Source organism: Panthera tigris, chromosome B3 (genome assembly GCF_018350195.1).
Source record: "Panthera tigris isolate Pti1 chromosome B3, P.tigris_Pti1_mat1.1, whole genome shotgun sequence".
Lineage (NCBI taxonomy): Eukaryota > Metazoa > Chordata > Mammalia > Carnivora > Felidae > Panthera > Panthera tigris.
The window spans coordinates 121,413,246-121,668,556 of record NC_056665.1 but is presented as its reverse complement, the minus strand read 5'-3'; the positions used below and the strand labels follow the sequence as shown (position 1 = coordinate 121,668,556).

The 255,311-nt window shown below is 42.0% G+C and overlaps 7 protein-coding genes, 2 long non-coding RNA genes, 1 other non-coding gene and 2 pseudogenes across 24 annotated transcripts; 8 read left to right on the top strand and 4 right to left on the bottom strand.

Moving 5' to 3' along the window:
• The first annotated feature begins 24,273 nt into the window (after positions 1 to 24,273).
• SPTLC2 (serine palmitoyltransferase long chain base subunit 2) lies at positions 24,274 to 125,967 on the top strand. Its single transcript, XM_042990238.1, has 12 exons — positions 24,274 to 24,487; positions 51,962 to 52,156; positions 60,107 to 60,261; positions 61,714 to 61,862; positions 63,558 to 63,682; positions 68,847 to 68,940; positions 70,786 to 70,891; positions 72,112 to 72,331; positions 74,994 to 75,120; positions 117,493 to 117,628; positions 120,755 to 120,884; positions 125,587 to 125,967. Exons 1-12 carry the CDS (start codon positions 24,350 to 24,352, stop codon positions 125,704 to 125,706), a joined length of 1,695 nt encoding a protein of 564 aa, XP_042846172.1. The 5' UTR covers positions 24,274 to 24,349; the 3' UTR covers positions 125,707 to 125,967.
• LOC122239673 lies at positions 32,437 to 33,949 on the top strand. Its single transcript, XR_006219016.1, has 2 exons — positions 32,437 to 33,522; positions 33,798 to 33,949. It is a non-coding gene; the product is annotated as an uncharacterized LOC122239673 (long non-coding RNA).
• Positions 101,673 to 104,722, top strand: LOC122239672 (annotated as a pseudogene).
• Positions 125,968 to 130,583: 4,616 nt separating the features above from the next.
• Positions 130,584 to 139,319, bottom strand: LOC122239671. Its single transcript, XR_006219015.1, has 2 exons — positions 139,199 to 139,319; positions 130,584 to 131,038 (listed from the first exon to the last, which is right to left on the bottom strand). It is a non-coding gene; the product is annotated as an uncharacterized LOC122239671 (long non-coding RNA).
• Positions 132,127 to 132,232, top strand: LOC122239808. The gene has a single exon (XR_006219194.1). It is a non-coding gene; the product is annotated as a U6 spliceosomal RNA (small nuclear RNA).
• Positions 137,287 to 150,894, top strand: ISM2 (isthmin 2). 9 transcript variants are annotated; one of them, XM_042990226.1, is made up of 9 exons: positions 137,789 to 137,892; positions 139,679 to 139,836; positions 140,643 to 140,775; positions 143,245 to 143,312; positions 144,044 to 144,286; positions 145,564 to 145,939; positions 147,575 to 147,715; positions 147,968 to 148,051; positions 149,229 to 150,894. In XM_042990226.1, exons 5-9 carry the CDS (start codon positions 144,188 to 144,190, stop codon positions 149,744 to 149,746), a joined length of 1,218 nt encoding a protein of 405 aa, XP_042846160.1. In that variant the 5' UTR covers positions 137,789 to 137,892; positions 139,679 to 139,836; positions 140,643 to 140,775; positions 143,245 to 143,312; positions 144,044 to 144,187; the 3' UTR covers positions 149,747 to 150,894. The 9 variants fall into 9 exon arrangements, with proteins under 9 accessions (XP_042846159.1, XP_042846158.1, XP_042846160.1 ...); XM_042990227.1 differs by having other exon boundaries at positions 137,789 to 137,895; XM_042990228.1 differs by lacking the exon at positions 137,789 to 137,892 and adding an exon at positions 139,515 to 139,539.
• A 434-nt stretch (positions 150,895 to 151,328) lies between these two features.
• VIPAS39 (VPS33B interacting protein, apical-basolateral polarity regulator, spe-39 homolog) lies at positions 151,329 to 189,314 on the top strand. 4 transcript variants are annotated; one of them, XR_006219014.1, is made up of 21 exons: positions 162,910 to 163,059; positions 166,549 to 166,641; positions 167,747 to 167,849; positions 169,524 to 169,670; positions 170,507 to 170,545; positions 170,893 to 170,957; positions 171,686 to 171,742; positions 172,923 to 173,015; positions 173,658 to 173,691; positions 174,183 to 174,285; positions 175,884 to 175,911; positions 179,136 to 179,209; positions 180,916 to 180,991; positions 181,439 to 181,573; positions 182,245 to 182,286; positions 182,614 to 182,703; positions 184,084 to 184,170; positions 184,758 to 184,847; positions 185,249 to 185,353; positions 186,101 to 186,383; positions 188,663 to 189,314. XR_006219014.1 is itself a non-coding variant. In XM_042990233.1 (20 exons), exons 2-20 carry the CDS (start codon positions 166,549 to 166,551, stop codon positions 186,119 to 186,121), a joined length of 1,482 nt encoding a protein of 493 aa, XP_042846167.1. In that variant the 5' UTR covers positions 151,329 to 151,418; the 3' UTR covers positions 186,122 to 189,314. The 4 variants fall into 4 exon arrangements, 3 of the variants coding, with proteins under 3 accessions (XP_042846167.1, XP_042846166.1, XP_007095074.1); XM_042990233.1 differs by lacking the exon at positions 162,910 to 163,059 and adding an exon at positions 151,329 to 151,418 and having other exon boundaries at positions 186,101 to 189,314; XM_042990232.1 differs by lacking the exon at positions 162,910 to 163,059 and adding an exon at positions 162,779 to 162,868 and having other exon boundaries at positions 186,101 to 189,314.
• AHSA1 (activator of HSP90 ATPase activity 1) lies at positions 154,647 to 162,477 on the bottom strand. The gene is made up of 9 exons (XM_007095011.2): positions 162,272 to 162,477; positions 160,729 to 160,919; positions 158,901 to 158,983; positions 158,387 to 158,504; positions 157,204 to 157,292; positions 156,272 to 156,400; positions 155,687 to 155,788; positions 155,155 to 155,206; positions 154,647 to 155,037 (listed from the first exon to the last, which is right to left on the bottom strand). The coding sequence occupies exons 1-9, from the start codon at positions 162,349 to 162,351 to the stop codon at positions 154,865 to 154,867; spliced, it is 1,017 nt and encodes a 338-aa protein (XP_007095073.1). The 5' UTR covers positions 162,352 to 162,477; the 3' UTR covers positions 154,647 to 154,864.
• On the top strand, positions 186,299 to 206,748 carry NOXRED1 (NADP dependent oxidoreductase domain containing 1). 4 transcript variants are annotated; one of them, XM_042990234.1, is made up of 7 exons: positions 186,299 to 186,383; positions 190,409 to 190,580; positions 192,487 to 192,689; positions 196,482 to 196,662; positions 197,259 to 197,410; positions 198,036 to 198,258; positions 206,209 to 206,748. In XM_042990234.1, exons 1-7 carry the CDS (start codon positions 186,347 to 186,349, stop codon positions 206,384 to 206,386), a joined length of 1,146 nt encoding a protein of 381 aa, XP_042846168.1. In that variant the 5' UTR covers positions 186,299 to 186,346; the 3' UTR covers positions 206,387 to 206,748. The 4 variants fall into 4 exon arrangements, with proteins under 4 accessions (XP_042846168.1, XP_007095075.2, XP_015398853.2 ...); XM_007095013.3 differs by lacking the exon at positions 186,299 to 186,383 and adding an exon at positions 189,506 to 189,877; XM_015543367.2 differs by lacking the exon at positions 186,299 to 186,383 and adding an exon at positions 189,506 to 189,881.
• Positions 206,749 to 209,025: 2,277 nt separating this feature from the next.
• SAMD15 (sterile alpha motif domain containing 15) lies at positions 209,026 to 217,108 on the bottom strand. The gene is made up of 3 exons (XM_007095014.3): positions 214,968 to 217,108; positions 213,863 to 213,961; positions 209,026 to 209,316 (listed from the first exon to the last, which is right to left on the bottom strand). Exons 1-3 carry the CDS (start codon positions 216,996 to 216,998, stop codon positions 209,080 to 209,082), a joined length of 2,367 nt encoding a protein of 788 aa, XP_007095076.1. The 5' UTR covers positions 216,999 to 217,108; the 3' UTR covers positions 209,026 to 209,079.
• A 238-nt stretch (positions 217,109 to 217,346) lies between these two features.
• Positions 217,347 to 248,781, top strand: TMED8 (transmembrane p24 trafficking protein family member 8). The gene is made up of 6 exons (XM_042990236.1): positions 217,347 to 217,431; positions 235,825 to 235,906; positions 242,380 to 242,509; positions 244,085 to 244,211; positions 244,439 to 244,744; positions 246,062 to 248,781. The coding sequence occupies exons 1-6, from the start codon at positions 217,347 to 217,349 to the stop codon at positions 246,277 to 246,279; spliced, it is 948 nt and encodes a 315-aa protein (XP_042846170.1). The 3' UTR covers positions 246,280 to 248,781.
• On the bottom strand, positions 227,224 to 227,871 carry LOC102957743 (annotated as a pseudogene).
• Positions 248,782 to 255,311: the final 6,530 nt, after the last annotated feature.

The window sequence follows — 255,311 nt, the reverse complement described above, 5'->3', positions numbered from 1 at the left end:
AAATCATGACCTGAGCCAAAGGCGGACACTTAACCAACCGAGCCACCCAGGCACCCCTCCACCAAGTGTTTCTTAGGACTGCGTGGGTCAGTCTGCCTAAATTCTGGGGTTCAGTATTAGCAGGCTCAGTTGGCAAAAGACTGGCCTCTTGCTACTAATGAAGGTGACATTTCACCGTCCATATTTACTTCTGATTTATTTTTCAACTTACACAAAACCTAAGCAGGAAGTAAGAGTGCTACTTTGAAGTTTGTAGTAGTTATTTATTGCTTCCTAACAAATTACCCTCAACATAATGATGTAAACCGACACATGTGTATTATCTCATACTGTTTCTCAGGGGGCGACTTGGGGTGGTGATGAGGTTGTATGTAGGTCAGGCGCCATCATCGAAAGATTGATCAGGGCTGGGGCACCAGCAGCTTCCAACATGGCTGTTGGCAGGAGGCGTCGGCTCCACCCCACACAGGCCTCTCTACAGGGCTGCCTGAGTGTCCTTTTGACACGGCAGCGGGCTTCTCCCACAATGATCCGAGTGACAAAGGGAGAAAGTCACAGTGCCCTTACGACCTAGCTCCCAAAGTAGCACATCCACACTTTCAAGTCGCTGACAGGCTGGCCCAGAAGGGGAATTAGGCCCCATTTCTTCAGGAGAGTGTCAAAGACTGTGTGAATCTTTCTTAAAACCACAGAGCGCTCCACAGAGGAAAAGTGACTCAGCTCTCTCACATAAGAAGCCAGTCAAGAGCTGGAGAAGGACAAGTCATTCATTCAAACAGCTTTTATTGAAAACCTACTAACTGCTAGACTCCCTGCCAGATGTTGTGTATAAAGGCAGAAATAACACAAGGTTACTTTCACTCAAGATGTGGTTCAAAGAGCACACATCCTTGGGGCCCTCCTTTGGCCCCGTCCCTCCCTTAGAGACCAAACGAAGTACCTTCTTAGAGCCCTTGACCCCCTTGTAAGCCGTGCTCTGAGTACACAGGACCCCAGAATTCTCTTCTCTAATGACCCAAGCCTCTCCTGGGGTCTGTCGTCAGGTTCATTTTTCCACCAGTATGTGCACCCCTGGGCTATTTGTGGGCGTGTGGACAAAACTTGGCCATGCAGGCTGGGGCGTCCACACACTTGGAGTGGGCCAGAATCAGGAATAGGGAGACAAGGAGGGTGAACAGGGAGGGAGATGAAGAGGTCGGTTAGTTGTGAGATGCATGGAAATCAAGGTTCCCACGGCACGTCTTTTCTTTTCTTCTAAACTTGCCCAGTGCCTTTGTTTGTAACCTGGCAAGTCTACCCCAGCCTAGGTGAGGGGCTCATGTGAGTCAAGGTTTGGTTGCCTCCGTGGCGCCCCTACTCAGCCACCAGGGACCAGCAGCCCCACAAAACGGGCTAGTGTGGTGCCACTTCTGAACCCAGGCCTCCCTCTAGTGACCAGTCTGGGCACAACAGCCAGGGGCTCCTGGCCACTCTACAGAATGGACAGCTCTTCCAGAACCTACTTTTCTTTTCTTTTTTATTTAAAGTTTATTTACTTATTTGGAGGGACAGAGAAAGAGAGAGAGAAAGAGAGCAAGTAGAGGAGGGGCAGAGAGAGAGAAAGGGAGAGAGAGAACCCCAAGCAGGGGATGTGAGGCCCACCGCGAGACCATGACCTGAGCCGAAATCAAGAGTGGAATGTTTAACCGACTAAGCCATCCAGGCACCCCCAGAACCTACTTTTCGAAACATATATCTGATTCTGTTATTCTTTGCTTAGAAACCTCAAAAACACAGCAAACTCTCTCATACCTCCCCACTCCACACACCCTGTGCCTTCAAGGGAAAGATAAAGCCCAAGCCCGTTGGCCTGGTTTACAAGGTCTTTCTCAAGTTCAAGCCAGCCTACATTTCCAGGGCCACTGAAAGCCAGCTTCTCCCTCTCTCCCTCTCCCTCTCTCCCTCTCTCTCTCTCTCTCTCTCACACACACACACACACACACACAGCCACCACCTTCAACAACACACCATATATTTCCTTGCCTTACTTCTTTTGCCGGCAATAAACTGCCCACCTTTGTCCACCAAACAAACTCTTACTCCTCCATAAAGACCCACTTCACACCTCTGTGGCTTTCTTCGCCCCCTGAGGGAGAATCCCCGGCCCCTCACAGGATTCCCCTGAGCACTTGTGTACGGAACAATAGCCAACACTGAGCACGTAATGCCAGTCCCTGTGCTAAGGGCTCCAGAGGCAGTCTCTTTAATCCCTACACTAACCCTAACAGCCAGGTGCTAGTTCCATCCCCATTTTACAGATGGGGAAGCTGAGAGGAGCCGGGTCAGGTCATGTGCCCATGGTCACACAGGCAGCAAGTGAAAGAGGCCTGTGGTCACGAGTGCCACCCCCTCAACCGCAGCTCGTAGACAGACGTCCTTCTTTCCTGCCTACAAGCTCCTCCGAACAGAAGGCTTGTTCTCTTGTCTCCGAACCCCCAGCATGGAGCATGAGGCCCCCTGTGCCTGGAAAGCACTCAGTTGATTACCCAGATCGAGTGGCAGACAGGAAGGGCTGGTGCTGCCTGCTATGCTTTTTCTCCCATCTAAGGCTAAAAATCTTGTTCCGGACTCAGAGCCAGTCACACGCTCCGGACAAGTGAGGCCAGAAGCTGTGGGCAGAGTTCACAGATTCACTGAGGATAAGAAATAGGGTCTAATTTGGGGCTGGTTGCCAAAACAACTGATCCTTAATTCCCCCGTTTCTCAATTAATTCACCCCAAACTGGCCAGCACCCTCCGGGTTTGCACCCACGTACCCTGCTGCTCCTGAAGGACTGCCTGCCGTCCTCCCCTGCTGGCCCCACCAGCCTTCCCCCTTCCTCCCTCTGTCCTTTCCCCCATCCTCCCTGCCTTCCTTCTCTACTCTCTGTTCTGTAAGCCAGCCATGAGCATTAAACAGACACTCTTACCCACCTGCAGTGCTCCAGCCACGAGGCTATATCCATTCCTTCTCTTTTTTCTTCAAAATGGAACTACAGGACCTTTTTTTTTCCTTCCTGATTATGAAAGTAATAGTCTTGTTGTAGGAAAAAAATGCAAACACAAATATTTAAAGGAGAAAGTAAAAGTTGTCAGCCATCCCACTAAAAGAGAACCCCTGTTTTCAATTTGGTTTATGGCATTCCAGATTTCTGTGGGTGTGTGTGTGTATTCACTTCGTTTTTAGTCTGATTCATAAGTAAAGACTTCTCTCTCATGGTCATTTTATTCCAGCAGTCCTAGGTTAAAGTGATCATGTTGCGGGGCACCTGGGTGGCTCAGTCAGTTAAGCATCTGACTCTCAGTTTCAGCCCAGGTCATGATCTTACGGTTCGTGAGTTTAAGCCCTGCATTGGGCTCCACTCTGATGGTGAGGACCCTGCTTGTGATTCTCTCTTTCTCCCTCTCTCTCTGCCCCTTCAGCACTCTCTCTCTCTCTCTCTCTCAAAATAAATAATATAAACTTAAAAAAATATATATATATATGCATATATATATATATATAAATAATCTCTTGGAAAAAAATGACCATGTTGCTGCAAGGTTTTGGTCAAGAACTATCTAGATTCATCCCCAACAGAATTCTCTAACTTCAGCTGGAGAGAACTAAGACTAGGGGATATTGGAACATTTGGTTCTAGAAGATTCCTGGGCTCCTTAATACCTGGTCATAAAAAGTCTGTGTGGAAAGTGCCTTTCACTAAGTATGCCAAAGGAAGTCTTCTTACACTACCTCCTCAGAGCAAGGCTTCTACTTGCTCAGATTTCCATAACGAAGGGAGCCCTTTGGCGTGGTATTTCCCCTGTAATAATGAAGAGGAAAAGGAGGAGCCAGAGGAAGCGGAAAAAGAGAAAGAGGAAAAGGAGGAGGAGGAAGAGGAGGAGGAGAAGGAAGGCAGAGGATGTGCAGTACTGGAGGAAGGAGGGAGAGAGGAAGTCACCTCAGCAGGCAGCAGGCTTTAATTCACTCGTGAGCACTGACTGAGGAGCTGACACATGGTTCCCTCTCCCCGGAGCTCACTCGCACGCAGGCTGTGGGAGTAATCTCTCTCCTCCAGGCAGTGCGGAGACACCCAGGTTAGAGCACGCAGCCTAAGGCGAGATGCCAGACCGGTGTAGAGCAGAACTTGCGCTCCACTGGACTGAATCGTGTGACCAAACTCAGAAGAGACTGAGGCAGAAAGGCCAGGAGAGCACTTTATTTTTTTTTTTTAATTTTTTTTTTTTAACATTTATTTATTTTTGAGACAGAGAGAGAGCATGAACAGGGGAGGGTCAGAGAAAGAGGGAGACACAGAATCTGAAACAGGCTCCAGGCTCTGAGCTGTCAGCACAGAGCCCGACGCGGGGCTCGAACTCACGGACCGTGAGATCATGACCCGAGCCAAAGTCGGACGCTTAACTGACTAAGCCACCCAGGCGCCCCTAGGAGAGCACTTTAATTGTTTTCTGATAAGAAATAAAAGTTTTAAACGGATTGCCCAGCTTTTACTGGGCAATTACTTGTGTTTGAGGATCAGCACGTTCTCTCCCTGCGGGCTTATGATGACAAATGAAAGTAATCATATATAAATAACACTAATAACAGTACAGTTACTCTTTGTTGAGTAACACGATGTGCTGGGTACGGTCCTGAGCGTGTTGTCTTCATCTTTGCATGTAAATCTCTACCACTCTGCAATGGGGGTACTTTATCCCCACTTTGCAACGGGGTTCAGAAATGTTTAGAGCAAGTAAGTGCGGGGGCCCAGGATTCAAACCCCATTCTGCCTGCCTCCAAGACCCACCCTCTGAAAGTGCCACCACCTCTCCTTCCTCTCCAACCACCTGGGAAACCTGCAACGTGGACTCAAAGCAAGGGGCTTTAGGTGGAGGCTCAAACACAGCTCAGGCGTAACTGGGCCTCCTTGGAGCCGGTCTCAACACCACGACACACCACTAGGAAAACACAGATTTGACGCCAACGTCAAAAGCCTGTTTTCCTGAAGGTTTTATGAAAAGGAGATCGAAGAGGTTACACATCACAAAACTGGCTAAATGTCCGGTCTCCACATCTCTCTTCCGCAGCATCCTGCCCTCCAGTGGCTGACCTCCCGCTCTCTGCTCCCTCCCACATGCCCTATTTTGGGACTCCTCCTCTTTCTTTTCTCCAGATTTCTCCTCTCTCTTCAGAGATCTTTACCCTGGTCACCTGCCTCAGAGATCACAGATTTACAACCCCAAACAGGGCCTACAAATGTGCTTACTTGGCCTACACCGTATTTCACAATTTTGAATTAGTGTCAGTATTTAAAACTGGCAGATTTCACATACAAGTTTGATTTGCAACTTAAAAAAAGTTTTTTTTTTTTTTTTTTTTTTTCTATATAGCAACAGCTGGCTAGGGCCAACCAGTAGCTGTCTCTTTTAGAAGCGCAGGTTCTCCAGCTTCCCAGTCTCCTCCCTTTCTGAAGCCTGCTGACACTGCTGGAAGGTTCGTTGCTCATCCTTTTGACCACCTAAGTGATCAGCCTGGCACCTCCACATATTGGAATTTCCAAGACTTCTCTGTTTCTTTATTTGGATTCCGTGGCATGATACCCACCAGACTTCAGAGCAGTCCTTGGGGTGGATTTTCCTACCAGGTCTGTGAATGTATTTAAACACCCTGTAAACGGGACCCTGATTAGGAAGACTGTAGTTTGGCACTGGTTTTTTTTTTTTTTTTTTTTAAGTTTACTTATTTATTTTGAGAGAGAAAGAGAGAAAGCATGAGTCAGGGAGGGCAGAGAGAGAGGGAGAGAAAATCCCAAGCAAGTTCCACACTGGCAGCTCAGAGTCCAATGGGGGGCTCGAACCCATGAACCGTGAGATCATAACCTAAGCTGAAGTTGAACGCTTAACCCACCAAGCCGCTAGTTTGGCATTGGGTCTTATTGAAAATTCCAGGCCTGGGCACATGAGATTATCCAAGTGGGTGCACCCTGGAACACGTGACCTCTGCACTCTATTGAATGCTGAAGGTCAGGTGTATCTCCTAGAGACATGCTTTTGTCACAGGGCTAAGAATCAGCTGGGCAATAAAAAGTGAATACTAAACTCATCACATGGGGAGAATGTCCAAAAGTAGATACTTTAATGCTTGGTTTCAGATGGATACTTCTAGCTGACTTTTATATTTATGAGTACTGATAAACTCAGTGCTTAGTGATCCAACTTTGAAACAAATTTTCTCACTTTTATTTCAAGCTTGGTGACTCATGTAATTAGAGAGCTTGAGATTGTCAGGTGAGTTTTTATCATTTCTAAGGATTTTTCTGTTAATCCAGATTTCTGCAGTGTTTTGCTTTGATAGACTGTATTGTTCTTTACAAGTATTCACTGCTTCCCCCTTGGATGGGATTATTTTCTTGCCTTGTTGACCTCAGGCTTGACCATGTGATTTGTTTGGGCCAATAAGATGTGAGTGGAAGTAATATAGGCCACTTCAGAAACAAAGCTCTAAGAACTAGCAGATGTAGGGATGCCTGGGTGGCTCAGCGACTTGACTACCCAACTCTTGATTTCGGCTCAGGTCATGATCCAGGGTCGTGGGATCAAGCCCCGCATTGGGCTCTGTGCTGAGTGTGGAGCCTGCTTGGGATTCTCTCTCCCTCTCTCTCTCTCTCTCTCTCTCTCTCTCTCTGTCTCTCTCTCTCTCTCCCTCTGCCCCTCTCCCCTGCTCACACTTTCTCTCTTTCTCTAAAACAAAAATAAAATAAAAATAAAAACTAGCAGATGTTCACCATGGTTCTTTCTTCTCTTGGCCACAAGGAGGATAGCTATGCACTGGAGAGAAGGCAACATGTAGTAGAGTCTGCCCCTTGCCAGACACTGAGCAAGTGAGAAATAAACCTTTGTCACATGACTGAAATGTTGGGATCATTTGTAATAGCAGCCTAACCTAACCTATCCCGACCAAGACATGTACAAACAAACCAAACATGCTAACTCTGATGCTGAGGCTGATAGCATAATAGGTTTCAGTAATCCTAACTTTTTCTATTTATCAAAATGATATATACCCTCTCATTGAGAAGTAAATGCCATAAATTTAAACTTATAAGTTTATAATATATAATAAAATTTTCTGTCTATATAATATGATACATAAAAGTACAGACATATATATATGTGTGTGTGTGTGTGTATATGTGTGTGTGTATATATATATATATATTCTGGTATGATCTGGTAACCACATTCTAACAGGCATATTCTTTCTTGAGCAAGATCAACGGTTCCAATTAGGCTACTGTGTCAAGTTCTGTTAATCTGGAAGGCACTCTGTGTCTTTAAGGTGGTTGTACATACCTTGGCTCAAATCCATTATGAGTGAAGTATTTTTAATTTATTTTAGTGACACATATATTAAATGCATACCAGAGTATAATGTGATAAATAAATCCTCCCTCCCCCAACCCACAGTACCACTTCACAGAAGTGATCATTTTAAGAGTTTCTCTCTCAGAGCACCTGGATCATTTAAGCATCTGACTTCGGCTCAGGTTATGATCTTATGGTTCATGAGTTCCAGCTCCACATAGGCTTAGGGCCTGCTTGGGATTCTCTCTTCTCCTCTCAGCCCCTCCCCCCCCTCAAAATAAGTAAACATTAAAAAAAAGAAAAATAATAAAATATTTTTTATTTTTTTAACCACTTAAAAATGTAGAAAACATTCTTTGCTCTCAGGTTGTACAAAAACAGGCAACAAGTAGAATCTGAACTGTGGGTCATCATTTTCTGTAGGCGTTTTACTCAAGTTCCTGTGATATTTTAGTAGTTGCCCTCTTTCTTTCCTTCTTTGCTGTGTGACACTGAGTAAGTCAATTAACCTCTCTGGGCCTCGGTTCTCTCTCTTTTTTTAAAAATTAAATTGTTTACTTATTTTTTTCAGTTTCATTAAGATATCATTGACATACAGCACTCAGTTTAAGATGAATAGCATAATGACTTGACATACATATCTTGTGAAATTACAGTAATGTTAGTTATCCACCCGGACCTCACTTTTTACCAGTAACCGAGGAGTAGCAGCAGAGGAATGCTTTTGTTTCTTTTTTAAATTATTTTTTATTTTGGGCTCCACACCCAATGTGGGGCTTGAACTCATGACCCCAGACGGAGAGTCGCATGCTCTACCCACCAAACAGAGGAAAACCGTCCAGGCACCAGGGTGAATGGTTTTTTGAAAACCAGCTCTTCACTGAGGATGGGCGGGAGAGCCGCTGCTGGTTTTATTGTTGTTGTTAATCTCTATTATTTGTTTAGGCTTCCAGGTGAAATTTCACATAAACAAAAAAATTCCCCTCCTACGAATTAGTTTGGTAAATTACTAATTGGCCCAGTGATTCCAAACATTTTTTCCTGCCTCCTTAGTCTATCGGCACAAAAGAAATCCACTAGTTAACACTTCAAAGGGTACAGCCAAAAATGGTGTGAAGGTTACTCTCCTGAAGTACTCCCTTATTGGACGACCGGCACGTTTGTTTATGTCTTGGATCCTTTCTCCCGGACAAAGTTCCACGCACTTACTCATGAAAGAAATATTTGCTGAGCACCTTCCCAGTTCAGAGCCCTGCATTGGATGACCTGTAGTGAACCAAGCGGGACCGGTCCCTCCCGGTGGCAAGTGGAAAGTGCCTTCGCAGGGGCCCAGTGCCCGCTGATGCATTACGCAGGAATGCAGAGAAAGCGGGAGGGTGGAAGGGAGAGTTGGATCCAAATCCACCCCAGCCTGTGTGTTCCCAGAATTGTCTACTGTGACTCCACAGCCCTCGCTATCTTCCCGCCCTGACTTCCTTCCTGCGCTTTCCCCGAACACGTCCCCCAGCCATCCTCGTCCTCCCCCTGCCCCTACCGCCAGCGCCTGCGTCTGCGCCTGCGCCTGCGCACTTCTGCCGCCCTACCTTGCCCCGCGCACTGGGGGCAGAGGGGGCTTGAGAATCTCGTGGTTCTCCACGGAGACCGCTGCCCCGCGGCCCGCCCCCGCGCCTTTCTCGGAATTGCTCCGTGCCTCACAGCGCTCCTCCTCCGGTTGTCGCCTGTTTCTGGGCAGGCCACGTGGGAAGCTGGTGACCCTCGGGGCAGCGTTCTGGCCTCCACGCTGTTCTCATCTCTGTACGGAAACAGCATTAATGCTGACCCCAATCTGTTCCAGTAACCTTTTCTCGACCGAAACGTTGCTGCCAGCGACTGCCAGGGTACGCACACAAGCTCACGCTCTCGGTGGGACTTAAACCTAAAATAATAAATCCTGGTTTTCCCTTCTCTGGGGGTGGGGGCGGGGAGGTTAGAGGCGCGTCCAAGCCTACGCCCCGTTTTCTCAGTGACAGCTTCCAGGGCCACTCCTTTTTTCTTTCTTATTTCTTTCCCTCACTCCTCATTCAAGGAAAGTCCTTGGGAGATTGAATTTTGACTTCTTTGGGGAGGAATTTCCCAGCTACCCGCCTTGAGTTAGCTTAGCCCTCTCTCAGCTTTTCCACTTGGTGTTGGAATCTGTTCATCTCTCTCATACTGAATGGCCCCTTCCCACCCACTGTCTAACATACTTAACCGCAGCCAGTATGGTAGATAGTTAGGGGTGTCTTTTAGCCCGTGCCTCTCCTTTCCCTGAGAGTCACACACACGTGGATGGGCCTTTGGCAGCCAGGTTTGAGGGTGTGATTTTGCCCCCAGGGTGTCCAGAGAGTGCCGAAACAACTGGGTCCAGCCTCCTCTCCCTTCTAGACTTTGGAATCGAGCTTGAGATGTAGTCACAGCCTAAACTGGTCTCTTAGATGCAGGAAATGCAGACAGGGAAGGCTTTGCTGTGTGGATGTTGAATCCGTGAAAACTGGTCTGTAGAGAAGAATGAAGAAAGACACAAATTTTCAGACACAAGCAGAGATGAGGCTGGCAGAGAATAAACAACTGACTACGGGTGTGACAACTTTCCAGTTCCTGCTTCCTGTTTGAGAGCGGCTGCCCTTGGCTTCCTTGATAATCACTGCGAATGTGGTATAAGTCTGTAGGAATTAGGATGTATTTGACCGCAAGTAAGAGAGAACCTAAAAGACCATGGCTTGAATTGCTAGGATGCATTGTTTCCTTAAGCAGTCTGGAGGCAGGTGTAGCCAAGGAGTGGCTTCACCTATATCATCAGCTGTATCATCAAGGACCCACACTCTTTCCATCTTTTGGCTATGCCATTCAGTATGTTGACTTTTCATTCTGTGCTTGTTGCTTCATGGTCTCCATATGGCTGCCATGGCTCCAGATGTCATGTCCTCACATCACTGCATGAAGTAAGAAGGAAGGGAGCTGACGAAAGAGGCTTACTTTTTGTTAATAACGAAAAATCCTGTTTCTTAGAGTCTCCATAGACGTCTCCCTCTTATATCTTGTTAGCTAGAACTGTTTCATATATTTACTCTACCTGCAATATGGGCTGGAAAGCTGAGTGTCTGTCAAGGAAAAGGGAACTGGATTTCCACGATTGTGATTCATGGGTCTAGCAGGGCATCTGCTTCTCTGAGATCAAGGGATTTCTTCCCTGTACCTGAACAAAATTCGCCTTAGCAGGGAGACTACTTCTCTAGGACTCTGCTCCACAAATAACAAGTGGCTGCGTTGTCTGCCCACATTCTAGGCTGTTTTGTATCTTGGTGACTGACTGCTCATGCTGCTCGTTTTGCCCCAAATTTTCTTCCCATCTTTCTTTCACTATTTTTTTCTTGCTTATTATTCCTGGGAGGTCATATATCAATATATATTAGTAGTGGTTTTAATTTCTTTCCTTTTGCTTATATTATATTCTAATTTTCCTGTATTAAATACGTGTTGCTTTTGTAATAGAAACAAACACTACTTAAAAATAAAAATAAGGGGCGCCTGGGTGGCTCAGTCGGTTAAGCGGCCGACTTCGGCCCAGGTCATGATCTCGCGGTCCGCGAGTTCGAGCCCGGCGTCGGGCTCTGTGCTGACAGCTCAGAGCCTGGAGCCTGTTTCAGATTCTGTGTCTCCCTCTCTCTGACCCTCCCCCGTTCATGCTTTGTCTCTCTCTGTCTCAAAAATAAATAAACATTTAAAAAAATTAAATAAATAAATAAATAAATAAATAGACTCCAGGGGCACATGGGTGGCTCAGTCAGTTAAGAGCCGGACTTTGGCTCAGGTCACGATCTCACGGTTTATGAGATCAAGCCCCACATCGGGCTCTCTGCTGTCAGCACAGAGCCTGCTAAAGAGCTTCTGTCCCCCTCTCTCTGCCCCTCCCCCACTCATGCTTTCTCTTTCTCAAAAATAAATGTTTAAAAAAAATAAAATAAATAAAATAAATAAATAAATAAATAAATAAATAAATAGACTCCACTTGGGGGCCCACAAGAGCTGCACCTGGAGTGCCCTAGGTGCTAGGCGCCGGAATGCAGGAAGCTGAGCCTGTGACTTGAGACAAAGCAGTGCACTGGGGAATCACAGGTACTGGTGACCCCTCCTTTGCGCTCTTCTATTGTTTTAAACAACAGCTCAGCGTTTCTGTTGAAATGGCTGATTAATCCCCTTACCAAATGATTGGTTGGCCACACCCCTTGTGTTCTCTCCCAAACATATTTTCTCATTCTTTACAAGATGGATAGGCTGAGAATTTGCAGTCTTTTCAGTTCTGCATCCTTTTTGATGAACAATTTCATCTTTAAATCATTTCTCTTTTCATATATTTTACTTTAAGTAGTCAAGAGGAACCATGTCACTTCTTCAACACTTTGCTTTGATATTTCCTCAGCTAAATATCTAATATTGTCACATACAAGTTTAACCTTCCACAAAATACTGTGATACAAACACAATTCAGCCAAGTTCCTTGCCACTTTATAACAGGATGGCCTTTCAGCCATTGTCCAAAAGCATGTTCCTCATTTCTGTCTGAGATCCCATCAGAATGGTTAATGTTTTGGGGCACCTGGGTGGCTCAGTTGGTTAAGCATCCGACTCTTGATTTCAGCTCAGGTCCATGATCCCACAGTTCGTGAGTTCGAGCCCCTCATCAGGCTCTGTGCTGACAGCAAGGATCCTGCTTGGGATTCTCCCTCTCCCTCTCTCTCTGCCCTTCCCCCGCTTGCACTCTCTGTCTCACTCAAAAATAAATAAACATTTAAAAAAATAGTCAATGTTTTTGTCAACATTCTGTTTATAATTACTTGAGTATTCTCTAACAAGTCTGAGACTCTCTCTACAGCTCTCTTTACTCCCTGGACTCTCACTAACATCACCCTTAAACGTCCATTAACAACAATGTAAAATTTTTGTCATGTACCTGAAAACTTAAAGCCTCTATCCATTAACCACATCCAAAGCTGCTTTGACAATTTAGATATTTGTTGTACCAGCACCCTACTTGTCAGTACTGATTGTCTGTCTCAGTCAGTCAAGGCTGCTATAACAAAATATCATAGACTGGATGGTTTATAAACAACCCAAATTTATTTCTCACAGTTCTGGGAAGTCCCAGATCAAGGCACTGGCAGGTTTAGTATCTGATGAAAGCTTGCCTTTTTTTTTTTTTTTTTTAATGTTTATTTATTTTTGAGAGAGAGAGAGAGAGAAAGAGGCAGAGAGAGATGGAGACAGAATCTGAAACAGGCCCCAGGCTCTGAGCTGTCAGCACAGACTCGGGGCCTGAACCCATGAGCTGCAAGATCATGACCCGAGCCGAAGTTGGAGGCTTAACCAACTGAGCCACCCAGGCGCCCCAAGAACCTGCCTTTTCAATGTAACCTCATATGAGGGAAGAGAGGAGGAATCTCTCTGGGGCCTCTCTTATAAAGGCACTAATCCCATTCATGAAATCTCCACCCTCATGACCTACTCACCTCACAAAGGTACTACCTCCTATTGCCATTGCCTTAAGGATTTGTATTTTAACCTATGAAATGGGGGGAGGACACAAACATTTAGTGTATGGCGCTCTATTCTTCCATTTAGATAAAATTTAGATAATGTAAACTAGTCTATTGTCAGAAAGGGATGGGGAAGGGTAGTGACGGAGGGAGGGATTCCAAAAGGTACTGGGAATCTTTGGAGGCTGACAAGTATTTTCATTATTTGGATTGTGGAGATGATTTCACAGGTGTGTATATATGTGAAAACTCATTACATCTTACACTTAAATATATATAGTTTACATGATGTAAAATGTACATCAATAATGTTATAAAAAAGATTCTCCTGAGGGAGTTTAATAGGATGCTTTAAGTTACGATTAAAAAAAAAAAAATCCAGAAGCTCCTGGGTGGCTCAGTCAGGTAAAGTCCGACTTTGGCTCAGGTCATGATCTTCATGAGTTAGAGTACCACGTGGGACTCTGTGCTGACAGCTCAGAGCCTGGAGCCTGCTTCAGATTCTGTGTCTCCCTCTCTCTCTTCCCCTCCCCTGCTCACCCTCTTCCCCCCCTCCCTCGCCTCTCTCTCAAAAATGAATAACCATTAAAAACATTTTTTTAAAAAACCCAACTGGCATAAACAATTAAAAATTCTTGACTCAGTATAATTGAAATGTCTAGGAGTAGGCTTCAGGCATGGTTTGATCAGGGCACCACCTCCATATGTCTGTGAGCCAGTCTGTTTGCTTTCTGATGCTGGCTTCATCCTTACATGGGTTTTGTTTCTAGTAGCCAAATAACTACAACAGGTATAGGCTTCACATTCATAGAGCACATCTGGGAGAACAGATAGGTTTCCTTCTCCCAACCATTGAACCCAAATCTCCAGTCTTACTGTGATTGAATTGACTAAGCTGTGTCTGTCGCTAAACCAAACACTGTGGCAAGGACCAGGGCAACAATGAACTCAACTCTAAGGATATGACTCCTAACTGATAAAGGAAAAGTGGAACGGATGAGAGAGAAGCAACCAGTTGAAATGTGAGATGTGGATCGGCAAATCAGTATGGAATGGTCAGCGTGGGGAAAGTCAAGATTGGATTGAAATAGAAGGTGACTCCAAAGATGTCACCTAGAGGATTTGCCTGTGGCTTGTTTGTATGGTATGGCAATTTTCTACTTCTGAATAAACTCTTCTTTTGCTGGTAAAATAAGTAAGTAAATAAATAAAATTGTCATTTATGTTTTTGTTTTTGTTTGTAAGTATGTAGCAGGATTCTCCCACAGAGAGCTGTGACACCGAGGCTTTTTAATTTCCAGGAAGCAACTTTTATTCGTGCCGGCACCTCTCAGTTGGGCTCGTACCCAAAGAACTGAGCACCGAATGTCACATGGCATAGCTTCTTTATACAGTTTCTATTTCTTTGTCTCCCATCTATGGTAACACACATAAACATGCAATCTGATTAAGTCGTCTCAGTTTACAAGGTCATGAGGGATGTTGTCACTTAGGTGCATAGCCAGGTTTCCTTGAAGTTTTCTCTCTCTTTTTTTTCTCTCTCCTTAAGGAGGGGACCCTACCACAAGTAGCCTTCACACCCAATGTGGAGTCCAACGTGGGGCTTGAACTCATGACCCTGAAATCAAGACCTGAGGCGAGAATCCAGAGTCAGATGCTTAACAGACTGGGCCACTCAGGCAACCCATCATTCATGTTTTAAAAGGTGTTCTTGATACAAAACAGAAGTACGCTATATATTTTTTTAAATATTTATTTTTGGGGAGAGTGGGGGAGGGGCAGAGAGAAGGGGACAGAGGATCTGAAGCAGACTCTGTGCTGACAGGCTGACAGCAGTGAGCCGATGCGGAGCTTGAACTCATGAACTGCAAGATCATGACCTGAGCTGAAGTCAGATGCTCAACCAACTGAGACACCCAGGTTCCCCAGAGGTATGCTATATTTTAAAGTGTTAGAGTGACAGGGTCTTACAGTAGGTATGAGAAAGTTTCTTTTCTCTGGTTCTCACTGCCTGTCCTAATTCCTGTGCTTTCCAAGACATCTATTTTTTTTTTTAAGTTTATTTATTTTGAGAGGGTTGAGGTGCAGAAAGAGAGGGAAAGAGAGAATCCCATCCTTGACATGGGGTTCAAACCTACAGACCCATAAGATCAGGCTCTGAGCCAAAATCAAGAGTCAGACGCTCAACTGCTCAACCCACTGAGCCACCCAGGTCCCAGGACATCTACTGAGACAACTTATGTGATTTTGGAGATACTCTGGGAGCACAAGCAACAAAGTAGCACATTCTAGGTGCAGGTTAAAATGGCTCTCCCAGACATTAGGCACTGGAAATGACAGGTTTGGGGATTGTGTAAGATAGGAAAATATGTGAGGGAAAGTTAGGAAATATTGAGGGTATGGGCAAGAGCCTCAGAAGGCCATTTTAAAAGAAGTTATTTTCTCCAAGAATATATAGCATTGCCAAATAGATATAAAGAGAATGATGAAGAAGACAGCAAAGTCTTTAAAGTGTTCTACAATGAAGTAGAAAAGAAATGGCAACCTCACCTTGAATCTATTCCATTTAAAAACTCAGGGCTCCTGGCTGGCTCAGTCAGTACAGGCATGTGACCCTTGATCTCAGGGTCGTGAGTTCAAGTCCCACATTGGGCATGGAGCCTACTTAATAAATAAATAAATACATAAATATGAATAAATAAATAAGCAAATCTCATCACTCCGTAGAATGCATATGACACCCTGGCCCACAATGAATGAACCTTCTACTTTGTGTCATTTTTCTTTTAACTATTTTTTTTTTCTTTTACTGAGGTATCCTTTGCATATAGTACAATTCAATTTATGTCATTTAATTGACAATACAGGGGGGCCTGGGTGGCTCAGTCGATTAAACGTCCAGCTCTTGATTTCAGCTCAGGTCATGATCTCATGGTTCGTGAGTTTGAGCCCTACATTGGGCTCTGTGCTGACAGCATGGATCCTGCTTGGGATTCTCTGTCTCCCTCTCTCTCTCCCCCTCCCCCACTTGTTCTCTCTCAAAAATACACATTTAAAAAAAACTTTTAGAAAATAAAATTGACAATATGTAACATTCAGAGCTAGCATGGTTGTCTGTGAGTCCTTTGTCATCATTAATGCTCCCTTTGGGAATAAAGTCTCAGTTTGTAAAGATGATATTTATATTTTTCTTACACAACCACATACACAGAGTCTGTTTATGAATTGCTGTGGGATGATGATTTCATGAAGATGAAAATAATAAGATACCAACAACTTTAATCAGTTTAAATAAACATAAATCTGGGGTGAATTTTGGAGGCTGGATTTGGGCAGGAGGGAAAGTCTAAAACTGGTGTTTCTTAATAACATCTTCTAAAAATGTTGAGAATCTCCTAGGCATTCTTACCACCTCTTCTTGTTATCATCATATCCAATATGAGCAGTCTATCTGTTTGTTATGCCTGCCCAGCACCCTTTTTTCTGGAAACAGAACCCATCTTTTCTATTTGGGAAACCATTGGTCGGTCACCCATTCTCAGAGGCTGTAGAGCAGAATTGAGGGAATGGGTGGGCATAAGACTCAGGCCTGGGCAATCAATTCAACATCTGCCTGGGGCCTGTGACCTGAGCTGGGTCAATGGGAATTTAGCTAGGATTCTCACTGGGAGTCCAGAAAGGAAGCACTTTTTCTAGGCTGAGATTTTAAAACTGGTAGAATGCAAGCTTGCTAAGCCATAGACCATCTTTACTACCATAGGGTAACCCCTTCTGTGTGAATGAAGCCAACTCAGAGGGGTGCCAAGCCAAGGATAGAGTTGGATTCCTGATGACATCATTTGAGCACATGAATCCTGTCAGATCTATCCCTACTCTTTTTGGTTATGTAAGCCAATAAATCTCTATGCTTAATCCAATTTGAATTCAGTTTCAAAACTTCCAACTCAGGGGCGCCTGGGTGGGTCAGTGGGTTACACATCCAGCTTCAGCTCAGGTCATGATCTCATGGTTTGTGGGTTCGAGCTCTGCATCGGACTTTGTGCTGACGGCTCTAAGCCTGGAGCCTGCTTCGGATTCTGTGTCTCCCTCTCTCTCTGCCCCTCCTCTGCTTGCTCTCTCTCTCTCTCTCTCTCTGTCAAAAATAAACATTAAAAAAAAATTTAAAAAAAAAACAAAAAACCTTGCAACTTGAAGAGCTTTGACTAATACAACCACCCGTTATCATAATCGTTATCTTTGGCACCACCCCTTCTTCCTGGAGCCAGAAGCAAAAGTCCACTTCCTGAAGCAGAACATCAGATGATTGCGACAGTCAACTGAGTGAATACCCACAGGAAGTATGGAGTGGCAGTGTGGGGTGTGGTGGTTGAGTAGGAGGCTTCAAGGTGCTTCTAGGGCCGAGGAAACATACAGGCAGAGAGCAACCATTGAGACACAGGCTCTAGCTGCCTATTCCTGGAGCATGCATCAGTCTTATCTCCCAGCTCCAACTGCAAATGCCTGTTAGACACAGATTCGAGTCACTCTTCTGGGCTGCTTAGCAGGCAATCAGGAACCACCATTCCTGTTAAAACTTGATATTTGCAAGCAATCATTCCTTTAAACAGCCCAGGCCTCAGCAGAATAATGCAATTCTAGAATAATGCAATTCTAAACTCTTGTCCCAGGGCCTACTCAGTTTTGTGGATTCAAATATTGCCACTAAAAATGGTCCAAAAATGTTATCCAAGATTTTCCAGCAAAAGGAGGGCCAGAAACTCAGGGAGAGAATCAGACTTTTTCACTCACTGTATCAGGAGTAGTAAAAAGGGAAATACTAAACCCATTTCTTGTAAATCAAGACCATAAGCTCCACAAGGGCAGAGACTATGTTTCTTTCTATCACTGTATTTTTTTTTCTCATTTCCAAGTTTATGCTCTATTTTTGTTTTTTAAAAAAGGAAATTGACATATGTATTTATGAGTACAAAAAGGAAACTGTTTTGCTAGGGAATGGTTTTCTGACAATATCTGAAGCCATGAACATTGAGCATATCACTATTGGGAAGCTATGCAGAGTATTACCATATGGAGTCACTGTTTCACGTGTCCCCTCGGTAAGCAGGTGTGATTCGCATTCTTAACTCCCACCTGCCATGGGTCTCCCTAGGAAATCTGCCACACACAACGTGAAGATAAAACCTGACACTCTTGGGGGAAAATGAGATCTAAAAGTAGCAATAATTCTTCAAAATAACCTGGTAAACGTCAGGATGAGATGTTTCCATCAAGGAGGGTGTTCTGGAAGCCCCTTTCTAAGTCACAGCACCTAACCATAAATTGTCAGGTGATGAGGTCCATACTGGACGACCCAGCAGCCAGCAGTCTTTTTCCCATCAAAACTTAGTCTTTGCCTTTGGTTTTCCATCGATCAAATCTTCTAATCTCAGTTTTTCCAGTGGTTCTTGTTCTGTCAGCTGCCTATCCATTCTGCATTCTAAATAGTCTTTTGGTTCATTTCTGCACAAAGCATTTTCAAATTTATTGTCACAGAGACACTTCATGAATTTCTCTTTAAAGCTTTTACATTCACCGAAGTGATCCAGTGGGAAGCGGCCCCTGTCCAAGGCGGCGGCTAGAAGTTCTTGGACCCAAAATTTGTGACTGTGGATCTCACTATATATATAATTTTTATTTTTTAAATTGTATTTATTTTTGAAAGAGAGAGACAGAGAATGAGCAGGGGAGGGGCAGAGAGGAAGGGAGACACAGCATCCGAAGCAGGCTCCAGGCTCTTAGCTGTCGTCACAGAGCCCAACACAGGGCTTGAACCCACAAACCGTGAGATCATGACCTGAGCCGAAGTCAGTTGCTTAACCGACTGAGCCACTCAGGCGCCCCTATATATATAACTTTTAAAAGTAAACTCTACCTCCAACATGGGGCTTAAACTCACAACCCTAAGATCAAGAGTCACATGCTCTACCAACTGAGCCTGCAAGGCGCCCCTTTCATTGTATTTATAGGGGTGCCTATAGATGTAATAACATGATGTAATAACATGATGGTTAGAAAAAAAGTATTTGTCAAATGACTGGTCAAATATAAAAATGAATGAACGAGCATGAAAAGTTTAGAAAGGAAAAACCAAATGATGATCCCAGGGTCAGAATCAGATAATACCTCCGAGGTGTCCAGCCCTAGTTTTTGTACCAAAGCAGAGAACAACTAAAAGGGCCCCTTTTCCCTTAAGATTCTTCTGCAGTCTTTTTTTTTTTTTAATGTTTATTTATTTTTGAGAGAGAGAGGGGAGGCAGGGTAGAGAAAGAGGGAGACACAGAATCCGAAGCAGGCTCCAGGGTCTGTGCTGTTAGCACAGAGCCCAGCGTGGGGCTCGAACTCATGAACTTCTAGATCATGACCTGAGCCGAAGTCAGGTGTTTAACCAACTGAGGCACCCAGGTGCCCCTCTTCTGCAGTCTTAACTGATTTTCATCATTTCTGCCTGCCCAGTATTGGCTCCCGTTTTCAAGAGGTCCTCAATTTCCTTTTGGGAAATCACCTGTCTTCATTTTGTATCCTCTTGTGGGAAGGGTGAATTTTGGTAAGCAGCTCCCACCATGAAAGGTAAAGGAATCAAATCCTTATGTTTGCCTCCCTTTCAGCCACTCTTTGTATGGACCAGTGTGACCTAAACTCAGCCCATCAGATGCTCTCTCCTAGGACTTTGACTCTTGGGCAAATGACTCAAGGATGAAAAAGCTGGTTGGAGATCATTTATCTTAGTGGTGACACACTTACCAGACAGTCTCTGCCACAAACCCTTGCTACAGCCCTTGCTGCCTAGCCCTATGGAGATTCTCCTTACTCCTGACTTTTTCTAAGCCCTGTCCTCCAGCCTTCAGCCATGCACTGAGCTGCTAATAACCTTCCACTGAATCCCCTTCTAAGTCAGCCAGTGTTAACTTGCATGCATGTGACCAAGACCCCTATCCTATTGTGCAGGCCGCCTCCTCCTCCAGCTAAATAGCCTGCCTTCTCTCACTTCAGTTCTCTTTCTAGGCAGGCATTCTGCATGGCCATTTAAAAATGCCATACCGGGGCATTCAGTAGAGCAAGTGACTCTTGATCTCAGGGTTGTGAGTTTGAGCCCCACACTGGGTGGAGAGCCTACTTATACATACATACATACACACATACATACATACAAACAAATGCTATACTGGAGGCCTCCTCCTTCAATACTTCTTCCAAGTGATTGTTATCTGTTCTTTTCATTCCCAAGTTCTATCTCCTTGTAGCAGACAATGATAGGGTTGTCCTTTCTTCTCTGCATTGATTCTTCTTTCTCTGTAACTGGTTCCTCACCTCCAGCAGCTTGGACTTGTGCTTTGGCCACCATGTCTAATGTTTTTGGTCAAGCATTAGACATCTCACCCTAAGCTGGGCCAATTAGATTTCTCTTTCCTGGCATTTTATAAATTTGACCTAGGGAATTTGAAAGGGGTCAGTTGCTGAGAGCTAAGCCTCAGAAGTGGGTTGGTGCTAGGAGGAAGGTCTATAAGTTTCTGTTGCTGATGTTTGGGATTTTTTTCCTGAGTCCCCACACTTCCCTATCATGAGGAGAATTCCAATAATGTACCTTTCTTGACAAAGTTTTCTAATATTGACTTTTGTTAGCCTCAATCATAAGAATCTTAATACAGTCTCCATGTGATAGAAAGCTCCTTGGAGGCAGGGCCAGATTTTCATTCATTTGTCCATTTATTTATTATTCATCAGACATTTCTTGAGCATTTAGTATGTTCCAGGCACTGTACTGGGTGCTGGGAACCCAAAGGTGAGTTAAACAATCTCCTGTACTCAAGGAGCTTGCTCTATGTCTAGTTGGGGGTATAAATATATTTAATCAATCATTTATTCATTTAACAAATAATTCATTTATTAAAAAATGATTGCTAGCACTTACTATTATGTGACATGCCCTGTAAGTAAATGCTTTTCTTATTTCATTCTCACAACAGAGTTATGCTTCATTTTACAGATGAAAGAACTGAGTCACAGAGACGTTAAGCAGCTTTGCTAAAGTCACAAGGCTTCTCAGTGCTGAACCTGGGTCTCCAATTCTGTGTGACTATGGAGCTCTTGCTTCTTCTTCTTTTTATTTGATTTTATTTTTTTATTTTATTATTTTATTTTTTATTTTTTATTTTTTATTTTTGGGACAGAGAGAGACAGAGCATGAACGGGGGAGGGTCAGAGAGAGAGGGAGACACAGAATCGGAAGCAGGCTCCAGGCTCCGAGCCATCAGCCCAGAGCCTGACGCGGGGCTCGAACTCACGAACCGCGAGATCGTGACCTGGCTGAAGTCGGACGCTTAACCGACTGCACCACCCAGGCGCCCCTTGATTTTATTTTTAATGTTTATTTATTTTTGAGACAGAGAGAGCATGCAAGCAGGGAAGGGACGGGTGGGGGGAGGGGAGGGCAGAGGATCTGAAGCAGACTCTGTGCTGGCAGCAGAGAGCCCAATGAGGGCATGAACTCATGAGCCATGAGATCATGACCTGAACCAAAGTTGGACACTTAACTGACTGAGCCACCTAGGTGTCCCTGGAGCTCTTGATTCTAACCACTGTGTAATCTCCCTCTCAAAAAAAAAAAAAAAAAAAAAAAAAAAAGAATCCCAAAGAAGTAATGTGACACATGCTTACACAGGTGTGTATAAGTTCACAGTGAAGAAAGAGACTAATTTTGTGAGGAGTTTGGCGTTCAAGAAAGGTTTTACAGTTGATATGGTTTGAGCAATCTTGAAGGAAGGGTTGTAACTCTGGTGCCTAGCCCAGAACTTTGCATATGAACTCAGTAAAATGGTGATGAGGTGGCTTATGCATCTGGAAGGAGCTGTTTTTCTGCTTGCATGGAGCCTGGGGTGTTTCCTACTGCCTTCTGAGGCATCCGTTTTGTGATTTAGCAATGGTGTGCAAGGTTATCAGATCATTTGCATATCATATCATTGATGCTCACAAAAGCCCTGCAAGGTAAGTATTACAGGTATTAATTTTGTAAGATGGGTGCGGAAACTAAGGATAATGTTGTATGACTCGTCCAAGACCACACATGGTGAGTAAGTGGCAGAACAAGACAAGGACCTGTGTCCTGCCCTCTGGAGGGAGGCACTAGCTAACAGGATTCCTCTAATATAGCTGCATTCTTCACCCTTATGCTCCAGTTTTAGTCTTTGTTCTTTCCAGCCTCTGCACCTGAGTTTTTGAAGGTTCTCTCTCCCGGGAACACCGCCCCCTTCTTTCTCATTCTCAGCTCTCCAAATCCTGCTCATCCTTCAGGATTAAGCTCATCCTACATCGTCTTCCCAAGTCTTTTCCAATTCATTCAACCCAATATCTAAGCTTCAATTAAATCCTTTAGCCCTGCTTCCAACCAGATTCCTGCCCTGAAAACTTTCTATATGGGAAGTCTAGACTTGTCACTGCGGTCCAGCTTTCTTCATCAGAACTCCAGCCTTCCGTAGGACTTTTATTGCTGTTTGCTTTATCTATGTACATCTTTTCTCACTATAATGTAAGCTCCATGAGGTGCAAAACACATGCTTTTCTTCTTCTTTTTAAAAAATATTTATTTATTTTTGAGAGAAAGAGAGCACAAGCAAGGGAGAGGCAGAGAGAGAGAGAGAGAGAGAGGGAGACAGAGAATCTCAAGCAAGTTCCACACTGTCAGCACAGAGCCTGACATGGGGCTTGAATTCACCAACCATGAGATCATGACCTGAGCCGAGACCAGGAATCACACAGTCAACCAACTGAGCCACCCAGGGGTCCCCACATGCTTTTCTTTTAGCCTCATACTTCTGTCACAAACTTATATTCTTTGGGATCACAGTGTTTGTTAACTCAAAGAAGAAAACTCTCTGCCTATCTGCTGTTAGATTGTTCAGCTCCTAAACCACACAAAACTGATACCTTGTCTATCCCTTTTCTAAATATGGGGTAGGGGGGGAATGCAGGGGCTCTCATAGGCCCATTCAGCAGTTAAAAATAACCAACATTGAATGAATTTTTACCCATGGCCATGTCTTATACAAAATACACTACATATATTAACTCAAATCCTCAGGACAACTATTATTGTCTTCACTGAACAGATGAAGATATATAGTGGTCACTCAGCTAGTAGTAAGTGGTGCAGCCAGGATTCAAACCCAGACCACCTCCAGAGTCCATGCTCTTGACTGTGACACGAAATTCTTTATGGGTAACCAAAAGTCTCTCTCTCTCTTTTTTTATGTTTATTTATTTTTGAGACCTAGAGAGCATGAGCAGGGGAGGTGCAGAGAGAGGATTCGAAGCGGGCTCTACTCTGACAGCAGAGAACCCCATGCAGGGTTCAAACTCAAAACTGTGAGATGATGACCTGAGCCAAAGTCAGAGGCTCAACTGATTGGGCCACCCAGGCTCCCCCAAAAGTCTCGTGTTATGATGTAGATCCATTTCCTTTCTAACCCCTACGGGAAGAGAGAACTAAAGGGGTGCGAAAATAATATTTATTATGCTCCTACTATGGGCCAGGCATTATGATAGGTGCATGATGTTTTATTAATATATTTCTTGCTGTGAGTCTATGAAACAAGTGTTAACTTTAAAGAATTTGGCTCCCAAAGTGGCTACTCAAGGTTTAGCTTTCAGTTATTCAGGTTCCTTGGCTCTCAAATAAGTACCCTTTAAAGGAAATTGTACAGAAAATCCTGATTGGGGGCAGATGTGAAGGGCCAAGCGACGTTCGAATTACTAAGAAATATGTTATTGTACGGTGCATGTCGATGAATGGTTAGAGAATGCTGAAAATGCTCTTCTACAGACACCTACATAGGAATTCGCAAATTAAATAAAGGATCCCTGTCTCGGGCTGGGATTCACATCGGAGAACTTCCCCGAAGGCAAGGGCAAAGAGGGCGTCACCAGTCCGGGAGAACCCAGGAACCCGCTCTGGGCACTTGGGCTCAGCCCCCTTCCTTTTCTCACACTCTAATTGGCTACTTCTTCCTGGGCCCCGCCTCCTTTGCGTGGACCAAGAAGCCGCCAAAGCCTCCTCAGACCACCTCCTCAACACCAGCAAGCTGTTTTGCTGTCGCCCCCGTGATTGGCCAGACAGTAGCATGGGGTCTGCCTCCTCCTCCTCCTGATTGGTCATCAGTCCTTAGGCTTATGACACTCCTGTCCGGCCCCGCCCCGTTTCCCCTTGGCAGCGGGGCCTTGGGCGAACCACCTACTCCGCGGGAGTGGGCCCCGCCCCTATGTGACGGCCAGGCCGGTAATTGGCGGGGGCGTGCAACCATTTCCGGTTTCGAGGAGGTGGGTGGGGTGCGGAGCGGGACTGAAGCTGCTGCCGTCTCGGCCGCCGCCTACAGAGTCGCCTTGTGCCTGGTGCTACCGGGACGATGCGGCCGGGGCCCGGAGGCTGCTGCTACCGTCGCCCTGTGCGGGCGAACGGCTGCGTGGCGAACGGGGAAGTGCGGAACGGGTACGTGAGGAGCACCGCCGCTGCCGCTGCCGCTGCAGCCGCCGCCGCCGGCCAGGTACGGTGGGACTGGGCGGTCGGGCTGAACCGGAGGCAGTGGGCCGGGACCCCGCGAGCTGCGCCCGTGCCGAGTCGGCGGAGGGGGCGGCCGGGCAGGGCGAGGTCGCGGTGACCGTCCGCGGGGCCGGGAGCGGGCGCCGGGCACGGCTCAGGTGTGCTGGAAGCGGTGTCCCGGCGCTGACGGGGCCTGCCCCGAGCGGGAGGCTCAAGGGAGGCGTAGGGGCTCCCCCATCTCTCCGCGTCTGAGGTCTTCCTCTTTTCCTCCAGAGGTTTGGGTTCTGCTCAAAGCCACAGTGCCTTCCTCCGCCTGATTTGACCAGAAATTCGTGCCCCTCCTCCCTCGGGGAGGCAGGGAGTGACCCTGCGGACCCTGGGAGGATCCACTCCGGGGCTCTTGGTTTTTTCCCTGGAGGCTCCCTCCTCTTGTCCTCGAGGTGGTTGCTTCAAGAGTCCTGAGAAACACCCTCGGGGTCCTCAGGAGGCAGAGAAAGTTAGGAGGTGGTACCAGGCGGAAACACACCCAGTCTCTCCCTAACACATACCTACCCCTTCTGCAAGCAAGGCATTGGACCACAGATCTGACAGTGAACCGGGCCTGGTGCCTCACAAGCATTATGCTTCTACCCAGCCCTTGGTGAAACCCCATCCCGGGCTCTAGGTAGAGTTAGGTGGTCCCTGTGAGCAAGCGTGCTATCACAGAAGGGGCTGTTGAACGCAGGTGGTGACTTGTGATGCGTCTCTATACCAGTTAACCAAGGTTGAATCACCAACCAAGTTCAGGCAGTTCTGAAATATTTTGAAAAGTTGTGAATTGAACACAATAATTATTAACAGCCTTCCAATTCTCTGGATGACATATTCTCCTGAGATGTGTTTTTAAAGACGAGCTATTTAAAAAGATTAAAAGGACAGTGTTACTTGAAGAAAGTGTTGTGAGATTTACAATTGACTTTATTTTTTAAAATTATTTTTAATGAAAAAATTTTAATGTTTATTTATTTTTTAGAGAGAGAGAGGGAAGGGGCAGAGAGAGAGGGAAACACAGAATCCGAAGCAGGCTCCAGGCTCTAGGCTCTGAGCTGTAAGCACAGAACCCTTTGTGTGGGGCTGGAACTCACAAACCTCTAGATCATAAACTGAGCCAAAGTCGGAGCCACCCAGGTGCCCCTGCAATTGACTTTAATACTTATAAATCCCAATCAGATATTAAGGAAAACTTTTTTTTTTCCCTCCCAAAGCCATCTGTTCCCAGTAGCAGTAGTGTGACTATTGTGATTTAATTTGGCTTTAATATATCTAGCAGCCCCCGCCCCCCCGCCCCCCCCCAAGTTAGTAGATGTGATATGGTAGATAGACCTGTTACTGTTTGGTGTGAAATAGAAAATAGAGCATTCCTCCAGGTCATGCTGACATAGTAAAACTATGAGAGTTGGGGGACAAATAAAAGACTTGACCTCCCTTGAAGTTGTAAGATGGAAGGCACCATAATGCACAGATTCAAAAGATTTATTTTCGGGGCACCTGGGTGGCTCAGTCGGTGAAGCCTCCGACTTTGGCTCAGGTCATGATCTTGAGGCTCATGAGTTCGAGCCTCGCATCTGGCTCTGTGCTGACAGCTTGGAGCCTGGAGCCTGCTTCAAATTCTGTGTCTCCCTCTCTCTCTGCCCCTCCCCTGCCCCTCTCTTTCTCTGTCCTTCAAAAATAAATACACCTTAAAATTTTTAAGAAAAAAAGATAAAAACTATTAAAAAGCAAAAGATTTATTTTCATTTTTAAAGAAATGTGTGAGAGAAGAAGTGGTAAGAATGCTCTCGTTATTAATAGTGTAAAGGGTTTTTTTAGTAACATAAGTGGGTAATAAGAAACTTGTGATATAGGGTACAGCATGGAAACCTAAGGGGTAGGAGTCAGAGAATACATTGCAGATGAATGAGTGGATTATGATTTTTAAGAAGGAAAAGGAAGACAAGAGAAAGGTGTTTGCACTTCAGGAAGTGTTTTGTGTTTAGCTGCTCTTTTCACCTAACAAAGGAGTTATGTTCTGATTTAATAGTAAATTTCTCCCTCCCATAATCTAGCAATTTAACATTTGTAGGCATGATATATATTTCTTTAATGTTTATATTTGTTTTTGAGAGAGAGAGCATGAGTAGGGGGAGGGGCAGAGAGAGAGAGGGAGACACAGAATCCAAAGCAGGCTCCAGTCTCCAGTCTCCGAGCTGTCAGCACAGAGCTTTATGTGGGGCTCGAACTCACAAACCTCGAGATCATGCCCTGAGTCGAAGTCAGATGCTTAATCAACTGAGCCACCCAAGCGCCCTGGCATGATATTTCTTCAGAGACAGCTGATTAATAATAAGATGAAGACACATCAAGTTGCTAAAGTGAAATTTAAAAATTTGTATGACTCTAATAGCTGGCTGACTTTTTCTAGTATATTTTAGAGAAAAAATCCACTCAAGACACTGTGGTGGCATCTGGAAAAATGGTCTAGTAGAAGGCCTGAAAGAATGTTTAGGGCTCCACTGTCCCTTCTAGAAAACTGTTTGTCACAACTCTTTTTAAAACAGAGACTTTAGAGATACAGCTTTGTACATGAATATGAGGAATATTGACCACGGGTTTGTTTGTTTTTCCTTAAGCCAAAGAGATTTTTGGTAACTTCATGGGAGCAAGAGTATCTTTAAAAAATTTTTAGTTGTTTTTGTTTTAATTAAAGTGATTAATTAAGTTAATCACTTTAAAGTGCTACATTAGTGCTCCAACCTCTATTTTTCCTCAGTTGCTGGGGAAATGTTCCCAATTATGCCATAAAAATACACATAAGATATTAAGTCTTCAGGTTTGTGTCCTCTTTTAACTGAAATATAAATCGAGAGTTTTTAAACCCCGAGATATAGGTTTGTTTCCTCCCATATCCCAGCATTTGTCTTTGGATGAACAGAAGTTAGAAACTTCTAGGGTCCTTTTACACTCTCAAGAGTTTCTGCGTCTGATGGGATGGATATATATGCTTGCCCTTTGTTCTATTTGGGTTTAGAGTCTGAGTAAATAAATCCTGTGGTAGAATGGGCATATAAAACAATCAAACATTACTGTTTGTTTTTGTTTTCTGGGTTCCCCCCCAGTTTCTTCTCATTGTAGTAAAATACACATAACATAAAATTTACCATCTTAACCATTTGTAAGTGTACAGTTCAGTGGTATTATATACATTCATAATGTGCTACCACCACCACCATCCACTGCCATAACTGTTTCTTCTTCTTTTTTTTTTTTTTTTAAATTTTAAACGTTTATTTATTTTTGAGACAGAGAGAGACAGAGCATGAGCAGGGGAGGGGCAGAGAGAGAGGGAGACACAGAATCTGAAACAGGCTCCAGGCTCTGAGCTGTCAGCACAGAGCCCGACGCGGGGCTCAAACTCACAGACTGTGAGATCATGACCTGAGCTGAAGTTGGACGCTCAACCGACTGAGCCACCCAGGCGCCCCAACTTTTTCTTCTTGTAAAACGGAAACTCTGTCCCCATCAAACAGTAACTCCCCATTCCCTCCTCCACCTAGCCCACCCAGTCTGTGGCAACCACCATTCTACTTCTGTCTCTATGAATTTGCTGTAAGTACCTCAATAAATGGAATCGTACAATATTTTTCTTTTTGTGACTGGCTTATTTCATTTAGCATAATGTCCTCATGGTTCATCCATGTAGCACTGTGTATCAGAATATCCTTCCTTTTAAAGGCTGAATAATATTCCATTGTATGTATAAACCACATTTTGCTTAGCCATTTATTTGTTTTTTTTTCTTGTAGGAGTTTATTTTATTTTTCTGTATTTTTTATAATTTACACCCAAGTTAGTTAGCACATGGTGCAACAATGATTTCAGGAGCAGATTCCTTAAGCCCTTACCCATTTAGCCCATCTCCCCTCCAGCAACCCTCTGTTTGTTCTCTATATTTCAGAGTCTCCTATGTTTTGTCCCCCTCCCTGTTTTTATATTAATTTTGCTTCCTTTGCCTTGTGTTCATCTGTTTTGTATCTTAAAGTCCTCATATGAGTGAAGTCATATGAGATTTGTCTTTCTCTGACTAATTTCACTTAACATCATACCCTCTAGTTCCATCCACGTAGTTGCAAATGGCAAGATTTCATCCTTTCCGATTGGCGAGTAATACTCCATTGTATATATATACCACATCTTTATCCATTCATCCATCGATGGACATTTGGGCTCTTTCCATACTTTGGCTATTGTTGATAGTGCTGCTATAAACATGGGGGTGCATGTGTCCCTTTGAAACAGCACACCTGTATCCTGTGGATAAATGCCTAGTAGTGCAGTTGCTGGGTTGTAAGGTAGTTCTATTTTTAGTTTTTTGAGGAACCTCCATACTGTTTTCCAGAGTGGCTGCACCAGTTTGGATTCCCAGCCATTTGTTAATTGACACTTGGGTTGCTTCCAAGGTTTAGGTATTGTGAATAATGCTGCTTTGAATATGGGTATACAAATACCTCTTCAAGACCGAGCTTTCCGTCATCTTGGATATATATTCAGAAGTGGAATTGCTGTATCATATGATAATTCTATTTTGAATTTTTTGAGGAAATGCCATACTGTTTTCCACAGCAGCTATACCATTTTACGTTCCCATCAACAGTGCACAAGGGTTCCAATTTCTTCTTCACATCCTCGCTAACACTTGTTATTTTCTCTCTCTCTCTCTCTCTTTTTTTTTTCTTTTGCATAGTAGCTGTGAGGTAATAGGGAAAAATGTGTCTATGTGTGTCTGCTCCCATATCCTGGCACAGAGCTCATGAAACTTGTGCAATTTCCTAAGTGATAATACTAGGAGCATCTTTTGTTCTAATATTTAGTCTTTGACCCTTATTCCTGACACAGAGTCTCTAAATCCCTTGGAATTTCCCCAGTGATAGCAGTGTCTTTTGTTCTAATGAGGTGACTCTGTGTGGGTTCCCGGATGGGGGCTGCTCACCAGAAAGACCAAGCCAGGTGTCCGCTCCACCCCCATTCTCCACAGAGGAGCGAGAGGCGGGAAATGAAGTTAATGATTGCTGATGCGTGAAGCCTCTATAAAAATCCCCAAAGTACCAGGTTCAGGGAGCTTCCGGGTTGTTGAACATATGGAGATGCTAGGAGAGTGGCGCCCCTTCCCACACACATTGCCCCTGTTCGTCTGTGTCCTTTATCGTATCTTTTTATAATAAACTGGGAAATAGTAAATAAACAGTTTTCTTGAGTTCTGTGAGCCATTCTAGCAAATTATCAACCAGAGGAGGAAGTGGTGAGAAACCTGATTTATAGCTGATGGGTCAGAAGCCATGGGACAACCTGGACTTGTGACAGGCATCTGAAGGGGGTGGGGCCTTCACCTGAGGGATCTGACACTATCTCCAGGAAGAGAGTGCTAGAATTGGGTTAAACCGACACCAGCTGGTGTCACAGTGGAACACCTCCCCCCGCCCCAATCAGGTGTGAGAAGTGCTGTGAGTGTGGTAGCTCAGTGAGAGGAGAGGAGAGGAGAGGAGGAACGTCGCAGGAGCGTTGGGTTTTGTTCTTTACGGGAGCCCTGTGTAGACATGACTGTTTTTTAACGATGACAGTAGACATGGAGTTTTCACAAGGAAGAGGAGCAATAAAGCAGTAATTTTTCCTCCCTTACCATTCAGAGGGGTGAGAGGAGGGCCAGCCTTTATTTGAGGTGAAGGGTGGCAATTAGCACTAGGAAAACTTTGGAAGAGTTAGAATTGGGAGCTTTGGCAGAATTAGAGCTAGAAGGAACCTTTAGGGGTTTATGTAATTCAGTTCTTTTATCTCTTTGTAGGACTTTATTAAAAAGTAATCTTGATAGATGATTCTATTCTATTTTTAAAGACCCCTGGAGGATTTGCAGGAACTTTTCTTCAGCGTGTTGCAGCATTCAGTGATCTTAATTGCAAGAGTTTCTTACTGTGGGTTTAACGTTTGATCAAATAAATGCCGTATTTTGGTTGCACCTGAAATAGAATACTTGTTTTTACTTTTAGAGCTCCTTGTTTACAGCCTTTAAAAAAAAATCTCTTTCACTTCTTTAAGGCACATTTGAGGTTTGGGCGCACATTTTACCTTCCTTAACTAGTTAATAAGCATTGAAGGGAAAAAAAAATTACCTGCCTTTGAGACCATTTTGAACCTAACTTTCTAACCTGTAGAAGTAGTTTTAGAAGTAGTTTTAATGATATATTAGAATGATGACAGCCTTCTAGCTGCCAGAATAAGATTCTATCCTAAGGAGGACTTGGGGCACAAGTCATGTTCTTATTTAAATAATAAGACTAGCAAAGTAGAAAGAACAAAGGGCCAGTCTTGCTACTTAGGAGGCAAATGAATAACTAATGGAGGGTGGTTTACTAAATAGCTACTAGCTTTTGTTTCCACTGAAAGGAAACAGTAACTGTGAAAAGAAGTTAGTTTTAAGACAAGAGCTGGAGGAGTATCTGTTCACACTTGGCCATGATACCTGTTCACACTTCACAGGTCTCATGAGACATCCAAAGACCTCAAGGCGTTGAGCCAAAATAATGTTGTAACTACAGTTGTAGGACTAGATTTTTGTTTTGAATGCACTTCTTCCAAGGAGAAGAACATTTCAAATCTTCCTAGCTGGATCTGAAAGATTCCAGAGTCATTAATTCCACTCAGGAATTCTCTCGAATAAAACTTCTTGGGCAATGAAAGCAGTATTTAATACATAAACCTCTGTATTCTTAAGACAGTATTTTAAAACTTGGATATTCAGGGAAAGCAGGCTTGCCCACTTTTTAGGGTTGGCCTAGGTGCCCTAGAAACTTTGTAGTGCTCTGGGGCAAGATAGTTAATTGGTTGAGATTCAATTAGATTCAGTTTTTGAAAGAAAGAAGTAGTGTTTTATTGGCAGAATAGGCAATTGAGAGGGATGGGTAGAGACTGTGTTTGCATTCTGAGTGGGTGTGCCTTACTTGATTAAATACGTGGTTTGTGGCCTCAGAAGTCCGTTGCCTTCTGAATAGCTTCTAAGAAGCCTTCCATAATATAATTTGTAGTTTGTGACTGATTAAGCAAGTAAGCCCTTTCTCTCAACCCATTTAATCTGAGAACATTTGTGTTGATGTTTGCGGTCTTTAATGCTACCTTCAAGACCCATAATAAAGATTAAGGTTGCTATTTTTCCTCTTTAAAAATTTTTTGCTTCTGATTGTAGAAATAATACATGTGTACTGTAGGACCCAAAAGGATTGGGATAATCCCTGGTGTAGGGGTATTGATTTTTTTTAGTGTGGTCTGTTTTACCAGCCTGCTGCTTTCTGCTAATCTCTAAGTACGGTGAAATATGCAGTTGTACTGAGACTATGGGTATGGCCCAGCCTTACTCCAAATAACGCATATTGAGGTTGGGGAAAGTATTCAACAAATTTGGTAATCTGGTAGGTTTAGAAAGTAAAGTACTGACTTCCCAAATTTGATGGTTTTGACTTATTCTAAATAAGCCTCCTGCTGTCTAATTAGTAAGCCTTCAGCAAACATCTGAGATTTTACTGCATAGTTCCCCTTATCCGTGGGGCATATTTTCTAAGATCCCTAGTCGATGCCTGAAACCGCTGTATACAGTAGATAGTATCAAACCCTGTATATACTATTTTTTCCTCTACATACATTCCCATGATAAATGTTAATTTATAAATTAGGCACAGTAAGAGATTAACCACAATAAATAATAATGAAATAGAAAATTATAATGATACGCTGTAATAAAAGTTATGTGAATGTGGTTTCTCTCTCTCAAAATACCTTATTGTACTGTACTCACTGTTGTGATGATGTGAGACGATAACATGCCTACAGGATGTGACCAAATGAGGTGAATGATGTAGGCATTGTGACACAGCATTAAGACTGGTGTTGACCTTCTGATGATACATCAGAAGGAGGATCATCTTCCAGACTGTGGTTGACTGTGGGTTTGGAGAACATGGGTAAGGGGGACTTCTGTATTTGCCTTGTGCCTGGTGTGTGGTAGGATCTTAGGGAATCTTAGTTGAAGGGATGAACTGGTGGTGGTTGAAGCCATGAGAATTGGTGAAGCAGAAGAAGGCACTAAGCAAGAAGAGGAGACACCTAGGAAGTAATATGGGGGAATCATAATGTTACTGGGAGAAGACACACACACTGCTGAAGAAGGCTGATTGTGCAAGAACAGAATCATTGGGAAGTGGTTTGAGAAAGCCCAAGGAGAGAGAGAGGCCATTTCATTAAGGAGGGTATGCAACGTGGTGGCAGTGGGAAAGCAAGGCTATAATTGTAACAGGTACCATTTACTGTGGCCAGGACCTCCTCCAGCTTTGTCATGTATCTAGTCTTCACAAGGTCCTTTCTGGGTGTATATTATCCCCATTTTATAAATAAGACTGAATTCCAGATCATTTAAATAACCAGTCCAGTTAGTAAGTTGATAGAACCTGGCTTGTCTTACTCTATTAAGCCACTGGATTTGGCAGTTTAGAAATTACTGGTAAGTTTTGAGGAGTTTAAATTAGATATGCCACAAGTTATGCCACGCTCTGAACATATATTCCCAGAAGTGTCCTCCTTTTTTCAGCAGGGGAATTTTGAAAAGTAGGGAGTCCACATTTTTTTTTTTTTTTAAATCAGGATAAATTCCCTCATTTGTGTCAATAGCATCCCCATATGGAATGACTGAAAAGTGCTTCCAAAGCTAGCTGTAAAGCAAACATATTTTGACATTACTGTTTTCCTGCCTCAAAAATGGAGACCCCCAAGTATGTATGCACGGGAGCGTTTTCAGTTAGTTCAGTGGCATCCTGTGCACGCGGGCAGCGAGGCTCTGCCCCGGAGTTACCGTTCTCACCTGCCGCCCACGTCTCCTCTGTAGCGTTTCCCAGTCTCCAGGTCAGCGTGTCACGGCATCACAGACCCGCGTAACAGGAGAGCGGAGTAACAGGAGAGCGGAGTACGAGGGTGGCTCTGCCACAGGTGACTGCACCTTCATCTCGGCTCTCTTCCACCTCTGACACGTTCTGGGCCTGTGGCACCACACCCTCCGCTCTGGCTGTGTGGTGGACGCCGACTGAGAGGCAGCCTGGTTCGCATGCCTTTGCCTTCTCTGCGAATAATCTCGGATTATTCTGGTGGTCGCCTCTGTGCGACACGATCACGTTCCTTCCTCGGTCCTGACTGACACGGGGATAGGCTCCTGTGCCACAATGAACCTAACAGCACTCTCTCAGGGGGATTTATGGTTTCAACAGGGAAAGAGTCTGAAGGGCACTGGATCTCCAACATCCTGGAGAAAAGGTCTGTGAACTCCTGCTGCTGAGGTCCCAGGTGCTAGTTCCCGTCTGACTTTTCTGAGTTGTTCATCAGTTCTACCCTGCTCCCTCCTTTTATTTATTTTTTGCATGCCTATGATCCTTGCAATAAATCACCTTTTTGGTTAGCTAGAGTCAGTTTCCACTGCTATCAACTGAAAGAAATTTAACAGGTATATATTCTATGTTAAAATGTCTTAGAACTTCTGTACACTTAACACTGACTAGGCACCTACTGATTTTCAGAGCGTCAGTAAAAATTTTTAAAAGGGCTCCTAACTCTGTTAATTTTGTGCATTTGGAATATTGTTTACTCTTATCTGGGATAAGGGACATCTGGTCCAAAATTATAAGGCAGTACCTTTCCTGTTTTGAAGACGTGAGAGTCTCATTGCCACCTATAACTAAACCCTTTCCAGGTTCTCATTAACACACATGAAGACAGACCAAAAAAGGAAAAACAAAAATCAGAACTAGTATTTTTAAAAAAAAGACAACAGAAGACCACAGATCAAAATTCAGACAGTATTTGTCTGCTAACTTTGCCTAACTATGGAGAACATGCTCATAAACATTAAACAAGACTCATTCAGGGTTGAAAAATCACAAATCAAAGAGGAAGGAATAGATTATTTAGTACAAGAGTTTAAGAAAATGGGACTATTTAGAAGCAAACTCTGGTTAGAGCTTCTCCCCACACCATAGCATCACAGAGACTGTTAACTGGCCCCCTGTAGATATTCCTATCTCCCCTTTGGTAATAGAAGCTCTCAGATTTAGCTGGGTCCATGGTCATCCAGCTACAGTCTACATTTCCCAATCTCCCTGGCAGCTAGGGGTAGCCATGTAATGAACTTTGGCCAACAGGAAGTGAACAGAAGGGGCAGGTACCAGGGCTGGATTACATCCTTTAAAACAATTGTTCTCTTTCCACTTCTCTTTCCTGGAGAGAAAGAGAATGAAGTGCCAGTGGCCTGGAATGTAGATAGATGTGGTTGAAGACGAAGATGCTAAAACAACAACAACAACAACAACAAAACATCCTGGTGCCTGGGTGGCTCAGTGAGTTAAGCCTCTGACTCTTGATTTCTGCTTCAGTCATGATCCCAGGGTAGTGGGATCAAGGCTGTCGTTAGGCTCTGCTCTGAGCATGGAGCCTGCTTAAGATTCTCTCTCTCTCTCCCCCTCTGCCCCTCTCCCCAGCTCATGCTCCCATACTCTCTCTCCCTCTCTCTCTCCCTCTCTCTCTCCCTCTCTCTCTCCCTCTCTCTCTCTCTCTCAAACAAAAAATAAACAGGAGCACCTGGGTTAAGCGTCTGACTTCGGCTCACATCATAATCTCACAGTTCGTGGGATTGAGCCCCCTCCTTGGGTTCTGTGGTGACAGCTCGGGCCTGGAGCCTGCTTCAGATTCTGTGTTTCCTCTCTTGCCACCCCTTCCCCACTTGTGGGTTTTTGTTGTTTTTTTTTCCCTCTCTCTCAAAAATAAACACTACAAAAAGAAATTTAATAAATAAAAATAAAAACATCCTAAAAGATTACAAAACAAAGATAGCTCATACCCTACTGAATGCTACCTGTCTACCTTCAGACTTTACAAAGAGAATTTCTATCTTGGTTTTTTTTTTTTTTTTTTTAATGTTTATTTATTTTTGAGAGAGAGAGCACAAGTTGGGGAGGGGCAGAGAGAGAGGGAGACACAGAATCCAAAGCAAGCTCCAGGCTCTGTGCTGACAGCAGAGAGCCCAACACAGGGCTCGAACCCGTGAACCGTGAGATCATGACCTGATTGGACCCTTAACCGACTGAGCCACCCAGGCACCCTCTATCAAAGTTGTTTGAACAACTTTATTTTGATGTCCCATTTACATCAACAAAAACAAAAAACCATACTGAGACTTCTGCTTATAGGTTAAAATTAATAGGTAGAGACAAACCATCACTTTCACAGAACAACTAGATAAAACTACACAGATTACTCAAAACAAGAAATAGTGTTAAAGACATTGAAGAACTGTCTCTCATGTAAAGCAAAGAGGGCAAATAAACTAAAATTCCAGAGAAGAAGAACCTTTGCTTAGTGAGCTGAAATCGCTAGTCATTTTCTTCCCTGGTGTTATTTGCAGAGTGTGAGCACGAATGATCATAAATGGGCTTGCCACAAGCAGAAGAACTCTGCCAAGGGGAAGAAAAACCAGTGGAGCTTATGATAGCTCTATAGGATGGTATGACAGACTGAATTCTAGCAAAGCCCCAGACCTACGGCCAGTTTTCTGCACAGGACACTTATCACGTGCTAGAGAAGCTAGAGAGCTAGACTAGAAAGGTGGCTTGAAATCAACCACAGTCTTACAATGCTAGAGGGAGGGGCTTGCAACGAACACAATGGATCCCATCCTTAGATGGAATCTACCCAGAGTTTTAGCTCAGTCCCACCTATCTCAGTCCCTGGTTAGATTGCGGGTGCTCAGAGCAAAAGGAGAAAACAACATGGACTTGAGTCTCTGCAGGTCCTTTATATATAGTGTCCAGCAATCAATCAAAGATGTCTGCTTTCCTAGGGGCAGGGAGAGAATGTGGACATGCCTGAAATAGAAAGCAGAGAATACAATAGTCTACACATTCCCTCTCTTCACTTCGGTACTACCAACCCTGGGAAATCCCTTACAACTTGACCCTCTCCCTCTCTCCTTAATTACTTGTACCCGGGGATGGACATTCCTCCTGTCTCATTTTTTAACATCCCAAAACTGCACAAATAACTTTCAGACATCAAAGCCTCTCCTAGGAACCCAGAGCCCCCTTTCTACCAAGGAGCTCAAAATCAGCGTTATCATCGCATTCTTCTCAACAAATATTTAATCTCTATATCAAGGTTTGTACTCCGTATTTGAAGACACAAATAAAGAGATAATCCTTGTATTCAAGGACTCTTCAGGGGTTTTTTTTTTTTAGCGAAAAAGGATGCAAAGATCAATATGGTTTTTGAGATTAAAGAGAATAAGGAAACTTAAAGAATACTGTCAAAAGGGATTTATATTTAAATACACAGGATGAAAAATACACCAACACAGTGAGAAGCCCTTCTTTTACAAGTGATTCTGAGTCCTCTTCACATGACTAAATGACAGCACCAAGGAAAGGAGATTGAGCAATGTGTCCAGTCACACACATTCTAGGAAACTGAATTCAAAAATTTAATTCTAAGTTCTAAATTGCGGTTAGAATCCAAGTCTTTACATTTTCAATTTATTGCCATTTCTTAGTCATATTTCTCAGATTTTCTATGAATCAAATTTTCCTTTAATTATTTCAGAAATACTACAACTTAGTCTGTTTTAAAATCATCAGTGGCTTAATATCAGAATTTCCCTTAAAACTCACCATTTGTGCTCCTTTTTTGCTACTCATACAGTAATTAGATAATTTTGCTGCTCATATTACTTAGCTATACTTGGATTGAGATAAATAATTATATGAGCTTCCACTGCTAAGAAAACGTCTGCTTTTAGGAAACCAGGACACTAATTTAGCTGTCCTAGAAATAAACTCCCTGTGCTTCTACATGCAAGCCAAGCCTGCGCAGGAGGCAATAAAGATCCTAGCTGTTAGCACATAAACAGGGGTCTCCAACATGTACTTCTGTTACAGTCTAATTGGTGATCACAGGTGTCTCAGCCCAGCTTCATGGCATTTCAAATCAAGGTGAGAATGGGAGACATGGCAGAAAAGTCAGTGCTGACAGGCTTCCCTTCCCTTGAAGCACTAACCAGCATGTCACGGCTTAGACCCCTCATAGGACAATGGGAAGGGGTGCTACAGAAGTCCCACTTCTGGCCACGCCGCCCCTTAGAAAGAACTAATGGAAAGGCGATAAAATACACTAGGGTCTGTGCCATTTCCAGACCATCGGACGGTCATCGGCCTCTTCCTGCTCCTCCTCACAGGCTGTCGCTGCCACTACCAGGAACGTTCAGTAAGCTCCTGCTGAGTCTAACCACCTGTAAACCTGAAACAATAAAAACTACGCTACGGGTTTCTTGAACAGCAAATGTACCACAACTTGTTTCTTGTGTATATTTACAACATTATTTTGGGAAACTGGTTTTTGTCAACTAGCAAGTATATATGAAATAGCACACTGTAATTAATACAAAAAGCAGATTAAAAGATACTCAACATATAGATTTATCAAAACTTAACAATTAGCTTATAGGCTTTAGATCTTATTTTTTCCCATTAAATAAAACATTAAAGCTATCATTAATTCTTTCATTTATTCCATTAATACTTCCTGAGCCTCTATGAGCTAAGCATGATCTGAACACTGGAATACAATACCATACACTCCAATGGGAGAGGCAGACAATAAATAAGCAAATAGATATACACTAAAATACCAGGCAATTGTAAGCTCTATAACCAGAAAAAAAAAAAAAATCATGGGAAGAGGAAAGCATTTTAGACAAGGTGGTCAAGGATAACCTGTCAGAAGGAGGTAAGGGGTAAGCAAAATGTACACAGAGGCAGGGAGAAAACTAATGAGAGAAGTTTTCCAGGCTGGAGTTACTGTGAGGGCAAAAGCCCCGCGGCGGAGGGTGGGGGAAGGGCAGAGGTGCTTCTTGATGTGTTCAGGGAAGAGCAGAAAGGCCCACTTGGCTGGAGTGCAGTGACCTGACGGGATATGAATGAAGTCAGAAGTATGGGAGAACCTGATGACACAGGGCCCTGCAAACCAACAGAAACTGTCTTTTGTTGTCAGTGATAAGAAGCCCTCAGGGGAGTGTTGATCTGACTTATGTTTAAGCAATTCCCCCAGTCCGTTTAAGAAGTTTGTCCTAGTGAAGTGTTAACTTCCCTTTCTCCCCCAAAAGTATAAAAACTACCCTCATTTTGGTGTTTATCATTACCATGCATGAAAAAAAATACCTTTCTGGGACGCCTGGGTGGCTCAGTTGGTTAAGCATCCTGATCTCAGCTCAGGTCACGAACTCCCCGTTGGTGGGTTCAAGCCCTGCGTCAGACTCTGATGCTAAAAGCAAAGAGCCTGCTAGGGATTCTAGCTCTCCCTCTCTCTGCCCCTCCTCCATGCGCGTGCAAGCACTCTCTCAAAAATAAATTATTTAAAAAGATGAAAAAAGTACCTTTCCTTTTATAAATGAATGAATGAATGAATGAATGAAACCTTCCCTGTAGACACAGCCATAAGCAATACAGTATTCTCCTGCATGTTTTTAATCCTTATATACATATCACACCATATGTATCTTTCTGCAGCTTTTGTTTAACAACATGTTTCTGAGATTTGCCCATGTTGATAATACAGATCTAGAGTCCTCTCTTCACTGCTGTATAGTATTCATTCTAGCAATATGCCATACTGGTTTTTTGCTTGTTTGTTGTAGGAGGGTAGGCATTCTCCTACTAATGAAAAACTAGGTTACTTCCATTTTTTTGTTATTACATTTCTACAGTAAACATTCTTAAACATGTCTCCTTGTGGCATGAGCAGAATTTCTTGGGAAAACAGCATGTTACAGGTTGAACTGATCCCCCCAAAAGTAATATGTTGAGGTCCTCATTCCTAAGACCTCATACATTATACGTGCATTAGGTTGATAGAAAAATGTTCATCCTTAGTATAGGCTAGAACAAAAATGTTTGCAAATCTCAGCTATTGTATATACCCAGATAAAAACTTAATAGGGTGGTCATTATTTCAACTTTTCTAGAAATTGCCACTATTCTCCAAGACAATTGTACCAATTTATACTAAGAGCACCTGTATATAAATTCCCATTGCTACATAACATTGCCAACATTTAATATGGTCTTTTATTTTTACAGCTTTCAGAAAGGTAAAGATGGAAACAGTTACATTGTTTTAATTTATAATAACTTGGACTAGTGAGGATGAGCATATTCATATATTTATTTTACGATCAAGTTCCTTTCTCTGTGAATTGACAGTTCCTATCTTTGGCCCATTTTTCTGCTGGAGTGCATACTTGCCTCTAATTTATATGGCTTTTGCACCTGGATACTAACCCCTGGTGTTACTGTGTTTATAATGTCATATTGTACACAAGGCCTCTGTTTCTTACAAAACAGTTCTATTGAAATGTAATTAACAAATCATTACATTCGCCCTTTCCAAGTGTACAATTCATTGGTTTTTATTATATTCACATAATGGTGCAATCATCACAACGTAACTTTAGAACAGTTTCATCGCCCCAAAAACAAACTCCACCCCTGGCCCTGGCAAACTCCTAGTCTACTTTCTGTCTCTGTGGATTTACCTGTCCTAGACATTTCATGTTAGTGGAACCAGAGTATGAAGCCTTTGATTTCTGGCTTTTTATAATATGCATAATGTTTCTTTCATCTTTAACATGTATCATTACTTCCTTTTTATTGCTAAATAATATTCCACTGTAAAATTATTCTGTATTTTGTTTATCTGTTCATCAATTTATGGACATTTGGATTGTTTCCACTTTTTGACTCTTAGGAATAATGTTGCCATGAGCATTTATGTAGAAGTTTTTGTGTGTATGTTTCATTTCTCCAGGGACTAGAAATGCTGCATCATATGGTAACTTTATGTTTAGCATTTTAGGAACTGTTTTCCAAAGTGTCTATATCATTTTGTGATCACACCAGCAATGTACAAGGGTTTTAGCTATCCTAGCGGATATGAAGTAGCATCTCACTGTGGTTTTGACTTGGATTTCCCTAATGACTAATGATGCAGAGCATCTTTTCGTGGATTTACTAGTCATTTGTATATCTTCTTTGGAGAAATGTCTATTCAAGTCCTTTGTTTTATTTTTTATTTTAAATTTTTTTATTTTTACTTAAAAAAAAATTTTTTTATGTTTATTTTTTTTTGAGACCGAGACAAAGCATGAACTGGGGAGGGTCAGAGAGAGGGAGACACAGAATCCAAAACAGGCTCCAGGCTCTGAGCTGTCAGCACAGAGCCCGACACGGGGCTCGAACTCACAGACCGCGAGATCATGACCTGAGCCGAAGTCGGCCACTTAGCCGACTGAGCCACCCAGGTGCCCCTCAAGTCCTTTGTTTTAAAATTGGGTTGTCTTTTTATTGTTGAGTTGTAAGAGTACGTTATGTATTCTATATAACAAGTCCCTTATCCACATATGATTTCAAATATATTGTGAATTATCTTTTCATTCTGTGGACAGTGTCCTTTGAAATACAAAAGTACAAAGACGGAAAAAGTTAATTTTGATCTACTCCAATTTATTTGTTTTTGGTTGCTTATACTTACAGAGCCATATCTAAAAAACCACTGCCTAGGGGTGCCTGGGTGGCTCAGTCAGTTGAGCAACTGAGTCTTGACCTGAGCCGAAATTAAGAGTCAGACGCTTAACCAACTGAGCCACCCAGGTGCCCCTGTAAAGGTTTTAAGCGATCAAACTTATCAACCTTTATTTTATAATTTGTGCTTTGGTAGTTTTAGGAAAGTCGCTCTATACTTTAAGGTCATAAATATTTTCTCCTCTGTGCTAGAGTTATATATATATAATTTTCATATTTGAGTATCTAACAACCTGGAATTGATTTTACAGATTGGTGTGAGGTGGGGATTTTTTTTTCCTTCTTTTTCTATACAGAAAATCACCTCTCTCAGCACTAGTCCATTCCCCACTGATTTGAAATGACACCATCATTATCAATCAAATTTCATATTCATAGTGTGCTCTTTCTGGGTTTTCTATTTTGTTCCATCAAAATCATACTGCCAATATCACTATAGGTTTATGCAAGTCTTATTATCTAATAAAGGTGATTCCTCCTACCTAATTTCTCTTCAAAACTGCTTTGGCTCTTCCTGGTCCTTTGCTTTTGCACATGAATTTTAGAATCAATGTGTCAGGAAAGAAAGCATGAGGAAGAGAGGAAGGGAGAGAGAGAGAAGAAAAAACAAAAACACTCAGAAGGTAGGACTGTGTACCTGAAACTCTCTGACTTAAAGATCAGGTGAGGAAAGTGACATTTGTATCACATTTTCACCAATGCATTTTGGGAACCCAAGATGATTCTGTGTTACATTATATTTTGAGATAGTAGTTTTACTCATTTAAAGATACGATTTGGATCACTTAAATTGCAGTCAATTGCACTTTAGAAATCAGAAAGCTTAAAAAATATTTCCACAGCTTCCTTTAAATTCATTTTAAAATGATATTCTGATCAGAATCATATATATACACATACATACATATACATTTTTTTAATGTTTACTCATTTTTGAGAGAAAGAGATAGAACATGAGCAGGGGAGAGGGAGAGAGAGGGGGAGACACAGAATCTGAACCAGGCTCCAGGCTCTGAGCTATCAGCACAGAGTCTGATGTGGGGCTTGAACCCATGAACCATAAGATCATGACCTGAGCTGAAATCAGAAGCTTAACCCAGTGAGCCACCCATGCACCTCCCTCTTTTTCTTAAGAGAGAAAGCGCAAGCACACACGGGAGAGTGGCAGAGAGAGAGGGAGAGAGAGAATCTCAAGCGGTCTGTGCCCCACGTGGGACAGGATCCCCTGACCTTGAGATCATGACCTGAGCCAAAATTAAGAGTCAGACGCTCAACCAATTGAGCCACCCAGGCGTCCCACACATATACTTTTTGAGTGGGCAATCTCATTTCCAGGAATTTATCCCTATGAAAAACTCAAAAGTGTGAGAAGATATACAAAGTGTTGACATATTGAAAATATTGGGGAAGTGTAAACATTATGCACAGGGATTGGTTAAATAAATTACACTATATATTCATACTGGGAAATTTTTGTACCCCTTAAAAGAATGATGTTTGTCTTACTGGTGATAGAATATATTAATGACATTAAGCAATTTCTTTTACATAAAACTGTACACCCTCCCTATTACATATATATATATATTATATATATATATATACATATATATATATAATATATATATATATACATATATATATATTATATATATATATATTTGTGTGTGTGTATCTATCTACCTACCTACCTATCTAGCAGGATATACATGAAAATGTTACAGTGGTTATCTCTGGGTTGTAGAGCTTCAGGAGATTATTTTCTTTATACTTTAATGTGTTGGTTTAGTGCTTTCCAAGTATGGTGTTTTTCCAATTCCAGTATTTTGCATGTAAAATTGTATGTAATGTATGCTGACTTTACAAGAGAAACACTACATATGCCCACTTTAAATTTTATTGAAAATATGCAAACGTTCAAGAAATACTTGTTAAAACTAAAAATTTGTAAAAGTTTTCAGATATGTTAACTCTGATGGAGAGTATATAATACAGATACTATTCTACTTAAGGACAAACTCTCCCCATGGAAATTTTAAATCCCCGTGAGAGAGTGTTGTTAGGTTCATTGTGGCACAGGAGCCTATCCCCGTGTCAGTCAGGACCGAGGAAGGAACGTGATCGTGTTGCACAGAGGCGACCACCAGAATAATCCGAGATTATTCGCAGAGAAGGCAAAGGCATGCGAACCAGGCTGCCTCTCAGTCGGCGTCCACCACACAGCCAGAGCGGAGGGTGTGGTGCCACAGGCCCAGAACGTGTCAGAGGTGGAAGAGAGCCGAGATGAAGGTGCAGTCACCTGTGGCAGAGCCACCCTCGTACTCCGCTCTCCTGTTACTCCGCTCTCCTGTTACGCGGGTCTGTGATGCCGTGACACGCTGACCTGGAGACTGGGAAACGCTACAGAGGAGACGTGGGCGGCAGGTGAGAACGGTAACTCCGGGGCAGAGCCTCGCTGCCCGCGTGCACAGGATGCCACTGAACTAACTGAAAACGCTCCCGTGCATACATACTTGGGGGTCTCCATTTTTGAGGCAGGAAAACAGTAATGTCAAAATATGTTTGCTTTACAGCTAGCTTTGGAAGCACTTTTCAGTCATTCCATATGGGATGCTATTGACACAAATGAGGGAATTTATCCTGATTTAAAAAAAAAAAAAATGTGGACTCCCTACTTTTCAAAATTTCCCTGCTGAAAAAAGGAGGACACTTCTGGAAATATATGTTCAGAGTGTGGAATAGCTTGTGTGACCAGTGCAAAGCTCCAAACTATTTTCGTTAGTATGTGTGGTATGCGGTAGGGAGAGGATAGTACATTTCAGTAGGATTCCAAGAAAGGGCCATTTCAGTAGAACTTTTTAAGGAACAACAGAGTATACCACTGGAAGTAAACAGGGTTCATTTAGCAGAAAAGAATGATAACAGTCCTTTGGTTGCCAAAGAATAATAGATGTTCATAGTGGACATTGATTTCTTTTTTTTTTTTTTAATTTTTTTTTAACGTTTATTTATTTTTGAGACAGAGAGAGACAGAGCATGAACGGGGGAGGGTCAGAGAGAGGGAGACACAGAATCTGAAACAGGCTCCAGGCTCTGAGCTGTCAGCACAGAGCCCGACACGGAGCTCGAACTCACAGACTGAGAGATCATGACCTGAGCCGAAGTCGGACGCTTAACCGACTGAGCCACCCAGGCGACCCCCTTTTGTAATGTTCCAAAATGTCTGCCAGGTGGGCAGGTTCTGTCATCGTGCTGTCACATTCAGTGGGGATATTATCTATTTGCTTATAAAATCATGCTTGTATGGTTTTGTATTCATGTCAAATGTATGAATATACTTGCTTTTGTTTCCCAATAATTGCTTCCCCATTTTGTATCATTACGTAGTTATCTTGTGTTCTTTCATGGGATTCTCAAAACCTCTGCTCAGGATCATTCCTTGTAAGTCAGTTTACCCTGTAATCAAAACTTACTTTTTCCTTTTCTGAAACTGAAAAGCCAGAATGCAGCACATTATCAAAGACTCTTTTGCTATAAAGACGTTATTAGGAAAACTGGCAAAATTTAAATAAAGTCTGTAGACTAGCTATTAGTACAGTACCCTATCGGTTTCCTGATTGGTAATTATTCTGTAGTTATGTAAGAGAATATCTTTGTTTTTAAGAGAGACATGATGAATTATAGAGGTACATCATAACTGCAACTGACTCACCAATGGTTCTTAAAGAAAATTCTCCATCATTCTCTCTACACATCACACACACACACACACACACACACACAATTATTTTTTCCTGAGCCAATTGAAAGTAAGTTCTGTATATTATCTGCCCTTACTTTTTTCTTAATCAGTGTGGGCACCTGTAACAAAATACCATAGCTTTATGGATACCATATCTATCTTAAACAATAGATATTTGTCAGGGCGCCTAGGTGGCTTAGTCGGTTGGGCGTCCGACTTCGGCTCAGGTCATGATCTCGCAGTCCGTGGGTTCGGTCCCTGCGTCAGGCTCTGAGCTGTCAGCTCAGAGCCTGGAGCCTGCTTTGGATTCTGTCTCCCTCTCTCTCTGCTCCTCCCCCGCTCACACTCTGTCTCTCTCTGAAAAATTAAAAAAAAAAAAATCAGAAAACAATAGATATTTGTCATGGTTCAGGAATTTCAAGATCAAGTTGCTGGCACATTCAGTTCTTGGTGAGGGCCCTTTTCCTGGCTTGTAGATGGCTGCTTTCTCATCGTGCATTCACAGGGTCATTCTTCAGTGGAGATCTCTGCTTCCAATACTTACAAGGACATAATCACATCATGGGGTCCCACCCTCATGACCTAATACAAACCTAATTATCTCCCAGAGGCCCCACTTTGAAATTCTATCACACTGGAGGCTTAGAGCTTCAGTATATAAATGAGGTGGGAAAGAGGGGAGACAAACATTCAGCCTATAACAGTCTGCCTATGACCCCTCTAAAATCATGTTCTTGCATGCGAAATACATTCATTCTGCCCCAACAGCCTCAACTGTTTCCAGCATCAACTCATTCCAGCATCAATTCTAAAGTCTATAATCCAAAGTCTCATCTAAATATCATCTACATCTGATATGGGTGAAACTCAAGACACAATTTATCCTGAGACAATCATCTTCAGCTGTGAGCTTGTAAAGCCATGTAAATTATGTGCTTCCAAAATGCTATGGTGGGACACAGAGGATAGACATTCCTGTTCCAAAAGGGAGAAATCAGAATGAAGAAAGGAGTAATGGGTCTGAACCAAGTCCAAAATTTAGCAAGGCAGATTCCATGAGATTTTTAAGGCTCAAGAAAAATCCTCCTTGGTTTGATGCTATGCCCCCTGGACCCACTGGGGTGGGGGTGGGGGGTCACTTTCCTCTACCTCTTATGCTTCAGGCTGCCTTTTGGAGGCAGTCACCTAGTGAATCTTTTTTTTTTTTTTCTTTTTCTTTAAGTAGGCTTTATGCCCAGCACAGAGCTTGAACTCAACCCTGAGATTAAGACCTGAGCTGAGATCAAGAGTCAGACACTTAACCAACTGAGAGGCGCCGTCCTCCCACCACCCCTTTTTAAGTAGGTTGCCTATTGGATCTGAAGTGATGGTCCCTCCTTGCCACCTTTGAAACTGAGGAGGGAACCCGATGGTCTCTGAATTGTCTTTGGAGTTATTCTTTTCTTGTCTTGAAAATAGCACATGGACACAGCCAAATAACCCTATGGTCCAGTCCTCTAGGATCTAAGAATTCCTAACAGCCTGTAGCACATGGTTTCAAGCATCAGATGGTTCCACAAGGCTTGTTTTGAAATATACAGCAGTCTCCTGCTCTCTCCTACCCTTTTCTCCATCTTCTTTTTGGTATTGACCTCCACATTGCAACGTGCTTCTGTTACTGCTTCTTGACTGTTCACATTGGATATTATTTATTGCCTTATTGCTATTAGAAGACTTGCAGTCCCTCTAGGAGAGGATCTTTGTTGGAAAGACTGCAGCAAGAAGTTTGGTGTGACTAGAAGGATAACTGGCATGTGTGGAGGGTGTTGGTGGCAGGGAGACCAGATGGGAAGAGGAGGGCATTGCAATAGTCCACCGAAGGAAGAGGCACTGAGGGCTTTTTAAAATTGAGGAGTAACATACGTCTGGTAAGTGCATAAAGTATATCCTGCTCCCTGACTTTTTTAACCTGTGTGTATACTGTGTCTCCAGTACCTCTCTCAAATTGTAGAACATTTCCAGCCTCCTTAAAATGTCATTGTGCCCCAAAAGAAGGTCTTGAACTAAGGCACAAAAATGCATTACTGGTTCTAGAATGAAGTTAGAAAATGAGGTGGTGCTAAAGATGACTCCAAACTTGGGAGACTGGGTAGACTGGGTGGTGATGCTGTCAACGAGGTGGGTGGTTCAGGAGGAGATTCCGGTTTGCATTAAGGGAGGAGTTAAGAGGGTGAGAGTTCAGCCTTGGACTTGCTGAGTTGGGATGTCCAAGTGGAACTTGGTGGTGCGTGGAAGTGTAAATTTGGAGTTCTGGGGAAAGTTTGGAACTGACGTGTGGATTTGTGTATACTCATCAGCATTTGCGGTCTGAGAGCCAGCAAGAAGATGAGAATTCTCTAGAGACGCTATAGAGACCCAAGGTTATGATGAAAGGCATATGTTGCTTTTATTAATTCTGTTTTTATTAATAGTGCATAAAATCAGTGAGAAAAATTCAGTGTAAACTTTTTTTTTTTTTTTAATTTTAATGTTTATTTATTTTTGAGGGAGAGAGAGACACACACACAGAGCACGAACAGGGGAGGGGCAGAGAGGCAGGCAGACACTGAATCCAAAGCAGGCTCCAGGCTCTGAGCTGTCAGCACAGAGCCTGACGTGGGACTCGAACTCACAGACTGGGAGATCATGACCTGAGCCAAAGTCGGATGCCTAACTGACTGAACCACCCAGGTGCCCCTGGTGTAAACATTTTTAAAACAAAATGATACATAAAAATTCAGTAATGTGTACTCTTTGTTAAAAATGAAAAAATCACATCGGTTCAGAGGGTTATAAGTAGGAAGTATGCTCTCTTCCCACTCCAATTTCTTGTGTCTCCTTCCAGATGATTTTAGTGCATACATATTATGTTTATGGTTTATCGTGATTATTCCTTTCCAGTATTGCTTTGGTTAAGAGTGGCAGCAGTTTAATAAATATGGCTGACAGCCTACAGGCATGTGAACAGTATGGCTTATTAGTTTGATTTTTCCCCCCTCCCCTTGTCCTGTAATGTGTTTTATGATGATATGCTTATGATCTCAACTGGAAAAAATTTTTCTTCTTTTGCCTTTTCTTGGAAAAAAATGTTACTGTTCAGGCAAACATCTTAGTAGTCGTTGTAGTACTTAAATCTTCCCTCGATTAATAGTACTAACACTGTCACAACCTTGTCTGCTTAATGTGAGCAGACTAGTAACTGTTTTTTTAACCTGGAGGTAGTGATAAGCTAGTATTTTTCTTGATTGCCTTGTCGACAGTGTAATTCTCATTAGAATGAATGAAAGCCTTTTAAGAGTCCTCTTGCCTGGTGAATCCAGAGACTAAAATACACTGGAAAAGTTTGTAGCCCATGTTTTCTTTAGCATGGATTTGATCTCCAGTCTAGTTGAGACTAAAAGGTATTAGATGTCGTTTCGAGAAATGTCCTAATGTTAATTGTGCAATCACTGTAACTTGTTTAAACCCTTCTATTACAGGGTACTTATTGTTGAAAGAGCAAAGAGCATAATGTGTATTACAAACACTTGTAAGGTACCGCTTTCTCTAATACTAATAGTAATAAAAGGAAACATTGCTTAGTACTTACTATTTGTTAGCTCTTAATAAATACTGTCCTGAGTGCTAGATGTGCAATAATGAGCAAAATAAGCCTGGTGCTTTCCTTTATGGAACATTATACATGTATAAGATAGTAATACTATCACTTTTATTTGAATCATGTCAATAAGAACATTTAGCATCAGTAGTTGAATTGATTTTCTTCTCTCTGTGTTCTAAGACTTTGTCACCTTTATCAGAGGTTTGCATACCAGTTGACCTGTACATTCTGATCCTGAATGATCAGAGTGACCTGTATTTTTTTTTTTAACTTTTTTTTTTTTTTTTTTTTTTTGAGAGAGTGGGAGCGGGGCAGAGGTGGGGTGGAGACAGAGGATCCCAAGCGGGGTCCGCGCTGACAGCAGCGAGGCCCATGAGGGGCTCACGAACTTTGAGATCATGACCTGAGCTGAAGTTGAACACTCAACTGACTGAGCCACCTAGGCACCCCCAGAGTGACCCCCAGTGATTTGACTGAGGCTGTTTTCCAAGAGTTACTTAGTTGAATCTCAGTTCCTTAAAATGCAATTAAAGTGACACTGTGATTATAATTACAATATTTAAAAGCAAACTAATGATTTAACTTACTACTTCCTAGACAGTCCAGCCAACAGTATGAATACACTGTGGGTAGTGCTGGTTTGGGTGTGTCTCAAATCAAGGCGGGTATCTTTTAAAGAGATACACTCACAGCATTCCTGACATACACACCTGCCACACATTTGTTACTTAGGAGCTCTGAAAGCTGTCTTTTTACTAGTATGTTCTATTGCGAGAAAATAGTTTAAACAATTTCAGAGTTAAGAGTTGGGTACTGGTATTAAATACAGTGTTCTTTTAGATATAGTTTTTTATTTTTTATATTTTATTTATTATTTATTTATTTTTTTTAATGTTTATTTATTTTTGAGAGAGAGAGAGAGAGAGAGAGAGAGCTCACAAGCCAGTCAGGGGCAGAGAGAAAGAGAGGGACAGAGGATCCGAAGCAGACTCTGTGCTGACAGCAGAGAGCCTGATGCAGAGCTTGAACTTGTGAACCATGATGAGATCATGACCTGAGCTGAAGTCAGACGCTTAACCAACTGAGGCACCCACGTGCCCTAGATACAGTTTTTAAAAGAGATGATCAGAATATTATTTTATTTTTGTTGTGTTTTAAGTGTTTTTGATTTGTCCAGCTTAAAAAAGTTTTAAGTTTATTTATTTTGAGAGAGACAGAGACAACATGAGAGGGAGAGAGGGAGACAGAATCCCAAGCAGGCCCTGCACTGTCAGTGCAGAGCTCCATGCGAGGCTTGAACTCGTGGAACTGTGAGATCATGACCTGAGCTGAAACCTAGTTGGACGCTTAACTGACTGAGCCACCCAGGTGCTCCTGTCCAGGTTTTTAAAAATGTTTATTTATCTTGAGAGAGAGAGACAACGCGTGAATGGGGAAGGGGCAGAGAGAGAGGGAGAGAAAAAACTCCCAAGTAGGCTCTGAGCTATCACCTCTGAGCCCAGTGTGGGGCTCCATCTCACAACTTTGAGAAGAGGACCTGAGCTGAAAGCAAGAGTAGGACGCTCAACTGACTAAGCCACCCAGGTGCCCCTGCTTTGCCCAGTTTATAACTTGTTTATATGTTATATTAATTTTTAAACAATCTCCTGTCTTCAGTTATTGGCTCATTTCTAGCTATTCTATTCTAAACACATTGCAGCCTTGCTCCTGCATAAAACTTTCAGTAGTGAACATCCACACAAACTTCTACCCCTTTGGGGAAGAGATTGATGAAGATCTATATCAGTTTTACAATTAGTTTTCGCAAGTTTCTTTAGGCCATCAAATTGAAGCAGTACCATCAGATTCTAAGTATCATGCCTATTTGAATGCCGTTCCTTTGTTAAGAACAAGTTTTTATTTTCCAGCTGTTCTAGCTTGCAGCATTCAGATAGCTTCCCCAAATTAATATTATCGGTATGAAATATTCTAAAATATATTTAACCCTTGGATCAAGTTGCCTGAGAGGCCAAGAAAGAATCTTTTATTCCTTTGGGACTTTTCATAACTCTAGTACAGTACTCAGTTGAAAATGTGTTCCTGATAAATTGTGAATGACCATTCTCACTGTAATTGGCTGTTTCATAGTTAAGATTAAAGTTAACACACAGGGGTGCCTGGGTGGCTCAGGCAGTTTAGTGTATGACTCTTGATTTCAGCTTGGGTCATGATCTCACGGTTTGGTTTGTGAGCTCAAGCGTTCTCTCTCTGTCAAAATAAATAAACTTTTAAAAAAAAGTTAACACACAAACTCCTCTGATGAGATTTTTCTATAAAACAAGATTTCCATTAAGATTGACCAAAAAGTGGGGTGCCTGGGTGGCTCAGCCGGTTAAGCATCTGACTTCGGCTCAGGTCATGATCTCACGGTTCGTGGTTCAAGCCCCGAGTCAGGCTCTGTGCTGACAGCTCAGAGCCTGGAGCCTGCTTCAGATTCTGTGTCTCCCTCTCTTGTGCCCCTTCCCTGCTCATACGCTGTCTCTGTCTGTCTCAAAAATAAACAAACATTAAAAGAAAATTAAAAAAAAAAAAAAAAAAAAAGATTGACCAAAAAGTAAAAAGCTTTGAGGTATGAGATCAAAAGTACAGTAGCTTGGTATTTTATATTAAAATTAAAGTGTCCCAAAGGATTAAACCAGGGATAATCTTAGAGTGGAAATGGGTACTTAGGTGAAGATGAAGGGGTCAGAATGATTTCATGACAGTTGCTGACCATTCTTAAATGTTTTTCCCTTGTGTTGTATTTCACTTTCTACTTCTGTACAGTGCTGGACCACTCTTACGTAAGCATTTTACTTTTGTGCATAATTTATTTGTGTTACCACAACAAAGGCTGTTAATAAACCACGTGTTTCCCATAGGAACCTAGTACTGGTCATTATTTGGAATACTATGGCTGGTGGCTTTAAGACTATACAGCAGCAAAACATTATAAATAGTTTATTCTAGGACTGATTTACTTTGACTGCTTCATTTGTAAGTTAACATACTATTTTTCAGGACAGGCTTTTTCTTTGTTGATTTATTTTTTAATTTGCTTTATTAGAACAAAGGAAATTATACATGCTCCAACCATAGCATTTTAGGATCTATTTCATAAAATCAAATAATGATAGAAATGAGCATTAAGCATTGTTCTTGGGCACTTCCTTCTCCCTCTGTTTTTCTTTGTTTGCTGTTTATCTAAAGTATATATAACTTACAATATTTCTGTTGAAAAAAATTATGCCCTGCTTAGATCTTAGTGGATTTATTTTTACTAGTAGAGAATTCTGAAGTTATGCAAATCTGTAAGGACTTAGAGCTTAATCTTTTTCCTACTGGGATTGAAATAAACATTTTTAAACTCCCTTTTAGGTCCATCATGTTACACAAAATGGAGGACTTTACAAAAAACCGTTTAATGAAGCTTTTGAAGAAACACCGATGCTGGTCGCTGTGCTTACTTATGTGGGGTATGGTGTACTCACTCTCTTTGGATATCTCCGAGATTTCTTGAGGCACTGGAGAATTGAAAAGTGTCATCATGCAACAGAAAGAAAAGAACAACAGGTAATTGTTAAGAGTCTTTGATTCTATAAATGGAAGCCTTTTATAGAGATCTTGGTATTTTCACTCATTATTTCTTTAGAGATCTGGGGACACGTTAAAATAAAAATATTCCAGATGAAGTTAAATGAAAGCATTTCACAAAGGAAGTGGAAAACAAGGTTAAGGCATGGAGAAATCAAGGTCTTTAAGATATTTCTAATTTAGTCTTCACAAGAATTTATTCCTGTTTGATGGATGAGAAAGCTAAAATTCACAAGTTAAATAACATTTCCTAAGACACTTTGTGTCAGAGCTTGTACACAGACACAGGTCTGTGAAGTGCCAGAAGCCATGTTCTGTCTGTTCATGGTACTGTGCTGTATCCCAAGTTGTGGCTCCATTCGTCTCAGAAGATGTAGTTCTGGAGAACTCGTGATGTGTTTTCTCATAGACACATTGTACATAGATGTTTGGCTCACAGATCAGCTCCTCTCCCCAAACAAGTCTGTAAACAGAATGTGGTTAAGCTCTGTTCATGGTAGAAAAACAATCTTGTTTGAGTAATTGTAAACAGAGATAATAATGGTCGTCTCTGGGAGGAAAGACCTCACTTCACTTTTCTCTCTATACTCCTTTGCACCTCTAGATTTCTGTACAGTACACATGTATTGCCTATTCTCAAAAATCAGCCAAATTAGGGTGAAAAATGCCTGGTGTTTCTCAAAACAAACTTGTTTGTTCTTGGCATGTGAAGTATGCAGAGGTTGTCCTCTAACCCAAGGAATATTTAGATTAGAGATAGATTAGATAGATAGATTAGATTTAGATTAGAGATAGATTATAGAAGGGCTTCAGAAATTAGATTTTTTTGGTCCATCATACTTCTCACTTTTGTGGGGTTTTAGAGGAGAGAGGCGGATGTTGTGGCAGCAAGGTCACCACTGAGAGAGGAGCCATTAGACACTGGGCATGGATGGTGGTCCTGTGGGGGGAGGGACGGGGGCATCCAGAAATGTGGGCAAAGAAGGGACCTCATCAACTGCTAGAAAGCCAAAACCAGTCTGTATGGAATTGAGGATTCTGGTCCTGAGAGAACCCAGAACCCAGGCTGTCTTCACTGTCACGTCAGTCATTCTGCATCCTCCCCAGCACCAGAACCACAAGTTGGCCATCCTTCATTGTGCTGAAATGCCTACAGTTCACTTCATCAAGAAGGTATTTCTTGAATACCTAATGCAAGCAAAGCCCTGCGTTCAGAAGTTTGGTCCAGTAGGCAAAACTCGTTGTATGGTATTGCTGTTACTTATTTATGGGCCAGTATCTTCCTATTAGACTGAGTTGATGGTGGTTGTCACTGATGGGAGCTAACGTTTGATTCACATAGCCACATTCAAAAGTCTTTGTCTACAGGGACCTCTCCTAGTGTGGACATACTTCAAAGCCCTACTAACTAACATGTAGAGGTGGGTGTGGGGGTACTGGTTTTGATGTGGAGAGTATTCCAGGCTGAGGGGATGGGGTGGGCAAGGGTATGAGGAATGTTTGGGAGCAGCTGGGTTTTGGCTGTATGAGAGATTGTGGTTTGAATGTCAAGCTAGGAACTTTGGGCAGTGAGGAGTCTGGGCAGTTTTTGAGCAGAGGAGTGGCCGGAGAGTTTGCATAGCTGGTGTTGTGTCATGGTGTGATAAAGAATGAATGGGGTTGCATCAGAATTACTTTGTAAAAGAGTACATCACGTTTTGAACTTGTTCTGTGTTTCCAGAGGGTGAATTTACTCTTGAGTATTGGGGCTGCCTGTGTGTACTTGACCTTTGTGTTAAGGAGTCAGAACACATAGATTTTATTAAGTAGTTTCTAATTCTGTTGAGGAAACATAAACTCTTCAGATTTAACGGGTCTTTGCAAAGCACTATACACATAAATAGTGTCTGAATTGTATGCAGATGTAGAACAAAAAAATAGCTGACTAGCATTGAATTAATCAGGAAATAATTGTAGGAGGAAGTAATAGGAAATATGTGGGACAGAGGGGGGACATTTGCTTCTACGGTTTAGAGGACTGTACTAATTTGTTTGAATTCTTTCAATAGGATTTTCACAGTAGATAACATTAACAGTTAAAACAGTTGAATTCTGCCATTTTCTTTTCTTTCTTTCTTTTTTTAATCTTTATTTATTTTTGAGAGAAAGACAGTGTGAGCAGGGGAGGAGCAGAGAGAGGGAGACACAGAATCCGAAGCAGGCTCCAGGCCCTCAGCTGTCAGCACAGAACCCAAGGTGGGGTTCTAACTCACGAACCGTGAGATCATGACCTGAGCTGAAGTCGGACACTTAACCGACTGAGCCACCCAGGCGCCCTGAATTCTGCCATTTTCTTATCAAAGTTTAGCTTTTAGAGGGAAAGGAAGATCATTCAGCCCTATGGTAGAGCATGTTTATTTTCGGATACTGGATTAGATGTAGTGAGAGGGATATGCAGAGTTTTAAGTGTTACATTGGAAGAAGTGAGGGAAAGTGCTTGGGATCATAAAATGCAAATCTAATGTTGCCACTTCCTCATTTCACTGAGTGAATGGTGTTTATAACTGCCTCCTTACTTTCTTCCCCATTCCATTATAAAAGAGAGCCCATTTTAACTATTTATGCTAGTTCTTTATGTGTTGCTTTGGGTAGAACTGAATCCCATGGCCCCAACTAATGAGTTAGCATGACTTTGTTCTATTCTATGTAAATTGTAAAAAAAAAAAAAAAATTCTTTGAATTCTTTACTGCTTGATCCTCTCCTATTAGTGTTATTTTGGAGAAGAGTGTTGTTTTTCCCAGTCTATAGTCTGTTTCTTTTTTATGTGAGATGAAGCTACTAGTCCTCTAGAAACATGTATGTGATTAGATATAGCAAAAGGTTGAATTTAAAACATTCCAGTATCTAGACAAGAAATACCTAAGAAATTTAAGGATCAGATCATGGTAGGTAGTTCCCATACAACTTACCAAACTTAATTTTTGCCTCTACGGTTTGTTTATGATCAAATATTCAAAAATGGAAAGGATAGGATATTGGGAAGGGACATTATTTATCCACATCCTGATATGTTTAATTTTCAAGATACAAAAGAAGAAAATTATTTGAAATAGATTAATAGAAATTCCTGGAAGTATTTTATTCTTGACCTTCCTCAAAAAGTAGTTTACTAAGAATATTCTGATGGTTGCCATTGTAGCAGTATCTTTGGAAACTATTAATGTCGTATAGTTGCTTGATGTATTAAGCTGAGGGATTATCAGTTGGTTTGTCTTTTTTAGTTCTGTGGACTTACAAAGAGCTCTACTTTTCATTGTTTTGTGGTGTGTGTGGAGCCCCGGACAGCAGTCATCTATTTTTTTTTAAATAGCCTCATTGAGATAAAATTTATATACCATAAAGGTCACCTGTTTAAAACATATAATTCAGTTAATTTTAGCATTACAGTTGACCCTTGAAAAATGTGGAGGTTAGGGGTGCCGGCACCCCCCACATGCAGTTGAAAATTTATGTATACTTTTGACTCCCCCAAAACTTAACTAATACTCTTCAGTTGACCTGAAGTTTTGCTGATAACATAAACAGTTGATTAACACATATTTTGTAAGTTATATGTATCACATACTGTATTCTTTTTTTTTTTTTTTTTTAAGTTTATTTATTTATTTTGAGACAGAGTACCAGCAGGGGAGGGGCAGAGAGCAAGAGAAAGAAAGAGGATCCCAAGCGGCAGTGCAGAGCCCAATGCAGGCTTGAACTCAAGAACCATGAGATGATGACCTGAGCCAAATCCAACAGTCGGACGGACATTCAAGTGACTGGGACACTCAACTGACTGAGCCACCCAGGCACCCCCACCTTTTATTTTCTTTTTTAAGTAATCTCTACATCCAAGGTGGGGCTTGAATTTACAACCCTGAGACCAAGATTACCTGCTCCACCAACTGAGCCAGCCAGGTGCCCCTTATATACTGTATTCTTAAAATAAAGTAAGCTAGAGAAAAAATATGAAGAAAACTATAAGGAAGAGAAAATACATTTATAATACCATACTGTATTTATTAGAAAAAAATCTGCATGTAGATGGACCTGCAGAGTTCAAACCCCTGTTGTTCAAGGGTCAAATGTATTTTCAGAAGTGAGCAGCCAGCACCATAATCTAGTTTTAGAACATTTTTATCATCTGAAAAAGAAACCCCATAGCTGTTAGCAGTCACTTATTACTCCCCCTTATCACCCTGGGCAACCACTGATCTACTTTCTGTTTCTAGATGTTTCATATGAATGGGATTATACAATGTGTGATTATTTGTGTCTGCCTTCTTTACTTGGCGTAATGTTTTTTGAGGGTCATCCATGTTGTAGTATGCTTCATATTCATTTCTTTTTATTGCTGAATCATATTCCACTGTATAGAAGTCATCTATTTGTATTTACTCTAGGGATTTCTCACTAGTACCAAGCTGTATCCCAGATAAACCTTTTCAAAGAGTTTGGTAGTAGATTACCACCTTATCCTTGTGCACTAGTGACATTAGTAGGTTTGCAAAAGTTTCCCTGTCACCTTTTGGGCTTTTTTGTTTGGAGCAACAGTGTAGCTTTTTTAAATTTAATTTTATTATTATTATTATTTTAATGTTTTATTTATTTTTGAGAGAGAGAGACAGAGCACGAGTGGGGGAGGAACAGAGAGAGGGAGACGCAGAATCTGAAGCAGGCTCCAAGCACAGAGCCCGACGTGAGGCTCAAACTCATGAACATCAAGTTCAAACAGCGCATGAAGGCTGTTTATACTTTACCATTGCCACTCACCTGCCAGTTAAGTATTTTTTGTCTGAGCAAGTATCCCTTTAGAGTACTTGTTATATTGTATTATAACTTCATTTGTGTGCCGCTCCACTCCACTAAGAGGTCCTTAGGAGTGTAAAGGTTGTGTCTTACTCATTTTTATTCCTAATGCCTACCTTAGTGCCTGGAAAGGACAGCTCAGTAAACGTTTGTTCAGTGACTGAGCAAACAAGTATTAGGTTGGCCTGACTAAAGTCATTTCACAGTGACTAAATTAAGAAGGAGGAGGAAGAAGAGGGTGAGGATGTGGACTGGGGATGGGGGACAGGCTGGGGGAGGGGGAGGGTAGGAGTAGTGGGGGTATTGTAGTTTGCGGAGAGAACTGTCTTGTTTTTTAATATATCCTGAGTCTGGCAGAAGTATTCAGCAAAAGGCATTGGAAGGAAGGAAGGGAAGGAAGGAAGGAAGGAAGGAAGGAAGGAAGGAAGGAAGGAAGGAAGGAAGGAAGAGATAAGTCCTCTATTTTAACCCTGTCCTAGAATATTTAAACTGTAGGAGATATTTTTGGGAACAGACACTCTTGTTGCCTAAACTGAAACCCTGAATAGTTACCCTGTTCCATCCCCATTCTTGCTTCATTGCTAAGCTGCAGGGAATTTGGTTAGTGGCCTTTCAGTTCTTTTCACCGAACCTTCTAACTGTAGTCAAGCTTCTACCCTGGCCAGGAGTCCCTCTCTTCTGCCGTTCTGTCCCACCAGCTTTTGGTCTGTAACATCCCTCACTGTGGCAACTTTCCTGTCACTCTGTGTAAGTCTGTTCCTGTCTCAGGGACTGAGGTGTTGTCTCATCGGAACAATGAGGAGTGGTGAGCTCCTTGATCTTGACAGTCTCTGCCCTCCCAGCCACACCCTGGCTGCCCAGAGCTCTACTTCACTTGAGCCTGCAACCATTTTGGGTTTGGTAACCCTTCCAATAAATGGGACCAGACTGTCTTAAGCATTTTCTGATGTTTATATAGTAAAACAAAAATAGTGCTCTTTCTTCTAATAAAAATTTGTCTGTGATGGAGTATTTCTCTCAGGTGTTTGAATTAATACCTTTAACATTAATGTGCAGTATTTAGAAAGGGTTTAAAGAAATGAGATCAAGAAGAGTTGGTACTGTTTACCCTATTTGATGTGAATGGACAAAGATTGGAAACAACTCCCCCTGCTCCCCCAATCCTACTTTGGGAAATAAATGCATGGTGAATGACAGCCAAGGGAAAGTCCCAAATTAGAATTTGGATGTCTTTGTTCCAGTTTTCATTCACTTAGTATTCTTGTTGGAAGAAGAGACTATCAAAAAGGATACATTATTTAAGTAGTAAATTTCCAATTATGATAGACACATTATTTATGGATATTTTCTCAAGGAAATGTAAATGTTAGGGCAATTGTGAAAGAGATGGTATCGGGTACTGCACATTCCAGAGAGTACTTTCTGACTCTGCTCAGCTTTATTTAAGATTTTATCTACTGTGAGGCTTACTTATTAGTTACTTTATAGTCCAATGTCATAGAAGGTTAATTATAAAATTTTATGAAGTCTTTTTTAGCAATAAAAATCTTACACAATAAGGCTTAAGCTTTGCATGTTTCTAATTAGCTTATTTAACAGATTAATTTAGATTGACACCAAGTCCAGATCTCGGGGCTAGAAGTTCAACAGTTTGCTAACTGTAGTATAGTTTTCTTTTTATTTGGTTTGCCCCTTATCTTCAGGAGTCCAGTTGCTCTAGTGTGGTCTGATCATGTGGTCATATCACATCAGTCATAACATTATGCATTCATTTTAGCTCCACCCAGACTATTTTTTTATAGACTTAATTTTTAGTGCATCTTATTTCAGGGAAGAAGGGAGGGCTTTAAGTCCCTCATCATGGGAATTCATCACGAGAATCTTTTTTTCAAACTCCCATCCAAGGAAAGAAACCTGAGATAGGTGTCTTTCTATATAAGCAAACTTTTAGTCTTTCTTGCTTATCATTTTTCTTTGGATATGTTTCACTTTGATTTTAAAAATATACAGAGGATGGAATTTTAATTTCAGAATTATTATTTTTTGTTTAAAACTGAAATTACAGTGTTTTTTTTTTAAGTTTAATTTATTTTGAGAGACAGAGAGAGAGCATGAGTAGGGGAGGGGCAGAGAGAGAGAATCCCAAACAGGCTTCATGCTGTCAGCGCAGAGCCAGACAAGGGGTTCAAATCTGTGAACAGTGAGATCATGACCTGAGCCAAAACCAAGAGTTTTGAATGCTTAACCAACTAAGCCACCCAGGTGTCCTTAAAATTAGTGTTTTTATTTAAAAAAAAATTTTTTTAATGTTTTTATTTATATTTGAGAGAAAGAGAGAGACAGTCAGAATCTGAAGCAGGCTCCAGGCTCTGAGCTGTCAGCACAGAGCCTGACGCGGGGCTTGAACTGAACTGTGAGATCATGACCTGAGCTGAACTCGACTGAGCCACCCAGGTGCCCCAAGACCTACTTTATTAAGTTCTTTGACTCTACATTCATGCAGTCAGATGATTATTTACAACGATTTCATATAGGTTAGCCATCAAAGCCAAGTGGCTTTTACCTGATTAAGAGTTGTTTTACCTTGAGGTACCTGGGTGGCTTAGTGGTTTAGCATGGGACTCTTGGTTTCAGCTCAGGTCATGATCTCACGGTTTCATGAGTTCGAGCCCGTGTGGGGCTCTGTGCTGGCAGTGCGGAGCTTGCTTGGGATTGTCTCTCTCTTCCTGTTTCTCTCTGCCCTTCCCCACTCTGTCTCTGTCTCTCTCAAATAAAAAAAACTAAAAAAAAAAAAAAAGAGTTGTTCCCCCCCCTCCCTTTTTTTAAAGTAATCTCCACACTCAACATGGGACTCAAATTACAACCCTGAAGTCAACAGTCTCATGCTCTACTAAGCCAGCCAGGTGCCCCAGAGTTGTTTTAAAGTTTTAAAGTTGTTTTTAACATAGAGAATTGATGCCTTTGTGATTGTTTTCCTTATCAGCGAATTCAATATAATTGACCTCTCATTCTTAATTGCTCTTACAACATGAAAAGGGAAGTTGTAAAAATGTTCTAAAGCAATTTAGTTAAATTCATGGTATTTCACCATTTGTTGGCAGGACTTTGTGTCATTGTATCAGGATTTCGAAAACTTCTATACAAGAAACCTCTACATGAGGATTAGAGACAACTGGAATCGACCGATCTGTAGTGTGCCTGGAGCCAGGGTGGACATCATGGAGAGGCAGTCTCATGATTATAACTGGTCCTTCAAGTGAGTCTCAGTTGGGAAATTATCTCTTGACAGCAACAGAAAGGAATTTCTTCACTTCAGAATTTATTCTATTGCAAATTGAGTATTCTGTTAAAACAAGAGTCGAAGCTGAGAGTACAGCACAACATAGTTTCCTTGCATATAGTTCATCGTTATCCAGATTTTTAGAATATATTTTTCTGTTACATTTGATACTGTGTTGGATTATAACTGAAAACAAAGTTTGACTAATTAAAAAGAAAAACAAGAAGCCAAAGAAAAACTGTCCTTTCTGTTATGCCACTTACCAGAATCAAGTGTCTGAATATACTTCTAGATATTTTGATTTCTCGAATGGTTCCAGGATATATGCAATGCTTTTACTTAAATAGGCTGAATAGTTTAGAAAACTTTTCATATTCATAAAACTTTATTGTTTAGATCTCACAAGTATTGCATGGTTGCATTGTTACTATTAAAAAAAAAAAAAGATAATACAGATAAATGAAACATTCCCCCATGACAACTAACCACTATCCCTTCTGCAAATCCACTTCTCCACAAATCTTCACTCCCCAGAGGTGACCATTGTTACCAGTTTGTTGTGTATGATTCCTCCAGATGTTTTCTGTGGGGTATGTATGTGGTGAATCCACTGGGGTTACGTACAGGTAATTTTTGATTTATAAAAATGGGACCATACTATAGAAATCATTTTATATCTTGCTTTTTTCTTGCTAACATGTTGGTAATATCCTGCTTGTCTGTATCCACAGCCAGCTTAATATTAGCAGTGGCTACTTAGCATCGTATAGTATAGATGTATATAGTGTATGGCAGGTTGGGCTGCACCATCCTTTGTTAAAAACCCCAAAATTTCAGAGTTCAAACAGCAGCAGTTTCTTGTCCACACTTCCCGTCCACCTTAGGTTGGTGGAGCCTCTGAAACATGTTATTCTCACTGGTGGGCCCAGGCTGATTGAACTTCCATCATAATGGAATGTCACTGGTCTGTGTGCCTGGAGAAGGGGCATGGTAGATAAATTGTGCAGTGACTCTGAAAGGATCTTTATGCAGGTATCCTTTCATATCTGTGTGGAAATTGCTGAGTCAAAGAGTATGTACTTCTTTTAATGGAGAAGTCCTGCCAAACTGCCCTCCAAAAAAAAAAAAAAAAAAAAATTACTGACTGATATTCTTATCTACAGTATGTGGGACTGTCCTGGCCAACACTGGCTATGGTCAGTTTTTAAATCTTTATCATTATCTATACGTGAAAATTACTATTTTGTTTTAACTTTCATTTTCTTAATTTTAGTTTCTTAGTGAGTTTGAGCTTCCTTTCTACTAGGCCATATTCTCCCTACTTTCTGTATATGGTGCTTCCTTTTATATCATCAGTGTGTTTATTATTACGTGTACATATTTGATTTGCTCATGAGTTTCATGAACTTTTATGGTATTGAAATACAGGTACACAGGGAATATAATTAAAGGTGTTATAAACATGGGTTCCTACAACTATCTTGGATTTGCACGGAATACTGGATCATGTCAAGAAGCAGCTGCCAAAGTCCTAGAGGAGTATGGAGTTGGAGTGTGCAGCACTCGGCAGGAAATTGGTAAGTGCAGGCTCTGTTTGGCCAGCTAATGTTCTTAATTGTGCTACTCAGGAGGGAATAATGCTGATACAGAGCTAGAATAGTAAGCATCCACATACATACTTTGCCATATAGTTTCTGAAATAACGGATGATTTTAATGTGTTCAACACATGTTGAGACATATTTATCTTTTCCATTGTATTATAATACAAAATATCTCTAGAAAAGTTCCATAAGTATTTAACTCATTTGCAGCTTTAATGTTCACTTTGTTGGCTTTTACAAATGGTAGTGGTTAAGAGTGCTGTTTCCTAGGCCTGACCCTGTGGGCATATGAGGGTTATTTAATCTGTTTCCATGCTGGTAAGTGGGGGTGAGAATAATTACTACCTTATAGGGCTATTGAAGAATTAATTCATATAAAGCATTTGTGACTTGGCAAATATTCAGTAAATGTTAACTTTTTGTTATTGTACCTTTACAAAATGTAAAGGTGAATAGATTTATATAAATAAATTTCATTTTTGTTCATAGGACGATTTCAAATTCTTCTGTTTTGTTCCAGAGAACTGATAACTATAAAGGTTAAAAGGCAACTTCTGGATATTTATTACTATGAATCACCCTCAAACTTAGTGGATTAAAACAGTAATTCATCATTATTTCTCATAGGTCTAAAGATTGGCAAGCTTAGCTGGGTCATTTGTACTCAGGTCCTTAATGACATAGTTTAGGAAGCATGGTGCAATGACGATATATGGTAATCAGACCTTACATCTTTATGGCACTTTGTAGTTTTTAAATTTCTTGAGCCTTTTCTCTCTTTTGATCCTCACAACAATGTCATGAGGTAGATAGAGCAAATATTATTATTGGTATTTAGCAGGTATGAAACTGAAGCCCAGGGAGGTTAAATGACTTGCTTAAAGCTTTGAGGACTTGTAGCATCTCAGTTCAGCAGCCTTTTTTTCACCATCTTTTCTGCTTTGATCAGTCTTGTTCGGTCCTTACAGATTTGATTATTGACATAAAATCACAATACAAAGTGAGGGAGGATGTTTTTTAACTTGTCTTTTGCTACATAACAAATCATTCTAAAACCTAGCAACTTAAAACAGACACATACATTTATTTGCTTATAATTCTGCCATTTGGAGAAGACTTGATATTTATCTTAGCTCCATGTGGTGTTGGGTGGGGCATTATGGCTGAGAATAGAGTATCCAGGGTGGTTTCACTTACATGTCTGGTACCTCACTTGGGTAGTGGGATCAGTCAAGGGCTGGCTGAGCCCTGCATTCCTCTTCCATAGTCTCTTATCCTCCAGAGGCCCTCCTGCTCCCCGTGGCTTTTCTTTACAACAGGCTAGTTAGACTGTTTTGTGTGGCAGCTGACTTCAAAAGTATAAAAGCAGATGTTGCCAGGCCTCTCAAGGCCTAGACTTAGAACTATCAAGTGTCAGCAGGAATGGGAGAAATTGTTGGCAATCTTCTTTACAGAAATTCCATCACAGGTGCTGAATCTGAAGGTATTCAGATCTGAAGTGGTATCGACCACGATGTCTTTCATTAGCCATTTCTCTTCATACTACTCTTCCATAGAGCTTAGTCTGAAAAGGTTGTAACATGAAGACTGTGATTTCTTTTTATAAAGTAATGAGTAACTCTTAAATTCAGGATTTGGCAGTGTTAACTTCACTAAGTTCTTCACACAGGAAACCTGGACAAGCATGAAGAACTAGAGAAGCTTGTGGCAAGTTTCTTGGGAGTAGAAGCTGCTATGGCATATGGCATGGGATTTGCAACAAATTCAATGAACATTCCTGCTCTTGTTGGCAAAGTAAGACTTGTCATTTATGAAAACTCTCTAGTATGTTGTAAAGCATTCAGAACAAGCCAAAGGCTGTTGTAAACTTCATACCAAACCTGGTCTGCCGAAAGATATTTCTGTCACAAATTTTTGAATAACAATATCACATGGAGACTTAGTGGAAGCTTTCTTGCTAGAACTCATGATTCTTTACTCTTCCATTAGAGGACTCTTGCCTTCGTCATTCATGTGGTTTTGAAAGGGATTCTGATAAAAACCTCATAAAATGCTAAAATTTTGAAAGAAAGAATGTTTAATTTGGAAGGTTGTTTAACAGGTGGTTTTTCCTAAGTAGAAAAATTTGAAAATACATAGGTACCCTAATACTTGTTCTTATAATGCGTGTTGCTCAGAGATAATATAGGCAAATTATAGGCATATATGTAAAGTGAAGGTAATACTATAGGTTAAAAGTAAGAATATAAGTTAATAATAGTGAAGGTTTGAAGCACCTGGGTGGCTCAGTCAGTTAAGTGGCTAACTCTTGATTTCGGCTCAGGTCATGATCTCACAGTTCATGAGATCAGGCCTGCATCGGGCTCTGCACTGACAGTGTTGAGCCTCCTTGGGATTCTCTTTCTCCCTCTCTGCCCTCCTGTGCTTGCACTCTCTCTCTGTCTCTCAAGATAAGTAAATAAACTTAAAAAAAGTAATAATGAAGGTTAAAAGTAGTAGTACTAATAAAAATAATAATTTAAGAAGTGTGTATTTTTTGCTCCCTTGTGGGTAGAGTTTGTAAGGGGGCAGTTAAGGAGAGAAGAGATAAGAGACTTTGTAAATCACATTTTAGCAGACTGACACTCTCAGCTTGAAAGGGCCCTCAAGGAATTTTATTTATTTTTTAAATTTTATTTTAAGTAGGCTCCACACTCAGTGTGGGGCTTGAACTCACAACCCTGAGATCAAGAATTGTATGCTCCACTGACTGAGCCAGCCAGGTGCCCCAGGTTTTTTAATATTGATATTTAGGAATTGTATATTGAAAAATTGGTAGATTACTGAGTTGGAAGACTTGGGTTTTTGTTTGGTTGCTTATATATTCAAATTTATTTATTTATTTATTTTGTATATTCAAATTTAGCTCTATGACTGTGAGCATGTCACAGCCTTCCTTTTTTTTTTTTTTTTTTTCCTTTTAAGTTTTATTTATTTAAGATATCTCTACACCCAAACCTGGGGCTCAAACCCATGACCTCCCAACGTCAAGAATTGGCCTGCTCTTCTTTTTTTTTTTTTTTAAATGTTTATTTTTTGAGAGAGACAGTGTGAGTGGGGGAGAGGCAGAGAGAGGGAGGGAGACACTAGAATTGCCTGCTCCTCTGACTGAGCCAGCCAGGCACCCCGTCACAGACTTTCTGAGCCTCAGATTTTGCTTTGTAAAATGAGGTACTTGGACTAGGTTAACTGTAAAGTCCTTTTCAGTTATATAATATATGGTTTCTTTTTTTTTTTTTTTTTTAATTTTTTTTTTTTTTAACGTTTATTTATTTTTGAGACAGGGAGAGACAGAGCATGAACGGGGGAGGGTCAGAGAGAGAGGGAGACACAGAATCTGAAACAGGCTCCAGGCTCTGAGCTGTCAGCACAGAGCCCGACGCGGGGCTCAAACTCACGGACCGCAAGATCATGACCTGAGCTGAAGTCGGACACTTAACTGACTGAGCCACCCAGGCGCCCCTATAACGTATGGTTTCAAGGCACACATGGAACAAATAGAGAACAAATACCAAGGGAGGAGGTTTAAACCCAATTATATTGATATTATATGATATGATATTAAATATAAATGGCTTATACATTCCAATTAGAAAAGAGAGGTTGGGGGCATCTGGGTGGCTCAGTCATTTAAGCATCTGACTTTGGCTCAGGTCGTGATCTCACTATTCATGAGATCAAGCCCCACGTTGGGCTGTGCACTGACGGTGCAGAGCTGGCTTGGGTGTCTCTCTCTCTCCTTCTCTCTGCCCCTTCCCCACACACACTTGCTCTCTCTCTCAAAATAAATAAACTTAAAAAAATTATTTTTTCAAAAAGAAAAAAGAGCTTGTCAGATTAGATAAAATTAAGTAGGTTTCTACCAAAAACCTACTTTAAAGACACAGGTTAAAAGTAAAAGGATGAAAGGAGATACAGCAAGCAAACCATAATTGAAAAGAAAGTTAGAGTGACTATATTAATATAAACAAAGATTTCAGAGCAAGGAATATTTCTCGGGGTAAAGTGGAACATTGTATAATGATACAGGAGTTAATTCATTAAAAAGATAACAATTTAAAATATATCGGTACCTAAATAGAGCTTCAAAGTACATGAAGCAAAAATTGATGAAAGGAGAAATAGACAAATATATAATTGTTACTAGAGATCTCTATATCCTTCTCTGAGTAATTGATAGAACTAGGCAGAAAATCAGCAAGGTTAGAGAACACTTGAAAAACATTATCAACCAACTTGACCTAATTGACATTTATGAAACATTTTACCCAATAACAGCAAACATTTACCAAGATAGGCCATTTTCAGGGCCATTAAACAAGCCTTAACAAAATTTTAAAAATTTAAATTATTCAAAGTATGTTCTCTGATTCTAATGCAATTAAATTAGAAATCAGTAACATAAGGGGCACCTGGGTGGCATCCGTAAGTGTCAGACTTTGGCTCAGGTCATGATATCATGGTTTATGAGTTTGAGCCCCACATTGGGCTCCGTGTTAACAGTTCAGAGCCTGGAGTCTGCTTCAGATTCTGTGTCTCCCTTTGCCCCTCCCTAACTCGTACGTGCCTGCTCTCTCTCTCAAAAACAAATAAAATTAAAAAAAAAAAAATCAGTAACACAGAGATACCTGGAAAATGCTCAAATATTTGAAAAAACATACTTCCAGATAACTCATAAGTCAAAGCAGAAAGGCAACATAGAAAATAATTTGAATGAAATGGAAGTGAAGCATATTATAATTTGTGAGACAAAGCTAAAAGCAATTCTCAGGGAATATGTAGTGTTAAGTGCTTGTATTAATAAAAGAAAAGTTTTGGGGTGCCTGGGTAGCTCATTTGGTTAAGCGTCCGACTCTTGATTTCAGCTCAGGTCGTGATCTCATGGTTCATGACATGGAGCCCTGTGTTCCATGCTGACAGCTTGGAGCCTGCTTGGGATTTTTCTCTCTCCTTCTCTCTCAGTCCCTATCACCCCTCCCTTCAAAATGAAAAAAATAAAATTAAAAAAAAAAGAAAAACATTTTTTTTGAAGGAGGGAGAGACAGAGTATGAGGAGGGGAGAGGCAGAGAGAGAGGGAGACACAGAGTCTGAAGCAGGCTCCAGGCTCTGAGCTGTCAGCACAGAGCCCAATGTGGGGCTCAAGCTCACGAACTGCAAGATCATGACCTGAGCCAAAGTCAGATGCTTAACCGACTGAGCCACCCAGGCACCCCAAAAAAGAAAAATTTTTATGGAAACCAATTTGACAATAAATTTTATATATAAAAAAAAAAACAAACCACATTTTGAATCAGCCGTCTAAATAAGGACTTCGAAAAAGAAGAGCAAATTAAAGAGTCCCAAAGAGTCCAAACAGAGGAAAGATAAAGGTAAATTCAGAAATCAGTGATTTAGAAAAGAGACAATGGGGAAAATGTGTGAAACCAAAGATGGTTCTTTGAGAAAATGAATAAAATTGATAACTCTCTAGCCAGACTGGTGAGGATAAAAAGAAGACACAAATTACCAGTGGCAGGAATGACAGAGGGCACATCACTACACATCCTATAGACATTAAAAGGATAATAAGGACATTTTAAGAACTTTATGCCAGTAAATTCAACAACTTAGATACAGTGGACACATTCTTTGAAAGACCTAAATGTATGGTTCTTTGACTTCGTCACGTTGATTATAATACATTCCTGTCCTACATTTTAGCAGTATAAATCTTGAGATTCTTACTTGGAATTTCTCAGAATTTTTCACAGTAAAGAGTTAAATAATCTTGTTCTATTCTTCCCTGTATGTTCAGAAACTCTAATAATCATGTAGAATTAGAGATCTTATATACAGACACGGAAGGTCTTACCTTAAAGATTTATCTTTCAAATCAAGTATTTTAGTTGAAATGTTATTAAGTATCATTTAATCTATTAAAGGCAGGAACCAATACAGTTTTAATATTTCTTTGAGTCTGATACTAAATTCTATGTGAGGTTGTTGATTATTCAGCTTCAAGGAAGGGGGAAACAGTATACTGTAGAATAAGAGCATGTGTTCTGGTAGCAGAAGCTTTGTAATGAATCACTTAGCATGCTTGTGACCTTGGGCAAGGTTTGTTAACTTCTCTGAAAGGGAATTTCCTCATATGTAAAGTGGGGATAATAATAGTACCTGCCTCAGAGATTTTTTTAATGAGGATTAAAAGTAATAATGCCTTTAAAAGCCTTAACATAATGCCAGGAACCTATTAAGTACTTAGCTGTTAACTGCTGACTTTTAATTTTATTTTATTTTTGAACTAAGGATAGTTCATGGTAGATTGATACACAGAAATGGTGAATAAGAATGTCTAAAAAGGAGGTAAGGGCCTCCTGGCTGGCTCAGTTGTGGAGCATGCAACTCTTGATCTCGGAGCTGTAAATTCGAGCCCCACGTTGGGTGCAGAGATTACTTAAAAAGAAACTCTTAAAAAAAAAATACATAAAAAGGTAAATAACAAACCATGTTGCAGATTTTGTCAGGAAAAAAAAAAATGAGCTGGAAAGAGAAGAAAATAAAATTGTATGGAGGGAAAGGAGGAGGATCCTTTTAAGGTAACAGTGGAATGCAAGAGTGGCAAGTAAAGGATTCGAAGACTTGGCAGAAGAGAAATTCAGAGTTTGGATGTAAATAAAAGCTTGTTGTTGTATACCTGAATATTTAAGTCAGTCACAGGACTGAAGAAATTAAAAGGCTGGAATTCTGCATCTACTTCTAAGTTAATTTTGCAAAACAAAAATATGTATACTTTTCTTCTTCTTGAAATTGATAGTTTTGCTGTTGTACAAGCTTTCCTTAATAAGATAGCATTATTCATGATTTTAGTGTTTTATAATTTGTGTAACTACATCTTTCCTTCCAGCTTCTTACCTTCCTGTGCTTGTGGTTTTGCAGGGTTGCCTGATTTTGAGTGACGAACTAAACCATGCATCTCTGGTTCTAGGAGCCAGACTCTCGGGAGCAACCATTCGAATCTTCAAACACAACAGTGAGTTTGATGTGGAATCCACTTCAGACTTTAGTGTTTAATATTTTTTGGGTTAGTGGAAGTGGTACCATTAGTTATATTAATAATAGAAAATCTAAATGACGCATGTTGCAACGTTTAAAATGTCCTTCTGGTCCAGTCTTTTAAAAGTTATTCTTGGGGCACCTGGGTGGCTCAGTTGGTTAAGGTTCGGCTCAGGTCATGATCAATAGTTTGTGAGTTCGAGCCCCTAATCAGGCTCTGTGCTGACAGAGTGGAGTCTACCTGGGACTCTCTCTCTCTCTTTCTCTGTCTCTCTCTTTCTCTCTCTCTCTCTCTCTCTCTCTCTCTCTCTCTCTCTCTCTCTCTCTCTCTCTCAAAAAAATAAACTTGGGGCACCTGGGTGGCTCAGTCGGTTAAGCGGCCGACTTCGGCTCAGGTCATGATCTTGCGGTCCGTGAGTTCGAGCCCCGCATCAGGCTCTGTGCTGACAGCTTAGAGCCTGAAGCCTGTTTCAGATTCTGCATTTCCCTCTCTCTCTGACCCTCCCCCGTTCATGCTCTGTCTCTCTCTGTCTCAAAAATAAATAAACGTTAAAAAAAAAAAATTAAAAAAAAAATTAAAAAATTAAAAAAAAATAAACTTTAAAAAGTTATTCTCTTCCTCATTAGAATAGAAATAGAGGCTAAAGGAAGCCTTTTGGTACAAAATACAAGATTCTCCTTTTATTTGGCTTTCAACTTTTTCTAAATAAATTTTTTTAATGTGTATTTATTTCTGAGAGAGAGACAGAGTGCAAGCAGGGGAGGAGCAGAGAGAGGGAGACACAGAATCCGAAGCAGGCTCCAGGCTTTGAGCTGTCAGCACAGAGCCCAATGTGGGGCTTGAATCCATGAACGGTGAGATCATGACCTGAGCTGAAGTTGGCCACTTAACCAACTGAGCCACCCAGGTGCCCCGAGAGAGGCAGGGGAGGGCTTGTGGTGGGGGAGAGAATCTTAAGTGGGTTCCGTGGAGACTGATGCTTGACATGGGGCTCGAACCCCTCACCCTGGGATCATGACCTGAGCACAAACCAAGAGTCGGATGCTCAGCTGACCGAGCCACCCAGGTGTCCCCAGAGCATTTATCATTAACAGGAAAATTATGATCCTCATTAATGGTAGTACCAGCCAAGCTGTTTCTGGACCTGTTAACCATCCTTAAGGACCAACAGAGCCATGAGAGCTAGATAATGTACAGACAGCTGATCAAGTCAAACAAAAGGCTAACTGATTGCCAAGCTTTCTTACCACATAGTCTCATGGATGCCACTGGCGTATTTTTAGCACACTACTAAGTTAAAACTGTTTAACAAGCAGTTATTGAGTGTATCCTGGGTGAAAGGAAATGGAGCATGCGCGTGAATTTTCCCTCCTATTTGCTTTTTAAGAGGTGTATGTATTTTTAATAGTTTATTTGCACTTTCTTGCTCAGTCTTTTATGTGTGTATTTCTGAATGACTCACTAGGATTAAAGATACAGTTGATTCTACGAATACAAAAAAAAAAGCTAACTGAATGGTCAGGTATTTAACATGAAACATGAGCCATTTCACAAGCACGCTAACCAACTCTGAATCACCTATGCCACAGTTATTTGGTGGAGTTTTTATGGTTTTGAACATTTATTACATTTCAGATTGTCATTCAAGCTAGAGGTAGCTCACCCATTTTGCCTTTTTCTGCTCAGTTCTGATTCCATAAGTTAATGTCCTTTGCTATTTGAGACACCCTTCCTGAATAAGAAATGCGTATTTGCATTTCTGAAATAAAGTTCAGAAAGAGGAAGGTACTTTGTGCTGAAATTCTTTTTTGTGTGATGTAGATATGCAAAGCCTAGAGAAGCTGCTGAAAGATGCCATTGTTTATGGTCAGCCTCGGACTCGAAGGCCCTGGAAGAAAATTCTAATCCTTGTGGAGGGAATATATAGGTAATCCTACTTTCCTATTCTTATCTTTTCTGATTTGGCTCCATGAAGTTACAGAATTTTTAAGCAGAAGGGAATGGTAATATAGACCCCTCTGGAAACTAAGGAAACAATGTTTATGATTTGTTAAAATACCTGGAAGCAGGGGCGCCTGGGTGGCTCAGTCGGTTAAGCTTCCGACTTCGGCTCAGGTCATGATCTCGCGCTCTGTGAGTTCCAGCCCCGCGTCGGGCTCTGTGCTGACAGCTCAGAGCCTGGAGCCTGCTTCAGATTCCATGTCTCCCTCTCTCTCTGGCCCTCCTCCATTCATGCTCAGTCTCTCTCTGTCTCAAAAATAAATAAATGTTAAAAAAAAACACAAAAACCTGGAAGCAGAGTTTGCACTAGAACAGAAGTCTTTTTCTCTGGCTTTTCTTTATTCTTTCTGTTGTGCTTTATAGTCTCCAGATCACCCCTCTGTTGGGGTCCTTTTTCTGCTGTTTATAGAGGGAATTTATACAGAGGGCCAAGAATTGGAATATATTTTCTAATATGTCAAAACAAATCATACATCATTTCATTTGAAGAAAGATTTTATTCTGGTTTATTTGCAGTCCTCGCGCTTACTTTCTTACGTCCTATTTTTTTTAATTCTTTTATTTCATTTTATTCTGTTATTTTAATTACACATGCAACGTAATACAAAATCTAATGTTGCCTGTAATTACAAGCATTGGAAGAATCTGGTGACCTTTATCCATCTGTGGTAAATTAAGATCAGTTCTGTTCTGACGCTTGTTTTAAAAGATCCACTCTCCTTTCCCCCAGACATCTGCCTGGCCATGGCATCACCTAACTTTGCTAGTTTAAAATCACAGGCAGAGGGGCGCCTGGGTGGCTCAGTCGGTTAAGCGTCCGACTTCGGCTCAGGTCGTGATCTCACGGTCCATGAGTTCAAGCCCCGCGTCGGGCTCTGTGCTGACAGCTCAGAGCCTGGATCCTGTTTCGGATTCTGTGTCTCCCTCTCTCTGACCCTCCCCCGTTCATGCTCTGTCTCTCTGTCTCAAAAAAAAAAAAATAAATAAATAAACGTTAAAAAAAAAAAATTAAAATCACAGGCAGAGTTGTCAAACTATTTTAAAAAAGCAATAAACTGAAAAAATTAATAATAACAGTAAGTTGACAGACCAGCCCCTAATTTTGAGTTAAGAAGTCTCTGTATGTATTTTCTCCTGTCTTGCCAGCATGGAGGGATCTATTGTTCGCCTTCCTGAAGTGATTGCTCTTAAGAAGAAATACAAGGCATACTTGTATCTAGATGAAGCTCACAGCATTGGGGCTCTGGGCCCTACAGGTCGAGGGGTGGTAGATTACTTTGGCCTGGATCCTGAGGATGTGGACGTTATGATGGGAACATTCACAAAGAGTTTTGGTGCTTCTGGAGGATACATTGGAGGCAAGAAGGTAAATGGGCCATGTGAATTGAGCAATTGAGGATAAAGGGACTGGTGATTAGACTTGGTAACTCACTTGTGACAGATAAGAATCTGGAACCCCGATGTGGAGACCCTGAATTTGTTTGTGGCTTAGGCTCACAGTGCCTTTGGGCTTCACAGTTCAGCTTAGGGAGTGACTGATAAACTAAAGGCGAGTTCTGTTCATTGTTTGTTGTTTTCTTATTTGAGCTTCGCTCTAAACTACACACTGGTCTGAGATACAGAACACCCTCTTGTATGAGAGAACACACAGTGGTGCTGCCTGTTTGCCACAGTCTTCTACTGGGTTTGAGTTGTGCCCACAGTTTCAAAAGTAGAGTTATAATGAGAGCCAGTGGGAATAGAAGACCAGTTTCCCTCCCCTTGACCTCAAATGCATCTTGGGTGAGCATAGAGACAGGAAGAAAAAGATTATTTTGCCTGCTCTGGTGTACTACAAGGCATTGTATTTTTCAATTTAAAAATTATGTAATGAACTCTGAGGCTTTTGAGAATCAATGCGGTGTGATGGAAATGGCTGAATCATGAGACGGAGGCCTAGGTTTGAATATTTCCCTAACTTTGTGAGACCTTGGGCAAAGCATTTAACCTTCCTATTTCCTTATCACTAAAAACAGAGATAAATATGCCTAGTTTATAAGATTGTATAGTAAGGGTTGAAAAAATAATGTACGTCCATGTTACAACATGGATGAATTTGAAAGTTCACGTTAGTCAGTTTACATGAACTTAAAGAAGTCAGTCACAAAGGTCACATTGTATTATTGCTTTTATATGATATATCCAGAGCAGGCCAATTCAGAGACAGAATGTAGGTTCGTGGTTGCCAAGGGCTGAGGGGATGGGAGAAGCGGCAAGTGATTGCTGATGGGTATGAGGTTTCTTTCTGAGGTAATAAAATGTCCTAAAATTAGATAGTAGGGCCTGGCTCGCTCAGTTGGTAGAGTATGTGATTCTTGATCTCAGGGTCATGAGTTCAAGCCCCATGCTGGGCATAGAGCCTACTTTAAAAAAATAAATAAAACAAGATTAGATAGTGATGAAAGTCGCACAGCTCTATGAGTATACTGAAAGCACCTGAATTGTATACTTTAGAAAAGTTAATTCCATCTCGGTAAAACTGTTATTTAAAAAAACTCTCCATGGTATTAGAAAAAAACACATCATTTGTTAGTATTTGTATGAGGTATGTGGTAGGAGCTCATACATATCTCTAATTCCTTTTTAAACCTTGACATTGGGAGGCTTAAAGCATGGACTTTCTCTTAATAATTGATTGCCTTTTAGAGAAAACTCATTATTAGTGGTTTTAGTCAAGGTTGATAGAGTTTTACCTCAAATTTTTGTTAATGGAACCAGGCTCACTTTGGAGAGTTTGATTGCTAAGATTTATTGCCAAACCAAAGGACTTGAAATCATACTCTGGGAGATCATTTAGGTATGGTATATCTTTGCTTTTGTGGGTTCTGAATAGTTTTTAGTGTTTTTGAAGTGATACACTATTTTTGTAGTCCTTTTCTGTGTGTCCTTTTTGGGTTCTGATACATGAGCTACTTTGCACATTTTATTTAAAGATTTAGTGAAGTTAAAAGGAGAGAATAGGGACATAGACCTCATTGTTTTGGACTCCTTGTAACTGGCATACAAAGTTTTTCTTCACTCAGTGAGATGGCTTTCCATGTTCTCATGAAAGACCCAGTGAATTTCTATTCTGCCATATTTATATTGTTTTATAAATCTGTGTATCTGGAGGATATTTAGATTTTTTAATGTTTGGGGGGGCAGAGAGACAAGGGGACAGAGAGGATCTGAGGCAGGCTCTGCTCTGACAGCAGAGAGCCTGGTGGGGTGCTTGAACTGAGGAACCATGAGATTATGACCTGAGGTGAAGTCGGACACTTAACCAACTGAGCCACCCAGGCGCCCCTAGAGGATATTTAATACCTTTAAAATTGATGCTAGAGAACGGTCTTACTCTTACTCAGAAGTGTAAGGATGGGCTTAGCAGACATAGGGTAGCATGTAGATGATATTTTTTGTAATACTTAAAAGTAAATTATTGTGGGGTGCCCAGGTGGCTCATTTGGTTAAGTGTCTGAATCTTGGTTTCGGCTCGGGTCATGATCTCGTGGTTTGTGAGATTGAGCCCCAAGTCGCTGACAGTGTGGAGCCTGCTTGGAATTCTCTCTCTGTCCCTCTCTCTCTGCCCCTCCCCTGCGTGTGTTCTCAAAATAAATAAATAAACTTAAAAAAAAAAAAAAGGAAATTACTGTATGTAAAAGGAATCCATACGCCTTGTTTATTAACACAGCATTGCAGATACGTTTATAACATTAAGTGGTATGGTCTCCAAATTTAGAGGGCTTCTTTAAAACTAGTTTTTCTTTCTTTCATGTTGTGGCACATTTAACAAACAAAACAAAGCCTGAGGCTGTTGCCATGTGTCAGATGCAGTTGTTGCTGGTGGTGTCCTTTGACCGTTGATGCTGGTTGATCTTGCATCTCAGATTAGTGTCCCCATCCCCATGCTCTTGAAGGGAGGAAGAGTGCTTTCACCTGGAAGGAAGGCAGTGCCATCGCCCGAGGATTCAAGCTTTACCTCTAATGACTTGCTTCTGTGAACTCCGCAGGAGCTGATAGACTATCTGCGAACACATTCCCATAGTGCAGTGTATGCCACGTCGCTGTCACCGCCTGTTGTGGAGCAGATTGTCACCTCTATGAAGTGCATCATGGGGCAGGATGGCACTACCCTCGGTAAGTCTGTTTTCTTGGAAAATTTCCTATGTTCGGTAAATGCTTAGCAACCAAACATGCTCTTTTCTTGAACTTTTTTCCTCAAATGAAGAGCCAGGTCTACTAATGGGCAGAACTGGCAGATGTGTGAGGCCTTGGTTGCTATGGGCACTCTTCAGTGTGTTTGGTACACATATGCCATGACAACTAGCCTGGCTTGCTTCCAGTTGAATTTTCTTGTCTACAGATGGTGACACTTTAATCTTACGATCCTACCTATCTTCATAAGTCTTAGGTAATGAGCCCCAGAGTCTTTCTCAAATTGTACAGTTTTATATGAAGATGTAACTCACTGTGTGTAGTGAGAATCTGTTCCCAATGTATTTAAAGTCTGCTGTTTGCATATATTAGTGTCCTTGATTCAGTGCCTTTTAAAAGAGTTTCTAATTTAAGAGCGGATAATAAAAGTCATCCTGGATTTGTTTATTCTGTCTTTGGTGGGATTTGTAGTCCAAGCTAGGTGCCCTGACATAAACATACTAAAATGAACAATAAATAAAATGTGGTACTTTCTATTTGGCTTTTATTCTGCATCACTAGAGGGCAGTATTGACTGCAGAAAATGTAGAACAATTGGAATTTTTGTTTTGTTTTTTTCACTTCTGAACTATTTCCATTGTTAGTTTTGAGACATACATTAGTTTTGGTTGTTGCTTTTTTAAGTGCATCTAAAATGAGTCTTATTCTTGTAAAAGATCCTGCATTATCAGCCTTGAACTGTCTTCATTTATATAATATTTTATGGTAAGACTTATTTGGTTTGCACTGAAGAGGAAGGAAGGAGTATGTCTGATTTTGATTAATGTAAGCCTGTTTTCTTAAATCAGAATTTTACCTTAATATTTTTTCTCATCTGTGATATATCCTTATTATCTCTAGTAAGAGATTTTTGGAAATGGATTTTGAAAGTGTTGGTCATTTTCAGTTTCATGAATTCATTCCTTGGGGAAGGAAATACTTCATTCATATTGTGAACATAGTATGGAGCCTTGTGAGTAACCCCCTGTTAACAGTATCTATGTTATCTCCTCCCCTTCCTTTATGGTGTTAATTAGCGTGTTCTGATCTGAGATATACATATATAGCTAGCAGTGATCTACCTCCTTCACATAGGTGCCATCAACCTTACTGATCCAGTATATGGACTGAGGTGACTGCAATGAAAGGCCAACAGCTATCAAAGTTAATTTTGGATAATTTTTTTGCCCTGTCCTAGAGCATGGATCTGTGTGATGTGTGACCTCTGGATAGATGACTTATGCATACCAAATAATGAAATCTAGGCTCTGCTGGCGGTGAGAAAATGAAATATGGTAATTAGCTATAGACAGACGTTGGGTTAGCACTCATTTTCCAGTTTATTTCTCGCCTCTCTAACCACCCCCTATGCGTAGTGGTGTGAAATAAGAGCCGTCTTATTATGCTCACAGATTCTGCAGGTCAGGAATTCGGTCAGGGCACAGCAGGATGGCTTGTCTTTGCTCTGTAATATCCAAGGCATGAGCTTGGAAGACCCAAACGGCTGGGGAAGACTCAGATGGCTGGGGGCTGGGATCATCTGGAGGCTTCTTCCCTCCCATGTCACTTGGGCCCAAGTGTCTTGAATTCTGGGCTCAGCTGAGGCTGTTGACCAGAGCACCTTCACATTCCCTCCCCGCGAGGCTGGGCTCCTTATCGCACGGTGACTGGGAATCCAGAGGGATGCTTCAGAGCAGGCGTTTCCAAAGGATGTGCTGTAACCCCATGACCTTTTCTGATTTGTTGTTAACAAGCAGGTCACTAAGGCCAGTCCAGATTGCAGGGCGGGGAAATCAGACACTGTCTCAAAAGGGAAGTGGGTCCAAGAGTTTGTGGCCATTTTTACAACTTGCCACTACCAGCTTTTATACATTTTAAAAATTACTCTCTAAAACTTTTAATTAGTAGTGACAAACTTCTTTTGGTTACATTATTTCTCTGCCAAAATAGAGGATAATAAAAATGAAACCAAAAGTAGAGATAAATTCCGTATCTCTTAAATCCAGCTACCCAGTCTTAATTAAATATGACCTGATTTCTTTTAGATTTGAGTGTGTAAGGTAATGTTTATTTTTATGGTATCACTGAATGCATCTTTTCGTTGTCCTTGCAGAAGGAAAAAAGTGTGACTCAAGCAGCAGCCCTTTGACTATGCCTTAAAGTGATTTTTAAAAAGAGGTTTTTGCAAGTAATTGCCTGAGTGTGATTTTATAATAGAAGTCGCCTGCCCTGAGTGAAACTTAATCTCTTATGTTCGAGACATTGAATTTCATTCATTTTACAAACACTGAGTATCTCACTATGTGTTAGGCTCTGTGAATCACAATCCACAGGAAATGGGCTTACAAGCAGATCATTTGAGTGGAGTATATACTTGGGCAGTATTGGAGATGCAGAGGACAGTGGCTTGTTGTGTTAGTCTTGGAGAGTACTATAACAGAAAAATTGAAGTTTTACTATTTTACCAAATATTTGAGCGCTTGCTGTGTGCTAGGTGCTGTTTCCAGGCACTCGTGATTCATCAAGAATGAAACACCCCCAAATTTTTGCCTAATGGGGTTTCTAGTGAGGGAAACAGATTATGGAGTATGCTAGAAAATGGTGAGTACTCCGGAGAATAAGTAGAGAAGTTTTGAGGGACCCAGTTTGCAATTTTAAATAAAGCTGTCATTGAGAAGGCAAGATTTTAGCAAGAATTTGAGAGAAGTGAGGATTTGGCCCTGAAAAATCCAGGGATAAAAGGGCCTAGAGATGGAGGCAACTCTGTGGTCAGGAAGACCAAGGAGTCCACTGTGGCCTGAGCATAATAGTACGGGTAGAGGGGTTGCAGGTGAGGTGTGGAGGATGGCAGTTCTGATAGGAGGCACACTTGTCTTGTTAAGGGTATTAGGGTGACACAAAAAAAAAACAGACACACTGGTTCTCTTGCCCTAGTATCAAATTCAGATTCTTGTCTAGTATTGAGTTCAGATTCTTATGAATCTGTGGCCTCACTAATGTTGGCAGGCTTCTGGCATGCTTCAGGTAGGTTAAAAATGTTATTGGTCCTTCAGGGGCACCTGGGTGGCTCAGCTGGCTAAGTGTTTGACTTTGGCTCAGGTCATGATCTCATGGTTCATGGGTTTGAGCCCTGCATCGGGCTGTGTGCTGACAGCTTCGATCCTGGAGCCTGCTTCGGATTCTGTCTCTCCCTCTCTCTCTGTCCCTCCCCTGCTTGTGCTCTGTCTCTATTCTTCTCTCTCTCTCTCAAGAATAAATAAGCATTAAAAAAAATGTTATTGGTCCTTCAGATTTGATGAAAAGGTACAGAAAATAATGTACCCATGATCTAATATTTTAATGATGTTAATATCTCACCCCATTTATCCACTTTTTAAAAAGAAAAAGATAGCTAAAACTCCCTGTAATGTCCCTTCTTGTTTCTGTTTCTCTCACCCATTCCCCAGAGATAACCACTATTCTGAAATTATCTTTCTGTACTTTTATGCTTTTACTATGACCATATCCATGTAATGTAAGTATCCCCCACTGTTTGAAGGCTCACTCTTTGCTGTGATGACTTCCAGAAATGCTTATGGAATTTAACTGTCTGAATCAAAACCCCCATCATGTGCACACCATCAAAGATGTTTTCACTTGTGCACAAGTCTGGGGAAGAAGCTGTGGAGTGCACTTCAGTTGTATTTCTCCTCTTTTCCTGATAGGACCCGGTCCCTTGTCCACTTGTGTTGTAAAATGTGTTGTGCAATATCTCTTACCTTCCCTGTATTACTAATGAAAATGTCCTGTGATATGCAGGAAAGCCTATGAAGGAAATAGGTGAGCACAAGAGGCCCATGGATGTCCCTGCATTTGAAGAAAACGTGGGAGTGTTCATGCTCATGGAGACGAGTGAATGCCTAAGTAGAAATATAATAGACTCCGTACTGGGCAGCATCACTGAATGATGCATGCTAGAGTACTTCAGTTGTTTGAGGGTTAAAATAGGTCATTGGTATTTTAGGTGCCTTCTATTTTATAGAAATTCTTGGTAGGCTGTTATGTAGATATTGAAGACTGTTTCAGTTTGGAGCTTTGGATGAGCCAGGAACATGTAATTTTTCTTATTTTTGAATGATGTAATATACAGACTCTGCCGCCTGAAAATTCACAGTGTGACACACTTAGGAACAGACTGGATTCCAGTAGTGAGGACTGTCTATGGTATTTTCTGTTTTTAAATGTTACATAAGTTGGTCATATGAGGGAAGTTTTTCTGCCATTTATTTTGTTTGCTTAATATTGTTTGCATTATTTCTGTTGAGTGTGAGGTTCTCATTCATTTGTTTTTGCCGTTAAATGTTCCACGCAGTATTACCACAGCTTCTGTGTTCATCGCTCTATTGATGGACATTTAGGTTGTCAGCTCTTTTTCGCTGTTGTTACATGGTGCTGCAGCAACAGTGTGGCCGAGATTCTTTATCTTGCAGTGATATTGGTGGACATCCTCAGAGGCTGCCAAATTCTTTCAGAAGTCCTTACAGCAGTTCAGTCTCCCATTCTAGTATATGAAAGTTATCATGTGCCCATTTCCTTGTCTTTGTAGATACTGTCAGTCCCTTTAATCCTGCACATAGGATCTGCGTGAAACAGAATCTCATTGTAGTTTTTATTTCTATTTTCCTGATCATTTGTCCCATTGGCTGAGGGTTTTTGTTTGTTTGTTTTTGTTATTTTCTTAAGTAGGTTCCACGCCCAGTGTGGAGCCCAAGGTGGGGCTTGAACTTACAACCCTGAGATCAAAACCTGAGCTGAGATCAAGAGTTACTGAGCCACCCAGGCGCCCCTGGCTGTTTGTTTAGATGGGTATTTTTAAGAGTTCTTCATGTATTCTGGATAATAATTCTTTACCACTATTGTCTCTCAACCTGAGAGACATGGCTTTTCTTTAAATCTTGTTAATAATTTCACAAAACTTTCACAAAAGTTTTCATTCTTAATGTGATAGAATTTATGATTCTTTTCCCATGTGGACAATGTTTTTGTGCCTTAAACAATCTTTTCTTTAGTCTGAGTCAAATATATCTTCTGTAAGTGTTTATTGCTTTCTTCTGTTTTGTATTAATTTGTAGTATGTCTTTATGGTTATATATGTATGTGCATGGCTTATTTTAGGGGCATTTTTCAGTTTCATCTTGGGTTATCTAGGCTTTCTAGAACCATGCATTTTAATATTGTACTGTTTTTCACTTTTTATATGTTGAAGAAGTTTATCTGGAAGGAATCAGATTTACATAAGAGCTGCACCAGTATTTCTTTCATTGAATTTCCACAGTGCTGTGAATTGGAAATGGGGAGAGCTAAAGATAACCCATAAGTGAGCTGGAGACACTTTTACATCATGACAGTGAACTTGCAAAGTGAAGAGCCTTTTCTCTACCTTGTGTCAGATATCTCATGTTTAATTTCTGTATAGGAAGGAGGGAGAAAAGGTCACGTAATGTAAGTGCTTGGTCCTGACTTTGATTTTAGTTTTAGGGAATGTTGGACTAAGAAGCTGGCTTTCTTTCTTTTCATGCCTTACCCTCTAATTTTCTGATTTCTGTTATTGGATATAAAATATCAAGCATTATTTTGAATAAGTTCATTTTTGACATACTATTTTCTCCTTTTTATAAGATATGACAGTTTCTGTTTACTTGCACATTTTCAATCTCTGTGTTGTGTAAAGTTATTTCACCATAAATAGTCCTTGCTGTAGGACCACTTCAAACAGGATGCTAACCCAATGGAGTTCTGTTGCAGGTGGGGCTGAAGGCAGTGAAGTCACTGGGAACTTGATTCCCTCCCTCCCTCCCTCCCTCCCTCCCTTCCTTCCTTCCTTCCTTCCTTTCTCTCTTTCCCTCTTTCTCTCTCTTCTTCCTTCCTCCCTCCCTTCCTTTTTCTTTTCTTTCTTTCTTTCTTTCTTTCTTTCTTTCTTTCTTTCTTTCTTTCTTTCTTTCTTTCTTTTTCTTTCTTTCTCTCTCTCTCTCTCTCTCTCTCTCTCTCATGTCAGTTTCAGATAATTCAAAGAATTATAGCTAGATGCTTTAAATAAGCTGCAGTTATTAGCATGGGATTTTTTTGTTTGTTTTGTTTTTGTGTTTACACTTGACCACTTGCAGTGCCATATAATTGAATCTACCCTTATTACCACACACTCTACCCTATTTGGCACTCAGATTCACTTTTCTGAACATGCTGTATTTGATAGATGTGTTTTAGTTTTCTGTTTTTAAGATCATGAATTTATTATATATCTTTTCTTTCTTTTTTTTTTAAAGTTTATTTTTGACAGAGAGAGAGAGAGACAGAGCATGAGTGGGGGAGGGGCAGAGAGAGGGAGACACAGAATCTGAAGCAGGCTCTAGGCTCTGAACTGTCAGCACAGAGCCCGATGCGGGGCTCGAACTCACGGACCATGAGATCATGACCTGAGCCGGTCAGACACTCAACCAACTGAGCCACCCAGGCACCCTGATTATGTATCTTTTCTTTAAGATAATCTATTATTCGAGTTTTTAGCATTTTATATGTGGTCATAAATTTGAGGCTTTTATTCAGAATGTCAATTTTGAGACTGATTTAGGAAGTTCATGTATTACCTGTGCTAAGGTAGTTTTTATTTTCTTCTTTCCTGGCCAAGTATGGACCCCTGTTGATTTGCAGCACAAGTTTCTTGTTGCGATACAAAGATCATCTTTCTTATGTCTTTTATTTTTAAGTGTGCAGGTTTCATTTTTGGAAACTTTGCAGCTTCTGGAAGAAAATAGAAAATGTAGGGAGAAATTTGAGCATTTTTTTTCTTTTTAATTTACCTCTAAGTTAGTTAGGATATAGTGCAACAGTGATTTCAGGAGTAGATTCCTTAATGCCCCTTACCCATTTAGGCCATCCCCCCCCCCCAACAACTCCTCCAGTAACCCTCTGTTTGTTCTCCATTTTAAGAGTCTCTTATGTTTTGTCCCCCTCCCTGTTTTTATCTTATTTTTGCTTCCCTTCCCTTATGTTTGTCTGTTTTGTATCTTAAAGTCCTCATATGAGTGAAGTCATATGAGATTTGTCTTTCTCTGACTGATTTCGCTTAGCATAATACCCTTTAGTTCCATCCACGTAGCTGCAAATGGCAAGATTTCATTCTTTTTGATTGCCAAGTAATACTCCATTGTGTGTATATACCACATCTTCTTTATCCATTCATCCATTGATGGACATTTGGGCTCTTTCCATACTTTGGCTATTGTTGATAGTGCTGCTATAAACACTGGGGTGCACGTGCCCCTTTGAAATAGCATGCCTGTATCCCTTGGATAAATACCTAGTAGTGCAATTGCTGGGTCATAGGGTAGTTCTATTTTTAGTTTTTTGAGGAACCTCCATACTGTTTTCCAGAGTGGCGGCACCAACTTGCAATCCCACCAGCAGTGCAAAAGAGATCCTCTTTCTCCACATTCTCACCAACATCTGTTGTTGCCTGAGTTGATAATGTTAGCCATTCTGACAGGAGTGAGGTGGTATCTCATTGTGGTTTTGATTTGTATTTCCCTGATGATGAGTGATGATGAGTGTGTCGGTTGGCCATCTGGATGTGAAATTTGAGCGTTCTAATCTTGCTCCGTGTTCTTGGCTTTTCCTGTTGGCTTTAAGAGACTGGGGCAGGGGAAGACAACTAAAAACTGTGGGAAAAAAATCACAATAATTTGAAATATTATTCAAATATTTCAAAATTCCATGATGTAGAGCTAGCTATAGCCATATGGTAGAGTCAGTATTTCTGAGCATAGTATTTTTAAATCATTTTCTTATTTAAAACAATCACACAGAAAAGTTGGAAATAAAGCACAAAAGACTTTTTTTTCCTGAACCAGTTGAAAACAAGCTGCTGATGAGAAGCTTCATCATCCCATATGCTTTAGTGAGTACTTCCTACATTTTCCTTCATAACCACAATACAACCATACAAAGCCAGAAATTGACACTGAAACAGTTAACAATTAACTAAACAGTATGGCATGATGTTATTTCAGTAACTAATACTGAAACGTTATTACTGTCTATTCCACAGACCCCTTTTAAGTTTGGCCAGTGTCCGTCCGAGTGATGCAGGTGTGGTTCAGAATCACGTGTTGCATTTAATGGTCCCCGTCTCTAGTCTTCTGCCGCCACAGTTCCCACTCTTTCTTTGACTTCCATGACTTTGACACCACGAACGATTACAGGCCACTTATGCTATAGAATATTCCTCAGTTTGGGTTCACCCAGTGTTTTCCTCATGATTAAGACTCAGGAATGCATCTTGAACAGGAACAGCACAGAAGTTACACTGCGGTTTTCTATCTTCAGGTTATTCAGGCCTGAAATCTTGGTCAACTTCCCCCATATCTAAGTCAGATTTTGTTGATTCTGCCTCTCACTTCTGCTTACTCCCATTGCCACATTTCTATTTCAGGCCCTGATTACCTATTGCCCAAACTATTGCCCCAGTCTATAACTGCCTTTTTCTTGCTGCAGTCTTTCCTGAACACAGCCACCTGTTGCTCTTCCTAACAGACAGCTGTTTGTCAGCATCTGCTTAAAGATGCAGAAATAGAAAATAGCAGTCTTCAGTATCTACTAGTTGCTCGCAGAATAAAGTCCAAATAATTTATACGATGCTCAAGGTCATCTACATTTAACAGTAGCTTAACCCATCTTTTTCTGTATCCTCTCACATATCCTTATTTAAACCAGCTTGGTCCCTCTGCCGGAATGCTTATCCTCCTATCCCCCAAATTCTGTTCATTTTTCAGGGCCAACTGAAAGGCTCTTTTACAACACCTTTGTGCTAATACCCTTTTTCTCTCAAAAGCCTTTTTTCACAACTTTATAGTATCACAGACTTATAATTTTGTCTCACAGGGTTGGTGTTTAATGTTTGAACACAGTGTTTTGTCTAAAGTGTGTATGTAAGTCAGTTCGTAGACTTAACTGCTAGATGTTAAAATTGGTGTCCAGTCCTAAAACACCAAATATGTGATGAAATCTCTAAACTTTACCTTTTCATTGTAATTTTGACTGTTTTAAGTATTTTAAAGTATTTTATGTTACTTGCTTTTGGGTTTTTTTCTTCATAACTGATTGTGTAGCTACAGTACAATTCCAATGAGCATATAAAGTTTATTATTGTCATATTCAGCGAGTCTAATAATTTTTGGTTTTGTCTCAGATGAATTAAGTTTCTGAGTCCTGTGTTAGTATTCACACTTATTTTTTCCCTTTAGCTAATATTTTTGATAATACAAGGATGAACTGTCATAGAATAATGCTGTTATAGAAAGACAGAAACTTTTCCAAAAATGAACGTTCAGTTATGGCAGTATTACTGGGTAGTAACTTGAAAAGCTTGTTGGTCAGGTGCTGGAGCTAGACCAGTAGTGTGGAGATTTCACTGTATAATGTATTGAAGTTCCCTAACCCTTGGCTGTAATGTTTCTGTATGTATGTCACCTCCCCTGTTAAGATCCTTGTCTTGTTCCTCCGTCGCACCTTAAATAGTGCCTGTATCAGGAACTTAGAGTCAATAATTGTTTGACTTGATTATTCTCATAATTGTTACCTATATCTTCCCAAAGTAGAATATAAACTCCACAAAATCATGGAGTTTTGGCCTTCCTGTTCATTTGATTCTTTCTGTTTAGAACTGTGTTTGGCACATAGTAAGCATGCAGTAAATACTTGGGGGATGATTAAATGAATACTTTGGTGCCTTGAAGAGAGGCATTATTAAGAGTTAATGACCTACGATTTAGTCCCTTATATTCTTTGTGCTCTTAAATGCTGAGGACTTGATAAAGCTATGCACCTAAGAGGAAAAGATCATTCATTCACTCATATAGTATTATTCCTGCATTGAAACCTCATGTATGTATACTGACCAATGTTCCTAGAATTATAGGATTTAGGAAGAAACATACAAGAGACTTAAGTTTAATAATTTGGTTTTTAAAATATAAATGTATCTTTGATTTGATGTTGTTACTGATTTTCCCTTAGTGGGATAAATCCTCAAACTTTGATGATACAGGTGATTTGACCTTTGCTGTCCCTAACCAGGTCCACTTGTAACGTAGCAACCATTTGTAAGCTGGCTTTCTGAGCCTGAGAAACATTTGCTCCATTCTCACTGGCAGGTGTATCTCATCAGTGATAAAGAAATGGAGCCTAAGAATTGTTGGAGAAATGTTATGAATTAGATTAGGATAGAGACACTGAACCTAGTTTCATATAAATAGGATTTATAGGTAACTGTAAAACAGATAAGACTTGGATTATAATATAAATACTTGTTTGTCATTAAATATTCTAGTTGAGCTTTAGGGTTGTCCCTGAACATCTATTCTAAGCAAAGATATGACCTGCGTCAGAATGTGGGATTTACGGCACTCGTTGTTTTCACAGGAGCTACTGTTCTCTCTCCAGTTATGTGCTTAGTATGATTTTTCTCCCTGCCCCTCCCCAAAGCCAGAGTTAGTGGATCTGAAATAGTTGTTTCATAATGATAACATGGGGGTGCCTGTGTGGCTCAGTTGGTTAAGCTTCTGACTCTTGATTTCGGCTCAGGTCATGATCTCATGGTGGTTTGTGAGATCGAGCCCTGTGTTGGGCTCTTCATTGACAGCATGGCGCCTGCTTGGGATTCTCTCTCCCTCTCTCTCTGCCCCTTCCCTGCTCACGAGCATGCTCACTCTCTCTCTCAAAATAAATAAACTTAAAAAAAATAATGATAATATGAGGAGCTATGAAATAGTGAACAACTCTTCTTCATTTAAGATGAAATTGGGTGTCTGGGTGGCTCAGTCGGTTAAGTGTCCGACTTTGGCTCAGGTCATGATCTTGCAGTTCGTGAGTTCGAGCCCCACATTGGGCTCTGTGCTGACAGCTCAGAACCTGGAGCCTGCTTCAGATTCTGTGTCTCCCTCTCTCCCTGCCCTTCCCCTGTTCATGCTCTGTCTCTCTCACAAATAAACATTAAAAACAATTAAGAAAAAAAGATGAAATCAAAACTAAAATGTGACTTGAATTGTTGGGTGTTAAAAAAAATCACTTAGTTTTGACACTTGGAAGACTTTCTTTTGTTTCACACAAGTGTGGTGAAATAATCATAATATTATTGCTCTTAATTAATTTCTAGTTTATAGGATCAGTTACAGGTAAAGGATGGAAAGTTTAGCAGTGGTTATAAACCAAATGTAAATAACAAAAACCTCGGCATTGTAAACAGTAGCAGACGGAAGACAGGAGGTGTCGAAAGGGGTAAAGGAAGGTGAGGGACATGAAGGTGTATCAGCTTCTGTTATGTACTTGGTGGAGAGTCAGTAAATACTATTTTAAGTTAATAAAGTATTTTAAAGTAAAGGAATCGTCTTCAAATTTATGACGGTGCTGGCCACTAGAATTAAAAACAGTCATACGACAAAACTGGGCGGTGATTAGTAGCGGAAGCACGGCTGTCTTGGCACGCCGCCGCCACCACCACCACCACCACCACCACCACCACCACCCTGCAGCGCTGCTGGAACAGAAGCAGGGGTGTGAGTGTGTTAATCAGCACTGTGGTGCTAGCTGCCAACAAGCTGGATGGAGAACCCGGCCCCGCTTCCTGGGATGGGAATGGAGGTGGCTGGTTGGAGGTGGGCAGGGGGCACTTCTGTACTTTGTATTTAATATTCGGTACTACTAGACTTTTATCCTATGTGTATGTCACTTTTGTGAGTACAACTGTTTTGTTATCAGATGCCAGACTACATGGATAACCTACATGGAAATAAATCCTGCCTAAAATATGAAAGTAAGGCTTAAACATATACACAGATATTACATGGTTGATTGTTAAGAAATGTTCTCATCTTTTTTGTGGGAAGATGTATTGCTCTGTGGTGATAAGAGTGTGGAGCCTTCAGAGAAGCCGCAATGGCGCAGGGGAGGTTGAGATCCACCCACTCCCCTACTTTGTAAGCCCTCCTCTCCCTCCCTCCTTCCCTCCTTCCCTTTCTCCCCCTTTCTCCCCCTTTCTCCCCCTTTCTCCCCCTTTCTCCCCCTTTCTCCCCCTTTCTCCCCCTTTCTCCCCCTTTCTCCCCCTTTCTCCTTCCAGTTCCTCTCCTTTTCCCAAAGAAGAGAGGGTCATGTGACTGGATTGATGAGGAGCTGTTGAACCGAAGCCAGAGAAGAGTGGGTGGGAAGTGTGCGGGGAGGAGGGGGGCTCGTGCTTTGAGTGGACACACGGAGTTAGAACAGGCCAGCTAGAAAAACTGACAGCTAGGAAATTCTGACAGATTCCGCCAGACATTTGAAATTCTAACTTTTACTTAGCACACCTCCAGTAATGGAAATTTAGCTGTAAGATCTATTCATGAGTCCAGGCAAAACATGACTGACCAAAAGCAACTAAAATTGTGCTTTTTCATTTTCTGGAGCTGTGCTTGGCTGTATTTTATTTCTGGCTAGAGATGTAGTTAATAACATGCGTAGCACCCAGCTTAGTGTCTGGCATCTAGTAGTAGCCTTTTGATAAATTTGCTGAATGAATGAATGCACACATCCATAACTATTAGAAAATGAGTGGGTTCTTAAAGTGTATTGCTTAAGTAGATGAATGTTAAACGAAATGGCCAAATCATGGAACAAATTAAATAGATAGGTACATTTTACTAGGTAAATTTAAAAAACGATGACAAGTAATTTTCCGGAAAACTGCACTTTTTGTACTTCTTAGTTTTGAAAGAACTGAGCCTATGTAGGCGGTTATTGTATAGGAGAAAAAAGGAATACCTTGGGCAGATTGAGGTTTAATTAAAATTAGTTTGGGCTCATTTGAATTAATTCCTATAATAGACTTGTTAATGAGGTGTTAAATGATCATCTTGAGAATCCCAGGAACTGTCAAAAGTTAATTTAGGAGAACTGAGAAACTTAAAAAAATAATTTTAAAAAGCATTCCAGGAGTCCCATGCTGAGGAGGCTGTTTTAAAGAAAACAGAATCTTGGGGCACCGGGGTGGCTCAGTCAGTTAAGCATCTGACTTCGGGCTCAGGTCATGATCTCACAGTTCATGAGTTTGAGCCCCACATCGGGCTCTGTGCTGACAGCTCAGAACCTGGGGCCTGTTTTGGATTCTGTGTCTCCCTCTTTCTCTGCCCCTCTCCTACTTTTTGTCTGTCTCTCAAAAGTGAATACATGTTAAAAAAATATTTAGAAAAGAAAAGAAAACAATCTTTTTGGGAGGAGAGGTAGGCATAAGGAGAATCTCCTGCTTTTCTGCAGGAGGCTGCAGCTTTTCCATCCATTTGTTACGTTAGGTGGACAGGCTAAGCCTGGGCACCCTTCTGTAAGTGCTGAGCTTTCTGCGCGCAGGACTGTTTTTGGATTCCACTTTTTTCGTTGTCATTATTTATCTGCTTTTACCTAAGTGTTTAATTCAATATTAGAAATTCATGTAAATAAAAATCAAGTTTTCTAATAAACAGTTTTCTTCTTAGTATAGCTTAGCAGTATATCTGACATCGCGAATCAAACCAGATTACCTCCTTTCTTATAACTGACTTCCTTGAACACCGTTAAAAAAGATACTGGCTTCGACATTTATAAAACATTTATCAAGCATCTACTGTGTATCCTGTGGTAGGTTTCAAACATGATACTTGCCTTTGAAAAATCTTACTGTCTAGTGCTAGGGATAGGATTCCAGAAAAGACCTGGTCTCAGAGCCACAGGTAAATTCTTCCTTTTTTCAGCTTCCTCTTTTCTCAGGTTCCTCCTTCTGTCTCCTCCCCCAAAAGCTCCTTCCTCACCATCATCCCCCCAAAATCTTAAACTTCCTTGAAGCTAGCTAATTATTTGAGGCAAACTCAGATTTTATTAATCTCATGTTCCTTTAATTTTTCTAAATGGATTTTTCCCTTTTTTTTAATGTTTATTTTTAGAGTGTACTTAAGCAGGCGGAGGAGAGAGAGGGGGAGGGATGGGGAGAGACAGAGAGAGAGAGAGAGAGAGATTGAGAATCCCAAGTGGGTTTCGTACTGTCCACGCAGTGCCCACCGCAGGCTCACAAACTGTGAGATCATGACCTGAGCCCAAATCAAGAGTCAAGACCCTTAACTGACAGAGCCACCCAGGTGGCCCATCTAAGTGGATTTTTTTCTATAGAAGCTTTCACTCTAGTAAATTACCAGCAATTAAAGAAAAAGAAAGATTTTCCTTTTGTAAATTAACTTCATCATTATGTAGCCTAAAGGGCTTTTTAACCAATAGCTTAAGCCTTCTAAAATCGGCAAGCAATATGACCACTTCAGGGGTGCCTGGGGCTCAGTTGGTTAAATATCCAACTTCGGCTCAAGTTATGATCTCACAGTTTGTGGGTTCAAGCCCCACGTTGGGCTCTGTGCTGACAGCTCAGAGCCTGGAGCCTGCTTTGGATTCTGTCCTTCTCTCTCTGCCACTCCTCTGCTTGTGCTCTCTCTTTCAAAAATAAACATTTAAAAAAAAATTTAAAAAAATCGCAAGCAATATGACCGCTTCATGAATGGAGAAATTTCAGCCCACAAATGGTGCAAGTTTTCTCAATATCTTGTCTCTAAATTGAAAGAACGTGACTTTCTTGAACTCCGTTTCTTCTGAAGTTGCATTAATGGTATTTAACATTTTATTAAAATAGACCTTTATAACCTCATTCTAATTTTCTGATTTCTGGTATGCTAGTATTCCAAAAAACCTAAATTTATTTGTGAGTAATTAGCCCTGCAAATGAAAGTCCTTTGGGGTATTTATCTACCTATTTCCTCTCCATGGATCAATAACCCCTTAAGCCTCCTTCTCTGTTTTAGGAATCTGTTCAGAATACTCCAGAGCTCTGTTGCACAGTCTGTTTCTTCTTCCACTCCCATCTCTTTCTTCCACATCCAAATGCTAATAAAAGTGTCTCACCACAAGAGTGGTCTCTCCCTTTGTGTCTTGCTTCAGAGTTTGTTTGAAACTAGCTATTAAGATGCCCACAGGCAGCAGGCTGGGAGCTAACCTTTGAACAAATGTAGACTTGTTCAGTTCGTAGAATATGGTTCTTAATGCAAAACATAAATAAGGAGTTGGAGGTTCCCATGGGACAGGAAAGGAGCCTGCACTGGATGTTCCTCCTTTGGGAGATGTAGTAAGATAATATAAGGAAGTTAATTCTTAATTAAAGCACTGTGAGTCAGTACAGGGTCATTTTGTTTTTTAAGATGAAACTGGGTGAATTACCTTAGTTTTATTACATAATCAAATTTTTTTTAGGGGCGCCTGGATGGCTAGTCAGTTAAGCGTCTGACTTTGGCTCAGGTCATGATCTTGCGGTTTGTGAGTTCAAGCCCCGTGTCGGGCTCTGTGCTGACAGCTCAGAGCCTGGAGCCTGCTTCAGATTCTGTGTCTCCCTTTCTCTCTGCCCCTCCCCTGCTCATGCTCTGTCTCTCTCTGTCAAATATAAATAATAAAACATTAAAAAAATTAAAAACAAGTTTATTTTGAAGATTTTTTTCCCCACAGTTTGATTTATTCAGTTACTGTTTAGCTGAGCCTTATGACCATTCCTTAAGCCTGTTCTTATCATTTCTAATTTGTGAACCTTTATAACCCAGGCTCTGTTTTGTTTGTTGGAGAAGAACTTTCTAAACCTTAGCATGATTAGAATTGCTTCCCCCCTGCCCCCAGAATTATTTCTGAGGACTTTGTCTAGGAGACTTGATCCTAGTTTTTCACCAATTTTGCTACATATTTAAAAAAAAGGAGAGGGTGTATGGACTCTGTTCTCAATTAAGAACCAGATATCCTTCTGAAGCCTTGCCACATTTGAGAGCTTTTTGAAGAGGAATTGATTTAAGGAAACAAACAAAAAGTCACCTATGGTTTTTCTAATTATCTAAATATTTTAATCTGCCTGCCATCTGCTCCGGTGGTGAAGTAAGGTTCAGAAGGACCTCATTAAGATACACTGTTGTAAGCCTCTGTTCTCAAGCTTTGTCCATGGTCCCTGGGCATCAAAGGCACTTTTAGTGAAGTGGTTCTTAACTTGCTCACACAAAGGAAGGCTTTAAAGTTAGTAATAATGCTGATGTCAGGGTCCCTTGCAGACCCTGTGAGTATCTGGGGGTAAGACCCCTGCAGGGTGTTATTTAAAAGCACCTCGAACTTGAGCACCAGTGTTGTAGAGCTTGTTAGAAATGAGGATTCTAATCCATTCTACCAGACCACTGAGTCTTGGTGGACAAGGCCCTAGAATGTGCAAAAAAAAAAAAAAAAAAAAAATTTTTTTTAATGTTTATTTATTTTTGAGAGACAGACAGAGTGTGAGCGGGCAGAAAGAGGCAGAGAGGGAGGGGGCAGAGAGAGAGAGAGAGAGAGAGAGGGAGGGCAGAGAGAGAGGGAGAGAGGGGAGGGGGAGAGAGAGAGGGAGACACAGAATCTGAAGCAGGCTCCAGGCTCCCAGCTGTCAGCACAGAGCCCGACGTGGGGCTCAAACCCACAAATTGTGAGATCGTGACCTAAGCCGAAGTCAGGTGTTTAACCGACTGAGCCACCCAGGTGTCCCTAGAATGTTTATTTTAAAGAAAACCTCAGTTAATAATGCAAACTAGTTTTTAAGGAATTTAAGGGTTATTTTTTTCTTTTTCTTCTCCCTTCCTCCCTCCCTCCTTTTCTTTTCTTTCTTTCTTCTTTCTTTCTTTCTTTCTTTCTTTCTTTCTTTCTTTCTTTCTTTCTTTCTTTCTTTCTTTCTTTCTTCTTCTGCTTATTTACTTCAAAGAGAACCAAGAGCTATTCTACTGGTAGGTGTCTGGAAGGCATGATATATAACCTCTTTCTTTTGAAAGAAAAATAGAGGGACATGTTGGCTTGTGGAACAGGAGTTTGGTGGTAAAACTGAGTTGCCAATTTTAATTGTTTTTGGAACTCTGGATGCCTTGATGCTTTCTTCTAAAGAGCTGATGATCCTTCCTGAATGAATCATTGACACAGGTGGAGAAGTCAAAAACCAACTAGGAAAGGAGAAAGAGAAGTAAGAATTCAGAGACCCATGATCATGCTTCTTAAGTCTGGTTAGAATTACTTTTGTTTCGCTCTTTTTTTTTTTAATGGCCTATTAATTCAGAATCAGATTTTTCTAGTACATAACCTACGAATGGCTTTCCCTGCTATAAACTTTAAAAAGTTCAATACTAATTAGCTTGTGAAACTTATTATTGCTTGTCTTCCACCCCTGGTAACTATTAATTTAATTCCAAGCCTAGCCTTACCAGCAAGTGTCTTATTTCCTGGCCCTCCTCATCTGAGGGTGGATGCTTGAGGGCAGTACATCCCTTTAGTTCTGCCTAAATGTATTCCAGCCCCAAAGCATAGTCTTTGGACAAATTAAGACTTTCTGTCCTGACTGTGAGCTGGCACCCTTTAAACTCAGTTCCTTAATTTTTCGAAAGCACTTGGCCTCCTTTCTTCCTTTTGTTTAGGGCCCTCTGTTTCTGTCTGTGCAATAGCAACCATGCTTTTAAACTCTTGATTGCATTGAATCAACAACTTTAAGCCTTGGCCCCTGCAGCCTGGTGCACATCCTGTGGCAGTCCTCAGGAAATCCTAATTTTTGGCATTGAAACTAATTAAGAGATTAAACTACAGTTGGGGAGTGATAAGCAGTACTTGAGAGAGTCATTTACTGTGCAGTGCTTGGTGTTAGCAGAAGCTGCTCTAGTTGCGGATGAGAGAAAGAGCAACAGTAATGTGGGAGAGTAGACTCAGATAACTTGGCTGCATTCTTGTAGGGAGACAAAACGCCAAAGTCCACTTTGGAACAGTAGCGTCCCTAGGGGAGGAAGAGGCAGGCTGTCTGCTTCGATGTTCATTAGTTTGACAGTTGCCCAAACTGAGCGCTTTATTTGCTGCCAGTCTGGCAAAATAGAGGGGCTGCTTCTAGGAGATGGTGAAACTAGTTCCTACTCCTTTTGTTTCAGTGTTAAAGTTACTGAACTCTTGCTTTCTGGAAGTGCCTTATAAATATCTCTTTTATAAGACTGTTCGCTGGAGCACAAAAATAGCTTGTTAAGAGTGGGTTGGAGGTACATTTATTGTCCTATTCCTTATGTCTCTTATAAGGACCTTCAAACAGAAAGATTTTCTAGGGCAATTTAGCTGGTACTTAAGGGGAACATGGTATTCAAATCAGTCTGCCCTGCCGTTTAGCTAATATATCTTTTATTTTTGTCTTAAGTAATATTTCCGGATAAGATACTTTATCCTTCTTTCTCTGAAATCATGTGAAAAACCTGAACTCATACATTCAAATTCCAACATAGTGTGGTTTTGCTAATGTTTTTTCTTTACATCCCATGGTCTCCTCTCTCTCCCACTGCTGTTTCCTGCTCTAGTCCTGTTTGGTACTTAAAGATATTTTTAGGTATAGTGATCTTAATTTCATTTACAGATTGAAATTTTCAGGTGTTCATGCAGAAGTTAAAGAACAAAGGATGACCTCATAGGTCAGTTGATTTGTGTGTTTAGGCATTCTTTTGTCCCTCCTTTCCAGTAAACCATGAGATCCTACTCCCCTGGTATATCCCGACTGGGTGCTTGTGACACATGTACAGTTTATTGATCTAGAAAGTTCTCTGATGAGTGGAAAGTGTTGTCTGCTGCCTTCTCCACCCACTTTAGAGCTGTCCATAGAAGATGACCATTGGTAATTAAGAAAGATGAGTGAGGAGAGACTGCTGCTTCTTTAGGAAAGAAACTGGATGACTTTGTTAAGAATTCATCCCTGTTCTGCCCAGCCCCTATGCTAAGGTATCATCTACATGTGAAATAATAAAAATAATAATATGGAGTGGAAGTTCCTTTGTAGTGTAACCTTGTTAATTCTCAATATATTTCTGTTGGCAGGGAAATCAGCTTTGGTACTTAAGCACTCATAAGATTCTTAAGATAAACAAAAGTTTAAGAAATTTCAACAAGTACCAAGGGTTTGCCACTACTGCCAGAAAGGTTTTCTGTTTTCCATTAATGGATCTTCACCTTTTCTGAACTTACCATTCAGTTTTAATTCGTTAGCATACCCTGATTCTTGGAGGAATGTGCAGAGAGTGTGGCTGCAAGATTTTTTGCTCTAAGATGCTTGCTACTGTATGTGATTTTGAGTAATGTGTACCATTCAATGATTCCTAAAAAACACCCCATTAATGATAGGATGTTGTCTTCCCTAGAGACCTAGAGTACTGTTTTTTGCCCATTGATAGAGAGCAAAGGAAGTACCTGGCTATTTTTATATTTGGTATGGGAAGGGGGGTTCTTCTCTCTCATAATCAAAACTATTTAGATGAAGTACAGTAATTATATGGGTTAGTACTCTTTCCAATTCTGTGCTTGTTCTTCAGATACTGGTCGCAGTGGGGATGGTGACCATTTGGGGAGAGAAGTAGAAAGAAGATGGTAGAAAATGACTGGCTTTAACAGCAGTTGGAGATTATTTTTAACATCTAAGTAAGAGTGTGGCCATTATTCAAGAAAATGTTCTATTAAGTATCATCTTAGTCCCATTGGGCTTGGGATAAGTTGGTTAGATGAATAAATGGCCATTTCTTGGAGAGGATCTGAAGCTTTCTGAGGCATCAAAGCTGCAATCATCATCATAAAGCATTTGCTGGACTTTTCCTGTGCAGTGTTTTTATAGAGAGGAAGAGGGAGAGTGGGCAAGAGAGGTATTATAAGAAATTGGCTCACATAGTTGTGGAGGCTGACAAGTCTGCAGATCTGCATTTGGCAAGCTGGGGGCCCAGAAGAGCTGATGTAGTTCTAGTCCAAATGCCGTTAGTCTTGAGACCCAGGAAGAGCTGATGCTTCAATTCAAGTCTGAAGGCAGAAAAAACCTGATGTGCCAGCACGACAGGCAGGCAGGAGAAATTCCTTCTTATTCAGGAAGGCCCATTTATTCTTGTGAGGCCTTCAACCAACTGGATGAGGCCCACCCACATTAAGGAGGACAGCCTTTACTCAGTTATTCAAATGTTAATCTCATCCAAAACATCCTCACAAGCACAGCCAAATTATGTCTGACCAAACATCAGACACTCTGTGGCCCAGTGAAGACAACACATAAAATTAGCCATCACAGCTTTCTCTGTTGATTAGTGCTCTCTTTTTAAAAAATGTTTATTTATTGAGAGAGAGAGAGAGAGAAAATGTGTATGTGTGCAAGTGCACAAGCTGGGGGCAGGGGGAGACAGAGCGAGGGGGAGAGAGAATCCCAAGCAGGCTCCACATTGTCAGCAAGGGCCCACCAGGGGCTCGGACTCACGAACCGCGAGATCAAGACCTGAGCTGAAATCAAGAGTCAGATGCTTAACCGACTCACCCACCCAGCACCCCACCCCTCTTGTTTTTGAACACTAAAATTTGCCTGCAAAGTTTTCCAGGTTCACTAGAAGTAAATATGTGAATAAACTCTGTTCTAGGCCTGTCACTTTTGTCTCCCTCTGTAGTGGGCTTGGCAGTGAAGAACCAGCTTTGGGTTCTAAACTCTGGTTCTCTTCAAATGTAAACAGTTTTTATAATATTGTTTGTTAACTTTATATTTTAGTTTATTAGTTGATTTTTAGTTGGTTTCATTAATAATGTTCAAACTCTGGGAAATTTGCTGTAAAGTAACATCAGTAACATGATGAGTATATGCAGCTCAGGAATCAGTCTATTAAGGATCCAAAATACAGGATTTTTAATACCAATTTAAATGTATCCATCTATTCATTCTTTATTTTGTTTATAAAACTAATAACATGCTTATTTTCAAACCCAAATATTACAGAAAGTAAACAGTCTCTATGATCTTATGTCTTGGGATAACTCATGTCAGTTGTTTGGCATATAGTCTGCAGATTTCTGATTTTACATGCCCTTCTATACAAATAGTAATTTTTATCACGGTTACTCCTTTTTAGCAATGGCGTGTAAATAAAACCATTTGATTAGAAGAGTTTGACTGGTAGTCACGGGAAGGAAGAAAATGAGAATATTTATTGTTTTTTTAACCGTTGCTGGGGACAGTTTTGTTCTAGGATTATTACACTTCGTAATTTTGGCAAGAACAAAAAACAGATGAGTTCTGCTGGGATACCTCCTCTACCGTCTGTGTTTAATAGTACTTAAGTATTACAGAAGAGAAAGAAATCACATTGTGAGAGGGCTGTCAGCTTGTGAATTCTCCATAAATGGGGGCATTAACAACGCCTAAGCAAGTGATAATATCCAAGTCGGCTTGAAGGTCAGAATCTTATCCTTATGGTAAGCGGAATTGTCTGTATTGTTTCAGCATTTCTTGTGCAGCAAGAAATTGTTTCAGCATTTCTTGTGAGAGAGCACCCCACATAAGGCTAATGTATTACAATGTTAATTCTCTCTGAAGTGTTAAAAAAATGAAACAAAATAAGCCATGTTACTGTCAGTTGTTAATAAGAGTTGGTGAGAGGTGAGTCTAGCCAATTGCTCTCCTCACCTTAGACCAGTGAGAATTGCCCTGGCAGAACACAGATACTCTTGTGCAGGAAGCTCTTTCTCTGTCTTGACTTGAGCATGTTGGTGTCTTCTTTTGCTGTTGTTATTTTGTATTCTTTTTTTTTTTTTAAGTTTTATTTTTTATTTTTTAAAATTTACATCCAAATTAGTTAGCATATAGTGCAACAGTGATTTCAGGAGTAGATTCCTTAGTACCCCTTACCCATTTAGCCCATCCCCCCTCCCACAAACCTCCAGTAACCCTCAGTTTGTTCTCCATATTTATGAGGCTCTTCTGTGTTGTCCCCCTCCCTGTTTTTATATTATTTTTGTTTCCCTTCCCTTATGTTCATCTGTTTTGTCTCTTAAAGTCCTCATATGAGTAAAGTCATATGATTTTTATCTTTCTCTGACAAATTTCACTTAGCATAATACCCTCCAGTTCCATCCACGTAGTTGCAAATGGCAAGATTTCATTCTTTTTGATCGCTGAGTAATATTCCATTGTATGTATTTACCACATCTTCTTTATCCATTCATCCATCGATGGACATTTGGGCTGTTTCCATACTTTGGCTATTGTGGATAGTGCTGCTATAAACATGGGGGTGCATGTGTCCCTTTGAAACAGCACACCTGTATCCCTTGGATAAATGCCTAGTAGTGCGATTGCTGGGTCATAGGGTAGTTCTATTTTTAGTTTTTTGAAGAACCTCCATACTGTTTTCCAGAGTGGCCGCACCAGCTTGCATTCCCAGTGTATTTTGTATTCTGACAAACAGTTTTGACCTGTGTGTCATGACTGACAAATGTGTGCAAGTGATAGAACTATCATGCAAATGAGGAATGGATTATGCCAGGTGTTCAAATACACATTTCATGGCTTCTGGATGTTTCTTCAGGGCAATGGTTGAGGACTCAGCTAGTAATGATCGGCAAAAAAAAAAAAAAAAAAGAAAAAAAATAGGATTAGTTAGTTAAGGCCTTTGATACTGTAAAGCATCACAGATGTCCCTGCAGCCTGCGAGTATTGACCAGTAATGGTGAGGATAGTAAACAGTGGAGTTACCAGAAGCCTGCCATAATTACAGAGGATGCCAAGAAGCGGCTTCCTCTGTTCCTGTTGAAAGTACATCTCTGTAGGATTATGCTCAAACACATTTCCTTACAGATCCCACACCTCTCCTAAACGGGGTTATGTGTATGTCCAGATAATGCAGTCTGTGTACCTAGAATCTTTGCATTTCTAAGCTGAAAACAGTAAATTGAAATGAAAATAGGCCATGATAAGACTTTGCTTGGGAAAAGTTTCTTTGATCGATGAATGTGCTGCTTTCAGTTGAACTGGTTTGTTCTTCTGTATAGTTTAAACGATTGCAGGAGCACCTGGGTGGCTCAGTAGGTTGAGTGTCCAACTCTTGATTTCGGCTCAGGTCATGATCCAGGATCATGAGATCCATGCCCAGCGCGGAGCCTTCTTATGGGTTTCTCTTTCCCTCTCCCTCTGCGCCTTCCCGGCTTATGCACACCTGTGCATCTTCTCTCTCTCTCCCTCTCTCTCTCTCTCCCTCTCCCCCTTCCCCCCCCCTCAAAAATAATTAAAATAAAAAAATAAAATGATTGCAAACAGACCTTCTTCGTATAGTTAATTTTTGCATGTTCTTGGATTTTGCATGTTTCATATATTTTTGGTTTTGCAAACACATTATCTATGGCACATTTGTTCTCATAATCCACCTCTGCAACTAAATGTATCATTTCCCCTAACTATGTGTTAGTTCCCTTCTCAGTGGAACTGCCATATGTGGACTTAGGCCAGAATTAAATGTTAGCAATTAAGGAAGTCTGCTTTTAAGGTAACAAAATATATTTCAAATTCAAATGGAGACTTTTTTGGTTATCTGAGCACCCTTGCTGCTGTACCTCACCCCTCTCCCATCTGCACAGTTAATTGAGAATATGTTGTTAAATTTATTTTAGTAGCAGATAAGAACTGTATCTTGTTACATTTTTATATTTTTTAGTCTTTTTAAAGCATATTATTCCTTTTATTGATATCATCCAGATGTTTATTTAAAACATCCAGAGGGAGCTGCTTACTATCTCGTCTATTTGGTTTTGGCTTTTTAAAAATTTTGTGTCATGTTATGTAATGTTATGTTATTTTTTTAGTTTAAGCCACAGTAAGACCTCATTCACTCAGCAGTTTTTGACTACTGTGTGCCAGCTATGGAAAATGACATAGTATCTTCAAAAACTTCTTAATGCAAAAAATTCAGTTTTTTGAATTCTCAAAATAAGCAACATTTTCCTAGTATTTCTTAATACCTCCTAACCCCTTGTGTGTTTTATTTTATTAATTTTTATTCTCTTGTTTTTGGTGTCTTATTAGGCTTTAGAGTTAGAAGAGTCAGTTGGCTTTTTCTCTTTTTGCTCAAGATGTTTAATATCTCCTTATTAAGACAAAGTATATATAGTCATCTATTCTGGCTTTTTTCTGATTGGAAGAAAGGAGAATAATGCCTCAACACATTGTTATAGGTAAAATAATAAATTCTTATATAATTAATGAATTTTTATGTACCAAGTGTGAGGCATTTTATTAAGCACTTTACATGTATTATTTCACTTCATCCTTCAAACAGCCTTACAAAGTAGGTGAAATCATCATTATCAATTCCATTTTGCAGATGAGGAAACAAGCTCAGAGAGATTAAGTGACCTAGCCAAAACCTTACAGCTGGTAGATGATGGAGCCAGAATACAAACCCAGATAGCCTGACTTCAGAAGGGTATGTGCCACCAAAGAACCAAACTAAAGCTCATGAGTAAAATTTAGGAAGACAGTAGAATTACTAGTTCCTTTCTTTCTCAGACCTGCTTTTACTGCTTTGATGTATTACTTAAAAATGGTTGTCTGATGGTTTCAGGTTTTAAAATGTCCTCAGTGGGGGCACCTGGGTGGGTCAGTCAGTGAAGCATCTGACTCTTGATCTCCTCTGGGTCTTGATCTCAGGGTAATGAGGTCAAGTACCTTGTTGGGGACTTTTAAGCCTGCTTAAAAATAGAATAGAATAGAATAGAATAGAATAGAATAGAATAGAATAGAATAGAATAGAATAGAATAGAATAGAATAGAAAAACATCCTTAGTGCAAGCATGTCTGCATGCCTCTTCTGGATTAGGTGGAAGAATCAGTTTAGCCCAGGTAGGGACCAGGTCCCATCCCTGTTAAGGTGAGGAGCGGTTTTCAGAAAATAAGGGTGTCTGCTTGCCATCTTGAATACTCCCAACTGCAAAGGTAATTTGCCTCATCTGAATGGTAATTAATGGATAATGTGATGGCAGAGATTGTCTAAATTGGTGAGTAAGGGAACATTGGCTAAAACTAGCTTTGGAAAGTTGATAATATAGTATGATGGTATGATAGTTGAGGCGTATTTATAAGTTGTAAACCTTTATATGTTATGTGTTTATATGTTAGTAATGTCAGCTGTGTCCTATGTTATGTGTTAAGAGTATACTAAAGAATTAAAAAGTGGGGAACTAGAAACAGTGAGGGAAAGCAAGAGGGTACTTTATTTCATCTTTAAAAGCTAAGGCTAAGCTAAAGCCAGATCATGTCATGTTGTGGAAGATGTAAATGGCATAATTTTAAGGGAAAAATACACAGGTGGCAGAGAATAATAAAGTGGACATGTATTCTGTTTACTATGTACTGAGCACTGCTCAAAATTTTTAAATAAATTCTCAGAATATGTATTAGACATGATTTTCCTTCTTTTAGAAAATGAGACAGACGAGAGGTTAAGTTGCTTACCCAAGGTCACAGAATTAACTAACTGGAAGAGCCAGAATTTGAACCTGGTGTCCAGTGTGAGGATGCTTTTTGTGTATGAGCTATTTCATATTTCATTATTATTTGTATTTGTGTGTGTGTGTGTAATTGAATTAGGTAATTCTGTGGAACTCAAATTAGTTTGAACACACAAAAAAGGTTTCCATTTTCTCAGAATATTTCAACTTGAATGTTTGTATATTCTTGGTGGGGAGGTGCTGGGGGAGAAAACCTTATTTGCCCTCAGAGTTTGCAGTTTGTTTTGAGGACAGGAGGCCACACATCAAAGGTGTAAGAACAGAAACAGGAACTTATAAAAAGAGCAAATTAATGACATGCAAAGTAGAGGCATGTCTTAAAGGGTACCAGGAATTTTTCCACAACCTAATTTTTTACTTCTATCCTTTGTCTTTCATAATGCTATTGGTTCCTTTGAGGTTTTTCAAAAACTTAGAACTATATAAACATGGGTAGAAAATAACAAAAACAAAATGAAAATGAGAAAACAAATTGCTTATATTTAACTGATTTGTATGATTTTCACCTACTGGAAAAAAATTGTCCACAGGAATTTTTGTTAGTAGAGCTGTGTATTTACCACCAAGCTAACAATGGAGAAAGATGTGTGGGCTTTGTTCAGAAGTTATCCCCCTAAGTCTCTTGTTTATGTAGAAAAAAGCGACTTTGGGATAAATTATTCCTCAACAAACAAACGAACAAAAAGTATTGCTTACACCTGACATATAGGCTGGAAGATTGGGGTGAAGTGGGAATGATTGACTGTGATACATGCCAGTTTCTTTTGGGGAGCAGTGAAAATGTTCTATAATTAATTACTGTGATGGTTACACAGTTCTATAGTTACACTAGAAAACTTGGAATTGAACACTTTAAATGGGAATGTGAATTATATCTCATTTAAAAAAATGACCTCAGGGCGCCTGGGTGGCTCAGTTGGTTAAGCAACTGATTTTAGCTCAAGTCATGATCACGAGCAGTTCATGAGTTTGAGCCCTGCATCAGGCTGTGTGCTGACAGCTCAGAGCCTGGAGCCTGCTTCAGATTCTGTGTCTCCCTCTCTCTATGCCTCTCCCCCACTTGCACTCTGTCTCTGTTTCTTGAAAAGGAAAAAACGTTAAAAAAACAAACAAAAAAAACCACTTGACCTCTAGTGAGTGAACATAGTGGTAAAATATACATAACATAAAAGGTAACATTTTAACTAATTTTAGGTGTACAATCCACTGGCATTAAATACATTATAGAATGTTGTGTAACAATTACCACTGTCCATTTCCAGAATCCTCTCATCATTCCAAATAGTAATTAACTTTTAATATGCCAATCCGAGTTTGGAAGCAGTAGTCTTGACCTACTTAATTTTAAACCTTTAGACTTTAAAAATACTTGCTACCCCCAAATTGAGTTTTGTTTCTCTAAAATTTTTAGCCTTTTCCATTTGTTTCCCCCTCAAACATGCTTTTTCTTTCGTGTTCCTTCAGATAACGGCAAGTTGTCCAAATAAGAAACCCCTATTATATTTTCTCTGCTTCTTTATTCCATGTATTTAATCACCAGAGCCTTTAGATTGTGCCTCCTTAATATCTTTGAATCTGTCCACTACTCTATTGCCACTGTTATTTACTTAGACTTCTGTCTACTTTCACTTGGATTTAATAGTCCTAGAAGGATCAGTCGAGCAAAAATAATTTCCAAGAATTAAGATAAATAAACATGCTTATAATAAGGAATAGGAGGCATCCACGCAGAGAGTTCAAGCGAAACGTGATAAGTCTGATGCCTTTCCTGAGTACTCTAGTCCACATTGGTTCTCCTTCCTATCCAAGATTCATTCATTCATCAAATATTTATTTTGTATCTTCTGTGTGCTTTAACAGTTTGTAACACTCTGTCCACCTTCAAAATACATGTCCTATCCACTTTTCATACACATTTCTGTCACCCTAGTACAAGCCATCGTTGCCCACGCCCCCTGTCTGCTTCTCTCTTCACCTGTTTAAATGCAGCACTTAGGTAACCCTGTTGAAACAGGAGATCTTATCAATCTTCTGTTTGAGAACCCTTGTGGGGCTTCTCCCACCTCTCAAAGTCAAAATCAGAGTCTTTCTTACAGTGAAGACCTGTGAGTCCCCTGTGGATTGGCCCTCTATAGATCGCCTGTATCACACACTCCCTTTACTGGCTCAGTTCCAACCTTGCTGGTTCACTCCACCCTAGGAAATGCCACATGTGCTTTTGCTTCTGGGCCTTGGTGCTTTATGGAGATAGTGCTTGCTCATCCAGGTCATTTCTCAGACATCACTTGAGTGAGACATTTACCTTTTTTGTTGTCCATTTCCCACATTGGATGAACTTTGCTTCTTTTATTCCATGCAGTGTATCCAGGGCCTAGATGTCTGACTGACAGACACACTAGACAGGTACTCAGGGTGTATTTATTTAACGTCTGCTTGCCTAGCACATAGTACATTCTTCCTTTTCTGTGTAGCCTTCCTGGTGAGATTTTTGTCTTTGGTGTAGTGACGATGATGCTACTTTTGTATCTCCTCTATTTCTAGCAAATATATGCTGAAATAAATGACATCTTTATTATTTATTTTTATGTGCTAGATTTATTTTTCTTCACAGTTTTGTGTCTTAAAAGTAGATGAGGCTTCAAAAATGTTAGTAGCCCCCCAAATCAACTTCTTTAATGTTTGCTTTTAAGTTTCTGTAAGAAATTCTGAAGCAGGCTGTCGGCGGAAGTAGGTGGGGTGACCTGGGTTGATGAACTCCGCAGCAGCGTTGCTGAGATCAACGAGCTCAGTGGCCAGTGGCAGCTGGTACCGGGTGGGATGAGGGGTGGGCAGAGCCTAGGTGGCAGCAGGGGTAGTGTGTGGCCTAGGCCATGACAGCCAATGCTGGGGAATGGTGCTTCATGGAAAACGACCCTGGTCTCTTCACTGAGCTCATTAAAGGATTTGGTTGCTGAGGAGCCCAAGTAGAAGAAATACGGAGTTTAGAGCCTAAGAATTTTGAAAAGTTAAAGCCAGTTCATGGGCTAATTTTTTTTGTTTTTCAAGTGGCAGCCAGGAAAAGAATCAGCACCCTCTGTATCTTTAGTTCAGGACTCCAGACTTGACATGATATTTTTTGCCAAGCAGAAAATTAATAATGTTTGTGCTAGTCAAGCCACAGTAAGTGTGTTATTGAATTGTACCCATCAAGGTGTCCATTTAGAAGAGACATTATCAGAGTTTAAAGAACGTTCGCAAAGCTTTGATGCAGCTATGAAAGATTTGCATTGAGCAATCCAGGTGTGATTCGACAAGTCCACAATAGCTTGTCCAGACAGCAGATGTTTGCATTTGATGCAAAGACATCAGCAAAGGAAGAAGATGCTTTTCACTCTGTCAGTTATGTTCCTGTGGACAGAAGATTGTATGAATTAGATGGATTAAGAGAAGGACCGACTGGTTTAGATGCATGAGATCAAGATGACAGCACAATGAAGCAGTCGTAGAAAAACGGATACAAAAGCACAGTGAAATTTGATTTAAGTTGATGGCCATTGTGTCTGACAGAAAAATGAGACATGAACAGATAGCAGTTACAAGACAACTTGCTGAGGAACTCTTGGATGCAGATCAGGATAATAATATGTTAAGTGCTGTTCAGTCAGAGGTTGCCAAAACTCAGATGCTTATTGAAGAAATAGTACAGAAACTAAAAAGATAAGAGATCAAAAATATCAGAGGGCAGCATAATTATCTGCCTTTCATTATGGAATTTTTAAAGATCTTAGCAGAACACTAGCAGTTAATGCCACTAGTAGAAAAGGCAAAAGAAAAACAACGCAAAGAAAGCACTGGAAACAATGAAGAAGACACTTTGGGATGTGTACGCATTTCTGCTTCTGCACTTATTTTCATGGAAACCATTAAGTATAAAGAGCTTTGAACAACATCCTAGTTGACTCACCTTGATAGCACGTGTATAGTTTGGCAATAGTACCAATCTGTCTTTAACGCATGGATTCTTTCTCTGCTTGCAGCATACAGTATGCATGTAGTGCATAGTAAATAAAGGTCATTTGGGGCGCTTGTGGCTCAGTCAGTTAAGCGGCCGACTTCGGCTCAGGTCATGATCTCACAGTCCGTGGGTTCCAGCCCCGCGTCAGGCTCTGTGCTGACAGCTCAGAGCCTGGAGCCTGCTTATGATTCTGTGTCTCCCTCTCTCTCTGCCCCTCCCCTGCTCATGCTCTGTCTCTGTCTCAAAAAATAAATAAAACAAAAAAAATTTAAAAAAATAATAAAGGTCATTTAAGAGTGCTTGCCCACATTCCATTATTCGACATCGGATCTGAGAACTTCTGTTGGTTCTCTGGATGTATACTATCCTAATGAACCTAGAAATCGCACAAATGATCATCTCTTCCTGTAGTTGTTATTTGTAATTAATCTCTTAATCTTTTAGCTCACTTGCATGCTTAAAATTTATAAATGTCAGATCTTGATTAAACTGGATCTCTTGTTTCTCATCATTAATGAAAAAAATCAGTATTTGTCTTTGATATCTAAACGTCTTGAGGATTTTGACACTGAATGCAGATTATTTGAAAAAGACAAAAATATGATTTCTAGTGATTTTTTTCATTGATGCCGATAGAAAAAGTAATAAGCATCCCAATTGTATTTTAGCAGACTTAAAAAAAAAAAACAACAACAGAAATCCTGAAGCATATTCACAACTACTGTATATGCACCGTTTCTTTCATTTGGTGACCTTAATATAAATTGGTCATTTTTCTCAAATCTGAGCACTTTTTAAAAAGTTTTTTTAATGTTTATTTGAGAGAGAGAGAGAGAGAGAGAGAGAGAGAGAGAATGACCAGGGGAGGAGCAGAAGAGAGGGAGACACAATCCAAAGCAGGCTCCAGGCTCTGAGCTGTCAGCACAGAGCCTTACGTGGGGCTCAAACTCACGAACCGTGAGATCATGACCTAAGCCAAAGACAGGCGCTTAATTGACTGAGCCACCCAGGTGCCCTATGAGCACTTTTGTTTTAATTGACTATATTGAATTTGATTAAGTGGTTCATCATTTACATGGAGTAAATAATTTGTATGAAACAAACTTACACATTCTATTGAGACTTCTGTAAATGTACAAAAAAACATTTTTTTTTACATAAGTAGCAGTTTTAATGGGGATTCAACATTCAGCTGTTTTCCTTTAGGCTCTTGAAAACCCCAGAGACTTAAGAATGTTTTTCATTACTGTTGATTATCAAATCTAAATGTTCACTTGCCAACCCACTTCCTCTTTCTTGGAAGAAGTAAAAGTTATTTTTAGACCTCTGATTTCCTGATTAAGTGGAGTCAGGAATCCCAGCAATTCTCCCTATTAAAGGATATGCTTGCACATGTAAGGAATGTTCTGTTTACCTAGGGTTTATTTAGTTCAGGAATATCTTAAACCCTGGGACAAGTCCAGCCTTCCCTAAACTGTCTGTCTACATCTACACCCTCTGCTCAGTTCTACCTTTTAAAATGGAAATCAAACTCTACTCCTTTCCAAAAGAACCCATCCTTCTATTGTAATTTAGCAAAAGCATTAGTCCTAAGAAATTAATATTTTGCCATTGCCATATTTGATGTCAGAATTTCAGATTTGAGTCTTCCTTAGAAAGCACAATCTCAAGAGAACCCATTTTTGTACATCGGTAATATATTGTGCTTACTGAGAGATTGGCGTCATTTTAACTTTTCCTTTGCTAATCTGATTAGTTCTGTGCCCATTGCAGGCTGATAATCCCGGTGATAATGCTCTGCAGCTCTCCTAAAAGGCCTTCATCCAGTAGGGCAGTTGGAACCAGATTCGTTAACAATACTTGTGCCAACCTTTCATCAGCTACTCCCCCTTGCGAACTATGTAGACAAAAAACCTAATACTAAAACATCTAGGGAAAAATGACTTTGAGAATGAAAGCAGATTCACAGGTGGAAGATAAATATTTTTATGGCCAGTATTGTCTGATTTGTGCATTTGTTCATATCATTTAAAAAAGAAAGGAGGAAAAAGAGGAAGGGCCAGCCCCTTTATGCTTTCATTTCCTGCCTCGGGGCAAGGGTTTTAACTCCAAAGTAAGCTTTTCATAACACTTTCCCTGTCTTACAAATTCCTGGAACACCTAGCAAATTTCATTATTTTTCCAGGTTTGTCTTAACTAACAAAGGCTGACAGGAGACCGCCTGAGACCACCCTGCATATATTGTCATTTTTACAAAGTCCCAGTTTGCCATCTCACTAGCAACGTATGAGAGGTTTCATATTTTTGTCAGCATTTGCTAGAGCCTCTCCAACATATTTTAATGCATTTAAAGACACATTTTCATTAGGGGAAATCAGAGAGGGAAGTGGAAAAAAGAAGAGACATTTATTGTTAACGCAAATTAGGACCTGTATCATGTTGTATTTAATATGTTTATTCGTTTCTCCCTTTGCCTTACCTTCTCAACCCAACTCAATATTTTGAGGATATTTACTACATTCCATCCAAAGGAAAAAAAATGTACAGAAACAAACAGAAAGAAGACCTAAACAAATAGAAAGATTCCTGTGCTCATGGATTGGAGGACTTGGTATTGTTAAGACAACAGTACTTCCCAAGTTGATCTACAGATTCAACAATATCCCCATCAGAATCCCAGCTGCCTTTTTTGTAGAAGTTGGCAAGTGGATCCTCATATTCATTTGGAAATGCAAGAGACAAGAGATCCAGAATAGTCCAACTTGAAAAAGAACAAAGAGGAGTCACATGTCCCGAAGCTGTGGTATCAAGATAGTGTCAAACTGGCATAAGTATAGATAGACAGACCATGAAATACAAACGAGAGTCCAGAAGTAAACTTTTAATTTAGGATTAGTTGGTATTCAATAAGACAATCCAATGGAAAAGAATAGTCTCTCTTAACAAATGATTCTGAGACAGTTAGATATCCGCATACAAAAGAATGAAGTTGGACCCCTACCTCCCACCATGTACAAAAATAACTCAAAATGGATCAAAAGCCTAAGTGTAAGAGCCAAATTTACCAAACTCTTAGAAGAAAATATAGATGTACGTCTTCATGACTGTGGGATTAGGCAGTGCTTTCTTAGTTATGACACCAAAAGAATAAGCAACCAAAAAACATATATTGTACTTCATCAGAATTACAAGCTTTTGTTCTTTGAAAGACAGCCCATCCAGAAAGTGAAAATACAACCCTCAGAATGGGAGGAAGTTTTGCAAATCATGTCTGATAAGACTCTAGTATCCAGAATATAGAAAGAACTTTTATAACTCAAACTAAACAACCCAATTAAAAATGTGCAAAGGATACAAATAGGTATTTCTCCAAAAAAGATAAATGGCCAATAAACACAGAAAAAAAGGTATTTAAACCTGTTAGACATTAGGGATTTGCAAATGAAAATCACAAGATACCACTGTACTCTCACTGGTATGGCTTAAATAAAAAAGACAGTAATGTTGGTGAGGATCTAAGCAATTGGAATGGTGTGTTCCCATATTACTGGTGGGAATGTAAAATGTCCCAGCCACTTTAGAAAACAGTTCCAGTTCCTCAAAAAGCAGACACCAAAGAGTTACCACTTTACCCAGAAATTCTCTTCCTAGGTATATTCCCAATCAAATTGAAAACATACACAGCATTATTCACAGTAGCCAAAAAGTAGAAACAACCAGTGTGCATCAACTGATGAGTAGATAAACAAAATTCCATTAAAAAAGAATGGATTAAAAAATAATTCTTAAGAAAGAATGAAGGACTGATACATGTTATAACATGGATGAACCTTGAAAACATTAAGTGAAAGAATTAAGATACAAAAGGCCACATAAAATATGATTCCATTTATATGAAATGTCCAGAATAGGCAAATCATAGAGACAGGAAGTAGATCAACGGTTGCTCAGGGCAGTGGGGAGAGGGAAATGGGGAATGACTGTTAACGGGTAAGGAGTTTCTTTTGGGAGAGATGAATTACATACTAGTGATGGCTGCACAACTTTGAATATGCTAAAAACCATTGAGTTGTACATTTTTAAAAGGGTGAATGTTACAGGATGTGAATTATATCTTAATAAAAGGAGGAGAACTGAAAAAGAGTAGAGTAATGGGGGAGTACAATTTATTATATAAACTGTAATAATTTGTAACAGTCAAAGTAATGGAATAGAAATAAAATTCCAGAAAGGTAAGAAAAGGGTCTGCTGAAAAGAAGCCCTACCTAATCATAAAGTATTGTGTTTTAATGTACTGCTAATCATTTAGCTCATATTTTACATTGGGTTTTCCCATGTGTGGTTTTACACTTTAAATATACCAGATCGCTCCACATTTATATCTTCCTCTACATAATTGGTAATATCGTAGTTGAATCTAGGGGAGGTAAAAACATACCCAAGATCATATAGCTAATGTGTCTCCAACTCAAGTTTAAGGGTAAAGAGAAGAGAAACCCATGGTTCCTATGGAGAAAGAACATTAGGGCCAGTAGTGGCTCTCAACTAACCAGGAGCAGTGCTGCCTTCCTAAGACATATTTGGAAAAATCTAGGGGCATTTTTGGTTGTCACAGATTAGGCTATGGGGTGGTGGTATTGGCATTTATTGCCAAGGGGCCAGTGATTCTTCAGGACACTGGACAGCCTTAACAACCAAGAACTGTGTCCCATATGCCAATCGCAGTCTTATTGAGAAACATTGGCAGTGGTTGACTGAAATTTTGCAGGATGCCCCCTGTTGGAAGATAGAGCAGTGACTGAAATCTTAGAATGGAAATTTGGAAGTGTTACTAGACAAGAGAACTCGTTCCAATCTTAGATTTGGTTCCTTGCCGCTCAAAAGTCAATAGTGGAGAGACAGGTGATGTTGGGAAAGGAAAGGTTGCTTTATTCAGGAAGCGGGCAACATGGGAAGATGGTGGACTAATATCTCAAAGACCATCTGCCCCATCCAGGGGAAGCCAGAAGGTTTTAAAAGGGAATGCACAGGAAAAGGGAGGGGGATATATGCAAGAGAAGCAGGTGCCCAGGCAGCCACTCCTCTGTTGACATGAGTATGAACAGAATTGCTGGCAGCAGCAATAACTGCTTTCAAATGTAGTCAGACCTTATCTTCTGCGAAAGTTTGGTCCTTCACTCCTCAAGGCCAGTGGTCTGCAAATATCAGAGAAAGTCAGTCAGGTCTGCTACAGATCAAGGGACTTAGGTCAGAATAAGCCTGAAACAATTTAACCCTTAATACTGGTTGAAGTGCTATTATATGAAGGATGCGGGATGAAAGGAAATCTCTCGGCACCAACTCTTTCCCTAGGAACAGATGGATCAGGGCCCAAGAATCGAGGAGATGTGTGGCCTCCAGGGCTGGGATGGTGGAGGCAGGGTTAGTGTAAGATTCTTAAGAGGCAGGTAAGTCTCCAAGGGAGGCTCCAGCAGGCACCATCAGTGACTTTAATTAAACAGTTACTCAGTTCTTTTTTTACATTCCTGTTAACTACCATTCCCTTTTATGTCCTACTTAATACAGAAGCTAAACAGGATCTGTGAGCAGTGGTTGAGGGTACAGTCTTTGAAACTAGAACCACCAAGGAGTTCAAATCCTGGTTCCTCCTCTTGGAGTTACTTAGCCTCTCCTGGCATTGGTTTACTTTCCCCAGCTGCAAAATAACTCTTAAATTTGCCAGTTTCTAAAAGGGAAAGGAGGGCAACCCTACTAAGTCTCTTCTTCTCTCAGAAATTATTGATGTGGTGTAGGAAAGACACTGTGGTTTAAGTATCGTAGCCAAGGTTTACTTGTCTCTTTTGAAAGTGTCATCGTGATTGCATCTGGGATTTTCTACCGTGCAAATAATTTACAGTTCGTGGAACTGCTGTAATAGCAATAGTTAAGGCAGACCTGACTCCCTCTTCAGCTAAGCCCAAAATACTTCCAGCCAAGCAAGAGATTGAGCTGTTGTCCTAACATTACATTTAGATGTAGCACCACTCCTATAAGAGAATGCCAAGTTCATTTACATTAATATAAATCAACATGTTCTTCCATTCGCTTATGGGAGACTATACAGTAGTATCTTATTAGAAGATAAGGGTGGCTGGTAATGGACTTGGTAATATTTAGAGATATAGCAACTGAAATGAAATACAGTTTGGAAATTGCTGTTACCAGCCAAAGGAAAGGGAAGAAGCATTTAGTGAGCCTGGCACCCTGCTTGCTATACTACATACTTTCTGTGCCTTGAAGGGAATCAGTACTAAGAGCTTCCATAATCACTATGGGAATAGCCTTTGAAAACATAGTTTGCATGTGATCTCATTTACTTGATACAATATAATACTTGTTTAAGAGATCTTTAAGATATAACCCCATTTTAGATTTGAGTGGAGACACATGTTTAACATAGGCAAAGTAAGTACACAATGTGTGAGTTTATTCTACTTTTCTAAAATGCTTTTCAAGAGAAAAACCACTAGAGTGAAACATAGTTGCTTTTCACTTGGCAGTATAACCTAACCAAAGTAAAATATTAGAAAAAGTAACTTTCCAAATAGCAAAAATAAGCCATTTGGATAGATGATTAAACTAAAAGATTGATAGTTAAATTCAATTCTTAGACCTGCAGTATTAAAGAGATTCTATGTGAACTGTCCACAGTGTACCATTTTTTATAGTTTAAATTAGAACAAGGTGATGGGTAGTATTTTTCCATATTTTATCCTGCCTTAATAACCCTTACCTTGTAGTTAAAGCTGAAAACCAATTGAACCCACTCTTGGAGCTGTTTTGTTTGGGGGACCCTCAATTAAGAAAACCCTTACCTACTTTGAGATTATGACCTTGAAGAAAAAGGGGGGAGGGAGAAGAAGTTCTTCAATTTCAAATTCTTCCAGCCCATTATAATTAATTGGAAAGTGTAAGTCCGAAGAGTAGCAGTAATTTTATTTTTCCCAGGAAAGCAGATTATATCAGCATATCCAGGAAATCTAAGAAGATTAGGAACTGTGTAATGGAGTATGATGTGAGTTAGGGGATCAGATCTGGCTGAACATCATTTATATTTGTGTCCTTTATTTTGAAAGATTTCACTTAACACCAGAGATGGTATTTTTGAAGTTGCAGACTCAAACACATTTTGTTGATTATGTTATAAGTTATATAAAAGCCCCTCAGCTAAATTGACAATTATATTGCTATTTAAGCAGGTGAGTACATGCTATAATTTTTGAAGAATAAGTTCTGAGTAGTTAGCACTAATGCCATTTCAGACAAAATGCTCCCTTTTTTATCCCCTTACTCTATACTAGGTCTTGCCCTGTTGTTTTTGTAACCAGTCCTGAGACTTCAGAAAATGTGTAGCTCATAGAACGCTAGCTGTTCTGATTGATACCTGTCTGGGAGGGCTTACGAAATTTTATTTGAGTAATAATCCAGTAGTTCCTTCAAACGTTAAGTTCACATGGCTGGCAATCCTGAGGAATCTGGATTAAGACTTGATAAAAATATTCCTTTTGGAAAACATCTGGAATGCATTTGGTACAACCTCACAATCTATTTGGCAGGGTTAATAATTATAGCTCCAAATCTAATCCTATCTTGTAATGGTGACTTGAAGTTATTAATACATAGTGGTTATCAATAGGTAGATAGTTGTGATGCCCCACCTTCTGAGGTTTTGTTTCCTTAAAAGAACTAAATCTAATGATGCCATCACAATCTATTGATCCTTCATTACTTCCTAAGCATAAAATTCATTGCAAAGAAGTTGAGGACTAAAAATGATGTATTAAAGTTATCTCTTACATTTTCTGAGAAATGAAATTATGTCCTCCTGTTTCCTTTTCTTTTTTTCATGCCAAGCTGTAGATTTTATTAAGGAAGTTCTAAAAATGGTTTCATTTAACCATATTGAAGAACTCCAAACTCACGGCCACACAGCAAGGCTTAGTTGTAAAGTTAAAGAGAATCAGTATTAAGGTTTTTTTCTTTTTTTTTAAATTGCTTTGATGCTTTTTATCATCCTTAAAAGTAAAGATTTATGTTTGCAAAGTAGAGAAGAATGCTGGCCTCTTCTATTACCATCTGTGTTCTTAAAAAGATAAAGACATTTTAAGAGTTAGATTTTTTAAGACAAGACTAAACCTTCTTTTTACACTTTACATGTTTTAAATCCCTAATAGTTGGTCAGACTCTTGGTCTTGGGGTCATGAGTTTGAGCCCCACATTGGGTGTAGAGTTTACTTAAATAAAAAGAAAAAGAAAAAGAAATGGTCTAAATCCCTCTTAGACCATTCTTCCAGCCTGTTATAACTTGGCGGCAACTCTGTAGTAAGAAAACTTCTTAGAACTGAGCTAGCAGATTGGACTTAAGTAGCAGTTACACTTCTTGCATTAATGTTAACTAGTATTTTAGGTGATATTTAATTCAAAATAGGTAGCTGTGTTGTCTTTAAAATTCTGTGTCACGTCAAAAAAAGGAATAACCACTTAACTACTTCCCAGTATATGTAAATACCAGAGCTTACTGAATGTGTGCTATTATTTGTTTATTTTTCCTATTATTATCTTTGATATTATTAGGTTGTACCACAAGAAATTGCCATTTTTAGGTCACAAATAGTCAAATATTAGCAGTTCATGGTTCAGGCTGCGACTTTTGTAGCATCAATAGACCACTGAACTTGTACGATTTGCTACCATTTGTGATTGAGTTGACTTCTTCCTTTAGCACTGGTCTTGACACTTCCTCTCGGTCTTTATTCCCCGTACTCACCAGCAGTGACTGCGGTCTGCTGTTCAGGGTGAGTTCATTGGAAGAACTATTTTTCACTTGTCTTGTACTTGCCCTGTGTCTCCCTAGGCTCCTGCACCCATTCACCCCTACCCTATTCATTTGCCAGTAAGTGCTGTTTTAAAAATAGGACACAGATACTCTTACCCAGTAAAGGGCTGTGCTCTTTAAAGTTTGAAAAATACATAATTTCTTGATGTGGTGTAGAAGAAAAAACACTGACAGACCCAGAGAACGTTGATCTGCCTCCTACTGAAAGAAAGGCCTTAGAAAAAGTAATTTAACACCTGCGGGCAGTTTCTTTTTGTCAATAGTACATTCTTTTACTATACCCATCTAAAAGCAGTTGGGATCAAATGAAATGGAGCTGTTAATTTCTTCTTTTTTTAAAATTTATTTTTAAATTGTATTTCAATTCTAGTGTGACTATGATACCTAGATATATATTTAGGAGAGATATTTTTTAATCTCAACTTTTAATAGCTGCCAAAATGAAGGTTGGTGATCTCTGATGTCCATTAATTAGCACACGAGTATACAAACAAAAAAATAGTGGTGTGTCTTTACAAAGGAACACTAGTCAGCAATAATGGGGCTATATAAGTTGGGGATCCTAAATGCCTACTCCCACTGTCTTCAGGTTGTGTGATGTGAGTGTCATTTTAGATGTATGTTCTCCTGGGACTCTTCTTGTCTGGGGGCAGATGGTGATGAATCGTGCACCTGAGATTTTCACTTCCTTCCGTTAGAGAAAACTTGCTTAGAAAGATATAATAATTGAAAAAGTTAAGGTCTTCATCTCCTAAGATTTCTTCTTTTCCTTGATAATTTTTCTTTAAAAAAATTTTTTTTAATTAATGTTTTTTATTTATTTTTGAGAGAGAGAGAGAGAGAGAGACAGAGTGTGAGCAGGGGGGAATGGCAGAGAGAGAGGGAGACACAAAATCTGAAGCAGGCTCCAGGCTCCGAGCTGACAGCACAGAGCCCGACGCAGGGCTCGAACTCATGAACCGTGAGATCATGACCTGAGCCGCAGTTGATGCTTAATCGACTGAGCCACCCAGGCGCCCCCTTTCCCTTGATAATTTTTCTTGATATTCTTGGAATGAGAAAAAAAATTTTTTTTAGGATGAAGTCTTGCCATTTGCAATGAAAAAAAATTTTTTCAGCCATTTGGTTTGTGATGAGAAAAAGGTAGCAAATTGCAAAATAATAAGATGAATGCAGAAAAAATAATGTATACTAATATGCAGGTGTATCACTCAATTTTTTAAAAACCATCTTTAGTGAGATATCATTTGTATACAGTAAAATTCACCAGCTTTAAGTGTATAATTCTATGAGCGTTGACCAATGAATGTAGTCAGGCAATCACACCACAGTCGAGGAATGGGATGTCTTTGTCACTCCCGAGGAGTTCCCTCATATCCCTTTGCAGCCAGTCCTCTCTCCACTCCCTTTTATCGTGTTTTCCCCCCACTTTTCCGAATGTATGGAGCATATTTACAATAGCATTTTGTGCATCCTTGTCTGCTGGTACTCTTATTTATGGTCTATTGCTATTGATTGACTTACCTCCTGGTTGGTGGGTCATATTTTCCCATTTCTTTGAATGGCTGGAATTTGTTATTGTATGCCAGATGTTGTAAATTTTACATTACCAGGGGCTGCACTTTGTTGTATTCCTTTAGGTAGTGTTGGACTTTGTTCTTGGAATTAGTTGGATCCTTTTGAGACTTGCTGTTAAGGTTTGTAAGGGTGGATCCACAGCAACTTTGAGTCTAGGGCTAATTTAGCTCCACGACTCGTGTGACTCTCCGGGCTTTCCATTTTGGAAGGTGACAATACACACTGTTGCCAATTCTGTATGAGCTCTGGGAACTGTTGAGTCTGCTGCTTTCTGCTGGCTTTTTCCCCAGCCCCTGGTGGTTTCTTCTCAAGCACAAGCAGATGACACTCAGCCAGAGGCTCAAGGGGACCCTTCTGTAGACCCCCACATTTCTCTATTTGTACACTTCTCCCTCCTTTCCTGTACGCTGCCCGGCAAATTCTAGCCACCTTAGCATCCCCAACTCTGATCGCTGGTGTCCCAACTGAGGAGACTAGGTTCCTGTCCCTGGACAGCAGCCTGGGACCTGCCTCTAGGCAGTCAGGGGGCAATCCAGAGGCTTCTGTATTGTTTTCCTTATCCCCAGCAGCATAGTCCTGCACTGCCTGTGGCCTGGTGTTTGAAAACCATTGTATATACATTTTGTTTTATGTGATTTGTCCAGTTTTCTGTTGTTAACGGCAGAAAGGTAAAACTGGTCCCGGGTATTTTACCAGGGCCAGAAGTAGAAGTCTCTTTTTCTAAATGTAGAGTTAAGCGTGTATTGGTATTTCTAGGGAAAAAACTTGGGCACAGGGCTCAGAGATTCTCAATATACTTAAATGTAACATACTTTAATGTCTGCTTTATTGTAGGACATATGTCGTAACTTAAGTGATGTTCTTCAGTGTTCACAATAAGCGAGTCTAAGTTTGAGTGTTATTCTCTGGTTAACTTGAAATTATTTACACAAAGTATTAATTTTGGGTTATTTGTAGCAGACTTATCTAGGGTGGCTTTGCATCAGTGGATGGATATGTTAGCATTCTAAGCACGTTTGTTAACCATCTGTGTTTCTGATCAACTGATTAATTTATCTTTGGAGGTATATGACACTTGTACTTTAAAAAATACGAATTTTGGGGCGCCTGGGTGGCTCAGTCGGTTGAGCATCCGACTTCGGCTCAGGTCATGATCTCACAGTCTGTGAGTTCGAGCCCCGCGTCGGGCTCTGTGCTGACAGCTCAGAGCCTGGAGCCTGCTTCCGAGTCTGTGTCTCCCTCTCTCTCTGCCCCTCCCCCGCTCATGCTCTGTCTCTGTCAAAAATAAAAATAAACATTAAAAAAAAAAAATAAAAGGGGCACCTGGGTGGCTCAGTCGGTTGAGCGTCCGACTTCAGCTCAGGTCACGATCTCACGGTCCGTGAGTTCGAGCCCCGCGTCGGGCTCTGGGCTGATGGCCCGGAGCCTGGAGCCTGCTTCTGATTCTGTGTCTCCCTCTCTCTCTGCTCCTCCCCCGTTCATGCTCTGTCTCTCTCTGTCTCAAAAATAAATAAACGTTAAAAAAAAAAAAATTAAAGCTTAAAAAAAAAATACGAATTTGTTGGCTCCCTAATATATGTGAGAAGATGACTGCAACCCTTTCTTATTTGTGAGTATTTGTGGTTGGGAAGATCCTTAAGCAGTGCTGAGCCCTTTGCACGCTGATCTTTTGAATTTAGGCTTGCTCTCCATGAAGTCTGTTCGTGGACGTCTGTTCATAGATTTACGTACCATAATGTCAAAACCCAGTTCAAATATTTAGTCAGTCAGTGGTTTGAGAAATGTTTGTTATAATCCATTCCTATGTAAGGAAGATGAACAGACTGGGATTAAAAATATGATTTTACATTATTACGGATATGCTATTGTTGTCTGATAGTAGTTTCAGGGAAATGGTAACATAAAACCAAACTCTTAGGAGGAAAGTTTGGGGCTCTAAATGGCTCCATCTCTGGTCTCGTGTGTAAAATTATTTGCAGCATAGTTCACTGGAATGAATATTGAAGTCGAGGGACCTAGATTCTCGTCTTGGCTGTGCCACCTGTTAACGTGTAACTGCAGGCCAGTCACCACCTTTGTGGGAGTCACCCAACCTGCAAAGTGAATAGTTAATATTGTATCTACTGTTAAGGGATAGAAGAATGTTAAATGAGATATATTGAAAATGTTTAATGATGCTAATGTGCCGTGAAAATATTAATTGTTAAACTTCATTTTGTACATTATTACAAAATCTGCTATCAACACCTACTGTGACAGAATACAAAGCAAGATTTGTTTGTATTTATATTTCATACAGTTTGTTATGTGAAAATATTTTATGTTAGGAGGGAGGAACCAAACATAGGACTGATTGATAGAATGGAGACAGAGGAGATTGCTCTCTTTTTCCCCACTCCTTTTTCTTAGTGTTATTGTTTTCCTCCTCTTGATTTTCCAGGCAAAGAATGTATACAGCAGTTAGCCGAAAACACCAGGTATTTCAGAAGACGTCTGAAAGAGATGGGCTTCATCATCTATGGAAATGAAGATTCTCCAGTGGTGCCTTTGATGCTCTACATGCCAGCCAAAATTGGGTATGTTTTATTGCAGATTACAGATGGGTCTCTAATTAGACTTAAGGTTTCTGTGCTGTTAGACTCAGGCTTATGTATTTTGTCAGGGAAAATTGTCTTGGCTTCATTATATTAACCTACCTTCATTTGCTAGAAATTCCGTAAATAGTGGATTCCAATTTATGAAATAATGTTAACTTGTTAGTCTTTCATTAAACAAATATTGAGTTCAGTGCCCTCTTCTAGGAGATTGGCATAGATCAGTGAACAAAACACAAAAATAAAATCCCTGTCCTTGTGGAGCTTAATGTTCTAATGGGGCAGAAGTCAGACAAACGTAATAAATAAGTTATGTAATTTGTTAGAAGATTTACATGTTATGGGGAAAAGTAGAGCAGGGCATGGGGGATGGGGAGAGTACCCTGTGGGTGGGCAGATGACAGTATTAACTTGGAATGGTCAGGGTGAGCCAGTGGAAAGGGAAGGTGACATGTGAGCTTGAAGGAGCTGAGTTAGCCACTTAGAGAAAGAAGTTCTCTGCAAATGCCATAGCACAAGAACACGCTTAGCCGATAGAGGGGTAGCAAGAAGGTGAGTGGAGCTGAAATGCAGTGCCCGGAGGGGAGTCGTGAGCCTTGAGGTCAAGGTGTGTTGTTGCAGATTATACCAGTTTCTTTGATTTGTGCAACTCGTGTGTAACGGAAAGCCTTGCTCTGGAACCGCTTCCAGTGTGTTCGACAAGTCCAGGTATATAATAAAACCAGAAGACATTTGAAAAGTAATTTAAAAAAAAAAAAAAAAAAGGGAAGGAAGGAAGAAAGAAAAGTAGTATGAAGTGAGCAAATATAGTTACTTGCAAAGTAGGCAAAACTGCATCAGAGATTAGAAAGGAGTTATCTGGGGCGCCTGGGTGGCTCAGTCGGTTAAGCGTCCTACTTCAGCTCGGGTCACGATCTCACGGTCCATGAGTTCGAGCCCCGCGTGGGGCTCTGGGCTGACAGCTCAGAGCCTGGAGCCTGCTTCCGATTCTGTGTCTCCCTCTCTCTCTGCCCCTCCCTCGTTCATGCTTTGTCTCTTTCTGTCTCAAAAATAAATAAACGTTAAAAAAAATTTTTTTTTAGAAAGGAGTTATCTACTTAGTATAGACTCAGGTTAAAAAAAAAAGGCACATTTTTTCAGATTTGTGGGTTTTGACTGATCTTAAATATAAAACTGGATAAGGATCATTTCTCAGGTTTAATTGAACTCATTAAAGAAGCAGATATTTTTATTCATCTTTGAATCCCCAGTGCCCACCATGATCCCTGTCACTCAGAGGGCACTCAGTAAATGTTTATTAAAGTGGATATAGGAGGTAAAATTAAAGCGGAGAAGTATGGTGATTGCAAAGATAATGAGGAGGAAATTGGGGAAAAGTGCCCACTGAGGGAAAAAAAGTTCAGTTTTCAACAGGAAGTCCTATGCACATTTGGCCTCATAGCCTTACAGGGATGGAGGAAATGAACCAAAGCAGAGGTGTAGATTTTCTCCCTCTTCTTTAAGTGGAATTATCATAAATAAACAAAGAGTTGTGTGGTATGAAGGACTTAGTCTAGAACTGTTTCTTTCTTTCCTTTTTTGAAAATGTTTATTTTGCGAGGGGGTGTTGCAGAGAGAGAGGGGGAGACAGAGAATCCCAAGCAGGCTCTGAGCCACCAGCACAGAGCCCGATGCAGGGCTCAAACCCATGCACTGTGAGATCATGACCTGAGCTGAAATCAAGAGTCGGACGCTTAACCATCCGAGCCACCCAGGTGCCCCAGAACTGTTCTTTTAGAGAGGACTATGTCTGACCTATTCTACACAAGGGAAACCTGACTGTGCAAAATGATTAAGATTTAGAAAGGGTGAATAAAGCACTAGACCGTTTGGGAGGGTGACTGAAGATGCAGGGTGCTTGGGGTCAAAAGAAGTACTAGAAGAAGTGGAGAGAGGGTGGCACTTACATAATTGGTTACTCATGTAACTAAAGTGTGGAGGATTTTTTATTGTCAAACAAATGCTTTAAAGAGCTAAGGGAATAGTCAAGAAGGAATAAGGTAGGTCAGCAAGAGGGAAAGACAAGAAACAACATAATTAGCAAATAAGAACTTACATGAAAGTTAGAATTCTGTTATTTAGACAAGATATAGATGTGGAGTGAGGCCACGTGCCATCACTTTGGTTTAGGGTGGAGAGTTAAATAAATTTTGTGTAGTCTGGGAAGTCAGCTGAAGCCTGGGGATGAGTTTGCCTCACAGACACCAAAGGAAATCCTAAATTCCAAATCAGAAATACCTGGTCTTTGGGGCACCTGGCTAGCTCAGTCTGAAGAGTTGTACGACTCTTGATCTCAGGTGAGTTTGAGCCCCACGTTGGGTAGAGATTACTTAAATAGATAAATAAACTTAAAAAAAAAAAAAAAAGAAAAGAAAAGAAATACCTGATCTGGAGGGCTAACACTAATCGGCCATTCTGCCAGCAGAAAGATGTCCATGTTACAGCAGATCTTCTGCATCCGTAATCTTAAGAATTCTTTAAATTTACTGCCAATTCTAATATTTCAAGGACAAGGTTTTTTTTTAATTTTTAGTTTTTTTTAAATGTTTATTTATTTTTGGGAGCGGGGTGGGCAGAGACAGAAGGAGACACAGAATCCGACACAGACTCCAGGCTCTGAGCTGTCCACACAGAGCCCAGAGCTTGCCTCCGATTCTGTGTCTCCCTCTCTCTCTGCCCCTCTCCTGCTCTTGCTCTGTCTCTCTCTCTCTCTCAAAAATAAATAAAATATTTAAAAAAATAAACTCAAGTTCATTTTGAAGCCTCTGAACCACTCTTATGTGTCAGGGACACTTTAAGGCTATAACTGCAAATCACTTTAGTCAAGCCCTATTAAAAATTGGTCTGTGACAACTATATTTATCTTTGTGAAGGAAACCATTTGGGAGAAGACCACTTTAGGACTGAATTAAAGAAGTCTGGCAATTTTAACTTGAAAAGAAGTTAGAGGAAATTTCTAATAGAAGTCTCCAATGCCTGTGTCACCTGAGTTTAAATCATTCAGGACCAAAGACCTTTGGACTGTAGTTTATTATTCTTCCTGATTCTTACCCTGCTTTCCCCTTGCAGCGCCTTTGGACGGGAGATGCTGAAGCGGAATGTCGGGGTAGTTGTGGTGGGATTTCCTGCTACTCCGATTATTGAGTCCAGAGCCAGGTTTTGCCTGTCAGCAGCTCATACCAAAGAAATACTTGATACTGTAAGTAGACACTTTGACCTTGATATAAACATGCCTACACTAAGCACACCTAGATATCAGATGAAATGAATCATCTATTGATCTTGAAGTTCTTTGAGCACCTGAGGTATTGACTGGTAAAATGGAGGAGGGAGTATACAGTGCTGCTTCAAACACTGCAATTTACAAAATAAATCGCAAAGCCATTAGCAACACCCACTAGACCCATCAGAGCTCTGGGAATTTCTCGCTTTATCTTGTTCTATTCTGTCCCTTAGTATGGCCACTATAACTGTAATTGTCCTTGCGCTATTTCTACTGCAAGCCTTTTTTTTTTCTTTAACTTTATTTATATTTTTAATCACATTCTAACACTGGGAAATTAGATTCAGTGTATTATTGATACTGTATCTTTTTCTTTATTTTGATGTGCCTTTCAAATTTTGTCCAATAGATTTTCCAATTTTTCAAAAATCTTACTGGTGAGTTTCTTCATTATTTCTTTTTTAACCCACTGATACCAACTTTTCTTCTATTCTCTTTTATTTGGGTGTTTAAAAGTTTGATGTGCCTTTAACAAAAGATCTGTGTCATTACAAGCAATGGCTACAGCAATACACTGTCTTCTAACAACAGCTTTGACTCCCAAAGTCTATACACATTCATGAAAGAATTTAGATGTAGCCAAGATATTGAAGTAGATTTATGTTGCCAATAAATATGTTTGCCAGTTGAGAATTCTCACCCTTTCTGTAAGATCCACTTAAGGAATTGTTTGATTTTGCCTCCCGTTTAGTTTTTCTTGAAGCATAAAGTACATTTTTTGAAACCAAAGGTTTCTTGAAGTTGTTTTGTCCTAGGATATTTTATGGAGGTAAACATGAGCCTTATGAGGTACAAATGCATTTTGTGTGTAATGAGTCGTGTGACATGATTACATAGAAATGCCATAAAATTCACACACAGAAAAACCAAAACCAACCTCTAGAGCTAATAAACATAGCTAGCAGAGTTGCAGAGTAAACAATCAGCACAAAGTTAGGACGTTTCCCTATACCAGCAGTGAAGAAACAAAAACGAAGTTAAGAAAATTTCATTTATGCTAGCATTCAAAACAATAAAATACCCAGGAATAAATTTAACCAATTATATGAAAAACTTGTATACTGAAAACTCTAAAATGTGTAGATCTAATGCAGTCCCTGTCAAAATTCCAGTGGCTTTTTTTTTAGCAGAAATGGAAAAGCTGATCCTCAAGTTCATAAGGAACCGTAAGAGGCCCCCGATAGCCAAAACAGTATGGAAATGGAAAATCTAAGTTGGAGGAGTCAAACTCCCCAGTTTTGAAACTTACTACAAAGTAATTAAATCAGTGGGGTGCTAGCTTAAGGATAGACATATAGACCAATGGTGGTGAGAGTCCATAAGTACACCCATGCACCTATGGCCAATTGATTTTTCCACAGGAGAGCTCAGACTAGTTAATGGGGAAAGAATGTTCTCTTCAGCAAGTGGTACTGGACAACTGAATAACTATATGCAAAAGAATGAAGTTGGCCCCTACAACATGGATTAACCTTGAAAACATTATGCCAAGTAAAAGAAGCCAGGCACAAAAGACCACATTATATGAAATGTACAGAACAGGCAAATCCATAGGGTCAGAAAATAGATTAGTGGTTTTCAGGGCCTGGGAGGAGGCAGGGATGAGGATGAGAGTGTGGGGTTTCTTTTTTGAGGTGATAATGCTTTAAGATTACATGGTGATGAAAGTTGTACACCTCTGTGAATATACTAAGAAACACTGAATTGTACACTTTACAATTTGGGGTGCCTCCGTGACTCAGTAGGTTGAGCTCTTGATTTCAGCTCAGGTCATGATTCCAGGGTCATGGAATCAAGCCCTGCTTTGGGCTCCATGCTGAGCGTGGAGCCTGCTTAAGATTCTTCCACCCCCCACCCCCCACCCCCCACCCCCCCACCCCCCCTGCCAAATCTCCCTCCCTCTCTCCCTGTCTCCCTGCCCCTCCCCCACTCGCACACTCTCTTGCTGTCTCAAAAATAAGGATTAATCAATTAAAAATAAAAGGTGACTTATGGCATATGAATTGTATCTCAATAAAACTGTTACTTTTAAAAATGAGAAGGGCAAGGTTATCGATCATCTCTGGGGTACAGCTGTCCTAGAATATTCTCTTATTCAAGGACCAAACTCAATTCTGATTTACTCAGCTTTTTTCCTAAGAACCCATCTCACCCTGTCCAGAGGTTGAGTGTAGATTATTTAACAGATGGTGGAACTTGTAGCAGTTTCTTATTTCTAATCTAACCAGGTAACCTATATAATGGCAAACTAACAGTTTCTAGTTACAGTTTTATCTTTAATAAATAAATAAAACCAATTTATCTGAAATATTTGGTGTGGGATCAGAGGAAATCATGTAATCTAGATCCCTTTGGGATACTGTGGGGTTTTTTTTTTTTTTCTGTCTGTTCATTTTCTTTTTTACATTAATAAAAAAAATCGGGTCTTTCTGAAGTCAGAGGTCATAAATGTCCTTTCCTTTGTGATCTTCCATAAGTCATGTGTTGTTTTAAATTAATAAATCCTGTATCAGAGGTCAGGGGGATAAATGGTCAATGGGTTCTTCCAGCTGAAGTCACTCTTAATTTATTTACATATGAAACTTTCGGTTAAACATTTTCTTGAAGATACCACTGTTCTGATAGCATTCTGAAGTGCAGCTCTTAATTTGCTTTCTATATTTTCCACATTTGCAGTGAAAAATGTTTTTTTCTTCTACATAAATTAAGGAATACTATTTACCGGTGGGTTTTTTTTCTCTCTACAAACACCGAGTTTTAAAAGTTAAATTTAAGAACAGGCAAATGTGTCTTTTACTAATAATCAGTTGATTCCCTTTTATGAAGTAGAAGGTATACATTTTCATATGAAATTATAACCGTAAGAGTGAACAGAAGATGTGTATGACGTGATGGAAATTTAGAGAGTCACCCTCGGCTACTACTGCCCACCTTTTCCATTTGTTAGTCTAATTAGGGTGTCCTAGACAGAGCCCTGTCTCCGAAGCTGGGGCCCTTCGCCCCAGGTTTGTTACTGGATCCACGGGGTAACATCCACAGGCGCTTGGGGAATGAATAATAGGGCCGGAGAGCTGCCATGCAAACTGCGTTCTGTGACCTGCGTGAGGCACTCTTAGTAAAAAGCCTTAGAACCTAGGATTACAAATTTTTGCTGTCTTTGGATTTCTTTGGGAAGTATCTGGGCTTAGAGTTTCTCTGTCCTTCTGTTAGATTTTTTCTGAGAAATTGTGAACACATATCGCTTTCTTATATTGGATCCTCTATTCTGACTCTCTGGGCTGCTTTTTGGAAAGATTAAGTCTGTGAACTGACTGTGATTCGTGCACTTTGCTGTATACATGTTATACTTCAACCGAGAGTTCATTTTTTAAAAAACATACACGTATAAAAAAATAACAATTACCTCTACCAGATAGGACTGGTGTAGCAATCAGGAAGAGATTTTTTGGGGTGCCTAGGTGGCTGAGCCCGTTAATCATCCAACTTTTGATTTTGGCTCAGGTCATGATCTCACTGTTGTGAGATTGAGCCCCGCATCGGGCTCTGCGCTGACAGTGCAAAGCCTGCTGGGGATTTTCTCTCCTCTCTGCCCCTCCCCCCGCTCACACATGCACTCTCAAAAAAAAAAAAAAGGGTGGGGTGGCAGGGAGAGACTTTTCATTTCATAACTTATCTTAGCATTTGAATTTCTTTGATAAACAAAAGAGCAAGTTTTACAAGAAAGAAAGTTATACTGAGCTAATTAGTTTTGATGGGAAGACAAGATGATCTCTCAAGATTAGGATTTTGGAGTTCAGACTCATACCTGAGTTTAAATCCTGGTTCTGTCTGTTCTTGCTCCCTCACTTACACCTTGTCCGTTACCTACCCAGAGTCTCCTAACAGCTTCCCCTTTTTCTTTCTTTCTTTCTTTCTTTCTTTCTTTCTTTCTTTCTTTCTTTCTTTCTTTTTAATTTTTTTTTATGTTTGTTTATTTTTGAGAGAGAGACAGAGTTGGAGCAGGGGAGGGGCAGAGGGAGAGAGAGAATCCAAAGCAGCCTCCAGGCTCTGAGCTGTCAGCACAGAACCCAACACGGGGCTCAAACTCACAAACGGTGAGATCATGACCTGAGCCTAAGTCGGATGCTTAACCGGCTGAGCCACCCAGGCGCCCCAGCTTCCTCTTTTTCTTACTAAGTCTGATCAGCAGTCCACCTTGGGTGCTCTCTTCATCTTGCATGTAGAAGGCATCTCAACACAGACCTCTCATCGGTTTTCTTATATTTTAATAATAGAAACAACAAGTACTGGAATACGAAAGGAGAGAGGATAGTCGTAGCCAGGCTGACAAGTTCAGGGTGCATATTCCTTTTTCTACCAAGCATAATGTCCTTTGATGAATTATACCCCTTATACTGCATAATTGCTATTCACAACCCATTATTCATGACCAGCCTGACATTCTTGCTCAAAAAGCAGCTCTTTCCACAGCTGTCCTATAGTCTGATCAGAGTAAATGCACTAGACACGAATGGTCTCATAAAGGATAATCTTGCCATGACTGTTTTTAGAAAAATAAAGCACCAGGCATGCCTGCATCCTGCTGGCTCTGACTAACCTCTGCTCTTACATATTTTAGGCTTTAAAAGAGATAGATGAAGTTGGGGACCTATTGCAACTGAAGTATTCCCGTCATCGGTTGGTACCTCTACTGGACAGGCCCTTTGACGAGACTACATATGAAGAAACAGAAGACTGAGCCTTTTTGGTGCTCCCTTGGAGGAACTCTTCCTACCAGGACAGTGTGTGGCTTTTCTGAGCCAGTTCCAGGAACCATACTTCTGTGGCCATCTCACGTGAAAGACATTTCCTCAACTACTGACGGTGGCCACCTCACTCTAAATGGCATTTTGTAAATAGTAAAAAACTGCTTCACATTCTTCCTTTGCTACATTTCACCTTTCAAAAAAGAGGTGACCCACTCTCCTTTTTTGTCCATTAAAAATGTTTTATTTTATAACTCTTCTCCTTGTGAAATCACACTGACCCTAGCCTGTCCCTGGCTGACCACGCAGGCCGTTACCCTCTCCCCGCCCGCCTGCAGACTTGGCCCTACAAAAGCTCCTGCTGTCCCCCACACTGCAGCCTAGAGACTCACCCGGCCCTCCTTCCCAGGGAGCAAGTGCCTTCCGCTTACTTCCCATCCAGGTCTCAGAGGCCACCAACCTCAGAATCCTTATTTAACCTGTCAAGGATTTGACCAAAGTGTTCCTTTCATCTCAAGTTTAGCCGTTTAAGAAAAACCTAAACACTAACATTGCTAAAACCGCCCCTCATTATGTATCTCCCTCTGGCCAGCAGCCTCCCAAGGCTTGGTCTTGTTCCGTTTTGTTCTGGTCACCAGATGATTTCTTCCTTCACCATCAAATGTTTCTTTGTAATGGTCACCGTCTGAGGGCTATGTCCACTTTCTTGGGTTTTTCCCCAAGCTCTAAACTAACACTCCCACTTGATATTTAAAACACTTAAATTGTTCAGAAAGTACCCACATCCCACCCTGGTCAGACCTGTTGTGGTGGAGCTGACTCACACCTCGCTGTGTGTTCTGTGTCTACAGCTGTTTGGCAGAGGGACCTGCCATCCTGCAGGGGTCAGAGGGCCGGGGCAGTGTGGAGATAAAGGATTACTCCCGGTGGAACATCTGTGGTTGATTCATACTGTTTACTTTTCTGCCTGGGTCTGGGTCCAGATTAGGATTTAAACTGATAAAGGAAAATGTTGGTAAATCCTCTACTCAGAAATCATTTGTCATGTTCCTCTTTAAGGATTAAAGTTATTAACTTACCCTTTTTAGAAGCTGACCCATTTAAATATTACTCTTCTGACTGCTAGTTCTCTTTTGTTATTCTTGATGTCCTAAGACAATTCTAATCTGGCATCTGGAGGTTAGGGTCTCTCTCTTTTTTCCTTTTTTTTTTTTTTCCTCTTGAGCAATCCTGAACACCTGTATCTCTTTGCTAAACTGGGATCCTCTATTTCGACTCTTTGCAGGTAAGGGGACTTCATTCAGAGAGCTTTATACTGCCTGACCAAAGAACAAATCTGAAAACCACCGTGTTAAAGCTCTTACTTTTTTCTGTTGACCAAAGCTTAAGTGAAGAGGACTTTTGACTTTATTATATCCAAAATGAGCTTGTCTTTTAGTAGCCATCAAGTAATTATGGGGGAAGGATCGGGAACAGAATGGAAGAATACTGTGTGAAAGTAGTTTTGCACGTCTCTGTTTTTGAAATCACTCCTTGAACTGGTAAAAATACTCAGTCCAAATTCTCCTGGGTATCTTGTCATCAGCTGTGGTGTTTGTGCAGATATACGTAGGGGAGGACAGAAGCAATATGATTGTTGGGGAAGTTTTGTTTTCACGTCTTACGTTACCTTTGGTCACTCTCAACATCTTGAGAGCCTTCAGCCTTTGAAATACTCCAAGGTTTTGTTTTACTTTTTTAAACAATAGAAAAGGGTGAATGAAAGAAGCAAGTAGAAATGCAGGGACTATATTTAGCATGTGTAAATGGAAATAAAGAGATTGTGTCAACTAAGTAACTAGTCCTGTAAAAATACATTGCTAACTTTTCCCCTACATCTAGTTCCTCACCACAGAACCCCACTAGAGCACCAGAGTTTGCACTGTAGTTACTATCAAATGTTGTAGGGTTTGCAAAAGTCACCAACTTTAAGCAATGAACTTACCTGCTACTCTTTTTACTTTGGCTTGCATGAAGTCACTGCAATTTAAAATGTCAGTATGGGCATTTAAATATATATATATATATCTATAGATATCTATAGATATATCTATATCTATAGATATATCTATAGATATATCTATATATATATAGATACACACACACACACATCACTTTGCTGGTGCAAAGTTATGTCAGGATAAATGTAGTTAAGTTACAAGTTTATTTTTGAAGAGACAAAGCTGTGAGGCAAAGCAGGATATCTGCTTTCTAGAGAACAAAATGTTACACATGCTGGTTGTCTCTTCTTGGAAACTGTAATATAAATCTAGGGTCCAGTCATATCACAAGTATCATTATTTAACCAAGCATCTGGGGAAATACAGGTGTATATATAAATACAGTCATTGGGAATGAGTAGACATAGGTATTGTTTGATGCATGGTTTAACACAGTCTGATTCACAAATCTGATGGGATGCAAACAGGTAGCAGCTAACTATTACTGCCAAAGCTGAGAATCGGAGTCAATCAGTAGAGATGGGGCTAAGCATACCACTTTTTCTCATCCCTCTTTCTATTTAGCATTACCTTTATCCATTTCAGGTTTATAAGACCTTTTTTTTGCAGATCACATCAGAAGCCAGGAAATTTATACCTAGGAGACATCACAATCACAAAGAATGGATCAAGAGGCAGTGGCAGATTCTCCTCCTGCCTTTATTTTAAAAGCTTTACCCCAGAATATGGCATACGCTCTACAGCAAGTAAATATGCAAAGAGTATTTTCAGGACTGGGGTCTTTGGAGCACTTCAACTTTTTGCTTTGCTCTAGAAAATTTCTTCCCTTTAAAAATCACCCTAGGAGCACCTGGGTGGCTCAGTTGGTTAAGTGTCCTACTCTTTGATTTCAGCTCAGGTCATGATCTCATGATTTGTGAGTTCAAGCCCTGAGTTAGGCTCGAGCTGACAACACAGAGCCTGTTTGGGATTCTCTCTCTCTCTCTCTCTCTCTGTCCCTCCCCCACTCACATGCATACTCCTCATACTCTCTCTCTCAAACTTAAAAAAAATCATCCTAGTCTAGGGGCACCTGGGTGGCTCGCCTGGGTAAGCGTCCAACTCTTGATTTCATCTCTGGTCATGAGCCCCAGGATCATGGGATGGAGCCCCGCGTGGGGCTCTGTGCTGAGCGTGAAGCCTGCTCAAGATTCTTTCTCTTTCCCTCTGCCTCTCTCCCCATCTCGTGTGCACGCTCTAAGAAATAAAAAAATAAATCATCTCCAGAACCCCCAAATACTGCTTGCTTGTTTGAAGAACTTGACATCTTAGTCCTGTAGTTACTATCTTAAGTTTTCATGATAGGGTGAGAACTTCAGAAAGTCACAGCATCCTTCTTCCTGATTCAGTCATGCAAGGTGAACAGAAATACCCTATACAACTGCTAAGGGCTAGGTGTTTGCTCAGTGCCCTTTCAGAAGCCCAGGAATGGAATATTCTGCCAATGATTTTTCTCTGTAATCCCTCCCTCCTATATTTGGCCTTTCTTTCTCTACCTTCCGATTCTTGATTGTTAGAATTTCAAGTCCAGAGAAGACATACGTGGTGGTGCTGTGTTTGGAGGATCGCTAGGTCAGATACTCTTTTCTTGGGACACTCAGCCTTACCTTTCAGGGGAGATAGTGAGCTTCTTTTGCCCTACTTGAGGGAACTTATATCTAAGTTTGTTATGACTATTACAGTCTAGCTGAACTTCCTGGTGTTTAATATGCTCTGCTTCATTTCTGTTCATGAAAACCAGGAGAAAATGGCTTACGTGGAGAGATTTCCTGGCTTCTCAGGGAAGGGGGAAAAGGGGACGCTATCTACCACTACCTCCCTGTTTTTCCCCCCACCCCGCCCCCTTTCCAAATTGATAAGGCTCTGGCCCCAATCATACCAGATTGGGCAGCTTAGGCAGTGAAGAAAAAGAATTTGGGCAATTCTTGTTTTGTAAGAATTTGTCGGGATGTGGCAAAACCATCGACAGGAGATCAAATACAACTGACTGTCTCCTGGCTTTCTTGTGTGAAGAACGGCTGGGACCGAATTCCCAGGGTGTCTTTCCTTCCCTGGTGTTCTAGGTAAGCCACCATGGACTTTAATCTCTGGTGGCTATAACCTGTGCGGTTAGAAAAAGGGAAAGAGTGTAATGCTTTTCCTCTGTCTGCCTTCATGAAGTTCAGAACTGTTGACCGTCTCCCACAGGTAAAATCAACATAGGCCGAAGGGGTCGTGAAGCGGGGAGCCATGAAAATCAAAAGATTCTTCTTGGCTGTTGAGCAGCTATTTGCTTAGCCCAAGAACGTAAGATAAACTGCTACCTGCTTAACACGGAAGCTCAGTGCCCCGCAGGCATCATAATCCATTAAGCCAGTTAATCAAAATCCCTTCCACTCGGAGAAAAGCATATCTATCTTCTCCTCAGCTTTGACCACAGGAAATGTAGTGTTTGGGCTCCTGCCCAATTCCCGTGTGCCCAGATAGCCTAATGAGAAGATTGGCTTCCTGCCTTCTCATCCAGAAGAGACACCACGACCAGCCAATGATCCTTTTGCTTTTAATTTTATGGACAGTGTTGCCCCTTCTGTCATCTCCAGTGACTTCTGTTTTCCAAGCACCTTTCGCTATAGACTGAGTCTTTTTTAGGTGGAAACCAAAGGAGTTAGCTTGATACTTACTGAAGTTGTTTAGTCTTCTCTGGTGGGTCTGGCAGTCCACCCTTGGAGGTGGCTTGATGGGGGAGCTGTGGGCAAGGTCTTGTTTACTACACAGTGCACATGATAGATGGCCTTAAACTGTGATTCTTTGTGGTATGATGAGTTATTATAAACCGATCCTAAAGAATGCAGTGGTTCTTAAACTGCTGTTACACGTTTTTATTGAAGCAATACCCAAAGCTCTGTTCTTTGGAGTGGTTGTGGGGAAGCTGAATGGAAAGTAAAGACAAGAGCAATACCCTGATGTGCTAAGTGTCCTGCCTTGTTGCCATCTCTATGGATAAGTGGATCCCTCCATGCGTGAGGACCCTTGAGTCAATTCAGAGCCTGCGTTTTCTGACAATTCTCAGGTTTCTTGTGCAAAGCTTGGTCGCTTGGCCCAGGCCTTCAAAGGGAGTGTGGGACATATTCCTGACTGGGGTGGATGGTAACTTGTCTTCACCCTTAACATTAGGTCATGTTCCCTCAGTGATGTTAAACCAGTGGTTGGAGTGATAAAAAGCATCCTTGATGGTTCTTTACAGGATACTGGTGAAATCACCATGTCAATTCAGCCAGCATGTCCATACAGTCTTGATGATCCCTCTCTGTAGAAAGATAGCAAACATTAAGAGAAGGGGGAAAGAGAATAAGAACAGAGAGATAGCTTATGGGGAGCTGAGATCTTGTTTTGTTGGCCTTTTTTTTTTTTTTTTTTTTCATTGACCAATTTGCCTGTAAGCTGGACTTTGCAAGAGGTGCTGTGATAACCCCTCTCCATTGCTGGGATGCTTATCTAATCTGAGAAAGTGTGAGAGGGGGAAATGTAAATAAAAAATGTTAAATTCTAGTACTGTGTTAAAATGTCACTCTTCTCTCTTTCTCCCTTATCCCCATCTACCTTTTTGTGCCAGATGATTTTTTTTTTTTTTTTACCTTGGATGACTGTGAAGCTATAAATAATGGGTTGGGTCAGGTGTATCAGTTACCAGTTTTGAGAGCACATGTTAAGAACTGAAGGGGGACTACTTGAAATGACTTAAGAATCATCCCATGCAAATAATATTGTTTTGCCCAAATAAACTATTCAGAAAGCTATCTCTGCCTTTATTCATTCAACCAATAAATATGGAGTGTTATTTCCATGTCAGGCTCTAGCATTACCAGTACCAGCAGCAAACAAATAAGCATCCGGACACATACATCATTTTACAAACTGGTAAGTCTGTGAAGGAAAAGTAAAGAGCATGATAAAAACAGGTAACCAGTATGGTTTAGACAGAGGTGATACAGAAACATTTCTAAGGCATGAAGGATCCAAAAGAAAGTGTGACTGATGCTCTGTGAGCAAAGGGAAGGATGCTGGGGTGCAGGGGTGGGGGGAGGTGGTGCTGATGAAGAGGGGGCAGAGGCTTGCTGCCCTGGGCTGTCAGGGTGCGGGGTTATCTTATGCATTGGGGAAAACCAGTGTGGAGTTGCAAGTGCTGAAAAAGATCACCACTAGAGTCCTTTTTTTTTTTTGTAGACATTGGCAAGTTGGTAAAATGCACATAGAAATGCAAATAACCAAACAATTTTGAAAAAGAATTTGTACTACCCGATTTCAAAACTTGCTACAGAGCTACAATAACCAAGACTGCATTTGGCATTAGGATGGTCATATTGAACAAATAAGACAGAATAGAGTCCAAAAATAGTGCTCACTTCGGCAGCACGTATACTAAAACTGGACTGGTACAGAGAGGATTAGCACACCTCTGCACAAGGATGACACACGGATTTGTGAAGACTTCCACATTTTTGAGTGATGTATAGAATTGTTCAATCACTATATTGAACACCTGAAACTAATACAACACTGTTAATTGTACTGGAATTAAAATTTAAAACTTAAAGTCCAGGAATAGACCTACACATATATGGTTAGTCGATTTTTGACAAAAGTGCCAAATTAATTCAATGCGGAAGGTACAGTTAGTCAACTAATGGTGCTGGAACAACTGAATATCTAGGGGAAATGACCTTCAACTCTTCCCTCACATATGCAACAGTTAAAGCAAAGATCTGAACATAAAAACTATAAAACTTCCAAGAGAAAATAGAAAAATCTGTGACTTTGGATTAGGCAACGATTTCTTAGAACACAAAAAGCATGGCTCAGAAATACTGATAAGCTGGACTTATCCAAATGAAAACTTCAAGGGACGCCTGGGTGGCTTAGTTAAGCATCCAACTCTTGGTTTCGGCTCAGGTCATAATCTCATGGTTCGTCAGATTGAGCCCCACGTCGGGCTCTGGGCTGACAGCATGGAGCCTGCTTAGGATTCTCTCTCTCCCTCTTTCTCTGCCCCTCCTCTCTCTCTATCAAAATAAATAAATGAACTTAAAAAAATGAAAACTTCAAGTTTCCACAAAAGGAAAATGCAAACTCCAGACTGAGATAAAACATGCATAACACATATCCAATAAAGGCTTTCTATCCAGAAAAAAAACCTTAAAACTCAATAAGGCAAGGCTATTCAATAAAAAATAGGCAAAAGATTTGAACACTTTTTTTTAAGATTTTATATTTTTTAAGTAATGTCCATGCCCAGCGTGGGGCTCAAACTCACAACCCCGAGATCAAGAGTCTCGTGCCTTCCAAACCTAGCCAGCCAGATGCCCCAAAGATTTGAACAGAATTGTCACAAAAGGAGATGTGCTAATGGCCAGAAAAGCACAGGGAAAATGTTCAACATCACTGGTTGTCAGGGAAATGCAAATTAAAACTACACTAAGATTCCACTACTCACCTACCCACTACAATGGCTGAGTTAAAAAAAAATTTTTTTTTTAATGTTTATTATTTTTGAGAGGCAGAGACAGAGTGCAAGCAGGGGAAGGGCAGAGAGAGAGCGAGACACAGAATCCAAAGCAGGCTCCAGGCTCTGAGCTGTCAGCACAGAGCCCGATGTGGGGCTCGAACTCACAGACTGCAAGATCATGACCTGAACTGAAGTAGGCCCTTAACCGACTGAGCCGCCCTGGTGCCCCTAGAATGGCTGAGTTTAAAAAGAATTACAATACCAAGTGTTGACAAAGGTATGGGAATACAAAGTGTATAGCCATTTGAGAAAACAATTTGGCAGATTGGGGCAGTGATTTCATCCACCTAAGAGAAGCATGCCCACACTTGCACTTGAATATTTACAGCTGCTAGATTTACACCAGCCCCAAACTAGAAACAATCCAAATGCTGTCATTGTGAGTGGCAAGGACGTTGTAGTATTATGTTCATGGGATGGAATACTGCTCAGCAATGAAGAGGAACAAATCACTGATACCTACAACTGTATGGATGAGTCTTAACATGCTCAAATAAACCAAACACAAAAGAAAACATAAATATGATTCTATTAATACAAAAATCTAGAAAGGCAGAAGTAACCCATGGTGACAGAGAGGGGATAAGTGGTTGCCAGGGAGCTAAGATTGGGAAGGTAGGAATGAACTGCATCCAACAGGATTTTCAAAAGATAATTTTGGGGCGCCTGGGTGGCTAGGTTGGTTAAGTGTCTGACTTCAGCTCAGGTCACGTCTCATGGTTCGTGGGTTCTGGCTCTACACTGGGCTCTGTGCTGACAGCTCAGAGCCTGGAGTCTTCTTCGGATTCTGGGTCTCCCTCTCTCTCTGCCACTCCTCGGTTTGTGCTCTTTCTCAAAAATAAATAAACATTAAAAATGTTTTTTAAAAAGATACTTTTCAAAAAAACAGAATGATTCTCTTACAGATATAAAAATGAACATGAGTTAAAGATTTTCTTTAACTCCCAAATGAGGAAACTGGTAAAGATATTATAAGCAATCAAAGGAGATACTGAAAAACAAGAACATTTATAGATCAAGAATATTGAAATGGATGTGCAAATGTAGGCAAAACTGGGGGCACCTGGGTGGCTCAGTCGGTTAAGTGTCTGACTTTGGCTCAGGTTATGATCTCACGGTCCATGGGTTCGAGCCCTGCACCAGGTCCTGTGCTAGCAGCTCGGAGCCTGGAGCCTGCTTCAGATTCTGTGTCTCCCTCTCTCTCTGCCCCTCCCCTGCTCGCGCTTCTGTCTCTCTCTCTCTCTCTCTCTCTCTCTCTCTCTCTCTCAAAAGTAAATAAAAATTAAGAAAAAAAATGTAGGCAAAACTGGTTTCTTCTATACTGGGAGGTCAAATGAACCTCAGAGGACAGGACATAACTTGCATTTCCATATGTAATAACTGTTTTACTTTGTTATTCTTGCCTACAACCTATATAGGGCTGTAAAATAGCTCAAAGAATCAAAGAGGAGAATCAGATGAACTCAGAAGCATGTACTGTATGTAGACGATGCCTTGTTTTCCACTGAAGATAACCAAGAGCATTCGTGAGGAGGCAGTGAGAACAGGAGAGGATATAACAGAACCAGTCAGGAGGCTACTACAGCTGTCCAGGTAAGGGGGAGAGGGGCCTGGAGCACAGTGGTAGTGACTGACTCAGACAGGTATGCACAAACGAATGAACTTGAGCTCTGACTTTGAGCTGGCAGAAGGTGTAAAAGTTTGATGAAAAGAGGGGCACCTGGGTGGCTCAGTTGGTTAAGCGTCCGATGTCAGCTCAGGTCATGATCTCTCAGTTCATGGGTTCGAACCCTGTGTCAGGCTCTAAGCTCAGAGCCTGGAGCCTGCTTCAGATTCCATGTCTCCCTCTCTCTGCCCCTCCCCTGCTTGTGCTCTGTCTCTGTCTCTCAAAAATGAATAAATGTTTAAAAATTGTTTTTTAAATGCTAAAGAACAAGGTAGTCTCACTTTTTGTCTAGAAAAAAAAACACAACAGTATGACAAAGCAGGTGCTCAAATGCAGGTTTCTTTGGGCTAACAGTTGAATGTTTACCATGTACCAAGCATCTTACTAGGTTGAACCTCATGAAATTGCCAATATTTGGCATTTTTGACCAAAAAATGGTAACTGCACCCTAATAAGAATCCTTAGCATAGATTCTTACTTACTTCTTACACTTGTGAGGTAGGTACCCCCCCACCCCCACTCCCCCACTTTTATAAATGACAAATTCACCAAGAGGTCAAAGAACTTGTCCAATAATATCAACTTCTTAGTAAATGGTAGAAGCCGGATTCAAACCTTGGTGGCCAACTCCAGACCCAATGTAATCCCTGTGATGCACTACTATTCAAACCACTGCCTATCAACAATAGCCAAAATATGGAAGAGCCCAAATGTCCATCGATGGATGAATGGATAAAGAAGATGTGGTAAATATATACAATGGAGTATGGATTACTCGGCAATCAAAAAGAATGAAATCTTGCCATTTGCAGCTACGTGGATGGAACTGGAGGGTATTATGCTAAGTGAAATTCGTCAGAGAAAGACAAAAATCATATGACTTCACTCATACGAGGACTTTAAGAGACAAAACAGATGAGCATAAGGGAAGGGAAACGAAAGTAATGTAAAAACAGGGAGGGGGACAAAACAGAAGAGCCTCATAAATATGGAGAACAAACAGGGTTACTGGAGGGGTTGTGGGAGGAGGGATGGGCTAAATGGGTAAGGGGCACTAAGGAATCTACTCCTGAAATCATTGTTGCACTATATGCTAATTTGGGTGTAAATTTAAAAAAAAAATTAAAAACAAAACAAAACAAAACAAAACACGGCAGAGCCCTAGCCTGTGCCGCTGGGGATTGGAATCGTTTCTCAGAACTGTGCCTGGGCCCCTAAGTTTTTCACTTTGGCTAAACCCAGATCCCAAGACTTACCCCTATGGCATATTTCCTGGCCATCCTCCCAGCACCTCCAGGGATTTGCTATTCCTGCCCTGAAACCAGGCAGCCTTTGTGGTCCCTGAATAGGCATTCTTCCTAGTGTCTTCCCACAGCTCCTCACTGACCTGTCCAAACCTCTCTGCCCCCACCCTGCATCACTGCGCTCACATTCCCTCACAGCCCCCATCCAGGCCACTAAAATTGTCACTGCCCTTCAGGGTTCCTGATCTTTATCACGAGCTGAGGTTTTATTTCATGACCCGCATATGCTACACGTGAGGATCCCTGCACAAGAGTCTCGCTAGAGGGAGTGGGTGGTCCCATTGTTTTATCCGGGATAAAACTAGGTGACACCCAGTGGCCGGGCTAGATCTTCTGACCACTCCCTCAACGTGTCTTGTTGCTGTGCTCCTGGGGCTCTATCCTCACATCTGAATCTCAACTCTCTCTCGGTTTTTGTGCTCTGAGAACATCCTGAGGAAATCGGGTGCACAGTGGCAGGTGTTTTTCTGGGCTCCACCTCCAGCTGGGGAGCTCGGGGAGCCCTGGAGGAGTTACTTCCCGGCCTTCTTCCCTGAGCAAACCTACCTCGAGGCACAAACAAACATCTGCCCCAGGCCGGAGGGCTCTCACGCTGGGCTGCGGCGCGTTCCCCGCTCGCGGGGTCCTGGGGGTCCGTGTGTCCCCGCGCCGTCTGCGCGCCCGCGGGGAGGGCGACCCGCAGGAGTGGCAGTGCGGAGCCTGAGCGCGCCGTGCCGGCCGGTCGCGACGTCCCCCGAACAGGAATTCGCTCGGGGCTGCGACTGCACCAGCGGCGGGGACAGGGGGCGGGGAGGCGGCCAGATCAAAGGGAGCCGAGACTGTCCGGGCGCGTCGAGGAGCCGCCCCTCCGGGAAGGGCGGAGACATCCCGGGCGCTGACCCGAGAGCCGCGCGGTTCCCCCGCCCCGCGCGTCCCCGCGACCGCCGGTCTCCCCCACCTCCCGCCCCCGCCCCTCGCCCCCCGCGGCCGGCGCGCTCCCGCCCTTGGAGGAGGCGAGGCCCGGCGCAAACGGACGCGCGGGAGCGGCTCGGGAGGCGCGGAGGCTCGGCGCGGAGCAGCGCCGGCAGGGAGACGATGCCTCGACTGCCCGGCCGCGCGGGGCTCCTCCTCGGCGTGGTGCTGCTGGCGGCGCTGCTGGCCGCGGGCCGGGCGCTCCCCCTGAGGAAGCCGCGGCCCCGGAGCCCCACGAGGCTGGCGGAGGTGAGCGGCGGGGAGAGGGGTCGGCGCGGGGTCCGGGGCGCGAGCGGCGACCTCAGAGGGCGGGCGCGGGGCGGGGACCAGGTGCGGCGGACTCCTCCCCCCCCCCCAAGCCCCCACCCCGACCGCGTGGCTGGCCGGCCGGCCGAGGACAGACTGCGCTAGTGGGCAGAGGGCCGGGCGCGGACCTCCCCCTACACGCCCCGAACGGCCCGGCCTCTCCCACCTGCGGCCGCCTCGCCCTGAGCGAACCTCTCCTGCAACCCCCCGGTCCGGGGGGCGCGTTCCGAGAGGAGTCGGGAGGGTGGGAGGGGAACGCGACGCTGCGCGGAGTTGCTGAGGTTCAACCCGCCGAATAACGGCCGGTGCAGCCTCAAATCAAACCTGCAAAAGATTGGAGTCCCTTTGGGTGTGAATTGAGACGAGATGAGGTAGTGAGTGGGGTCTTTCAACTTGCTGGAGAGTAATATCAGCCAGGGACCTTGATATTACTATGTAGTTGGAAGAGCAGAAGTCGCCAAGACGTGGCGGGGTGGGGGTGGGGGGCACTTTCTGGGTGGCCCGTGAGTGGGCTTTGGGGATGCGACCGAAAACAGAGGAGCGAGTCGGGGAAGAGTAGTTTAGACGCGAAGAGGAACCACGGTCTGTCGACACCTGTCTCCCTTCACCAGGGGTCCACAGTCCAGCCATCACTGCGTGGATTGTCCCCTTGGGGACAAAACCCTCCCGACTTGTTCCAAGGTTTGCGGGCTGGTGTGGTAGGGGGTCCTGGCTCCTTCCAGGCTCTGAGCTGTTCTAGGAGGAGGAGGCCAGAGTAGTTCTTTCCATTTTCCAGACGAAGGCACTGAGAGGCCCCGCCGGGTGCATGCAGGAGACCGGTGGGTGAGCGGCACCAGAGCTTGGGCTGCTAGCAGTGCCCAGGCTGCTGAGGCCCTCCAGAGGCAGCGGGAAGCACCGCCTGCATTTGAGGTCTCTGTGGACTGGTGTTTTATCCACGTTTTTTTTCAACGCTGCCTTTCTAAGGAGCCTTTTAGACATTTTTCCCCCCTAAGTGCCTCTCCCACTGAAATTGGGATATACCATTTCATGACTATACTGTTTATGTATCATGGCACTTGGGTATGTTACAAACCATTGTAATATCTAAGATTTTTTGCCTCCTGTTGAGACTACATCCTGTAGACCAGAGTTTCTCATCCTCCACAGTCCTGTCATTTGGGGTTGTATAATTCTTTGTTGTGCCTTGTGGGACATTTAACAGCATCCTTGGCCTTAACCTGTTAGGTGTTTGTAGCACCCACTGCCGGACAGAGCCAGACATTGCCCTGAGTTTCCTGACCGACACCCCTCTCCCCCACCGTTGCTGACAACCACTGCTGTAGACAAATCCAGAGGAAGTGAACATCCCCTGGCCAGTCCCACCTCCTAGGTGGAGGTGGCAGTGGTCATAAAGTTAATTGAATTGGCATTTTTTTCCTACTCATTTTGACATATTTTCTATTTTAGTACTTACTGCCTTGTATTGTGATTATTTTTGATGTATTTGCCAGATCTTCCCCCGAGACCAGTCTAGAGGATAGGTTATTTCAGAGCCAAAGTCATACCCCCAGCTCCAGTATAGGGCCTGGTGGAACCCTCAAACATATGTTAAATTAGTGCCATGAATGAAAAACAGAGCTTAGAGCCCAGGACCTGGGGTTCTGGTCTCAGTGGGTCATTAACTCAGGTATGACTCACCTCAGATGATTTCCTGACATTTAAAATAAGGGGCTAAGTCATCTCTGTGATCCCATCCAGTTCAAATACTGCTTCAGAAGTCCATGTGATGTGTGTTAAAGCTGTTATGTAATCAAGGTGGTAGTTAAGACATTATGTTGACATAATGCAGACTGCTCTTCTAGGGCCTTAGGTGATATGTCAGCAATAAATGACAACTCCAGAGACTTTTATGACGAAGCTGAAGCACATATGGCCCCTCGGTGTTGTTCCCATGGGTGTTGGATGGGTGTTAGTCTCATTTTCCAGATGAAAAAAATCAAGGCACAGAGACATTAAGCCTGACTGAGACTGGGAGCCAGGTCTGTCATTTCAAGAGCTAGACCCGGGACCTCAGGGTCCATCTTTGTATGTCATGCCCCAGCCTGCTCATCGTAAGTCTTGAAAGGTCTTGAAATCATTGACATCGTGAACAAAATGTGCCACCCTCTCTCTGGTCAGGCCTGTTGCTGAGCATCAGTTTACTCCCACAGTCAAATGGGAATAAGAGAACCCATTCTGTCAGATGGCCTGCTGGGTGAGAAAGCACTGGACGTACACATGTGTGGCATTGTCGTTACAAGAGTTTGTTGGGTGAGGCGCCTGGGTGGCTCAGTCGGGTAAGCATCTGACTCTTGATTTTGGCTCAGGTCATGATCTCACAGTTCATGACTTTGAGCCTCGCATCGGGCTCTGCACTGACAGTGCGGAGCCTGCTTGAGATTCTGTCTCTCTCTTTGCCTTTCCCTCACTCATGCTCACTCTTTCTCTCTCTCTCCTCTCTCTGTACATTAAAAAGAGATTCAAACTCATAACATAGTTAAAAAAAAACAACAACACAAGGGTTTGTTGGGCACTAGACAGGCAAAGAAAGAATGACAGAACTCTGCCTTGGGTGTCTTCTGTTCTGGTTAGGATCCAAACACCACCCGAACAGCCACAGTGCCTAGCATTTTGTGGTCCTTGTCTTGTTTTCCTTGTTTTAGGGACGAGGAAACAGACAGTGGGTCTAATAATTAAGCCTCGGGTCTGCAGCTAGTGAGTGGCTGTCTCTCAGGCAGAGCTAAGTTTGAAGCCGAGCCTCTATGTTATTACAACCTTGGACTTTATGTAAATCCCTTACCCTCTCTGAGCCTCCATAGCCTCATCATTAACATAGAGACAGTCACATTCACCCCTTGGGGTGCTAGTGTTCATTCAGTCACTCAGCAGTGATTTATTGAGCTCCTCCCGTGTACCAGGCACAGGATACTGTGTGAAGCAAGCAGACGAAGTCCTACCTGCACTCTAGCTGGGGTGGCTGGGGTGACAGAAGGCACATCCAGGGCCTAGCTCAGGCCTGGTAGAGAAGATGTGCTCAGACAGTACTCACGGGTCAGGGCTCAGGGGGCTCTGCCCGTATCTCTGCCTTACTCCCTGTTGCCAGTGTCCAGTTGCTTGAGGGCTGTCACGGGCATGAGGGCCTGTTTTCAGCTGTACATGACCGATCTGAGGTGCCCGGGGAACAAATCCTCTCCTCCACCCAGAAGCCCGCAATCAGTGACTGGTGAGGTTTGCAGGTATGTAGCCCAGCTCCCTACTTCTGGGATCAGTAGGATTGAGCTCCACTTGTCCACCATGGTCACTAACTTGATGGAGCATTCTTTATTAGCTGCCTCCCACCCGTGACCCACTCCCCCACTCCCCCACTCCCTGCTGGTGTCTCCTGGGATCACCTTCCAAAGGAATGCCCTTGAATTCTGGTGTCAGCATTGGCTTCTGAAGAAACCCAAACTAAGACCCATGGCCCCACTCCACTCCTGAGAGTTCTGGGGCCTGAAGCACAGAGCAGGGGCTCTAAGCAGCTCTAGAGAAGGGTGGCTGTGACGTGTGGCTGTGGTGGTTAGCCAGGATTTTCTATGGCCTAGAGGTTGGAGAGGGCTGGAAATGAATATTCTGAGCCCTGCTGGATGCTAGCTCTCTCCCATCATTGTTCTCATTTTACACATAAGGATGCTCACAGAGGTTCTGTCCCGTCAGGGTCCCACAGGTCAGAAACCAGACTATTCAGGGATTCAGATCTAAGCAGCCTGGCTTTAGAGCAAGGTTTCTTTCCTTTTTTTTTTTTTTTTTTAAGTTTATTTATTTAAGTAATCTCTACACTCAGCATTGGGGCTCAAACTCACAACCCCAAGATCAAGAGTCACATGCTCTACCAATTGAACCAGGCAGGCGCCCCCTAGAGCAGGGTTTCTTAATTGCAGCACTGTTTTTAAAAAAACTTAAAAAAAAAAATTTTTTTTTTAATGTTTATTTATTTTTGAGAGAGAGAGAGAGACACACAGAGTGCAAGCAGGGGAGGGTCAGAGAGAGAGGGAGGCACAGAATCCAAAGCAGGTTCCAGGCTCTGAGCTGTCAGCACAGAGCCTGACGTGGGGCTTGAACCCATGAACCGTGAGATCATGACCTGAGCTGAAGTCGGCACTTAACCAACTGAGCCACCCTGGCACACATAAAAAAAATTTTTTTTTAATTTATTTATTTTGAGGAGAGAGAGAGAGAGAGAGAGCACGCGAGTATAAGTGGGGGAGGGGCAGAGAGAGAGAGAGGGAGAGAGAGGGAGAGACACAGAATCTGAAACAGGCTCCAGGCTCTGAGCTGTCAGCACAGAGCCCATCGCAGGGCTCTAACTCAGGAACAATGAGATCGTGACCTAGGCCGAAGTCCATGCTTGACCGGCTGAGCCACCCAGGTGCCCCTTGATTGCAGCACTGTTGACATTCTGGACTGGATGATTTTTGTGAGGGCTGTCCTATGTGTTGTAGGATCTCCCACATGGTGCCAGTAGAACCCCTCTCCAAGTGACAACCACAAATGTCTCCAGACATTGCCAAATGTTCTCAGATGAGAACCATTGCTTAACTACCCACTCACGAGGCAGTGATATCCACATCAGCCAGAAAGGCTGCAGACCCTGAACTCCTGCAGTCCTGAGGCTGCAGACAGAGGAGCTACTGAGCCAAGGCACCGGGACAGTTAGGGCTTTGGTGGCATAGTGAGTGGGAGCTGCCAGGAAAGCAGCATATGGGGATGTTCCAGGCCTCCAAGACTGGTCAGTGAAGGAGATGAGTTGTTCTTACTCATCTGTCCATCCTCTCTGCTTGTCTGGCCTGGCTGTTGAGACCAGAGCACTTTGACTCAGTAACAGATTCCAGGGCCAGGCTCAGATGGGCCATGGTGATTAGTGCAGGAGCCTTGGAACCAGGTGTTTGGGCAACACCGAAGGAGGGGGTTAAAGGGGAGAGGCCAAAGGTTCTGACTCTCTTTTTCAACCCAAGGAAAGAAAGTCATAGTGAGAAATTAGACTGAATAAGCCCCTGATTTGTGAAATAGACTCTCCACACTCTTGCCTGTAGTGTCAGAGCAAAATAGTTAAGGAGTGTGAGCTCTCAGGTGCCTGGCTGGCTCAGTTGGTAGAATGTGTGACTTGATCTCAGTGTTGTGGGTTCGAGTCCCACGTTGGATGTAGAGATTACTTAATAAAATCTTAAAGAGAGAGAGAGAGAGAGAGAGAGAGAGAGAGAGAATGGGCTCTGGACCCAGGCTGTCTGTTTCAAATCCTAGGCTCTGCCACTAAATGTCTGTGTGACCTGAGGCAAGTTACTTGCCCTCTCTGTGCTTTAGTTTCCATTGTCAAAATGGGGATGACAGCTAGCACCTACCTCTGAGGGTTGTTGGGAGAATGAAATGAATGATTAAGTGTTTAGAACAGTGCCTGGCACACACATGCTGTGGAAGTAAGTGTTTGATAAATAAATTTCTGACAATCCTTCCAGGTAGGAATTATCCTCATTTTGCAGATCAAGTTGAATGAGCTAGTAAGAGGCAGAGCTAGGATTTGAACCCAAGCTGATCTGACTGTCCAGACCTGTGTTTTTTCGCATGGCTTTAGGTATGAGATGGGAAGTGGAGTCAAGGCTGTGGCCTGGGTGGGGCATGCTTTACATCATAAGGCAGCTCTGGACAGTGCCCCCTCTGTCCTGTTGTAGAGACCTGAGCAATGGCTGTAGCCTGGAAGTAGGTGGATGGCCACCCCAGTGTCCCACTGTCTGAGCAGGTGAGGGCTGCTGCTGGAGTCAGAGACAACCAGGGTCTTTCACTTACTATCTGAGCCGAGGCAGGGACTGTCACGGTGTGGACCCCATGGGCACTGGCTGGTGGAGGGAATTACCTGGCAGACAGACAGCTGCGACGGCACCTGAACTAGGAAAAGGCGCTGGGTCCCAGACGGGCAGGAGGAGGAAGGTAGCAGTGGTCAGAGATGCTAAGGAACACAGCCCTCACGTGGACAGCTTGGGAGGGTCAGTGACAGGGGAGCCTGCTGGGGGAAGGCCCAGGTCTGCCACTACCCTCCTTGTCAGCCTTTCTGGGCCTTCCTGCCCTGACTTGTGAGACCCGCCATCTGTTCCTGGGCAAGAGCCCTGGGGGGTTCTGAGGCATGTGGTCTGTGAACTGCACTTGGAAACACTGCCTTAAACAAAATGCTTCCCTCTATGGACCTCAGTTTCTTCATCTGTAAAATGAGGAGGTTGGCTTATGTTTCTTCCACGTGTAGAAACCTGATTTAGCCCCCCTGTTATGCCTCACGTTGGCACCATTTGTCCAAGCACTCTGTGCACATGGCCTCATTTACTCTCTGAGGCGTTAAAACACGTATGTTTGGATCCATGGTCACAGGGTGAATTTGTGGCCTGGTCAGACCCCAAGACTCCTGCATTGCCTACTTTGGGTCCATTTGGGGTAAGCCCTGACCCCAATCACCCCCTCCTCCCCTTCTCTCTCCTTCAGGTCTCAGCCTCCCCAGATCCCAGCTCTCCTAGGGAAGAGGAGAGGACCCCCCTGCTCCCCAGAACCCGCCTCCAGGCAGGGCCACGCCAACATAGGCGCCGGGCTCTCAGTGAGCCAGCAGCCCTGAGCCTGGACAAGGCGTCCATGCCAAGGACCCTGGAGGACACTCCCTTGCTGCTGGAGCTGCAGAAGCTGCCAGGATTGGCCAACACAGACTTGACTGCCCCAAACCCCAATATCCAGGTGAGAGCTACAGGAGGGCATAGGCCCAGTGGACACCTAGAGAGGAACTGGGCTGACCAGCTCCATCCTGAGGTCAGGCGTCCCCATCCTGTATTCCTTGGAGGGCGGGGGTTCTTTTGGGGGTCACAGAGTAGTGGGGGCTGCTCCTCTACTTCCCAGCTGCGGGCCGAGCAGGGCATGTGGCCCTCTGAGCCTGTGTTTTCCAGTCCATAGCAAAGGAGAAACAGCACCAGCCTGGTAGGGCTGTCATGAAGACCCAAGGAGTGGGGAAGCTTTGGGAATGGCAGGGCCTTCTAGGGAAATGGGGAAGGGGCGACTTGTGGCCCCTACCCAGACCCAACCCTTCCTGCAGGGTTGGTTGTGTGCAGAATGGGGTGGGCTCGTGGTAGGGGGCTGCCCGCCAGAGGGGCTTTATGGAGCCAGTGGGATTCCAGTTTACATTCTCCACTGCCAGTCCTCAATCCCTGATGATAAGAGTTCTGCATTTTGTGCAGCACCTACAGTTTGCAAAACACTTTCATCAAAAGAGAAAAGGCAAGGAGGAAGTGTAGAAACTAACATTCTAAAATTGTTTAAAAGTTTGTGTGTATGCGTGCGCGCGTGCGTGCATGTGTAAAACCTGGAAGTTTAATTATCAAAATGTTATTTGTCAGAGATGGAGTGGGGGTGATTTTAATTTTTTTCATTATATTTTGCTGGTTTTCCCCCAAATTGTGTTCCGCGATCTCGTATTATTTTATAATAGCCAAAAATAATGTTTCAAAGTTCACTTTCATGTAAATGATTTCATGTTACTTATTTCCCGTCCACAATGTGGTGAATGAGAGCCCCCCCACCCCCGCCCCACCCAGGGCTGCTGTGGGACTTTGCCCTCTTTGCTATCATTTTCCAGCCCTACAGCGAGACCCAAGGCTGTTAGTGGCCCCTAATTCTGGGCAGCCTGCAGCAGAGTTCACAGCCAGCTTCTCTTAAACTAGTGGGTCTCTACCCTTGGCACATGTTAGAGCCACCATGCCTAGCCCCACCTCAGATAATTAAATTCATGTCTAGGGTTAGGTCAAGGAGTCTGGAATATCCAGGGGATTCTGATGCACAGCCAAGTCTTAAATTGTGACCCCGTGTGCCCTGGGAAGCCAGGAAGGTTGGCCAAGAGAATGAGCCGGTTTGGAGGAAAGGTTGGTCCTCTGCCCCTGCCCCCACACTTGTCATCTCTCCTCTCCTTGGAGCCTTGCTCTGAGCACTCCTTCACTGGCAGGCCTGTGTCTGACCCTCTGCAGGTGACCATCGAGGTGGTGGAGGATCCCCAGGCCGAGGTGGAGATGGACCTATTGGCTGAGCCCAGCAGTCGCTGGCCCCAGGGTGCCTCTAGCTGGCTGTCCGCCAAGGAGCTCTTCTGGCCCCTATTCTGGAGCTACCTGGAGGGCGAGGAGGGGAGGACCAATCTCAAGGGCAGAGCCCCAGGGGAAGAAGAGGAGGAGGAAGAAGTGGAGGAGGAGGATTACCCTGCAGAGTATAGTGAGAGTGAGGACCAGGAGGACAACGAGGAGGAAGAGGAGGAGGAGGAGGAGCCTGGGTTCAGTGGGGCCACAGGCAGCTGGGAGCAGGGCTGGCTGGCCCCTGGGGACTGGGCCTTCAAGGAGCCAGACGGCTATGGTGAGCATCCCCACCTTGGCATCCCCGGCTGCTGCTTCTGGAAGTTCTGAGAGTAACTGGGGCTAAAGGGAGGCCTGAGAGCTTCACCGAGCAGGGGCAGCTATGAAGGCCAGAAGCTTAGGCCTGTACAAACACCATCATCTGCTAAATAGCAACATTACCCATAGCTTGCAAAATCTGTTTTTCCCCCAAACATTTGACCTTCACAACAGCCCTGAGACCCCCTAAGCAAATAGACGTTTGTTAATTTTATATATATTCATAGCTGTCACTTTCCAACAAATTGGGAAATATGATAAACCCCACCACTCATAACTGACCTCATTTTCAGACTGTGTGGGCTTGAATCCTGGCTCTGCTGGTTACCCGCTGAGTGACCTTGGGCAAGTTACTTAACCTCTCTATGCCTAATTTACTTCCTCTCTAAAATGGAGAATGGCACAACCCTTAACTACATAAGATTGGGCGTAGAGGGTATTGAGTTAATACATTTAAAGTGCCAGCATGTAGTAAACTAAGTATTGGCTATTTTTATTATTTTTATTAGAAAACAACATAGCACAGACTATCAGAAAATACCACCTAACACCTGGCCAGCTCCCATGACAGCCATTCTTGTTGTCGTTCAGGTTTTCCTGGGTACAGATGTGTTTCATGGACAGTTACAGCCATTCTCCCTAGAGCCCTGGTATTTCATCCTTGGACAGCGGTGCCATCATTAAGACTAAGGCATAGCAGGCTTTCCCTGGTTCACCAAAATGATGTAAATTGGCAGTTTTCATGCCTTTCAGCTTTTCTTCCATTAATTTTCCTTAAACTCTTGGTGCCCACCTGCTCTGGCATGCCTGGGAAGTGAGGAGAGAGCTGGGTATGTCAGTACTTTGGGGGTTCCACAGAGCCCCCTGGGTCCTCAGACCTGCAACAGCCAGAGGTCTGAGGGTACAGTCATGGTGTATTTCAGGTTCCTCAGACCAGGTCTTGGTCCCTATCATGGAAAGTCAGGACTTTCCTTAATGTCCCCAGTGCTGGGGAAGTGTTGTCAGCCTTGGTTTTAATTGACATAAAAATTATAGGTCAGAGGAGCGCCTGGGTGGCTCAGTTGGTTGAACGTCTGACTTCGTCTCAGGTGATGATCTCTCGGTTTGTGAGTTCGAGGTCTGTATCGGGCTTGCTGCTGTCAGTGCAGAGCCCACTTCGGATCCTCTGTCCACCCCCCCTTCTCTGTCCATCCCCTGCTCTCTCTCTCTCTCAAAAATAAATAAACATTAAAAAATTACAAAAAAAAAACCCTCTAGGTCAGAGACATAGGGGGACTTGCCCAGGGTCACATTGACAGTGGTCAGGTAGCTTCCAGCCCCAGATATCTTTTTCTCATCGCTGTGTTGGCACAGAGTGGGTGGCTGGGATTGTTGCTGTGTCTGTAGAGCCACCTGATGATTTACATGGGTGTCCACCATGCAAGGGTCCCCGGCTGAGGGACAGGTGGGGGCTGAAGTCCAGCCCGTGCTTCGTCCGCTAGGCTGGGAGCCCTGGCACGGATGGCACCCTCCTGAGGAAGGGGTACCCTTAGCTAATCTGCACCAATGCGCCCTGTGGGCTGTGCTCACTCACCCCTGGCTCCCTGCCTTGACCCAGACTATGAGCTTCAAGAGGAGTGGAGCCCCTGGTCTCCCTGCAGTGGGAGCTGCGGCAGCGGCAGCCAGAGGAGGACTCGGCCCTGCGGCTACGCCTGCACTGCCACCGAGTCCCGTGCCTGCGACCTACCCCTTTGTCCTGGTGAGACGAACCCCAGCTCCTATACAGGCAGAGGCTTACACTCTGGGCTTGGCCCCCTGGGAATGTGGGCCTTGTTTGAGGGTGGGGCCTGGAGAAGGGATGCAGGAAGCTTATAGACACGGTGGTTCTGCCTCATCCCAGGCCTAGTCCAGATGCTGTGGGCACCGAGAGCCTAGTGAGGGCTGGGCTTCCCCACTGGGAGCACAGAGGTGCCCTGGGGCCCCACCAGCCTGGCCTCCTCTCTTCCCAAAGGCACCGAGGACAAGGACCCCTCGGGCTTCCCCGGTGAGGGGTGGCCGCCCCTGGCCCACAATGCTACGGACATGCTCAGCCCAGGTCAGTGGGGAGCTAGGCCCTGCTCCTGGGGGCTTGGGGAGAACCTCTCTCGGGAGGGTGGAGCATCACTGCACAGGAGGAATCTCACCCCCATCCACTGAGGCAGAGTACATGTTCCAGCTGGAAGATTAGTCTCCCCAACAAAGAGGCCCTGTCATTTCTGAGTCCCTGTCATTTCTAGCCAGGCCATTGGCCTTTCCCAACCTGATATTCCTGCTGGGAAGACTGTCCTGATGGGAGCCACTGAGCTTGGAGATCCATCTGGTGGGGCATATTCTCCCTGGCTGCGGGAAGGGATGGGGACATTCTGGCTTCCACTCCCGGGTGCTCTTGGAGGCTCCTGGGTAGGCTCTGTGTGGGAAGGGGTGCTGTCAGAAACAGTTTAGGGGCCAGAATTCCAGGACTGCTCCTTCCAGCAGTTTGGAGCAGACGGTACTTTCACTGGGACATTCTGCATCCCTGTCTCTTGGTGTCACTTGCCCCTCACAAAGAGGTAGGCAGCTGCCAACAGGCCCCCTTGCGGGTGGGACCTATGCTCAATACTATGAAGCTCCCTGAGCTGGCGTGGTGGGCCTGGCACTGTGCAGGGCAGGGGTTCCCAGAAGACTAAGGCCCAGGATCTGCCTTCAAAGAGCTCGGGTGTTAGGGGGAGAGACACACACGACCAACTTGAGCACGATGCTGCAGAGTGTGCCCCAAAGTTCTGGAGCGAGGAGGAAAGAGCCATTCCTTCTGCGTGGCCAGAGTCAGTGGCCACATTCCCAAGGTAGAGAGAAGGGAGGAAGACAGCATAGATGGAGGGGGTCACAGCGGGCAGAGGTGAGAGTGGGCCGACACGCTTTCTTACCAGTTGCTTAAAACAGCGGTTCCTGCGCCCAACCACCCCAGCTCCTTCCCCAAGACCCCAGATCTCCCCCACCATCCAGCACATAAAGGGACAGCACCTGGCACTTCAGACAGCCTCCAGGCTCCTCCTCCAGCCCCTTGGCCAACATCCATTCTGAGCCGTAGCCTCTGGCTCCGGGTTTCCTGGGTGGTTGTGTGGTAGCCCTTATCTGGCAACAGAGGAGGCCAAGGTGGGCTGCACTCAGCTCCGCTGCGGGGCCTTCTCCAGGCATTGGCCCTTGATCATCCCCCACCCCACCTCGGGGCTGACTGGCTCCCCTCCCCTCTGCAGATGTGGATAGCTGTGAGAAGTGGCTGAACTGCAAGAGTGACTTCCTAGCCAAGTACCTGAGTCAGGTGCTGCAGGACCTGCCCAGCTGCCCATGTGCGTACCCGCTGGAGGCCGTGTACAGCGCGGTGAGCCTGCAGGATGAGCACCAGGGCCGAAGCTTCCAGTGGAGGGATGCCAGCGGGCCTCGAGAGCACCTGGACGTGTACCAGCCCACGGCGCGCTTCTGCCTGCGCTCGCTGCTGTCCGTGGAGAGCAGCACCCTGGCCGCCCAGCACTGCTGCTACGATGCGGGCAGCCGGCTGCTGACTCGGGGCAAGGGTGCCGGTGCGCCTGACCTCGTCAGCACCGACTTCTCACCTGAGCTGCACTTCAAGGTGGACACGCTGCCCTGGATCCTCTGTAAGGGGGACTGGAGCCGCTACCACGCTGTGCGGCCTCCCAACAATGGCCGGGCCTGCGCCGACAACCCTCCCGAGGAGGAGTACCTGGCCCAGTTGCAGGAGGCCAAGCAGTACTAACCAGGGGGCTGCTGTTCTGGAGAAGATTCCTCTGCACACCCCTCACCCTGCCTCTGCCCAGACCCCGTGAGGCCGGCCGGCCTGGTGCCGCGGGCCCTCTGCTTGTGAACCCAAGGCAGGTCAGCACCCCAGGTGTCGGTGTGGGGCTGGGGACAAGGTCGAGGGGTGTACAGGGCCCAGGCTGAGGGAGGGAGCTCAGCCCCCAAGGTCTCTGGGTGATGGGGGAGGGGGGAAGTGTGTGTCTGTGGGGGCTGCCCTCTCCTGCCCCCTGGGAGGTGCTGTCCCAGCCTGGCCACTCATTTTCCTCCCTCTCCCTCTGAGCTGGGCTCTTCCACCCTGGCTCTGGGCACACGTCGTGATTCCCAGGGCCTGTGGTGCCACAGCTGCATTTTGTCAGGCTGACAGCCAGCCTAGCAGCCAGCCCTCTTTATCTCTGGTTGGTTGTGGGAGGCCCTCTTGTCCCACCCCTGCTGGGAGCCACCACAGACCCACACTGGGGCCCTAACAGGTTCTCCTCAACTCCGAGCTGCTTTTCAGTGGACACTACTTTGGTTAGGGCTGAAGTCAACCCGTGGGGCCCAGTGTGGACAGACAGGCTGAGGTGGCCGAGACAGGGCCGGCTCCTGGCTGGGAATGGGTCAACCAATTCAGGTCCCTTTCTTTGTCCAGCAATCTCTGCTCTGTCCAGGTTGTAGGGATGTGCAGAACTGGATGGCACTGCCCTGAATGGACACAGCTGCCAGGTCTGGGTGGGCTCAGAACAGCTCAGGAGGATGTGCACCATGGTGAGCTGGTACACCAGTTCTCGGCTCGGGGTTGGCGGCAGGGAAGCCCAGATTTGGGCAGTTTCTGTGGTGTTTGTAAAGGCTCCCACCATGGCCCACTTGACGCTCCCGAGGTGATGTCATTGAATGCACTGAGCTCAGAGCTGGGAAGAGATGTACATAATCGGCTCACCTAGCAAACCTGGTGCTTCTTCCCTGCCCTCCTCACCCCCAAAATCTTACTTCCTTGCCTTGTGTGGGGTTGAAGGGCTGAAGTCCCCACCATCCTGTTCACAAAAGCTCCAAAAGGTGGGAACTTCAGCCCCTAGACAGCCGCCCTGAAGCTCTTTGTGATCCTCAGCAATAAAGCACTTTATTTTCAAATTCTGTCTGATGAAGAATTTGGAGCCTCACCAGAGGTGTAGGGAGCCCTGTGTACAGCCCAATCCAAGCCCCCACGGTCGTGTTTGTGACTCCTTAACCTAGCCGGGCAGGCAGAGCTCCTGGGATACAGAGTTTAGATGTAGATGTGAGTTATCCCTACTCATACTTGTACAGGGTTTCCTAGGAGGTACGGACCTCAGAGCACATTTACTAGTTCTTGGGGAACAGGAAGACTTCCAAGGCAGAGGTCAATTAGCATGCACTCCAGAGGAAGTGGCCCTATTTCCCCAAGTACCTTGCTGCAAGTTTGGGCAGAGTTGCCCAAAGGACTACCCCTATAAGATGACAGAAGTGGACCTGTACCCTGCCTTGGTTGCTACCCTTAACAGACACTGCACTGTCACTACTGGCATCTGGGGAAGGACAGAGACACATCGGGAAGTAGGATGAGGCAAGGTATGTCCAGAGCCACCACCTGGAGACGCTCAGAGAACCAGATGTTTCCATAACGATCACACCTAGAGGTAAGTTTATTAGTCTGGTCCTGGGCCACAGTCTAAAAATACTCTGGTGCAACTAAAATATTACAGGGCCAGAGAGGGCAGGATCTCGTCACCAGATGGGATCCAAGTTCCCTCCCATTCTCTTGTCTGGGAAAATCAACATGATTAGTACAGGCATAATTTAATTATCTGTTAGCAGAAACTTTGTGTGTGTGTGTGTGTGTGTGTGTGTGTATTTATTTTGAGAGAGAGAACACTAGTGGAGAAGGGGCAGAGAGAGGAAGAGAATCCCAAGCAGGCTCCACATTGCCAGCGCAGAGCCCCGACTTGGGGCTCAATCTCACAAATCGTGAGATTATGACCTGAGCTGAAATCAAGAGTCAGACGCTTAACTGACTAAGCCATTCAGGTGCCCCGGCAGAAACTTTTTTTTAATAAGATAAAAATATCCTAGAGTCCTTTTTCACAGGAATCTGCTAATTCTCCTCCTTTCTAATATAACTCACCTTAACACTTGAACACACTGTCTAAATTTAATCTATACCTAGTGGTTGTCTATTACCCAAAAACTGAGTTTAGCCAGCCACATTTTTGATCTGTAAGTGACATGGGAAATTGCTACCATCTCAGACCACAGATGACAGAAGATAAAGGCGGTTTGGAAAGGAGTCTTGAAGAGGTTGGAGAGCAGGTCAGCTATAAAATGCTGTTTATTCAAACTCTACAAAGGAGAAAGAGGCACTGTGCAGGTGACTTTGGGCTCAGGGAATAGGTGTGTGTGAGGAGAAACAGTGATGGAGAGGTCACTGATCCTGTTAAAGGGAGGATTTTAGGAGCGGCCAGGACCAGAATCAGGTGGGGGCCCTCCCCCGTTTGGGTCCAGTGTTAGTGAGGTAACTGTCTTGCCTAGCTCTTCTTACTTTTCCAAACACTAGCCCTCGTGGCTGCACACCCAGCACGAACACCACTATTTCCAGTTTAGCTGCCCGTCATCAGGATGGCTTGCCCAATTTGTCTCCATCTGGTGTACCTCATAAAGGGTCCTAGGCTAGGCAAGACTGGTCAGATCGAATTCTTACTAGGGTTTAAAGCAACGTACGTCCCTTCCAGATCCTGCTGACTTCCTTTGTTGGAAGATAGAATGTTTCAGAGCCTTTGTCCTATTGTTCATGAGAAGGTCCCAAATGTGTTTCTTTGGCTCCTCCATTACAATTAGATTTTAACAGGTGGGGGTGCTTCTCAAAATGTGTCCTGACATCAGTATCACCTGGGGTATTTATGAAAATGTAAGTTCATGGGCCACACCCCACACCAAGTAAGAATCTTTTAGGGGTGGAGTCCACATTTTCTGAATTTAACAGATTCCCCCAGATGATTCTTAGGTGAATCCTTGGCCTATGACTTGCAATTTAGCCAGTTAACTAGCTTTTCAAAATATTCTTGCTCAAGGGAGAACATTTGGGCCCTTGAGTCTGGAAGTCAGTAGGTACCATTACCTATGCTTCTATATTCGTCATCTCTAATGCTCTCATAAGGTACCTGTTATAACCATTATAGAGGTAGGAAAATTTGCCCCATTTGTTAGAAGTGGTATGATTCAACCCAAGTCCAACCAAGTGCACAGTTTTGTATTTAGCTCGATCTGCGTTTTAGGCTCAAAAATGCTAGCAGCAAGGGGCACCTGGGTGGCTCAGTCGGGTAAGCATCCAACCCTTGATCTCAGCTCGGGTCTTGATCTCAGGGTTGTGAGTTCAAGCACCATATTTGGCACCACGCTGGGCATGGAGCCTACTTAAAATGCTAGCAGTAAAATGGCAGTGGTAAAAATGGGAACAGCCATCATTAGTACTGGGGATGTCACCTGTTACTGAGCAGGTCACAGGACAGTTAATTTGCCTGGTGCTTTGGTTTTTTTAAGGTATTTATAATCTCTACTTCAGATTTCTTTTAAAGAACTCTAGAATTGGTTAACTCTCCAGCCAGGCATGAAAGGGCTCCTATTTTGTCACTGGTCTCTGTGTGAGGAAGAGGAGTCTGTTAGGAAGGGTCCCTAGATTTGATTCAAGCTACAGTCCAGGTTCTCTATCAAAAGACTTCTTTTTGGACCCCCAAGAGGCAGATCTAATGCCAAATTAGATGCTAGTTAGTTTAGTCCACCATTCCTTTGAGTAATTCAAGCCAAAAGTGGCTCTTGGGGGCCTAAATTATCCAGATCAGTACTGGTCTTTTGCTTTAACTACAATGTTTTGGCCAAGTCACCTTGGTAGGATTAGCCTGCAGGCCTCACTGCCACCTAATAAAACAAGCAAAAATAGATGAAGGAAATAGCTGTGCCTGCAGGAGGTAGCATGTCTGGATTAGAAGGCCCTGACTCACACTGGGACACAGGGCACCAGGGCAGGGCTTGTGCGGGAAAGCGGCCCTCCCTGTTCAGGTAGTTACTTCTGCCACGTGGTGGCCTGAACTCCAGTTGAACATACCCCCGCCCTGTGGTCAGTGCTCAGTAAACTTAACGGAACCAGGTACTTAAAAAATACTTGACCAGGATATTCCTATCTTCCTCTTTCTGGGAGTACTAAGAGGCCTGGCATTTTTTTACTCCAGGAGGGATGCCTAACACACTAGAAATACAGCAGCCTCTTTAAGCAGATGAACCCAGCAACAGGGCAGTAGACATAGTGGTTTAACTGGAGCACTGGCTCTGCAAGTTCCAGTCCTTCTCAACTCTTGCAAAGTATCAGCTGTAGGATCTGGGAGGTTACTGAAGGAAAGCAAGACTTGGATTTTTCTAAGACAGAAATGCAGGTAGTAGCTTTTTCATAAGGCTATTATGGGGGTTAAATGAGCTAATGCAAGGGGGCTACTTAGTCTCCAGTACATAGAACTGCTCAGTAAGCAGAAGCTCTGAACCTGAGGTCCACAGTCCCCCCTGCCAAGGGCAGGGGATCTTCCCATGTATCAAACCAGCACCTGGTGCTCGTCTCTTGAGAAGAGGCCACACAGAGAGGCAAGCCTAGGGTGCAGTTTCTTGGCACTGTTTACCCCCGAGAACCCCGCCTTGTCTTCTCGCAGTGAGGGGAGCAGCTCTGTGCCAGTCTGCAGAGAGGAGACTAGCTCAGGAATGCGGTGAGGTGGTTTCTTTCCTGCCTAATTACCTGCCCTTACCCAGAATGGTTTTCCCTTTAATTCAGTGTCTTCAAGGGAACTCATTAATACCAGCCACCCAAGCAACACAGGTTTCCAGATATGCACGTTTTTTAAATTACGTTTATTTAGCGTATGTACACATAAAAGAGAAATCACCCTCTGATCCCACCCAGCAGAAAACATGCACAAACCCAAGATATACGTGGAGGGAAGGGGCCCCAGCCCCAAGTTAGTGGTTGGGATGGTGCAATCCTGTGAGTCCCAAGCCCCAGTCAGGAGAGGGCTGGACCGAAGCACTGGGCAGCCCCTTGCTGCCAGCCCTAAAATAAGCGTGCGCCGTAGCCAAAGGTCTGTTTGATGCCCTCAAAGTAGTACCGCTGCCAACCCTGCCGCGTCCTCTCTTCCTCGGGGGCAGGGATGCCTCTGCCTTCCATGCACAGCTCAGTCTCTCCATTCTTGTCTATGAAGGTCAAGGTGATGGTGGCAAAATGCCCTGGGGAGAGGCAGAGGGGAGGGGGGTTTAAGATCCAGGGTTTCCGTCAGGGTTGGAGACTAAGGGGGAAAGAAAGAGTTCTGGGGGTAATGGCACTAAGCAACTATGCATACTTACCTTCTGGCCAAGATTTAAACCTCCACTTCATCACAATAAGTTTCTCAGGGACCTAAAATAACCAGAGAGATCAGTGTGTACCGTAGACTCCAATGCGCCAGATCCTGGCTAGGACCAGCCGTCTGTCTTTCGTTCGGCCTACGGTCTGTGCAATTCTACACCTCGGGGGCACAAAGTGGACCGTGGAGTTGGTAGCATCTGCACCAACACAGGCTACGGCCTCTCCTCTCACTCCCAAGTCCAGTCCGGTCAACTGTGCCCAGGTGACAGTTCAGCGCTACAAATGGAAAGTTCCAGCCGCCAATATACATGACATCTCTTCCATGTTTGATTTCTTCAGGAAGAACTAATTTAACTCTGAGGAGAAAAATTCTAGGAAAGCAAGAGAATTCAACTGCAACATTCTTTTGAAAATAAAAAAATGAGGTTTTACTAACCAGAGAGATTGAATTTTGCCTACAGAGCTGGAAAAAGGAATGTTTTTCTTCTGACCTGAGACTATATCCTGGGTCTGGGGCTAGCAGGCACTCACCAGATCAGTGAATTCCCCAGAGACGTTGCCATCTACCAGGTGAAACTTCCCACCTTTGTCTGCTTCTAACATTGCAGGAGCATGGGTAAAGGCCTGAACGAGCTGTGGGGGGGGAAAAAAAAAAGAGGTAGGGAAGATGTCCCTCTCAGTGGGACCTAGGGACAAACGCCAGGTGATGCCTGCACACCTTAGCTCTCATTTCCAAAGGCACCACTCTGTCCAATGACTGGCTTCTGTTATGTCCCACTACAAAGGGACAGCCACTGCTCAGGGCTTTGACCTGAGTAACTCTTTGTAAATCCATGACGCCAATACTTCAGATCCATTCACTTTTCCAACAAGAATGCTTCCAGTGGTGCCCACTTAAACCACCCCAAAACACTATACAGGAGGACAGAGAGCAAGTCCACTTTGAGGAGTAGAGTGAACACAGAAGGGTTTTTTCTTTGTCGCTACTTGTACGAGGAAATCCTCATGGCACCACTTTTTAGTACCTGCTCTGCATGCAGAGGGGATGTGCCTACAACATCCCAAGTCACCTGAGCAGCAAATGCCCGGAGGCCTGACGGACAAGATTATACTTACCTCTTGGGTGGTAAAGACTCTATACAGCTCCTCTGGTGATGTCAGGAAGGTTTCTCTAAGGGTGATCTTACAAGTGGGGATTTTGACACCAACAGGTCTGGCCTGGGTTTTTGAAGGAGCAGACTTAGCCTGTGGAAGTGGCAGCGAGAAAGGTTTAGAGGGTGGGAAGCCTCCATTAACGTGGCTTCCAGGACAGGCCTGTCACTCATTCTCACAAACTTCTTCGCCTCCAGTGCTAATTGTTCCAGGAGGCTGGATGGACGTTTTTAGGGGAACCTTCCCAGAATGTTCTCAGTTCCCACCGAAAACAACACTCCCAGTGGAGGACAGATCCTCACTGGAAACCCCACTGACCAAAGGACCTGGCAAACCACTGGGCATTTCTGAAGCACTCAGTGTAATTCTCCAGGAAAAATTCTGTGCTCAAAGAGCTGGAAGCAGCCACCTCCCCTCGGGAATCTCCGTCACTGTGCTGGCAGAAGGGCAGCGGGGCTGCAAACCAAGTGCTGAGCCTGAACTGTACAAGTTCTAGCTCCACAAAAACTAGCTGCTCACCCTGCAAATGTGGTGAAATTGATCAATTTCCTAATAGGTGAATGTCGTGATCTAAGCCCAGTACCTTCGTGACCCCTCTAGTGTCAAAGTACGAAATATCAACACCCCACTTAGAAAGAATACTGAAAACATAGATAGCTGAAGACCATCCTGTGTTCACAACCTAACTGGTGTTAAATGCAATCAGGAGAAACTCTGAAGCCCCTGCTGGCTTCCATTTGCTCTAGGGGTTTGTTATAAATGATTAAAACCCAGTGAAAGAGGGACAAACAACTACACACTGTGGACTCTGTAAAAAGCACATGGGCAGATCACAGGCTGCTGTGGCTTGGAGGTTAGGGTCAGAGAAAGAGCACATGGAAATACCACTTATTTACCTTGCGCTCCTCAGTTTTCAGTGCTGGCTGCCCGGCTGGGTCTACTGACTCTCCATTCATTGTAGGCAAGATCATGCCCTGCGTGAACTCTGAAAAAATAAAATCCCCACTCCTAGAAGTTATTTCTTAGTAGCTGAGATGTGGGGCTTCTTTAGAGTTTGACAAACATGGACGTCTTACCCCCAAATGAAGTAATGACAAAGAAAGAAAGAGTCTACTTACTTTAGGTCTTTACCTTTGCACTATGCCAAACAGGTATCTGAGTGTATGCTACAGAACACAGAATGTTAACTAGGATGATTCTAAATCTCGCTCCATTAGAAGCAACACAACTTGTTAAATGTACATGAGGTCTCCTATGGATGGTAGCCAGCGAATGTAGTGGCACTTTCAAGGAATTCAAGAGCAGGGCAAGATACCCACAGATGCATACTTAGTCCCCCTTCTCCACTCTGCCTTACCTCAGTAGAATAGCCACACCTAGTGCACCAGAGCACTCGTTCTCACCAGAAGAGGTATCACCTCGTATGCTGGTGCCCTTTGACAGTCATTTTATGTACTCCCAACACCAAGATCAGAACACACTGGCAGAACTGGAATTCTAGGGGAGAGCTGAGCTGACTGCTATCCTAATGACCCCCTAAGTGTCCCTGGAGAATGCATGTCAAAGATAGTCCAGGACTGTGCTCAAGCAGTCCAGGGATGCCAAGTCTTTAGATCACACCGTTCAACAGAAATGTAATGACAGCCTCAAATATAATCTTAAGTTTTCTAGTAGCCACAGTAAAGTGTTAAAACAGAGAAGTGAAATTAGTTTTAGTAACACGTTTAACCCAATACATCCAAACTATCGTATCAATATAAAAAGCTATTAGTAATTTCACATTCCTCTTCCGGTACCAAGTTTTCAAAACCCACCGTGTTTTCTACTCACGGCACAGCTCGACTTGGGACTATCTGCATTTCAAGTGCTCAACAGTCAATATATCAGATAATCCATCTCTATATCTTTCCCTTATTCAGAGTTTATAGATTGATTTTGAGGTGAAATAAGCCCCCTCCCCCACAAATCTTTTACCCATCTGGCAAAGAAAGGACTGTCAGGACCCTTAATCAGAGTCTGATGGTCGGGGGTGGGAGGGAACTACCTCCTCAAGGCATACGTTAACTACTCAAGGGATACCTGTTTTGAGGGTGCTGATGTAAATTCCCATTGCTTCTCTTAGGAGTTTCACCCCTTCTTCCTTCATTAAGGCCACGAGATTTGTGTCAGGCTCATCTTTGGCAAGGCTCACACTAATCTGAGTGAAAGATCAGAAGTAGGTGGTAAATAACTTGAGGGGCACCCATGACATGGAATGTGGGTGCTGAGCAATCAGATAGCTGCTGACATTTCCAAAGGAAACGTGTGAGGGTTGGGGTATTTTTCCAATCCCCATGAGTGTTCCTTCTTGCATTCTGCCAAAGCCAAGGTGGCTAACATTAGAACCCAAGTTACTAGCTAAAGCGGAGTAATTAAACACGCACAAGCTGTGCTGGAAGCTCTCAATGGCACCACAGACCTAGGAAATCATCTACAAACTGAGGTTCTGAATGCTTGGGCCAGGCCTGGGCTTTAACCTTGAATGGGAAGTCATTTTTCTCATCTGAGAATAGAGAATGTGGAAGACTCAGATGAGGAATTAGGAAGCACAAACCTCTACTTCATCCACACTGTTTTCATCAGACAAATTGGGGATCTCCACATGTCCCTTGTACTGTACTCCAGACTTAGAGGTACCTGTCAAAAGCAATGCAACATCATTAGTCTCCCCCTTTGCAGGAAAAGGCTGCTCTAGAGTCCTAGCTACTCTTCTGCTTGCACTTTTTTTTTTGCTTGCACTTCTTTTGAACTACTGAACTGACCCTCTTTATTCTGAGATAAAGCCAGACGCAACCAACCCTCCCCGCTTCTCCCCTGGAAGAAATGTCTTTCCTCATTAGATCTGTTGAGGCCAACTGCGTTATTACTGTATGGGACTAAGAGCCGTGTGGATGTGGCACTGGCAGGAATTCTGCCAGGGAGAACTTAGGTCAACAATCAATGCGGTCAGTTCTGCAAGAATGCTTGTTTTGAAAATACAAATTTATTCCGATGTGACTGACATATTAGTGGTCGATCTGATCACAGCATGAATTTCACATCTGCTAACACAGGATTTCTTTCACGAGAAACACTAGGTGAACACACACCCACACAAAACCACACCCAGCTGAAATGAGCTGCACAGGAATACACAAAACACACACATCTCAAACATTTATCTGCCAGCAGCCTCAGTTCCCCATGTGCTATGAGCCACGCCACCCACACTGGTGTTACAACTTCTGATTTCAGCTGACCCTCCTTCCACCAATCGACAATAACCCACATGCTGCAACCCTTCTGATGCCCACTTTCACAAGTGAACTTCAGGTCTTTTTCAAGGTAAAGCACCATGTTTACTGTATTATTTACGTACTTCTTCCCATATAACATGTGTGGACTGTGCTATCAATTTTTATGTTCCTAAATTTTAAAAATGTGTCACCAATGAAGGTTTTTGGGTGTTGTGTCGTGTCCCTAACCCTATCCTCCCCATAAGCCCTGTGGTTTTGGTTGAGCAATTTTGCACAGTATGGGGATTTTTAGGAACACACGGGTGACGTTACAGCAGAACTGACTGTATTTCAAAATGAACCAACAAGATGATTATTGATCTTCACTTCTCCTGACCTCAGTTTCTCAATCTATAAAAAAAGGACTGGGCAAGATGATACCCAAGGTTCCTTTCAGACTACTATAATTTTTTTTAAAAAAGTCACAAACAGATAGATCTACTCTTCTCCTCTTTTTTACCATTTACTTGAAAAATGCTCATCGAGGCACAAATCTAATGTATGCTTTGCCCCACACATGTATTCCTTTAGCTTTAGTGCCTTTTAAAATTGTCAGGACCATCCAGCTAGGGCACATACATGGCTCCAATTCTTTGCCAGTACCACCACAGAAGGGACACAAAAACTGGAGGATAAAACCACCCCAAATTATAGTCACACAGAAACTTCGTTAGCAGGGTAGCCTAAACTGGTGGATTCACACTGGAGAAAGTAAAAAAAAAAAAAAAAAAAAAAAAAAAAAAAAAAAATCAAGACCAAAAAAACCCTCCCCTTCCCACCTTTAAGTCAATCATCCAAGAGACAAAAGTTAGCTAGTCTGAGGAAACGTTACCTGACATAAAATGTCCTAACATATCATGTGGCCCAAAGATTCAGTGGCCCAGCTGCTTCACTGGTGGCGGCTTATGAGGCCCACAGAGAGAAAATGCATTTAGTGTCCCACAGCAGCAGAGAAATTTTGGCACCCAATACTGATTTCTATAAAAGTAAAGCAGCCCTGTGTCCCCTGAAGAGTTCCTAACCTTCCCAAAACTGTTCTCCCCGGCTCCTTAATTGGTCAACCAAAATGCAGTTAGCCTTTGTTCTAATGGCCCAGCACAGACTTACCTGTCCAGTTTAGTTTGATGCTCCATTCATAAAAGAAGATAAGTTTGCCTTTGCGATTGTTAATGGATGCCTCTCCATCAAGCTTATTCACTTCTGTCACCTCACACTTGCCTTCCTCATTTTGCACCCGCACTGCCAGGAACAGCGTTTTCAGCTTATCCGTGGACCAGTTTGAAGCATCCCTCTCTGTCCTGCAAAACAGAAATAAAACTATGGACTAGCAGCCAAATGGAAGACACACTGCTTGCTCTGTGCGAGAGAATCCAAGGCTAAAAGAGACCTGACAAATACTCTGAAAAGACCAGTCCCACTCCCGTACATCCACAAACATGTTATCCTCTTTTAGGAAGATAAGGAGTCCCATACTGTCAAGAAAGATAACTGCTGTGTGGAATGGTTACAAATCAAATGGAAAATTATACTTTCCTTTCTCAGCATGATGGTGCTAAAGTCAGTATTTGACACTTGAACATGGCGCCCCCGTTTGACCAAATGGAAAACTGTGACCATCTTGCTGAGGTCAGGAGCCTAAGAGTGGGCCCTAGAATGCAGTATTTAGCTAATAAGTCCGGTAAGTAAGAAAGCAATAATCTTGACCTCATTAGCACAGTGTTCTGACCTGTCAAATTCAGGCTGTGCTATAAATTCCCTACACATTCTGTGTCCTCTAAACGTCTAGGAAAACAATGTTAAATCCAGGGCTTCAAACCAAATTAGATCAAAGCACTATGTATGTTAAAAGGAGAGGAGATAGGTTGAAATATAGAGAAGAAAAATCACTATCTGCCTCCCAACATACTAACTAGCAGAGAACCCAGCAGCAAAAAGGGCTGCAACGAAGTAAAAATGAAAGCAACGGGAACAAAGTTCAGTGGAGTTAAAAGAGAAAAAAATAGTACTTTTAGGACATTTCATAAATGAGAGTAAGCTTTTAAAAGTGGTTAAGTTATAAAACCGTGATTGCCCGGCAACCGGGGTAGTCCTGGGAGTTACAACACAACCAAATGAATAGTTCCGGGTGAGAGGCCATGGCATCTTCAGCATCACTGTGCTCTGAGCACCCACCGAACACGTTCCAAACCTTTGTCCTCTGTACTGAGGCAGTGGTTCTCTACGACTGACTCTGAATCTCACCCGTAAGCCGCAAAATAAGAATTCCAGCCCACTAGCCCCGAGCCTAACACAGCGATCTCCCAACACAATCCACGCCGTTTTGGGTCTCACGGACTCCTCCGGCCACGTGTGGGAAGCATGTCCTTGCTAAGGCTGGATGCATCGGCCACGGGGGTTATGTTCTCGTATCTCTTGAAACCCCTCCTCTGGGCGCAGCCCTCCACGTCGCCCTCTTGCCCTCTAAACACTGAAACAGAGGCAGGTGGTGGTGTGGAGAGACCTGGGACTACGGACCCCTGCCACAGGAAGAACCCACCCCCACCTCCGGGCAGGGCTGTACCGGTCCTAGTTTTGTTCCGCCCGAGGTTCCAGGGACCCGCAACCCTGGCCGGGCCGTAGCGTTTCCGCGGCCTGGCCCGCTGGCCCTCACCAGTGCCAGTTGTTGACGTTGGTGGCGTCCGCCCGCTCCTCCACGATCCAGCGTGGGTCGCCCTCACCCCACTTGGCCATCAGCTTTCCTGTCGCGCCGCCACCAGCTTCCGAGCAGCCACAGCCACAGCCTCAGGACTGCCTGGTCCCAGCCGCCCGGCAGCGCCTGGAAACTACTAGAAGCGGCAGCAGAACCTCCTGGCTTGCTTTTCCCTCCACCCCCCGCCCCTCCCCGCCTTAACTTCCGGCTCCTCCTCGCTTCCACCGGGTACTTCCGTTCCACCTCCTCGGACTTCAGTTTATGTGTGTTCTAGAGTTCCTTCAAGCTCCTTTGGGCTATCCCTAAATGGGCCGGAAAAGCAACCGCTCACGCGACCATTTATCACCCTTAAGGCCACAAAGAACACGTCTCATTGTTTCCCTAGTCTCTGCATTGGCCTTGCTGAGCCTCATGGGAATTGTAGTCTTGTTTAGTAACCCGCTGGATAACCGCGGAAGGTCGCGCTAAAAGTAAAGGAAACTACTTAGGCACGGAGCGCCAGAAGTTCTGGGAGTTGTAGTCAAGAAGCCCTGTGGCACCTCCGGACAGCGCTTAAAGGTAAAGGCGGGAAAACTACAACTTCCAGCATGCTCTGCGGCCTCTTGCTTGACTCACGTTCCCCCCTTCCGCCCCACCCAGCGACTGTTCGCTTCCGCCCATTTTTATGCAGCTTAGCCTGACTAGAAAGGGTGGTCCAGCGGCGGAAGAGTCTGACGCTGCCCTGAAAGGGTGGGCTCGGTGTGGAAGAGGTGAGGATGTCCCAATCCGCTTGGGCCGCGTATCTGGTTGAGTCCGGCCACGCCGCAGACATATCCTTTCCTGTTACTCTCTCAGGTGTCCCTAGACCGTCCCCCCCCCCCCCCCCCCCCCCCCCCCCCCCCCAGGCCCGACTCTTCCAGTCGGAGCGACCGAGTACGCTGCGAGCTCGAGTACACTCGGGGTTGGAGCTGTGAGTGAGCCTCGACGTTTGATTTTGAAAGAGCATTTACTCTGCCAGCGATCCGCCGGACTCTGGCGACTGCAGTAGGTCCATGGCTTCCTGGACTTTTTGCCTGTAGAGTCTTCCTAGGTTAACCCACATTCCCCGGTTTCCGTTAATAGCCTCACATGTGGAAGCCTGGCTCAGAACATAATTGAATCTGAGTGTAACTTCTCGGTAGCTGGTTTCTGAAGCGTCCTGAGGCTGGGAGCGTGTTGGTTGTGGATTTTTTTTTTTTTTTTCCTGATGCCTGTTGTCCTTCCTTTGTCCTGTACCTCGGATTTGCTTCCCTGTCTTGTGGGCTCTCAGTAAACAGGTGACAGGTGACGATAGGGACAAGCCTCTGCTGTATTTGAAATCATGTCGAAGCACTTTTTCCAGTCACTCTTAAAATTGTACCTGGTTGCTGCAACTTGTAGAGCCATTAAATCTTTATCATTATCTCTTTACTTGGCAAGTAAATTTACGTTCTGATTTGGCTAGAAGTACGAGTTGGTGGCAAGTATCCCCTGCGGTTGCATGGTTAAAAACGATTCCAGAAATTCTCTGGTGGATTATCGGGTGTGTTAGACATATTCTATGCTTATCTGTAGATATTTCCAGATATTTATTTACTGCCCTGGTTTTCCCTAGAGTAAAACAGAAGGACCATGCATGTCAGAGTGGAAGTGATCCAGGAGCTAGAAAACCTGGATTATAGGAGCAATTAGCAAAGTGGTTTTGGTACCGCATTCTTTTGTGCCTCATCTTCCTCATCAGTGAAATAGAGATGGAATCTGCCAGACCTACCTTACAGAGCTGTTGTGAGGATGAGAGTGCTCTATTAAGTTGGCAATCTGCGCCAGGAACATTTACATGCTCTATGTACATCTTCAGTGTTGGTGATAGCCACTCTCAGCATTTTTGTGTCAGATTTTTTTAATCTTTAGGATTGCTTGAAAGTATTTTCTGTCTAGCTTTTTCTAAGCTGCCATGATGCTTTACTAATAAAAATAAATACTGAGCATTACTTTTGTATCAGACGCTAGGTGCTCCACATGTATGATCTAGTTTAAGCTTCACAACAGTTTTATAAGGTAAGGGGTCTATTGTTATGCCCATTTTACAGATGAGGAAACTATGGCTTATAGTGGTTTGACTTACGATTTTTCAGCTTTATGATGGTGCAAAAGTGATGCACATCCAGGAGAAGCCATAGTGTGAGTTCTGAATATGGATCTTTTCCTGGGCTGGCAATATACACTGCACTGTTGTGATGCTTGGCAGTGGCAATGAGCTATGGCACCCAGTCAGCCACATCACAAGAGTGAACAACTGGTACATTTAAACTATTCTGCACCCACACAGCCATTCTGTTTTTTCACTTTCAGTACAGTAGTCAATAAATTACATGAGATATTCAACACTTTATTATAAAATAGGCCTTGCATTAAATGATCTTGCCCAACTGCAGGCTAATATAAGTGTTCTAAGCACATTGAAGGTAGGCTAGGCTAAGCCATGAAGTTCAGTGTTTTCCACTCACGATATTTTCTTACGCTTGGTTTATCAGGATGTTAACCTCATTGTAAGTTAAGGAATATCTGTAGAGTATGTTAAGGGCCATCAGAAGCTTCAATAGGGCTGCCGTGATGAGTGTATGTCAAGCTTCTGTTGTGAAAGGTACCATTGAGAGAAAAGGAAAAGCAAATGAATTCTTTAGAATTTAACCCTGTGTAGCCTTTGGAGTTCTTTTTGTTGCTTTGGGAGTTTTGGTTACTCCATCCTAGTGTTTTTTGTTTTTTAATATTTATTTATTTTGAGAGAGCATGTGTGAGCAGGCTGGAAGGGCAGAGAGGAGAGAGAATCCTAATCTGGCTCCTTGCTGTTAGTGCTGAGCCCGACATGGGATTCAATCCCAGAAACTGTGAGATCCTGACCCAGGCTGAAATCAAGAGTCGGACCCTTAACTGACTGAGCCACCCAGGAACCCCACTGTTTTCTTAGTTTAAATCAGTTTTCACTCTGTCCAGTTGGCATTGATAATTTTTTTCAGAGTGAAATCTAATTTTAGAATAGTGATGGGAGGGACTTGTGGTATTTTGACTGATTCTTTATATATATATATTTTCTTTTCTTGGCCATGCTCTCAGTTCCCAGAATTTGGCCAATACTTATTTGTAAATTAATCATAATTTGAAGATACAGGCAGAATAATTCTACTTCATTTAATCTTTGCTTGCTTTCTTCTGACATTTAGCAAGCATGTATGAAAACAAGAGCCAGTTTTATTCACTGTGGTATTCCCAGGGCCTAGAATAGTGCCTCAAAGATGGCACTCAGTATTAGATAAATGTTGAATACGTGAATGCAATTTTTATGTTTTGTCGGTGCTTTTTCTTCAATTTAATTTTTTAAATATTGATTTTTGAGAGAGGGGGGAGAGTGTGAGCAGGGGAGGAGCAGAGAGAGAGGGAGACAGAGAATCCAAGCAGGCTCCTCACTGTCAGTGCAGAGCCCGATGTGGGGCTTGAATTCATGAACTGTGAGATCATGACCTGAGCTGAAGTTGGATGGTTAACTAACTGAGCCACCCAGGCACCCGGGTTTTGTTGATACTTTGATCTTGTGTATTCAGCAAAATTTGGGATGCATTTTTATAACACTTGCCTGTCTTGTGCTGTTACCTTTATACATATCTATGCTGAATACCCCAGCTTTCTTGTAGGGTGCTTCAGAAGAGGGGCTGTGTCTTGTACTTTTTTTTTTTAATGTTTATTTTTGAGAGAGACAGAGACAGAGACAGAGTGCGAGTGGGAGGGGGGCAGAGAGAGAGGGAGACACAGAATCCGAAGCAGGCTCCAGGCTCTGAGCTGTCAGCACAGAGCCTGACGTGGGGCTTGAACTCACGAACCATGAGATCATGACCTGAGCTGAAGTTGGCCGTTTAACCTACTGAGCCACCCAGGCGCCCCTATCTTGCATTTTTTACATATCCCTCACAGCTCCTGAGAGAGTTCCTTGAACAAAGTAGGTAGTCTAGGAATGAATGAGTACTCGTGGGTAATTAGAGGATCAAAAGTATGATTTGATCAGTTGGAGACCCAAGGATCTGATTTTATGTGGCAGATTCAATATTTGCTCTAATTCTTTGAAATGTCCCCAAATCACTGGGGTGTGGGGTAGGAGGGAGAGTTTGTAGTGAAGGAAATTAAAGTTTTTGGAGCTCTGTGGGAAGTGATCCAGGAAACGACATGTATCTGTCTTACTCTTACTCCAGATGAATCGGACAAAAGGTGATGAGGAGGAGTATTGGAACAGCTCCAAGTTCAAGGCTTTCACCTTTGATGATGAAGATGATGAACTGTCACAGGTGGGTTTTCTTGAGCAATTGCTGCAGGTCACACCTCCTCCACAGTGCCACTCTAAAATTCCTTCCCCTTGTGTCCTTGTTAAGCTAGCTTTTGACTGTGTGTCCATTAGGCTCAGAAGTGTTTGGGGTCAGACCTTTAGAAAAATCTTCATAGAAAAGAGGTTTCAAAACAGAGCCAGAAAGATTGTAAAAATCAACTCTCCACCCTTCTTACTTTTGTTCTTAAGGTAACTTATTCCTTTCAGTTTTTTTTTCCCTCAGAACCCCAAGTCTTTTATCATATGATGTAATTGTTATTTTTGAACAATGAATTGGATTGGAAGTTGTCTTTATTGCATCTATTTTACAAATGGGGAAACATTTATTTTTGGAGAGATGGACAAACTCACTCAGGTTTACACAGTAAGTCATTGCCAGGAATATGATTAGCACTTTTTTTTTTTAAGAGGTTTTTTTTTTTTTTTTTTTTTTAATGTTTTACTTATTTTTGAGGGGAGCGGGGGCAAAGAGGCAGATAGATCTGAAGCAGGCTTCACATTGATAGCAGCGAGCCCAATGCAGGGCTCGAACCCATGAACTGTGGGATCGTGACCTGACTGAAGTTGGATGCTCAACCAACTGAGCCACCCAGGCGCCTCAAGAGTTGTTTGTTTGTTTGTTTGTTTGCCTTTTAAGTTTATTTATTTATTTTGAGAGAGAGAGGTTGAGAGAGCATACGCATGCACTCTAGGGCAAGGCAGAAAGAAGGAGAGAGAGAATCCCAAAAAACTCCACATTGTCAGTGCAAAGCCTGATATGGGGCTGGATCCCATGAACTGTGAGATCATGACCTGAGCTGAAATCAAGAGTCAGAACTGACTGAGCCGCCCAGGTGCCCCTATTATTAGAACCTAAAAGCAGCTTTGATTCCTTCTAACTCTTGCCACTGGACTGCAGTGTTGGCTAAAGAACAATTTGTTTTCTTGGCAAATATCTGGCAGGCTAGATTGCAAAGGGTGAAAGTGTTTGCCATCTTTAAGTCCCAATTGCTCAGCCACCTTGATTGTCAAAGAGATAGGTGGGAAATACTGCTTACCTGAGTGCCCTGCCTTATGTCCCTCTGCAGTTAAAGGAATCCAAGAGAGCAGTAAATAGTCTTCGAGACTTCGTGGATGATGATGATGACGATGACCTGGAGAGAGTCAGCTGGAGTGGGGAGCCAGTGGGAAGTAAGTAGAAGAGGCTATAGGAGGGGATTGATATTCAGGGTTCTTGTCACTAATGAGGGCTCCATTTGCTTGTCCTCCCAGTGTTTTGTCAAGAAGGGGAATGAGGGTAGACTATTTTCAGATGAGCATACATTTGGAAATTTAACCTCAGAAGATACTTAAGGAAATAACAGTAGTTCCCATGTGGCTGTCTAGTCTGCTGTCTTAGGGTTAATGCTTGGCTGGGTATTTCAGACTCACTTGGGGTGCTTGTTAAAATTAAATTCCTAGGCTTCACTCCAGAGACTTAGATTCAGTAGGTCTCGGGGGTGAGGGTCTTAATTTGTGATAGGTACTGTAAGTGCTTCCAATTTGCAGTCATATTTGGGACTATTGGTTTAATTGCCCCTAACTGGCTGGCAGGACTGACTTCCTTAGCCACCAAGTCTCATCGTCTAGCTGTTTTATAATACCACTTAATGGTTTTGCAGAGTCCATCTGATTTTTGAGAATGTTAAAATTTTTTTAATGTAGGAATATCATCCCACTTTAAAAATATAGTATTTTAGGCAATGAATGAAAAGTTTCCCTCTCACACTATCGTGCATTTACTGTTCTCAGTCCCTGCTATCCCAAAACACTGCTGTGGTTTGTTTCCTGTGTGTTCAACTAAAGATTCTTTTTACATTTGGAAATGCATATAGGAATATGTATATTCTTATCCCCTCTTTTACACCAGTGGTAGCATGCTTTATACCCTGCTCTTTTCAATTGACAATATAGCTTGGAGATCTTTCCATATCAGTACGTAAAGAAGTTTCTCATTCTCTATTTTTTAAAATTATTTTATTTTATTTTTCAGAGAGAGAGAAGCAGAGCACAAGCAGGGGAGGGGCAGAGAGAGAGGGAGACGAATCTGAAACAGGCTCCAGGTTTTGAGCTGTCAGTACAGAGCCCAATGTGGAGCTCGAACTCATGAGCTGTGAGATCATGACCTGAGCTGAAGTCGGACACTTAACCGACTGAGCCACCCAGGCGCCCCACTCTCATTCTCTCTTTTAAAACAACAGCATCGATTATGTTGTATGGGTTTACCATAATTTGTTTAAACAGTCTACTTTTGATGAACTTTAGATTGTTTCCAATCTTTTGTTTATACTGCTATCAATAACCTTGTTTTTGGCCCATATATGAGTATATGAAAGATCAATTCTTGAGTGGCATCACTGGCAGAGGGTATTTGCATCTGTATGGGTTAGATATTGCCAAATTGTTCTCCACAGGGACTGTACCAGTGTGCCCCCATCAGCGATGTTTGAGTGTTCCTGTTTCCCCACAGCTTTGCCAACACAGGGTATTATTGAACTCTAGATCTTTGCCAGTTTTACAGGGGCCAATGGTATCTCAGTGCACTTTTACTTTGTGTAATTCTTTTATTAGAAGTAAGGTTGAGCATCTTTTCGTATGTTTTATAGCCACTTGAATTTCCTTTTCTGTGATCCATTTGTTAATTTCCTTTGCTCGTTTTTCTGTTGATGAGTCGATTTGAATTTATTTTTTCTCTCTACTTCAATTTTTTAAGTCCATGTCAATAACAGACCAGGGCCTCTGGTGAAAAACTTTTAGTATTTATCAGAATGCTGTATATCAAGGATTATTTTGTATGAGAATCACTGATTTAGTTCTATCTCACAGGTATCTCATGGTCCATCAAAGAGACTGCTGGTAACAGTGGGTCAAACCAGGAGGGGCGTGAACAGCTCAAGAGCCGAAACAGCTTCTCCTCCTATGCACAATTACCCAAACCTACTTCTACCTACTCCCTGAGCAGCTTTTTTAGAGGTAAAGAGATTGTTAAAGGGGTAGGGGGGCCCTCCTTTTCTCTTTCCAAAAAAAAAAAAAGAAGCACCCAGTTTATAATTTTCATTTACTCTGGAAGAAAAAGATTATTGAAGGATAAAGAATTATCTTTGGAACTGGCAGTTAGGGATTAGAAGTCAGAGAAGAGAGACGTTCAGAGGGATTTGACAGGAACATGATGAACAAAACTGACATTAGTTCTGTGGCAGGTGCTGAAGAAATTTACCTAGGTCAGGATTCCTGCCTACCCCTGTGCATTGCTGTAGGGAACCCTTGTTTACTACTGGTGGGGATATAAAATGGCATAGCCACTGCGGAAGACAGTATGGCAGTTCCTTAAAAAAGTAAGCCAGACATACAAGGACAAATACTGTATGATTCCATTTCTATAAGATACCTACAATATTTAGGTTCATAAAGACAGTAAAATAGTGGTGACCGGAACTGGAGGTTAGGAGAAATGGGGAGTTATTGTTTAATGGGTACAGAGTCTTAGTTTGGGATGATAAGAAAGTCCTAGAGATGGATAGTGGTGATGGTTGTACAGTGTGAATGTACTCAGTGCCACCAAACTGTACATTTGAGAATGGTAAAAAATGTTTATGTCATGTATATTTTACCACAAGTAAAAAAAATTTTTTTTCCCTGACTTTGTTTTTCATGGCACCTCAAATTTCTGAAGTTGAATGGAGGTTTCTTTTAAGCCTTGAGTTCCCACATTGCATAAGAAAGGTTCTATACATACTGCATCCTTAACCAAGTGAAATGCCTCTGACTGGAACTATTGACCTCTCCCTTTACATGTTCTTTACTTCCAGGGAGAACTAGACCTGGAAGTTTCCAGTCCCTTTCAGATGGTAAGCATTGACCCTCTGCTCTGGAGTACTATGGGAGATGTTACTGATATGGGGTACACTCTGCAGGGTCATGGAGATAGGTGGTAATTAGATGAAATGTTTTCTGAGTCTAACACCATTAGAGAAATTTTCTGATTTTGAGTAAGGAGGTCAAGATCATTCTGGCTATAGGGGCAAGGGGTGACTTCTAGGGGCGCTGTTTCTGGGGAGGAGCCGAGATCTATTTTGGGCCATAAAGATGCCTTGGGACCTCACGAGTCAAAAAAATGCATGTGAGAAGGAAGCAGTAGAGGAGAGGAGTGACATGAAGATGGTGTCCTTCTGAATCAGCTGCCTATTTTTTCCAGCTCTGTCGGACACACCTGCCAAAAGCTATGCTCCAGAGCTGGGCAGACCTAAGGGGGAGTACAGGGTGAGTTATATCTTGCACTGGTGTGACACTTCACACAGTGCAGAGTGCTTTGACATACGTTATCTTGCTTGATCTTCCTAACTTTTTGACCAGCTAATACCTTAACTTTTATGTAGAGAAGAAAACTGGATTTCTAAATATCAGGGCTTGCCTTGGGTCTCACAGCTATTAAGTGGTGGAACTGGGACTCCGTTTATTTACTGATTCCGTCCTAGCGCACTTCCCTTACCCATTACACTGCCTTTTGAAGGCTGTATTTTGAAACTTTTGATCATCGCTGTGGTCTGGAAGCTTTGTGGAGCTCATATTCCCAAGAAGCACATAACAAAGTAAATTGATTCATAAGGAAGACAGTATATCATAAGATCCAGAAGAGAAACGTGTCTCCTTCTTTTCCTTCTGTCTGCATAACCGTCAGTTAGAATCCCAAAATGTGACTAATTGTATCTAGGGGGTGAAATCCTGAACCAGTAGGCATAGGGTTATGGTTTTGCCAGTTGGTTCTTTCCCTTTTTGATCCATCTCTTCTTGCCTGTATTGTCCCTGTTGTAATTTCTTCAGACACTCAGAACAAGACCATTCTTGTTCTTCATTTTTTTTTCATCCATTCCCTCCCACAAAATATTTCCCCATTAGGGAATAAAGATAAGAGTTTTAAGTGAGGAGCTGGCACACTGATAATGCTGATCCCTTAACTTCTTGAGATTCGTGTGTTGCTAATATTCTAGGATTATAGCAATGACTGGAGCCCCAGTGACACAGTGCGACGCCTTCGGAAGGGCAAGGTAAGGCCACTGGAGAGAGAATTCTTGTGGGAAGAGAGCACCATGGCTGGGAGAAAACGTTTTCAAAATACATATGTTATAAAGGATTTTTTATCAAGAATATATAAAGAACAATAATTATCTTCAATAAGAAGATAAACAACTCAGTAAAAAACTTGGTGCAAGATGTAACCAGTTACATCAAAAAAAGATAGGTGAATAGCCAAAGAGCACTTGAAAAGTTCTTTCACATTAACAGTTATCAAGAAGATGTGAATTAAAACTGTGAGATACCACTGTATAGCCACTAGAATGGCTAAACTTACAAGTATTGATCATACCAAGCATTGGGACGCTGTGGAGGAGCCAGAACTCTGGTACACTGAGAGCAAGAAGGGAAAATGTTAAAACTACTCTGGAAAATAGTCTGGCACCTTCTTATGAAGTTAAACATACACTTAACTTCATTGCTAGACATTTACAATCCAAGAGGAATGAAGACTTATGTTCAAAGACTTGTACACAAATTTTTGTAACAGCTTCATTTATAAATAGCCCCCAAAGTAGAAATAACCCAAATATCCTTCAGGAGATAAATGGATAAATGGTGATATGTCCATACAATGGCAAACTGTTTACCAGTAAGTAGGAATAAATTAGTGGTACTCACCACAATGTATTGATTCATCTCAGAAATGTGATCTTGAAGGGCATCTGGCTGGCTCAGTCAGTAGAGCATGTGTCTCTAGATCTCAGGGTCATGAGTTCAAGTCATGTGGGTGTGGAGCCTACTAAAAACAAAACAAACAAACAAAAAAAAGTGAAATTGAGTAAAAGAAGCCAAATGTGAAAGAGTACAGATTGTATGATTCTGTTTCTGAAATCCTAGAAAAGGGAAAACTTTGGTGATTAAAAACAGATGAGTGGTTGTGAGGGGCTAGAGATTGGGTCGGGGGGGAGTTGGCATCAAAGCTGACAAGGAACTTTTTGGGGTGATGGAGTTGTTCTGTATCTTGATTATGGTAGTATATGAACTTGTCAAACTCACTGAATTTTACAGTTGAATAGGGTAGACTTTATTGTATGTAAATTATACCTCCTTAAAAAGAGAACAGGTGATCTCTCTACCCATTGACTTTGGCAGGACTTCATCAGGACATCAGGACTTTCTTGCACGCTAATTCTGTTCTTATTTTGCCAGGCCTGCTCACTAGAAAGATTCCGCTCCTTACAGGACAAGCTACAACTCCTAGAGGAAGCAGTAAGCATGCATGATGGAAATGTCATTACTGCAGTAAGTTGTGGGTTTTGTTTGTCGTTTGTTTAATTGTTGTTTTCAGTAGTTTCTCAAAGTCCAATCAGAATAGGACTTTAACATTTTAGGTTAAATGTCTAGTAAAGATCCTAGATTTCTCTTATTTATTTGTTTGTTTATTTTAAGAGAGAGAAAGGGAGAGCAAGAGCATGGAAGGGGCAGAGAGGGGGAGAGACACAATCCTGAGCAGGCTTTGTGCTGTGGGCACAGAGCTTGATGCAGCACTTGAACTCACAAACCATGAACTAAAACCAAGAGTCAGATGCTTAACTGAGCCACCCAAGCACCCCCTCGATTCCTCTTAAAGTGTAGGATTCTCAGTAATACATGCTCTGAGGCTCGGCTGGCAGGACATGCATTGTATGTGGAACTCTTGATTATAATCAGGAAGCAGCAGGTTGGCTTCTAAAAAGTAATCTGAGAGAGAAGAGGTATGAGAGCAGTCTCTCAGAGGGGGTGTCTCTTGCCAGTGTGGGAATGGGCAGGTGGACTTCTCTTAGACATCTGCCAAGATGCCTAATGTGTCGCTGACATCATTTCTAGACATCAGGAGCTCAGGGCAGGGCTTTGCGTTTGAAAGGTTACACAGAGTAATTTATTCTTTGTTCTCCTTTCCTCTAGGTTCTGATATTCCTGAAGAGGACACTGAGCAAAGGTGAGCATGGGTTGAGAGAGATCTTCAGTCAACAAGATACCGGCTACATTTGAAGGGAGAATGTCATTGTGGCTTTTATCAGAATTCACCATGATCAGGTCTGTTTCTGAGACAGCTGGGATGGCCTAAGACTTCAGAGTATCCATCTCATCTCTTGAGGGCAGTTTTTCATCCTGTAGGGTGATAAGTCTATTCACTTCGAAGTGTCCCTATTTGCTAGACAGACAGATGGCTGTGTTGATTTGAGGACTTCAGAGTCCATGCTAGGTGCCTGCTGGTTGAGTTGGTGAAGGCTGACTGAATGGCTAAGAGTTGCCCTGGACCATGGAGTGCATTGATGGTGGATTGAGCCAGAGGAATGGGTACCATAAAAAGCTGTTCCTTGCTTGTGATTGGGTCTGAGATGTTTGGAATGTATGAGGGGGGAGACCAATTTCACACCTGAGTAATAGGCTTTAATCTTCCCCACCTAACTATTTCCTGCCTGCCAGAGATCCTCTTCCGAGAGCTGGAGGTGCGACAGGTTGCTCTGAGACATCTCATTCACTTCCTTAAAGAAATAGGGGATCAAAAGTTGCTTTTAGACCTCTTCAGGTAAGAACTGATCATCTTATCTATGAAGTTTACTGAGTCCTTATTCAAAGCACGCTGGAGAATACAAAGAGAAAAGATATTGTCCTTTTTTTGTTATTAGATAAGATACTGAAACGGTGATGGGATAACTAATGCACCTCAGCCTGTGATAAAGTGACAGTATAGCAGGTGGTTAAGGAGGCGGCCCTGGAGTCAAACATACCTACATTGAATACTGGCAACACCACTTAGTTCATAGAGTGACCTTGAACAAGTTGCCCAACCTTTCCAAGCATTAGTTCCAAACCTGTACAATGGAAATGATGATTTGTACCCGGCAGGTCATTATGAAGATTAAAAGAGTTAGTGTGGGAAAAGCACTTAGCTTAATACATAGTCTGTATTAATATTTTTAAGCATTTTGTTATAAAAGACTCAGAATAAAGGTATCTTTTATTGTTTGGTCCCCAATGATGCCAGTGGGAAGTACGGTGGAAGAGCAAAAGAAGAAAATAACAATCTTTAGTCAGGATACCCAAGGAAAGCCACATGGAGGTGTTTAGGAATTGAGACTAGGTAGGACTCTAATAGGTAGAGAGGCAAGAGGTAGGCATATGTGCTGGTGGTCAGGGGCAGGAGAATATCTTCTACCATGTTTTCCTTCCTTCCCTATCTCATTCTAATCAGTAGAGACTTTCCTGCCCTTAGATTAAAATGTATATTATGTCTTTTCTTCAATGTCAGGAAAGCGGTTAGAACCTTTGTTTAGGCTGATAATGTGGCCTATGGTAACTCCAATTATCTAGTGACTCCAGCACAGTGGTGAGCTGCTCCAAGACTATGGTGGGAAAAGCAGATCACCTGGTCAGGGCCAAGATTACAGATGTTAGCGAGGAATTTGCAGAAGACATGTTCATTGAGGCAGGCTGTTCTCTCCCTCCTTCCCTCCCTCCCTCCCTCCCTCCCTCCCTCCCTCCCTCCCTCCCTCCCTTCCTCCCTTCCTCCCTTCCTTCCCTCCTTCCCTCCCTCCCTCCCTCCCTCCCTCCCTCCCTCCCTCCTGATCAACAAGGCTTTATTAGGCATCACCTCTAGGCCAAAGCAGTGATGTTAGTTACAGTGGTCCATTCAGAATAAGAAAGAATTAGAAGACAATGTCCTTGTTCTCCAAGGTCTTACCACCTTTGGGATAGACAAAACCCATTCTACACTACGTGAAAACAACAGAATAATATAGAAGATCTGTTTCCAGGATTGTTCTGACAGAGAAGAGGGCTTTAATCTTTCCAAAAAACCCTGTAAGATTACTGTGGGCTAAGGTTTTGTGGAGGCTCTGAGCCTATCAGACCTGTTAACATTACAAAGTTATTACTGTCCTGCAATGCCTTCTTGTCCTTGCTTTTTTCTCAGCTAGAGCGATCAGGGGAACATTCATACCTGATCCACCATGTGTTTTGAAGAGGTTGTTCATAGAAATTTTAAGAGGAGGGCTTATTTCATTTATGGAGGCAAATTTATGAGTTTGAATTGTGTTTCTCCTAGAGCAGCCATCCTATTTTGTGAGGTTATACTGCCACACATCAATAGATAAAAATGCCCTGCTCCCTTCTGCTTCTTCCCAGGTTCCTAGATAGAACAGAAGAGCTTGCGGTAAGTGTGGCCTTTGTTTCAGTTGGGGACCTGTTTAACAGAAATCAAAGCCAAAACCCAGCCTCCAAGATCCCAGAAATCTAAGCCAAAACCCAGCCTCCGAGATCCCAGACTAGTTAACAGTTTCCTTCCTTTGGTATTGATTGCATCCGGAAGAGAAAGGCACTGGGAAGCCTGAAAACTAAATCCAAATGATGTACTGTTTCTTTTTATATGCTCTTTTGATTGGGCGTGTCAATAAACACTTTTTTGAATAAATGAATAAAAACTGGCCTGGTCAATTTGTAATTTGTTTTTTAGTTCTTAGTTGTTTTCACTTCCTGGTTTGTAGGAGCTTTTGGGTTTTGGCTTCTAATGCTAGAAGATGTTGGAGAGTTAAGAGGGATTAGAAAGCAGATATAGGTCAAGAAGGAAGATAGGTCAAGCCGGGCTGCACCCAATACACATTTTGGCTGAGGGCTGAATGGCCAAGTGTGCAAACTGATTTTTGGCAGATTTTCACCATTACAGAATAAACTCCTGGAATACCAGAATAAATCTGAAATTGTACCAAAAATTTCATTATTTTATTAAAAGTGTAGAGATATACTTTTAAAAGTTTGCCATTGTAGCGCAGGGGTAAGAATTCCTTAGCATATCCATGGCAGGATTGTCCCTTCGGTCACTACACCACACGTTTGTGGTGTTATCAGTGCTCACATTCAGCTGGCACGCTTAATAATCTTGCTAACCTTCTTCACACAGCAGAATAAAATTGAGGAAAATGTTTTTTCAGTCACATTTTGTAAAAGGAACTTTTACTTAATATTCAAGGCATGGAACAATCACAAAAATCCTTTATCTTAATCTACTGAAAGTGATTGGCAGTCTGTAGCAATCATTTTGAAAAGCTTTTTGTTTACATTTTTAATCTCCATAGATTTGTTGTGTTGTTTTTTTTTTTATGTTCATTTTTTTTTTTTGAGAGAGAGAGAGAGAGAGTGTGAGCAGGGGAGGGGCAGAGAGAGGGAGACACAGAATCTGAAGCAGGCTCCAGGCTCTGAGTGTCAGCACAGAGCCCAACACGGGGCTCGAACTCATGAGCCATGAAATCATGAGGTGAGCCGAAGTCATATGTTTAACCGACTGCGTCACTGAAGCGCCCCTAATCTCCATAGATTGGAAGCTGTAGGGAATTTTCTTCATACAGCATTCTTATGAAGTTTGTTGTTTTGAAGTTTGATTAGTGAAAATAGGTGTGTTTGGGTCATGCATTTTCTTCTAAAACTTTATTTTCTTCCTATTCTCTATTATATTTGAATTGAAGATTCAGATTTACATGCATGCTGTTTTATATAAATTTGGAGTTTAACAACCTTACGAATTTGAGAATTGACAAAGCTGATGATAGTCTCCTTTCAGTTTCTCCTCACAGAGTGGGAAGGTTACCTAAGTAGGACTTTCCTGAAAGACTTAAGGCCAAATGGAATTGAACAATAAAAATAAACCATAGCTCTCAAAGATTGCTTTCTTTAATACTAGGAATGATTGTATACCAAACATTTTATGAAGATTAGATTATGATATAATTTCTATTATTCTGTGTTATCATTTACATTTTTATATACTTGTTCCTAAAAGGATATACTGTCCTTCTTAAAGTCAGTTCATTCTCTTAATATTCATATTAACTGTCAGTCTGTTTATTTATTTATGAAAGATTGTATTTTTAAGTAATCTCTACACCCAACGTAGGGCTTGAACTCACAATCCCAAGATCAAGAGTTGCATGCGCACTGAGCCAGACAGGTGCCCCTAATCTATTTTTTTATTTTTGGAAAGTTTTTAATTGTGCATAAAATCTCAACTCTCATAACCATCATAAATTATTGCATCAATTAGCTCTTGTAATAATAAATAGGGACTAACTTTTTAATTATTTTTAATTTTTAATGTTTATTTTAGAGAGAGCACAAATGTGCTCACGTGCAAGTGGGGGAGGGACAGAGACAGAGGGAGACAGAGGATCCAAAGTGGGCTCTGTGCTGACAGCAGAGAGCCCCAGAGCCTGACGCTGGGCTTAAACTCAGGAAATGTGAGATCATGACCTGAGCTGAAGTTGGACACTTAACTGACTGAGCCACCCAGGCGTCCCAAATAGGGATTTAATCTTCAGTTCCTTTTTCAGAATTCCAAAATAGGAAGCACATAAGAAGATTGTCTTTCAGAGTTATATGTATGACTTACGGTATTTGAATGTGAGTCTTCACGTGTCAACAGTGAATCAGATGACTTGCCTTACTTGTGTTACTGATGTTGTCAATTATTAGGTATTTACAGGATCATGCTACCATTGATTGTGTATAAGGTCAAGGATGCCAAAAATAATGTTGAAGTAAGCATTTAGCTCTTTGGCCTTTTGAAAGGCTAAGGCTGAAGCAAAAGCTGGTTTTAGTTAAATAGGCTAAAGCCAAACTTTGGAGTAAAGCTGGGTGCTCAGCTACTCAGTGCTTCATTGTAGGCCAGCGCTGTCCAAATAGAGCTTCCTACGATGATGGCAGCATTCTGTATCTGTGCTACTGGATATGGTAGCCACTAGTCCACATGTAGCTTTTGTACACTTAAAAAAATGACTACTGTAACTAAGGATCTGAATTGTTTAATTTAACGTAAATCATTTAAATGTAAATGTAAACCAGATATGGGTAGTGGTTACTGTATTAGATATTGCAGTTATAAATAAACCAAAGAGTGGTTTTGAAGATTTTTTTTGAAGTAATCTGTATAACCCTGAGATCAAGAGTCACATACACTGGGGTGCCTGGGTGGCTCAGTCAGTTAAGTGTCCGACTTCAGCTCAGGTCACGGTCTCATGGTTCGTGGGTTCAGGCCGCACATTGGGTTCTGTGCTGACAGCTCAGAGCCTGGAGCCTGCTTGGGATTCTGTGTCTCCCTCTCTCTCTGTTCCTCCCCCACTCATACACTCACTCTCTCTCTCTCTCTCAAAAATAAATGAACGTTAAAAAAAACAAAGTCACATGCACTACTTACTGAGCCAGCCCCTGAAGAGCAATTTGAATCACTGTTTATCCTCTCCACACCCGCACACCCATCCACGCCCAGAGGAATCTCTGATAATGAAGAATTTAGTTTTTAAGGATGGAAGGTCTAGTTACATAGCTAACTCAGCCTTCTAAGGAGACAAAATAACTCAAAGCCTGCCTTTTTTTTTTTTTTAATTGTAGCTGTCTCATTATCGAGAGCATTTGAACATTCAGGACCCCGAGAAACGAAAAGAATTTCTTAAGACCTGCATTGGGTAAGTATGGGGGAGAAATGTTTTTAATCATAAATCTTCTTAAATAGAGAAGCGAAGAGACTAAGGGAGTGGATAGGTAGTTGAAGGGAAAGCCTAATAGTGGGTCATATAAGCATCATTAAAGATGGTCTCATTCAGTGAAGTGATTCCAAAATTAATTCCCCAGTAGAGTTTTCACTGATGGGTAGTAAATTGAGAAAAATAAAGACAATAAAAAGAGGGTTTTTTCTACCGCTAAATTTATTTTATTTGAAGACTGCCTTTTATTCTGGAATTTTTTCTTTCCTTCCTCTCCTTCCTTTTTTTGGTGACAAAATGCATTGGAATTTTTTTATGACCTCATATATTAAAATAAAAAGTTGGCAACACTTTACCTTCCATATTATTTTCAGTGTTACTGGTCCTTGAGACCCCAAAGCACAAGAACCGCTGATTCAGCCTACGTGTTTATCCAGGATGTAAGTCCCTGTAAAAACCAGCCCATATATTATTCTTCCAGTGATACACACTCACTGCTCTTGGAAGTAGCTTATTTTATTGTTGAATAACCTTCATTATCATAAAATGCTTTGTTATCTTGGGCTGAAACTTGCTTCCCTCTATCTTTCAAGACAGGTATAGAGTCTTCCCGGTAGGCCTTACTTCAGGTTCAGTATTCATGGTTGCTTTAGTCCCTAATGGGACGTGAGTGCCTGGTTTCACATTTAGAAATTTGTCTTTGTCTGTGCAATCCTTAATTTGAACATTATCAAATACTGAGCTATGTCATAGTGGCCTCTGGTGAACCAAGAGAAAAGTTGGAATAGTGAAGGAACTGAAACCTATTGCTGTCTCTCTTTATCTCTTGGCAAAAATTGGCTGTGGCTCATGCTTCTCTGGGATAGTGTAATTGAGTTTCAGAATTCTTCCAGGAGTGAGTGGAGTATGGGACTAAGACAGCAATTTCTAAAGGAGAGATCTGTGAACTGGAAGCTTAAAATCTGGCTTCTATTCCTGGCCTTACCCCTTGACTTACCATGTATGACTTTTAGGCAAGACGCTGTTTGTCTCTTAACATTTTCACATGTAAGATGAAAGGTAGGGACCGTTGATCAAGTTTGTGTAGATCTGTGAGATCTTTATCAATCTATAAATGTACCACCATGCCTTGTAATTTAATTGTACCTTATTTCTCTGCAGTAAGAAACCACAGCACTTCACTGGGTTGTGGGTGATAGGCAGTTGGCTAAGCTCACTCACTCAGTATCTCATTTGTCACCAGCTCCCACAGTGAGAGGATTCTAATTCCTCAGCACAACCACTGATGACTACATACATCTTGTAGACTTAGAGGATCCTTCCTTCCTTTTTTTTTTTTTTTTTTTAAAGATTTTATTTTTCTTCAAGTAATCTCTCCACCCAACATGGAGCTTGAACTCATAACCCTGAGATTAATAAGAGTCTCACGCTCTACCAGCTGAGCCAGCCAGGTGCTGATCAGGATCCCTCCTGAAGTGGCAAAACCTTAAATACAGAATCCTAGTCAAAGGTCTATTCGGTTTTCTGCTTTCTCTCTCTCTGCCTTTCAGGGATGGTCTAAAGGTGCATTGGGATCAGATTTGTGAAGCGCTGTGAGCCTCTTGTGCTTACAGTGGAGTTTTGGTTTAGTTGGGTTTGTTTCTTGTTTTAGTAGAAAAAGAGGCGCTAACCTTCTGGCTCTCTACCAGTTTGCCATTTTCAGCAGAAGATTCTGCACATATTCAAGACCATTACACCCTCCTGGAACGTCAGATCATTATTGAGGTTAGACTCCTTGTCTCTACGTTTTCTGCTTCAATGCCAGTGCTCAGTGTCATTCAGCATCTAGGAGACTTCTGTGCTCTGTCATATATGTCATTTCCTGTTATACTCTGCGAGAACCTTTCATTTCCTCTTTACATGATCGCCCTTTTCCCTCCATTGTTCTCAGGCATCCTTTTCCTTCTCACTTGCTGTTAACCTGGAAGTATTTTCTCTTCCTCCTAGAACTCCCATTTCATCCTTACTTTTCCAGTCTTCCTCCATTCAACAAGGCTCTGTCATCATTTTATGGTTTTTAAACTCCCTTGGGATATCCTGGGCAGTTTCTTTTTCTCATCTTTGCCTCTTTGCTAGGATAAGAAACACAACTGCTGTAGTATTTAATGTTTTTTTCTTACCTCTACTCTGTGGACATTGTTGTTTTTTTTCACTTGTTTCACTCCACCACAGGCAAATGATCGGCATCTAGAATCAGCAGGACAGACTGAGATCTTCCGGAAGCACCCCCGCAAAGCTTCTATCCTCAACATGCCATTAGTGACCACGCTTTTCTACTCCTGCTTCTACCATTACACGGAGGCTGAGGTATAGGCAAAATGTGAAAGAAAGACCCCATACACTCGCACTGCACAAGAGGAATATACTTCGAAGCCAGTTATTTCCTTGTGCTCTTAACAATGGGTGTATATAGTTTTTGGAAGTCCACCTGGAAGCTTTCCTGGCCCTCAGAAAAGATAAGGAACAATGGATAAGGAACTTCATTGTTATTTGACTTTCTGTGCTCAGAAGGGGTGGGCTAAGTGGGAAAAAGAGGTTTGTAAGGGCTTGTGTGGCTTCCGGTGAGCTGGCATGCTAGCATAGCACATTCTGTCTCCCCAGTGCTGGTCCCACAGCAGTCCCTGTTCAAAGGTCCATAATTTCAAATGGATTTGCATGGTACAGAGAAGAGCAGGGTGTTAAGTATTTGTGAGTACTCTAAAAAATTGTGTTTTTTGAAGAGATTTGAGTTTAATGGTAGTAGGTGGGAATGATCATAATGGTCACAAGATTAACATTAAAATTGGGAAATATATGTATTAATCCAGTTTCATTCAGCCACGTTGTGGTATCCTATTAGACCTGGTGGAGTTTTTCTCTTAAATTATTTTCTGTGTTTAAATGGCTACAGAGTGAAATGTAGTAAAAAGAAAATGTTAGATTAGGTGGTATTTGAGAAAGTCAATAACACTAAAATTCCTTCTCTACTTTCATCCTAGGGGACGTTCAGCAGTCCAGTCAACCTGAAGAAGACATTTAAGGTAGATATAAACTGGTCACTGTTGGGTAAGGTAGTATCAGGGTAACTACGTGGAGTGGATATTGCTTTGTAACCCTGCACAAGAAGTCCCTTAATATTCACAGTTAAAGGTGGAAAGGACTGAGTTTGTGGGAAGCGAAGAAAGACTGCAACCGAATGGCTTACGGTGGTGCTGGGGCTTGGGAGTGAGAAAGTTCTTGATGACTTGAGAGATTTGTGCATTTTAAGGGGCAGAATCAACCCCAGGGGATATTTTTGCCTGTCTTTTCTAGAATTCTCCCTGATGCATTTCTACTTACCCTTAATTCCTCTGGTCTCTGTGTTTTAGATCCCAGATAAACAGTATGTGCTGACGGCCCTGGCCGCTCGTGCCAAGCTTCGGGCCTGGCATGATGTAGATGCCCTCTTTACCACAAAGGTGGGTGCCCTGGAATTGTGTGGTGCTTCTGGGGCCTCGGAGTTACCGTCTTGTGACCTCGTGCCTCATGGGAATCTCAAGTTCTAGTTACTGGTTTACATTTTTCCTTCAACCTTTTATTTGTCAAACTGAAGGAAAAATTGAAAGAATAGTATGATAAACACAAATAGTCTTTACTTATTTCACTAGTTTATTAACATTTTGCCATATCTACTTTCTCTTTTTTTGCTGAACCATTTAAAAGTGAATTGCAGACATCGTGACACTTTTCCCTTGAATACTTAAGCATTTATTTCATTTATAACCACAATATTATCAATTTCAGGGTATTTAATGTTAATATATTTTTAAAATTTATTTATTTTGAGAGAGGGGGAGGCAAAACGCAAGTGGGGGAGGGTCATAGAAAGAGAGGGAGAGAGAGAATTCCAAGCAGGCTCTGACAGGGGGCTTGATCACATGAACTGTGAGATCATGACCTGAGCTGAAACCAAGAGTTGTATGCTTAACTGACTGAGCCACCCAGGCCCTTAACATTAATATTATAATATCATATGTATAGTCTATATTCAAATTGGCTCTTTAAAACTTTATGTTTTTGTGTTTGCTGTCAGGATCCAATCAAGGATCTTACATTACTTTGGTTGTCTCTATTTGTTTATATTTTAAATATCCTTTTTTCTACTATAGGTTTGAGAATTTTCTGTTTCTTCCCTTTGTTAGGTGGTTCTTACTTGTTTTTTTGTTTTTAAGATTTTATTTTTAAGTAATCGTCACACCCAGGCTGGGGCTCAGACTCACAGCCCCTGAGATCAAGAGTCGCATGCTCCACCAACTGAGCCAGCCAGCCTCTCCGCTGTATATATGCATACACACACACACACACACACACTATGAGAGCATAGACAGTCAAATAACATGAAGTTCCTTATCCATTGTTCCTTATCAATTGTCTACCTGCTCCTATTTCAGTCCCTTCCTCAAGGCAGACACTTAAAAGTTTGATGGTAATTTCCCAGACTTCTCACAAATTTACAAATATATTTATATGAATATAAAAATGTGGAAGATAGAATTTTTTTCTATCCAGATAAGTTCATACTACAAGTATTCTTAATTAAGTTGCTTGTTTCATTTAGCCATATTTCATAGACTTTTCTCTTCCTGTAGATCTAAGAACTTATTTCTTGTCTCTGACTCTTTTTCCATCCTGTTAAATTCCTTGACTTTTCTGAAAAACTCGTTTCTCTTCTCTATCTCCCACCTCCCATCCATCCACACTTCCTACCGTGTTATTCTAGTCTGACCGTAAAATGAATGGTTACAAAGTGTGTTGAGTCTTTCTTGTCTAGCTACTGCTGCCTCATCTTCCCTTTTCAGAACTGGCTGGGCTACACCAAGAAGAGAGCGCCCATTGGCTTCCATCGGGTTGTAGAAATTTTGCACAAGAATAGTGCCCCTGTCCAGGTAATGGCCTCCTAAAGAGAGTTGGGTACAGGATCCTCTAGGAGACCTAACTTTTAGCCTCTTACTGGTCAGTGATGGGAGACTTGATCTGCTCTGGTCTTATCTTAAAGACAATATAGTAGCTGCAGTGGATCTTGATATAGAAAAGGTCAGGTAGGGAAGTTCTCCTCTGCCCTTTAGAAGGAATCCCAGACTGCCCCTCTCTGAGGAGCATCTACTGTGTTTAGCCCGTGTGGAGCACTGACATATTACTCAAATGATACAAAAGGAGAGCTCAGTGACAAAGGACATCAAGTAGCACTGAGCACAGCATCGGATCAGATCTAGAACACACCTGTTGCTGGCATGGATGTCTAATTATAGGGTAAGGCAGAGTGTGCTCTTCCTGTCTCTCCTGGGCCAGCATGGAAGTACCACATAGAGTCCACCTCACTCCCCATTGCAGAACTAGTCTTATGGTTGATGGTGGGAATTGTAGACATCAGATATGGAACTCATGCCTTCCTCAGGATTTTTTTTGTGTAGCTTTTAGAGCTCTTTGTTTTATGAGTCTGGGAGTCATTAATCAGAAGTACCTCTTCCTATAGATATTACAAGAGTATGTTAATCTGGTGGAAGATGCGGACACAAAGTTGAACTTAGCCACCAAATTCAAGTGCCATGATGTCGTCATTGATGTGAGTCCCTAAGAAAGGAGAAGCCTGAGTTAGACCCTCAGTGGAGAGTGGGGGATTATGATCTTCTCTGTCTAGATCCTATGGTACTTCTTTCAATTTTGGCTTTAACAGACAAGATGATCTGGCAAGAGTTAGTTTGGAGACCTGTTCTCCTGTATTATTTTCCCAGCCCTTTGACCTCTCTTTTTTTATAAATTTGTTGCATTCAGAGAATTCATAGAACTGAATCCAGCCACATGAGCTCTTCAGTAAGAAATTCTGTAGGTGCCTGACCCCACTGTCCTCCCACTGTAGCCTCTTAGTCTCTCCTTGAACCTTGCCCCAGTGTTGGGAGTGGCAGGAAGAAAAAGACCCTTGTAGAGAAGGCTCATTGGAAGTTTTATTGCTGTGTGTTGGTACAGACTTGCCGGGACCTGAAGGATCGTCAGCAGTTGCTAGCATACAGGAGTAAAGTGGATAAAGGATCTGCAGAGGAGGAGAAGATTGATGCCATTCTGAATAGCTCGGTAAGCAGCAACAGTTTACCCCTGCAAGCAGTCTCAGGAGATGATCCCCAAAGTAGCATCAAGTATATATTCCCAAGGCCAAGATGGGGTCACAGTTAGCTGAGCATCATAGATATAAGAGTCTGTGAGCCTAAGGGTCTGAAGCGCTGCTTCGAAAGGCAGAAATTACTCCTGAGATGTGGGATGATCCAGGGGTAATCTGGGGACCTTGGGCTGAGATTTCACATAGTACCTTGATAATCATTAAACACATCAGGTAGGAGGTACACGTCCAGGGACCATGGGAATGACTGCTGCAGACGCAGAATATCCAGATGGTAGTTTTCTGGGGCCAGGTATGATCTACTGGTTGGAAGTAAGTGGCTAAAACAGCTTTTAGCTATTTGGGCAACACAACTGACTCATCTCTCATAGCATGAAATTACTGAGCTTTTTGTTCATATAGAGCTTAGCTCCCTGTTAGATATTTGGGAACCTACCATGGAGTCATCTAAAGCTAGTGAATCTTGGTCCTGAGGAGGGCAGAGCCAGAATAAATGCCCTAAATCAGGCTTGTAAGATACAGAATGGGTATTTAATTCATCTCTGAATAAGCAAACTCCCCTACATATTAGAAAAACATTTTTCAACTTCCCCCTCCATTCTCCTTATTCTTACTTTACCTAGCTGTGAGCCTTGTTTTATTGTATTCCCCTGCCTGTCTGTAGGGGTCAGTGGAAACTGATCATTGTTTGTTCTTTTCCACAGCAAATTCGATGGAAGAATTAAGTGGCATTAGCTACCCTGAAACCTGCCTCATTTCTTCCTTTCCTGCCTATAGTAGAGAGTGCTCTTTGTTGGGAGAATTACAGTATCACATCGCTTTGGACCCATCATCAACAGGCAATGCCTGCTACTCTTAGGACAGAAACCAGCGTCTGGGCACAGACAACTTCAGACTGATCTTCTGTCCAAGAATCATCATCTAAGGGCCAAGATCTAAAGCTCTGACTCATGAGAAAGATTCTCTCCACCTGGTGCTCAAGTGAAGGTGGGAATAATTTCTAGATTGGGCCCATATTGGGCAAGATCTCTCTTGGTCTGGGAAAATGACTGCTCTAGAAAAGAAGTCTCCTAGACTAAGAGGTCAGGGATCATAGGATGGCCACTCCATCCCTCTCAGCTAATTATGACCCTGGACTTGGTGCTGGACATTGGGAGTTCTGCTCTGAATGGAGTCAGAATAGAACCAAAATGGCTCTCTCTCAAGGGACCTCAGGAAGGGGTGCCAGTATAGCCAGGAGCTGTTGGAGGTGCCCTCACACCAGACTGCACAGAGTCCTCCACATAATGACAGAGAGTGCCCAGACGTCGTGTTTCTTCAGCCAGTGTCCTTCTGCTGCCCCAGTTCTAGCCTCTGTTTGAGACTTGTGGTTCCTCTTTCACCTGCACACCAAGATGGCCTTGTGTAGGAGATAAGGACATCCCTGTTATCTTTTCCTCTACTTCTCCCACCCCAGACCCATAACTTTATATGGAGCTCAGATTCAGCAGTGCTAGAGAGCTCTTCCTTTATGCACAAATCTCATTATTTCACTAGGAGCTTTCAGAAGGTCCACCAGGGCTAAACTCAGCAGCATTTCAGACGGTTAGGATATTAATTAAGATGGAGGTTTTAGTTTCATGCTTGGTTTTCAAGAGGGTATTCTGGAGTGCTAGCCTCCTGCTCTGTACCAATAGAAGCCTCTCTTCTCTATAACTGAATTGGGTTTCCCCGACATGCCTAGACTCCTAATAAAGCTATTTCTTCCTTGGTGCCTTCTCTTTTCCCTCCCAAATGTTTTGTACAGAACAATGAAATAATTGCCTTGTCTCTTGGGACCACTACAAACCTGCCTCAGTGACCGCATTCAGTAGTCTGTCAACACACGTCAGGTCATGGAGTAACGGTGCTTATGGCAAAGTACAGCCATGTGGTTAACAGAGAGCACTGTACCTGGAGACAAAAGACCTGGCCTCTTGTCCCAGCTCTGCTGCTGACAAGCTGTGTGATGTTGGGTGAATCCCTTTCTCTCTGGACTCACTATCTTAACCTGTCATAGGGGGGCATGTTTCTCTTGGAACTTGTAGAAGTCTATGCTCCTGTGACTGTGTGGAGCAGGTGAAGGGGTAGAAAGAAGAGATGTTGTATAGAGGCACAGAGCATGCTTAAATGCATGTGGTTCTCAACTGGGAGAATTTGGGCCCCAGGAGACTGTCCAAATCTGGAGAAGCTTTGTTGCCACAACTGGTGAATGCTACTGGCATCAAGTGGGTAGAAGCAAGGGATGCTGCTAAATATCCTACCATGTAGGACAGCCCCCACCAACGAAGAATTATCTTGCCCAGAATGTCAGTAATGCAAATGCTGACAAACCCTGCTTTCCGGGGATTAGACTCTATCTCTTGCTCCTCCAGTTTGCGATCCCCTTTGCAATTCCAGGTAACCTCATAGTTCCTTCCCTAGCCATCCGTCTTGCTGTTCAAGAAACAGGATTTGCTAAATTGTGCTCGTTATTTGCCAATAACAAACCACATTAACCTTATTAACTAGTATATCAGGGTTCATTTAGAGAAGCAGAATGTCTAGGAGTATATAGTCTGTCTATATGTGGGCTTCATTACAGGGATCTGACTTTACTCAAGTATGGCCATTGGTTAAACAGGCTATGGAAGGTTGTCTTCGTATCTGGTGGTAGAGGTGGACGTCCATAGGACAGGCATCGGGGAAGGGAAGATGAATAAAATGTGAGGGAAAGCAAGGACAACATGGAGGCCATGAGGCTGGACAGGAACCCGTGTCAGCTGTCACCGCCTCCAATGTTGAGGATGTGGGTGTCCTGCAGGCAAAACTAGTTGGTGGTCTTTGTCACGAAACTGAACACAAACCTGGCCCAGGAGTGTGAGAAGCTGTAAGAGGATCCAGGGGAAAGTGTAGTGATCATGGGTCCAGCTGCTGCTCCGCATCAACACGGTCGCCAGCAAAGTACCTGCCCAGACCTTGTAAGCAAGCAACACAAACTGGCTGCTGCTTCAGCCTTCCACATCCTGTGCAAAAGTCTTGTGGCACACCCTAACTGGAAACATTCAGGGAAGGGAATTCTGGGAAATGTAGCTCAGCTTCGCCAACTTGACATGTTACCAAGCCACAACCACTGGATCCACATTTTTGAGGATGTATTAGTGAAGGATGGGCCTAGAATCCACGCCTGTACAGGTTAACCAGTGCTGAGTGGGGAGGTTTTGAACTTGTCTTTCCTTTGGAACAATAAATATCACTTGCAACATTAGGATGACCTACTCGCTGTTTTGATCAAAGGAAGTATTTCTCAGACTTGACGAGAATTTCCATACTCTTCGCTTCAAGTGCTGAGATTGTGAGTGACATAGGAGCCCTTCTATGCAAAGGATTAGAGAAGCCAGCCACGAGAGGTCACATATTGTATGGCTCTAGTCACGTGAAAGAGCGAAAAAAGGTAAATCCACAGAGACAAAAAGATTTGCGGTGCCAGGGGCTGAGGAGGGTGGCGAGCAAGTGGGGGGTAACTGCTTAATGGGTACAGGGTTTCCTTTCACTGGGAGGATAAAAATGTTTTAGAACTAGAGGTTCCAGAGCATGTACAACACTGCAAATGTACTGAATTGTTCACTTCCAAATGGCTGTGTTATGTGAGTTTTACTTCAATTTCTTTTAATTTAAAAAGTAGATTAGAAGGGTGCCTGGCTGGCTCAGTCCATGCAGCATGAGACTTTTGATCATGAGTTCGAGTCCCACGTTGGGTATAGAGATTACTTTTTAAAAAATGGATTAGAGATTTGAATAGTTTTGATTTCTGGTCTCAATTTTGCCATTGCTATAAAATAGAGTTCTGAATATCATTGATTGTTTTCCCACCGTTACTGAAGTATAATTGACAAATAAAAATTGTATATGTTCAAAGTATACAGCATGATGATTTGCTATATATTGTGAAATGATTACCACAGTCCAATTAATTAACACATCTGTCATATAGTTCCCTTTTGTGTGTGTGGTGAGAACATTTAAGATCTATTCTTAGCAAATTTCAAGTATATAATCTAGTATAATTAACTATAGTCACTATGGGGTACATTATATCCCAAGAATTTACTTGTCTTATTCTTCAGTATCTTGAATATAAAAAGAAAAGGTATGAAAAATAACACCTTGAGTAGTGCTGGGATCTGTATGATATTCCAGTCTGGGAAAAATCTAGATGCCCAGAACCTTCTGTTAGGAAAGGGAGGATCCCATACTGCCCTGGTGTAGTGCTCCTAGGAGTAGCAAAAAGAATTCCTGCCCTCATGACGCAAGTCTAGAAAACCTCTGGGTGGGGCTGGCCCCTTTAAGGCTCAGAGACTGAAGTAATCTGGTAGCTAAGGAGTCATAATGACAACTTTCTTGGGTAATTCTCCCTAGAAATGTAGTTCTTACTCTCCACGACCAGAAGTACCTAGGAGTAAAGCCACCTTCTCCTCATTTTGGTTGGTGAGAGATATATGTAAATGGGCTTACATATCTCTGGCTTCATTTTCTAAAACTCTAGATGTCCTTGGCCTAGAAAAGAGACCATGTTAAATTTGGGCCCTTTCCTATCCTGTGGGGAACACAGAGTTGAGTGAAAGGGAAGAATTCCTTTGAAGTGGTGTGTACATGTTCAGTCCTATTTCTAAAATCTTGGAGGGAATAGAAGGGACAAGGCCCTGGCCCACAACCACCTGTGAAACCCACTGCTAAAGTAAGTGCATCTGCTGAAAAACGTGGCTGTAGCCTACGGAGATGACCATCACTTTGGATTTTTGTTCAGGTTTTTCATGAATCCAGATATTCCTGACCTGTGAGCAGTCAGAGCTTAGGAATCCTCCAGGACTCACACTGCAAGTACAGAATCTGAGAGGAGAGAGGTGCTGAAGCCCACCATCACAGGAGCTTGTGACTGGGACACACACCCTCCTGTGTAGATTCCCTTGTCTTCTAAGAGAGGGAGCCAGACTGATTGGTATCTATCACTGCAGGAGGTGGTGGCTTGGAAATGGACTTGCTTGAGGACCTTGAATCCCTGCAGTTTGAGTATGGGATTCAAGAGGAAGACTGCAGCTGGCTGTATTTGCAGGGCCGTTCTCGAGGGCTGGTGATCAAGGCCTGTGCCCATGCAACTTTCTTCTGCAAGCTACTCTGTAATTTGAGGTAAGCTAGGTCTCCGAGGTAAGGCAGATGGAGAAGAATCCCACTGCAGAGAATCTAAATGACTTAAACTTTTTATATTGGAGGATAGATTTGGCAGGGGGAGTGTCTTCCTACCTTTTCCAACCCACAGTCAATCACTCCTGGTCTGAAAGTGCACCAGGAAATGCATACCAGAATCCCTTGGCTGTGGTTACATAACAAAGCGTGGCTTGTGATTACCTTTTGGTGGGTAGATTGATTAAATGATCAGTTCATTCATTCAGCCATTCATCCCTCATTGGGACCACCAACTTGGCTTCTACAGCTACCATATCTAGCTATTCTCTGGCTATTGGCCGAAAATTTTGGGGCTAAGCTAATAGTGGAATTCTCCCTAACAGGAAAACCACCTGAAATTTTGGGGGTCCTTTTGGCCAGGTGACTTACATGAATACAGTATTCCAAGAATACTCTCAGTCTAGTCCTGACCTCTCGTGTCTTTGTACAATGTGGCTTCAGACACTTAAACAAGAAGTGTGTGAGAGCAAGGTACTCAAGACCAGACTCCTGGATTCTATAACTCTAGGTTACTCCTAAACATTGGTAGCTCCCCTGCCACCAGACTACTTTTCTCTGAAATTAGATCAACTCCTAGATGGTGGGACCAGATCTAAATTGAGCATGTTACAGATACAGCAGATACTCAAAGAGGCAGTCTACTTAATGAGTTTGCTGATTGGTTGACTGATAAGAAAACATAAACCTTTTGGTTGCATCCCAGATGAGTGGTGAGAAATCAAAATATGAAACTTCCGGAAGCATTTTATATTTGGGAGGATTGGACACAGAGGAAATGCTTTCCTTTCAACTTAGAAAACTTAAATAGAATGTGGCTTGTGATGTATATATGGAAACTCCAGAGCTTAAGACCAATTTTTACAGAAATATAGAACAAATATAAGATAGTATAACAACAGAAAACAATGCCTTATATATTCAGAGGTTAGACTTTGTTCACCTTGGGCCAAGGAAACACATCCAGAACCAGTAAGTGAGCCTCTGGAAAGAGTGGCCTCAAACACTTGATCCTGTTTCTCAGGTCTGTTTTCCCTTATACACCACTTTTATAAATCATGTTTGAAAAAAGCTAAGTTATCTGGTTACCCAGATCTATGCAAAAGTGAAATAGCAAACTAGAAAGAGTAGGTGTAGGGTGAGAAAAGGTATGCTTATCATGATGTCAATGAAAATTGACAGCTGTCTGCATAGGAAACAGTGAAGGAACTGGCCCACAGTGTTCCAGGATGATGTATAAACAGTTGGCTGTTCACAATGATAGTCCTGAGTCAAACAGTTCAATATTCAGATCTTGTGTTTAAGGCAGGGAAATGCACAGTGCATGTAACAACAACAACAACCACAACAACAAATGTTCATTTAAAAATGTTTTAGGGCGCCTGGGTGGCTCAGTCAGCTAAGCTTCCGACCTCAGCTGAGGTCATGATCTCGCAGGGTTCGAGCCCCGCGTCGGGCTCTGTGCTGACAGCTCAGAGCCTGGAGCCTGTTTTGGATTCTGTGTCTCCCTCTCTCTCTGACCCTCCCCCGTTCATGCTCTATCTCTCTATCTCAAAAATAAATAAACGTTAAAAAAAATTAAAAATAAATAAATAAATAAATAAAAATGTTTTAAAGAAGTTTCGGTCCCTTGAAGGGGTATGCTTTTCTTTCTGGAAAATTCACTCAAGAGGAACATTTCATTCCCTAGCGATACTGGACAAGTGGCACTTGATTGGAATGCCTTATCTCTGGAGTACTAAAGGTGCCACCAGGCTGCCATATGAGGAAGTTAAAGCAGAGAACACCAGAGGTTGACAGTTAAGAGCTACAGGCATATATTCATTTATGTGTCTGTGTGTTCCTTCTCCAGAGAATCATTACGTGAGAAGCACACTTCCAGGTGTCTCTTGACTGGATTGCTTGCTGACACTCCCGATGATGATGATGATGAGTTAAAGGTGGGCATCATTGGAGGTGGCCACCTTGGGAAGCAGCTGGCTTGTGCACTGCTTCAGCTTGTCCCCATCCCTGCTGAGAACCTGAGGATTTCCACTCGCAGGCCAGAGGCCCTGGGTGAGGAGCAGTGTGTGGTAGCTCTTTAGGTGTTGATGAGGCCATTTTGAAGAGGTTCCTTGAAGGAGGAACCCCTGCACGCAACACGCTGAGCTCTCTGCTTGCTAGCCCTGAGAAAAGCTAGGAAGGTGTGTGTGTGTGTGTGTGTGTGTGTGTGTGTGTGTGTGTGTGTGTGTGTGTGTGTGTGTGTGTTTTAAAGGTTTTATTTTTAAGTAACTTCTGCACCCAATGTGGGACTTGAACTCACAATCCTGAGATCAAGAGTCTCAAGCTCCACCAACTGACCCAGCCAGGGGCCCATAGAAAGATGGGTTTTAACTTGTTCCTTAAAACAACTTTCTTCTCATGCTTCTGTTTCTCTTCAGATCAAATAAATCTTTTGTTTTTTACTGGAAGAAAAAAAAAAGAAGAAAACTTTCTTCTCCCTGTAAATGTTTTATATCCATCTCTCCTCCCTGTGCCCTTGGTGATAAAATAGCTTTCTGAGTCTTTGATACAGAAAAGTTTTCTAAAGAGAGTTCAAATCTTCTCATTGGACCAGTTAGATTCTGGTGGGTATTAAACAGTTCCAAACATTTGGCCTTGTGTTTTTAAAAATAACAATTACTAAATTTTTAAAAATGTTTTATAATAATTTTACTTACTAGTCTATGATGATAGAGGTCAGAAGAGTGGTTGCTTCTGGGAGACTGACAGAGGAGGGACCCAAAGGAACTTTTTGGGGAGATGAAAATGTTCAATATCTTGAGAAAGGTATGAGTTACATGGGTGTATGCATTTGTCAAAAATGATAAGACTAGATACTTCAGCTCTGTGTGTGCCCTTTATATAAGTTATACTTCAGTAATAAAAGTATAACATAATTTTATGTATATTATAGGAAATTTAGAATATTCTATAATGAAGTAAATAATAACTATCTATAATCCCCTTACCAGGGTTACCATTTCCTTCCTATATTTCTCTGCTCATATCAGATTATATCAGTAATTGATACTGTACAAATTTGTTTGCATTCTGCGTTTTTCACTTAATTTATCATAAGCATATTCTCCTATTAACATTCTTCAAAATAATGATTTTAAGGTTATCTAGTATCCCAAAATATGGCTGTATGGTAATTTATGTTGTATTTGGTTGGATTTCCTTGCACATAATTTAAAAAATAAAATTACTAGGTCAGAGAATAAGTACATCTTTATTAAGATATAATTTGTGTATAATAAATTGCACATTTTCAAAGTGTACAATTTGATGTTTTGACACATCTGTGTTTTGACACATCTTTGTACACCTGTGAAACCATCAACACAAGGTAATGAACTTATTCATCACTCCCAAAACTTTCCTTGTAATTTCTCTCTCTACCTCCTTGCAGCTCCCCATGAAACCACTGATCTGTCACCATCAATTAGTTTGCATTTTCTAGAATTTTATATAAATGGAATCATACAGTTTATACTTTTACATTCTGACTTCTTTCACTCTGCATAATTATTTCGAGATATACCCATGTTGTTTCACATATTGATATTCTTTTTATTTCTGAGTAGTACTTCATGGCATGAGTATTCCATAGTTTATCTGTTCTGCTGGGGGTGGACATCCAGGTCATTTCCTGGTTTTAGCTATTATACATAAGGCTACTATGTACATTTGTGTACAGATATTAGTGTGGACAAATGCTTCAATTTTTCATAGGTAAACTCCTGGAAGTGGAATGGCTAGATCGTATGGTACGTTGTTTAGATTTTTTAAAGAAACTTCTAATATAGTTTTTCAAATTGACTTCCAAAAAGGGATGTATGCTTTCACCAGAATTGTGTAAGAACACCCATTTCACTAAAGTGGGTCATGGGCATTGAGGAGGGCACTTGTTGAGATGAGCACTGGGTGTTGTATGTAAGCCAATTTGACAATAAATTATATTTTTAAAAAAAGAACACCCATTTCACTATACTCTTGTCAGTTCTGGGAATCCTTTTTTTTTAAATAATCGTTTTAATATGACTTTAAAATTTTTCTTGTTTAATATATTCTTCATTGATCACTAGAAGAACTGAATATTTTTTATAGGTTTATTGCTATTTCATCTTTTTTGAGTTCTTTTTGTTCAACTTTTGTGTTGGAATGCTGAACATTTTTTTTCTAATTTTTTTGTTATTAATTTGCAAGCATTCTTTCTGTATTAAAGAAACTTGAAAAAAATCTTACCACCCAAGACAAATCTCTTAAATCTCATCAATAGGACTAGTATATGTGATATTTCAATAAGGTACATATATTCTTTGGAAAGCACTATATTTTTTAATAATAAAATTGCAGCTTTTAAAATTAATTAATTAATTAATTAATTAAGTTAAGAGCATGAGTAGGGGAGGTGCAGAGAGAGGGAGAGAGGGAGAGAGGGAGAGAGGGAGAGAGGGAGAGAGACAATCCCAAATAGGCTCTGTACTACCAGCTCAGAGCTCGATGCCGGGCTCAACCCCATGAACCATGAGATCATGACCTGAGCTGAAATCAAGAGTCAGATGCTGAGTCACCCAGGTGCTCCTGAAATTGTAGTTTTAGAATATCACTGCATGTTGTGTCAGGAAGCAGGAACTCAAAATGCTGAGCGTCAGAGTCTGTACACTTATGAGAACAAAACATGAAAGAAGAATGGCTGTGCATGTTTTCTTTTTTTATTTTAGAGCATGAGCAGGGGAGGGAGGGAGGGGGGGGAGAGAGAGAGAGAGAGAGAGAGAGAGAGAGACAGAGAGAGAGAGAGAATATCTCAAGCAGGCTCCACGTTCAGCATGGAGCCTGATGCGGGGCTTGATCCCATGACCCTGGCATCATGATCTGAGCTGAAATCAAGAGTCAGACACTCAACTGACTGAGCCACCCAGGTGCCCTTGTGTATTTTTTTTAAACTTCCTCTTTGTCCTGTCCATCTTCTAGGTTTACAAGTGCCCAGATAACAATAGCATCACATGTATCATGTACTCTTGGTAGTTAAAATAAAAACTCACCTCTCCGATGTCTATAATATTCTGTTTTCCAATAACAATTAAAACATGCTACCTTATGTGAGTTTACATTTTTACTTTTGAAATCCATATTGAAAAAGTACAAATGATTAACTATCAGTGACTGATATACTGAAAATACATGAGCTACCACATTTCTCTCAACATTTAAAAGTATCTTGTTAACAGTCAGTTGTGTCTACTTTACTGAAACCATAAGTATATCTTTCCAGACTCCTCCCAGCCTCTGCCCTATACTCTTCCACTCTCTTAGCCATTCCTACCTGAGAGCTCAAGCCAGTTAGCTGTGTAACTCTAGGCAAGCCAAATGATTTCTTGAAACCTCAGTTTCCTCATTTGTAATATAGGAATAATACCAGTCTCTGTCTCAGAAGGTCCTTGTGAGGATTCCCTTACAATGTACGTAGAATACTTTGTACACTATCTGGCATGTGGTAAGCCTTCAGTAAATTAGAGCAAGAAGGCTTCTTCCAGATTTTTTCTTTCTCAAAAATAAACAAACAAACCTGAAAAATTCTAGCATTAGGTCTAAAAGAAGATAAGGATGAATTGTAATCTCAAGCACTGTTGCAGTGGTGCTAGCTGCTTTGATAATGGGGTTAGGGCATTACCTGTGTCTTCTAGAAGATGTGAGGGAAATTCTTTGATTTATGTGTTGACAGGACTTGAGATGAAGTAATTGTCATCCTCTCCCCATAGTTGATGTTTAGATCAGACTCATTTGTACTATGATCTTTCTTTCTTCCTTTATCCCTCCCAGATGAGTTCCAGAAACTGGGAATCCAGTGCTTTTACCATAACCCTTATCTGGTGAACTGGGCCAACTTGGTATTCCTCTGCTGCCTGCCATCTCAGCTTCCTACTATCTGTCTGGAAATTCAAGCCTGCCTGGAAAAAGGTTGCATTGTGTACAGCTTCGCAGCTGCTGTCCCAATAGCCAGGTATCCTGTTAGGGAGAGCACGGAACTGGCAGAACCATATCCCCTCATATCTGGCTTCTACCCCCCACCTCCACCCCAGCCCCCTACCTCATGGAGTTGGTCATTCCCGGTAATAAGATAGAAGCAGCTTCTCCTGCAACACCCAGCCAGCCTTTCTAATTGTGTCTTCCCACTTTTCCACAAACAGCACTTGTGGGTGGAACATTTTCTTTGATGTGCAAATGTTTAGAACTGCAATGGCGCATTGCTTCCCACTACTTGAGGCCGACTAGCGTTCCCCTTGTGCATTAATGGGAAGGGTAACCACCAGTGACCAACATGAAAAGTGATTCACAGCATGTGTCAAATAGTATTTTTGTGCCCCTATTGTCTAGCCTGGTGTCTGGCATGAGACAACATTCACTAAGTGTTAGTGGTTGAAAGAGTCCAACTAATAAGCAGTGCCCTCAGTGCTGCCTCCACCCATGTTTGCCTCTGAGCGGTGTTGTGCAGGGGAGGATGTTGTTGGGGTTGGATATGATCCAACACAATGGATCCTGTGGTGGTTTATGATAGTCTTGGCCCAGCACTCCATGTCTTGGGGGATTTCCTTTCAGGTTGAAACTCCTGCTGAACCACACCAATATCTTGCGGCCTCAGTATCAGTGTGTTGAAGATTTTGTCAACATCTGGGGGGCCAATAAGGAGATCACAGCTGCCCTCCAAGATCCTGCGACCCTTCAGGCTACCTGCCCCTACAGTTCTGCTGGTAAAGGCTTGCTGTGTGTTTGGCACTCTTTTGAAAGTTACTTTCCTCTCGGCCTGGTACTATTTTATAATCCCAGTGCGTGTGTGTGTGTGTGTGTGTCTGTCTTGGGTTATGTGTGTAGGGGGAGTACAAGCTGGATACATTCTCAGCTGTTTAGTTTTGGATGGGAACAGCTTTGGTAACAAAAAGCAGCCTCCATTAAGGAAAGCAGACAAGTCTGAGTATTTGGACCTGTTAAGGCTGAGCCAGAAACAGCCAGAGGGGAGAGCCTATTTAAACAGGAGGATGTGCTGTCTGGCATTAAATGGCATTTCCCTGCTCTAATCTTGCATTTTTCCTTAGTTTCTTCTTCTTATTGGGAGGATCATTCTAGAGATTTCTAGAGATGCTTTTGCCATTGGCAATGTCTACATTAGTCATACCTGTCCTCCTGTGGTGGGGTTGACACATGATTTGTTATAAAGGGCACAATCAGGGCTCTTGGCCCAGAAAGAGGAGTGTTTGCTTATCTTGAGGTTCATATGACCCACCTGTCTTGGAAAAAAGGTGGCTGTTCTTTGTCCTGTGTTCCCGGCAAACCTTTTTGGTGGTGCTGACTGGTATTTCCCTTCCCATTAATGTGTAGGGGGAATAATCCTCAATATCAAGTGGTTGGAGGGAGTGTTCTACGCCATCCTAAACATCTGCACCGCAAAGGACATGCCCCACTTACAAGTGCTGCAACATCTGAATGAACTGTTCCTCTCTGTGCACTTTGAAGACTGTGGGAAGGATGGAGCATCTTGCCCCAAATTTCAATTAGGTGATTTTGTCAACCAAGTCTATACCAAGAACCTATCTCAGAAAAGGTAAGGCATCAGACAGCTGGCTATTCTAATTTCTCCCACACATCTTAGCAGATGCTTTTTCTTTTCGCGTGATCTTTAAAATTTTATAAAAATAATACATTCTTGTAAAAAATCCAACTAGTGGAAAAGCGAAAGCTCTCCTTTGCTCCTCAAATACCGTTTCATAGACTTTACCTCCAGTGGGTTTTATATTTTTGTCTTTTAATCTATGTATTTACAAACATATTTATATTATCATGGTATTATGTGTATGCATATCTATATCTGTACATTTTTGAAACATGGGGACTATATATGCTGATTTTTCATTTACTATGTTGTGGATGCCATTCCATGTCAGTACAATCATATCTACTCTATTTATAAGCAATGCATAGGGATCCATTGGGTATATTATTTCATTGAATTTATTCATCTTATTTATTCTTGATGGTAATGTAGTTTCTCCCTGCCCCAAAATCTGAATAAGGGTCTGCATATGAACATTTTTTTTTTTTAAAGTTTTCTTTTCTCCTTTTTTTTTTTTTTTTAATGTTTTATTTATTTTTGAGACAGAGAGAGACAGAGCATGAACAGGGGAGGGTCAGCGAGAGGGAGACACAGAATCTGAAACAGGCTCCAGGCTCTGAGTTGTCAGCACAGAGCCTGACTCGGGGCTTGAACTCACAGCCCATGAGATCATGACCTGAGCCGAAGTCGGCCGCTTAACCGACTGAGCCACCCAGGCGCCCCTGCATATGAACATTTTTATACATAGCTTGCACACTTGTACCAATATTTCTGTTGGATGAATATCTAGAATATTCTAGAAGAATATTTCTGGGTTAGGGTATATACATTTTATGTTTGATAGGTATTCCCAAATTGCTTATCAAAAACGTGGTGCTTAGAGCACCTGGGTGGCTCAGTCGGTTAAGTGTCTGACTCTTGATTTTGACTCAGGTCATGATCTTCAGGTTGTTGGGATTGAGCCCCATGTTGGGCTCTGCACTGACAGTGTGGAGGCTGCTTAGGATTCTCTCTCTGCCCCTCCCCTACTCGCATGCCTGCACACACACACTTTCTCTCTCTCTAAATAAATAAACTTAAAAAAAAATTCTTTAAAAAACGTGGTGCTTATTTACATTTCCACCAGTGTGTATGAGTATGCCATTTCTCCATAGCTTGATAGCTATAAGAATCAATCTTTTTAATCTTTGATAATCTAATAGGGAAAAACTGTTGCCCTTATTACCAGTGACTTCCATGCCACTAAATTCATTTGGCAATTTTTTAAAGTATTTTTTTAAACGTTTATTTGAGAGAGAGAGAGAGAGAGAGAGCAAGCAGGGGAGGGGCAGAGAGGGAGAGGGAGGCACAGAATCCGAAGCGGGGTCCGGGCTCTGAGCTGTCAGCACAGAGCCTGATGTGGGGCTCCAACCCACGAACTGTGAGATCATGACCTGAGCTGAAGTCGGAAGCTTAACCGACTGAGCCACCCAGGTGCCCCAACAATTTATTTATTATTATTTTTTTTAACATTTATTTATTTTTGAGAGACAGAGAGAGGCAGAGCATGAGTAGGGGAGGGGGAGAGAGAGAGAGAGAGATACAGAATCTGAAGCAGGCTCCAGGCTCTGAGCCGTTTGTTAGCACAGAGCCCGACATAGGGCTCAAACTCACGAACTGCAAGACCATGACCTGAGCTGAAGTCGGACGCTCAACCGACTGAGCCACCCAGGTGCCCCTCATTTGGCAATTTTTAATCCTCCTCTTCCTTGACTATTGAACCTGGAACTCTTGAATCCTTCTTGAAGCAATCTCTTTTCTTGGCTTTCATGATACCCTTAGGTTCTTCTCATTTTCTTCCTGTCTCTCTAGCCCCTCCTTTGCCAGCTCCTCTTTTGCCTCATCTTTATGTCTGGGAGTTTTCAGGGCTCTGTCCTAGGCCTTGTTTATTGCCATTCTACACTTTGTTCATGGGTGATCATTTCCAGTTCAGGGACTTAGGTTGCCATCTTTGCACTGACAGCAAATGACTCTCTAGCCTAGAGTCAACTCTATACCCAAGTTAAGTTTGTAGTCACCATCTCCCCTCAAACTCAACATGTCCAGAAGCATACCTGCTCTCATACCTGCTCTGCTGATGTTTCTTACCTAATTACATGCTCTTTTGCCAAGTTGTTTAAACAGAAGCCTGGAAGTAATCCTTGATTGCCTCCCATCTCTCGCATTCTAATTAATCACCAAAGGCCAGTGAAGCACTTCCAGTTTGGGGATTTCCCTTCACCCTTAGCCTGGGATTCCTTTTTCTCTCTTACATTGGATCTCTTTTTCCTGGATCCCTCTTCCTCTGGTATGGTTTACTCTTTCATAATGGTGGATCATATCTTCTTTCGGTAGCTTCTTTTGAAAACAATGTAATTATAGAGACTGTGTCTGAAAATGTTCTTATTCTAACCTAATATTTTATGAGAACATAGCCAGGTGTAGAATTCTAAGTTAGAAGTAATTTTGCCTCAGAGTTTTAAAGGCATTGCTTCATTGTCTCACAGAGTTGCTGGGTTTTTTTGTTTTTTTTAATTTTTAAGTGTTTTTACTCATTTTTACTCATGTTTTGAGAGAGGGGGAGACAGAGCGCGAGTAGGAGAGGGGCAGAGAGAGAGAGAGATAGAATCTGAAGCAGGCTCCAGGCTCTGAGCTGTCAGCACAGAACCTGACAAGGGGCTCAAACCCACGAACCGTGAGATCATGACTTGAGCTGAAGTTGGACGCTTAACCGACTGAGCCACCCAGGTGCCCCAGACAGAGTTGCTGTTGAGAAGTACAATGCCATTCTAATTCTTGAATTCAAACTTTTTTTGAAATCTGTTCCTTTTCTCCCTTGGAAGTTTTTAGTATCTTTTGACCTCAGTATCCTGAAATTTTATTATGGGTGATGAATTTGGGTCTATTTTATTTTATTTTTATTTTTGATGTAGGTCTATTTTAACTCACTGTGTTGGGCACATAGTGAGCCTTTCTCCTTTCCCCCTTAATTAAAAAAAATTTTGTGAAATATAACACTTATGCAGAAAAGTGCATATTCCATAAATTCCTAAATAATGCAGTTTAATGAACTGTTGTAAAGGAAATATGTATGTAACTGGCACCCATAAAAGAAGCAGAACATTCAGCAGTCCTTTTTAACCTGAATGTCAAATTCTCTACTTTTCTCCAGTTATGTCTGATAATTTCCTCCCCTTTCCTGTTTTGTCTCTTCTCTTTAGTCCAATGTTGAACCTCCTGGACTGAAACTCTGATTTTCTTTATCTTTCCTATTTTTTAATTATTTATTCTTCTTATTCTTATTATTATTTTTAGGAAGATGGGGAGGGACAAAGAGGGAGAATCTCAAGCAGGTTCCATGCTTAGTATGGAGCCCAACATGCGGCTCAATCCCACGACCACAAGATCATGACCTGAGCTGAAATCAAGTGTCAGATGCTTAACTGACTGAGCCACCCAGGTGCCCCTATCTTTTCTATTTTTAATATCTTTGTCTATTTCTATTTTCTGAGAGATTTCAACTATACTGTTTTTGCTATCATATTTTAAGCATATTTTAATTTTTGGTATATTTTGAATATTTTCAAAATTTTTAAGTCTCCAAATATTCCTTTTTATGTAGCATCCTGTTGTCATTTCATTATGCAATACCATCTCTTATCCCTTTGAGAATGTAAATGAATTTTTTTCTTCTGTGAGGAATCTGTACTGATCACTGGTTTTGGTTTCTATCATGGATTTGAGAAGCTTTATTCAAGTACGTATATGGAGAACTTTGCTCATATTTAAGGTCCTGGTTACTAAAAAGTTGATTGGAAACTCTGTTTGTTACTGTAGTCATTACTACAAAGTGATTTGGTCAGCTATTTCCTTGGGAAACACTAAATATTGGTTTAAGTCTTTGGGACCCAACTGCAGGAAAGAAAGCTATGTATGTGTATAAGAAGAGGGGTCATTTTATTGCTTATATTTTTTTACTTTATATCGTTTCTATTCAGCAAATTCTTGCCCGCAACAGTGCCTATTGTCTCCTTGTCCAGAGACTCCATATTTTTTTTTAAAGTCTTATTTATTTAAGTAATCTTCACACCCAATGTGGGTCTCAAACTCATGACCCCTGAGATCAAGAGTTGCCCGCTCCACTGACTGAGCCAGCCAGGTGCCCCCCAAGACCCTCTATTTAACTCTTCTAGAGAATAAATCTTCTGTTGGGGAGGAGGAGGGACAGTCTCCTGACTGTGCAGCATTGGGTAGTGTGCTGTGAGGGTCTCTCTCTTTTTTAAGATTTTCAGTCCATCATCCTATTTTTAGTCCCATCTCATCTCCACTTCTGATGTACTGGGTCCCACTACATCTTGAGTCTTTTGTGGGTTCTATGATGTAAATGGACTGTGTCTTGGTTCTCCCTGTTGCTGACTTCAGATTCAGCTCAGTGTTATTATTTGTCCATATTTTTTCCAGCTTCCAAGTTGTTGCTCTTGTGTTCTCTCTCGTTCTCATTATATATTCTTTGCCTATTCATTTCTCTTTTGTTTGCTTTTATATATTGTTTCAGAGAAGGTTTTCAGTAGGAATACATTATGTGTATTGGAAATAACTTCCATATTTTTTTTTCTTTTTGGTACCTTTTGCTGCTCAGAGATTCTCATTTTTGTAGTCAAAAGTGTCAAATCACTGCTTTATGGCTTTGGGGTTTTAAATCATACTTATAAAGACCATCTTCATCCTAAGATATTCTATATTGTCTTCTAGTATTTTATTTTTAAAATATTTAAATCTTTAAGCAGTTTTGGATTTTTAGTATCTTCTATTCATTTTGGAAAGCCAATTGTCCTACATTATTTATAGAGTGGCCATTCCTTTTCCTACCAATTTGAAATATGATTTTTATTATTTAATAAAATGAAGGATATTTATGGGTATATTTCTGGACTGTATTCTGAACTGTGGGCCTATTTTCTATTCCTATGCTATGATTTTTTTTGTCATCAACTTTATTTTTATTTATTTTTAATTTACATCCAAGTTTGCATATAGTACAATAATGATTTCAGGAATAGAATCCAGTGATTCATTCCCTACTTATAATAGCCAGTGTTCATTCCAACAAGTGTCCTCCTTAATGCCCCTTGCCCATTTAGTCTTTCCCTCCACCCACAACCCCTCTGGCAACCCTCGGTTTGTTTTCTGAATTTAAGTCTTTTATGTTTTGTCTCCCTTCCTGTTTTTATATTATTTTTGCTTCCCTTCCCTTATGTTCATCTATTTTGTATCTTAAATTCCACATATGAGTGAAGTCATATATTTGTCTTTCTCTAATTTCACTTAGCATAATACCCTCTAGTTTCATCCGTGTTGTTGCAAATGGCAAGATTTCATTGTTTTTGATTGCCAAGTAATATTCCATTGTGTGTGTGTGTGTGTGTGTGTGTGTGTGTGTGTGTGTGTGTGTACTTCTTTATCCATTCATCAGTTGATGGACATTTGGGCTCTTTCCATACTTTGGCTATTGTCGATAGTGCTGCTATAAACATTGGGGTCCATGTGCCTCTTCAGAACAGCACACCTATATTCTTTGGATAAATACCTAGTAGTGCAATTGCTGGGTCATAGGGTAGTTCTATTTTTAATTTTTTGAGGAACCTCCATACTGTTTTCCAGAGTGGCCCAGTTTGCATTCCCACCAGCAGTGCAATAGGGTTCCTCTTTCTCCGCATCCTCATCAACATCTGTTGTTGCCTGAGTTGTTAATGTTAGCCATTCTGACAGGTGTGAGGTAGTATCTCATTGTGGTTTTAATTTGTATTTCCCTGATGATGAGTGATTTTGAACATTTTTTCATGTGTCTGTTAGCCATCTGGATATCTTCTTTGGAAAAGTGTCTATTCATATCTTTTGCCCATTTCTTAACTGGATTATTTATTTTTTGGGTGTTGAGTTTGATAAGTTCTTTATAGATTTTGGATAGTAACCCTTCATCTGATAGGTCATTTGCAAATATCTTCTCCCTTTCTGTCAGTTGCCTTGTAGTTTTGCTGATTGTTTCCTTTGCCATGCCAAAGCTCCCATGCTATGATTAATTGCTGTAATGTGTTTCTATATTTTTGTATCTGATAGGGCAAGTCCTCTTCATTATTATTTTCCAAAAAAATTTTTAATGTTTATTTAGAGAGAGATAGAGAATGCACAGGGGAGGGGCAGAGAGAGAGGGAAACACAGACTTTGAAGCAGGCTTCAAGCTCTAAGCTGTCAGCACAGAGCCTGACACAGGGCTCAAACTCACGAACTGCGAGATCATGACCTGAGCCGAAGTTGGACGCTCAACTGTCTAAGCCACCCAGGTACCCCTATTATTTTCCAAAATCCTTATGCATTTATTTTTCATGTGAATTTTTAAAAAATGACTTTAAAAATTAGAAAAGTAACAAATGTTTATAGTAAATAGGATATCAACTAAAATGTACCAAACAGAAAGTGAAAGTACCTCCCTTAAATCCCATTTTCAAGAGGTAACTACTCTCAATATTTGCTGTGACAAATGAACTTGAAAATAGGCTATGTTTTTAATGTTAAATTACTGAGTAGGATGTTTGCTCTTGGCTTCTGGCACTATTTATAAAGTTGAAAGATTCCTTCTTAAATGAAGGAGTGGTAGAATATCATTTTGTAAACTCTAATGAAATAATGAATCTAGGCAACTATAGGTGAAAAGTTGATGGGGGAGCTTTATAATGAATAGATCACACTGAATCCATTAATCAGTCTTAACACTGCAGAGAGACAATGTATTTCAGGATAAAACAGATACAGATGAAATACTCTTATAAAAAACCCCAGAATTTGATCAAGTATAGATTTAAATTCAAGAGACAGGAAAATGTTAAATGACCATGAGATATTATCAGCAAAATCTAGAATATGGGAAATTTTAGAGGACAAACAACCTAATTTCTTCAACAAAAAAACTGCAAGGAAAAAAAAGAGGAAGGGGAACTTATAAAAAAAAAAAAAGACTTGGAAGTCCCTATACATGTGTTGATCTATATACCTTAATAAGTTGAAGAGGATATCTTTTTTCTTTTAATGCTTTTTATTAATTTTTGATAGAGAGAGACAGAGTGTCAGCTGGGGAGGGCAGAGAGAGAGGGAGGCACAGAATCCGAAGCGGGGTCCGGGCTCTGAGCTGTCAGCACAGAGCCTGATGTGGGGCTCCAACCCACGAACTGTGAGATCATGACCTGAGCTGAAGTTGGACGCTTAACAACTGAGCCACCCAGGCACCCCATTTGTTGAAGAAGATATCTTTAAAAAAAATTTTCTTTTAGTATTTATTTTTGAGAGAGACAGACAGAGTGCAGGTGGGGGAGGGGCAGAGAGAGAGAGAGAAAGAGAGAGAGAGAGAGAAAGAGAGAGAGAGAGAGGGAGAAGGAGGCACAGAATCCGAAGCAGGCTCCAGGCTCTGAGCTGTCAGCACAGAGCCTGAGGCAGGGCTCAAACTCACCTACCATGAGATCATGACCTGAGCCAAAGTAAGCCACTTAACCGACTGAACCACCCAGGCACCCCTGTTGAAGAGAACAGCTTAAAAGAAATGAGATCTTTTGTATTCCTAATGTCCATGATCCTCTTACATATTCTATTTCTAAATTCAAGGGAAATATACTGAAAAGAACATCAATGTCATTATTATAATCATTCTTTAATTAATTATGAATTCCTGCACACTTAGAAAAATGTACATAAGTACAAAAATCATAAGTACAATTAAATCTACATAGTGAATAGTTCTAGCTGAATGTTTAACTATGAATTTTAATTAGTTTGATATAAAAATAAAGTATCTTATTTCCTGTTCTGTTTAACAGCCAAATCAGATGTACTGAACAGACATTAAAAAGTAACAGTATTTTTTTTTCACTCCAGGCCTTTCCCCTGGTTTGATCTGACTGCTGTGCAACTCAAGGAAACTCCCTTTAGTCAGCAGCTCTCAACCAGTACTGCTCTCCAGGACCACCTTACCCTTCTATACTGTGATTCATTTGGCATCTCCCTAACCAAAAAACAGCAGCCAGTGGTCTCCACAGGCTCTCCCTCCCAATAAGAGAAGAAACCTCAGGAATCAGGATTTTTTTCCCTTCCACAATGGTTGTACCCTGATTATCACAATTCACATTAGGAATCATGTGATTACATTGTGTTTGCCACATGTTGGGCATTAAGGAATTAGAAAATTATACTGATGTTCTTTAAAATATAGAATAAAACAAGAAGTCTTTTACATCAGTATATTTGGGTATGTCTGGCTTTTGGAAGCAACCAAAAGAAACTATATAACCTGACACACTTAAGTAAGCCACTTCCCTAGGAAAGCCATGTTAATATAAATTATTTCACTTCTAAAAGCTAAATTATTAGCTGTTTAGATAGTATATATTGCAGCTTGTTCTCCTGTAGCAGTGAGTAGCTGACAAACGATACAGCTTGCTTTTCCTACCATTTTGGATAAAGAAGTAAAATGTGTGGTAAACAATCTTAATTGAATTATGACTCATTTCATGCTTATTTCAGCTATATATGACTGTTCTGGAATTATCTTATTTAAAGCTGTTCCCATTTAAACCATTTTATTTTTTATTTGTATTTATTTTTTTAATGTTTTATCCTTGAGAGAGAGAGAGAGAGAGAGAGAGAGAGAGAGAGAGAGACACGAGCATGAGCGAGGGAGGGGCACTGTGAGAGAGGGACACAGAATCCAAAGCAGACCCCAGGCTCTGAGCTGTCAGCACAGAGCCCGACGTGGGGCTCGAACTCATGAGCCGTGAGATCATGACCTGAGCTGAAGACAGATACTTAACCGACTGAGCCACCCAGGCCCCCCCATTTAAACCATTTTAAACAACAAAACCATTTTTATAAATGGCTGGCATTTATATTACATGGCTAAAAATAATTTTGCAAAATATAGATCTTATTCCTACACTGCAAAGTTATTGCCTTTACATTTTGCAAATAGTTTATGTCAGTTATAATAGAGTAGAAAACAACAGCAGTGACCATCAGGTTGAGAAAGGAGGACATTGACTATGCTCTGTCATTGAACAGGCAATTGTTTGCTAAACGCTAAAGTGCTTTTGAACAAAACCATTCACTATACTTGTAAACCACCATTGTGTTAGATTAATCATTTACATTTTTCTCTTTTGCATAATTGTGAGCCAGGCAAACTCAATGGTATGGTGTAGAATGGTTTGAGATAAAATTTCATTGGTCCAGTGTGGGAAAAAACTAGGTGCATCATCAAATATTAACAGTTGGTACGAATGCTAACTTGAGGTACTGTTCCTTTTCTCAGTACAAAAAAAAAAAGAAATTGATTCCTTTGACTATTCATTCAGGTGTAGGGAACTGGACAGGGTACATCATTGCCTTTCTGGATTATGGTAGCCCTTTAGTGGCTTTTAGGACTAAGAAGTGAGGCTGGGAAGAGAAAGAACAGTTAAGCCTGTAAACTAGAGAGGAACTGGAGTCATTCAAGCAACACGAACTATTTTATCTTTTTTTTTGAGCAGTCAGTTATGGGTAGACTCTGAATTCATTCATTCATTCTTTCATTCAATTTCTTTCTTTTTCTGTTTCTTTCTTTCTTCTTCTTTCTTCTTTCCTTCCTTTTTTTCTCTTTCCTTTTTCTTTCTTTTTCTCTCCTTTCTTTCTTTCTTTCCTTTCTTTTCTTTCCTTTACTTTCCTTCCCTTTCCTTTCCTTCCTTTCTGTAAACCTTACCCCCAATGTGGGGCTCAAACTCATAACCGTGAGATCAAGAGTTGCATTCTCTACTGACTGAGCCAGCCAGCCAGGCACCCCCTGAATTTTATTTTATAAAGGTCTGGAAAGTACCACATAAAAGAGCCTGGTAAACAAACTCCAGTCCCTATTCCATAGTCCAGTGGTACTCCTATAAGCCATGTTGTTTGTAAGGATAAATATAAATTTTAAAAAATATTAAAATTTTTTTCTCTGATGCAAAAAATGAAAGAACTCCCCTTCTCCCTTTCCTTACATTTCCTTTACAAAACATGTAATTTAAATCCTTTTTCTGTTTTTGACATGTACATAAATCCTCTAAAAAGTTGAGTAAGTCACTACCAGTTTTACATCCCAAGACTGTCTGTTTGGGGGGCTTTGGGGCCATCTCTTTGAAATGTGAGCATTAAGGAGGATGGCACCTTATCTCTTGGGCCTAAGTGCCTGGCTCCAATAGTAACTTCATGCTTGTCATAAAGATAAGAGAAGTTTTCTTTTTCTTTTGGATACAGACAGTTAACATGTAAGTAATGGATTCTGTCTGGCTGGCTATATAAAAGGGTGAGATCTCCTCGACTTTGCAGTCTTCTTTAGCAGCTTGCCTGTGATATACATCACTGACTGATTTAATGCTGATTCAATAATACAACTGTTTCTTTTTCTGCATTTGTCGAGAAGATTATTTAGGTTGGCAGGAGATTTTACTTTTAATTCCATTTCCCTAACATGTTCCTATACCAGATACATTACTGAAATTTATCAGGAATCCTTATAATTACCCAGAAAGAGAAATATTGATATCTTTGTTTAAACACGGAGCTAAATTGAAACCCAAATAAAAGGAAGGTGCTGCGAGGTGCTGACAGAACTAGGGGTGGAGCCAGGAGTTCTAACTCTGATCCTTAATGAAGAAGATAAAAAGAGAACCCAAAAGACCATACTTCTTCCCCCAAGTAGTTTAGTTTGATCTTGCAGGTAAGTGAAATGGCTCTTCCCTAGGGTTCAGTGTAATACAATGCTTCATTCTTTTCAGGGGCAGTTACTTTTGGAGCATAGTCCTGTAATCCTGCTGCTTGCACAAATTCAGATAAGGTCAAGGAATCAGATTTTACCCCAGTATGACCTTTTTGCTCTAAAAATAAGCCTATATTGTCCCTGTAGGGAAGGGTGATGGTGCGTTTGAATAATGGCTCTTCAATTCCCAGTAGCTCCCGTGTATGCCGAGAAATTACCTAAAATACAAGAACAATTTTTTAATGGGGTTAACTGAAAATATAAATTAAAGAAGCTTTATTTATTTTCCTAGGCCTTTTGAATGGTAACCTTTTAAGTTATTTCTAAGGGAAAATAAAATAATGAAATAACACATGGAAATGCTTACTAGCCTGGCATTCTCAAAATAAAGTCCTTATAAGAAACATCAAATGATTTATTACCTTTTTATAAGTTCCATTTAAAGGTGTTTCTAGGCTCTTGGCAATGGCTTGCCATGGATGGGTTCATTTCTTTCTTTTGGCTGAGCAATCTGATCAGCCATATGAGCAGATAATATGTTCAGATTAAGAGCCATGACTGTCTCTGGGAAGGTTAATAAATCACTTGTCTATAAGGGGCTCAGTTAATTTGCAATTAAGAAAAAAATAACTCAAATAGTTACTTAATTTGTTTGACTAAAAACAAATCTCAAACACTAAAAAGCAGACATTAAAGTTCCAGCTGTTTTATTAGAATTAGAGATCCAAATTACTACAGGTGGCTCTTAAGAATTCTCATTTGTAATTGATGCTGCTACACCGAGCACCTTGTTAGGTCAGCACCTCACCCTGAGTGCCCCTGACCAGAGCAGGTTCTTTCACAAATTCACTGAGGTTAACAGATGGTGCCCCCCGGAGGGACCCTGTAATCATAGACAGATTTATTCACTATTAACCAAAAGAACTATGTGCCTACTGCAGGCTGAGAGAGCCCAATACTGTTTAATATTCTAATGCAGAAATTAAAAGTGTTACAAAGCTACTGGTTAGATGTGGAATCAGGAAATAAAATCTAACCATCTCTCATCTAATTCTATGTCTGAAGTTCATCAATGGACCATGAGGGACCTTTGATGGGCTATAAATTAATATAAAACTGTGAGTTCTTTCATTAGTTCTGATAAATGATAAGCCGCAGATCTTATTTTTGCCGAAGAGTTAGAGCAATTTACTAGTAACTTAAGTTAGTAAGGATTACAGGAATACAGATATTTATGAAGATTATAAGAGTTTCCTAAGGATTCTTAATTCTGCGTTCTAGGATGGAGCCTCATGCTCAATGCAAATGGTCTCATGCAGAATCTGTAACAGTTCTAGTTTTCAAGAGGATTCTATTATTATTATATCATCATTGTATTCTGTGTTGATTATGGTTTTTAAAGGCTGCTATTTTATTTGTAAGCTACGGATAGTTTTGCTTCATCATTAACAATATAATACATACTGTTTGTGGTTACCTTATGTATGTAACTATGCACATTTACATAATTGGAACCTATAATTAAACCTAAAGATGTCGGGGTGCCTGGGTGGCTCAGTCATTTAAGTGTCAGACTTCGGCTCAGGTCATGATCTGGTGATCCATGAGTTCGAGCCCCGCGTCTGGCTCTGTGCTGACAGCTTGGAGCCTGGAGCCTGCTTCGGATTCTGTGTCTCCCTCTCTCTCTGCCCCTCCCCAGCTTGCGCTCTCTCTCTTTCAAAAATAAATAAACATTACAAAAATTTAAAACTTTATGAAACAACAAAAAAGAAACTGTCACATATTGGAGGAGACCAAAGAAACAATAACAACTAAAGGCAAAGTGGTATCCCCAGTTGGATACTGGAATAAAAGAAGGACATCAGTGGAGAAATATAAGAAATCTGAATAAAGTCTATAATTTACTTAGGAATACTGTACCAGTGGTAATTTCTTTGTTTTGATAAATGCCCCCATGGTTACATAAGATGTTAACATTAGGGAATGCTGCGTTAAGAGTACATAGGAACTTTGTACCATCTTCGCAACTCTTCTGTAAAACTAAAATTATCTGAAAATTGAAAGTTAAAGAAAAATATTTTGTCTTGTGAGAATTTGCTCACATATTATTAATCTGTGCTTTTCAAATAGTTTGAAACGAGGCAAGTGTAGTAAAATTGCTGGGATATAAAGCTTATGAGGTTATATTCTATAAAATCATGCATACAAAAGGAATAAGCAATTCACCTATGTTCTTCTCCAAATATTTCCCAAGAGTTCTTTTGTTCACTTGATGGAGTGAACAGTTAAAAATATTTTGAGAATTGGGGCACCTGGGTGGCTCAGTCATTTGAGTGTCTAACTCTTGATTTAGGCTCAGGTCATGATCTTGCAGTTGTGAGATTGAGTCCTGCATCAAGCTCTGAGCTGGGTGTGGAGCTTGCTTGAGATTCTCTCTCTCCCTTTCCCAGTATCCCTTTCCCCTGTGTGTGCACGCGTGCTCTCAAAAATTTTTTTGCTTTGAGATTCTCTAAGAGACAAAGCTGAAGCAGGTGTAATGCTATCTTGTTTAGCTTGTCCCTAGAATAAATACGATTGACTTCCTTTCCCCTTTTTACCAACCAAGCTAATGCATCACTACAAATGGGAATGATAGGATAGTGGTTTTAAGAGATCCTTTGGCCAGGTTCAAAGAAGAATTAGTGCTTCGTCCCTTCTGTACTCCCCATCAGTCTCACCCACCCCACTAGCTCTTTTCTCATCTTCTCAGTACATTGGAGAAAGAGCAAAGGGAATGGTGAGTTCTTTCCACAGGTGAGGCATGAATAATTGCATAATTAAGGAAGCTGAAGAGAATAGAAACTGGCCATATGTTAACTGCAAGGCTTGTAAACGGGATGCACCATTCAAATGGGGTTCAGTTTCTTATCAGCATGCCTAGAATTTTGCACTCTCAAGCCACCAGCTCTTTTCCCAGTCCTGCTATTCTGCCCAAGTCCATGAATGATGATACAGGAGAGTTATCATGGAAAAGAGCATCACACTATGTAAGTTTTGTTATGGGATGAATTTTGGATGTACTAGGTGCTGTAATTACAATGGTAGAACTAAAGGTGCTTATTTATCAGTAAAAAAAAGGTATCTATAGCATGCTTAAGTGTGGGGGAATGTGATAAAAAAAGATGTGACTGCTGATTGACCTATGAGCTGGACCTGGGCACCCAGAGGCTCCTTACCCCCTTCCCTGTCCTTGGAATGCGGGCTCCACTTGCCTTTCCCGCTTCCTGAGGCTGCTCTAAGGACATGGCCTTGGAAAAGTGATGTGGTGTTGAAAACACTTGCACAGTATACGTGACTGACCCCTGTTAGGGCTTCTTTATAAACTTGTGAGATTTAGAGGACAGGCATGGAAATCATTCATCTTGTTGCCACCCAGGAGAAACCTCATATGTAAATTCTCTTTATTATTATTAAAACTGCCACCTACCAACCTGGAGTGGCCTACATGTTTCTTCAGTCTCTCCCTGCCCTCTGAGTACAGGGGCCAATTTCAGATGACACAAGAGAGCTCCCAAAAGGGTTAGGAACCAACATTAAGTTCATGTGTGATCTCTAAAAAGTTACCTGTGTCATAGTGTATAATTAGCTTTTTTTTTTTTTTCAACGTTTTTTATTTATTTTTGGGACAGAGAGAGACAGAGCATGAATGGGGGAGGGGCAGAGAGAGAGGGAGACACAGAATCGGAAACAGGCTCCAGGCTCCGAGCCATCAGCCCAGAGCCCGGCGCGGGGCTCGAACTCACGGACCGTGAGATCGTGACCTGGCTGAAGTCGGACACTTAACCGACTGCGCCACCCAGGTGCCCCTATAATTAGCTTTTTTAAGTGGACCTATGTGTCAAGCAAAGCTTATCTAAGATACCTTTAAATGTCTTAATTTTTATTACTCTAGTGACCTCAAGGAGGGGGTCACACTTTGGTGACTTTGATAAATATTCTGAAGTTTGCTTATTCAAAGTTCTTGAGGTATAAGGATAGACCACTGGATTCATCATTTGAGAATTTCAATTTTTTAAAAAATGTTTTACTTATTTATTTTGAGAGAGAACGAGCATGAGCAGAGGAGGGGCAGAGAGAAAGGGGGAGAGAGAGAATCCCAAGCTGTCAGTGCAGAGCCCAACAAGGAGCTTGATCTGACGAACCATGAGATCATAACCTGAGCTGAAATCAAGAGTCAGACCCTTAACTGACTGAGCCACTCAGGCACCCCAATTTTTCTTTAACTGAGCTTTATACCCAATATGGGTCTTGAACTCACAACTGAGAGATAAAGAATTGCATGCTCTACTGACTGGGCCAGCCAGGTGTCCCTACTCCTGCAAGACCAGAAAAGGATAATTAGAATTTTTCTTATTGCATTGTTGATACTGTATTTTTGGAATCAAAATGTCAAAGAAGCAAAATGAATTGGCAGACTCTGAAAAATGTTTTCTCATAAGAAGCTGAAATTCTTGGTATTTAAACATTTCAGGAATTTGTATTACAAGTTACTAATTTGCTAATTCTGTTCCTTATTTTTATTTAGAAAATCCAGTATACTATTAATGTAAGTTGAAATTAGAGCTCATACACATAGTTGTATCATCTTTGAACATAAAAAGAGTAAGATATTTATCTGGTGGTACTTGGTAGCTATGTGAGGGTATGACTGGAAATACCAACTTGTAGTAAGTGGTCTTTTTCTACAAGACAGTGCTCTATAGGGAAACATTAAACACAACTCACCTTCATGTCCTCAAAATCTGTTATCCCCATCTGAGGGAGGTTTGAGCAGTTTACATGAATGAGTTTTCGGCCACTGATGAAGTTTGTGGTAAAACACTCCTGTTAGTATAACAAGAACATCACTCAAATGATTTGTGGCAAATAGCAGGAAGTTGGGAAGGAGAAGAAAGAATTGGGGGAAGAGAAGGAATGGAGAGACAAATCATGTTTGTTTCTGGTTCAATACAGAGAAAAAATTTTAATTAAATTTTAAAGCAAATTGAAATTTAATAATAATCCTAATAATCCCACATTTTTTCCACCTGAGCTCTTGATTAAATTTCACACTGCTCATATATATATATATATATATATATATATATATATATATATACACATACATACATATACTTTTTTTTTTGGCATGATACAACCAATGCTTCTTTCATTCCTCAATTACATTTCTAAGTACTGGGGTGCAAAAGATCACAGATCTTATGTTGTTTTGTGACAGCCTAAGAACATAGCTGGCATCAACGAAATAAGATTTTCTCTTATCTTTTTTTTCCCAGCTTCCTTTTTTAAAATTTTATTTTTATTTTTTATTGAAGTACAGTCGGCATTAACTCTGTCTTTTTAATAGAACTACTCTTGATGAACTATTTACATTAATACTGTTAGGTGCTCATGATACATATGACATTTTTGGGGCAGACACACACTTAAGATTAGTAGTACAAGTTAAGGGAGCTGACACTAAACTTGACAAAGTACCAAAAGTCTACCTTGGACAAAATCTGTCAAAATGGACAAAATCTGTCAAAAAGAAAGATACTTATCTATGAAAAGAGGCCTATATAATTTTTTTAGTCTTTATTCAAGAATTACAAAGAAGTATACTTACTGTGATAAATAGGGAAACAAATGTGACCCTCCCTTCCTCTATCAAAATACAAAATACATCAGTAGAAAGGCCAAAATTAAAATCCAAGTTACCTCTACCATAGTCCAGGACTTTTCTATGCTCCTTCTAGGGAAGAAGAAGCAAGAGCTCAGGTAAGGGTAAGAGGAATAAGAGGCAGAAAGATGAGAGAATGTGATCTTTAAAAACATTATTTTTGTATACCTTGTACTGAGGAAAGCCTAGTTTGCTAATCCACTCTGCAACTTTCTCTGGGCTCCATTTAAGATACTCAAATTGTAGCTCTATACTTTCTTTTGGCGAGGTTTCTTCATCTTTGTGTGCTAGTTCCTTCAACTCTGGGGACAAATCTTCAACTATTTCACCAAAAGGCTCCCCCAAATCCCTCTGATAATCTGAGACATATGCGTAGAAGTCACTACTGGTATCAGTAATCTCAAACAGTCCATTATGTTCTTTGGAGAACTCATAACTTGTACTTATTGAGTCTATTTCGCTTATTGTAGGAGACCCAAACATAGAATCTCTTTTAGCTTTCTTGGTTTCTTTTACCGACCACGTTCTTTGATAGTCAGAGTACTCTAGCTGATCCTTGTCTACAGACTGCTTAAATTTAACTAGTTCTGGCCAATCTTCCTTGGAAAATTCTACATGTGTCTCTTTTCTTAGTGGTAGTTTGGCTTTATCAGGTAACTCTAGATCTTTCTCTGTAGCTTCCTCTGTTTGTGTCTTCTCTTGAACCTCTGGTTTGGTCTTCTGTGGCAGCACTTGACCTGTTTCCTCAGTTGATTTTCTTGGTTCTTCCTTTGGAAACTTTGGTTTAGTCTGTTCTGGTGGCTCTAGACCTTTCTCCTCTGTTGACTCTCTTACTGTCTCCTCTGATTTGATCTTCTGTGGTGGTGCTAGTCCTATCTCCTCAGTTGATTTTCTCTGCTTATCATTTTGACCTGAAGATTTAGTGTCCTCTAGTGGTTCTAAAACTTTCTTCACAGTTGATTCTCTCAGTATCTCTTCTTGAACTTCTGGTTTTGTCTTTCCTGATGGCTCTAGACCTGTTTCCTTGATTGATTTTCTTGATTTTTCCTCAGGAAATTCTGATTTGGTCACTTCTAGTGGCTCTAGAACTTTCTCCTCAGTTGATTTCCTTTGTGTCTCTTCACTAGACTTAGTTGGTTTCTGGTCTAGAAACTTTGATTTAGTTTGCTGAGGTGGCTCTCTCTGTTTCTCCTCAGTTGATTTTCTTCCGTCCTCCTCTGGAATCTCTGATTTAGTCTCTTCTGGGGGCTGTGGACCTGCCTCCTCAGTAGAATTTCTTGGTTTCTCCTTTGGAAACTCTGCTTTAGTCTGTTGAGGTGCGTCTGTCTCTTTCTCCTCAGTTGATTTTCTTTGTATTTCCTGTGGAGCCTCTGTTTTCGTCTCTTCTGCGGGCTCCAGACCTGCCTCTTCAGTTTCTCTTGGTTTCCCTCCTGGCAACTCTGGTTTCGCCTGCTCAGATGGCTCGGTCCTTTTCTCCCTAGGTGACTCTCTCTGTGCTTCCTTTGGAATCTCTGGTGTGGTCACTTCTGGCGGCTGTAGATCTGCCTCTTCAATTGATTTTCTTGGTTTCTCACTCGGAAATTCAGGTTTGGTCTGCTCTGAAGTTTCTAGACCTGTTTCTTCATATTGTGCTCTAAGTGAATCCTCCAGAACTTCCAATTTGGTCTCTTCTGGTAACTCTAAATTAGTCTCACTGATTGAGGCCCCTTTGGTCTCCTTTGGTAGCTCCAGATCTGTTTCCTCAGCCAACTCTATGAGTACATCCTCTCTAAGATCTAGTTTGGCCTCCTCTGGTGACTCTAAGCCTGGTTCTTCCTTATCATGCATAAGGACATCCAAATCCTGGAAGAGCTCTTCCATCTCTCTGAGTGTTTCTGACTGTGCCTCCTGGGACATCCCTGGATCAGTCTTGCTAGAAAAGTCTATCTCTGACTCCCTAGGAATCTCTTCCTCAGACATGCTGGTCGGTTTTAGGTGTAGGTGCACATTGTCTGGCGCCCCCGATTTGAGGTCCTCTTCCTCCGCCTCTGGTTGTGGCTCCTGGTCAATCTGTAGCTCCAGGCCTACTTCTGCCGTGGTGTCAACTTCGCCATCTTGAGCCATTTTAAGTGACCTAGGCAGTTTGAGGTCCTCATACTCCAGGTCTCCTTCATCCGAGCCTGAATCGTAATATTCTGGGACTTCAGCCATGACGCACATTGGCCGACGCGCTCAGGCCTCCTAGCAACCCCAACTTCCGATAGCGTCTCTATGGATACCATGATTTCCGGTCGGGTCTTCCTGAATCTTCCCAAGGTTTTGCTTGTTCCGTCTAGCCCTGACTAAAAACCTGCGTTCAAAAGCACGCAGTCACCCTCCCCGCGTCCGCGTCGCCAGCCTCCGCTGCCCAAAGCCCCTGCGGCCCCTCGGGGCCGGCCCTCGGCCCCTTCCGGCCCGCGGGCCCCACTCGGCTCCTCCCGGAGCGCCGCCGCCGTGCTCGTTCGGCCTTCGGCTGTTTCCGGAGCCACTCGCTGGTGGCGGCGGAGGCGCTGGCGGCGCTGGCTGCAGATGTCGGAGCGGCAGGCAGCCGGGGGGCCGGCGGGCCGCGCCGGGGAGAGCCCGGGAGTGGAGGGGAGCCAGGCGGCCGCCTCAGGTACGCAAGCCGGGGGCCGGCGGGTGGGTCCGTCCGGCCTCGGGGCCCGGCGCGTCGCGCGACGCTCGGGCCGCACCCTGCCCCGCTCTGCCCCGCGCCCCTCGGCGGAGCGGACCCGCCCGGGCAGCCCCTTGCCGCGCAGAGCCCCCGCCTTCGCTGCCCCTGGCCGCGCCCCTGCCCCCGTCCCCGCCGCCCAGCCTGGGGCTGCGCTCGAGCTTGTTCGCTACTCCTCTTTCGAAATGGCGTGGTTCCTGCCCCGCTTCCGTTCTCCCATCGGCCCAGCTGGCGGTGACGGGGCTGCTCTGCCCGCGGCGCCTCTTGAGCTGCCCGCCGGCTCCTCCTCGGCCGCGGACCCCAGCCCCTCTGGCCTCGCTGCCCACTGCTTGTGGCTCCGCACCCCGCTCCCCACCTCTCCGCGCGCTCTCTGCCCGCGTCCGCCTGGGGAGCCTCGCCTTCCGCTGGCCTGAGCCCCGCTTGGTCCTGGCCGCTGCACGCGGGCCCCCGCGCCTCGCCGCCCCTCTCCATCGCTCAGAGTGCGGGAGACGAGAGCCGGGCGGGACCCGGTAGGCTCCGGGGTCTTCTGAGTGAACGTCATGGCCAGAGCCAAGGCAGGACGTAGGGGCTGACTTAGGGACTTTGGCGACCTCCCTCATTCGCCGGCACCCTCCTCTTCTGGTTCGGGAGACCGTCCCCGTTTCTACCCACGCCAGTTCCTCGGCAAGGGTTCGCCATCCCAGGGGCGAAGGGTGCATCTGGCGCACTTCACCTTTCGGGCCTCCTTTTGCTTACCACACCAGGAGGTTCAAAGGGTAGGGGGAGACAACTGATCTCGCTAAGTGGCAAGTATAAATTAATTTTCCAAGTCTGAAATTAAAATAGGCACCATAAATTGTAGTGGTAGAGGTGGCGCCTGGGTCGGAGTCTGAATCTTCAGTTTACTGATTTGACCTTGGGCAAGTCACTTCTCCCTATCTCCGTTTCGTCATCTGTCAAATGTGGGTGCTGCTAGTACCTGTCTAATCAGACTGCTGGGGAAATTACATGAGCCAGTGAGAGCGAGGCACTGGTGCCTAGCTCCTGGTACATAACCATACTGGTGGTATTCGTTATTTCGAGAATAAGGTGCTGTGGGAGGTGTTCCTGGATGTGTGTCTTCCAGCACGATGGTTTTTCTCGTCTTTTACTTCTATCCCAAATCTCTCCCATCTTCTAATGCTACTTCAGTGGAACACACACACACACACACACACACACACACACCTTTGAGTCACCCAGCTTTTCCCCATGACTTTATGTTCTCTTTAAAATATCTAACAATTTTTGTCTTTTCTTCCTTCATGTGAACTTTTATGCTTTGTAGTATATTCAAAATTGATGGCATGTATTTAACATTATAGCAATAAAAATTTTAAGCATAATTTCTAAGAGACTCAGCAAATGAACACTCAAAAGTCTCATAAACATCTGTCCCTTGCATATGTCAGTACTTATAAGTTGAGGATTTTTTCTTTTCTTTTCTTTTCAACTTCCCCTTTAGCTCCTTGTGTGCTTATGGCAAACAAACCCAAACATTTTAAATAGAAAAGTCTTAAGAATAGTCCAGGACTATGTTGGAGGATGGTGGTTTTGCTTCTGAGTGAGTCTCCTCTCCCCCTCACCCCTTTTAATTGGTTCCTGAATTCTCTTTTTGTTCCCAGGACATTGATAAAAATACTTCTGGTTAGTTTCTTCCTCTTGTCCTTAGCAGGGTGAGTGTTGGTTTCTTCTTCTGTCATGTAGGGGTTTGTTACTGTGGCCCAGAGCAAGTTCTTCCCCTTGAGGTAGGATTTGTTGCTCTTAAAATAATAGTAATGGTAACTTACATTAATTGAATGCTTACTCTGTGCCAGAAAGTGGAAAAAGATTTACTTGTATTATCTGATTTAATCCTGTGAAGAGTCATTTTCTCCCCATTTGATTTATTTAATTAATTTATTTGAGAGAGCGCGCGCAAGGGAGAGGGGCAGAGGGAGAGAGAGAGAGAGAGAGAGAGAGAGAGAGAGAGAGAGAGAGAATCTTAAGCAGCCTCCATGCTCAGCACTGAGCCTGACATGGGACTCAATCCCACAACCTGAGCCTAAATCAAGCGTCGGACACTCAACTGCCTGAGCCACCCAGGCGCCCCCTCCCCATTTTATAGGGGAACAAACTATAGCTGAGAGAGGTTAACTTACTGTCCAGGTTAACTGTGGAGATTTTACTGCCTATAGGAAATTGTCACCTTGTTGTGATGAAGTTTACAATCATTTGTTTTTATTGGCTGTTGAGCCAGTATTGGTGTTCCAGAGCAGATTATGGTCTTTGCCCTCAAGGTGTTTTTAGTTTGGTAAGACAAGCGTACCACTGGAAAAAACATCAGCAATTCAAAACATATAATTGAATGTGATACTACAGTTCTTTATGCACTTACCCCAAGAAATCTGCTTGAGGGAAGGGAAGAATCTGTCTTGTCTCTTTATCTCCTATAGCCCTTGATGTGTCCTAGAGGTTCTACACATATTTGCTGGATTGTGAGACAAAGTCTCAACACAGAGATTTGGTGGAGCACCAAATGCATCTGAAGAATTAGGGTTGAGATATTCAAGAATGTTCTTTGGGTTAAAGCAGTGGTTCTCCGGGCGCCTGGGTAGCTCATTTGGTTAAGCGCCTGACTTCGGCTCAAGTCATGACCTCGCAGTCTGTGAGTTCGAGCCCTGCATCGCGCTCTCTGCTGACAGCTCAGAGCCTGGAGTCTGCTTCAGATTCTGTGTCTCCTTCTCTCTCTCTCTCTGCCCCTCCCCTACTCGTGTTCGCTCGCTCTCCCTCCCTCTTTCTCAAAAATAAATAAACATAAAAAAAAAAAAAGAAAGAAAGACAAGCAGTGGTTCTCAAACAGGACTGATTTTGCCTGGGGATGCTCAGGGGATGTTTTGGTTGTCGATACTAGGGTTGGGGAGGAGTAGGAGGGCTATGACTGATACCTAGTGGGTAGAGGCCAGGGATGCTGCTAAACACCCTGCAATGCACGGGACAGCCCCCACAATGAAGAATTATCTGGCCCCAAATGTCAGCAGTGCTCCTTTGAGAAACCTTGAGTTAGCATGCAGCTGGGTTTCCAAAGCAGTGTGGAAATCATGTATCTGGCTTGGCTCAGTGTTGTATAACCTGGGGAATGAACTTAAAAAACTGCTTCAAATTAAGAGTTTGATTGGATCCTTATGCCACCTTCCTCTGGAAAATGATCCAATAAATAAGCAGTGGAGGCCTAAGAAAGGATGATATTGAAAGATTTCTGCCATCCTCTCTTAGAGGGAAAACAGCAATTAAGAAATGAGTTTGGACACTCAGTTGTTACTGAATTAAAGGTTTTGATTTTTTGGTGTATCTTATTCCTTGAAAGCAGGAATCTACAATTATCCATCGTAACTATAACTTGTTTTTTAATAATATTCTCTGCAGAAAGTACCTTTTGAGTGTCTTCATGTTAGCTCAAGTTTTAGTGATGAAGTAAGAAAACTGTTTATTTTTTCTGAACTCAGCTCTGCAGTGGCCACAGTGTTCTTATTGTTTTGTGAAGTGTAATTGTTTTTAATAATCTTTTATTTGGGGCACCTGGGTCCTTTAGTCCCCAAGAGGAGAGGGCTACTGCTCTTTATATAGTGTAACTCTCTGAGGTATACATATTTCATCACTTAAGAACAGACTTTTTTTTTTTTTTTAAATTTATTGAGCTTTGTGGAAAATAAAGGGCAAATCTGTTATGACCTTGAAGTTAGCAGCAGTACTTGGTTTGGTGTATATGACCCTGAGAGCTATCAAGGTACTTAGATGCTAAGGACTATAAACAGGTCATGTGAACTTGTTCATGATTCTTATGTAGGTCTTTGAGCAGTGCAGTCTTTCTGCAGGGATGGAAACGTTGCCTACTGTGGCTATTTCAATTTACATTGGAATTGAAAAATTGGTGGCTACCATATTGCATAGAGCAAAAGAGTGGAAATTTATGCCAAAGAGCCCTTATAGTGTTTTGGTTTTCTATTGCAGTTTTATATCAAAATGGAATAAATTTGTCTGCCTGTGGTAATTTTTTTTTCTGATAGTAGTTGTGTTTTGTGTTGAGATAGCCAATTAGTCCTGTCGTAATTCATTCCATAACCCAAAGTTTGTAATATGAATGACCACTTAAGAGCTTATTTCGCTCATAAGGACTGACAAAAAATTGGACCACATGGTCTCTGGATTTGGTTGGAATGTAAATTCAGCCGGTTTCTTTTTATTTAAGCCTCTTGAGTCTTTAACCACATAACCTGCTTTTGGTTCCTCTGCCCTTGAATCTAAAAGGCCAGGCTAATTATGCCTTTGCAGCCTGTTTAGTGAAGGGGAAGTCCTATGAGACCTGTTCTAAAGAACTCTGACCTGATACTCAAATGCTTTAGGAAAAAAACACTTTTTTGGTTCTCTTTGTAGAGAAAGTACAAAGTACACCATAAATTTAAATCTGAAACATGATCAGAATGTTTGAAACCATATTCTGGTAACAGGAAGAAAATTAGTATTTTAAATATTGTCAAATATAAAAGAAATCATAGGAAAGTTTCTTTTTTTCCCTCTTTACCTTGCTTTAGGGACTATCAATTATAAATTTAATTATTCCTGAGCTTCCATTTTCCTTTCTCTGCCCATTGTTTCCAAGACTTCGGCTGTGCAGGTATCACAGTCCTGTTTTTTGCCATATTAGAGAATACATTCCAAAATTATTTGGTTATTATTTTTTCTTTAAATGACATTAAAATTTTTGTTTCATTCTAAATGGTATCTGTGCTGTTACTATTTTGATGTGTCAACTATTTTGATGTGTCAACTTTTCCTAATGTGTGTTGAAATAAATATCATTAACACCCCCCCCCCCCCCCCCCCCCCCATATTCCCATATACCATCTAAATTTGCAAAACCTGTCCTGGTTTCTCTGGTCTCTTCAAGGAATGCTTGTAGAATTTGTCTATATTTGGCTGACATATTAAAAGCTATCCTATAGGAAAACATGGCTTTTTCTTCTTTATAGTGGTCTAAATTTCATTAAATAAATTTAGGAAACTTGAAAAGCTGTGTTTGTAATTGTTTTCTCTCTCTATAGCAGGACTGCATCTTCCACACTTGATACTTCTGGAAATAAACTTAAGTATTTCTTTCTCCTTTTCTTACTTCCTAGCTCTCTGAATCTAGTTACACGTTGTTTTACCAGTAGCTCTTACATAATTTAGCATGTACCTTTAACCTTAAAAATCAAGAGCACTATCTCTCTTCACTTTTTTCTCCTGCATACAATGAGCTATTAAGATGCTCTGAGAAGTGGCTCTTAACATATGAAAAATGCTCAACCTAATTTATGATAAGGGACATGGAAATCATAAATACTCTGGGCAACTTGGTGTCTCACTGTTGTGCAGGAACAAGTACTTTTGTGCGTTGCTGTTAGGAGTGTAAATTGACACAAATGCTGTGGAGGGCAATTTGCCAATATCCATCAAAATTATAGTATATGCCCTCATTGATCCATTCCTTTCAGGAATTTATCCTCTAGATTTTTCTTGTGCCTGTTTAATGACACAGACTTAAGGTTATTATATATAGGATGGTTTGTAATGGTGAAAGGTTAGAAAGGACATCGATGTCCATCAATAGGGAACTGGTTAAATAAATTATGGAATATCCAGCCAATGAAATATTAATCAGCTGTAGAGGAAAATGAGAAAGCTTTTAATAGATAGTTACGGAAAGATCTCTGAGATATAAATGGAAAAAGCAAAGTATGTTTAATATCCTCATTATTTGTATAAAAAAGAATATATATGCACACACTTAATGTGTGTATAGTATCTCTGGGAGACTGTATAAAACCTAATAACATTGGTTGCTTTGGGAGGTGGGGACTGAGATGAGTGGAAATTTCCCCTGTATACTTTCACGCTTTTTGAATTTTGAATAATGTGGCTATATTACCTATTCAGGAAAAATACACACAAATGGGTCATGAGATTTTTTCACTGTTCTTATATTGTAAGAGACATCTCTATTACCTTTGTGCTCATCAGGAACTGACCCTTTCTGGGCCTTTTTCTCTCTGATGAATTTTTTATGAAATACAGGTTATAAGTCTCCTTAGGGATTAATTTTTTGTTACTCTGCCCACTACTGCCTTTCATTATTTTTGTGGTAATTTCATTTACACCTAAGGATAAATCAAAGGGGGATAGAACCACTACTTAGATCAGCTGATACTGTTAGCCAGTGACAGAAAGAAGGCAGACTTTTAAAATTTCTATTTGGTTTCCATTTTATTCAGTAAGGTATTTTCAAACTGAAAAAGGTAAAGAGGCAATGTTGCTTTCTGTTTTGAGTAATGGCAGACTAGGTAATCGGATCAGTTCTCCCATTGGGGACAATTAGAAAATAATTGTCAACATATAAATATTTGCTTGAAGATCCTGGGGAGCTAGCTAGGTAATGAAGAATTACCAGGCTATAATCAATGTGAGGGCAGAAGTATAAAGATAGAAGTTCAAGGATGAGAGTCCATTTTGGGGGTCCTTTCTCCTCTGGTGGCATGTGCTGGATTCTTGAGTGGGGAGGCTTGTCAAGGCTGTGAATGTGCTTCTCTGGACTAAAGCAACAAGCGTTAATGTTCAGAACCAAGTGGGGGGAACCCTGGTGAATCCTGTTTTCTCTAGGTTGGGACTATGAAAGGCCATGTTCTGGAAGTAGGGGTAAATCAGAAGTACACCGTTCCAGGGATTACAGCTCACCTTCGGAAAAATCTAAGTTCATGAAATTGGGTTAAGGTACCCTCAGGCTGCTAGTGCCTCCAGGTATGTGGAAGAAGCAAAGCCACATCTCTGAAGGCTCATTCAGATTAGGCTTCAGATGATTTCTTCAAACAATTTTGTGAGAACAGTTTTCTGACACATATCATAAATGACCAGATTCCTGAGAAGAGATAACATGAACAAAAATCAGAAGAAACAACAGGCAGTAAAAATCGATCCCAAGGGGCACCAGACTGAAACATAATTATATTTATTATGTTTGAGATCAAAGACAAGTTTCAGAAATTTGGCAAAGAACTGAAATTTATAAAAATAGAACCAAGTAGAAATTGTATAATTGAAACATACAGATGAAAATTTAAAACCCCATTGATAGGTTTAGCAAAAAGTTACTATACCTGAAGAGAGAATAGTGAACTTGGTCATAAAAAAAGAAGAAAATAGGGGCGCCTGGGTGGCGCAGTCGGTTAAGCGTCCGACTTCAGCCAGGTCACGATCTCGCGGTCCGTGAGTTCGAGCCCCGCGTCAGGCTCTGGGCTGATGGCTCGGAGCCTGGAGCCTGTTTCCGATTCTGTGTCTCCCTCTCTCTCTGCCCCTCCCCCGTTCATGCTCTGTCTCTCTCTGTCCCAAAAATAAATAAAAAACGTTGAAAAAAAAAAATTAAAAAAAAAAAAAAAAAAGAAGAAAATATCCAGAAGAAAATATGTAAAAATGCAACCATGGAAAATTCAGGAAAGAGGTAAAAGACATAGAAGGTATGGTGAGAAGGTCTAACATTTGTATAATTGGAGTCCCAGAAGGCAAGGGGAGCCAGAATGGACAGAAGCAATGTTTGATGAGATAATAGCTCTGAATTTTCCAAAGCTAACAGAATGCACAGATTTAAGAAATCCTGTGTATCCCAAGCAGGATAAGTACAATGAAATCTACAGTAGGTATACATTAAGTTAAACTTGCTATAAAACCAAAGCAGAGAGAAAAAAGTAGCCAGAGAAAAATTACAGTTTGCTTTCAAAAGAATGGTAATTAGACTGACAGCTGACTTCTGCACAGAGCAGTAGAAGCTAAATTATTGAAAGAAGATACCAATATAGATTTTTTTTTCAGGAAAATAGTCTTTTTTTTTTTTTTTTAATTTTAGAGAGAGCGTGTGAGTGGGGGAAAGGGGCAGAGAGAGAGAGAGAGAGAGAGAGAGAATCTTAAGCAGGTTCCACACTCAGTGCAGACCCTGATTCGGGGCTCGATCCCACAACTCTGGAATCATGACTTGAGCTGAAATCAAGAGTCAGATGCTTAACTGACTGAGACACCCAGGCATCCCCAGGAAAATAGTCTTTAAGAATGAAGGTAGGGTGCCTGAGTGGCTTAGTTGAATAAGCATCTGACTTTGGCTCAGGTCATGATCTTACAGTTCATGCATTTGAGTCCCATGCTTGGTGAACTTGTACCCCATGTTGGGTGAGCTTGAGCCCCACATTGGGTAAGCATGAGCCCCACTTTGGGTAAGCCCTGCCCCTCTCTCTCTCTCTCTCTCTCCCTCCCTCCCTCCCTCCCCCCCCCCTCTCTCTCTCCCTTTCTCTCTCTCTCTCTCTGCCCCTCACTCACTTGCATCCTCTCTCTCTCAAAAAAAAAAAAAGTACTCAGCAAAAAAAAAAAAAAAAGGAATGAAGGTAAAAGAAAGATATTTTCAGATAATCAGATACAGGATTTGTCAGCCTGCAGACTGGCACTTAAGGAACAATTGAATTCTTCAGGCAGAATAAAAATGATCCCAGATGAAAGGAAAATCACAATTTCATCTCACTCATTAATATAGATGCAAAAAGTCATGAGCAAAATATTAGCAGACTAAATCCAGCAATATATATGACCAAGTTGGGTTTTTTTCAGGAATGCAAAGTCATTTTAACATTCTTTAAAAGTAAGTGTAAATCATCATTTTAATATATTAGGGGATAAAAATGATCAGCTTAATGCAGAAAAAAGTGATGAAATTTACCCTCCACTTATGATTCAAAACTCTTAGCAAACTAAGAATAAAAGAAAACCTCCTTAATTGGATAAAGCATGTCTCTACAAAAACCCTATAAGCAGCATCAAACTTAATGGTGAGATTTGAAAGTTTTCCTCTTGAGATTGGGAATAAGACAGGGTACCCACTTACACCACTTTTATTGGATATTCTAGCTAATACAGTTTGACAAGAAAAAAAATATATGAGGAACCCTGTTAAATCTGTTGTTTGCAGATGATGGCTATGTACATGGAAAATCCAGAAGAATCTACAGATAAATTATTAGAATAAATTTAGCTAGATTACTGGGTATAGAGTCAGTATGCAAAATTTCCTTGCACTTATGTATACAAACATACATCAGAGATACTGCAGGTTCAGTTCCAGACCACTGAAGTAAAGCAAATATCGCAATAAAGCATCTGAAACGAAGTTTTTTTGTTTCTCAGTGTATATAAAAGTTATGTTTACACTATATTGTAGTCTATTAAATGTGCAATCGCAGCCATGTCTAAAAAAGTGTAATACCTTAAATTTTAAAAAGTATTGCTAAAAAAGGCTAGCCGTCATCTGAGCTTTCAGCAGAGGTGTAATCCCTGATCATGGATCACCGTAACAAATATAGTAACGAAGAAGTTTGAAATATTGCAAGAATTATCAAAATGTGACACAGACATGAAGTGAGCAAATACTGTTGGAAAATGGTGCTGATAAACTTGCTTGGCACAGGGTTGCCATGAGCCTTCAGTTTGTCAAAAATGCAGTAACTGGGGCGCCTGGGTGGCCCAGTCAGTTAAGTATCTGACTTCCGCTCAGGTCATGATCTCGTGGTTTTTGGGTTCAAGCCCCGCATTGGGCTCTGAACTGACAGTGTGGAACCTGCTTGGGATTCTCTTTCCCTCCTTCTCTGCCCCTCTCCCACTCATGCTTTCTCTCTCTCTCAAAAATAAATAAAGTTAAAAAATTGCAATATGTGCAAAGTGCAATAAAGTGAAGCACAATCAAATGAAGTATGCCTGGACCAGCAATGAAGTTAAAAATATATAAAAGTACTATTTACCATAGATTAAAGAAAGTTCAAATACCTGGAAATAAATCTCACAAAATATGTGCAAAGCCTTTGTGCAGAAGATTATAATGCATTGTTATTATTTTATTTTTGAAACCAGAACATCTATTGTGTGACTAAATGTTGAAATCCTTGAGATGAACTGGATGCCACATTAGCTGCCCTCTTGGGTTTAGATGTTGTTCCTTTACAGAATCCAGGCCTGAACCTGCAGCATAGTTTTTAGGTGCCTCGTTCAGCTGGCCCAGTATTATTTTGTCTTTTAGTCTTGGCACTCCAGTTATACTTTCTCTTCCGCTTGGCAGGATAGACACATTTGCAGCAGATTGACTTCCAAAGGTGGTAGGCCTTAGAGCCACAGTGGCGCCACAACATGTGTGTCTTATTGTGATGCTTTCCAAGTGATGATGTCACCTTTGTCATCTCATTTCTGTGGCTGAAACCCCATAATTATTGAGAGAAATGAAATAATAAATAAATGGAAAGATGTATCATATTCCTATGTTGAAAGACTCAATATTGTAAAGATGTCAGTTCTCCCCAACTTGATATATAAATAAAATACAATCCCAGTAAAAATCCCAGTGGGGTTTTGATGGTTTTTTTTGCGTGGAATTTGACAAGCTAGTTCTAAAAAGTATATATAGGAATGAAAGGCCATAAATAGCATATATAAAAATACTCTGAGTAAGAACAAGATGGAAAGATTTGCTCTATCAGGGTATCAAGATTTATTTTAAAGCTTTTACAAAATAGTTTACTAGGTCCTAGGAATGGAATAAAAGCCTAGAAACAAAATCTTTGATTTGCAACCAAGATTGTACTGCAGAATAGTGAGGAAAGAATGGTAAATGTTGCTAGGGCTATTGAATATCCTAAGAGAAAGGAAAGAAGGGAAAGAAAAGAAACTCGATCCTTACCTCACACAGCACACACACAAAAAATCAACTCTAGTTGGATTTTGCACACCAACATGTGAAAAGCAATACAATACGCTCCTAAAAGATAATATAGAAGAATATATTGTTCTCAGCATAGGGAAAGACATCTCAAACAGGACACACGAAGGGCTAATAAAGGAAAAGAGTGATATATTTTGACTACACATTAAAATGAAGAACTTTGGTTCACCAAAGGATACCATTAAGAGTGAAAAGATGTATCACAGAGTGGAAGCAGGTATTTGTAACACATGTAATTAACAAAAGGTTTGTATTTAGAACTCTTATAAGTAATAAAAAGACAATCCAGCTTTCAGCTTTTGGCTTGGAGGTGGCCAAGGTGTAATTTTCTGTAGCTGTCCTTAATCCAGGGTCATCTGACTCCAGCTGCTTCCACCATGCCACCTAAATTTGACCCCAACGAGATCAAAGTCATGTACCTGACGTGCACCAGTGAGGAGGTCGGTGCTATATCTTCCCTGGCCCCAAGATTGGCTTCCTAAATCTTTCTCCTAAAAAGGTTGATAATGACGTAGCCAAAGCAACCAGTGATTGGAAGGGTCTGAGGATTACAATGAAAATGACCAAGATGGATAGGCCCAGATTGAGGTGGTACTTTCTGTGTCTGCCCTCATTATTGAAGCCCTCAAGGAACTGCCAAGATATAAAAAGAAACAGAAGAATATTAAGCACAATGGAAATCTCAGTTTTGATGAGATTGTCGCCATTGCTGGACAGAGGAGGTACCCATCTTTTAGTTAGAGAACTGTCTGGAGCCATTAAAGAGATCCTAGGGACCACCAGACTGAGCTGTGATGTTGATGGCCGTCACCCTCATGGCATTATAGATGACCTCAACAGTGGTACAGTGGAATGCTCAGCTAGTTGAGAACTACGAAGGAAAATGTTTCAATAAAGGATCATTTTGTTAAAAAAAAACAACAACCCAACAGTAAAATAGGGAAGAGACTTGAACAGGCATTTTATAAAAGAGGATTTCCAAATGGCCGAGAAACATGATAAGTCATCAGTGATATGCAAACTAAATGAGCATACACCAATCAGAATGGCCCAAATAAAAACTATTACTATGACCAAGTATTGCAGAGGCTACAGAATAATGGGAATATTCTTCAATACCAGCACGAGTGCATATTTGGTACAACCCCTTTGGAAAATAGTTTGGCATTGTCTATAAAAGTTTATTCAGATTTCTATTACTCAACCATTCCATTTCTGGTTTATTACAAAATAAATGCATGCACATGTGTACCAAGAGACATGAACAAGAATATTCATAGCAGCATTATTCATAATAGCTAAAAACTTAGAACCCAGACTTCATCAATGGTATATTGATAAATTAGCATTAATCATAATGGCTCAAAACATAGAAAGAACCCAAATTTCATCAATGGTATATTAATGAATTATGGTATATTCATGGAATATTATATAGGAATGAAAATGAACAAACTTACCCACAACAACATAGTTAAGTCTTTCTCTTTTTTTTTTCTAATGTTTTTAATGTTTATTTTTGAGAGAGACAGAACATGAGCAGGGGAGGGGCAGACAGAGAGCATCCAAAGTAGGCTCTAGGCTCTGAGCTGTCAGCACAGAACCCAATGCAGGACTCGAACCCACGAACCGTGAGATCATTCCAAGCTGAAGTTGGCCGCTTAACCGACTCAGGTGCCCTTTTTTTTTTTTTTAAGTTTACTTATTTTGAGAGAGAGAGAGAGAGTGGGAGCATGAGCAGGGGAGGGGCAGAAAGAGAGAGAGAGAGAGAGGGAGAGAGAGAGAGAGAATCCCAAGCAGGCTCTTGTGGGCAGCATAGAGCCTGATGTGGGGCTCCAACTTACAAACCATGAGATCATGACCTGAGCCAAACCAAGAGTCGGGACACTTAACCGAATGAGCCACTCAGGTGCCCCCATAGTTAAGTCCTTCAAACATAACGTTGAGTGAAAGAGGCTTGTTTTAAAATATTCTGCATTGTTTCCCTTTACATGGAAATGATTCCCCTTTACATTCACGCAGAATGAAATAACACTAGGAATACATATGTAGGTGGTCTGGCTATAAAGAAAAGCAGGGAAATGATTCTGTAAGTTAGGACAATGGTTATGGAAGAAGGGAGCAGGTAATGATTGGGAGGATCATGAGTGGGGCTTCAGGAGTGCTAGGATTGATCTGTTTCTTGCCTAGGTAGTAGTTTGCATGTTTCCTTTGTAATTATTGAGCTGCACATTTTTGTGTACTTTTCTCTATGTTCTATTTCACAATAAAGATTTGAAGAGGTGTCAGTGTATAATCTAGTTATTAAGAGTGCTAGCTTTGGACGTGTACTGCCTGAACTCCTGTCACTTCTATTCCTATTTGCTGGTCATCTTGGGCAAGTTAACTTGATTTTGTTGAGCCTCAATTTCTTGAGTGATAAAAAGGAAGTAATGTTAGTATCAACTTCAGTGAGATTAAGTGAGAATTCAAAAAGATGCTGCCTGCAAAATGCTTAGAAAGTAATTGGCATATAGTAAAGATCACTAAGGATCACTAAGTCTTGGCTGTAATAATAAAGATAATCAGAATGAAGATAGGATGTCTGGCTACTTTAAGTTCAGATTTCTGGACCTACGCAAATACTATCTAGGTATTTTGGTCAGAGTTCTTGGTTACAAGCAGTACAAACTAATTTTGGCTGCTTTAAGCAGAAAGTGGCTTATTGCAAGGATACAGGAGGCCCATCATATTGTTGGAAAACTGAGGAGTAGGCCAATCCAGAGGCTAAGCAGCAAGAACAATTTGGTTAGGGCTCTCTGGCTGCCACTAGATGAATTCTCTCTCTTTTGTGCCACTCCTAGTTCAAATTCTTGGTGGGAATATTTTAGGTCATGTGCCTTTTCCCTAATTTCCTGGGGGCTGGAAAAAGAAGAATCTTCCATTCTGACTTCCATTGTTCACTGTTTACAAAGTCCATCCCCTCCAGGAGAAGGTTGGATATTTGAAAGCCAAAAGGTTGACAGATGACTACTACATCTGGGGTCCTGAAAGAATCTGCAAATGTAATTGTGTGCTGTCTTTGAGGAATGTCAGGGACTAGAAATGAACCTAAATATCAGTTATCCAAAGGGAAGAACAGATTAGAATCCAGAATCTGTAGACCATTAAACTTGATGCACCTTCTCAGCAAAGTTCTAGAATATGTCACAGATGGTTTGTGAACATATAGTGAAGGGTGGGGTGGGGGCGGGGAAAATGGGTGATGGGCATTGAGGAGGGCATTTGCTGGATGAGCAATGGGTGTTTTATGTAAGTGATGAATTATGGGAATCTACTCTGAAGCCAAGAGAATATATATATATATATATATATATATATATATATATATATATATATAGGAATATATAGGAATAGAAGTGACAGGAGTTCAGGCAGTACACGTCCAAAGCTAGCACTCTTAATAACTAGATTATACATTGACACCTCTTCAAATCTTTATTGTGAAATAGAACATAGAGAAAAAAAAATATATATATATATAAAGAAAAATAAGCGTCACCAGCATGGGCATCCTGAAAACAAACTTGACCACCTAATGATTTTCTAAGAGAGTCGTCTCTACTCTTTCTCAGCTATCACTATTAGGTCCTCATTATCTCTCGTGAACTTGGCAAAGGCCTCCCATCTGATCCGGCAAAATCCATCTTACCAACAGCTGCTATAGAATTCTACCAAAAAATATAAATTTGATCATGTCATTTCCTAGCTTAAATTTAAGCTTAAAATTCTTGATCATCTGTGGGATGAGGGCCCTTCACAGTCTGCCCTGCTAGACCAAACGCTTCATGAGGGCCAGAACTGTGTCTGCTTTAGTGCATCATCTCGAGTATCTGGTGTGGGGCCAGCCACTTGTTAGGAATTCATTAAATAATGTGTTAAGTTGGCGGGACACGCTGAACTTGCTGTACACACCGAACTGGCATGGTGTTTCCTTTGTTTATTTTACTAATGTTTATTCTTTTTATTTCTGTGAAGTGCTTCTAAATATTTCCTTAAAATTTTTTTGTGTATGATACAGTATTGTTAATTATTGGCACAATATTGTACAGCAGATCTCTGGAACTTATTCATCTTATATACTTAAGACTTTATACCCATTGACTAGCAACTCCCCATTTCCCTCTCCTCCCATGCCCTGACAAACATCATTCTACTCTCTGATTTTGTGAGTTTGGCTATTTTAGATACCTCATATAAGTGGAATTGTGCAATATGTATCCTTCTGTGACTGGCTTATTTAGCATAATGTTCTTAAGGTTCATCCATGTAATCACATGTTGCAGAATTTCCTTCTCTTTAAAGAATATTATAATATTCCATTGTCGTATGTGTATACCACATTTTTTTTAAACTACCACATTTTTAAGGAGGCTCCATGCCCAATGTGGGGCTTGAACTCATGACCCTGAGATTAAGAGTCGTGTGCTCTACTGGCTGAGCCAGCCAGGCACCCCTGCCACATTTTCTTTACCCATTCATCTGTCAATGGACAGTTAAGTTGTTATCACATTTTGGCTATTGTGACTAGTGTCACACTGTAACATTGGAGTCCTAATATCTCTTCGAGATCCTGATTTAAATTTTTTTGGATGAATACCTAGAAATGGGATTGGTAGATGATATGGTAATTCTATTTTTAATTTTTTGAGGAATCTTTATACTACTGTTGTCCATGGTGGCTTCACCATTTTACATTCTCATGTAGATTTAAGGGTTCCAATTTCTACACATCCTCTCCAATGCTTATCTTGCTGTTTTTTTGTTTTTGTTTTTGTTTTTTAATAATAGCTATCCTAACAGGGTAAGGTGATACTTCATTTTTTGTGGTTTTGATTTGCATTTCCTGATGATTAGTGATGCTGAGCATCTTTTCATATACTTGTTGGGCATCTAGATGTCTTTTTTGGAGAAATGTGTATTTCAGTCTTTAGCCCATTTTTAAATTGGGTTAGTGGATTGTTATTTGGATTGTTCCTATTGAGTTGTAGGAATTTAAAAAATTTTTTTAATGTTTATTTTTGAGAGAGAGAGACAGAGTGCGAGCGGAGAAGGGGCAGACACACACACACACACACACACACACACAAACACACACACACACACACACAGAATCTGAAGCAGACTCCAGGCTCCCAGCTGTCAGCACAGAGCCCGACACAGAGCTCGAACTCACAAACTGCAAGATCATGACCTGAGCTGAAGTCAGATCCTCAACCGACTGAGCCACCCAGGTGCCCCAAGTCCCTTACTTTAAATGGAACAAAGAGGAACAACAGAACAAGGCCAATGTGGTCAGAGGTCGTCTAAGGGATGATTGAAAGAACTGGAAATGGTCAGCCTAAGGAGGAATTTGCAGGAAAGATGATAGCAGACTGTAAATATTTGAAAGGATATTGGGAGGAAGGATAGAAGGGCAGGGCTTAGTAGGAAACAGATTTTACTTAGGTCAACGTAGGGGAGAACTTTGTATTCTCATTGTCTCTTTGTGAAAAGGGCCTCTTCACAGAGTAGCAGAGACTGGGAAACATTTGACAATTGTCTGAGACTCAGTTCCTTTGTTGGGAGGTTTAAAGAAAGCTTAGTCCTTCTGAGTTTCTACTTTACTCTCACACCGACTCCCTCTCACTGCACTTCTGACACCAGAGGTGGGTGTTTTTCCCTCACACCAAACAATTCTGTGACACCATCTGGGTGTCCTACAGTTTAACTGAATTATGACACTCTACCTGGATATATAGTGTTACATCCCACAGATTAAGGGCTTGGTCCCATTAAACTGTTCCTCAGCCAACTTTAGATGCCAGTCTCAAGTAGTAGGTCTCAGGTTACCCACAATTGCCTACTGACTTGGCTATAAATTGGAGGTTCCCATGACCTCCCCTCCTTGGATTTGATGATTTGCTAGAGCAGCTCAGAGAACTCAGGGAGATACTTACATTTACCAGTTGATTAAAGAATATGAGAAAGGATACAGATGAATAGTCAGGTGAAGAGATACAGAGGGTGAGGTCCAGGAGGATCCTGAGTGCAGGAGCTTCTGTCCCCTGGGAGTTGGGGTACGTCACCCTCCCAAGATATGGATGTGTTCGCCAACCTAGAAGCTCTCCAAACCCTGTACTTTGGGGGTTTTTGTGGAGGTTGTATCACGTCAGCATCATCAATCATTAACTTCATTGCTATCCCCTCTCCCCTTGCTGGAGAATGGGGCTGGGGTCACAATTCCAAGCCTCTGATCATGGCTTGGTCTTTCTGGTGAGCAGCCCCCATCCAGGCGTCCACCCAGAGTCACCTCATTAGAACATAAGACACTACTAACACCTAGTAAATGCCAAGGGATTTATGAACTCTGTGTCAGGAACTAGAATCAAAGACCAAGTATTAGAACAAAACATGCTCCTACTGCTCTTTTCACTTAGGAAATCATCAGGATTTTTGGAGTTCTGTGCCAGGAACCGGGGGCAGAGACTAATATATGTATTTTCTATTATGTCCCAAGAAGAAAATTGGGTGGCATAAGCTCTAAGGTCTTTCTATCTATGAGAGTGTGAGTTGACAGAAAGAAAAATAGATCTTTTCACATACGAAAAAATGAGGTAGGATTTAAGTTGTATCAGAAGGATTTGTCCATCATTTGCACTTTTATGTTGTTACCAAACTCTGAAATTTGCAGTTTTTGACATTTACTTCATTAAGTTGTATTTTTTACTGAGAAGTGGACTTTGGGTTTCAGTTTCTTTCAGTCTTAAGGAGGTTAAACCAGGGATTATCTAAATATGCTGAACCATCTTCTGAGTGCTCAAGGAAAGTCTAGATGAATAAACCATAAGACTTAGTAGCACCTAAAGGTTAGGAGCATGACTGCCCACATTTGAATCTGTCTGTACCTTAGTGTTCTTACTTGTAAAATGGCAATGATACCAGTCCTAGGCTTGTGACCTGGGGGACATGGCCTTCATTATGCATTTCACCTGTATGCTCCTTGAGGCTACCTAACAGTTCTCCAGTAAGTCATTGGTGAGTGAGTGAGTGAGTGAGTGAGTGAAAGAAATTACAAAAATCCTTTCCCTCTGATATGTGGTGGGAGCCTACCGAATGTGGAGGTGACCCTCCATCCTTTGGTTCTGAATTCCAGTTCATTTCATCCTAAATCTCACTCTGCCTTCTGTATTTTACCTAATTTAACCATATGCTTTCTGAGAAGTGTGATTCTTAAATTAGAATGAATTTTGTGGGGACTTGTTTTGGAAAGGGTTTTATTCTTTCATGAATGGGTTATGATGGTCTGAGAATACTTGGATGTGAGGACTTGAATAATTTATGCACTGGGCCTCTCAGAAATTGATGCCCAGGATATTTTTGTAAAGAGAAGGTTGGTTGAAACTGCCAGATTTTTTTAAAGGTACAAGATAATTATGATTGTGCCTCTTCTCAAATATTGAATATTTCTTTCCATGATTTTCTAGAGAATGAAGATCTAGAAAACACCAAGGTGACCTCTCTAGTGGCTTCTGCCTCTGATCCAGAGCCCCATTCCTCACCCTACAGGTAGGGACAGCAACTGCTTGGCTCCTAGAGGTTTATCTCCTGAGATAAGGGATTAATGAGATGTGGATGGCAACTTTGAGGGGGACAGCAAGTGGGAGTGAAGAGTATGGATGGTTTGGTGACTAATTAGCCCTTAAGTGTGTTTAGGGGCAGTGTCAGATCTCTTTCAGATTATGAAATTTTCTTCACTCCCAGAGAACGAAATTGTAACAAAAAGTGTAGTCTTTTTTATCTTCTCTTGAAGCCCAAGTTGAAATGTTAAAACATTAGACATGGATCCCAGGTAGACTTTCAAGACAATGTGTGTTTGGTTTTTACCCATAAGATACACAGACACACACACACACACACACACACACACACACACACACGCACACTTTTGGAGGGGTTTTTTTCTAATGTAATTTTTAGATTAAACCAGTGTGAGAACCTTCATATTGTTATTCTTTTTTTAAAAATTTTTTTAAATATTTATTTTTGAGAGAGAGAGAGAGAGAGAGACAGAGTGTGAGCGGGGGAGGGGTAGAGAGAGAGGGAGACATAGAATCCAAAGCAGGCTTCAGGCTCTGAGCTGTCAGCACAGAGCCCGACACGAGGCTCAAACTTACAAACCATGAGATCGTGACCTGAGCCAAAGTTGGACTCTTTACTGACTGAGCCACCCAGGTGCCCCTCAGATTGTTCTTCTTAATTTCCTGCTCCATCCATTTCATCTATCTACTGTCATTAATATCAGAGTATATAGCAGAAAGGAAACAGTTGTACTGAGCTCTAGAATAAGTGGAAACCCAAAAAATTAATGGAATAATTAATGAAAAACTGTATTTTGGAGAACCCTGAGCAAATGGATATTATAGCCCAACTGATCTGCTCATGGCACAGTACTGTTGAGTAGAACCAGTGTGGTCTCAATGCCCCACACAAAGTTGATGGCTGGGCGTAGGGAGGAATGTCAAGATATTTAAACAATCTGTTATTCCTTTTTTTAAAATCTTGTTTTAAAATCTTTTTTTAAATGTTTATTTTTGAGAGAGATAGAGTTTGAGAGAATGTAAGTGGGGAAGGGGCAGAGAGGGGGATAGAGGATCCGAAGTGGGATCTGCACTGACAATAGAGAGCCTGACGTGGGGCTCAAACTCATGAATTGAGTTCATGATGTGAGCCGAAGTTGGAGGCTTAACCTACTGAGCCACCCAGGTGCTACTGTTACTTCCTTTTTTTAAAAAAGTATTTTATTTTATTTTTAAGTAAACTCTATGCCCATTGTGGGGCTAGAACTCACAACCCTGAGATCAAGAGTTGCATGCTCCACCAACTGAGTCAGCCAGGTGCCCCAGTTTGTTATTTCTTGAGTAGAATTTCTTTCTTCTTACTTTTGCATATGAAATAAAGCTTTTTCCCCCAGAATTCAGATGATGGGAGATAATAATGTTTAATATAATAATAATGGTAATATAGTTAGTGATAATAATATAATAGCCATGCTTCATTGAATATTCTCCATAATAATGATAATAAAATAGTTACTTTTTACAGAATGTTTCTTAAAAAAGTTTTTTTAAATCTTTATTTTAGAGAGTGCAAGCAGGAGAGAGAGGCAGAGGGAGAGAATTTTAAGCAGGCTCCATGCTCAGTGTGGAGCCTGATTCAGGGCTTGATCCCATGACCCTGGGATCATGACCTGAGCTGAAATCAAGAGTCAGACAGCTGCTCAACCCATTGAGCCACCCAGACCCCCCTTTTACAGAATGTTTCTATTTGCTCAGTACTATACTAGGTGCGAAAATGCATTCTACCGTTTAATCCTCCTAACAACCCTACTGAAACAGGTGTTTCTTTTCCAGTGAGGAAAACAAAACGGTGAATTTAAAAATTTGCCCAAGTTCACACAGCTCTAGGTTTGTTCTCTAAAGCTCGTTCTGGGGGCGCCTGGGTGGCTCAGTCGGTTGAGCGTCCGACTTCAGCTCAGGTAACGATCTCGATCTCGCGGTCCGTGAGTTAGAGCCCCGCGTCTGGCTCTGGGCTGATGGCTCAGAGCCTGCAGCCTGCTTCAGATTCTGTGTCTCCCTCTCTCTCTGCCCCTCCCCCATTCATGCTCTGTCTCTCTCTGTCTCAAAAATAAATAAATGTTAAAAAAATAAAAAAAATAAAAAATAAAAAATAAATAAAGCTCGTTCTGGTAAGTAGCATTAGAAGGGTTTTGAGTTCTATGCTTAGAGCTACTAGGTTATTTATAGAATAGTCCCTTTAGAAGACCAAGCCTCCCCAAGGCTGTGTTGATTTGAGACAATTCCTGTTCTCCTCAAATCCCAGGAGGGAGCGCCTTTTCCTTCTTGCTGCCACCAGCCTTTTTCTGGATGTTGATCTGAGGGATGTTTGGGGGCTGGCTTTTGACACGGACTGATGTTTCCTCCTAAGAATAAAGTTTTGAGTGAAGAATCTACAACATTCTTAGAAAAAAGGAGATTTAATTTTAAAGCTCTGTTTCTAAAATCTAGTGTGTGAAGAAAGAAGTCCAGTCCAAATGACGCTTGAAGTGCAGTGTTTATGTTTTGTGTGTATTAGAAATGGAAGGGCCCAACTCTCTCTCTTGCCAGTGAGGCTGGCAGGCTGGTCAGGCTGTCCCCTCCCTTGGGATGGCCTCCCTGCTCTGGGTCAGCACAAACCAGAAGGCTTACAGTGGGAGTTTTTCCTTTATGTGATTTATCATTGGCATCAAGTGATTTGCAATTTATCTTTCCCCAAATACCCTTCATTGATTCTTCAGAGCATGAAATGCTAATGTGAACATTAAACTCATGTGGCTGTTGCATGTCCTGTTTAAAATAGTTTATTTGTTGGTGTGCCTGGGTACCTCAGTTGGTTAAGCAGCTAACTTCGGCTCAGGTCATGATCTAGCCATTTGCGGGTTCGAGCCCCGCTTTGGGCTCTGTGCTGACAGCTCAGAGCCTGGAGCCTGCTTTGGATTCTGGGTCTCCCTCTGTCTGTGCCCCTCCCCCACTTGCACTCTGTTTCTCTGTCTCTCTCAAAAATAAGTAAACATTAAAAAATTTAAAAAGAACTATTCTCTAAAATAGTTTATTTATTTTTAAAAGATTTTTTAAAATTTATTTTGAGAGAGAGAGAGCGTGGGAGGGGCAGAGAGAGAAGGAGAGAGAGAATCCCAAGCAGGCTCCACACCATCAGTGTGGAGCCCGATGTGGGACTCAAACTCATGAACCATGAAATCATGACCTGAGCCAAAATCAAAGGTTGGATGCTCAACTGACTGAGCCATCTAGGCACCCCTAAAACTTTTTTTTTCTTTTCTTTTTTTTTTTTTAATTTAAAAAAAAATTTTTTTTAAACGTTTTTATTTATTTTTGAGACAGAGAGAGACAGAGCATGAACAGGGGAGGGGCAGAGAGAGAGGGAGACACAGAATCGGAAGCAGGCTCCAGGCTCTGAGCCATCAGCCCAGAGCCCGACACAGGGCTCGAACTCACAGACTGCGAGATCGTGACCTGAGCTGAAGTCGGACGCTTAACCGACTGAGCCACCAGGCGCCCCACCCCTAAAACTTTTTTAATAAGCAGAACAATATTTATACAAAGTAGCATACACAAAGGCAAAGAGGAGACTTAGTTTTAGATGCCATGTACAGTAAGGTCAGGCTAATGGTCAGATTAACTTGTATTCTCACATGCCAGTATTTCTCTTTTGCTCCTAGACAAAAATTAATATATTCATTTATTTATTCAACAAATATTTTGGGACCGTCTACTATTTATTCATTCAACAGATATTTGTTGAGAGCCTGCTACTTACCTGGCAGTGTTCTAGGCAATGGAGATACCACAAATGAACAAACAGTCCAAGTCCCTGGTCTCGTGGCGTTTCTATTCTAGTGGGAAGGGCAGACAGAAAGCAAGCATACATCCTATTTCATAGACTCTAAGTTGCCATCACCTGTAAGATGTACTGTTATTTAATGAACTACCAAGAAAGGGAAAAATGTCCCAGGTAGAGAGTCTAGTAATAGACACTCCCTCCCACCCCCACCCGCTCCCATCCTTCATGGAGCTAGGACACCAAAAGCGTGAACCTTCAGTGAAAAGGTAAACAAGAAAAAAGATCCCTCCACACAGAGAAGGACCACAAGGAAACTTGAATGTTTCCATCTTGGCTCTGTGTAAGGGGAGGAGAAAAAGATCTCCGCTGAGAATATGAACCATGAGTCTGTAGTCACCAGTTTGTGGTCTAAATTCACCGTGCCATTGGAGTTTGAACAAAACCCTCACACAGAACTTATTCAAGTTGTGTCAGTTGGAAGCCTCCTGAATACTGGCAGAAGCAAATGCAAATCTCCTGGGCAAAGACTGTGTCAGTCCAGTCCCCGGGCAGTTGTAAGACACCACCAGTTTTTAGGACATCTTGCATTTCGTTTGTGTTAAAATCTGAAAACAAATATACACCTTGCAGTCAACAAGATATGAGACATAATATGTCAGGCAGTAGTGAGTGCAGTGAACACAGGTGAACAGGGTAAGGCTAGAAGGACTGATGGGGCTAGGGCAGGGTGAACCATTCAACATGCGGATATCTGGGGAGCCTCCCTAGAAGTGATAGCTGAGCAGAAGCCTGAAGGAAGCCCTCAGGTAACTGGCAGCAGGATATTCTAGGCTGAGGTGACAGCGGGTGCAAAACCCTCGAATGCTTGAGGTGTTTGAGGACCCTCAGATTCAAGAGACCATTGTGACTGCAACGGACTGAGCACGATGACATGAGGTCATTTTAGGAGATGAGGGTTCCATGTGATGGGCCTGGCAGTAGATGCCATGCATGCCAGGAACAGGGCCCATCCCTGCCATCAGGCTCACTTACTAATGGAGGACACAGATAGGGATAAATAGTGTCAAGAAACAAAAGCAGACTGGAATTTCTGGGCTTAAGAGAAAAAATAGGCTTGCAGCCTAGACTAATTTACATTTTACACAGGATTACCCAAGCAAAACCATAAAAATCAACAGTATCCCATACGTTTGGTTTTTATAGTGACTACCTCTGGTTTGTCCTGAGGTAGGTTGGGGTGACTTGTATACTCCAAAAGATGGCTCTATTTTGTCTGAAAAGAGGTAATTTGTAAACTAGGAGTGCTTTTTCTTGTTTATAATTAAAAAAAGAAGAGAGAAAGAAACTAATAAACACCAAATAAGTCCTGTTTCCCCATATTGTCTCTGTACTGTTTTCCAGTCATTTACTCAGTGGGGAAATGATCCGTGAAAGCAGTGGTTCTCAAACCTTTACACAATTCAAAGTTATTGAGAATCCCAAAGAATTTTTCCTGTGGTTTATCTCTATCAATGTTTACTATATTAGAAATTAAAACTGAAAAATTAAAAAATAGTTATTGATTTAAAAATGAAAATAATGAACTCATTGCATGTAAACATAAATAATATGTTTTTAATGGAAAACAACTGTTTTCCAAAGCAGAAATAATTTAGTGAGAAGAGAGATGTTGTAACTCTCTTTCATGTCTGGCTTCACAAAGACAGTTGGATTCTTAGATCTGCTTCCGCGTACATTCTGTTGCAACATCTCGTGTCCTATACTGGAAAACTCTAATGTATTCTCTTGAGAAGATAGAAATCAAAAAAGGCAATCACGTTTTAGAATTATTATAAAAAAAGTCTGAAGAGCCCCAGCGGTCCTCGCGCTGAACTCTGATGACTGCTGCTCTAAAGAATCCCATGCCACCTTTTGTTGACAACAGATTTCCAAGAGACCTGGGGTATTGTGCCATTGCCCTGGCACCTAGCTCACTTTGTGGTCTTTCCAGAAGCCAGGGGAAAGGGAAGAGGGCCGAAATTATTCCTCTGCTTCTTTAAAAGTATTCAAATTGTCAGGCCTTAAGTCATTGGGATAATAGATTAATGTGCTTAAAAAGGGAAAGAAAATGATGACCTTCTTTTATTAGCTAGTGTGATCTGGAGGATGGTGTGAAGCGGAAAGGCTGAAAGACTGCTCCCAGCCTGACTGGAGAGGGATGGCCTTGCTAATCAGTTTGCGCTCCCTGTGTTTTGGTGATTGATTTCTGGCCCTGGCGAGGCCTCCTCTGTTTGCTTCTAACAGAAGTTTTATGTGTAGAACAGAACTGGGATTCTGACTTTTCTTTTGTTGAAATCCTGTGTGGAGCAGATGGTGTGGGTCCCAGAGAACAAAACTCAGACGACTGACCTGCATGTTCGCCATGGTTCTCAGAACCTGGGGCCTGGCTTCATCAGTCCTGGGCCGTCACATGCTGTCACTGCTTTATTGTGGGCCAAGTCAGCCCGGGGCAGTGGTCAGCTAAACTGACAGTGGACCCAAATGCCAGAGGAAAGCAGAGGTTGGGAGATGTCCCTTGAAGGTTGTTTTATTTCTAAGTTTCTCCAAGACTACTGTGCCCTTTGAAAGAGTCCTTGAATTGACATGCTGTCTTCTTCTGAGAGGCCACAGACGGTATCTCGAGCGAGTGAGGATGCCACCGAAGATCTGCGAAAGACAGCTGGTGCCTTGGAGGTGCAGGCCTTGGTGGAGCAGGAATCGCTGCCTGCAGACCAGGCCCAGGTCCTCAACAAGGTAGGGAGGGCAATGTCGCAGTCTCTTCGGGAGGAGCGGTGTGTGGCACCAGAATCTAGATGTGTGTGGATGGGTTGGACCTAGAAAGCATTGGGGCGTCTCAGTTTTATTTATTTGGAGAATGGTCATGTGTGTCACCCTCAGGGCCCATCACTGAACCAGCAGCTACTCAAGAAATGAACTGTTAGAATGGATGCTCATGTGTCGTCTGACATCCTCTGGATGTGAAGAGCCTTCAACCATGGGATCGTGTTTTAGCTTCAGTTTTTTTGTGGTAGATCTACTCAGGATTTATGGTCAAGGTTCCATAGAAGTGGTGTAGATAGCAGTAATCTCCCTGCCATGGAGGAAGGAGTTGTTTGTATTATTACTAACACATAGATTATAATTACTAATGGTATTATGGTCAATAAAGACAATGCCGAACATTATCATTACATTTGCTTTACGAAGCATTTTTATCCACAATACTTCATTTGCTTCTGAGAAGAAACCTATGAGACAGGTACCATTATGTTCCCATTTTACAGATGAGGGAACTGAAGCCAAGATCTATTGGTGACTTTACTAATGCTGTGCTGCTAATATGTTGCAAACTAAATCCTTTGTTTAGCCTTGTGGAAAAGGAAAGACTCATGTAAGCAGGTTAGCCAAAGTCTGATTCACCTCATTTGGCAATAGAGGTAATATCTTCAGAAAGAGATATTATGAGAATATAGTCTGGGATGAATTCAAAATTTCTTTCTTTCTTTCTTGCAAATATAATTCTGGTTTCTTAACTGGATAGCCATCTCACTGGTATGCTGTCCTGTGTGGCCAGTGGGTGTACATTTCTTGAGTTGCCTGCTGACTGTTTGGAGAGGATCAAGAAGTTATGGCATAAAAACAAGAAACGGGAGCACTGATCTGAGTGGTTTCATGTGAAACCCGCTAGAGAGAGACTGCAGCCTCCTGCCATGGGTTAGCGAGGGCTTCGAATTTCAAGGGATGCTTGTATACTTCCATGGAGGTTAGATATCTGGCAGCAAATGGACTGTTTAAATACATTAAAACAAGTGAAATGACAATTATTTACAGAACACTGTTAGTGGATGTGACAGCCAGTGGCATGGGACATCCCGGATGTGCTGTGGATAAGCCAGGGACAGAGAATATAAACCACAGGTTCTCTCTGCAGTGCTTTGGTGACTTGATTGACAGGGATCTGGAGGTAGCCTGGGAGTGGGGATTGTAGCGGGAGGCTGTGTGGCAGAGTCAGAGCCGGGCTAAACCCCGGATACAAGCGCTGTCATGAGAGGGGCCACAGGGAGGTGCTGTGCAGGTCACGGTGCGGCACAGAAACACTGTTGGTGCAGAAGTCAGTAGCAAGCTTGGAGGAAATTCACGGGCAAGGATTTTATAAAGGGTCTGGAGTGGGAGAGCTGCAAAAGGGAGGGAGGAGGGAACATAGCACATCAGGCTTTGAGCTGATGGAAAGTGGAGGCAATAGGGCAGGGGTGGGCAGCCCCCTTGGGAAGGAGGCTAATTGGAATCTGCCACGCTAGTAAGTGCTCTAATCAGATTTCCATTGTGCAGATGGCCAAGTACCAAGTTCCACAAAGGTCCGGGGACATCGTTATGATCCAGTCTGAGCACACAGGAGCTATAGATATCCTTTCAGCTGATTTGGAATCTGCAGATCTCCTGGGGGATCACAGGAAAGGTGAGACCTTTGGGGGTATGGAAGGTAGTTTCTTTGTTCCCGGTGGGTGCTTAAATAAAGGCAGGCAGACAGATGGAAGGAAACTAAGAAGGTGACTTGTGAAAGGCAGTCAAAGAAGCCAGGAAGTAGAAAGAATGTCTTTGACTATGACACCCTGCCTAAGCAAAATGCCACATTTGGCTGTATTTTCTCTTGGTTTCTCAGTAGTAAGCTGCTTGTCCTTTTAGTGTCCCCACCTCTGATGGCTCCTCCATGCATCTGGACCTTTACCAAGATGAAGGAATTCAAAAGCAAGCTGGGCAAAGAGAAGAACAGCCGTCTGGTGGTGAAGCGGGGTGAGGTGGTGACCATCCGGGTACCTACCCATCCAGAGGGGAAGCGTGTTTGCTGGGAGTTTGCGACTGATGACTATGACATTGGCTTTGGAGTTTATTTTGACTGGACCCCTGTAACCAGCACTGACATAACTGTGCAGGTCAGTGATTCCAGTGAGGATGAGGATGAAGATGAAGAAGAGGAGGAAGAGATTGAAGGTAAATTTAATTTTAACATAATTTGCAATTTGCTTCTTCTGGCTCAACCCAGTTTCTAATGACCACTTCCCGTATTATACCAGTCCTTCCCTTCCTTAGAATGCAGGCAAGGAATCCTGCTTTCAGCACTGTAAGCTAAACTGAGTGGTACAGGCCAAAGTCTGACCCTCAAAGAACATTCTGGTGGGGTTGGTATTGGTGCCTTAGTGGAAAGCTTCTTTTGCTTTTAATCAGTACCCAGCTGTTTCCCCAACATCTCCTTGGGGAAAGGGATGGGATGGGCAGGAAAGGGGTGGGTCAGTGCTGCAGTATATAGATCACGTATAAACCGAGATTATTTTATATTTCTCTCATAGTTTGGGATATTTGCCATTGTTCTTAGTCTGGAACCAAACTGGGTGATTGCACATTGCTGACTGTACTCCTCTCCAACTTGTCACAGTTGGCTGACTACTGTTTACTTCCTTCATTTCATGCCCAGAGCAGTTTTTTTTAACCTAAATAATCTTTATTGAGGTATAATTGATGTATAACATTGTATTAGTTTGAAATGTACCACGTAGTGCCTTAATATCTGTAAATATTGCAAAATAGGCCCAGAGTAGTTTTAAACATAGTTTCTGTGCTCTATTCCAGTTGTTATTTGAAATGCCTACTCAGGATGACTCCGAGGCTTTTTTTTTTTTTTTTTTTTTTTTTTTTTACAATAGTATGAGTAGGTTCTAAGTAGGTTCCAAGCATCTTGATTTTTCTATATAATCTTAAAAATCAATCCCTTGCTTCTTCATGGAAAAGCAAGTCTGCAGGGAAATCTTCAGGTATTTAGGCGGGGGGGAGCCTTGTATCTTACTTTGCTGTTCTTCAGGAGGCCAAGTAGAAGTTCTAGGTCACTCTGTTCAGTGTGTTTGTATTTCCTACCTCCATTAGCTGTTTCTTTCTCCTGTTGAATGAAGAGATGTCAGAATCTTCCCTTCGAAATATTTTCTCCCCCTTGGAGATGTCCAGACACTTCCGGAACTAGGTGGGCTGTATAAGGCTAAATCATTGTTTCTCAGTGGAGACATTATTGGCATTTGGGGTGGGATGCTTCTTTGCTGGGCAGGTACTGTCCTGTTGTTAAGTGCTCTAAATGCAGTATCACCCACTAGTTTCTCTGATGGCCAAAAGGTCAGCAGACATCTCCAAATTCCCGTAGGAGGGTAAGAGCATTCCCCCGGCTAAACGCCACTAAGTCACCTGGTCCATTCTTTTCTCTTGAGGTCGGATTACTCAGTCTCTGAAGTCATATCCCAACACTGTGCCATTTTGCTTATGCAGACCCTGTCCCAGTTGGAGACGTAGAGAGAGGCTCCAGGAGCTCCCTTCGAGGTCGCTATGGGGAAGTCATGCCCGTGTACCGGCGAGACAGCCACCGGGACGTGCAGGCTGGCAGCCACGACTACCCTGGCGAGGGCATCTACCTGCTCAAGTTTGACAACTCCTACTCCCTGCTCCGCAACAAGACTCTCTACTTCCACATCTACTACACTAGCTGAAGGCCCGCCGGGACAGGAGGCAGGCGGGTATTTGCTGGCTGGAGCAGGCTGCCAGCTGGTGCCTCTCGTTTTGGATAGGCAAGAGCTAAAAGTTGAGCGTGAGGCTTCTGACCCTCACGTCCTGCCTGGCATGCCTGACTGTTGACCCCATGTAGCTTTTCCCCCTTCTCGGCTTCTGCAGGTGGTGGTGTAGTGCTCCTGTTCTGTGGTCCTTGACTCACGCTCCTCTTGCTTCAGACTCCGGCCACGTCCCTCCGTGAAGGAGCCCATTGGGCAAAAGCCTAAAGGGTAGTTGGGTGTTGTCTTTTAAAAATAGGCTTGTTTTGGTACGAGGTATTATTCCAGTTGCTGCTCTCTCCTCTCCCACATCCTATATTGCAGATGTGTTTAGTGGCACCCAGTCTTCATCTTTTGAAAGTGCTGGAAGAGGAAAAACACATTGTCCATGAAGGAACCCAGTGTTTTGGATGGAGAAAGCTCTGTCCAGCCTCTCACCACTGCCATATTCCTGCCTGCTGGTTCTTCTTGGTCTATAGCACAGGCCGGGAGCCCTCACTGCCTTTGGAGGGGTGTTAGTAGTCCAGATTGTTCGACTCCGCCTCGTGCCCTCCTCTTGCCTTTCCCACGCCTGTGTCCTTGCCCTCACAGCAAGAATGTCCATGCAGTCTAAGTGACGATCACGTAGTCTAAGATCCAGAGGGGAGAAACTGCCTCCATCACTTCCTGCTTCAAGAGGTAGTGTCCCTTAGCAAGGGTGCTGGCAATTGAAGGGGAAAGGGTGGAAATTAGGTACTAGATTGATCTCAGAATCCACATCTTTGCAAGTCAAATGTTACTGAATTATTATTTTTTGTATAATCAAAGAAGGGGTATAATCTGAGAGACAAGGTTAAAAAACAAAAACCACTCCAGATTCCCCACCACTCTTTTTTATCTCGAGGGTAGGAATGTTATTTAGTAATTTTTCTTCAGAAACAATCTGACTTCAAGTTTCTGGATTTAGGTTTCTTGCATTGAGGGCTTAAAGCTTTTGGTGTTCGAAGTCTCTTAGAAAAGGTGGTAATGAAACTTCACTGTTGCTGCTGATGGGATTTGTCTTTACCAGCCAAAGCTTGCATTTTCCGGGTCACAGCCTTCCCACTGTATTAGTCCTGAGGCCCAGGAGTGCCACGGGAGGATAGGGGAGCTTCAGTCAGCAGCCAAAGCAGTGGGGTGGCTGGGCCTCGGGCAGAGAGGGGACCACTGTGGTTATCTGTACCTCCTTGTTTCTTATTCCTTGTGTTGAGTCTGTTACTGCCTTAGAATTTTGAGGAATGATTCAATTTATTTATTACTTTATTTATTTTTTGGCACATTTCATTTTTGCCTCTGAGATACTTTCCATCTGTTTCTTAGAAGGCTTCTGTCTGCTCTGAGCCATTTAGGCCTCCTCTTCTGTGGAGTGAGATGATGATTTTAGGAGAAGCTGCGAAGTGATAATTCCCTTCCTGCAGGTCAGTCCTAGGATACTTTGGGAGGACTCTGCCCTTCTGGGGTGGACGATGCCACCCTTCCCCAGGATTCCCTGTGAGGAATTCCAGGCCGTGAGGGGCCCTGCCCATTCACCCAGGATTAAGTGCAGGGGAGTTGACTTGCCAATCAGGGATATCCTATGATTCTGGGATTTCGAAGTCCTTTGCCTGCTCTGAGGAGTACTCTTCCTCATGATGTTTCCTTTGGCTCATCCCTTTCTTGTGCAGGTGTCTGACACCAAACCTGTCCTCCCTACAGGAGCAGGAACTCGATCAGGGCTCCTTACGGTATCACCTGTGTCACCAACAAAGGGCCGTACAGCCTGTACCTTCTCTTCCCCTGGGAGCGAAGCCCCAAGGAGGGTAGGATGTTGTGGACCGAACAGCATCACACCACCATTGTTTTATATTTCAGTGCGTTTTGTAGAGGATTACACTGGCCAGCGTTTATCTACCTTGTAAGAAATTAGAAATGATTTTAGGGACTATCTGTTTGGGCAGCAAAAAGCGAACTCGCTGCACATCATCTAATCCTGAGATAAACGGAGCGAGCACTCTTTCAGCATGAAGTTGAATCCTGCCTTAGCTAATTGAGTCTAATCTTTATAAAATAATTTTCTACTGAGCTGTTCCCCAGTCAGCTAAAGCCTTGCTTATTTTTCCTGTTTATTATTAACTTCTGGCTTTCTCTTAAAATGGAGCTGTCAGGCCCTAGCAAGCTCCCTGGGACAACAAACACTCTTTATTTTTGCCATGAGCGTCTCTGTACTTACTTTCTTTGGCATCCTGGTTCTGGTGCATCAGGGAAGCCTGAGGGACCTGTTCCTGTCACCTCCATGTGCCTCTTTTTGTCTGGTCACTTTTGAAATCCTGGACATTGTTACATTTCACCCTGCACTGGCGTTTCTTTGCTCCATTAGCACAAGATGGCTAAAAAGATATTTTCGCTAACCATTTACTCTTCTCCTATTAAATTTGTGCAATCATTGAACTGTAGGGACCAAATATTATTTGTGGAAGCACATGTAATTACTGAGAACTTCATAGCCCAGCGAATCCTCAGAGATCATCCTTTCCTTAATCTCTCCCTGTCCAAATTCTTAAAAGCAAACAATGAAATCAAAGTCCTCTGCTTCCCCTGTCACCCTATTCTCTAGAGCACAAATAAATACTAACAAACAATTCTGAGAATGCTTTGTAGTGGGAGAGAGATAGAAATTCTCTACACACAGTAGCTGACTTCTTAAATTTCTTCAGTCTGTTTAGCTTGGCCACTCTGTCGAGAGATGGGGCTTTTAGAAAGGAGGACATGTTTAAAGTGTTAATTTTTTCTAACACTTTTTGATAAAGAATTTTCAGTAAGCAGAGAACTTAAAAGTAGAGTAAGTGTAACTGTGACGCTGCTCTGGAAAGACTTTATTCTAATCTGTTGCTTTATGACAGGTCCTCAGGACTCCAGAGTTACAACTCAATCCTCACACAATGTATAGCTTTATAGTGGGAGTAGGTAACAACCTGAAATAAGGCCATTCACGTATTTTTAAAATATTTTTTTATCTGTTATTTAGGAAGGGAAACCTCAGACTTTTTAAAAGTACATATTGCCCCCTACTACGTGTATATGAAAGAGTTAAATCTGAGAGTTCTCTGTCTTATGTTAATCAGTAGGACTCAACATTATTGCAAAACTTACCAGTTATAGAAAATATCTGAGTTTTGATGTTTTTGATGAGCCCTATCCAGTTCCTCTTTGGAACAATTAGGCGAAAACCCAAATCCTAAAGTCTGTATCTTTATATTTATTTTTTAAGACCACTTTTCTGCAAAATGTTGCCTTTTAACCCCAAAGTATATGATTCTAAGGCATGGAGTTGAGTGACCCTAACATTTACATAAAAGATGATTGTTTTAGTGGAGGGAGGGGGAGAGGCGTGAATGAGTTTTGTGCAGCTTGGGGACTATCTTTTAAAACTGATAGTAAGGAAGAAAAAGGGAGTAAAATGAGGGGAAGAGAGATAAGCTATCAAATGCATCCCAGAGTTTTGCTCATATCCCAATTTTATTTAGTTCTTTAGTCTGTATTTCATTAGTTGGAACTGTTGTTGAAGTCAGAAGCCTTGCTGGTCCTCATTATGGTTGTTGGAGAAACCTCCAAACCCCTTTAGCTGTCTTTCCCAACAGGATAGACTCTTTCTGAGTAGGTCTTCTCTACCAAGTGTAATCCCCTGACCCGAGGCTGGATTTCATCTCCGTGTTCTCTGGGCCGTGGAGAAGGATGGTGAAACTAGAAAGAGGCTGGGAGGAGGTGCAGCTGTGTCTTGGCAGCCCCCGTTGGTTTTGACTTGGCCAAGAAAGGGATGAAATCAGTTAATTTTGACCAACATCACAGAAGGGCCTCAGGCCACAGGCATATGTTTGCGAACCAGCTATGCCCCTGCAGGCTGACCTCCCTGTGAGGTGTAGGAATCACCATCTTCTTTAACCTGTGTGGAATGGTCACACACATAGCAGTAAGTGGGACAGTTCTCTCTTTAAAAAGCTTCCATTTGGAATTTCTCCTGGGTCTAAAAGGTCCACATCAGCGTCTTTAACTAGTCTCTTTCCACGTAGCCAAAAGGGTAGAACTCCTGGAAACCTGAATTTGCTGGAAAAGGAAGAAGCACCATCCCTATAGAATCTCAGTGGTTGAAGAGAGTTGGAAGGTGAGTTTCTGTCTGAAGGAAGGTAATTTCATTTCTTTTATTGTGAGGGGTCGCACATTAAGGGATTAATGCTTTTTAGAGAGCAAGTCATTGTTTGAATTGTGTTTGTGCTCAGGAAGCCACGATGCATGATTCTCTGGGAAGTGAGTAGGAAATGGGTATCTAGAACCAATCACAAGCTGGGTGCTCTCCAGTAACCCAGTGTGTGGTGAGCCTCTTTACAGCCAAAGTCCCAGTCTTCATGCATGGAATCCATTCCTAGGCCCTCATTGCCACACACCGGAGAAAGAGGGACTAGGCTCCCTCCATTTCTCTATGATATCTTGATTATTTACGATATTGTTTAGCACTGGCAGTATGGTATCCAAGGCCTCTGTTTATCCGATTAATCCTCTAGTGTGAGTTGAGTGGATAAGGCAATCAGCCTTGGTTGGAAGTAGGACTGGGGAAGGATTATGACTTATAGTCCCATATTGGGATAGCTGAGTTACTGGTGTATGACTATACAATCATCAGTTGGAACTCTTGTTAACCTTACCAAGTGAATGAAGAGGATATGCCAATGGGATACTGATGAAGACAACAAGTTAATTGAGTCAAGTAATAACTAGAGCAAGCCCTCCTTCTCTGGGAACTATGTGTGTCACAGGTTATAAATGCAATTGTAGTGTGAGTTTGCAGCTCCTCAGTGTTCTCAGAAGGAGAGGAACCCCCTGGAAGTTGGGTCCTGGTGGGCAGTTTTCTGGAGATGGGGGAGGCATCCAGGAGAAAACTGCTTTGGCTTAGTTGGCACCTGGTGATGGTCGGTGTTACCCCTTTGCTCTGTCTAACCCATCTAGCATCTGTGAGCACTTCTTTGACCTCTACCCACTTATTTAGATTCTGAGGTTAGGGCAGGATTTGGGACCCAGAGGGTGAGAGAAGCTTTGCTAAGTATTATGTGACCAGATTTCATTGCTCCCACCTGAACCATGAAGGCCACACAAACCTCTGCTGTTTGAATCACTTGTCACTAAGCTAAGAAAACCCAGTGGCCCAAGGCCTGATGGGGTTCATTTATAAATAGTTATTCCTTCACAAATGAAGTCCACATGTAAGATGCTGGCTTTGAAATTATTTGTGGTTCTGGTCACTGGTTTGAACTCATGATCTGATTACCATTATACATACTTTGATTTCTTTTAGGTCCCAGGCATGTGGACCGGGTTAATTTCATGGCTCTTCCTTACTCTAAGATGTGAGGAGAAAGTGCCCCAGAAATACAGATATACAGGCTTCCTTATTAGATTCCACAGTTTTCTGTCACTTAAAGTACTTATGTAAGGGTAAAATAATACATGTGAAATGACTTCCAGGGGACAAAGTGCATTTTCTAAAAGTTCTGATATAGGGTCATGAACAAGTCTGAAGTTTAGGTTTGGGATATTCTAGCATATAGGGTTCCAGAAGAGCCCTTAGCCAACAGTTTAAAGAGTTCTCTTCCTGAACTCACTTCTTCACTCAGGTTTGAAATATCTCTGTGTAAAGTGTTCCTTGTTATTGTTATTGTTATTGTTGATTTTTAGGTTCAGGCTGACAGTTGTCTGGAAAACAGTATCTTAATTCCTTCTCTCACGTCCTAAGTAGTACATTGTACTAAGAAATTACATGTTAAAAACTCTACTAACCTCCATTTCTGAGATTATTGTCCCATAAATGAAGTTGTTTTAATTTAATCAAGTTGAATTATGTCCATTTAGCCATGTTCAAGAGCAAGTGTGAAGTCTAGAGAAAGCAGTCCTGTAACCCATGGACTCTGGTGTGCCCATTTGCCCTTAATAATGGGAAACATTTTGAAATTCCCAGAAGAAAGTTGCTTTGTAATCAAAGGGATGGATTATGAGAAAGCCAGACTTTGGGGAAGGATAACTGGGATAGAGGGAGGTGCTTGCAGATTTCCTAAACTACTTTATGCCATTTAACTTATATTTCTGAAAGGCCTGCTTTGGTGCTGTGCACTGAGATCTGTCCATTGAATGAAAGATGATGATGCTTTCTTGGCAAATCGGCAACCACAAAGGCGTCCTTTCCTTATTCTATATCATGCTTTGACGCTGATGTTACAAAAGGGGTCTGAAAGGGAAACAGTCTTTTCTTTAAAGTATAAAAGTAGCCCAACCAATCATTTATTGCAGTCATCTTGTTTTACATGTTCTGTGTCATGAGAAATGCTGTCAACAGATCCTATGATTTCTAAGAGTTCTGTACCAAATTGTTACTCAATCGTTGTGTCCTGCTGAGTGGTTTTTCCTTTAAAATACCTTCTCTTACCACCCTGTGGCACTGAATGTGTTGCTGTGATACACAGATGATCCTGAGCTGTGGTTCTTTAAATAGCTCAGTTCTTGTGTTTTTATATTCCGTAACTGTTTTGTGAAGCTTTTGTGCATTCTTTGTCTTCTCTTCCAAGTTTTGAAATCTGTCCTAAATAAACTTTTTCACTATGCACCTGAAACATTTGACTTATATCTTAATGAACCTGATTTACATTTGACATTTTTTATTCATCTCTGTATTCCTCCTGGAAGAAAGGTATTCTGTAAATCTATGTGAGTAATTCTGTAATCTTTGATTATAAAAATTAAGAAAATTAACAATTAAGAAAAGATTGAGAAAGATTAATGATAGATCTTTCAGCCGTGTTTAAATTCATGGCAGAGTATTACGAACTGGGGACTGGGTTTGGCTCAAGGGCAGAACAGGTGGGCGCGCAGTGATGATTACTAAATAGAACATTATAGTTTTATCAGTATTTGGTTTCCAGTGATGTTCATTTTCCCATGAGCTTACTGTGTTCAAATTTGGAACTGGTACTTTTGACACCAGGGTAATCATTAACGCAGTCCGGGTGATATTAATTCAGCCTTTTTTTCATTTTAAAAATGACACTTAAATGACATTTTAAAAATGTCTTAGACATCTCTTAAAATGCTGCCTGTGTGTGTCTCTGGTATTTATTACAAAATGAGAAAGACTCCTATCTGAGGAGGAAGGAGCACCTTTGAAATCTTTAGTGAGATCTGTGATTCTAAGACAAGCCTATTAGAGCTCTCTCTGTTTTCCTTTGCATCGTATTTTAGAGGCTGCTGTATAAGGGAGCAAGAGATTGGAAATAATTGTGCGTTAAGTGGATATGATCTGCCCACCAAACTAGGGCACAACCAACCATAAAAAGCCCAGGCAGACTACATGGAGCTAGGGACCTTTAATGAGTTATGTTTGGCTATGCTGAATGTGTAATGGCTAAGTCATAATATATTAAAGGTTATTTTCTATTTAAACATTTATTTTTTGGAGAGCACAAGCGGGGTGGGGGCAGAGAGAGGCGGACAGAGGCAGACAGAGGATCCAAATTGGGCTCTGCGCTGAGAGGCTGACAGCAGCAAGCCCGACGCGGGGCTCGAACTCACAAACTGCGAGATCATGACCTGAGCTGAAGTTGGATGCACAACCAACTGAGCCACCCAGGCGCCCATTGAAGGTTATTGTTTAACGTTTAAAGGCATTCATTACTGTCACATCATTGACCCTCACACAGCTCGGGATTATATGTTGCAGCTCTTGACATTTAGTCTTATGTTCTTTAACCTATGAGGTTCCGGCTAAACTCAGCAGCCATGTTAGTTCACATATTCTCTGGCAGTGGAATGATGCCTGCTGGTGACTTTGGAATGAGAGCTAAGTAAGTTATGTTTAAAAGTTAGGAGGAGCCGATACAGTGAGTCCTGAGTATGTGCATCCACCTGCGTGTTCAATAAGTTTACTCCTTTCCTTAATGGATATGTCAAATTGCTTTGGAACAAAATCCCGTATATTTTGCTTTGTTCTCAAGTGTGTCCTGGAAGCACCTCCTTCCTGGTTTCATCCTTCTCAAGTATTTGCCGGGATTTCCCGCTTCCATAGAGGTGAAAGACCCTCCACACCTAACTACCACTCCAGCATCTGCCGGTCATTCCCTGTGGCCACTCCCACTGTGACTGCAGATCAGGTCTCCCTGTGGCCTCTGACATACCAGGTCAGGGATCTGCCGGTTGTTCCCCACAGGTCTGACAACTGAGGTGGGAATGAAGGACTTGACATTTACCACCCACTCAGCCTTTGGAAAGAGGCTCCTGCTGGGAAACATGCCCTAAATAGGTGATGGTTTCGAATTGAAAGATACATCTGACCCTTGAAAACCACTTATTTGCAGACTTAAGGGAGTCACAGAAGAGGCAGTTTTCAAAACGCTTTAGAGAATCCTAATTATTGCCCAGTCCCAGGACCATTTGGCTTGACCTCTAAGTCATCTCTGTACTCAGGGAAATATTTGCTCCTTCATGATCTTCTAGGGCCCCCCCAAAGAAGAGAGGGACATTCTGGGAGGGGAGGGGGTGGCCAGCCATGGCTGCACAGGAAGGACATGTTTCCATCTAACATGCCCTTACATAGTAACGCTAGTCACCTTGTGTGGCACGGGGGTCACAGGGAGGTCGGGAGTACAGTCCTATAGGAGTTTGAGAGCACCCAGCTCTCATGCAGGGAAGATGGCTTAGAAAGGCCACATTCTTTTACTCCCCTCCCTGGAGCACAGCTAAGTTCTTCTGGGAATAAAGAGGGTTCTCCTCCCTCCCATGAAACCAGTCACAGGGCCCCCGAGGACAGTTCCCAATGGGGAGGGCTGAAGCCAGCAAAATCTCAGGTCTCCACATCCCTCAAGGGCAGGTCAGCTAACTGTGCTGGTGACCTGGACTCCGCAGATGGCCCGGGGCTGGAACACACGGAGTGGTAGCCTCACTCT

Bases quoted from the DNA above. Each gene is read 5' to 3' on its own strand.
- SPTLC2 (XM_042990238.1), top strand. From the start codon at position 24,350: ATGCGGCCGGGGCCCGGAGGCTGCTGCTACCGTCGCCCTGTGCGGGCG. The intron at 52,157-60,106 runs GTAATTGTTAAG...ATTTGTTGGCAG, and splicing joins CAGAAAGAAAAGAACAACAG to GACTTTGTGTCATTGTATCA. The intron at 60,262-61,713 runs GTGAGTCTCAGT...ATTGAAATACAG, and splicing joins GATTATAACTGGTCCTTCAA to GTACACAGGGAATATAATTA.
- ISM2 (XM_042990224.1), top strand. From the start codon at position 137,339: ATGCCTCGACTGCCCGGCCGCGCGGGGCTCCTCCTCGGCGTGGTGCTG. The intron at 144,287-145,563 runs GTGAGAGCTACA...GACCCTCTGCAG, and splicing joins CCCCAAACCCCAATATCCAG to GTGACCATCGAGGTGGTGGA. The intron at 147,716-147,967 runs GTGAGACGAACC...CTCTTCCCAAAG, and splicing joins CGACCTACCCCTTTGTCCTG to GCACCGAGGACAAGGACCCC.
- AHSA1 (XM_007095011.2), bottom strand. From the start codon at position 162,351: ATGGCCAAGTGGGGTGAGGGCGACCCACGCTGGATCGTGGAGGAGCGG. The intron at 158,984-160,728 runs GTAAGTCTGTGC...TGCTTTTGACAG, and splicing joins CATCAAACTAAACTGGACAG to GTACCTCTAAGTCTGGAGTA. The intron at 155,207-155,686 runs GTGAGTGCCTGC...TGGTTATTTTAG, and splicing joins CTGGGGAATTCACTGATCTG to GTCCCTGAGAAACTTATTGT.
- VIPAS39 (XM_042990233.1), top strand. From the start codon at position 166,549: ATGAATCGGACAAAAGGTGATGAGGAGGAGTATTGGAACAGCTCCAAG. The intron at 170,958-171,685 runs GTGAGTTATATC...CTAATATTCTAG, and splicing joins GACCTAAGGGGGAGTACAGG to GATTATAGCAATGACTGGAG. The intron at 175,912-179,135 runs GTAAGTGTGGCC...TTTTAATTGTAG, and splicing joins ATAGAACAGAAGAGCTTGCG to CTGTCTCATTATCGAGAGCA.
- NOXRED1 (XM_042990234.1), top strand. From the start codon at position 186,347: ATGAGAAAGATTCTCTCCACCTGGTGCTCAAGTGAAG. The intron at 190,581-192,486 runs GTAAGCTAGGTC...TTCCTTCTCCAG, and splicing joins AAGCTACTCTGTAATTTGAG to AGAATCATTACGTGAGAAGC. The intron at 196,663-197,258 runs GTATCCTGTTAG...ATTTCCTTTCAG, and splicing joins GCTGCTGTCCCAATAGCCAG to GTTGAAACTCCTGCTGAACC.
- SAMD15 (XM_007095014.3), bottom strand. From the start codon at position 216,998: ATGTGCGTCATGGCTGAAGTCCCAGAATATTACGATTCAGGCTCGGAT. The intron at 213,962-214,967 runs GTATACAAAAAT...TTATACTAACAG, and splicing joins TAGGCTTTCCTCAGTACAAG to GAGTGTTTTACCACAAACTT. The intron at 209,317-213,862 runs GTGAGTTGTGTT...CTTGTATTTTAG, and splicing joins CAGATTTTGAGGACATGAAG to GTAATTTCTCGGCATACACG.
- TMED8 (XM_042990236.1), top strand. From the start codon at position 217,347: ATGTCGGAGCGGCAGGCAGCCGGGGGGCCGGCGGGCCGCGCCGGGGAG. The intron at 217,432-235,824 runs GTACGCAAGCCG...ATGATTTTCTAG, and splicing joins GAGCCAGGCGGCCGCCTCAG to AGAATGAAGATCTAGAAAAC. The intron at 244,212-244,438 runs GTGAGACCTTTG...TTGTCCTTTTAG, and splicing joins CCTGGGGGATCACAGGAAAG to TGTCCCCACCTCTGATGGCT.